At 45.4% G+C, this 254,042-nt stretch overlaps 1 protein-coding gene across 2 annotated transcripts; it reads right to left on the bottom strand.

The window, feature by feature from the left end:
* Positions 1-119,848: 119,848 nt before the first annotated feature.
* LOC139263950 (raftlin-like) lies at positions 119,849-243,335 on the bottom strand. Of its 2 annotated transcripts, XM_070880038.1 has the most exons (10): positions 243,081-243,335; positions 239,305-239,460; positions 191,598-191,781; positions 159,169-159,277; positions 154,629-155,289; positions 143,049-143,252; positions 140,629-140,735; positions 128,550-128,653; positions 122,978-123,059; positions 119,849-120,555 (listed from the first exon to the last, which is right to left on the bottom strand). In XM_070880038.1, exons 2-10 carry the CDS (start codon positions 239,447-239,449, stop codon positions 119,950-119,952), a joined length of 2,202 nt encoding a protein of 733 aa, XP_070736139.1. In that variant the 5' UTR covers positions 239,450-239,460; positions 243,081-243,335; the 3' UTR covers positions 119,849-119,949. The 2 variants fall into 2 exon arrangements, with proteins under 2 accessions (XP_070736139.1, XP_070736140.1); XM_070880039.1 differs by lacking the exons at positions 239,305-239,460; positions 243,081-243,335 and adding an exon at positions 192,115-192,194.
* Between the last annotated feature and the right edge of the window lie 10,707 nt (positions 243,336-254,042).

Genomic DNA, 254,042 nt, shown 5'->3' on the forward strand with positions numbered 1-254,042 from the left:
GTACCCATTTACTCCTACTCTTTGCTTCCTGTCTGACAACCAGTTCTCAATCCACGTCAGCACACTACCCCCAATCCCATGTGCTTTAACTTTGCACATTAATCTCTTGAATGGGACCTTGTCGAAAGCCTCCTGAAAGTCCAAATATACCACATCAACTGGTTCTCCCTTGTCCACTTTACTGGAAACATCCTCAAAAAATTCCAGAAAGTTTGTCAAGCATGATTTCCCTTTCACAAATCCATGCTGACTTGGACCTATCATGTCACCATTTTCCAAATGCACTGCTATGACATCCTTAATAATTGATTCCATCATTTTACCCACTACTGAGGTCAGGCTGACCGGTCTATAATTCCCTGTTTTCTCTCTCCCTCCTTTTTTAAAAAGTGGGGTTACATTGGCTACCCTCCACTCGATAGGAACTGATCCAGAGTCAATGGAATGTTGGAAAATGACTGTCAATGCATCCGCTATTTCCAAGGCCACCTCCTTAAGTACTCTGGGATGCAGTCCATCAGACCCTGGGGATTTATCGGCCTTCAATCCCATCAATTTCCCCAACACAATTTCCCGACTAATAAAGATTTCCTTCAGTAGTTCCTCCTTACTAGACCCTCTGACCCCTTTTATATCCGGAAGGTTGTTGGTGTCCTCCTTAGCGAATACTGAACCAAAGTACTTGTTCAATTGGTCTGCCATTTCTTTGTTCCCCGTTATGACTTCCCCTGATTCTGACTGCAGGGGACCTACGTTTGTCTTTACTAACCTTTTTCTCTTTACATACCTATAGAAACTTTTGCAATCCGCCTTAATGTTCCCTGCAAGCTTCTTTTTGTACTCTATTTTCCCTGCCCTAATCAAACCCTTTGTCCTCCTCTGCTGAGTTCTAAATTTCTCCCAGTCCCTGGGTTCGCTGCTATTTCTGGCCAATTTGTATGCCACTTCCTTGGCTTTAATACTATCCCTGATTTCCCTTGATAGCCACGGTTGAGCCACCTTCCCTTTTTTATTTTTACGCCAGACAGGAATGTACAATTGTTGTAATTCATCCATGCGGTCTCTAAATGTCTGCCATTGCCCATCCACAGTCAACTCCTTAAGTATCATTCGCCAATCTATCCTAGCCAATTCACGCCTCATACCTTCAAAGTTACCCTTCAAGTTCTGGACCATGGTCTCTGAATTAACTGCTTCATTCTCCATCCTAATGTAGAATTCCACCATATTATGGTCACTCTTCCCCAAGGGGCCTCGCACAATGAGATTGCTAATTAATCCTCTCTCATTACACAACACCCAGTCTAAGATGGCCTCCCCCCTAGTTGGTTCCTCGACATATTGGTCTAGAAAACCATCCCTTATGCACTCCAGGAAATCCTCCTCCAACGTATTGCTTCCAGTTTGGCTCGCCCAATCTATGTGCATATTAAAGTCACCCATTATAACTGCTGCACCTTTATTGCATGCACCCCTAATTTCCTGTTTGATACCCTCCCCAACATCACTACTACTGTTTGGAGGTCTGTACACAACTCCCACTAACGTTTTTTGCCCTTTGGTGTTCTGCAGCTCTACCCATATCGATTCCACATCATCCAAGCTAATGTCCTTCCTAACTATTGCATTAATCTCCTCTTTAACCAGCAATGCTACCCCACCTCTTTTTCCTTTTATTCTATCCTTCCTGAATGTTGAATACCCCTGGATGTTGAGTTCCCAGCCCTGATCATCCTGGAGCCACGTCTCCGTAATCCCAATCACATCATATTTGTTAACATCTATTTGCACAGTTAATTCATCCACCTTATTGCGGATACTCCTTGCATTAAGACACAAAGCCTTCAGGCTTGTTTTTTTTAACAACTTTGTCCTTTTAGAATTTTGCTGTATAGTGGCCCTTTTTGTTCTTTGCCTTGGTTTTCTCTGCCCTCCACTTTTCCGCATCTCCTTTCTGTCTTTTGCTTTTGCCTCCTTTTTGTCTCCCTCTGTCTCCCTGCATTGGTTCCCATCCCCCTGCCATATTAGTTTAACTCCTCCCCAACAGCACTAGCAAACACTCCCCCTCGGACATTGGTTCCAGTCCTGCCCAGGTACAGACCGTCCGGTTTGTACTGATCCCACCTCCCCCAGAACCGGTTCCAATGCCCCAGGAATTTGAATCCCTCCCTGCTGCACCACTGCTCTATATTTGAATTGAAGGTCGGAAAACCTGATACGACCCCTTTAAACAGAGATCCTTGTGCGAAGCGTACATAAATGGTGGGTAAAGGGGAACCAGTGGATGTGGTGTATTTGGACTTCCAGAAGGCATTTGACAAGGTGCCACATAAAAGGTTACTGCACAAGATAAATGTTCACAGGGTTGGAGGTAATATATTAGCATGGATAGAGGATTGGCTAACTAACAGAAAATAGAGTCAGGATAAATGGTTCATTCTCTGGTTGGCAACCAGTAACTAGTGGGGTGCCGCAGGGATCAGTGCTGGGATCCCAACTATTTACAATCTATATTAATGACTTGGAAGAAAGGACCGAGTGTAACGTAGCCAAGTTTGCTGATGTTACAAAGATGGGAGGAAAAGCATTGTGTGAGGAGGACACACAAAATCTGCAAAAGGACATAGACTGGCTAAGTGAGTGGGCAAAAATTTGGCAGATGGGGTATAATGTTAGAAAGTGTGAGGTCATGCACTTTGGCAGAAAAAAATCAAAGAGCGAGTTATTTAAATGGAGAAAGATTGCAAAGTGCTGCAGTACAGTGGGACTGGGGGTACTCATGCATGAAACACAAAAAGTTAGTATGCAGGTACAGCAAGTTACCAGGAAGGCCAATGGAATCTTGGCCTTTATTGCAAAGAAGATGGAGTATAAAAGCAGGGAAGTCTTGCTACAGTTATATCGAGTATTGCTGAGGCCGCACCTGGAATACTACGAACAGTTTTGGATTCCATATTTACAAAAGGCTATATTTGCTTTGGAGGCAGTTTGGAGAAGGTTCACTAGGTTCATTTAGGAGATGAGGGGGTTGACTTATGAGGAAAGGTTGAGTAGGTTGGGCCTCTACTCATTGGAATGCAGAAGAATGAGGTGTGATCTTATCGAAATGTCTAAGATTATGAGGGGGCTTGACAAGGTGGATGCAGAGAGGATGTTTCCACTGATGGAGGAGACTACAACTAGGGAGCATAATCTTAGAATAAGAGGCTGCCCATTTAAAACTGAGATGAGGAGGAATTTCTTCTGAGGGTTGTAAATCTGTGGAATTCGCTGCCTCAGAGAGCTGTGGAAGCCGAGACACTGAATAAATTTAAGACCGATAAACCGCTTCTTAACTGATGAGGGATTATGGGGCTATGGGGAGCGGGCAGGGAAGTGGACTTGAGTCCATGATCGGATCAGCCATGATCATATTAAATGGTGGAGTGGGCTCGAGGGGCCGTATGGCCTACTCCTGCTCCTTGCATTTATATTTATATAGCGGCTTTCACAACCACTGGACATGTCTCCACGCCTTACAGCCAATGAAGTACTTTTTGAAGTGTAGTCACCATTGTAATATTGCCAGCATGTTCTTCCTGTTCAATATTGACCTTTTGCCACCAGATGTGTTGTAAAATTACACAATTCAGACGTGTAAGAAATTAAAATGACAGAATTAAAATGCTAGTTTTTAGTATGTGGTATATTTACACTACCTTAAAAAGTGCGAAATATGTGATTTAAAAAAAATCTGAAATGCAAAGTATAAATATTTTAAGATTGCAGACATTTCAGGGATCATAATGAATGCACCACTGAACTGCATTGAGACTTTCTACTTGACACAGTACATCATGTTAGCAGTGAACTGGGTAACGATAAGGATTAATGTGTCCATTGTCACTGGCTGCTGGTTCATAGTTCAATTAAAAAAAATCTAAATTTTATTCTATTTTGAATTATCTGCTGGCAGTGCAGTAGTAATAGTTATATTTATTACAGCAAACTGTGTTTGCCCAACTTTAAATAGTTTATTTTAGTTCGTGAACATAATTAAATGTACAAATTGTACCGCACTGGAATATGTTGGATGTTGCCCTTAAATGATTCTGTACATAACTTTAATTAGATGCATAAATTTGCTACACTGGAGTATCATGTATGTTGCTATTCCAGGCACCTTTTATATGTGTTGATAATTAAAGCATAGCTCAAATGTTTCAGTGAATACATTGCAGTGAGCAGTTGAGTTATCATCATAGACGGTCCCTCGAACGAGGATGACTTGCTTCCACGCGTTCACAGATGTTTCAATGAAGGACCCGATGTCCCAGTCCTGAACTCCAATTGAAGGTGTGGAAGATGCCTGTGCGTGAAGTTTTTTTAATGTGTGGTGACCGTTGCACATCAGCCACCACACGGGCTTGACAGAGCTAGGCCTTTATCCAGTGGCAAGGATTAACCAGGACGACTGGAGACCTAGTGCGCACACACACCGCAGTGTGGGCAGGTCCCTGCTGCCTCTGGACCCTCTGCTCTTCTGGGCCCCAAGTTGAGTTATACAGACATGAAAAATCCCAGGTTTTATCCCTGCTAAGTAATTTTAACTGTGGCAACAGTAGATGCACTACAATTGTCCTTGGCACCCCTGAATTAGGAAGGAGAAAATCATGTAGGGATGCCAATCCAGATCACTATCTATCAACCATGAAACTGCGCATTTGTGTATGATGAGGGAAGACTGTATTGTTCCCTTGTGTGGTTGAATAGTCTACCAACACTTACAATTGAGGCTTGCACATGAATTTTGACCACTTGGATACAGTACAGAAGGCAGTTGTGGGTCTGTGCAGTAATGAGACTTCAATGCTTTCAGTGGAGGAGGGAGTAATTAGTGAGAGAAAATAAATTGAGTTGCCTGGTTCAACTGGTCTTGTACTTTTAACTCTTAATGTTAGAATTTGTTGATATTAAGAACCAGAAAAGATAGCAATGTGCTTTTTTTGTTGATTAGTGATGTTAAATGCAGTTTCTGAATGGGATGCCGGGTGTCCAGAAATTAGCACCCAGCTGGTAGATTCAGCTTTTGGTTTGTGCCGGTGCAAAAACTTGCCACTCTCCGTCTTCAACGTGATTATGACATCAATCGTTGTGCAAGGCGGCGCGAGCTTTCGGCCTTAATGCCTCATTAAACAACCGCCCTTGGAAACACCTGAAAAACCAGGCGGTCCCAGGGTGCAGCAGGCTTCAAGCTGGAAGAAGGGTTCTTGGCCATGTTGGGCAGGATTCGAAAAGGTCGCAGACATTTGGGGAGGAGGCCTTTCCCCCCCCCCCCACGGGTTTACAGGGAACATCACTCATACCTCCACATCTCGGAGAGGCAGTGCATTAGAAGGCTGTGCTTCAGAAAAGAAGTGCTGACGAAGATAATGCCAGCTCCTACAGGCAGACCTACAACCTACCGGCACCTACAGGAGGTGAAGGTCACTATGGCGATGGCCTTCGATGCCTCCGGCTCCTTCCAGGCAGCAGAAGGGGACATATGTAGCATCTCTCAGCACGCTGCACATTGCCACATTCGCCAGATTACAAGGGCACTGTATGCACGCAGAATGAACTTCATAAAGTTCCCAATGACCAGGGATAGCCAGAATGAGAAGGCTCTAGGGTTCGGATAATTTGCAGGCTTCCCCAAGGTTCAAGGTGCCATTGACTGCACACACGTTGCCTTGCGCACACCATTACCACAATGCAGAGGTCTTCAGAAGCCAAAAGGGATACCACTTCCTAAACGTTCAGCTCGTCTGCGACCATATGCAGTGCATCCTCTGTGAATACCCGCTATCCAGGGAGCAGTGTCTCACGAATGGTTCAGCGACAAAGACATGGCCAGAGCTGGCTGATTGGGTATAAAAAAAATTGGCTAGGCCACCTGGCTCATGATCCCCCTCTGGAATCCTGCACAGGAGCCGAGCAGCGCTATAATGAGAGCCATGCAGCCACCCACAACATAATTGAACAGACAATTGACGTGTTCAAGCAGCGCTTCCAGTGCCTGGACCGCTCTGGAGGCGGTCTTTAGTACTCCCCTCACCAGGTCTCCAAATTCATTGTGGTGTGCTGCATGCTGCACAACTTAGCCATCATGAGGGGCCAGGCATTGCCAATGGAGATTGCAGGAGGAGGAGAACGAGGATGAGAAGCCTGTCGAGGAAGCCATTGCGGTTAGACCACAACCATAGGGGAGGCAGTGTGGAGATGTGACCGCAGCAAGAGCCTTTTGTCAGCAGCTCATCATTGACCGGTTTGCTTGAATGGGGCAGGTGGGGTTGCAGCGATGACTTGCTACTGTATGCTACCATGTCGGCTAATCTACACAATTCTGCAATGCGACACAAGATACCAACGTCAAAGGTCAAACAAACATTTTTATACACATGAATTATTAACAATGTTACCCCCTTTTAAAAAAAAAAAATGATGCAATGGCTAAATTAAGAGTAAAGAAAGACAAAACACCCTCCTGTAATGAACAAAATGCAAAGAGACTGTAAACTGCTTTGTGCAACAAGACTATTCAACATATCACACAACAATTTTGACAATGCTACATAGTCATGAGCACCAACTTGTGCAAGACCTTAATGGCTCTTATCCACACTTTGCCACCCTTTCCGTTCAACTCCCTCCTACGCCTGCTGCTCCTCCGCAATGAGGCCTCCGTGTGTACAGCAAAGCTGTTAGTGGGCTGCTGTGTTGGGGGAGGGGGGGGTGGGGGCAGATGGCGACTGAGGATGCCCTGGTTCAGCTCTTGGCCGAGATGGCCCGGTTCGGATTGCTGCACCTAATCATCGGTGGGAGCAGTCACTGGTGGCTGGGGTGTCAACCGTGTATGGTGCATGGTTGGAGAGTCAGTGGTGGGAGTCGGAATGCTGTCATCCTGAGGAAGGACAGTACCTTCCATTTCTTTGGAGCCACTGACTCTCCATTGGGGCTGGGCCTCAACATTCGGAGCACGATGTGTCTGCACAACTTGCTGGACTACTTCGGCACCATTGGGGGTAATGTATTGATGTGGATAGAGAACTGGTTGGCAGACAGGAAGCAAAGAGCAGGAATAAACTGGTCCTTTTCAGAATGGCAGGCAGTGACTAGTGGGGTACTGCAAGATTCAGTGCTGGGACCCTAGTTATTTACAATATACATTAATGATTTAGACAAAGGAATTGAATGTAGTATCTCCAAGTTTGCAGATGACACTAAGCTGGGTGGCAATGTGAGCTGTGAGGAGGATGCTAAGAGGTTGCAGGGTGACTTGGACAGGTTAGGTGCATGGGCAAATACATGGCAGATGCGATATAATGTAGATAAATGTGATGTTATCCACTTTAGTAAAAACAGGAAGGCAGATTATTATCTGAATGGTGACAGATTAGGAAAAGGGGAGGTGCAACAAGACCTGGGTGTCATGGTACATCTGTCATTGAAAGTTGGCATACAGGTACAGCAGGCGGTGAAGAAGGCAAATGGCATATTGGCCTTCATAGCGAGAGGATTTGAGTATAGGAGCAGGGAGGTCTTACTACAGTTGCACAGGGCCTTGATGAGGCCACACCGTGAATATTGTGTACAGTTTTGGTCTCCTAATCTGAGGAAGGACTTTCTTGCTATTGAGGGAGTGCAGCGAAGGTTCACCAGACTGATTCCCGGGATGACAGGACTGACAGATGAAGAAAGACTGGATCGACTAGGCTTATATTCAATGGAATTTAGAAGAATGAGAGGGGATCTCATAGAAACATATAAAATTCTGACGGGATTGGACAGGTTAAATGCAGGAAGAATGTTCCCAATGTTGGGGAAATACAGAACCAGGATCACAGTCCAAGGATAAGAGGTAAGCCATTTAGGACCGAGATGAGGAGAAACTTCTTCATTCACAGTTGTGAGCATGTGGAATTCTCTACCACAGAAAGTTGTTGATGCCAGTTCGTTAGATATATTCAAAAGAGAGTTAGATGTGGTCCTTACGGCTAAAGGGATCAAGGGGTATGGAGAGAAAGGAGGAATGGGGTGCTGAAGTGCATGATCAGCCATGATCATATTGAATGGTGGTGCAGGCTCGAAGGGCCGAATGGCCTACTCCTGCACCTACTTTCTATGTTTCTATCCCTTCCCTGTTGGACAGTGGGGAACACAGAGAATATGGTAGCCGACATCGACTGCATCACTTGACCAAGCGGAAGCAAAGCTTGTGCCTGCAATGCGCCTGAGTCTGCGGTGTGATCAAGGGCATGCGCCACACACTCTGGAACACCACTGTCGCTGCTCGAGGCCACCAGCCTCCGTGTGTGGGCAATGATGGCCTCGCTGGACTCTCGAGTTGCAACGACAATCTGCGACGCTGCCTCTGCAACAGTCGCAGTGAGCTTGTCGATGCTTTCTGGGATCTGTCCCACTGCATCCATGTGCTCATGGTGCATTCCTGTGGTTTCCCTGGACATTTCCACCAAGTCCAATTCCAAGTCTGCCTGTCATTGAGCAGAGGCCGACTCGCCCTCAGGAGAGCTGGCCTGCGAGATTCCCCTCTCTCACTGCGTTGCAGTATGCGACTGAAGCTAGGAGCCTCCGACTCCTCAAACCCCGGAAAATCCATATTGTCCCCAGATGGAGTGTGTCCAGATGGGGCTGCTGATGGGCTCTGTGGCTTGACAGAAAACTCTCTTCCCCCTCCCTCATCGTCTTCCCTCATGGCCAGATGTGGAGGGCTTCCTTGAAGGATGCTGCGCTTGTGGATGATCATCTGCAAGCAGAAAACAACAGGCGTGTGGTTAGCAGCAGGGGAGGGGCAGGGTGACATGAGGAAGGTGGCATTGTACATGTTCATTTGAAGGGCTGCCGCCACTTCATCATTATATGTCTCAATGCAGTCTCTTCGTTTGCTCTATCCATTTACATACCCTCAATACCTAAAGAGGGCTCAGCATCGCCCCCGGCAACTGCCCGAGCTGGTAAACCATTGAGGACTAGCACCATTCCTCGACATCATTCAGTGGCAATAATTGGGAAGGCCCTCCGCCTGTGCACAGCTGCCCACCTCTGTTGTGGGAGTGCTTAAACTGCAAAGAGAAAAGTAGGAAGAGTTCAGAAAGGGTTTCTCTGCTGTTGTGGCACATATGCCTACCATAGTACATAAGGTGAAACTGTGAATGTTCTAGTGGCTTCCGTGCAATCTGTTTGGATGTTGCATGTGTTTCATGAGGAATTGTTAGGAGGTTAAAGGGATGTCACATGGGGGGGGGCTATAAGTCATCTTTCTGAAAAGCATAGCAGCAGTGGGAGTGTATTATGAGAAGGGATGTAAATGATTGAGTTTATGTGCATCGATCATTAGAAGCCACAGGGTCCAGAAGTAAGCCTTCATCTTTGTCATGTATTGTGAAAGCCACCCCACAGACTCTTGAGCAGAACCGTATGCATTAAAAACACAGAGATTCATGTCAGAAATCATGGAAGCATACATAAATTTAAATGGTATTCACCCTGACTATCCTGGTAAGGTCGTTGAACTTTCTACGACACTGTGTAGCAATCCTGGTCACAGTGTCTGAAGCAGACGCCTTCTGAGCAATCTCCCTCCATATTCTTTTTAAAAAGAAGTTGCAGTAGTCTGGCTCTCCCAGCAAGATGGAATGAAGACTACCTCCTCTCTACCGCACTCACCAACGCCTCACTCGCTTCATAGGTGGAGCATGCTGCCTTCCCTCCTGCTGCTCCATCTCTGCAGAAGTGGCTGAAGTGGGGTGGTTTATATGCGCGCAGGAAGCTGCCACTCCCTGCATTAGCGTTTGCGACTGAGGAAAAAAAAAAGAAAAAAAAACAATTTGTGTATATGCAAAATAGCCGCCTCCTTTAATGACACAAGTTTCGGTTCGGACGCACAAAGACCATTGTGCAACACCTGGCTTAACGCCAACGCTCCTCCAACTTTTTTGCCGAAACTTGCAGTCGAAGGCGCAAACTATTAACTTTAACGCTCCGCCGCAATTAACACCCCAAAATCCAAAAAGCCCAAAATCCAGCCCATATGGTTCCTAGATTAATAGGCACTAAGTGGTACCTCGGCATTATTTGGCTTTAACTTCATGCGTGACTTTTCAGATTCACTACTTTTTAATTTTAATGCTGGACGTATGTAAATCCATCCAGTAGCCAGTTAGTTTAAAAATGTTTGAATTCATTCTCTTTATTTAAAAAAAAAAGTTCAAATTAAGCCATTTGACCTTTGCAAAAGGAATCTTGCTGGAACAAAAATAACAAAAGTTAGAGGCTAAAGATGATAGCATGCCTCTCCTGCATCTTTTTCCTCTGTCATGGGCAATAGGATTGCTAACCCATACAACTTTCTTTTTTATCCATGGGTAGCTCCTACAAGCTGCCAAAAATAAGAGATCTAGTACGAAGCGTCAAGAAAAACAGAAAGCAGCACATCAGGGGCAGTGAATACATGCAACCCACCCTGATGAATCTTAATGCATCATTGAGGATTGAGTACTTAGAGTTTATGCTGCATAGTTTTCTGTGAATTTTATTTTAAATCAAGTAACCATGTTGACTTGGGTCAACCAGCAGCAATAAAACTTTTCTAACAATTGTACAATTGGTGTAAAATAGTGAAAATGGCAGATTAACTTTAGTTAAATACAATTCATAACTAACAATTGACTAATTTTCTTCTTTCAGTCATAATCATTTAACTTGGTGTTAACCTGTATTTTTGATGTGGATTTAATGGGAGGTCTAATAAAAGAACCTTGACTTTTAAAGCAATAAAAGAGCTGTAGAATTAATCGGGTGGAATCATTCATTTGTAATTATTATTGGGTTCTAAAGTTTTATTTTGATCATTACGGAAGTTAGAATTTTCTGATATTTAAACAACTTTTGTTTCTAATGTATTTCTCCCATGTAAATGGGAGAGAATGATTTGCTAATTACTTATATGAAACCTACAACAATATTGACTTTATCAGGATTCATGTAATAGCCATTTGGACTGCCGACTCGTCCTTGTATCAGGCCTGAGGTTGAGCCACCGTACAGCCTCCACAGATAGGAATGGCAGGACTTGAAAGAGTTCAGAAGGAGATTTTCATTGGGATGTAGCTTTAATGTGAAGCTCACTAACTTGTAATAATCTAAGTGTTGCTTTTTGAGCCAACCAATCAGTGGAGCAGTTCAAATAATCAGACTTTTAGATTCTGGGTAGTACTTTAGGTTGGAACATTGTGCTTTTATCTTCATCCTGATGCACCCAGTTTTAGTCCCAGTTCAATGGGCTGAATGGCTTTTCTGTAAAAATTTCTATCTGAAATGAGTTTGAGCAGAACAATTCAGTTCTTCTTGTTGGTGCTGGTATCAGCAACAGCAGCTAAATGACCTTCCCCCTTCACTGCAGCATTCCTTACCCAGGAATTAAAAAAATTACCTACATTGGGCAGGAATTGATGGTGAACCATTACTGTAAGGTTTGGATCACAGGTCACACACACATTACCCAAAGGGTCTTAGGAGTTGTAAGGTGTTTTATTAAAGAACCAAAGATTAAGCATAATCAGATACTATTGTGTTCCTAACACAGATGAGACTGCACACAGGGAGGTTAAAGTAACAGTGACCTCAGTCTTTATCAAGATACTCCAGAGTGAGGAACAGGCCTTAGGGGCCGTCTTATATACAGTGCTCCCAAGGGATGCAGGGATCCCTTGGGACTTCAGGGGATGCGCTCCCTGGTGGCAGAACATGCTTTACAGATACACAACATCACTTCCCCACCCCCCGCCAAAGTCAAAGTGAAAACTATTTACAAGGTGAGGCAGTCGGGAGCCTTTCTTTCCCTGGTGGACCGCCTCGGTACAAATGTCTATTCTGGTGTGTTGGCTGTGCCCTCGCTGGGCTGGCGTGTTGTTGGCCCTGCAGGGCTGCTGGGTGAGCCTGGGCTGTTGGGCATGCTGGGTTCAATTTCCTGGTCCGGCGTGGTGTCGATCCTTTGGGTGTGTGTTGTGGGTTCGAAAAAGGTGGTGTCTGCTGTGGGTTGTTCAGGGCAGTTTGTGAACCGCAGCCTCGTTTGGTCCAGGTGCTTTCTGCAAATTTGTCCATTGTCTAGTTTGACTGCAAACACCCTACTCCCTTCTTTAGCTATCACCATGCCCGCAAACCACTTGGGACCATGTCCATAGTTTAGCACATATACAGCGTCATTCAGATCAATTTCCCGTGACACAGTGGCGCGACCATCATTTATATTTTGTTGCTGCCGCCTGCTCTCTACCTGATCACGCAGGTTGGGGTGAACTAGCCAGAGTCTGGTTTTAAGTGTCCTTTTCATGAGTAGCTCAGCCGGGGGCACCCCTGTGAGCGAGTGGGGTCTCGTGTGGTAGCTGAGCAGTACTCGGGACAGGCGGGTTTGGAGTGAGCCTTCTGTAACTCGTTTAAGGCGCTGTTTGATTGTTTGCAATGCCCGCTCTGCTTGCCCATTGGAGGCTGGTTTAAACGGGGCCGAGGTGAGATGTTTGATCCCATTGCGGGTCATGAATTCTTTAAATTTGGCACTGGTGAAACATGGCCCGTTGTCACTGACCAGTATGTCAGGCAGGCTGTGGGTGGCAAACATGGCCCTCAGGCTTTCCATGCTTCCCGACATTATTTCACATTCAATCCATCTTGAAAAAGCATCCACCACCACCAGGAACATTTTACCGAGAAATGGGCCCACATAGTCGACATGGATCCTTGACCATTGTCTGGAGGGCCAGGGCCACAAACCTAGTGGTGCCTCTCTGGTCGCGTTGCTCAACTGAGCACACATGCTGCATTGCCGTACACAGGACTCTAAGTCAAAGTTGATAACGGGCCACCACACGTGGGATCTGGCTATCGCTTTCATCATTACTATACCCGGGTGTGCGCTGTGGAGATCCGAGATGAATGTCTTCCTGCCCTTTTTGAGTAGCACTACACGGTTACCCCACAACAGGTAGTCTGCCTGAATGGACAGCTCGTCCTTTCGCCGCTGGAACAGCTTGATTAGCTCTTGCATTTCAACGAGGATGCTGGCCCAGCTCCCAACCCGTATACAGTTTGTTTTTTTTACTAGGGACAGCAGAGGATCTTGGCTGGTCCAAGTCCTAATCTGGCGGGCCGTGACAGGTGATTTATCATTTTCAAATGCTTCCATGACCATCAACAAGTTTGCAGGCTGCGCCATTTCCACCCCCGTGGTGGGCAATGGTAGCCGACTGAGAGCATCCGCACAGTTCTCAGTGTCAGGCCTGTGGCAGATGGTATAGTTATATGCTGATAGCGCGAGTGCCCACCTTTGTATGCGGGCTGAGGCATTAGTATTTACCCCTTGTTTTCAGCGAACTGGGATATGAGGGGCCTGTGATCGGTTTCCAGCTCAAATTTGAGGCCAAACAGCTACTGATGCATTTTCTTTACCCCGAACACACACGCTAATGCCTCTTTCTCAATCATGCTGTTGGCCCTCTCGGCCTTAGACAAGCTCCTGGAGGCATAGGCGACAAGTTGCAACTTCCCCACAACGTTGGCTTGTTGTAATACACACCCGACTCCGTAAGACGACTCATCACATGCTAGCACAAGTCTTTTACACGGGTTATACAATACAAACGGCTTGTTAGAGCATAAAATGTTTCTGGCTTTCTCAAAAGCAATTGCTTGTTTTTTTCCCCCCGTACCCAGTTCTCACCTTTACACAATAACACATGTAGGGGTTCTAAGAGGGTGCTTAACCCCGGTAGGAAGCTACCAAAATAGTTGAGGAGTCCCAGGAACGACCGCAGCTCTGTGACGTTCTGTGGCCTGGGCGCATTCCTGATAGCCTCTGTCTTGGCGTCTGTGGGCCGAATGCCATCCGCCGCGATCTTTCTCCCCAAAAACTCTACTTCTGTTGCCATGAAGATGCATTTCGACCTCTTCGGCCACAGCCCTACGCGATCCAGTCGCTGGAGGACCTCCTCCAGGTTTTGTAGGTGCTCAACGGTGTCCCGACCCGTGACCAATATGTTGTCCTGAAAAACCACCATGTGTGGTACCGACTTGAGCAGGCTCTCCATGCTTCTCTGGAAGATCGCTGCAGCCGACTGAATTCCAAATGGGCATCTGTTGTAGATGAACAGTCCCTTGTGCGTGTTGATGCAGGTGAGGCCCTTCAAAGACTCCTCCAGCTCCTGCGTCATGTAGGCCGAAGTCAGGTCGAGCTTGGTGAACGTCTTGCCTCCTGCCAGTGTCGCAAATAGGTCGTCTGCCTTAGGTAGCGGGTATTGGTCCTGTAGTGAGAAACGATTAATAGTTACTTTATAATCGCCGCAAATCCTGACCGTGCCATCACTTTTGGGTACTGGAACAATCGGGCTGGCCCACTCGCTGAATTCCACTGGGGAGATGATGCCCTCGGGTTGCAGCCTGTCCAGCTTGATTGCCACTCTCCCTCATCATGTGAGGCACCGCTCGCGCCTTGTGGTGAATGGGTCGTGCCTCTGGGACCAAGTGGATCCACACCTTCACCCCGAAAAGTTTTCAATGCCTGGTTCAAAAAGGGAAGCAAATTTATTAAGAACCTGGGTACATGAGGCCTCATCGACATGTGATAGCGCTCGGATGTCATTCCAGTTCCAGCGATTTTGTCCAGCCAGCTCCTTCCAAGCAGTGTGGGGCCATTGCCCAGGACAATCCAGAGTGGCAGTTCGTGCACCGTGCCCTCGTAGGTGACTTTGAACATGGCGTTGCCCAGGACAATGATAAGCTCTTTGGTGTACGTTCTCAGCTTCGTGTGGATGGGGCTCAGGGCTGGTCTGAGTGCCTTGTTGCACCACAGTCTCTCAAAGATCTTTTTACTCGTAATGGATTGGCTAGCACCAATATCCAGTTCCATGGCTACAAGTAAGCCATTCAATTTTACATTTAGCATTATAGGTGGACATTTCGTCAAATGTGTGCACCCCGTATACTTTAGCATTTGCCTCCTCTCTCTCAGGCTCGAAATTGCTTTGATCCACCATGGACCGATCTTCCTCTGCCACGTGGTGGTTAGCAGGTTTTTGCAGAGCTTGCAGCTTGTCTGCAAGCTCGTTAGAGGTGCACCATTGTTCCACAGCTCTTGCAAACATACCCTTTGAAGCAGCATGAATAGGCTGAATGGAAGCCTCTGCAATGCCAACAAGGTGTGAATTGCCTTACATTCATCCTTTGTTGGGAACTCTGAGTCATCTGGGTCACCTGAGGCCTGCTGGCAGTTGCAGACTCATGGTTTCTGCCCTGTACATTTCTGCTCATAAACACAGTTCCAGTTAATTTATGAACATTGCTAGTACTTGTGTGCTGAGATTTGTTTGGTGTTATCACTGGTGGACATAAATGCCCATGCTATCGCAATGGCCTTACTGAGGGTCAGTGTCTCTACAGTCAAAAGTTTTCATAGGATGGTCTCGTGGCCAATACCCAGTATAAAAAATGTCTCTGAGCATGTGCTCCAGGTCGCCATCAAACTCACATTGTCCTGCAAGTCGCCTTAGCTCGACGACGTAGCTCGGCACTTCCTGACCTTCAGATCGCTGGCACGTGTCGAACCGATACCTCGCCATTAGCACGCTCTTCCTCGGGTTAAGATGCTCCCGAACCAGTGTACACAGCTCCTCATACAACTTATCTGTGGGTTTCACTGGAGCCAGAAGATTCTTCATGAGGCTGTAGGTCGGTTCCCCGCAGACCGTGAGGAGGACCACTCTTCTTTTTGCAGCGCTTCCTTCTCAGTTCAGCTCGTTGGCTACGAAGTACTGGTCTAGCCGTTCGACATAGGCTTCCCAGTCCTCACCCTCCGAGAACTTCTCCAGGATGCCCACAGTTTGCTGCATCTTTGCGTTGGATTCGTATACTCGTTGCCAGTTATTGTGTTCCTGACACAGATGAGACTGCACACAGGGAGGTTAAAGTAACAGTGACCTCAGTCTTTATCAAGACACTCCAGAGTGAGGAACAGGCCTTGGGGCCGGCTTATATACAGTGTTCCCAAGGGATGCAGGGATCCCTTGGGACTTGAGGGGATGCGCTCCCTGGTGGTGGAACATGGGAGTGCATGCTTTTCAGATACACAACAGATACCACGTGATGGCCTCCTCCCCTTCAGCGGCGACTGGGCCTCTCCTCCACTGATGATCTGGCTGGTGCATCCATCTTCTCCTCCAGCACGTGATGAGAAAAATGGCTGTGACCACCCTGACCTCCTTCCACTGAACACCAATGACCTTCCCAAGGTGTGCCCCCCAGGCAAATCTCGAATCACCTACCATCTCAACGAAGGGTGCTACTCAGCGCCAAGCTTGTGGCCAAGATCTCGCCATAGGCAACTAGGCTCATACAGCAGTGCCTGGTCTCCAGTTGTCTTGGACCCCCTTGCCACTGATCCAAGACCTTGCTCAGCTAAGCCCGTGTGGTAGCTGGTGTGCAACAGCCACCCCATGTTAAAAGAACTCATGCACAGGCATCTTCCGCTCCTCTAACATGAAGTTCGGGACCTGGAATGTCAGGAACCTCATAGACCAGTCCAACAACGACCGGCCGGAACTCCGCACCACTATAGTTGCTTGGGAATTTGGATGCTTCGATATAGACTTCACCGCCCTAAGCGAGACCCAGCGGGTTACACCACCTTCTGGAAATGGAAACCAGAGGAAGAATGCCGCCTTAATGGAGTCAGTTTCACTATCAAAAACAAGCTGGTCGACCACCTCAAAGACTCCCTCTGCGGGATTAGTGAACATCTCATGATTCTCTGACTCACCCAATCCCGGAATCAATGCGCCACAGTCATCAGTGCATATGCCCCAACACTCGGTGCGACAGATGAGACCAAAGAGGGTATTTACTCCAGCCTCTCAAAATCCCTGTCCTGCCTCCCTGCGGACGACAAACTGATCCTCGGTGACTTCAACGCCAGGGTCAGCAAGGAGGTCAGCAAGAACACAGCCCTCTGGGGAGGCATGATCGGCAGAGAGGGGGTAGGGAAAACCAACTCCAGCGCTACTCTGCTCCTGACAAAATGTGTAGAACATGACCTTGTCATCTCCAACACCTTGTTCTGCCAGAGGGACAAGTACAATGTATCGTGGCAACACACTCGCTCCAAACACTGGCACCTGTCGACTATGTCATCGTCCAAGCCCGAGATCGCAAGGACCCGCGCCGTGACTGGAGTTGACGACTGCTGGATGGACCACCGCCTAATCCGTTCCATCATTAACATCAACATAGCCCCAAAGCAGCAACAGCAGCAAAAAAGTCAATGCTGGGGCACTCAAAGACCCAGCTAAGAGAGCCCTATACAGTGAACGTCTCACTGCTAACCTAGTGTGCCTTGATGACCCCGAGACGCAGAATGCCCAAAGTGTTTGGTCTGCCCTCCAGGCCTCCATAACCAGTGCCTGCGAAGAGACGCTCGGTCGCTCAACCAGGAAACACCAGGACTGCTTTGAGAATGGCCAGAAAATCCAAGAGCTTAATAGATCACAAGTGCAGGGCATTTCTGACTCTTAAACTACAACCCAACTCTGGAGCAGCAAGGCAACATTACAGACAGCTTAAGGCCGAGGTCCAACAAAAAACTCGGGACCTAAAGAACAGAGGGTGGATTGAGAAAGCAAAGGAGATATGGCAACTGGCCGACAGCCATGATGTGCGAGGATTCTTCGCAGTCAAGGCCACCTACGGCCCAAACACCCAAGGTCCCACCACTGCTGGCCAAGAACGGGGAAACACTCATCAAGGACACCGAGGCAGTCAGGGCCCACTGGAAGGAGCACTTCAAAGATCTCCTCAACTGAGACTCCTGCCTTTGACTTGAGTGTCCTCAACTTCATCCCACAGCATGCTACCACCACCTCTGCACGAGATAGAAAAAGCATTAAGACAGCTCCAGAACAATAAGGCCACAGGAGCGGATGGAATCTCCGGTGAAGCACTGAAGTATGGTGGAGAGATATTGTTGGTGCAAATGCATGACCTCATCTCTCTCATCTGGAGGGAGGGGAGCATGCCGGGAGATCTCAGAGATGCAGTGATCATCACCATCTTTTTTTTTTAAAAGGGACAAGTCTGACTGCGACAACTACAGAGGAATCTCCGTTATCAGCCACTGGGAAAGTCGTCACTAGAGTCCTCCTCCACCGTCTTCTCCCTGTGGCTGAGGAACTCCTCCCAGAGTCACTGTGCGGATTTCGTTCCCTACAAGGTACAACGGACATGATTTTTACAGCGCAACAGCTGCAAGAAAAATGCAAGGAACAGCACCAGCCCTTGTACATGGCATGCTTTGACCTTACAAAGGCCTTTGACACTGTCAACCGCGAGGGTCGATGGAGCGTCATCCTCCGTTTTGGCTGCCCCCAAAAGTTCATCCTCCGCCTGCTCCACAACAACATGCAAGCCATGATCCTTACCAACAAATCTATTGCAGAACCAATCCACGTCCAGATCGGGGTCAAATAGGGCTGCATCATCACGCCCAACCCTCTTCTCAATCTTCCTCGCTCCATGCTCCGCCTCAGTCAAGAAGCTCCCTGCTGGAGTGGAACTAAACTACAGAACCAGTGCGAACCTGTTCAACCTTCGCCATCTCCAGGCCAGATACAAGACCACCCCAACCTCTGTCGTAGAGCTAAAGTACGCGGACGATGCCTGCGTCTGCGCACATACAGAGTCTGAACTCCAAGTCATAGTCAACATATTCACTGAGGCGTACGAAAGCATTGGCCTTACACTAAACATCCGTAAGACAAAGGTCCTCCACCAACCTGTCCCCGCCGCACAGTACTGTACCCCCAGTCATCAAGATCCATGGCGCAGCCCTGGACAACGTGGACCATTTCCCATACCTCGGGAGCCTCTTATCAACAAGGGCAGACATTGACAACGAGATTCAACATCGCCTCCAGTGCAGCCTTCGGCCACCTGAGGAAAAGGGTGTTCGAAGACCAAGCCCTCAAATCTGCTACCAAGCTCATGGTCTACAGGGCTTTAGTAATACCCGCCCTCCTGTATGGCTCAGAAACATGGACCATGTACAGCAGATACCTCAAATCGCTGGAGAAATACCACCAGCGATGTCTCCAAGATCCTACAAATCCCCTGGGAGTACAGATGTATCAACATTAGCGCCTCGACCTGGCCAACATTCCCAGCATCGAAGCACTGACCACACTCGATCAGCTCTGCAAGGCAGGCCACGTTGTTCGCATGCCTGACGCGAGACTCCCAAAGCAAGCGCTCTACTCTGAACAACTTCACGGCAAATGAACCAAAGGTGGGCCGAGGAAACGTTTCAAGGACACCCTCAAAGCCTCCTTGATAAAGTGCAGCATCCCCACTGACATCTGGGAGGCCCTGGCCAAAGACCGCCCTAAGTGAAGGAAGTGCATCCGGGAGGGCGCTGAGCACCTCGAGTCTCATCGCTGAGAGCATGCAGAAACCAAGCGCAGGCAGTGGAGAGAGTGTGCGGCAAACCAGTCCCCCTGCACCCTTACCCTTAACGACGGTCTGTCCCACATGTGACGGGGACTGTGGTTGGACTGTTCAGTCACCTAAAAACTCATTTTTAGAATGGAAGTAAGTCTTCCTTGATTCCGATGATGTGATGAGATAGGTATAATAGACATACAACCTGTGACAGATGAGAGCGATCCATGGAATCAGTCAAAACCACGCAACAGTGAAGTGAAGGACATTTGGAAAAGTAAAATTTGGTCAGGCAGAGTCAGCATGGATTTATGAAGGGGAAGTCATGTTTGACAAATTTTTTGGGATTCTTTGAGGATGTAATGAACAGGGTGGATGAAGGGGAACCAGTGGATGTGGTGTATTTGGACTTCCAGAAGGCATTTGACAAGGTGCCACATAAAAGGTTACCGCACAAGATAAAAGTTAATGGGATTGAGGGTAATATATTAGCATGGATAGAGGATTGGCTAACGAACAGAAAACAGAGAGTTGGGATAAATGGTTCATCCTCTGGTTGGCAACCAGTAACTAGTGGGGTGCTACAGGGATCAGTGCTGGGATCCCAACTATTTACAATCTATATTAACGACTTGGAAGAAGGGACTGAGTGTAACATAGCCAAGTTTGCTGACATTACAAAGATGGGAGGAAAAACAATATATGAGGAGGACACAAAAAAATCTGCAAATGGACATAGACCGGTTAAGTGAGTGGGCAAAAATTTGGCAGATGGAGTATAATGTTGGAAAGTGTGAGGTCATGTACTTTGGCAGAAAAAAAATCAAAGAGCAAGTTATTATTTAAATGGGGAAAGATTGCAAAGTGCTGCAGTACAGCGGGACCTGGGGGTACTTTTCCATGAAACACAAAAGGTTAATATGCAGGTACAGCAAGTGATCAGGAAGGCCAATGGAATCTTGGCCTTTATTGCAATGGGGATGGAGTATAAAAGCAGGGAAGTCTGGCTACAGCTATATAAGGTATTGGTGAGGCCACACCTGGAATACTGCGTGCAGTTTTGGTTTCCATATTCACGAAAGGATATACTTGCTTTGGAGGCAGTTCATAGAACGTTCACTAGGTTGATTCCGGAGATGAGGAGTTTGACTTATGAGGAAAGGTTGAGTAGGTTGGGCCTCATTGAAATTCAGAAGAATGAGAGATAATCTTATCGAAACGTCTAAGGTTATGAGGGGGCTTGACAAGGTGGATGCAGAGAGGATGTTTCCACTGATAAGGGAGGCTAGAACTAGAGGGCATGATCTTAGAATAAGGGGCCGCCTATTTAAAACTGAGATGAGGAGAAATTTCTTCTGAGGGTTGTAAATCTGTGGAATTTGTTGCCTCAGAGAGCTGTGGAAGCTGGGACATTGTCTATTTGTGTCTTAAATTTATTCAGTTTCTTAAATCATAAGGGAATAAGGGGTTATGGGGAGTAGGCAGGGAGGTGGAGCTGAGTCCATGATCAGATCAGCCATGATCTTATTGAATGGCGGAGCAGGCTCGAGGGGCTGCTCCATTACGTTCTTATGTTCCTATATTAATGATAGTCATTACCCTGTAGAATAAATACAGGTAAAAACAGATGCTTTATTTAAAAGAAAGTAATACAGCTTGCCTGGCACCAACTCATTTAGATTAATTTCAGGCAGCATTGTTGTATAGTGCATTGGTGTCATTCAATAGGACCTAGGTTTATAACAGTAATTATGCTCTCAGCTGGGCTATTGAACCAAAGAAGAGAAATCAGCTAACCTAAACCTAGCCTCGTACATCTGATGGGGACTGGTTTTATGTGTTAATTAGACTAAAAACTGGCTTAGCAATAGAAAGAGGACAAAAAAGCTTCCTGTTGATTCAGCGAGTAGCTAAGATCAGAAAGATCCATGGTTTGATCCCCAGTTTCTGCTGAGGTATCTAATTTCAGTTAAGTTTACAAAGGGGCACCGAGGTTGACCTTCGGCCGCTTGAGGAAGAGAGTTTTAGAAGATCAGGCCCTCAAATATGGCATCAAGCTCATGGTCTACAGGCTGCAGTGATACCTGCCCTCCTGTATGGCTCAGACATGGACCATATACATGGACCTCAAATCGCTGGAGAAATACCACCAACGATGTCTCCAAGATCCTGCAAATCCCTTGGGAGGACAAACGCACCAACATCAGTGTTCTCGATCAGGCCAACATCCCCATCATTGAAGCACTGACCACACTCGACCAGCTCCATTGAGCGGGCCACATTGTTCGCATGCCTGACACAAGACTCCCAAAGCAAGCGCTCTATTCTGAACTCCTACGTGGCAAGCAAGCCCCAGGTGGTCTGGGGAAATGTTTCAAGGACACCCTCAAAGTCACCTTGATCAAATGCAACATCCCCATCGACACCTTGGAGTCCCTGGCCAGAGACCGCCCTAAATGGAGGAAGAGCATCCGGGCGGGCACTGAGCACAGAGTCTCGTCACCGAGAGCATACAGAAAGCAAGCGCAGGCAGCAGAAGGAGCATGCGGCAAACCAGACTCCCCACCCACCCTTTCCTTCAATGACTGTCCCACGTGTGACTGAGGCTGTAATTCCCGTATTGGCCTGTTCAGTCACCTAAGAACTCACTTTGAGTGGAAGCAAGTTTTCCTCAATTTCGAGGGACTGCCTATGATGATTATGCACTGCAATTACATTTGTAAATATGACTAGTGTGTGTGTGGCCATCACAGCAGCAGGACCCTCTCTTTAAAAAGTTCTATTTTTATCTTTGCAGAGGAAGGTGTCACTGATGAACCGAGAAAGGTCAAAAACTGGAGGAAGTGCACCAAGTAATCTGCAACTAACAGCCTTGGAACAGAGGATCGCTAATATGATTCAATCTCGCAAGAGAAGATCAACCACCAATGTGGACGCTGTGTCCAGGTTAGCAAGAGAGGGTAAGCCCTGCCACATACTCATCACTGCCCCCTCCCCTGCTGCTAACCAAACATCTGCTCTTATGTTTTGCAGATGTTGTGCATCAGGCAGAGAAAGAAGCAGATGATCAGGAAGCAGTCAGTCCAGATATTCCTCATCAACTTCAGGACGAGGATGAGCTGGACAATGAAGGGTAGTAGGAAGATCCCAATGATGACATAGTCACATTGCAATTGGAGTGGGTGAACCCCCTGAGGGCGATACGACATTTCATGGGGTAGTTTCTGAGGCTCCAGGTCCCAGTGAGTTGCAGCAAGCCACACCGGGGAAACGGCAGAGGAAGGTGGGAAGGAGAGCTCCGCCTGAAATGCAGGATGCAAGGTGTTATATCTTGAATAAAGAGTCAGATCAGATACTGCAAGCTCAAAGTAAGGTGTGACCGTAGTCCTTTATTACAGGTCTGAGTGTGCCCCTCCCCCCCCACCCGCCCAAGTCAATAGTGTAACTATTTACAATGTGAGTAGATCTGGGGCTTTCCTTTCCCTGGTTGATCGTCTCTGTGGTGTCCCTGCACTTTGCTACTGAATCACACAAGGCATGTACTGCAGACACGGTCACTGCGTGACCTTCCTTTATTCCCAGGACCAAGATGTGATGACCCTGCGTGGGACCTCCCTTTAAATACCCGAGTGCCCAGGTGAGGAGTGTCTCCCACAAGTTCACCCCCTGTGGTCAAGGTGTGCATTTCCAGGACATATATACAGTGTACAGTGTGGTTGTATGAAGGTTACAGTTGTATGAAGGTTGGATACATGACATCACCTCCCCCCTCACGTCTTTTTGTGTCAAAGGTTAAGTCTTCCAGGTGGTCGACGCGCTCTCGTGAGGTGATTCCGGGCTGGCCGTAGGGACTGTGCATGTTGCTGAATGTCCTTGTTGCTCGTCCACTGGCAGTGGTGTGGGTAAAATCTCATGTTCTTCCTCAGGTTCCTCAGTGTCTATGCTGAACCTTTTCTTTACTTGGTCCAAGTGTTTGCGGCATATCTGCCCATTGTTGAGTCTGGCCACTATGACCCTATTCCCCTCTTTGCCAATTACGGTGCTCTCAAGCCACTTGGGTCCCAAAGCATGGTTAAGAACAAATACCGGGTCATCAATTTTTATACACCTCCCCCTTGCGTTTCGATCATGGCACTCGGTTTGGGACTGGCACTTGCCCTCAACAATGTCTGACAGGATTGGATGAACGAGGGACAGCCGCATTTTAAGCGTGCGTTTCATGAGTAGTTCCGCTGGTGGGACTCCCGTGAGCGAATGCGGGCGGGACCTGTAGGCCAGCAGGAGGCGCGATAGGCGCTACTGCAGGGTGGGTCTTTGGATATGGAGCATGCCCTGTTTTATGACTTGGATCGCATGTTCCGCCTGGCCAAGGGAAGCCGGCTTTAACAGCGCTGTCCGGACATGTTTGATGCCATTACCCGACAAACTCCTGGATTTCATGGCTGGTGAAGCACGGGCCATTGTCGCTGACCAGAATGTCCGGCAAGCTGTGGGTCGCGAAAACCGTGTGCAGACTCTCCACTGTGATGGATGTCGTGCACGAGTTTAATACGATGCACTCAATCCATTTCGAGTATGCATCGACAACAATCAGGAACATTTTTCCCATGAACGGGCCCGCGTAGTCTACGTGAACACGTGACTATGGCCTGGTGGGCCAGGGCCACGGACTGAGTGGGGCCTCCCTGGGGGCATTGCCCAGCTGGGCACACGTCGTGCACCTGCGAACCCAGTGTTCCAGGCCTGAGTCAATTCCCGGCCACCATACATGCGACCGGGCATTGGCCTTCATTAGCACGATACCAGGGTGCTCGCTGTGGGGTTCCCTGATGAATGCTTCCCTTCCTTTCTGGGGCATGACTACCCGGCTGCCCCATAGCAGCCAGTCGGCTTGGATAGAGAGCTCATCCATCCGTCTGTGAAATGGTCTGACCTCCTTGGGGAACACCCCGTGTGCAGGCGCCCAATCCCCAGTCAGAACACATTTCTTTAACATGGACAGGAGGGGGTCTATGTTGGTCCAGATTTTGATCTGGCAGGCTATGATAGGGGAACCTGCGGTGTCAAAAGCCACAATGGCCATGACCATCTCAGCGCTTTGCTCCGTTGCCCTCTCAGTGGTGGCCACTGGAAGCCTGCTGAGCGCTTCAGCGCAATTCTCAGTGCCTGGCCGGTGCCGGATGGTGTAGTCATACACAGCCAGCGTGAGGACCCATCGCTGTATGCGAGCTGACGCATTGGCATTGACAGCCTTGTTGTCGGACAACAGGGATGTTAACGGCTTGTGGTCCGTTACTAGCTCAAACCGCCTACCAAAAAGGTACTGGTGCATCTTTTTCACCCCGTAAACACAAGCGAGTGCTTCCTTTTCAACCATGCTGTATCTGCCTGGGAGAGCGAGCTGGAGGCATAAGCCACCGGTTGGAGTCGGCCGTCATCATTACTCTGCTGCAACACGCACCCAACCCCATAGGATGATGCATCACACGTTAAAACTAGTTTTTTACAGGAGTCGTACAAGGTCAACAGCTTGTTAGAACAAAGCAGGTTCCGCGCTCTATTGAAAGCCCGTTCTTGACCGTCCCCCCAAAACCCTTCGCAACCTTTACGCAGGAGCATGTGTAACAGCTCCAACAATGTGCTTAAGTTCGGCAGAAAGTTCCCGAAATAGTTCAAAAGTCCCAGGAATGATTGCAACTCCGATGTGTTGCCAGGCCTGGGCGCCCGGCGGATCGTCTCCGTTTTAGCTTCGGTGGGCCGGATCCCATTTGCGGCAACTCTCCTGCCCAATAACTCGACCTCTGAGGCCAAAAACAAACACTTGGGCTTTTTCAACCACAAGCCTACTCGGTCCAGTTGGCGTAGCACCTCCCCTAGGTTTTGGAGGTCCTCAGTGTCTCGACCCGTTATTAGGATGTCGTCTTGGAATACGATCGTTCCAGGAATGGATTTAAGCAAGCTTTCCATGATCCTCTGAAAGATAGCGGCCGCCGAACGAATGCCAAACGGACACCTGTTGTAGATAAATAGCCCCTTGTGCATCGTGATGGTGGTCAGAAGCTTGGATTCTTCAGCCAGTTCCTGAGTCATGTAGGTTGAAGTGAGGTCCAACTTGGTGAACAGCTTGCCACCTGCCAGCATGGCAAAAAGATCCTCCGCTCTTGGAAGCGGGTATTGTCACTCGGTTGATGCAGGCATTGTAGTCGCCACAAATCCTGACCGAGCCATCCGCTTTGAGAACAGGAACGATGGGGCTTACCCAGTCACTGAATTCAAAGGCCGAAATATGCGCTCTCTGAGCAGCCTGTCCAATTCACTTTCAATTTTCTCACGCATCACATATGGCACCGCTCTGGCTTTGTGATGCACTGGTCTGCAGTCCGGGGTGATGCGTATCACTACTTTGGTGCCCTTGAAAGTCCCGACACCAGGTTGGAACAGTGCCCTGAATTTCTGTAGGGCCTGTGAGCATGAGCTTCGCTCCACAGATGAAATGGCGTGCACATCCCCCCCCCCATTTCCAGTTCATCTTGGCTAGCAAGCTCCTCCCCAAAAGTGCGGGGCCGTTTCCCGGGACAATCCAGAGTGGCATCCGGTTCTCTGATCCATTATGTGTTACCACCAGGTTTGCACTGCCTAGCACTAGGATTATCTCTTTGGTGTATGTCCGTAGCTGCGTGTCAATGCGTTCCAGTTTTGGCCTTCTAGCCTAGCCACATGAACCCACTGAACTTCAGCATCCATGGCTTTGCCCCAAGCATCATTCTGTATGGCAGACCCCTCGCCTGGTTCCTCTGTCTCATAGATTAGCCTCACTATAGCCTTTCTGCACATTCTGGCCAAGTGTCCACTGGTGTTGCAATTCCTACAGATAAATTGCTGGAACCTGCAGTTTTTCGCAGTATGTCTACCCCCATACCTCCAGCATGAGCTGAGGTTGTTGTTAACAAAAGGACTGTTACCAGCATTCCTCTCTGATTGTCCCTTTGGTTATTTCTAAGCGCTCTGATGGTGGGTGTCAATGGTCCCATCACTGGGCGCATTGTTCCTCGAGATGGCGTGAATTGCCGATCCCCTTTCCATAGTCCCTGTTGCGGGCCCACCCTAGAGTCTGTTGCTGCCTGGCTGGTTTCAAAATGCCCATGTCTGCCTGCGGGGTCCTGAGCCACATTCACAATGTTAACTCCCTGGTCCATCGCCACGTTGGAACCAGAGCTGCACGCGTAAATTAGCTTAGTCTCCTGTTCCCCTGCCATAAAGGTCTGAGCTAACAACGCCACCCTTTCTAAAGTCAAGTCCTTGGTCTCTATGAGCTTCCTGAAAATCCCGGCATGACTAATGCCCTCAATGGAAAAAATCCCTTTACACCTCCCCCCTGCAGGCATCTGTGAACTTGGAGACTGACCAAGCGCCGCAGGTCCGCAACGAAGTCAGAGATGTTTTGTCCCTCCCGATGCCGGTGTGTGTAGAACCGGTGCCGGGCCACATGTGTATGCTACTCGCCGGTTTGAGATACTCACTGATCAGCTGGCTGAACTCTTCGAAGGACTTGTCCGCCGGCTTCTCGGGTGCGAGCCGGTCTTTCATCACATACGGTCCGTAGCTGGTCAGTAGATGCGCCCTCCATTTGTCAGCCACTGCCGCTCCCAGCCAGTTCTTCATGACGAAACTCTGCTGGAGTCTCTCAACGAAGTCATCCCAGTCCTCGCCTACACAGTAACATTCCTCTGTGCTACCGGTGGCCATCCTCATGGTTCAGTGCTTCCCATTTCTCGTCGCCAAATGTGGTGTCCCTGCACCTTGCTACTGAATCACACGAGGCATGTACTGCAGACACGGTCACTGCGTGACCTTTCTTTATTTCCAGGACCAAGAAGTGATGACCCTGCGTGGGACCTTCCTTTAAATACCTGAGTGCCCAGGTGAGGAGTGTCTCCCACAAATTCACCCCCTGTGGTCAAGGTGTGCATTTCCAGGACATATATACAGTGTACAGTGTGGTTGCATGAAGGTTACAGTTACATGAAGGTTACAGTTGTATGAAGGTTGCATACATTATAGTCTCGGTGCAAATGCTGGTTTTGGCGAATCATTTGTTGGGCCTCACTAGGCTGCTGTGTAGCTGGGCTGCTGGGTGTGATGGGTTCTGCTTTGTGGTCAACCGCTGGGTCGGTTGCCACTTGTGTGTGTTGGAGGGTCGGAAAAGGTGGAGTCTATTATGGGTTATTCTGGATAGTCCGTAAATCTGAGTTTGGTTTGGTCCAAGTGTTTCCTGCAGGTGAGTCCATTTGAGAGTTTGACCACGAATACCCTATTCCCCTCTTTGGCCAAAACAGTGCCAGGAAGCCACTTGGGACACAAATACAGGATCATTTATCTCAATTTCACCTGATACATTTGCGCGATCATGATCTGTATTCTATTGAAGCTGCCTGCTCTCTACCTGTTCGTATAGATCAGCGTGTACTAACGAGAGCCTTGTCTTAACTGCTCATGAAAAGGGCACTTCAGCGGGAGGGACCCCAGTGAGCGAGTGGGGTCTTGTGCGGTAACTAAGCAGGACTCGGGATAAGCGAGTCTGCAGTGAGCCTTCAGTTACCCTTTTCAAGCTCTGCTTGATTGTTTGAACTGCTCGTTCTGCCTGACCATTAGATACTGGTTTAAACAGGGCAGATGTGACATGTTTGATCCCATTGCGGGTCATGAACTCCTTGAACTCGGCACTGGTAAAGCACGACCCATTGTCACTTACAAAGACATCAGACAGGCCGTGAGTGGCAAACATGGCCGCAGGCTTTCAATGGTGGCAGCGGACGTGCTTGCCGACATTATCACACATTCAATCTATTTGGAGTACGCACCTACAACCACTAAGAACATTTTTCCCAAGAACGGGCCTGCATAGTTGACATGGAACCTGGACCACGGTTTGGAGGGCCAAGACCATAAACTTAGTGGCACCTCCCTGGGTGCATTGCTTAACTGTGAACATGTATTACATTTGTGCACGCAGGACTCTAATTCTGCATCGATACAGGGCCACCACACGTGGGATCTGGCTATAGCTTTCATCATTACGATGCCTGGGTGGGTGCTGTGGAGATCACTAATGAAGGTGTGGCTGCCCTTTTTTGGCACCACTACCTGATTACCCCGTAGGAGGCAGTCTGCCTGTATAGATATTTCATCTTTGCGCCGGTAGTACGGCTTTATTTCTTCCTGCGTCTCTAACGGGACACTAGACCAACTCGCATGGTGCACACAGTTTTTTTACTCAGGACAGTAAGGGGTCCTGGCTCGTCCAGGTTCTAATCTGTCGGACGGTAACAGGTGATTGTTCACTCTCGAATGTTTCCATTACCATGATTAAATCTGCGGGCTGTGCCATCTCCACCCCTGTGGTGGGCAATGGCAGCCTACTGAGAGCATCAGCAGTTTTCTGTGCCTGGCCTGTGGTGGATGGCATTGTTGTATGCGGACAACGTGAGTACCCATCTCTGGATGCAGTCTGTTGCATTGGTATGTATCCCCTTGCTTTCAGAAAAGAGGGATATAAGTGGCTTATGGTCGGTTTCCAATTCAAATTTGAGCCCAAATACATATTGATGCATTTTCTTTACCCCGTAAACGTTTCCTTTTCGATCGTACTGTAGGCCCTCTCGGCCTTAGACAGACTTCTGGATGCATAAGCAACTGGTTGCAATTTCACAAATTCATTAGCTTGTTGCAATACACACCCAATCCCATACGATGACACATCACATGCTAGTACCAAACGCTTACATGGATCGTACAACACAAGCAATTTGTTTGAACATAACAGCTTCCTAGCTTTCTCAAAGGCATTTTTTTGGCTTTTACCCCATAGCTATTCATCTCCTTTTACGTAGTAAAGAGTGCAGGAGTTCTAACAATGTGCTAAGACCCGGTAAGAAGTTACCAAAATAGTTCAGGAGTCTTAGAAACGACCGCAGCTCCATCACATTCTGTGGTCTCGGTGCGTTCTTAATTGCCTCCGTCTTCGAATCTGGGCCTGATGCCGTCCGCCACGATTTTTCTCCCCAGGAACTCCACTTCAGGCACCAGGAAAACGCACTTCGAGCATTTCAGCCTGAGCCCCACACGATTAAGCTGACTAAGAACCTCCTCCAGGTTCTGCAGGTGCTTGAAGGTGTCCCAACCTGTAACCGAGATGTTGTCCTGAAAGACCACGGTGCGCGGGACCGACTTCAGCAAGCTTTCCATGTTCCTCTGGAATATCGCCGCGGTCGATCGAATCCCAAACGGGCATCTGTTGTAAATGAAAAAAACTTTGTGCGTGTTGATGCAGGTGAGGCCTTTCGATGATTCCTCCAACTCCTGCATAATGTAGGCCGTGGTCAAGTCCAGCTTCGTGAACATTTTCCCTCCCGCCAGCATCGCAAATAGGTCGTCTGCTTTCGGTAGTGGGTACTGATCCTGCAGTGAGAAACGATTGATAGTTACTTTGTAATCACCACAGATTCTGACGGTGCCGTCTCTCTTGAGGACTGGAACAATCGGACTGGCCCACTCATTGAATTCAATCGGCGCAATGATGCCCTCTCGTTGCAGCCTGTCCAGCTCGATCTCCACCCTCTCATCATGTAAAGTACCGCTCTCGCCTTGTGATGAATGCGTCGCACCCCCGGAATCAAATGGATCTGCACTTTTGCTCCTTGGAACTTCCCGATGCCTGAACAGCGAGGGAAACTTGTTTAGGACCTGGGTACATGAGGTGTCGTCGACAGACGAAAGCGCTCGTCCCAGTTCCAGCGTATCTTTTCCAGCCAGCTCCTGCTGAACAGCGTGGGGCCATCGCCCGGTATCACCCAAAGTGGTAACTTTTGCACCGCTCAATCATAGGAGACCTTTACAGTAGCACTGCCAATTACGGGAATCAGTTCTCTTGTGTACGTTCTCAGTTTAGTACAAATGGGAGTCAGGACTGGCCTTGAGGTCTTACTGCACCACAATTTATCAAAAGTCATTTTACTCATTATGGACTGGTTTGCGCCCATGTCCAGCTCCATGGACACCCGGAGTCCACTTAATTCAACCTTCAGCATTATCGGGGACACTTTGCGGTAAATGTATGCATCCCATATGCCTCTGCCTCCTCGGTCTGAGGCTCGGGTTCGTCGTGATCCACCGTGGATCTGTCCTCCTCTGCAACATGGTAGTTTGCAGCTCGCCTGCACATACATTGGTATCCTATTGTTTCACAGCTCTTGCAAACGTATCCTTTGAAGCGGCATGAATGGAAATGATAATCACCCCTGCAGTGCCAACAAGGTGTTAATGGCCTTGTATTCACCGCCCTTGATGGTGGACTCTGAGTCATCTGCGGACGTGCAGCTGCAGGCGTGTACATGTTGATTCAAAAACAACGTTACTTTGTTCACAGTACTTGCAGCAGCACTCGTGTGCTGAGAGATTTGTTTGGTATTGTCATTGGTGGCGATAAACGCCTGGGCTATCGCTATGCCTTTACGCAAGGTCAGGGTCTCAACAGTCAAAAGTTTGTGAAGTATCACTTCATGGCCAATGCCAAGTACAAAGAAGTCCCTGAGCATGTGCTCCAAGTGTCCTTCAAATTCACAATGTCCTGCAAGGCGCCTTATCTCAGCAACGTAGTTCGTCATTTCCTGGCCTTCAGACCTCTTGTACGTGTAGAACCGATACCTCGCCATCAGAACACTTTCCTTCGGGTTTAGATGCTCATGGACCAGTGTGCACAACTCATCGTACAACTTGTCTGTGGGTTTCGCTGGAGCGAGCAGATTTTTCATGAGGCCATAAGTTGGTGCCCCGCAAAAGGTGAGGAGGATCGCCCTTTGTTTGGCAGCGTTCACTTCTCCTTCCAGCTCGTTGGCCACGAAGTATTGGTCGAGTCGCTCCATGAAGGTTTCACAATCATCTCCCTCCAAAAATTTCTCCAGGGTGCCCACGGTTCTCTGCATTGTTGCAGTGGGGTTCGTCATTTGTATCTCGTCACCAGTTGTTATATCTTGAATAAAGAGACAGACTAGATACTTCAAGCTCAAAGTAAGGTGTGACCGTGGTCCTTTATTACTGATCTCAGAGTGCCTCTCCAGCCTGAGGCCTCCTTATATACAGGTGCTCCTAAAGGATTGTGGGATGCCTTGGGACTCCAGGGGATAAGCCCTCTGGTGGTTAGACATGGTATTTTCAGGTTTACATGCATAACACAGGGGACATAGGACAGATTATGGGAATGAGTAGGGAAAGCATTGAGCTAACCAGATCACTCCTGGCCACCATGGGTGGGGTGAGGGTAGAATTAGGGGGACTTTCAGTAGAAGTGGCAACACTGTCTGGAGGAATAGGAGCAATGTTGGGACAGATTAGGGAGGGAATGTCAGAGATAGCTGCTGCAATAAGTGGACACACCCAGGTTGTCATTGCTCAACAGCAATTGGCAGCATCAACTGCTGATACTCTCTTTCCAATCCCCATACCAAAGTCGGGTACTGTGCCGGGGGTTCATCCACCGGCTGAAGAAGAATGCGACAATGAACCAGGGCCTTCCACAATGCTATCTGCTAGGTCTGTCCCTGTCCAACCCCACCAACAACAAATGCGCCTTCGCGCGGAAAGCAGAAAAAACCTTAGGGTCATGGTGAGGACCCAGAAGTCTGAGAGAGCCGATAGGGGTAGAGGCGCCAAGAGGGGTGCACAGCGCTAAGGTCTTTGAATAAGGTGAAGGAGAGATGGCTGCAGCTAGAGTTTGTTTGTTTGTTGCTGCAACTTGTTTTCTTCATTGAAAAATTTAGTTTGTTACAAATCTTTTTGTTAAAGTTAAGTAAACCTAATTATTTTTTAAATTTAAGCAGAATTCTTCACATTTTTTGAGTTAAAGCAATAATCCAACACATTACATACATTATCAAGTACATTACTTTTTGAATTAAAGCAATATAAACCAACACAACATTACATACATATGATGTACGTTATTTTTTTCACACTAACTGGTGCAAAGAGTTAACACTGTCAGGCAGCAAAGCAATCACAGATTAGCCGCTGACGAAAGTCTCTAGCTTTGGCTATAGGTGCACGAGGCTGCCTCCTCCACTGTCGTCCTGCAAGTTGAGGTGGTGACATGGGTTCATCATCATCCTCCTGCTGCTGGTCCTCCTTCTCCTCCTCAACCTTGTTGTCAGCCTCCTTCCCCCCGCCCCCCCTTCTTCCTTCAAGAGGATCTTCAATGTCCAGGGCTTGGCCCCTCATGATGACCAAGTTGTGCAGCATGCAGCACACGACTGAACTGACTGACGTGGTTAGGGGCATATTGCAGGTACCCTCCAAAGTGGTCCAGGCATAGGAAATGCTGCTTCAGTATGCCAATTGTCCGCTCTATGATGCTCCGTGTTATGTGCGACATGTTGTACCAACACTCTGGCTCAGTGCGGGGATTGCATAGCGGGTGGGGGGGGTGGTCATATGCCAGGTGGTGAGCCCGTATCCTTTTCCCTAAGCAACAGCTCTGCCCTTCTGGCAGCTCCTGAAACATGGTAGATATAATGGTCTCACGTAGGATGAAAGCATCATGGATGCTATCTGGGTATTTGGCATCCACTGCCATGATCCAATGCAGATCGTCACAGACAAGCTGCACATTTAGCGAATGAAACCCTTTCCTGTTCCGATAAACTTTGGAGTCGTCCAAAGGTGCTCTCAAGGCGATGTGGGTAGTCGATCGCACCCTTTATCTTTGGGAAGCCAGCAATTCTGGAGAACCCCAAGCCCTGTCTTGCATTGCCTGTGTGGCCATAGGGGAATTGATGAACTGGTCCCTTTTGGCATACAGTGCAGCAGTCATCTGTCAAATGCAGCAATGTGCGGCATGCTGCGCGATGGAGCACACGTCCCCAGTTGCTGCTTGAAATGAGCTAGAAGCATAGAAGACAAGTGCTGCAGTGACCTTCACTTCCACAGGTAAAGCAGTTCACCTGCCACTTCTTGGCTGTGTGGCTGACCTGACTAGCTTGCAGATCTTGGTGATGACCTCCTTTCTAAATCACAGCCTGCGAATGCAGTCTGCCTCACTCAGGTGTAGGTATGAGTGCTTGTCCCTGTAGATTCAATCAGTGTATGGTCTCCTCCCCAATAATGCCCGATCGATTTGGTTTGTGCGACGACGGCGTCATGGTATTATCCGTCGCCTCCATATGCCATGCATGTAAACCAACCTTACTACATGATGCATAGTAAAATGTGCACCCATAATTATTATTTTTAACTTTGTTATTCTTGATATTGTGAGACTTACTGAAGCACAGCACACACACACCTTTGCTGGGTGATGCCCTAGCAGAACGGACCACACCCTGGTCTGTGCACATGTGCAACACTAAGCTCTGTCTCTATGCAGATGAGATTTATGGCACTTTAATTATAGCTTGTGCCAAAATGCCTATGTTTGCTGCTGTGTTGTGCCATCTCCAATGCACAGTTCGGAGTGCATGCTGGCAGGATTGCTCCCTTGGCCGGACAAACACATGAGCCCATTGCTTGGATTCCACCCACGCCCCCTGGGCTTCTTTCCAAGCTGAGCCCGGGGTGGGGAATCCAAGCACTGAGCTCCTGTGCTTGTGTCCGACCAAGGGAACGATCCTTCGGCCGGCCGGCACTTCTCCAACCCGTGCCTGGAGCCTCGTCAGCAGAGATTCAATGGTGTGCTGGGCTGGAATCATCATTTGCCCATTCTCAAAAACATTCTGTGGGGAAAAATGAACTTTCCGAGTTATTATCCAAATTCCCTCTGCAAAAGTCATCATGAATTTGTGTTTTAAATTGTCTTCTTCCCTCACTCCAAAAACTCAAATATATTCAGCGCCGATTTCCTTAAGTTAACGTTGGGTTTTTCTGATTGGTACGTAAGGCCACTGTGCGCTGCTCTGAAAAAATCATTGTTGCCGAAAATTGGTTAAAGGGCCAAAAACAGCGCGGAAATCAGTTTTCAACCAGACCTGAGCCAAAACTCCTTTCGTACAAAAACTGCACTGACAGTCGCCGCTGGCGTACAAACTTTGAGGAAAATTGAAAAATCATGAATGCTCAAAAAAAATCAGCGGATGCCGAAACAATGGTGATGAAAATAGAGCCCCATGTCTGTTGTATAAAGGTTATGTTGGTGAACAAATGAATTATGGGAATGAAATCACTTGCATTACCATTCACTGATATCATTCACTGATAGCTATGGTGTTTGAGTCATACATAGGATTTACTTTGCAGTTTATTTTTGACAAAATCACCAAACCATATATGTATATATAATATCTACATTATATATATCTAGACTATATAATAAAAAATCTTTATTCATAGAAATTAATTAGCATTAATTAATTAATTAATTTTCAAGTACAATGGGATTTTGCAGAATATCGATTAAAGTGCGCCAATATGTTGTAGAACGTTAAGGCTTTGCCTGTCAAGCTATTCGCACTACAACATTGGCCCGGATTTTGCGGTCAGAGGCGAAGGAACGGCATTTGTCGTTCACCTCACTGACAGCTGCCCAGTTTTAACTAGCTTTAGAGCGGAGACTTCCTGTCATTCAGCGCAGCGCCCTCTACACGGCATCATGTGTGAGCTGATCAAGAAACAGCGAGGCTTTCAAACAATTAGATTAAAGAATCTTCACTGAGACATGCAGAGTCCAAACCAGGAAATATAAAGGAGGAATTATAAATTTGATTTAAATGATGTACAGAAAGCCAACTAAAATTGAGAAATGGAATTAAGAGAGAGATCAGAGACAGGCAGTAAAAGTAAAACATGATTTAAATTATTTTTTAAAATCTCCAACATTAATTTTCTTAGGAAATGAAACTCCACACTTGTGAAATTAAGTTTTTCTGTGGCAGAGACGTTCTTCATTAATTATCACTTATCACTGCCGTTAAAAACTAGCTTACTCCCGAATGCGCCCGATCTAACTTTCAGCCGTCTTTAGTGGGAAACTCGTGGGCAAGACCCCAAGTTCACACCGTTAGTCATTTCAGTGCCTAGCCTATCGGCGAGGACTGCAACAGCGCACCTGTGGAGGAGCAACGTATCCGACAGCAACTTGGTTTATCAGCACGTGTAAATGGCAGAAATTACTGTCCGATTTACCCCATAGTAACGGTGAGTGCTGAAAGTCTCACTTATTATTACCGCAAGATCTGAGCCATTACATTTAGTTCAGAGAAAGATGTGTAGCCTTATTATTGGAAAAGAACAGCTGATATAAAATCAGATCAGACTGTAGTATCTGCCACTGCAACTGTTCTTTAATTAGCACAAGCTGGGAATGGCATTCAAAATGTCAGAATTAATCAGTTATTCCAGAAGATTAGATGATTATTTTTGACACGCATAACGGTGAATATATTACCCTATGTAGATCTTGCTAACGTAGCAATCATAATTTTATGAGAGAAATTTGTCCTGAACTTTCATTTTCTTTGCAAGAAGCTAATGTAAAATTATTGTACTAATCTTGTCTGACAAGTATGCCCTTTCTGTCTTGGGTGTTTTCCTCCAAATATTTTTTGAAGTCTCTAATACATAAACAAAACATTCTTTTTATAAAAACCCATAATTGCACTTCATCTGCTTTTGTAAGTTGCTTCCTAAATGGTAGACATTGCACTCAGATAGATTTAAGTGTTGTATGTGCGTGTTTGTATTTAAACTAAAGTAGGGGTAGCCATAGTTACATGTGTTTTATTTGGGATTCCCTGATGGCCCATGTAGCCTAACCAGTGAGTAGCTGAACACAAAAGACCAGGGAGATCCCTAGTTAGATCCCTGATATGTGCTGAGTTAGTTGATCTCAGTTAAGGCAGTGATAGAGATGCTAGAATCGGCCTCAGTGTCAGCATTCTCATTCCTGATCACTATCGAATAATCCCAGCTGGAAGTGTAAGTATGTGAGACAGGGTTGAGCCTTGGGGTGAACAGTATGGTAACATGAACTGTCAAGAGTCACAGATTACCATAGTCGACTGGAAACAGCTACTTGTGCGTAAATCAGTGTTGGAACAATGGGAGGCATTCAAGGAGGAGATCCGGAAGGCTCAGGCCAAACATGTGCCCTTAAAGAAAAGGGCTGGGAAAAATAATTCTAGAGCCCCCTGGATGACTACAGGGGAGGATTAAGAAAAAAAGGGATGCTTACGTCATATACCAACGGCTAAATACTATAGAATCTTTAGAATAATATAGAAAGTTAAGAGGCAAAATTAAAAAAGGATATTAGGAATGCTAAGAGAGAGCACGGGAAATTCTTGGCCAGTAAAATTAAGGAAAACCCTAAGATATTCTATAAATATATTAAGAGTAAGAGGATAACTAAAGAAAGGGTAGGGCCTATTAGAGACCATGAGGGTAATCTTTGTGTGGGCAGAAAATATTGGTAGGGTTCTTAACGAATACTTTGCATCTGTTTTCACAAAGGAAAGAGGCAATGCAGATACTGCTATCAAGGAGGTGTGTGATATTCTGGATGAAATAAATATAGTGAGAGAGGAAATATTAAGGGGTTTAGCAGCTTTGAAAGTATCTAAGTCCCCAGGCCCGGATGAAATGCATCCCAGGCTGTTGAGAAAAGTAAAAGAGGAAATAGCAGAGGCCTTGACCATCATTTTCCAGTCCTCTTTGGATCTGGGCATGGTGCCGGAGGATTGGAGGATTGCTAATGTAGTACCCTTGTTTAAGAAGGGAGAAAGAGATAGGCCGCGTAATTCCAGGCCTGTCAGACTAACCTCCGTGGTGGGAAAATTATTGGAAAAAGTCCTGAAAGACAGGATAAATCTGCATTTGGAAAGGCAAGGATTAATTAGCGACATTCAGCATGGATTTGTTAAGGGAAGATCGTGTTTGACAAAACTGATTGAATTTTTTGAGGAGGTAACCAAGAGGGTCGATGAGGGTAGTGTGTATGATGTAGTATATATGGACTTTAGCAAGGCTTTTGATAAGGTCCCAAATGGTAGACTGGTCATGAAGGTTAAAGCCTATGGGATACAGGGCAAAGTGGCAAGTTGGATCCAAAATTGGCTTGGAGGTAGGAAGCAAAGGGTAATGATTGATAGATGTTTTTGTGACTGGAAGGATTCTGCAGGACTCAGTACTGGGTCCCTTGCTTTTTGTGGTATATATCAATGATTTAGATTTGAATATAGGGAGTATGATTAAGAAGTTTGCAGACGACACTAAAATTGGCTGTGTCATTGAAAGTCATGGGCTGCAGGAGGATATCAATCTACTGGTCAGGTGGGCAGAGCAGTGGCAAATGGAATTTAATTGAGGTGATGCACTTTGGGAGGGCTAATAAGGAAAGGGTATACACATTAGGCGGTAGGCCACTTAATAGTGTAGATGAACAAAGGGACCTTGGAGTGCTTGCCCACAGATCCCTGAAATAGCAGACCAGGTGTTTAAAGTGGTTAAGGAGGCATACAGAATGCTTGCCTTTATTGGCTGAGGCATACAATATAAGAGCAGGGAGGTTATGCTTAAATTGTATAATACTTTGGTAAGGCCACAGCTCGAGTACTGCGTGCAGTTCTGGTCACCGTATTACAGGAAGGACGTGATTGCACTAGAGAGGGTGCAAAGGAGATTTACTAGGATGCTGCCTGGAATGGAGAATCTTAGTTATGAGGACAGATTGGATAGGCTGGGTTTGTTCTCATTGGAACAGAGGAGGTTGAGAGGAGACCTCATTGAGGTGTACAAAATATTGAGGGGTCTGGACATAGTGGATAGTAAGGGCCTATTTCCATTAGTAGAGGAGTCTATTATGAGGGGATATAGTTTTAAGGTGGTTGGTGGAAGGTTTAGAGGGGATTTGAGGAGGGGCTTCTTTATGCTGAGGGTTGTGGCGATCTGGAACTCATTGCCAGAAAGAGTGTTTGGATGCAGAAACCCTCAGCACTTTAAGAGCTGGTTGGATGGGCATTTAAAGTGCAGTAACCTGCAGGGCTACGGACCTAGAGCTGGTAATTGGAATTCTTCTGCACTGTAGATTTCTATGTTTCTATGTTTCTATGAATAATGATTACCAGAAGGTGCCTAGCTGGGACTGTCGCCAACAAGAATTCTGGAGGGAGGAGATTAGAGAAAATTGACAATTTATTTCACTACCAAGTAATATTTAATTTATCTGTAATTTTTCTAATTGTCTCACTGAAAGAATATTCAGTTTCCTCATTTTTATCTTCAATGTCTTCCTTGCTAAACTTTTTAACATTACTTTTGGGTGGGGTAAGAAGTGTATATATTGTGATGCAAAAGTTATCGCAGTTATGTGGGAAAAACTAGATGGACCAGTAGGTCTTTTCCTGTCGTCATTGATCATATGTTCGTAAACTTTGAAATTTTAGATATGGCTTCCATTGACTAGACTTGACTTAAAATAAGTCTCCACATGGGTACTTAGGCTGGTTTAATAACATTTTCTGCCGCTCTGATGTATCTCTTTAGGTTGGAACCATCAACAAAACAGAAGCTGCAGAAATGTTCCCTGTTGACGGGGTATACATGGAGTTCAAACATCCCCCTTTATTTGAGCGTCCTGTGGAGGTATGGAGATTTCCTGTGATCGCAACATTTCTGAGGCTTCATTTGTAAAACCCCTTTAAATGAACACAATCACCATTTCGCTACAGTGATCAGAGCAAATCGGGCCCAAAGTCCCCACATTACATGATGACTTGCTTTATATACCTGGCCCGCACACACGTGCATACAGCCCAATGACCTCCGACAGTGGCGCCCCCTGGTGGCTAGTATCCCCAAGCATACATACATGACAACATCCCCCTTCAAGATCTTAGTATCAGTCTTTTTACAAGTTAAGATGGTCTGGAGCTTTCCACTCACGAATTAATCGTCTCAGTTCAACTCCAGTTATGGGCGAGCGTTCTGAGTCAGTTATGACTGGAGGCTGGGTAGCTAATCTGATGGGAGTGGCAATTGAAAGTCCAGATTCATTGATGACGGCAGAGTCCTCTGATGAATGAATATAGGTTGGTTGGTCACTAATCGTATCTTCCTCAACTTGTTCCAGTTCATCCGTAAGCCGCAGCTTTATCTGATCAACATATTTCCTACATGTCTGCCTATTCTTGAGCATGATAATAAACACTCTGTTACCCTCCTTGGCCGTAACAGTACCGGCGACCCACTTGGGACTTTGACCATAATTTAGCACATACACAGGATCGTTAACAGAGATGTCGCATGACACAGCAGCGTGATCATGATACCACTGCTGATTTGGCATTTGTTTTCAACACAATCATTCAAGTCAGGATGGATGAGAGAGAGCTTGGTCTTGAGACCTCTCCATCAATAGTTCAGCAGGGGAGACCCCGGTAAGTGTGTGGAGTCTTGTCCTGTAACTAAGCAATATGCATGACAAGTGAGTCTGCAGTGAATCTTGAGTTACACATTTCATACTCTGCTTGATGGTTTGGACAGCATGCTCTGCTTGACCATTAGAAGCAGGTTTGAATGGTGCTGACCTCACATATTTAATACCATTGAGTTTCATGAACTCTTGAAGCTCCAGACTTGTGAAGCAAGATCCGTTGTCGCTCACAACGATGTCAGGCAGACCATGAGTAGCAAACATGACACGAAGGCTCTCAACGGTAGCTGTGGATGTACTGGAGGACATGATTATACACTCTATCCACTTGGAATATGCATCCACCACAACAAAAAACATCTTACCCAGGAAAGGACCCGCAAAGTCGATGTGGATCCTCGACCATGGTTTGGATGGCTATGACCACAGACTCAGCGGAGATTCCGCTGGTACTTTGCTTAGCTGCATGCAAGAGTTGCACTGATGCACACATGATTCCAGATCAGAGTCAATTCTAGGCCACCATACGTGAGACCTGGCGATGGCTTTCATCATGAAAATACCGGGATGAGTGCTGTGTAGATCATGTACAAATTTCTCCCTGCCTTTCAACACGATTACCCCACAGTAAACAATCTAACTGAATGGATAGTTTATCTTTGCGACGGTTGTAAAGTTTGGTCTCATCACACATTTCCACAGGTATAGCAGACCAATCACCACTAAGGACACAATGTTTTACAACTGATAAAATCGGGTCCTGTCTGGTCCAGGTCCTGACTTGTTGAGCAGTGACCAGGGATCCTTCACTCTCAAATGCATCCATAATTAACAGTAGATCTGCAGGTTGTGGCGTTTCCACCTCCGGTGTGGGCAAAGGTAGACGGCTCAGTGCATCGGCACAATTCTCGGTGCCAGGTCTATGGCGAATTACACAATCATAGGCAGATAATGTCAGCGCCCACCTCTGGATGCGGGACGATGCATTGGTATTGATATCTTTGTTTTCCGAAAACAATGAAATGAGTGGCTTGTGATCCATTTCGAGTTCAAAACGAAGACCAAACAGGTACTGATGCATTTTTTTAACCCCATACATGCAAGCTAAAACTTCTTTTTCTACCATGCTGTAGGCTCTTTCTGCCTTTGACAAACTTTTCGAAGCATACGCAACAGGTTGTAGTTTACCCAACTCATTAGCTTGTTGGAACACGCAGCCAACCCCATATGATGAAGCATCACAGACTAATACTAGATGCTTACACAGATCATAATGTACCAGCAACTTGTTAGAGCAAAGCAGATTTGTAGCTTTCTCGAAAGCTCTATCTTGGGACACACCCCAAAACCAGTTGTCACCTTTTCTGAGCAGCATGTGCAGTGGCTTTAATAAAGTGCTCAAGCTAGGTAAGAAATTACCAAAGTAGTTGAGTAGACCAAGGAATGAATGCATCTCCGTAACATTCTGAGGCTTGGGTGTATTTTTGATGGCCTTGGTTTTCGAGTCCGTAGGCCTGATACCGTGAGCAGCAATTTTCCTCCCCAGGAATTCGACTTCCGGTGCCATGAAGACGCACTTCGAGCGTTTCAATATGAGTCCCACTTTGTCCAGACGATGTAGAACCTCTTCAAGGTTGTTCAGGTGTTCGGCAGCGTCACGATCTGTGACCAGAATTTCATCTTGAAACACGATGGTTCTAGGAAAGGACTTCAGCAGACTTTCCATGTTCCTCTGAAATATGGCTGCAGCCAGGCGAATTCCAAAAAGTCACCTGTTGTAGATAAACAATCCTTTATGAGTGTTGATGCACGTAAGTTTCTTCGATGTGTCGACGAGCTCCTGTGTCATATAGGCCGACGTCAGATCCAGTTTAGTGAACGATTTCCCACTGGCTAGCGTCGCATACAGATCATCAGCCTTCGGTAACGGGTACTGATCCTGTTTCGAAAATCGGTTGATCGTAACCTTGTAGTCTCCACAAATCCTGATAGTGCCATTACTCTTCAACACAGGAACAATGGGACTGGCTCATTCATTAAATTCGACCGGTGATATGACCCCTTCACGTTGGAGTCTGTCCAGCTCAATTTCGACCTTCTCCCTCATCATGTACGGTACAGCCCGAGCTTTGTGATGGATGGGTCTTGCACCCGAGTCAAGGTGAATCTGCACCTTGGCTCCCATGAAATTGCCGATGCCCGGTTCAAACAGCGAGGGAAACTTGCTCAACACTTGAGCACACGAAGTATCATCCACCGATGACAACACTTTGATATCGTTCCAAATCCATTTGATTTTTTCGAGCCAATTCCTGCCGAACAGTGTTGGACCATTTCCTGGAACGATCCATAATGGTAGATCATGAACCACACCATCATACAACACCTTGACTACTGCACTACCAGTCACCGGTATGAGTTCTTTGGTGTAAGTACGCTACTTGGCATTGACTGCAATCAGCTTAGGCTTCACAGCCTTAGTGTCGCACAGTTTGTCAAATGTCCTTTGGCTCATTATCGACTGACTTGCATCCGTGTCCAGTTCCATCGATACCGGCATGCCATTTAGTTTCACATTAACCATTATCGGTTGGCTCTTTGTCAGGAACGAATACAGTCCATACACTTCCTCCTTGGGTATCTCGGGTTGCATATCCAGGTCCGCGCTGGACTGGTCATCATCATCCACATGGTGAGTCGCAGCTCACTTGCTCAGTTGTGGACACATTCGCTGAAGATGCCCCACTTTCGAACAGCCTTTACAGATGTACTGTTTAAAACAATACTGATGATACCGATCATTGGCCCCACAACGCCAACAGGGTGAAATCGGATTCGTACCCATTCGCGGACTTTGAGCAGCTACAGGTTTCGTATACGCAGTCGAGTAAGCCCTGCCATACGACGACACAATCTTGTTTCCAGTACTTGCCGTGGAGCTCCGACTCTTCAATGATATCTACCTTAAATTATCATCCGTCATCATGCATGCCTGGGCAATCGCGATGGCCTTGTTCAAATCCAGCGTCTCCGCAACCAATAACTTCCGGAGGATCACCTTGTGGTTGATTCCTATTATGAAGAAATCTCACAGCATGTCTCCCAACGCGTCTTCGAACTTACATGGCCCAGCAAGATGTCTTAGGCGATGAATTCCGATATATCCTGGCCCTCAGAACGAACATGCGTGTAGAATCAATAGTGTGAGATGATGATGCCTTCTTTTGGTTTGAGATGATCACGTATCAGAGCACACAATTCCTCATAGTCCATGTCTGTTGGACGTGCAGGCAAGAAGAGATTCTTTATGAGGCCATAGATTTTCGGATCACAAACAGTGAGGGAAACCGCCCTGTGCCTAACTACGTCAGTAGCTTCCTCCATTTTGTTTGCCATGAAGTACTGGTCCAGGCGATCGATAAAATCCGACCAATCCTCTCCCTCCACGAATCTCTCCAGAATTCCAGTGGTGCTCATTTTGCATGTGAAGGTTCTTGAGTTACCTCGTCGCCAAATGTTATGTATGTAATCACTCAATAGACTGAATACTGTCAACTCACTCAGGTGCAAACCTGGCTCAACTTTATTCAGGCCCAAAGTGCCCACATTACATGGTGGCTTGCTTTATATACCTGGCCCGCATACACGTGCGTACAGCCCAGTGACATCCGACAGTGGTGCCCCCTGGTGACTAGTAATTCCAAGCATACATACATGACAGGGATAGAGGAATAAAGGGAGCTAGGGGTACAGATACACAGATCACTAAAAGTTGCGACACAGATTAACAAGGCCATTTAAAAATAGCAAACAAAGCACTGCAGTTCATTTCTAGAGGAATTGAATTAAAAATACAGCGAAGTTACGTTAAACTTGTGTAGAGTCTTAGTTAGACCACACATGAACAGTTCTGATCTCTATATTACAAAAATGATATAGAGGCACTGAAGGTGCAAATAAGATTTCCATGGATGATACCAGAACTGAAAGGTTATACCCATCAGGGAAGATTGAACAGGCTGAGGCTTATTACCCTAGAAGAGAAGGCTGAGGGATGACCTAATAGAGATCTTTAAATTATGAGGGGGTTTGATAGGGTAGATGTAGAGAAGATGTTTCCACATGTGGGGGAGCCCAGAACTAGGAGTCATAAATATAAGATAGATGGGAAATTCAGGAGAAACTTCTGTATGCAGAGTGGTTAGAATGTGGTACTTGCTACCACATGGAGTAGTTAAGGCAAATAGCATAGATGCATTTAAGGAGAAGCTAGATAAACACATGAGGTAGAAAGGAATAGAAGGTTATGAACATTAGATGAAGTAAGGTGGAAGGAGGTTTGTATGGAACATAAACACCAGCATAGACCTGTTGGGCCAAAGGACCTGTTTCAGTGATGTAAATTCTATTGTAACAGTAGGAAAAAGAAAAGCATATTGGGGCAATGGTGCTCTTCTACACCAGACAAGAACTTCAGCAAAATAATCTCCATCTCAGTCTGACACATTATCAATGTGCATGCTTTGGAATTTGCAACAAGGTTTATCTGAAATAGCTTCAGAATTTTTTAATTGACGCCTGCATAGCTGAAATGGACCAGAACACCTCTTTCTGGCAGTCAGGAAGTCAAAAGTCTAGACTACAGCTGAGTATAGTTCACCTAGTAGATGCATTTACCAATCACAGTACAACAATCAAACTTCCTCATACACACCAACTGAATGATGGTATTTCACCCTCCCCTGGGTGTAACTATAACTATTTCTAAAATATTCACTGTGATTTAATGCTCTTTTCTCTTGGGGTGCTGGCAACATTATATCATTACCTCATGCCAATTGTGAATCTGCACTTTTGTTTTTCATGTAAATGCTGCATGTGTGTCCACTCAGTAAGTATGCATTTATCATGAACTCCTGTGATTTAAGGCCATGGGCCATGTTTATTGCTTCCTGTTGCATTCTATGCTCATAGTCACAACCACACAAAGCACCTATTTGGCAATGTTTTCTATTGATTCATGGTGCTACTGCATAGCAATATTACCTGATTTGAACACTATAATATGCATGTTAGTAAAAACAAAATGTATTCTTGGCGGATTCCCAAGGTGATGGTGCAAGGTGAGAAAAGAAGCTATTCACAGAGATATTCCACCTACAATCAGATACAGGGATTTTCAGCTCTGCATTAGGTGGGCATGGAGTCCATAATTTCAGGAACTTGCCAAATAGATGTTTCTGCACCACCCCCCCTGCCCCCCCCCCCCCCCAACCGTACAATTGCTACCAGAATAATTAATTACACTGGCAGCAAATTCCATACCAATAATACTTTAACTGAAATGGTGTGGTCTGAAGATCGCGCTACACAACAGGATATCCAGCTGTGGGCAAGTTCAGATACTTGCGGTTACATAAATACTTCTCAACAAACAGGCTGTAGTAGTGTGTTTCCATTTGTGAATCTTAGTTTTTACCAAATCTTTTGCTGTGAAGTAAATAGTTAGCATTATTCTAACTTAAAACATTTCAAAGTGCCACTGGCAAGAAACCAATAAGGTTAAAGCAAAGAATAATTAATAGGTCGCTGAGGCGTGGAATCCATGTTGTTACTATGAGCATAGAATGCAAACAGGAAGCAATGAAAAACTTCTAACATATAGTCATCAAAGATATCAAAGCCAAATTATCGTGAAAAATGGCATTTTAGATGTTATTTGTGGTTGGTGTTTTATGACCACGTTAACAAACATCTGAAGTAACAAATAAACAACTTAATATATGAAGGTAACACAGACCCGAATCTCAACTCCACCTACTTCCATTATCTGCAGAAGGTATTTGAAATAACTGATGCATTTTCCAGATAAATGTGGACAGTTGTTTAAAGTAGCTGAACTAGTAATTGTGAATGTGAGCGGGGGGAATAGATCTTCTAACATAGAAAACTGAAATATAACATCTCAAGTTGTGCCAGAAAATGTCAGGAATGCACAGCAGGTTTGTCAGCATCTGAAAAGAGAAAAATATAGGTTAACAACTTAGGTGTTCTGACATAAGAGCTTATAATGAAAATATTAACCAAAATATAAAGCTATCCTTTCTCTTTACAGATGCTGATCAACCTGTTTAATATTTTCTGTTTTATTTCAGGTTTATAGTATTTATCTTTAGTAAAGTATGTAAGCAAAAATAATCTTTTAAATGCTTTTTAATAAAACTAATATTTCTTGTTACTCATGGTAGTTCATAGGATATGCTGTTTCATAACAATAGGAGTGTTATGCCATATAATGATTGATGCATTACATACTATAGCAGATCTCCCTTAATATTACACAGTGAGTTGGAGAATACATTTTTATACTGATGTATAATTGTAATAATATCATCTAATACCAGATCGGTGGTAAAAATAAAGCTTCTTTGTTCCAAGACATTTATAAATCTCTAGGGAAACTAGCCATGTAGATGTTAGCTAGAAGTCATGCCAGTGCGTGGAGGGAAGGGAATACAACATCTGCCCATTCAAATCACAAATTCCTGAGTAAATAAAAAAGAACTTTAAAAATCTGTGCAATCAAAATAAAATAGACAGACTGATGTTACTGACTTCCTCTCTGGCAGTCTGGAAGGAATCTGTTATGTATGCATACCAATGATGTACTGATGTACTGCAAAACTATACCTGAATGTACCTTCAGCCTGTATATATCTGTACACCTGTACACCAGAGGGTGCTGCTGCTGGAGACCTAAGAGTCACCTGTACACTGCAGGTGACTCAGTATAAAAGGGAGCTCACCTCTTGGTGTCCGGACTCTAGGAGCTGCAATGAAGGACTACAGTCTGTACAGGTCAAGTGCCATACCCCTGCCTCGTGGAGTCATTAACAGAGTGCCTACTTACATAATAACTAGCGACGAGGTTACGAATTCCACGCAGAACATGTCTAATCTCAGCAACTTCCAACAATTCACCAATGGGGAAGATTGGGACACCTTCATCGCCAACGACCTGGATGGGGACTCCCCGGCCACACTAGTGAACAAGCGCAGGGCAATCCTGCTCAGCAGTTATGGGCCCACTATCCACGGCCTCGTCAGGGACCTGATAGTCCCAGCGAAGACAACAACCAAGAGCTATGAAGAGCTCGTAACCTTAATACAAGAGCAACTGAAACCAAAAGAGAGCATCCTCACAGCCAGGCACCGATTTTACACTCACCGGCGGCCCGAAGGCTAAGAAATTGCTAAGTATGTTGCAGATTTAAGAAGGTTGGCTGCACCATGTGATTTTGGCGACCACCTCACCAAAGCACTAAGGGACATTTTTGTTATTGGAATCGGCTACGAGGGCCGCCTCCATGAAGTGCTCTCTGCGGACATCACAGTCACCCTGCAGAAGGCGATCAAAGTGAGCCAGGCCTTCATGATTTTGGTCTGCGACTCCAAACGAATGATGACCCACACACAGGACTCTAAACTGACGAGTGCAGTGAACAGAATGGCGACTTTCAAAGGCAGAAATGCTGCCCCGAGTCCCTCAACCCTGAGTCCGCCACACGGGGCCAACCGGCTAGCCCCGTGCTGGTGCTGTAGAGGAAACCACAGGGCCCACCAGTGCCACTACAAAGACTATACCTGCAAAGGCTGCAACGCGAAAGGTCACCTTCAGAGAATGTGCAGAAAAAGCTCTACTTACAGTGTCGCTGAAGAGTTGGCCGATCACCTGGGCTCCGCCACTGATGAAGACAAAGCTGCTCAACCCCTGGAAGAAGCGTACAGAATTTATACCTGCTCCACCGAGAGTCCCCTGTGGAAGATGGAAGTGGACATCAACGGGGTTCCAGTTTCGATGGAGATCGACACAGGGGCGAGCCAGTCTTTGATGAGCCAGATGACCTTCGAAAAAACTTTGGAACAATCCTGTCGAATGACCAAAACTGTCTCCAATCTAGGCAAAGCTGCTCACCTACACCAAAGGCACCAGCCCAGTCGTTGGCAGCGTGGAGGTCCAGGTGTCCCATGGCGGCACAATGTACAAGCTCCCCTTGTGGATTGTTGCCGGCGATGGTCCAATGCTGCTGGGAAGAAGTTGGATGAAGCCGGTCCAAATCGGTCGGAGCGATGACGGCCTTCGGACCCCAGCAATCGACATCCTACGTGGCCCCAAACTTGGATCCATCGCAGCACCTAGAAATTCTACAGGAACTGCGCGGCAACGACACTGTGGCGAGATCACCAAATCCGAACGTCCAGACCTTACATTCCGGGCCGTGGCAGGACTCCGAGGGAAGAAGATCGGTGAAAAAGGTGGATTCCCGACGTCCGTGGCCGAACCTGGGAAGAAAAAGATCACCACAGTCTACCGCGAGGAGAGCGAGAAGATGGCGGCCGCACCACGAGGCGAAGAACCTGGAATCAAAATGGCCGCGACCAGATCACGAGGGGCAGCGTGGAGGAGCAACACGTGGCACCGAGCGATGAACCAGATTGGAAGGCCCCCTTAAAGGAGACCGGCAACCCAAGGAAATTAAAGGGACAGTTTCACTCTAGGCACATTAAAGTTAAAAATGCAGTAAGCGAATGCAGGTATGCAAATGTAACGTTAAATTGTGATGCCGGATTAACTAATGAAAAAAATGCAATGAATGCTTGTGAAAGTGATATTAGCAACAAGTTTGTACCATTAAATGATGCTAGAAATTTTAAAATGATAAATGAAACCCTGTATGGAGACACCGATACACAAGAAAGTGTTGTAAGTGCTAAATGTGATACTGTGAAGAGAGATAACAGTGTAGAGTCGACTAGTTGTGATCGACGCCAATGTGTCATGCATGTAAAAAGTAGACTGTTAAAGGACACCGGGAAGGGCTCACACACACCCAGTGGGAGCAGACCCACTGCAGGGACAGCGGTCAATGGGCAGCACAGCCACCACCACTGGCAACCTGCCCCAGATCGGCCCTACCCCCCCTGGCCACCAGTATCCTTCAGCTTCCCTGGCAGACCATGGGATGACCAGACTACCACCACCAATGGAGGACAAGGAGCCCACACAGCCCTGTGGCCCTGCCCACCACCAAACACCACCACTTACCCATTCTACAGTGTACGTACCCTACCCATTGCACTGGCCCCATTCACTGAGGATTCCTCCAACAGTGACACCCATATGGTCTGTGTGTGTAGGGGTGGGGGGGTGGAATGAATGAGGGCAGCCTCAAGCACAGGGACCACACTTGGCACCTACCAACCCTCACCACAACCTCCCACAGCCCACTACTGATCACCTCCCCATGCCATGGCAATAAGGACTTGAGAAAGGCTTAGCGGAGAGTGTTGTTATGTATGCATGCCAATGATGTACTGATGAACTGTAACACTCGACCTGAATGTACCTTCACCCTGTATATACCTTACCTGTACACTAGAGGGTGCTGCTGCTGGAGACCTAAGGGTCACCTGTATACTGCAGGTGACTCAGTATAAAAAGCTCACCTCTTGGTGTCCGGACTCTAGGAGCTGCAATAAAGGACTACAGTCTGTACAGTTCAAGTGCCATACCCCTGCCTCGTGGAGTCATTAACAGAGAGCCTACATACACAATCGAACCAATGGCAAAAAGTTGAGGGCTGCAATGACCTTGACTGGAGCAGGCAATGCTGTAGCAGTTGGTTGAAGGTCTTGCTACAGGAAACACAGTAACTCTGTCACAACCTCCCTAGAGAAGCAAAATCCCCTTGTGCACAGCTCCTGAGAGAACGACAGATATGCTGTCCTAGGCTTATCATCTCTGTTAGGAGGGTAAGGATTCCTTCTATTTGCTCTCCCTGCAGTTCTGATTGCTCCTTCTGCCTGTGCTTGTTCCTCTTCCTTCTCCTCCTACTCGTGAGCCACCCCCCCCCCCCACCACCCAAGTCTTAACTCTTCCACTTGCCAGACTGCCATTCACAGAAGAAAAATGTGTGATGTCAGAAGCCCCTTAAGAATTCAGAAAATTCTACACCAACCACGAGCACTTTAAAATCATCGCAAGTCTCCTGGGAGGTGGTTTGCAGTGGTGGACCCCAAAGGACAGTTTTGCATCCATCATTCTTTTCCATAATTTATAAACGACCAGTGTAGGGAGCAGCATTATAAAGTTTGCAGATGATACAAAACTTGGCTACACAGTAGATAGTGATGCTGAGCAGTGTAGAGGAACAGAGGGATCTTGGAGTGCATGTCCACAGATCCCTGAAGGGAGCAGGTCAGGTAGATAAGGTGCTTGAACTATATAAAACACTAGTTAGTCCACTGCTAGAGTGCTGCGTTTAGTTCTGGTCACCACATCACAGGAAGGATGGGATTGCACTAGGAACATAGGAACATTTAGCCTCTCGAGCCTATTCTGCCATTCAATGAGATTGTGGCTGATCTGTGACCTAACTCCATATACCCACCTTGGCCCATCTCCCCTAATACCTTTGACTAACAAAAATCTATCAATCTCAGATTTAAAATTAACAATTGATCTAGCATCAATTGCCATTTGTGTGTAGAAGTGTTTCATAATTTCACTCCTGAAAGGTTTGGCTGTAATTTTTAGACTATGCCCCCTAGTCCTAGAATCCCCAACTAGCGGAAATAGTTTCTCTCTATCTACTCTAATCTGTTCCCCTTAATACGTTGAAAACTTCTATCAGATCACCCCTTAATCTATAAATTCCAGGTAATGCAACACTAATTTGTATAATCTTGAAACTTAATCCTTGAAGTCTGGGTAACATTCTGGTAAATCTGTGCTGTACTCCCTCCAAGGCCAGTTTATCATTCCTAAGGTGTGGTGCTCAGTGTTATGTCTTTAATACTCTTAAGAATGACTCCACGAGGTCTAGTATTGTACTTGAGCTGTTGTGACCTTAGTCGCATTTATTGTAACTCCAGAGAGAGGCATGAGCATGGTGGGCAGCCTTTTATACTGGGCCCTGCACACCTATGCAGGTGACCCTCAGGTCTCCCACCGCAGTGCCCTCTGGTGGCATACCTTATGTGACTATACAGTTACTATACATGGTCTACTCACATGATATCACTTCCCCCCAAGTCTTTAATGCAAATTACATTGACGGTGACCTGGGCTTTGCTCTTCCTGGTTGACAATTGGAGGGTCACTTCTAGCTTGGGTGGATTGGTAGTGAGATTTGTTACCAGTGGAGGTCCCCGTGGTTTCTGGTTGTGAGTCCATGACTACTCCATTCCACCCCCCCGCCCCCCCCCCAAAGAGATCATGCTAATGGCCTATAACATGCAAGTTGCATTCAAGTTCATCATTTACATTTACATCTTGGTACATTTGTTGGGTGGATTACAGTTGCGTTTCTTTTTGGGTGGTACATTTACATGATCAGTACAGGTATATCAGTACAGGTACACAAGGACAGTCTAGTTCCAGCCCGGCCAGATGAGATCCGGGTCATCTACTGGCGGCGCAGTGCCCCATACTTGTGGGTATGTGGGCAAGGTGAGCTCATTTTGCTTGAGTTGCCAGAACTCTGGGCTCTTGCCGTTATTCCTAGTGTCAGGCAGGCCCAAAGACAGCTGATGTGTCTGTGACCTCCCTGTCCTTTTCGTTTGCACAGTGTCGCTGCTGCTCCCTGGGAAGCGGTCTGAGCGAGTGAGTATTTCGTCTAAGCGACGGTGGGGTTGCCTAGTCTTGTCTAGCAGTTCGTAGGGGACTGCTGACTCGCTTTCCTTGAGTGCACCATTGTGAGCACTCTCTAGTTTGGAATCCTGGCTGGTCCAGGTCCTGTTCGGAGGAGCCGTTGCGGGTGACCCTTCGTTCTTGGGCATTGCCGTGGTGGCAAGTGGGTTTGTGGGCTGCGCCTTTTCCACCCGGGTGGTGGGCGACAGTAGCCGACTGCGAGCATAGGAGCAGTTTACTGTTTCTGGCCCGTGGTGGTTAATGCCATCGGGTGCCTGCAATGTTAAACCGATCTGAGGCAGGGTATCACTACTGGTGCCTTTGCTCTCCGGGGATCATTTACTCTGCGGCTTGTCTACTTCTGTCAGCTGTGGAGACACTTTATGATACTTCGTTCTGGTCCGGGGACGCAGGCTACAGCATTGGGTAGCCCGCTGGATCTGTATACGACCGTTAGGTGTTCGCCTGCTATATTGGCTGATTGCAATTTGCACCCGACATCGCTCAACAATATTTTGCTCGTTACAGCTGGACTTTTACATTGGTTACCAATTTCAAGCAGTTAATTCAAAAATGGCGGGTTGCTGGCCTTCTTTAAAATGGCCTTATTACTTTTACCCCAATCGTCTTCCTTGCGTGGAACCACGTGTCATTGCTCCATTAGCGCTGCACCTCGTGGTTTGGACGCCGTCTTTTCCCTGTTCACGATGTCAACTGCCACGATCTTCTTTCCCAGGGATTCTGCCACTGAAGCTGGGAAGGCGCCCTCGGATCCAATCTTCCTCCCCAGGAGTCCTGCTACTGAAACCGGGAAGGTGCATTTGGGTCGTCTCGGCCAGATCATCGCCGCGCAGTCGTGATGAGCGGTCTGTGCCTCAGGGGTTGCGCGGATCTGCTCTCCGGTGCCTGGTCCAACCGAAGGTGGGGGCTTTCTCTGCCTCTGAGCACGGGGGACGTCGATCGCTGGAGGGATGAAGTCTTCCCAGTTCCAATGAATCTTCCCCATCCATCTTCTTCCAAGTAATGTTGGTCCATCACCTGAAACAATCCACAATGGTAAATTGTGCACCGCACCATCATGAGATACACTTACATCCGTACTACCAACAACTGATATCAGTTCCTTAGTGTAGGTGCGCAGCTTTGCCTGAACCGGGACCAGTTTGGTCGTTCAGTTTGATTGTTCCATAGACTTTCAAAGGCTTCCTGGCTCATTACCGACTGACTCGCTTCCGTGTCCACTTCCATGAAGACTGGAATGCCATTTATCTCGACTTCCATTATCAAAGGAGGACAATCTGTGGTGTAGGTATATACTACATACACTTTGTCCTGGGACTGGGCTGCCTCTGGCCATCTCCTCGTAATCCGCGTTGGATCCACAGCCATCTGCTGACTCCTCTTCCACGTGGTGAGTCACAGCTCTTTTCTACATTGCTGGAGGTGGCCCTTTGTGCTGGATCCTTTGCACACATAGTCTCTGAACCGACACTGATGAGCCCTGTGATTACCTCCGCAACGCCAGCATGGTGCTACTCGACTTACGTTTGCACCCCTTGGCGGACTCTGAGTTAAAGGTCTCGGGGGCCTGTATGCTCTGCCCTGGGCAGATTCATATTCAACAGTTCTGCCTGTGAAAGGCGCCATTCTATTTACAGTACTTGCCGGGTTTGAGTCCTGAGAGTGAGTCATCATCTGCTTGGAGCTGCAGCTTGAGGTCATGATCGCCTGGCTGATGCTGATGGCCTTCTGCAGAGTGATGGTAGTTTCGGCAGACAGTAGCCTGTGAAGAAAGGCTTCATGACCGATGCCAATTACGAAGATGTCCCGCAACGCATCGGCAAGGGATGCGCCGAATTCACATGGTCCTGCCAGCCTCCTGAGGTCAGCAGCGTACTTCGCGATTTCCTGGCTCTCGGGACAGCGGTGTGTATAAAATTGATGCCTGGCCATGAGGATGCTGTCCTTCGGTTTGAGTTGGTCCTGAATTAGCACTTTCAACTCCTCATATGACTTGGTTGTTGTTTTCTCTGGTGCAAGCAAGTCCCTGACGAGGCCATAGACCACAGGCCCACAACTGGTCAACAGGATAGCTCTGTGCTTATCTGCAGGCATGGCCGGATCATCGCCTACCAGGTCGTTTGCTACGAAATATTGGTCGAGCCGCTCTGTAAAGGCTTCCCAATCTTCACCCTCTGAGAACTTATCTAATGCACCAACGTTAGTCATTTTTGCGTGAAAGTTCATAATCTCGTCGCCAGTTGTTATGTCTTTAATATTCTTATGAATTACTCCACGAGGTCTAGTATTGTACTTGAGCTGTGGTGACCTTAGTCCCATTTATTGTAACTCCAGAGTGAGGCACGAGCATGGTGGGCAGCCTTTTATACTGGACCCTGCATAACTATGCAGGTGAACTTCAGGTCTCCCAATGCAGTGCCCTCTGATGGCACACCTTATGTGACTATACAGTTAGTGGGCCCAAATTTCCACACGCGCCTAGAACGGTGCAGTCCCGACCTGGACGCCCGTTTTTCGCGCCACAAAGTGCGCCTAAAAAAATCCTCGGTATTCTCCATCTCCCTGCAGGTCCTCTGGCCCTCGGCGCAGCCAGCACGAGCTGTGGGGGGGTGGAGCCAGGTCCCTGTGCTGAAAACAGTGCCGGGACCTCTGCACATGCGCGCTACAGTGGGCACACAAGTGCAGTAGCTCCAGGCGCCGAACTGAGAGACCCGAAGCATGCAGCCCCTAGCCCTGGCTGAATGGCCTCACTGGGGCTGCGTGAATAAGGCTCCTCCCACGGCCAGCTCCTGCTCCCCCGCCCCCCCCGACCAGACCCGACACTCGCTCCCCCCCCCGCCCCTGCCTCCGGACCAGACCCGACACCCGCGCCCCGCCCCCCCCCGCCTCCGGACCAGACCCGACACCCGCGCCCCCCCACCCCGACTGACCCGACTCGACCCGCGCTCCTGTTCCCGCTCCCCGACTCCCCGACTGGACCCGACCCGACCCGTGCTCCCGATCCCCGACCCAATCCCCCCCCACTGGACCCGACCCGACTCCCGCTCCCGGATTGGATCCGACCTGACCTCCCCCCCTCCCTCCCTCTCTCTCTCCCTCTCTCTCTCTCTCTTTCCCTCCCTCCCTCCCTCCCCCTCTCTCTCTCTCTCTCTCCCTCCCTCCCTCTCTCCCTCTCTCTCTCTCCCCCCCGACCCGAACCGAACCTCCATTCCCCGACCCGACCCAACCCAACGCCACCTATCTGTAAATCTGGTGCTGGGGACGGGCCCTGCCCGAAGTCTCGGGCCGGCCCGTTCAGCCTTCGGTCCCGAAAGACCTGCCTGAAGCACTTTCACACAGGTAGGAAGATGGTTTATTTAATTTTTTCTTTGCTTATAAATGTTTATTCAGGTTGGATTTATTTGTATAATATTTGTATAAGTATAAATAAGGATTTATTATAGAATTTAATGACTTCCCTTCCCCCCCCCCACCTCGTTCTGGATGCCTAATTTGTAACCTGCGCCTGATTTTTTAATGTGTAGAACAGGTTTTTTCAGTTCTACAAAAATCTTCACTTGCTCCATTCTACTTTAGTTTGGAGTACGTTTTCACTGTGGAAACTTTCAATTCAGGTGTCAGTGGCCAGACACGCCCCCTTTTGAAGAAAAAATTCTGTTCCAAAGTAGAACTGTTCTACCTGACTAGAACTGGAGAAAAAAAAATGTGGAGAATTGCGATTTCTAAGATAGTCCGTTCTCCACCAGTTGCTCCTAAAAATCAGGCGCAAATCATGTGGAAACTTGGGCCCAGTATACCTGGTCCACATACATGACACCCATAACTGCTCACAGTACTCCAGTGTGATCTAACCAAGGTTTTGTATAGCTGCAGCATAATTTCTACCCCCTCATAGAAACATAGAAACATAGAAAATAGGTGCAGGAGTAGGCCATTCGGCCCTTCGAGCCTGCACCGCCATTCAATGAGTTCATGGCTGAACATTCAACTTCAGTACCCCATTCCTGCTTTCTCGCCATACCCCTTGATCCCCCTAGTAGTAAGGACCTCATCTACCATACTGCTTCCTCACTCTGGAGTTACATTAAAGAGACCAAGGTCACAAAAGTTTGAGCTTACAAAATACAGTCTTGTGGAGTTATTCTGAACATAACAATTGGTGGCGAGTAACAGATCACGAACTTTCACACGATTATGGCTGCCGTGGGTATTCTTGAGAGATTTGTTGAGGGTGATGATTGGGAAGCCTTTGTTGAACGTCTTGACCAATACTTCATGGCCAACGAGCTGGAAAAGGAAGAAACCGCGGTCAAGCGCAGGGCGATTCTCCTCACCATTTGCAGGTCCACGATATATGGCCTCATCAAAAATCTGCTAGCAGCGATGAAACCAACGGAGAAGACATATGAAGAGTTGTGCATGCTGGTTCGGGAACACCTCAAGCTGAAGGAGAGCATCTTGATGGCCAGATATCGTTTTATATGCACCATTGCTCTGAGGACCAGGACGTGGCGAGCTATGTGGCCGACCTAAGGCACCTTGCGGGACCGTGCGTATTTGCTGGATTTTTGGGGGAAGTGTTGCGGGTCTTTTTCGTGCTTGGAATCGGCCACAAGGTCATTCTTCACCAACTGCTGTCTGCCGAGTCCCTAGATCTGAGCAAGACCATCACGATAGTCTAGGCTTTCATGTCCACGAACAATAACACTAAGCTGATATCATTGCAGCATCGAAGGTCACCAACAAGTACTGTGCATAAAATAACGCCTTCAGCAGGCAGAACTGTACATGGCAGGGCCTACACACCTGCAGAGGCCAGACCTAGGATAACTCAGAGTCCGCTGTGGGGCGTCAATATGAATCCATTAACACCATATTGGCGCTGTAATGTCCTTACACACTACTATAAATTCACACGAGGCACATTCTGCAGACAAGGTCACTCTGTGACCCAAACCTTTATTCACAGGACCAAGAAGTGATGACCCTGTGTGGGACCTCCCTTTATATACCTGGATGACCAGATGAGGAGTGTCTCCCACAAGTTCACCCCCTGTGGTCAAGGTGTGCAATACTTAGGTGTATACAGTATGCAGTGTTGTTCCATGAAGGTTACAGTTACATGAAGGTTACATACATGACATCACCTCCCCCCGCCCCAACGTCTTATGGGGTCAAAGATTAAGTCTTTCAGGCGGTCGACGCTCTCTCGTGGAGCGCCGCAGTTGCGGCTCTGGTTGTTGAGCCTTGGCATGCGTCTCTGTCCTCTGTGGTGATTCCGGCTCGTCCGGGCTGACCGCAGGGACTGTGCATGCTGCTGAAAATTCTTGTTGCTCATTCACTGGTGGTGGTGTGGGCAACATCTCATGATCTTCCTCAGGTTCCTCAGTGTCCATGCTGAACCTTTTTTTAAATTTGATCCAGATGCTTGTGGCATATCTGTCCATTGTTAAGTCTGACCACTATGACCCTATTCCCCTCTTTGCCAATTACAGTACCCTCAAGACACTTGGGCCCCAAAGCGTGACTAAGAACAATTACAGGGTCATCGATTTCTATACATCTCCCCTTTGAGTTACGGTCATGGCACTCATTTTGGGACTGGCGCTTGCCCTCAACAATGTCTGACAGGACTGGATGAATGAGGGACAGCCGAGTTTTAAGTGTACGTTTCATGAGTAGTTCCGCGGGCGGGACTCCCGTGAGCGAATGCAGTCGGGACCTATAGGCCAGCAGGAGGCGCGATAGGCAGCATTGAAGGGAGGGTCCTTGAATCTGGAGCATGCCTTGTTTTATGATTTGCACCGCACGTTCTGCCTGGCCATTTGAGGCCAGCTTGAACGATGCTGTCCTGATATGTTTGATGCCAATTACCCGACATGAACTCCCGGAATTCATAGCTAGTGAAACACGGGTCGTTGTCGCTAACCAGGATGTCCGGCAAGCCGTGGGTCGCAAAGACCGTACGCAGATTCTCCACAGTAGTGGATGTCGTGCACAAATTCAACATGATGCACTCGATCCATTTCGAATACACATCAACAACAATGAGGAACATTTTTCCCATGAACGGGCCCGCGTAGTCTACGTGAATACGTGACCATGGCCTGGTGGGCCAGGGCCACGGACTGAGTGGGGCCTCCCTGGGGGCATTTCCCAGCTGGGCACACGTCATGCACCTGCGAACACAGTGTTCCAGGTCTGAGTCAATTCCCAGCTACCATACATGTGACCAGGTAATGGCCTTCATTAGCACGATGCCTGGGTGCTCGCTGTGAAGTTCCCTGATGAATGCTTCCCTTCCCTTCTTGGGTATGACCACCCGGCTGCCCCATAGTGGGCAGTCAGCTTGGATGGAGAACTCATCCATCCGTCTGTGAAATGGTCTGACCTCCTCAGGGCATGCTCTGTGAGTGGGCGCCCAATCCCCAGTCAGGACACATTTCTTAATCAAGGATAGGAGGGGATCTCTGTTGGTCCAGATTTTGATCTGGCGGGCTGTGATGAGGGAGCCTGCGCTGTCAAAGGCATCAACGGCCATGACCATCTCAACGCTTTGCTCTGCTGCCCCCTCAGTGGTGGCCAGTGGAAGCCTGTTGAGCGCGTCAGCGCAATTTACGGTGCCTGGCCGGTGCCGTATGGTGTAGTCATATGCAGCCAGTGTGTGAGCCCATCGCTGTATGCGAGCTGACGGATTGGCATTGACAGCTTTGCTGTCTGACAACAGGAATGTTAACAGCTTGTGGTCCGTTTCTAACTCGAACCTTCTGCCAAAAATGTACTGGTGCATCTTTTTCACCCCGTAGACACACGCGAGTGCTTCCTTTTCAACCATCCCATATCCCTGTTCTGCTTGGGGGAGTGACCTGGAGGCATAAGCCACAGGTTGGAGTTGGCCCTCATCCTTACTCTGCTGCAACACGCACCCAACCCCATAGGATGATGCATCACATGTCAAAAACAATTTCTTACAGGGGTTGTACAGGGTCAACAGCTTATTCGAACAAAGCAGGTTCCGCGCTCGATTGAAAGCCCGTTTCTGACAGTACCCCCAAAACCAATCACAACCCTTACGCAGGAGCACATGTAGCGGCTCCAACAATGTGCTTAAGTTCAGTAGAAAGTTCCCGAAATAGTTCAAGAGTCCCAGAAATGAACGCAACTCCGATGTATTGCCAGGCCTGGGCGCGTGACGGATCGCCTCCGTTTTGGATTTGGTAGGCCGGATCCCGTCAGCGGCAACCCTCCTGCCCAAAAACTCGACCTCTGGGGCGAAAAACACACACTTGGACTTCTTTAGTCGCAGGCCTACCCTGTCCAGTCGCGTAGCACCTCCTCCAGGTTGTGGAGGTGTTCCTTGGTGTCTCGACCGGTGATAAGGATGTTGTCCTGAAATACGATTGTTCCAGGGATGGATTGGAGCAGGCTTTCCATGTTCCTTTGAAAGATAGCGGCCGCTGATCGAATGCCAAATGGACACCTGTTGTATACAAACAGCCCCTTGTGTGTGGTGATGGTGGTCAGTAGCTTGGATTTTTCGACCAGTTCCTGGGTCATGTAGGCTGAAGTGAGGTCCAACTTGGTGAACAGCTTGCCGCCTGCCAGCGTGGCAACAAGATCCTCCACTCTCGGAAGCGGGTATTGGTCTTGTAGTGACACTCGGTTGATAGTGGCCTTGTAGTCACCACAGATCCTGACCGAGCCATCCGTTTTTAGGACAGGGACGATGGGGCTTGCCCAGTCGCTGAATTCAATGGGCGAAATTATGTCCTCTCTTAGCAACCTGTCCAACTCACTCTCAATTTTCTCCCGCATCACATACGGCACAGCTCTGGCTTTGTGGTGCACTGGTCTGGCATCCGGGGTGATGCGTAACACTACTTTGATACCTTTGAAAGTCCCGACACCAGGTTGAAATAGTGACTCAAATTTCTGTAGGACCTGTGAGCATGAACTTCACTCCACAGATGAAACGGCGTGCACATCCCCCCCATTTCCAGTTCATCTCGGCTAGCTAGCTCCTCCCCAAAAGCGCGGGACCATTTCCCGGGACAATCCAGAGTGGCAGCCGGTTCTCCGATCCATTATTTGCAACCACCAGGTTTGCAATTCCTAGCACTGGGATGATCTCTTTGGTGTACATCCGTAATTGCGTGTCAATGCGTTCTAGTTTGGGTCTGCTAGCTCTGAGTGGCCATAGTTTCTCGAATTGTTGGACACTCATAAGTGACTGGCTGGCTCCTGTGTCCAGCTTCATGCGTACCGGGATGCCATTTAATAGGACTTTCATCATCATGGATGGCGTTTTGGTGTATGAACTGTGGATGTCTGCCACATGAACCCGCTGAACTTCAGCGTCCATTACCTTGTCCCAAGCATCAACCTGCCTTGCAGACCCTTCTTCTGGTTCATCTGCCTCGCAAATTAGCCTCGCTGCAGGCTTCCTGCACATTCTGGCTAAATGTCCACTGAAGTTACAATTTCTACAGATACATTTTTGAAACCTACAGGTTTTTGCAGCATGTTTGCCCTCGCACCTCCAGCATGAGCTGAGATTGTTGTGAACAAAAGAGCTGTTACCAGGCATTCCTCTCTGATTGTCTCTTTGAGCACTCTGTTAGTGGGTGTCAATGGCCCCATCCCGGGACGCATTGTCCACTGTGATGGCGTAAATGTCTGCTCAACCTGCCATTGTCTCTGTTGAGGACCCACTCTAGTGTCTGTTGCTGCCTGGGTGGTGTCAAATTGCCCTTGCCTGCCTGCGGGGTTCTGAGTCGCGTTTACAATGTTAATTCCCTGATCCATCGCCACGTTGGAAGCAGAGTTGCGCGCGTATATTATCTTGGTTTCCTCCTCCCCCGCCAAGAAGGTCTGAGCCATCAACGCCGCCACTTCCAAGGTCAAGTCCTTGGTCTCAATTAGCTTTCTGAAAATCCCGGCATGACCAATGCCCTCATTTAAGAAATCCCTTAGCATCTCCCCCCTGCAGGCGTCTGTGAACTTACAGAGGCTGGTCAAGCGTCGAAGGTCCGCAACGAAGACGGGATGCTCTTTTCTTTCCGACGTCGGTGTGTATAGAATCGATGTCGGGCCATGTGTATACTACTCGCCGGTTTGAGGTGCTCACCGATCAGTTTTCTGAGCTCTTCAAAGGTTTTGTCCGCCGGCTTCTCGGGTGCTTTCATCAGCACATACGTCTTAGGTCCACAGCTGGTCAGTAGATGCGCCCTTCGCTTGTCAGCCGCTGCATCTTCCAGCCAGTCCTTCAAGACAAAGCTCTGCTGGAGCCTCTCAACGAAATTGTCCCGGTCCTCACCAACACAGTACTGTTCCTCTGTGCTATCGGTGGCCATTCTCGTGAGTCGTTGATTCCCGTTTCTCATCGCCAAATGTAATGTCCTTACACACTACTATAAATTCACATGAGGCACATTCTGCAGACAAGGTCACTCTGTGACCCGAACCTTTATTCACAGGACCAAGAAGTGATGACCCTGCGTGGGACCTCCCTTTTTATACCTGGATGACCAGGTGAGGAGTGTCTCCCACAAGTTCACCCTCTGTGGTCAAGATGTGCATTTCTTAGGTGTTTACAGTATGCAGTGTTGTTACATGAAGGTTACAGTTAATGAAGGTTACATACATGACAGGCGCTGCGGGGGTAATCATCAAGCCCATCAATGTCGATTCAAGCACTATGTATGCAAGGGCTGTGGAACAGTGGGGCACCTCCAGTGAATGTGCAGACATGCTGCGACTCACCACGTGGCAGAGTCGGCAGAAGATGATCACAGTGAATGAGTAAGAAAGGCAATTCAACCCGAGGCTGAAGAGGAAGTGTATGGGGTACACACCTTCACCACTAAAAGCCCTCCGATAATGTTAAAAGTCAAATTAAATGACATTCCAGTTTCCATGGAATTGGACACGGGCGAGTCAGTCAATTATGAGCCAGAAGGCATTTGAGAAACTGTGGGGCAAACAAGACATAAAGGCCAAAACTAAGCCCGATCCACACCAAGCTGCGCACTTACACCAAAGAGCTCATACCAGTCATTGGCAGTGGGGCAGTGAAGGTATCGTACGATGGAGCTGTACATGATTTACCACTATGGATTGTACCAGGCGATGGCCCAACGCTGTTCGGCAGAAGCTGGCTAGGAAAGATCCGATGGAACTGGGACGACATCAAAACACTGTCTTCGGTGGATGACGCCTCATGCCCCCAAGTGCTAAACAAATTCCTGTCGTTATTCGGACCAGGCATCGGCACTTCACAGGCGCCAAAATGCAAATCCACCTAGTCCCTGATGCACGACCCGTTCATCACAAGACCCGAGCAGTTCCATACATGATGCGAGAGAAAGTCGAGATCGAGCTGGACAGACTTCAACGAGAAGGGATCATATCACCAGTCGAGTTCAGTGAGTGGGCCAGTCCAATTGTTCCGGTGTTGAAAAGCGATGGGACGATCAGAATCTGCGGGGATTACAAGGTAACGGTCAACCGAGTCTCGTTACAGTACCAGTACCCACTACCCAAAGCGGATGACCTGTTCGCAACACTAGCAGGAGGGAAGTCGTTCACCAAGCTGGATCTAACCGCTGCTTACATGACACAGGAGCTGGCTGAACCTTCGAAAAAATTGACGTGCATCATACACCACAGATGCCTCTTTGGGATTCGATCGGCTGCGGTCATCTTCCAGAGGAACATGGACAGTCTGCTGAAATCGGTTCCGCACACCGTGGTGTTTCAAGACAATATCTTGATCACCGGCCGCAACACCACCGAACACTTGCACAACCTGGAAGAGGTTCTAAAGCAACTGGACAGAGTGGGACTCAGGCTGAAATGCTCCAAGTATGTTTTCCTGGCGCCAGAGGTCGAATTTCAGGGGAGAAAGATTGCGGCGGACGGCATCAGACCCACGGACTCCAAGATGGAGGCCATCAAGAATGCACCCAGACCACAGAATGATGGAGCTGTGTTCGTTCCTGGGACTCCTCAACTATTTTCGTTACTTTCTACCGGGGTTGAGCACTTTGCTGGAACCATTGCATTTATTGTTACGCAAGGGTGACGACTGGGTTTGGGGTAAATCTCAAGAGACAGTCTTTAACAAGGCCAGAAACCTGCTATGTTCTGACAAGTTACTTGTATTGTATGACCTGTGTAAATGTTTAGCACTAGCTTGTGATGCATCTTCGTACAGGGTCGGTTGTGTGTTACAGCAAGCCAATGAGTCAGGCAAATGCATATGTGTCCAGAAGCTTACCTAAGGCTGAAAAAGCATACAGTATGGTTGAGAAAGAAGCGTTAGTGATAGGTCCTTACTATCCAGTATAAATGCACACGAGGCCCATGCTTGAGAGAAGGTCAGTCTGTGACCTGTCCTTTATTCCTGAGCACTCAAAGTGATGAAGGTGGGTGGAGCTTCCCCTTTTGTAACTGAAGGCCCAGGTTAGGAGTGTCTCCCACCTAGTGGTCATTGTTCTCACAGTGTACAACTTAGGTCAGATTATACATGGGTTACAATGCTGGTTGAATACATGACATCACCTCCCCCCCAAAGTCTTATTGGGATCATAGGTTGAGCCTCTCTGGTGGTTTACGCTCTCTTGTAGAGCGCCTGAGTTGGGGCTCAGGTTGTTGGGCGCTGGCCTGAGTGTCTGCTGTTTGCGGTGCCTCAGGCCTATCCGGACTGCCCAAAGTGATTGGGCTCTCCTCCCTTTGGTTCCGATGTTCGGTCACCTGTGGTGGAGTGAACTCTACATCGTGTTCTTCCTCTGCTTCTTCTGTGGGGTTGCTGAACCTCCTTTTTGTTTGATCCACGTGTTTGCGGCAGATTTGTCCATTGGTAAGTTTAACTACCAGAATCCTATTTCCCTCTTTGGCAATCACAGTGCCTGCGAGCCATTTGGGCCCTGCTGCTAGTGAAAAGGACGCTCAAAACCCGGTTATCCCTTATACACCCCACCATGAAAGAAATTGTCGAGAGCAGGCGCCCTTGCATTCCTGTCATGGTAGTCATATTGTGGCTGGTGCCTGCTCTCGACAATTTCTTTCATGGTGGGGTGTATAAGGGATAACCGGGTTTTGAGCGTCCTTTTCACTAGCAGCTCTGCGGGTGGAACCCATGTGAGCGAGTGTGGTCAGGATCTATAGGCCAACAGGAGACATGATAAGCGTCTTTGTAGAGAACCCCCTTGGATTCTGAGCATCCCCTGTTTGATTATCTGCACTGCTCGTTCTGCCTGGCTGTTTGAGGCCGGCTTGAATTATGCCGTTCTGACATGGTGAATTCCATTGCCTGCCATGAAGTCCTGGCATTCAGTGCTTGTGAAGCACAGGCCATTGTCACTGACCAAGACGTCCGGTAGACCGTGGGCGGCGAACATTACCTGTAGACTTTCTACCGTGGCAGAGGATGTGCTTGAATTTAAAATGTCACACTCGATCCATTTGGAGTAGGTGTCTGCTACAACCAAAAATATTTTTCCCATGAAAGGACCTGCGTAGTCCACATGGATGCATGACCAAGGCTTGGCGGGCCATGGCCACGGGCTAAGGGGGGCTTCCCTGGGCGTATTACCCAGCTGGGCACATGTGTTGCACCTGCGAACACAAAGTTCCAGATCTGCGTCTATCCCTGGCCACCAAACGTGTGACCTGGCAGTTGCCTTCATCATGACAATGCCCGGGTGCTCATTGTGGAGTTCTCTGATGAATACCTCTCTGCCCATCTGGGGCATGACTACGTGGTTTCCCCACAGTAGGCAATCGGCCTGAATCGAGAGTTCATCCCTGCGCCTGTGAAATGGTTTAAACTCCTCAGGGCATGCCCTGTACGTGGCTGCCCAGTCCCCATTCCGGACACATTTCTTGACTAGAGACAATAGCGGGTCTCTATTTGTCCAGACTTTAATCTGACGAGCTGTCACGGGTGAGCCTTCGCTTCCGAAAGCTTCAACAGCCATGACCATCTCAGCAGCATGCTCGGTAGCCCCTTCAGTGGTGGCTAGTGGGAGCCTGCTGAGTGCATCGGCGCAGTTTTCGATGCCCAGTCTGTGCCGAATTGTATAGTCATAGGTGGCTAACGTGAGTGCCCACCTCTGTATGCGGGCCGATGCGTTTGCATTTATGGCCTTGTTGTCGGCCAAAAGGGACGTTAGGGGTTTGTGATCTGTCTCCAGCTCAAATTTCCTGCCAAACAGGTACTGGTGCATTTTCTTTACCGCATATACACATGCGAGCGCCTCCTTTTCTACCATTCCGTAACCCCTTTCTGCCTGGGACAGACTCCTGGAGGCATAAGCTACCGGCTGTAACTGACCCTTGACATTGACATGCTGCAACACATACCTGACACCATAGGATGACGCATCGCAGGTTAACACAAGTTTCTTACATGGGTCATATAGCGTTAACAGATTGTTGGAACATAACAAATTGCATGCTCTATTAAAAGCCTTTTCCTGGCTGTCCCCCCAGACCCATTCGTGACCTTTGCATAGGAGCACGTGTAGCGGCTCTAGCAGCGTGTTCAATTTGGGAAAAAAGTTACCAAAATAGTTCAGGAGCCCCAGGAACGAACGCAGCTCCGTCGTTTTACGGGGTCTGGGTGCTCTCTGGATCGCTTCCATCTTGGACGCAGTAGGGCTGATCCCGTCTGCTGCTACCCTCTTCCCCAGGAATTCTATCTCTGGAGCTAGGAAGGTGCACTTCGCCTTTTTCAGTCGCAGCCCTACCCGGTCCAGTCCGCGTAGCACCTCCTCCAGGTTCTGGAGATGTTCTTCAGTATCGTAACCTGTGATGAGGATGTCGTCCTGAAAAACCACCGTCCCTGGCATCGACTTGAGGAGGCTTTCCATATTTCGTTGGAAGATCACGGCGGCCGAGCGAATCCTGAACGGACATCTGTTGTACTCAAACAACCCCTTGTGTGTCGTGATGGTGGTCAGCTTCTTCGACTCACTCGCCAGCTCCTGGGTCATGTAAGCTGAGGTCAGGTCCATTATTGAAAAAAGTGTTCCAGTGGATAGCGTCGCAAAGAGGTCCTCCGCTCTCGGTAGCGGGTACTGATCTTGGAGTGACACCCGATTGATGGTGGCCTTGTAATCACCACATATCCTGACCGACCCATCCGCCTTGAGCACCGGCACAATCGGGCTCACCCAGTCACTGAATTCAACTGGCGAGATGATGCCTTCCCTCAGCAGGCGGTCCAGTTTGCCTTCTATCATGTACGGCACCGCTCTGGCCTTGTGGTGTACTGGCCTGGCGTCCGGGTTTACGTGAATCACTACCTTGGCCCCTATGAAAGTGCCGATGCCGGGTTGAAATAATGAGTCAAGTTTGTTCCGGATCTGTGAGCATGATACTCGCTCCACAGAGGGGATTGCATTGACATCGGCTCATTTCCAGTTCATGACAGCAAGCCAACTCCTCCCCAGTAGTACGGGACCGTCCCCTGGGACAATCCAGAGTGGCAACCTGTTCTCCGAATCTTTGTGGGTCACGACTACCGTGACGCTGCCTAGCACCGGAATGATCTGCTTTGTGTAAGTCCGTAGCTGTGTGTCAATCGGCGATAATTTTGGCCTCCTGGCCTTGGACGCCCACAACTTTTCGAACTGTTTGATACTCATCAGGGACTGTCTGGCCCCCATGTCTAGCTCCATTGATACTGGGATGCCATTGAGGAGCACTTTCATCATTATCGGTGGCGTCCTGGTGTATGAACTGTATACGTGCTCCACATGAACTCGCTGAACTTCAGCTTCCAGCGATTTCCCCCAGCGTTCATTTCTGCAATTTCTGCAGGTATTTTGCTCATCTCTGCAAACTCCGGCTGAGTGTATGCCTCCACGCCTCCAACATGAGCTGTTGTTGGAAACAAAAGGACCCTTGCCAGTCGATTGTCCCTGACTGCCCCTGCTATTGTCCTTGAGTGCGCCATTAGCAGGTGTTGATGGCCCCATTACTGGCCACATTGTCCCTTGTAATGGTGTGAATCACCATTCAGCTTGCCATTTTCTCTGTCGAACTCCCCCTCTGGGTTCGACTACATGTTGGGGCATGCCCGACTGCCCTTGTCTGCCTGGAGAATTGTGTGCTGCTTTAACAATATTGAATCTCTGTCCCAACCATTCCTTAACACAGTACCTCTCGTCTGTTCTGCTAGTGGCCATGCTCGCATGGTTTAAATCCCAGTTTCTCGTCGCCATTGATAGGTCCTTACTATCCAGTATAAATGCACACGAAGCCCATGCTTAAGAGAAGGTCAGTCTGTGACCTGTCCTTTATTCCTTAGCACTCAAAGTGATGAAGGTGGGTGGAGCTTCCCCTTTTGTAACTGAAGGCCCAGGTTAGGAGTGTCTCCCACAAGTTCACCACCTAGTGGTCATTGTTCTCACAGTGTACAACTTAGGTCAGATTATACATGGGTTACAATGCTAGCTGAATACATGACAGTTAGCATGCGTATACAGGGTTAAAAAATGCACCAATACCTATTTGGACTCCAGTTCGAGCTAGAAACCAACCACAAGCCGTTCATTTTGCTGTTCTCAGAAAGCAAAGGTATCAGCACCAGTGCTTCGTCCCGCATCCACCGGGGTGGAAATGGCGCAACCCCAGACTTGCTTCTTGTAATGGATGCTTTTGCGAGCGAGAAGTCACCCGCCGTGGCTCGCCAGATCAGGACCTGGACCAGCCAGGACCCGGTGCTATCACTAGTAAAAAGCTGCGTCCTCAATGGGAGCTGGTCGGCGGTCCCAGGGAAATGCAAGATGAAATTAAGCTGTTCCACCGACGCATGGATGAAATGTCCATCCATTCGGACTGTCTCCTATGCAGGAATCATGTGGTTTTGCCAATAAAAGGCAGAGAAACGTTTATACGAGACCTTCACAGTACCCACCCTGGCATAGTCATGATGAAGGCTATCGCCAGGTCACACGATTGGTGGCCCGGCATTGACTTGGAATTGGAGTCATGCGTACACCGATGTAACACTTGCTCACAGTTGAGCAATGCATCAAGGGAGGCTCCACTGAGTCTGTGGTCATGGCCCTCCAAACTGTGGTCCAGGGTCCATGTAGATTTCACTGGCCACTTTCTAGGAAAGATGTTCCTAGTAGAAGTGGACACTTACTCTAAATGGATTGAATGTATAATAATGTCGTCATGTACATCCACTGCTACCATTGAAAGCCTCCGGGCCATGTTCACCACCCGTGGTTTGCCTGACGTCCTTGTTAGTGACAATGGACCATGTTTCATCAGCTCGGAATTCAACAAATTCATGACCCGCAATGGCATCAAGCATGTCAGGTCTGCCCCGTTTAAGCCTACATCCAAGTGGAACGGGCAGTCCAAACCATCAAGCAGAGCTTGAAATGCGTAACAGACAGTTTCCTGCAGACCCGGTTATCTCGGGTTCTGTTTAGCTACCGGACGCGACCCCACTCACTTACGGGGGTTCCCACTGCAAAATTGCTAATGTAGAGAGAACTCAAAACCAGGCTCTCCTTAGTCCATCCAGATCTCAATGATCGTGTAGAAACCCGGCGTCACCGTCATAACGTATACCACAATCACGTGGCTGTATCGCGTGACATTGAGGTTAATGACCCTGTGTTTGTTCTTAATTACGGTCATGGTCCCAAATGGGCTGCTGGCACTGTGTTAGCCAAGGAGGGGAATAGAGTGTTTGTTGCCAAACTTTTGACTGGACAAATGTGCAGAAAGCACTTGGATCAGACCAAATTGCGGTTCACTGACAACCAAGAACAGTTTGAAGAGGACACTACCATCAATGATCCACCCACACACACCCAACCAGCAATCAACCTCACGGTGAACCACGAGGAAGAACCCACCATGCCCGACAGTCCGATCAGACCAGCCACACCGCAGTGCAGCAATGATCCGACCGACTCACCCATGCCAGGACTTCAACTCAGGCGATCAACCCGGGAACGTAGAGCCCTGGATCGCCTCAACTTGTAAATAACTTGTATCTAAGACTTTGGGGGGGGGGGGGAAATGATGTTATGTATGTAAACATTACCAATGTGTAAGACTTGCCACCAGGGGGCACACCTGTGGGAGACCCAAGGGTCACCTGCACACCCTGGGCAAGCAGGTATAAAAGGCAGTCTACCATGCTGCTTCCTCACTCTGGAGTTACATTAAAGAGACCAAGCTCACAACAGTTCAAGCTTACAATATACAGTCTTGTGGAGTTATTCTGAACATAACAACTTTGGACAGTCTCTGCCTCATCCCATTGAAGTCAGCCTTACCTAAATCTAGAATCTTAGTAAGTGTTTCACATTTCTCCCTTTCAAATGTTACATTGAATTCGATCAAATTATAATCACTATTGGATAAATGTTCACAGACAGTTCGGCTGTTAACTAAATCTGGCTCATTACTCATTATTAAGTATAACATGGCTGTCCCCCTTGTTGCCTCTATTGTTGTAGAAAACTAACCCAGACACACTCAAGAAATTCACCACCTTCCTGACATGAGCTAGTCTGCTGATCCTAATCTATATGAAACTTAAAGTCTCCCATTAAAACCACTCTGCCTTTGCTAGATGTTTGACTAATCCCTGCATTTATACAATCTAACACTTCACAGCTGCTACTGGGGGGTCTAAACACAACTCCCACTACAGTCTCAAATCCTTTCCTAATTCTTAATTCTACCCATAAAGTCTCTACTGTCTGCTTACCACTCTTTATATCCTCTCTTATCACTGAAGAGATTTCATCCTTAATCACTAAGGCTACTTTTCCACCTCTGCCATTTTTCCTATCTTTCCAGTAGACCTCATAACCTGGTATACTTAGTTCCCAGTCCTGACCATCTTGCAGCCATGTCTCAGTGATGGCTACCATGTTTTACCCTCCAATTTGAATTAATGCCTGCAATTCATTCAATTTATTCCTTATACACCAATTCCTTATACACCATGCTTTGTATAAAGAACGCTTATTTGGGCCACACACCCTAGCCTGTCCTTCAGCTCTCGGGGCCAAAATTGTCCCCCTCCTTAAGGCCCATGACTGCCTCTAAGAGGCGGTAATGGAACGGATAGGCCTCACTGACCAGGGACAGACGGATGGGCCGACCTATCCGAAATTGCCCTCGGGCCAGGAGCAGCAGAAATGGGTTCCATGCCACTGTGCTGCCGCCCCGTCGGGCATGCACCGACGCCCTTCCGATCAGCAGCGACCCCTTTGCGCTCCGTGCGGGAAATTGCCCCGCGGGAGCGGCACCGCCGCCAGTCAGTGCCACTGACAGGTTTCCCCTGCGGGAAGCTGTGTGTGCCTGGCCGGCACATCCACCCTTAAAGGGGAGAGTGCACTGCCGCAGATGGCATTTTATTTTACTTGTCGGCCAACTCCGAGGTCGGCCTGACAATGGTGGCCACAGGTTCACCTGGGCTGCCAAGAGGCAGGCCTGCACCGCCTCTTGGGTGCCAGGCCGCTGGCCTGGCCAGAACCCTTCCTGGTGGCTCAGTGGGCCAAACTAAACTCAGTGCCGAGTTTGCAGCGGCCCTCCCCTTTAACTGAAGGGGAGGGACGTTGTGACGCATCAGCACAACGCTGATTACTCATAACGATGGCTGACCCAATCCAATGACACTACTGCCCCGCAGATGACCTGACATCCGCCACGACCAAAAAAAACCCAAGATCTCAATGTCACTCGATTCTCCATTCCACGGATTGGGGGCAGAAAAATCTTCACAAACGGTGAGTGTGCCTACTGTTAGTCGGGGGGGGGGGGACAATTTCGCCCCCTTAATGTTTTACTCATATGTTATTTCTCTCTGCTGGTTTAATCATTTTACATTTTTCAGTTTTCCCTTTAGCTGTAGTGCCTAAAGCACAATTTCTGACTGTTACTCTACTTTCTCCCCTTTTGTATGTTTTTGAACGACTATTTGTACTACAATTTCCACCTAAGCTCTTCCCCATCCCCACCATTTACTAATTTAAAGGCCTTGTGACCGCCCTAATTTTCCTTTTCGCTAGGATCCTGGTCCCAGACTGGTTCAGGTGGAGCCCGTCCCAATGGTACAGTTCCTTCCTGTCCCAATACTGGTGCCAGTGCCCCACAAAATGGAACCCTTTTTTCCCACACCACTCCTTTAACCACATGTTCACTTCCCTAATCAGCTTATCCCTATGCCAATTTGCACATGGCTTAGGTAATACTTCAGAGATTATAACCCTTGAGGCCCTGTTCTTTAATTTAGCTCCAAATTCCTGGAACTCCATAAACATGACCTCTTGTCTATGCTTCCCTATGTTGTTGGTCCCAACATGGACCACAAAGACTCTATCCCCTCCCTCCCTGTCCAATATCCTTTCAAGCCGGTTCGAGATGCCCCTCACCCTGGCAACAGGTAGGCAACATACCATGTAGAACTCTTGATCATGCTTACAAAGGATACTATCTGTCCCCCTAATTATAGAATCTCCTACAACTATCACATTATGCTTCCTCTCCTCCTCCCCCCGCCACCCCCCCCCCCCTTTGGCCAGCCTCCTGCTCCAAAGCACCATGGTCCACATTCTGGCTGTCCTTCCGACAGTCTTTATCTTTATCCTCACAGGTAGCAAGTACATTGTACCTGTTGGACAGGATCAGTTTCTGTGGATCCTCATTCCCTTTCTTACTTGGGTTCCCCTTACTCTGCACACTATCAGCCACACCAACCCTGTTCTGATACTGCATCTATCTACGAGGTGTGACCGAAGTCTGGAGCAAACTGTCCAGATACTCCTCCCCCTCCTTTATATGTCAGAGTCTGCAACCCGCACTCCAGCTCAATGATTCTCAGCTGGAGAGATTCAAGATGGAGACATCAACTGCAGATGTGCTTACTCAGGATAGTTTCACTGTTCACAAACTCCCACATACTGCAGTCCAGACAATCAACTTGCTCGGCCATATCTTATTCTAACCTTATTTTATTTATTTAATTATTTAAAGTCTTTCTTCAGCGATTATTTATAGTTATTTTAATTAGTTGAACCAGTTATGTTATTAATTTAACAAAGTATGTTATAGTTTCCCAGCTCTTAGTTTAAACTACTGCCGAGCCGACAGAGAAAACATTTTTAATACTCACCAACCAATCATCTACCTGCTGTCCCGTGGCATCGCTCCTTTTTTTAAATTGTTTTTGAATTTGCCGAATTTTTACTGCCTCAGCTGCTGCTAATTCCCCGCAGATCCACGCTGTCCTCGCCTCCCACTGTATTTATTTGCCTCGGGCGCTGTTGACTCCTGGCAGATCCTCCCACTAGAGAGGGTACAGAGGAGATTTACGAGGATGTTGCCAGGACTGGAGAATTTTAGCTATGAGGAAAGATTAGATCGGTTGGGGTTGTTTTCTTTGGAATGGAGGAGGCTCATGGCAGACTTAATTGAGGTGTATAAAATTATGAGGGGCCTAAATATAGTAGATAGGAAAGACCTATTTCCCTTAGCAGAGATGTCAATAACCAGGGGGCATAGATCTCGGGGGAGAAATTCGGGGCGTTTGTTCCTCCCGTTAGCACTCCTTTACGCCTGGGTGCGGCGCCGCTAACAACTCCCACGAAATTTCACGGGAGTTTAGCGGTGGCGGTAACCAGTAGCTCCCAGCTCTACTGCGCCGGCGATGACAATGTCATCACTATGCACAGCAACCCTTTTTCACACCGGAGTGAAAATTCGGGAGCACCCTGTGAAGTTGCGCTGGGCAATGCCAGCGACAGCTTCTGGGGCACGTACTGGGCTGTAGACCGCTCATGGGGCAAAGTGGAGCGCATTATTTTGTGTTCCACTTACTATCGGGGGAGGTAACCCGAATTACGGTTGCGGGGCAGGACTTCCGCACCCGGTGCAGGAAATCCCACTTTGCGGCTGTTACTGCCGTCAAATGGGGCGCTACTCAATTCACCCCCTTGATAATTGGTAGAAGGATTAGAAGGGAGTGAGAAGAACCTTTTTCACCCAGATGGCAATGGGGGTCTGGAACTCACTGCCTGAAAAGGTAATAGAGGCAGAAACCCTCATCACATTTAAAAAGTGTTTCAAGTACCAGAACCTACAGGGCTACAGACCAAGAGCTGGAAAGTCGGATTAGGCTGGATAGTTCTTTTTCCGGCATCACAAACACGAATGGCCGAATGGCCTCCTTCTGTTCCGTAAATTTCTATGATTCTATGATGAGGATAATTGTAGATTTCAGGATGACATAGACAGGATGGTGAAATGTGCAGAAGCCTTGCAGATGCACTTTGGGAGGACTAATATGGATTGACAATACACTATAAATGGCCCGATTTTAAAAAGTATAGATGAGCAAAGAGACCTTGGTGCCCATATGCACACACCTTTTTAAAGGTGAAAGGACAAGTTGATAATGTGGTGAAAAAAGTATATGGGTTACTTTGGCTTATAGATAGAAGCATAGAATATAAAAGCAAAGATATCATGCTGGAACTTTCTAAATTATTGGTTTGGCCTCAGCTGAATTATTGTGGACAATACTGGGCACCACACGAGGAAAGATGTAAATGCTTTAGAAAGGGTGCAGAGGAGAGTTACCTGAATGTTACCAGGGATGATGGACTTCAGTTATGAGGAGATTTTTTATTATTCGTTTCTGGGATGTGGGTGTTGCTGGCAAAGCCAGCAATTATTGCTCATTCCTAATTGCTCTTGAGAACATGGTGGTAAGCTGCCTTCGTGAACCGTTGCAGTCCACGCAGTGAAGATACGCCCATAGTGCTGATGGGGAGGGAGTTCCAGGATTTTGGTCCAGCAACAATGAAGGAATGGTGATGTATTTCCAAGTCAGGATGGTGTGTGACTTGGAGGAGACTTTGGAGATGATGGTGTTCCCATGCACCTACTGCCCTTGTCCTTCTAGTTGATAGAGGGCACGGGTTTGGGGGATGCTGCCGCGGAAGCCTTGCCGAGTTGCTGCAGTGCATCTTTTAGACGGTACACACTGCAGACACGGTGCACCGATGGTGGAGAGAGTGAGGGGTCGAAATTCGGTTTGTAATGCCAACCGTTAGTACCGGAGAGGGATGGCTAACAGGTGGCTAAGGATTTACTGATGCAGTGGGGCAGGTTCCTCGCCTCCCGAAAAATGTAGTTGGGCGGTGGGGGCGGTGCCAAGAGGTACGACTTCGCACTGTACCGCCACCCACGTGGTGACATCATCGAGCGTGCAACGCCCCCTTGGCGCAGCGGCTGCGATATTAGGTTGGATCAGCGGCTTTAGCGACTGGGAAAGCTGTCGGTACATCGGGGACAGTGTCGTCCAGGGAATAAAGTAAGTTGTGACATTTAATTTTTTTAGCATATATTTATTTATGGCAACAGTGGGGTATCGGTCAAATATCTTTCCGCAAACTTTTATTTTTCATTTTTATTCGCTAGAATGCCGGAAGCCTTCTGCCAGAAAATTGAGTAGGCCTCCTGAGCTACAGCTCACTTGGCATCCGAGGACGAGTGTGCAACGCCTCTCTTAGTATTACACATGCATCTTCGGCAAAAAAATACTGAATTTAGCAATCTGAGGTGGTGAGTACCGCCTGCCGGTAAAATCACCATTCAGGCCGTGTCGCTGCCTCAAAAAAGGTGGTACCGAATTTCAACCCCTGAATATTTAAGGTGGTGGATGGGGTGCTAATCAAGCAGGCTGCTTTGTCCTGGATAAAGTTGAGCTGCTTGAGGGTTGTTGGAGCTGCACTCAACCAGGTGAGTGGAGAGTATTCCATCACACTCCTGACTTGTGCCTTGTAGATGGTGGAAAGGCTTTGGGGAGTCAGGAGATGAGCCTCTGCCCTGCTCTTGTTGCTACAGTATTTATGTGGCTGGTCCAGTTAAGTTTCTAGTTAATGGTGACTCCCAGGATGTTGATGGTGGGGGATGCGCTGATAGTAATGCCGTTGAATGTCAAGGGCCGGTGCTGAGACTCTCGTTTGTTGGAGATAGACATTGCCTGGCACTTGTGTGGCGTGAATAAGAACATAAGAACATAAGAATTAGGAACAGGAGTAGGCCATCTAGCCCCTCGAGCCTGCTCCACCAGTCAACAGGATCATGGCTGATCTGGCCGTGGACTCAGCTCCACTTACCCGCCCGCTCCCCATAACCCTTAATTCCCTTATTGGTTAAAAATCTATCTATCTGTGACTTGAATACATTCAATGAGCTAGCCTCAACTGCTTCCTTGGGCAGAGAATTCCACAGATTCACAACCCTCTGGGAGAAGAAATTCCTTCTCAACTCGGTTTTAAATTGGCTCCCCCGTATTTTGAGGCTGTGCCCCTATTCTAGTCTCCCCGACCAGTGGAAACAACCTCTCTGCCTCTATCTTGTCTATCCCTTTCATTATTTTAAATGTTTCTATAAAATCACCCCTCATCCTTCTGAACTCCAATGAGTAAAGACCCAGTCTACTCAATCTATCATCATAAGGTAACCCCCTCATCTCCAGAATCAGCCGAGTGAATCATCTCTGTACCCCCTCCAAGGCTAGTATATCCTTCCTTAAGTAAGGTGACCAAAACTGCACGCAGTACTCCAGGTGCGGCCTCACCAATACAGTTGCAGGAGGACCTCCCTGCTTTTGTACTCCATCCCTCTCGCAATGAAGGCCAATATTCCATTCGCCTTCCTGATTACCTGCTGCACCTGCAAACTAACTTTTTGGGATTCATGCACAAGGACCCCCAGGTCCTTCTGCACCGCAGCATGTTGTAATTTCTCCCCATTCAAATAATATTCCCTTTTACTGTTTTTTTTCCCCAAGGTAGATGATCTTACACTTTCCGACATTGTATTCCATCTGCCAAACCTTAGCCCATTCGCTTAACCTATCTAAATCTCTTTGCAGCCTCTCTGTGTCCTCTACACAACCCACTTTCCCACTAATCTTTGTGTCATCTGCAAATTTTATTACACTATACTTTGTCCCCTCTTCCAGGTCATCGATGTATATTGTAAACAGTTGTGGTCCCAGCACTGATCCCTGTGGCACACCACTAACCACTGATTTCCAACCCGAAAAGGACCCATTTATCCCGACTCTCTGCTTTCTGTTAGCCAGCCAATTCTCTATCCATGCTAATACATTTCCACTGACTCCGCGTACCTTTATCTTCTGCAGTAACCTTTTGTGTGGCACCTTATCGAATGCCTTTTGAAAATCTAAATACACCACATCCATCGGTACACCTCTATGCACCATGCTCATTATATCCTCAAAGAATTCCAGTAAATTAGTTAAACATGATTTCCCCTTCATGAATCCATGCTGCGTCTGCTTGATTGCACTATTCCTATCTAGATGTCCCGTTATTTCTTCCTTAATGATAGTTTTAAGCATTTTCCCCACTACAGATGTTAAACTAACCGGCCTATAGTTACCTGCCTTTTGTCTGCTCCCTTTTTTAAACAGAGGAATTACATTAGCTGCTTTCCAATCCGCTGGTACCTCCCCAGAGTCCAGAGAATTTTGGTAGATTATAACGAATGCATCTGCTATAACTTCCGCCATCTCTTTTAATACCCTGGGATGCATTTTATCCGGACCAGGGGACTTGTCTACCTTGAGTCCCATTAGCCTGTCCAGCACTACCCCCCTAGTGATAGTGATTGTCTCAAGGTCCTCCCTTCCCACATTCCTGTGACCAGCAATTTCTGGCATGGTTTCTGTGTCTTCCTCTGTGAAGACCGAAACAAAATAATTGTTTAAGATCTCAGCCATTTCCACATTTCCCATTATTAAATCCCCCTTCTCATCTTCTAAGGGACCAACATTTACTTTAGTCACTCTTTTCCGTTTTATATCTCTGTAAAAGCTTTTACTATCCGTTTTTTTGTTTTGCACAAGTTTACCTTCGTAATCTATCTTTCCTTTCTTTATTGTTTTCTTAGTCATTCTTTGCTGTCGTTTAAAATTTTCCCAATCTTCTATTTTCCCACTAACCTTGGCCACCTTATACGCATTGGTTTTTAATTTGATACTCTCCTTTATTTCCTTGATTATCCACGGCTGGTTATCCTTTCTCTTACCGCCCTTCTTTTTCACTGGAATATATTTTTGTTGAGCACGATGAAAGAGCTCCTTAAAAGTCCTCCACTGTTCCTCAATTGTGCCACCGTTTAGTCTGTGTTTCCAGTCTACTTTAGCCAACTCTGCCCTCATCCCACTGTAGTCCCCTTTGTTTAAGCATAGTACTCTTGTTTGAGACACTACTTCCTCACCCTCAATCTGTATTACAAATTCAACCATACTGTGATCACTCATTCCGAGAGGATCTTTTACTAGGAGATCGTTTATTATTCCTGTCTTATTACACAGGACCAGATCTAAGATAGCTTGCTCCCTTGTAGGTTCTGTAACATACTGTTCTAAGAAACAATCCTGTATGCATTCTATAAATTCCTCCTCCAGGTTACCCCGTGCGATTTAATTTGACCAATCGATATGTCGGCTAAAATCCCCCATGATTACTGCCGTTCCTTTTTCACATGCCTCCATTATTCCCGTGATTATTGCCCACCCCACCGTGAAGTTATTATTTGGGGGTCTATAAACTACGCCCACTAGTGACTTTTTCCCCTTTTTCCCCTTACTATCTCTAATCTCCACCCACAATGATTCAACATTTTGTTCATTAGAGCCAATATCGTCTCTCACAACTGCCCTGATATCATCCTTTATTAACAGAGCTACCCCACCTCCTTTCCCTTCTTGTCTATCTTTCCGAATCGTCAGATACTCCTGTATGTTTAATTCCCAGTCTTGGCCACCCTGCAACCACGTTTCTGTAATGGCCACCAAATCATACCCATTTGTAATGATTTGTGCCGTCAACTCATTTACTTTATTTCGAATGCTGCGTGCGTTTAGGTAGAGTGTTTTAATACTAGTTTTTAAACCATGATTTTTAGTTTTGACCCCTCCTGCAGCCCCTTTACATTAAGTGGCCCTTTTGTTTTTTGCCTTGGGTTTCTCTGCTCTCCACTTTTACTCATTTCCTTTCTGTCTTTTGCTTTTGTCTCTGTTATGTAATGATGTGTATATCGTCCCAGTACCTTAAATGTATTGTAAGTACTATGCCACACCACAGAGGGCGCTGCGGTGGGAAACCCTGGTAGTACCTGTAACAGGTGCTATATAAGGCTGACCACCACACCTGGGAGGCACTCTGGAGCTGAACAATAAAGGACGAAGGTCACAGCAGTTAGACTTACACCAGACAGTGTGGAGTCAGTGATTTGTGTGCTACATACACCACATTGGCAACGAGGAAGCGGACGAACTCCACGCAACCATGGCTACTCTGGGCTCGCTAAAGGATTTTACCGTGGGCAATGATTGGGAGGCCTTTACGGAAAGGCTCGAGTACTACTTCACAGCAAATGACCTGACGGAGGACAGATACGCAATGAGAGATAAGCGTAAGGTGATATTGCTCTCCAGTTGTGGAGATGAGGTTTACTGTCTCGTCAGGAATTTGCTGGCACCTGGGAGCGCCAGGGACAAGTCATACGAGGAGCTGACTGAACTCATTCGTGACCAACTGAAACCGAAGGAGAGCATCCTCACGGGCAGATACAAATTTTACCATCACTGCAGATCTGAGGGCCAGGATGTCACCAAATATGCTGCGGACCTCAGGAGACTCGCGGCGCCGTGTGATTTCGGGGCACACCTTGACTAGGCTTTGTGGGACATTTTCGTTATGGGGATTGGCCACGAGGGCCTCCTTCACAAGCTGCTGGCCACGGAACCCACAGTCACTCTGACAAAGGCCATTGCCATCAGCCGGGCATATATGACCTTGACTTGCAGCATCAAGCAAATGATCCACACAGTCTCGAACCCGGCAGGCACGGTCCACAGGATAGCGCCCACCACGGACAAAACTGCAGAACGTGGCTCTGCCCAGGGCAGAGAACACGGACCTCGGGGTCCTGGAGCTCAGAGTCCGCCGAGGGGGGCCAATCAAGCAGCACCATGCTGGCGCTGTGGAGGAAGCCATGGGGCTCACCGGTGCAGGTTTGCGGAGTATACGTGCAATACCTGCCATGTTAAAGGCCACCTTCAGCGTATGTGTAAAAGAAATCGGACTCACCGTGTGGCTGAGGAGATGGGGGATGATCCACTGTTCAGCGAGGAGCAGGCAGAAGAAGATGAGGAGCTTGGACTGTATACGTGAACCGACGATTCGCCCCCAGTGACAAGGGAAGTAAGAATCAACGGAGTCCCAGTGAGTATGGAAGTGGACACGGGCTCGGGTCCGTCGTTGATGAGTCGGAGAACTTTTGATAAACTGTGGATTAACCCAGCTGCACGACCCAAGCTGGTCCCGGTCACGGCGAAGCTGCGTACCTACACCAAGGAATTGGCAGAGCGATGGTGCAGTTATCCCACGCGGACGAGACGCACGCTTTACCTCTGTGGGTCGTTGCAGGCGATGGGCCGACACTCCTCGGCCGGAGGTGGATGGGGACGGTCCGTGGGAGCTGGGAAGACTTCATTCCTCCACAGGCTGCTGCTCCCCGGGGTGCTGCCGTGCCCCGGGTCCCCAGAGAGCAGCGCCGACCGAGCTGGAGCTGCAGCCTCAATCCACCCACAGGCAAGTCCCAGGCCCGGGCCTCACACAGAGACCCTGCAGCCTTAATCCCCACAGGCAAGTCCCAGGCCCTGACCTCAGGCCCCAGAGATCCCGCAGCCCCAGCCCCTACAGGCAAGCAGCCCTGCACAGAGGGGCCCAAGGGGGGGTGGGGGTTGAGCCGGCGGGGCGCTGCGGGCGGGGTGCTGAGGGATCCAGGGGCCGGCGGATCGCAAGAGCCCCGCAGAGGAGCTGTTAGCGTCGGGCGGCAGCAGCAGCTGGAGGTCGGGGGCTATGGAGGCCGTGGGGGAGGCAGCAAGTGCGGCCGCTGGACAGGCCACGACGGCCGCAGGAGAGGCGGCAAGTCAGGTGGCAGCGGAGGGGAGCGGAGGCTGCGACGGCGGAGAAGAAGATGGCGGCGGCATCGTGTCGGAGCTGCAGAGCATCAAAGGTGGTGGCGCCCAAGGAGAAGCCTCGTGGAATCCTCCTGCATCAAAGATGGCGCCTTAAAGAGGAAATGCACCCGGGAGTCTTAAAAGGGCCTTACAAAGAGGTGGTCCCCACAAAGGACTTCTGTTTGGCAGAGCGAGTCTAAAATGAGCTATGTTAATATGAGATAGTGAATTTATAATAAGAATTACTTTTTTTTATGCTGAATGGCCACTGTATTTGTGTAAAATAATGGATGAAGTACAATTAATGATAACGGCTAACAAGGAAATCAAGGTTCCGCTACCAGTCAATAACCAGTTAATGTACCAGATAAAATGTACCATACTAACGCACTGTCTATGCCCACCTGCCTTCCGTTGGACAAATGTGATGTTATGTAATGATGTGTGTATCATTGTCCTGCGTCCAGGTGGAGGGGGGGAAGGTGATGTTATGTAATGATGTGTGTATCATCCCAGTACCTTAAATGTATTGTAAGTACTATGCCACACCACAGAGGGCGCTGTGGGAAACCCTGGTAGTACCTGTAACAGGTGCTATATAAGGCTGACCACCACACCTGGGAGGCACTCTGGAGCTGAACAATAAAGAACAAAGATCACAGCAGTTAGACTTACACCAGACAGTGTGGAGTCAGTGATTTGTGTGCTACATATACCACAGTCTCCTTTTTGTTTCCCTCTGTCTCCCTGCATTAGTTCCCATCCCCCTGCCATATTAGTTTAACTCCTCCCCAACAGCACTAGCAAACACTCCCCCTAGGACATTGGTTCCGGTCCTGCCTAGGTGCAGACCGTCCGGTTTGTACTGGTCCCACCTCCCCCAGAACCGGTTCCAATGCCCCAGGAATTTGAATCCCTCCCTGCTGCACCACTGCTCAAGCCACGTATTCATCTGAGCTATCCTGCGATTCCTACTCTGACTAGCACGTGGCACTGGTAGCAATCCTGAGATTACTACTTTTGAGGTCCTACGTTTTAATTTAGCTCCTAGCTCCTTAAATTTGTCTCGTAGGACCTCATCCCTTTTTTTTACCTATATCGTTGTTACTTGCCACTTATCAGCCCAAGCCTGAATGTCGTCCAGGTCTTGCTGCATGCAGGCATGGACTGCTTCATTATCTGAAGAGTTGCGAATGGAACTGAACACTGTGCAATCATCAGCGAAGATCCCCACTTCTGATCTTATGATGGAAGGAAGATCATTGATGAAGGAGCTGAAGATGATTGGATCTAGGACCCTGCCCTGAGGAACTCTTACAACAATGTTCTGGGGCTGAGATAATTGGCCTTCAACAACCACAACCATCTTCCTTTGTGCTAGGTATGACTCTTGCCACTGGAGAGTTCCCCCCCCCCCCCCACTGAGTCCCAAGAGATGTTGCAAAAGTTAGGACAGTTCTCCTGGGAAATAAGAAGGTTAAGGGGTGACCTAATAGAGGTATTCAAGATGATGATTTTGATAGAGTAGATATAGAAAGGCCGTTCCTTTTGGCAAGTGTGTCAATCGCCAGAAGTCATAAAATTAAAATAATTGGAAAAAGATCTATAAGGGAGATAAAGAGAATGTTTCCACTCGGAGAGTTGTTGGAATCTGGATTGCTTTACCTGAAAAGGTGGTAGAAGCTGATCCTGATAAGCTCATAATAAAGGATGAAACTGAGTACTGTGTACAATGAGCAAGTGTGACCTTAGCTCCTTTAATGAGACTCCAGAGTGCAGGTACCTCATGGGTGGCCTGCTTATATACAGTGTTCCCAAGGGATGCTGAGATCCCTTGGGACTCCAACAGGTATGCCCTCTGGTGGTAGTGTAATACAGGTTGCAATAGGTTAAATATATAACAGATCCCATAAATAATTTTAAAGCGAGTTGGATAGGTACTTGAGGATGAGGAGCTTATAGGGTTATGGGCAAAAAGCTTGGCTTTGGGACGAAGCATGACTGCTCTTTCAAAGAACCAGCACAGGCATGATGGGCTGAATGACCTCCTTCTGTGCTGTAAGTTTCTATGATTCTATAAAATGGTCACCACCAAACTTATACTGCCCAAATTTGTGAGCGGAAGCAGGAACTGGCAGTAATAACATAGGCAAAAATGGTGTTGGGGATCATAATTACAACCCATGACCCTGATTTACATGCATTAGAACATAAGAATTTGGAGCAGGTGTAGGCCATTAGGCCCCTCGAGCCTGCTCCGCCATTTAATAAGATCATGGCTGATCTGACCTTGGGCTCAGCTTCACTTCCCTGCCCGCTCCTCATAATCCTTCACTCCCTTATCGATCAGAAATCTGTCTATCTCCACCTTAAATATATTCAATGACCCAGCCTCCACAGCTCTCTGGGGCAGAGAACTCCACAGGTTTACAACTCTTTGAGAGAAGAAATTCCTCCTCATCTCAGTTCTGAATGGGCGACCTCTTATTCTTAAACTGTGCTCCCTTGTTCTGGATTCCCCCACGAGTGGAAACATCCTCTCTCTATCCACCTTGTCGAGCCCCTTCAGTATCTTACATGTTTCAATAAGATCACCTTTCATTCTTCTAAACCCCACTGACTTTAGGCCCAACCTACTCATCCGTTCTTCATAAGTCAACCCCCTCATCTCCGGAATCAACCTAGTGAACCTTCTCTGAACAGCCGCCAATGCAAGTATATCCTTCCTTAAATAAGACCAAAACTGTACGCTGTACTCTAGGTGCAGCCTCACCAATAGTTGTAGCAGGACTTCCTTGCTTTTATACTCCATCCCCCTTGCAATGAAGGCCAACATTCCATTTGCCTTCTTGATTTATCTGCATACTAACTTTTTGTGTTTCATGCACAAGGACCCCCAGGTCCCTCTGAACTGCAGCATTTTGTAGTTTCATTCCATTTTAAATAATCATTTGATTTTTTATTTTTCCTGCCAAAATGGATAATCTCACACTTTCCCACATTATACTCCATCTGTCAAATGTTTGCCCACTCACTTAGCCTGTCTATATCCCTTTGCAGATTTTTTTGTGTCCTCTTCACAACTTGCTTTCCCACCCATCTTTGTATCATCAGCAAACTTGGCTACATTACACTCGGTCTCTTCATCCAAGTCATTAATATAGATTGTAAATAGTTGAGGCCCAGCACCGATTCCTGTGGCACCCCACTAGTCACCATTTGCCAACCAGAAAATGACCCATTTATCCCGACTCTCTTTTCTGTTAGTTAGCCTCTATCCATGCTAATATATTATACCCAAACCCCGTGAACTTTTATCTTGTGCAGTAACCTTTTATGTGACACCTTATTGAATGCCTTCTGGAAATCCAAATACACCACATCCACTGGTTCCCCCTTATCCACCCTGCTCGTTACATCCTCAAAGAAGTCCAGCAAATTTATCAAACATGATTTCCCTTTTATAAAACCATACTGATTCTGCTTGACTGTATTATGCTTTTCAAAATGTCCTGCTACTGCTTCCTTAATAATGGATTCCAGCATTTTATCAATGACAGATGTTAACCTAACTGATCTATAGTTTCCTGCTTTCTATCTGCCTCCTTTTTTAAATAGGGGCGTTGTATTTGCAGTTTTCCAATCTGCTGGGACCTCTCCAGAATCCAGGGAATTTTGGTAGATTACAAGCAAAACATCCACTATCTCTGTAGCCACTTCTTTGGCCAGAAATAGCAGTGAACCCAAGGACTGGGAGAAATTTAGAACTCAGCAGAGGAGGACAAAGGGTTTGATTAGGGCAGGGAAAAAAGAGTACGAGAGGAAGCTTGCAGGGAACATTAAGATGGACTGCAAAAGTTTCTATAGATAGGTAAAGAGAAAAAGGTTAGTAAAGACAAACGTAGGTCCCCTGCAGTCAGAATCAGGGGAAGTCATAACTGGGAACAAAGAAATGGCAGACCAATTGAACAAGTACTTTGGTTTGGTATTCATTAAGGAGGACACAAACAACCTTCTGGATATAAAAGGGGTCAGAGGGTCTAGTAAGAAGGAGGAACTGAGGGAAGTCCTTATTAGTCAGGAAATTGTGTTGGGGAAATTGATGGGATTGAAGGCCGATAAATCCCCAGGGCCTGATGGTCTGCATCCCAGAGTACTTAAGGAGGTGGCCTTGGAAATAGCGAATGCATTGACAGTCATTTTCCAACATTCCATAGACTCTGGATCAGTTCCTATGGAGTGGAGGGTAGCCAATGTAACCCCACTTTTTAAAAAAGGAGGGAGAGAGAAAACAGGGAATTATAGACCGGTCAGCCTGACATCGGTAGTGGGTAAAATGATGGAATCAATTATTAAGGATGTCATAGCAGTGCATTTGGAAAGAGGTGACATGATAGGTCCAAGTCAGCATGGATTTGTGAAAGGGAAATCATGCTTGACAAATCTTCTGGAATTTTTTGAGGATGTTTCCAGTAGAGTGAACAAGGGAGAACCAGTTGATGTGGTGTATTTGGACTTTCAGAAGGCTTTCGACAAGGTCCCACACAAGAGATTAATGTGCAAAGTTAAAGCACATGGGATTGGGGGTAGTGTGCTGACATGGATTGAGAACTGGTTGGCAGACAGGAAGCAAAGAGTAGGAGTAAATGGGTACTTTTCAGAATGGCAGGCAGTGTCTAGTGGGGTACCGCAAGGTTCTGTGCTGGGGCCCCAGCTGTTTACATTGTACATTAATGATTTAGACGAGGGGATTAAATGTAGTATCTCCAAATTTGCGGATGGCACTAAGTTGGGTGGCAGTGTGAACTGCGAGGAGGATGCTATGAGGCTGCAGAGTGACTTGGATAGGTAAGGTGAGTGGGCAAATGCATGGCAGATGAAGTATAATGTGGATAAATGTGAGGTTATCCACTTTGGTGGTAAAAACAGAGAGACAGACTATTATCTAAATGGTGACAGATTAGGAAAAGGGGAGGTGCAACGAGACCTGGGTGTCATGGTACATCAGTCATTGAAGGTTGGCATGCAGGTACAGCAGGCGGTTAAGAAGGCAAATGGCATGCTGGCCTTCATAGCGAGGGGATTTGAGTACAGGGGCAGGGAGGTGTTACTACAGTTGTACAGGGCCTTGGTGAGGCCACACCTGGAGTATTGTGTACAGTTTTGGTCTCCTAACTTGAGGAAAGACATTCTTGCTATTGAGGGAGTGCAGCGAAGGTTCACCAGACTGATTCCCGGGATGGCGGGACTGACATATCAAAAAAGACTGGATCAACTGTGCTTGTATTCACTGGAGTTCAGAAGAATGAGAGGGGATCTCATGGAAACGTGTAAAATTCTGACGGGTTTAGACAAGTTAGATGCAGGAAGAATGTTCCTAATGTTGGGGAAGTCCAGAACCAGTGGTGACAGTCTAAGGATAAGGGGTAAGCCATTTAGGACCGAGATGAGGAGAAACTTCTTCACCCAGAGAGTGATGAACCTGTGGAATTATCTACCACAGAAAGTTGTTGAGGCCAATTCACTAAATATATTCAAAAAGGAGTTAGCTGTAGTCCTTACTACTAGGGGGATCAAGGGGTATAGCGCGAAAGCAGGAATGGGGTACTGAAGTTGCATGTTCAGCCATGAACTCATTGAATGGTGGTGCAGGCTCGAAGGGCCGAATGGCCTACTCCTGCACCTATTTTCTATGTTTCTATGTTTCTATGTTTCTATGTTAAGACCCTAGAATGCAGGCCATCAGGTCCAGGGGACTTGTCCACCTTTAGTCCCATTATTTTACTGAGTACTTTTTCTTTGGTGATAGTGATTGTTTTAATTCCTCCCTCCCTATAGCCCCTTGATTATCTAGTACTGTGATGTTTTTAGTGTCTTCTACCATAAAGACCGACGCAAAATATTTTCTCCATCTCCGTCATTTTTCTGTTCCCCATTATTAATTCCCCAGTCTCATCCTCTAAGGGACCAATGTTTACTTTAGCTGCTCTCTTCCTTATTGTATACCTATAGAAGTTTTTACTATCTGTTTTTATATTTCTTTCTAGTTTACTCTCATACTCTATCTTCCCTCTCTATAATTTTTTTAGTCGTGTTTTGCTGATTTTAAAAAATTTCTCAATCTTCTGGCCTCCCGCTAATCTTGGCAACTTTGTATGTCATTTAAAAAAATTTGATACCATCAGTTACTTCCTTAGTTAATCACGGATGGTTCTCCCTTCTCTTAAAGTCTTTCCTTCTCACTGGAATATATTTTTGTTGAGAGTTATGAAATATCTCCTTAAATGTCTGCCACTGATTATCAACCATCTTGCACCTTAATCAATTTTCGCAGTCCACTTTAGCCTTCATGCCTTTGTAATCACTTTTATTTAAGATCAGGACACTGGTTTGAGATCCAGCTTTCTCACCCTCCAACTAAATTTGAAATTCAACCATACTGTTGTCACTCTTTTTTAGAGGATAATTTATTAATCCTGTCTGATTACACAGTACCAGATCCAAGATAGCCTGCTCCCTGGTTGGTTCCACAATGTACTGTTCAAGGAAACCATCTCGAATACACTCGATGAACTCTTCCTCAAGGCTACCTTAATCATGCCCTTGCCTCTATCCCACATGAGCGCTAATCGCCTAGATTGAGGGTTGCCTGAAAATTAGAATGAGCTGAAACCAAGCAGTACATCAGCGCTTCCATTTCATGAGCTATTTTTGTCCCGCTACTATCCCATTTTTAAGCACAAAAGAGATGGTAAGGACACAAAAACTTCCCCTATTGTATCATTTTAGCCTGGGACATGATTACTGGGAGAACTCTGGCTTTTAACTTCTTATGAAAGGAGCCAATACCTTCCTGTAACTAGAAAAAATGATGTTACACCTACCTCCACGGTATACCTTACATATTATTTTGTTGTCTATCCTCAACTTTAAAATTGATAAGGAACAAAAAATACACAGGTAAAGGAATACAAAATGTGTATGTGTATATAAAATAAAGGCCACTCAGTTATATTTTTCACAATAATGGATAGATTTGAGGAACTTAATCCCCAAAGCACGAGTAAAAATCACAGAATATCATTTAATACACATGGAACTTGACTGATTCAGTCAATGTAAATCCTATGATTATAAAATATTTTCTCTGTCTCAATGTGCAATGCCATGGGAGATCTGCTTGTGTTATTTATATAAGTGTTTAGCTGTCTGGGTCAGAAATTAAGATGAGCTTTGCAATCAGTTTGAAAAAAAATTGATTGGTTCATTTTTTGGTGTTGCCTGTTTCGAGATTGGTAGTTTGGAAAACAATCCATTGAGCAGGTTTCTCAATGGAGTACATGGAGGGTCTACAGGTCATTGGTATATAGGGCATTTGTGTGGATTGATATCTTGGTAGGATTTAAGGATGAAAGACAAGTGAGGTCGCTATAGATATTAATGCTCCTTTTTAATTACGTCATGTTTCATGATTTTTTGAGTAAATTGAGTGCTGCTATTGTGTTCCTAGATAATAATTAGAAGATTCTTGTAGAATGCACACTTTTCTGATGAATTCATATATCTAAACAAATGACCAAGTAAATTGTATGAAGACAGTTGAATGAAAGACACAATGATCGAGAGTATTTTCCGTACAGGAAATATATGTACCAGCTTGGCTTTTCTTACTGCTTTTTATTTTTTTTCTGTCTCTTTGCCGAGTGCACTTTCACATAGTTGTAAATCCTTTCTGTCTCCCTCATTGATTTTTGTTATCCTTGTTACCTCCCCCTCTTTCCCTTCCACGGTGATCAACATCTACATGCTGTGATACTCCTCACGTTGAAATCTTTTGTCACTCCGATAGTTACTATTTTATTCAAATCTACACCCAGTGCCTATATATATATCAGTGAAATAGAACCATCTCTAACACCAGCAGTGGTAAGTAGATCTGAATATGACAGAATACCCTTATTGAAAAGGAGCATCAAATCATGAGCACAGTAGGAGTACTCATTATATTCAAAAAGTCAAGGAACATAATGTAATTTAAAAAGGAGCATCAATTCTTTGATCTGTAGCCACCCGGTAATGTTCTTAACATTTATGTTCTCCCAATTTCTTTAGAAAGGTTTTCTTCACTTCTTTCTGCCCATAAAATGGCAGGGGGTAACTGAAATGTGGTATTAGATGAATTTCTGGCTAGTTGAACTGTAAAATTCTCTGGGGAGGATTCCTAGGGCTTAACGTGTATGATGATTGAAATGTATGTTGCTGACACATGGAGATGAATAAACCCAGATGTGCAAGCGTATTCCTTTTATTCCCCAGTGGATCATTCACATTCTACAATTGACATGGATCCGATGTGGCAGTCCTTGATACATAGCCTTTCTGAAGCAGACATCAGAGCCTGAGACATTTTTGATCTTTTACTGATCCTCAAAGGCCTCAAATTACCATACAAGAAGTTACATACTAGTGATTCGGTTGAACATTTAATATAAAATTCCTAGCAATGGTTTCCCAAGTACTGTAAGAGTACTTGACCCGTGACGACAACCTAGATATGACAGCTGTCACACTTGGTAAAAGAAAACAAACATACGAGATTATATTGTTGCATTTTTTTCAAAAGAAGATTAAAATAAAAATGAAATAAAGCTGAAGGCTGGGAGTTCAAACATTACACAAGACATGTGAGGAAAGATGGGCATAAAGTGAACTTATGGAGGGAGAAATTGCTTTCCGTCCTGCTGCGTATTTGCCAGCATTTTATGTTTTTAATTTCTGATTTCCAGCTTCCGCAGTATTTTGTTTTTGTTATTAGTTTATAGAATGAAATAAGACTCTCTTAAACTGGTCTACCCTAAGTTCCTCGAAATTTGATGTGGGTTGGATAGATAAATCTATTTATGCCATAGACCCAAAAGACCGTGCAATAGTGAGACTCTGAATGCAAGAAGTCCTTCAACTGGCCATAACTGGTTTAAACCCTTAGGAAGATCTTGACCTTTAGGAAGATCTTATTCTGATAGATAAAAGCTATATCTAAGGAACCACAAACTGAAAATAACCTTGACTCCCTTTATTTTATAGAGGAATAACTCAGTAATGCTGTTCATCAATTCAGGATTATTCCACTGAAACCAAAGACCACTAGCAGTAGGATGTATCACACACCTACAGGGGAATTTTAAACCCTCATGATGGGCAGGAGAGGGTTACATTTTTTTAAAACTGAAACTCTATCTCAACCCGCCTCAAATGTGCCCACTTCTGGTTTTAACAGAGGCGGGTTGGGGGCTGGCGACTAACCTGCTCTCCAGAGGCGGGTCAGTAATTTAAATATTTCAATGAGTTTTACTTTTAAGGTATGCGGGCTGAGTTTCCTAGGGCTCCCCTGATCCCTCCTCGTAAATATCGGGGCCACAATTTCTGCATTGGAGTCATCACCCAAGAACAGCAGCGCCCACCAAAGTTCATCTCATTTACCACACAATTAAACCTCAAGATTGGTATTTGAGCAATCTATGATCATACTTCAGGACGATCCATTTCCTATCTGCATGTTATTTTAGCTAAGACATATCTGATAAACCAATTGAGTTGCATTTGAATTTTATTAAAAAAAGGCATCTTACCAATCATATTGTTTTCTTCTCCTCAGGCACATTCCCTCTCCTTTATGAATCTGCTGTCATCACTCCCCCTCAGAAAACTCGCCCCCAAAAAAATCCCTCTGTTCTTGTAAACTATTGCCTCACCCCAAGCTCTCTTTTCCCCCCTTGAACATGCTGGAGTCTCCCAGAACCATGTTCACCTCTCCTGAAACTCTAGCCTAGATTTTCATCCCATTGGCATGTTAGCAGAGGAGTGAATAAAACCCCAACCAACAGGAATCTACTGCGAACCCATTGCAATTATCTCACTGCGCCCTCATTTGCTATTCAGGGCAGGTTTGGAGCATTAATATCACTGCTGATAGATTTAGTGCTGCTCGGAGGGAAGGGGGTGGGGGGGGGAAATACAGTTCTAATGCAGCTTTTAAAAGGAGCAACCAGTTAAAGGGCGGCATCACCTTTTTGCAAGCAGCAGCAGCTTCAGGGGTGTCAAAAACTGAAAGGGTGCCGAGGTTCTCGGATGCATTCCTGGAGGCAGAAGTGCAAGATATTTGGGCACTGAGGACAGGAAATCACAAAAGAGGGTGGTGCAGGCTATCTGGAGGGAGCCGGCAGAAACAGTGAGGCTAACTTGGATAAGGTCTGAAAACCGGCACGGGGATCGCGATGCGCAATCTGCCCGCGCCCATTTAAAGCAATGCATGGCAGCATGCGAAATTCGCGCTGCCTTCTCATTAACATAATCGAAGCACTGAGCCCAGTGCTAAATGCACTGCTGGTTCGCTCAGCACCTAACTGAGGTCCCAACTTCGTGGTAAGTCTGCTCTGAATTTAAAGGTTGGCTGCAGAGTGAAAGGCTGTCTGCACTACTTAAAGGGGAGGTGCTTTGTGAGAGAAGTACCTCATTCTGACTATAGCTGGATGTTAGCAATGTCACAACAGAGCAGAGAAATTACAGCTCAGTTCCCTGATGTAGCACTAGAACTAAAGGGGGTCTACGGGAGGAGACAGGTTTTCCACCCACAGGGGGCCAGGAGACCTTCAAGCCAGACTGTACAAAGCAGTGGGAGCAATTTCTGAAGTGGTCAGTGTTATGCTCATAATAAAGTAATGTAGCTGAGTACTGTAGCCAATGGGTAAGTGTAACCTTAGCTCCTTTATTCAAACTCCAAAGTGCTGGTACAGCATGGGAGGCTTGCTTATATACAGTGTCCCGAAGGGATGCTGGTATCCCTTGGGACTCCAACTCTTATGCCCTCTGGTGGCAGTATGATACAGGTTGCCTAGGGTTGCATACATAACATCACTCCCTTCCAAAGTCAATAGTATAATTTACAGGGTGAGACGATCTGGGGCTTTTCGCTCCCTTGTCGATCGTCTTGGTACAAATGCAGGTGTGGGTGAGTTGGTTGGTTCTTCGCTGGGCTGCTGGGCAGCCGGCCTTGCCGGGTTGCTGGGGGTGGTGAGTTCAGCTTTGTGGTCGACCATGATGTCAGTTGCCACTTGTGTGTGTGTTGGAGGGTCGGGTTAGTGGTGTCCTCTTCGGGTTGCTCGTGGCTGTTTATGAATCGCAGTTTGGTTTGGTCCAAATGCTTTCTGAAAGTTAGTCCATTAGCCAGTTTGACCTGAAACACCCTACTCTCTTCTTTGGCTATGATGGTGCCAGCAAGCCATTTAGGGCCATGTCCATAGTTGAGTACAAATACAGGATTATTGACTTCAATATCGCGTGACAAGTTTGCATGATCATGGTACATGCTTTGTTGATGCCGCCTGCCCTCGACGTGATTATGGAGATCGGGATGGACAAGAGAGAGCCTTGTTTTGAGTGCCCTTTTCATGAGCAGCTCGGCTGGGGGAACCCTGGTGAGTGAGTGGAGTCTAGTGCGGTAGCTGAGCAGGACTCGGGACAGGCGGGTCTGCAGGGAGCCTACTGACACACGTTTCAAGCTTTGCTTGATGGTTGGACTGCCCATTCTGCCTGGCCATTGGATGCGGGCTTGAACGGAGCAGATGTGATGTGCTTGATCCCATTGCAAGTCATGAATTCCTTGAATTCAGCACTGGTGAAGCACGGCCCATTGTCGCTGACTGGGACATCAAGCAGGTGTGGCGAACATGGCTCGTAGGCTTTCGATGGTGGCAGTGGATGTGCTTATAGACATTATTACACCCTCAATCCATTTTGAATAAGCATCCACAACAACCAAAAACATTTTGCCTAGAAACGGGCCGCAAAGTCCACGTGGATCCTAGACCATGGTTTGAGGGCCACGACCACAAATTTAGCGGTGCCCCTCAAGGTGCATTGCTCAGTTGAGAGCAAGTGTTGCATTTGTGCACGCATGACTCCAAATCTGAGTCGATGCCAGGCCACCACACATGGGATCTGGCTATAGCTTTCATCATTACTATGCTTGGGTGGGTGCTGTGTAGGTCACGTATGAACGTTTCCCTGCCTTTCTTAAGCAAAACCACGCGATTGCCCCACAAAAGACAGTCCGCCTGTATGGACATTTCAGCTTTGCGCTGCTGGAATGGCTTGATCTCTTCATGCATCTCCGTTGGGACGCTGGACCAGATCCCATGGAGGACACCGTTTTTTACAAAGGACTGTAAAGGATCGTGTCTGGTCCTGATCTGGCGGGCCATAATGGGTGCCTTTTAATTTTCAAATGCATCCATCACCAAAAGCACGTCTGCAGGCTGTGCCATTTCCACCCCGGTGGTGGGCAATGGTAGCCAACTGAGAGCATCAGCGCAGTTCTTTGTGTCTGGTGTGTGGCGGATTACATAGTTGTATGCAGACAGCGTGAACGCCTATCTTTAGATGTGGGCAGGGGCATTGGTATTAATCCCTTTGCTCTCTGAGAATAGCGATATGAACGGCTTATGGTCAGTTTCTAACTCGAACTTAAGCCCAAACAGATACTGATGCTTTTTTTCAACCCGTAAACGCATGCCAGAGGTTCTTTTTCAATCATGATGTAGGTCATTTCGGCCTTGGACAGACTCCTGGATGCATAGGCGACCGGTTGCAATGTTCCCGATTCATTAGCTTGTAACACACACCCGACCCTGTACGAAAACACATCGCAAGCTAGCACTAAACGTTTACATGGGTTATACAGAACAAGCAGTTTGTTAGAACATAACAGATTTCTGGCTTTCTCATAGGCAGCCTCTTGTGATTTCCCCCATACCCAGTTAACTCCCTTGTATAGTAGCTGTTAGATCTCTTAATTTCCAATGAAATACGAACTCCGATGGTAGTTTTAACTTCTTTATTTTTGGCAGAGAGCAACAAGCTGTTGGCTGATTGCCAGTTCCTTTGTCTTACTGGGACCACATGGTCAAAATGGCTGTATTTATACCGGGTTCAATTTACAGAAAAGAACTCGCCTTCTTTGACCTTATTGGCTCAATTAATAGTCTTTTAATCTTTTAATTGGCTCACTACCCAAGGTCCTAAAATGTCAAGTTGATTGATGAGTTAATGCAACATGCTGAGCAGCACGTAGTAGCTTTGACTTGGGGGTCTGTGAATTTTCAAAGCCTGTCTAAATGAGCCTGTTTGAATACTCTATCAATCCCCCCTTTGATTCTTTCACAAACTGAATCATAAAACTTCAGGTATCACTGGTTAAACATTCTACAAAATAATTTCATACATGTTAATAGAGTTTCCTTCTAAAATTTGTTGATGTGTTTCGCCACATGTCCGGACTAGTAGCTTCCACACAAATTTACACCAACCCGAGTTCCATCGTGGCCACAATGGAAGTCTGGTTTTAGTAGGTTAATTAACCTTATTCCAATTTAATCCAAATCAATATCTTAGTTCCAACCAGTAAACAATCTTCCCTTAAGCATAACATACTCCTGTGCCATGTACAGACGATCTGCTGGGACCTGCAAGGCGTCTCACCTGCGGGACAGCAGCTACAGCCGCCTGGTCGCAACAACATTTAATCAACATAAACAAACAATATAAAAGTAAAACAATTACAACAAATAGAATTAAACCTTCCACCAATGAAGTTCCTATTGAACCTAGCCATTCAGTGGCTCCGCTCCACAAAGTGAATGATGGGGGTTGCTTAAGTTTTTCTATCTCCTTTTGGATATGCTCCGCTAAGTGGGTAATTTCTTCGGAGCTATCTGGGATATATGTGCAACACTCAGTTCCGAGTAGGGCGCAAGTACCTCCCTTTTCAGCCAGGATGTAATCAAGGGCCAATCTATTCTGTAGGGCTACTGTGCGGATTACTACCATTTCTGCATTGATTTTAACTAGGGCCTCTGAGGTATCATTGGCTACCCGTTCCACAACGGATGCCATGTTAATGGATTCCCTTGCCAGTTTAGCGGGCCCATACCCAGGTATCAGAATGGCAAAGAACCTCTCTGTTTCTGTGATAGCTCTCTTAGGACGGTGTAAATGTTCCGACAGTGACTTTATATGATACATATAAGGCACAATGTAGGCTAAATAGCAGGATCCCATCCAATTCTGGGGCAGCCAAGGGTAGGCCTTGTGGCCACACACCCAATAGGTGCCATTATATGCAATGAATGTTAGCTGTTTCTTTGTCAGCAACACTCCGGGGCCTGTTCAGGCTTTTCCATCTGTTTTATTCAGAATCCCCGTTACGTTAAAAATTCCCACATCGGCCCAGTTTGGACGATTCCGTGGCTTGATTATATTATAATTCCGGGAGCAGTTACTATACCCCATATTTTGGCCTCCTTTGATGTTTCTAATCAGACAGACCGATTCCCCCGGTCTTCCTATTTCCGTTGTATTAGTGATAACAAAAAATGGGGGCCGTTTGGAATTATTGTAGCACGGTTGGTATCTCCCTTCAAAGGTAGTCAGATTGTAACCTGCTGACTTCCATTTACGTGCCCAGTTTTCCGTATCCTGAAACGCATTGCCTGTTTTATTTTGATTAATTATCCACTCAGCCATTTCCGAGATATTCAAGGGAACTGGCCTCAAGGGAATCCCTCCCTTTGAGTGAATAGGAATATGCGCACACACCCAACAACTAGAAATGTTACCTTGTTTGGCATAAATGTATGACATATATAAAAAGGTATTTACATGTAATTCCCTTGCTACCCTACTATTTCCCTTTGGTGCAGAAGGTCGGCTCGTAAGAAGTAGGCCGATGCCTAGAATACCTACAATCAATAATACAGTAAATTTATACATTTTCGTAAAAAGTAATTGTCCTTATTAGATTTCAGCTTCAGTTACGGGTGCTCGTTTAACATGTGAAGCGTGGATCCAGGCTTTCTTTCCTTGGACTTTAACAGCTGCCTGGGTGGTCAATAACACTTGATAAGGTCCCTCCCACTTGGCACCCAAATGTTCTTTATGCAACTTTTTCACATACACCCAGACTCCCAGGATGATGTCGTGTCCTCCTTCGGGTGGATTACCCCAAGCTGCCGATACCTGTCGGGAAACAGAACTAATAGCATTGGTTAAGTTCTGACAGTATGATAACAAAGTGTCACTCATTAAGTGAACATCAGCTTTCCGTAAATCGATAGTTCCTGGCAGCGACATGGGTCTTCCTGTTATAATTTCAAATGGGCTTCGACCTGTAGTTCGGTTTGGGGTTGCCCTAATGCTACATAGCACTATTGGTAGTGCCTGGGGCCATGGTGTTCCTTCTTGGTGATATTTGGCAAGCCGTTGTTTCAGAGTTCGATTCATTCGTTCTACTTGTCCTGATGATTGTGGATGATAAGGACAGTGTAAATCCCACGTAATGTTCAGTAACCTATAGACTTCTTGGCAGACAGCACTTGTGAAGTGTGTTCCCTGATCTGAGTCAATGCTATTCGGGACTCCCCATCGGGGAATGTAATCCTTACACAAGACCTTTGCAGTGTGATTGGCTATGACTCTTTTAGTTGGGACAGCTTCTACCCATCTAGAGAATCTGTCGACCATGACAAGAATGTTAGTGTATCCTTGGCATGAAGGAAGAGATATATAATCAACCTGCAGATGCTGGAATAGTCCGACAGGGGCAGGGGGCCTCAGTTGGGGCATTACCGTGATGGGTCCAGAATTATTTTCCTGGCAGACCACACAGCGGTCTGCTACCAGCTGGGCATGTTTTTTAAATCCCCGACCCCACCAGCTTTTCTGGAACCGTGCCGTCATCTATTGTGAGGTCAAGTATCCCCACAAGTGGATCTGTTGGGCTAAAAAAGGCATTGTGGCGCGACTGGCTTGTCGGTAACTCTTTGTCTCCAGACACCATCTTTGCATAGCTTAATTCCTGCCTCAATCCATGTCCATTTTTCCTCTCGGGAGCACTCGCCTTGCATTGTTTGAAGGTCTCGTGTCAGAGTCCTGAGTGCTTTCAATCTGCACATCTGTGTTGGTTCTTCTGGAGGAACGCCCTGTGAGGCGGCATCTTTAGCTGCCTGGTCAGCTAGGGCATTTCCCTGTGCTTCTGTGGTATTTTCCTTGGTATGGGCCTTACACTTCAGGATGGACACTTCCTGAGGTAATTGTATGGCCTCCAGTAAGTCTCGGACTTCTTTTCTATTTCGGATAGGTGTACCAGCAGCAGTGAGGAATCCTCTTTTCCGCCATAACATACCAAAGTCGTGAGCGACTCCAAAAGCATAACACGAATCTGTATAGACATTAGCTGTCTGTCCTTCTGCTATTCGACATGCTTCTGACAGGGCCCGTAACTCGGCCTGTTGTGCTGACGTTCCTGAGGGTAAACATCCTTTTGCCACTACCTCATATAAGGTTGTAACTGCCCATCCTGCTTTTCTGGTACCATTGTCAACAAAGGAGGAACCATCTGTAAACAGGATGAGGTCTGGGTTGTGTAGAGGCTCCTCTGCTGCGAAGGCTGCTTCTTCTGTTTCTTTTAAAATCTCCACGAAGTCATGCTCTTCACATTCTCCCCCCTCTTGCTCCCTCGATTCTGACATCGGGAGCATAGTTGCGGGATTAACCGGGCTGGCCCGGACGATATGGAGATTAGGAGCTTCCAAAACTGCTGTCCAGCGGGTCCATCTTGCTGCTGTCACCTGAGACATTCTATTCATAGACAGCAAAGCATGTACGGTGTGGGGACACTTTGACAATCAGCTTTTGGTTGAGGACTAGGCCCGCAGTGGTCATTACCGCTCGACATGCAGCTTCCATGGCCCTTAGGCAACTTCCCCATCCGAGGGCTACCGCATCCAGTTTTGCCGAATAATAGCCAATAGGTCTTTGCCGATCCCCACGTTCTTGTGTCAGTATAGCTGTCATATATCCTTCTTTCTCATGAACAAACAGGGTAAATGGCTTACCACTGTCGGGGATTCCCAGAACCGGTGCCGAACACAAAGCCTTTTTCAAACTCAGGAAGGCGTCTTGCTGTTCTTTAGTGAGGGTGATGGCTTCTTTAGAGGCACGTTTCCCCTTTAAAATATCATTCAGTGGCTGAGCAAGCTGTGTGAAGGAGTCAATCCAATTTCTGTTAAAGTTACACAATCCCAAAAAAGACCTTAGTTCCTGAATAGTGGTGGGGTTTTTTAGCAGCCCGAATGGCTGCAGTTCTATCCTGGGTAAGTTCTCTCTTTCCTTGTGAAATCTTTTGTCCCAGGTATACAACCGCTTCTTGGGATATTTGTGCTTTGTCGATGCTGGCTTTATGTCCTTTCAGCCGAAGGTGATCCAGCAAAGCTCGTAAATCTTGTTCATGCTGTTCTTCCGTGTTTGAAGCTAGCAAGATATCGTCTACATATTGGATGACTGTGGATGACAGGGGAGGTAATTCTCACAAATGGCTTTGTAAAGCCATGTGGAATACCGTAGGGCTGTTGTGGAAACCCTGTGGTAACCGGGTCCAAGTATACTGTTGTCCTTGGACCGTGAAAGCAAACCACTGTCGAACCTCCGGTGCCAGAGGCACCGACCAAAATTCGTTGGCCATATCGATAACCGAGAAATATTTATGTTCCGGTTTGAGGGCATTAAAAATGGTGGAGGGATCTGCGACCAAAGGAGCTTTTTGATCAATGCACTGGTTAGCTTTCCTATAATCGACAGTCAAATGCCAAGTCTCATTAGATTTCTGTACCAGCCACACGGGGCTATTGGAGGAGCTATGCGTTTTAATAAGCACCCCTTGTTTCTCCAATTGCTGAATAACCGGTAAGATTCCCGCGATGGCAGTTGGACTAATGGGATACTGTTTAGTGCATGGAGGCTTGGTCCCTGTAAATGACGCAGGCTCCACCTGGAGTAGGCCACAATCGTTCTTATCTTTAGCCCATATCGGGTGTTCCTTCAATTCTTCTATCTTCAAAGTTCTAATTGACCATATCACCTGACTATCCTCGAAATGCAACGATGAATCTACTTGGATTAGAACGTCCATTCCCAAAAGGAGTTGATCTACTGGACCTATCCAGACTGGCGTGGTTAGTTCATGTGGACCCAGCCCTATAAGTACCGGTGTTGTCCTTTTAATTTCCATTTTATGGCCCCCAACTCCATAGGCTGTACGTGCCCTACCATCCAACGGCAAAAAGTCTCCATATTGTAGGGGTAAGCATGTTAATTCCGCCCCTGTGTCTAAAAGACAGTCCACATCCTTATCGCCCACCCTCACAGTTAAATATAGCCCATCTCCCCTCTGTTGTATTAGTGCGAGGAGGGGGGCCAGGGTGGGCTCTAATCGTTTTTTGCTATCCCAAGTAACTCCTTCTGTTGTTGTATTGTCAGTCGCTTAAATGCTTCTATGAGGTCGTTATCTTGTGACAAGCCTGGCTTGTTGGCTGAATTGTATCCCTGGCTGCGTCCTCTCCCCCAGCCATGACCTTTCTGTTTGGCCCTGCACGTCTTGGTCCAGTGACCTTCTTTCCCACAATAATGACATTTTCCGGGTAATTTTCCTAATGACTGTTTATCGGAATCCTGGGATTTCCATCCCATAGTCTGTACAGCTTGGACTTTAGCTCCCATATCCCGATCTAGTTGGTTACATCGATCCACCAATGCTGCAAAGGTAGTTCCTCTACCTTCCCAGTCCGGTAACACTACCTTAAGCATTTTGGACAGTTCTGGCTTTAGACCTGCCACGAAAGCTGCTTTCAGGGGTCCAAACACTTGTTCATCCATTTCCTCATCCGTATTATTCATACCCGAATGTTCTAGCCACGTGCATCTAAACTGCTCATCATACTCCAGGACCTCCTCTGTTCCTTTCTGTTGGCAGGCTGCAATTTTTCCCCAGTCTGTCTTAGCTGGACTGAAGGCTTGCAGCCAGTGTTTAATCGCCTCCCATCCTGCATCTAATTCTTGCTCATCCTGCCCCAAAGCTTCTTCTACCTTGTCGTGCAATTTTCTTCCCTGTGTTTTTGGCACCATTATGGTCAAAATTTGCACTCCGTCCCAGGGATGAAGTTGATATATATTTCTTAAGCGGTCCAATTGGTCCCATGTTTTCACTCCCCCTTTCTTTGGATTGGGCAATTCCTTGGACCATTTATCAATTTTCTCTGGGTCTGCCGGATCATGAATTAAGTATTTTTCATACAGCCTTTTCTTCGTTTTTTTGGTTCTGCCCTCATCAGCAGTCTCTTCTGATTTGACTACAATTCGTCTTTTTTTAAACGGGGCAAAGCGCACCCCTAATTCTTCACCCTCCGACACTGTATTGTCGGAGGATTCAGAATCTGTATCTATTCCTCGGTCGTGTCTTCGGGTTTGCGCTTTTAATTTATCCAAACATGGGTACCCTGGGAATTGACCGATACATTTTCCTTTTCCTATTACTGTCTCTTGACCTAATGATTTTTTTCCATTCTTTAATTTCACCTTTAAGATCTTTAACTTCCGCTTCCAGCTTTTCAAGTTCAAGCTTTTTCTGTCGCAGCTGTGCACAAACAGCTTGCAATTGATCCTTTGTACTGGTCAGTTCTCGATCATGTTGGGAACGCATTATAATTTCATTCCGCTTTCGAATCTGTCCCATAACCGCTAGGGACCATCTAGTTCGCTCTTTATTTTTCATACGGGTCGTTTTTCCCCAGACCCTTTTAATCTCGTCCAAGGACCATTGTCCTTTGGAGGTTCCATACTTTTGTTCGATCTTAATACAGGTTTTAGATAAGTTGAATTCTTGCTCTATGTATTCTTTCAACTGTTTGAGAATTAAATCTAGCGAAACTTCAGGTGGTGCTTGCTCACCTTTAACAGTTGTAGGCAATTCTTTGCTCTTATCTCCTGCTGCCATAATACTGAGTTCTTTACTGGGGTCTCGAGTCGTAGGCTTTCTAGCCGATCAATAGGTCGGTGATTAATTAACTAACACACCGCCGAAGTTTAGACGTCTATGCTTTTGGAATCGCATAGAAGGAGAGGCGAATTTAGACTTTTGACCGAGGACTTTTATAAAGAGGAGTCCTTACCTCAATATGTAGGTCCAATGTCCAAAATTCAGTTTCTTTCCTCAGCGATCGTGTTCGTGACGCCAAAATTGTTAGATCTCTTAATTTCCAATGAAATACGAACTCCGATGGTAGTTTTAACTTCTTTATTTTTGGCAGAGAGCAACAAGCTGCTGGCTGATTGCCAGTTCCTTTGTCTTACTGGGACCACATGGTTAAAATGGCTGTATTTATACCGGGTTCAATTTACAGAAAAGAACTCGCCTTCTTTGACCTTATTGGCTCAATTAATAGTCTTTTAACCTTTTAATTGGCTCGCTACCCAAGGTCCTAAAATGTCAAGTTGATTGATGAGTTAATGCAACATGCTGAGCAGCACGTAGTAGCTTTGACTTGGGGGTCTGTGAATTTTCAAAGCCTGTCTAAATGAGCCTGTTTGAATACTCTATCAGTAGCATATGTAGGGGTTCTAGCAAGGTGCTTAACCCGGGTAGGAAATGACCAAAATAGTTGAGGAGTCCCAGGAACGACCACAGCTCCGTCACGTTCTGTGATCTCAGCGCGTTCTTGATGGCCTCCATCTTGGTGTCGATGGGTCTGATGCCATCTGTCGCGATTCTTCTCCCTAAGAACTCGACCTCTGGTGCCAGAAAAACTTCGAGCATTTCAACCTGAGTCCAACGCGATCTAGCCGACTTAGAACCTCTTCCAGGTTCTTCAAGTGTTCGATGGTGTCCAGATCTGTGACCAGTATATCGTCCTGGAAAACCACGGTGCGCGGAACCGACTTTAGCAGGCTTTCCATGCATCTTTGAAAAATTGCCGCGGCTGATCGAATCCCAAACGGGCATTTATTGTAGCTGAACAGACCTTTGTGCGTGTTGATGCAGGTGAGGCCTTTCGAAGATTCTGCCAGCTCCTGCGTCATGTAGGCCGAGGTCAGGTCCAACATGGTGAACGTCTTTCCTCCAGCCAGGGTCGCAAATAGGTCGTCTGCCCTTGGGTAGCGGGTACTAGTCCTGTACCGAAAAATGGTTAATCGATACTTTATAGTGCCTACAAATTCTGACTGTGCCATCGCCTTTGAGAACTGGAACGATTGGACTGACACACTCGTTAAACTCCACCGGCGCGATGATGCCTTCTCGCTGCAGCCTGTCCAGTTCAATTTTCACTTTCTCTTGCATCATGTATGGCACCGCACATGCCTTGTGGTGGATGGGTCGTGTACTGGGAACCAAGTGGATCTGCACCTTTGCCCCCGAAAAACTTCTGATGCCCAGCTCAAACAGTTCCAATAGGAACTTGCTCAGAACCTGGGCACATGAGGCGTCGTAGACGGACGAAAGCGCTCGGATGTCGTCCCAGTCCCAGCGGATTTTTCCCAGCCAGCTTCTGCTGAACAGTGTGGGGCCATCTCCTGGTACATTCCATAGTGGGAGTTCGTGCACTGCTCCATCATAGGAGACTTTTACTACTGCGCTGCAAATAACAGGGATCAGCTCTTTAGTGTAAGTTCTTAGCTTGGTATGAATGGGGCTAAGCTTGGGCCTGTGTGCCTTGTTGCACCACAGTCTGAAGGCCTTTTTGCTCATGATAGACTGACTCGCACCCGTGTCCAGTTCCATGGATACTGGAATTCCGTCCAGTTCGCTTTTAGCGTGATCAGTGGACATTTCGTGGTGAAGGTGTGTACCCCATACACCTCTGCCTCCTCGGTTTGAGTTTCTAGTTCTGCCTGATCTGCCATGGATCGATCCTCCTCTGCAACGTGGTGGTTTACAGGGTTTGCAGCTTGTCTGCACATTCATTGGAGGTGTCCCATTGTTCCACAGCCTTTGCACACATAGTATTTGAAGCGGCATTGATGGGCTCGATGATCACCTTTGCTGCGCCAACAAGGTGTTAACTTCCTCGCATTAACGTTTAATGGCGGATTCTGGGTCATCTGAGGTCATGCAGCTGTCGGCGTGTACGTTCTGCCATATGCATTCCTGCCTGAAAATGATGTTACTTTGTGTACAATACTTGCTGAAACCTCTTTATGCTGCAAAATTTGTTTGGTGTTATCGCTGGTGGACATAAATGCGTGGGCTATCGTTATGGCTTTGTTCAGGTTCAGTGTTTCAACAGTCAATAGTTTGCAAAGGATAACCTCATGGCCAATGCCAAGCACAAAGAAGTCGCTTAGCATTTGCTCAAGGAATCCATCGAATTCGCAATGTCCTGCAAGGTGCCTTAGTTCGGCGACATAGCGCGCCACTTCCTGGCCTTCAGACCGTTGACACGTTTGGAATCGATACCTTGCCATCAGAACGTTTTCCTTCGGATTTAGTGCTCCCGGACCAGTGTACACAGTTCTTCATATGATTTGGTTGTTGGTTTCACCGGAGCTAGAAGATTCTTCATGAGGCCATAGGTTGTTGCCCCACAGACGGTGAGGAGGATCGCCCTTCATTTGGCAGCGTTCTCGTCCCCTTCCAGCTCATTGGCCACAAAGTATTGGTCGAGTCACTCCACAAAGGCCTCCCAATCGTCCCCTTCTGAGAATTTCTCCAGGATACCAACAGTTCTCTGCATTTTCGCGTGATTGTTCATTATCTCGTTGCCAGTTGTTATGCTCGTAATAAAGTAATGTAGCTGAATACTGTAGACAATGAGTAAGTGTGACCTTAGCTCCTTTATTCGAACTCCAGAGTGTTGGTACAGCTTGGGAAGCCTGCTTATATACAGTGCTCCCAAGGGATGCTGGGATCCCTTGGGACTCCTATAGGTATGCGCTCTTGTAGCGGTATGATACAGGTTGCCTAGGGTTGCATACATAATAGTCAGTGCCATCGATCTTTCCCCCATGACGTAGATCCAGTGCTGCAAGACGTTTAATAACCTCAAGTGAGTGGTCAAGGTGAGTGAATGAATTCTCAAATGCCATCTGCACCTCTGGCCTCACACACTGCTCAATGCACCACACCCCCATCACTTACCTACCAACAATCTCTAGCAATCCAGACTTGTACCTCACAATCATAGCTTCACCTCACCCTCACACACTGTTGCAAGCCTCACAGCTACATCTCACACCTTGCACACACTGCCAGCTATTCAATCATGACAGGCACATTACCCAAACACATTGCACCACACTGACTGGCACACTTCCCTTTCTCTTGCAGGCCAAGGTTACCTACAACTGACACGTGCAGGAGCAAACATGTGGTTGCAAGCACGGCTGCAGAACCTGACCCAGCTGGAGACAGTTCTGGAGATAATTGGAGGGGCCGTTACTGAGACCGTGGTGAGCGGATATGTTGAAAGCATTGATGATATGCTCATACCTAATCGTTCTTCTCACATCCCACTTCGTCCTCATTCCGCAATCTCTTTCTGTTTACAAGCTGCTGATGGTGTAAGCATACACATCTTGCTGCCCCCTGCTCCCCTCACCACAACCTTAAACATGTGCCTTTTTCCTTTTAGATACCCAAGAATTGCCACCGCCCCAGCCTGCGCAAGAAGACGTCGAGGAGCAGAGTGATGGGGTAGAAGAGACACCATCACTCGATCTGACACTCCAAGGCACCAACTCAGAAAATGGCACTGCGCAAAGTTTAGAGGGTAGTACAGAGGTAGGATCTGCACGTGGTGAGTCACTGGACATGAATGGGCTGCAGCCAGGCCAGGGAGAAAGGGTAGTGCAGCTCTTCGGGGGGCGAGGTCACACATGCGTTCTGCAGCAGAGGACTCCGATGAGGACTTCGATGGGGTGGCCTACAGAAGAAGGCACTCAGAAATGCTTGGTGCAATGACAGGCCTGCTAGAGAGCATCTTGTCACAGTCAAGGAGCATGAAGGAGTCCGACTTCTACATTGCACGAGGCTTTGCACGGAGCTTAGAGCCCATGATATCCAGGATGAAAGTGATGGGCAATTCCATTAGAGCACTTGTGGGCCCAACCATGATGCAGGGTGTGATGGGCGATGTCACAGCTTCCATTGCAGCACAAGCCGAAGCGGCCCAACATCTGAGTGCTGCAGTGGGAGCTCAGACTTCTGCCATGCAGGCTCAGACTGCTGCCATCGTGGCTGGGCCTTTTTTAATCATTCATAGGATGTGGATGTCACTGCAAGGCCAGCATTTATTACCCATCCCAAATTGCCCTTGAAAAGGTGGTGATGAGTCACCTTCTTGAACCACTGCAGTCCGTTTGGTGAAGGCACTCCCATCGTGTTGTTAAGGAGGGAGTTCCAGGATTTTGACCTAGCGACGATGAAGGAACAGCGATATACTTTCAAGTTAGGATGTTGTGTAACTTGCAGTTACAGTACATCTCACTATTGATATGCAGCGCCCACAAAGCCACATGTGTGCTCTTGATGGCGCCCTGCACCTTGAGAAGCCTGATATCTTGGCAAAGCCATGTGCATTCCTCCTGCTTCTATCCATTTATTGAGAAGACAATGAAGTCCCTTCATTGAACCTCCCAGATGCAGTGATGGACGGCGAGCTGTGAGATGTTTGCTATGTCACATGATCCAGCCTGGAAAGAACTTCTGGTGAAAAAATTGAGGGCCAAGGTCAGCTTGAGGGCCACTGGCAAAGCTGTCATCACCCTGCTCTGAGATGTTGGTCCGGTTCCAAGAGGTGGAAGATTTCTGTGACCACTTCCTTGGTGTAGCGGAGCCCCTGAACATACTGCTCCTAGCTTAGATGCAAGTAGAAATGCTCCCTGAAGACCTCCTGCTGAGAGCCCTCCTCCCTCTGCGAGCAGCTTGTCTTCTTTGCTGCCTCTGCTCCATCTCCCTGTCATGCTGCAGTGCGAGGGGGGCTGCAACTAAAGCCCCCATGACTGGGAGCAAGTGGTGTAGTCAGAGGCTACAATCTGAAGTTCTGATCAATTTCAAAAGGGTAATAACAGCGAATGCTGTTAGTTCATTGTTATTATCCACCGCAACTTCCAGGTCAATATATAAAAGCCTCTGCTTCAACTGGAATATTCTCCTGGAGCAAAACAGTAATGTAAGGCAGGAGCTGGAACTAGGACCTGTACAGAGAAGTTCATGAGGGAGGGAAAACATATCTGTCAACTGGGGAGAATGGGAAGGGGAAGAGTATCTGTGTGAAAGGAGTGCAGTCAGAGGCCTTCCAGTAGCAGCCAAAGCCTTCCCAATGTCTTGCAGGACTCGCTGCACACTTTAACAATGTTATAAATGATTTCCAGCAACCCAACATTCATATAAGCTCAGCAAGAGAAATAATCAACTTACCTGCAAGTTGGATGTATCCCTTTAAATAGCGCTGGTGGGGGATCCCTCGTGTAGCTGAATGCACACTCACCTGTACGTGTTTTGGAGAGGGCGCTGATTGGAACGGCGACATTCAAAACGACAGGTCATGCATCAAATCAGCATTACATGCTGACTGACATCATAGTATGCCGACTCTGAATACTACAGGTACACGCATGTCCCACCCGCGCTATCATCCTCACCAAGTTGGCAATACGCGCGGAAGTGAGGCGGTCACCATTTTTTTCTTCAAACCGGCCTTAACTGTCGCCACTAAGGTGCTGAATTTATTGGTCAGTCAGTGCTACTTCCACCACTTTAAGAACTGACGCACAGCAAGAAGAGGATCAATGACCAGCTAAAGTAAGTCTAGGCATTTTTCCAATACAGATCCACTACCACTTAGACAGCATTTACTCTTCATTACCTCTCATCTGGTTGTCAAGGGAACTCATTTTTCCAAAGCAAACTCTCTGCAAACACTCGAGTACCTTCTTTAATCAAAACTGCTGTCAATGCACATTGCCTGACACAAGGCCTACACTAGTCTTCAAGGACACTTCATTTAAAGGAATACTACATTTCGACATATCATCATGGCATGCAGTCATTCACATGGGGAAAATATCTATGCCGCTCACGTGCCCTTAAGACATACAACTAACAGCAAGCAAATACAACAGCAGCATCTAAAAACCTGACTGCACATAAAGAAGAGATGCTGCACATCACGGGCCGGTGGACAAGAGAACCAGTGGGTGAGGTTGGAGGTGAAATGGCAAGAAGAGGTTTGTAAAAGCTGCAAAATGCTCATCATATGTAGTGTCAACTTTAGGTGCTTTCTCAAAGTGTTGTAACATTCAGAAACTAAAATAAAATGGGGAAGGTGGCTCAACCGTGGCTAACAAGCGAAATTAAGGATAGTGTTAAATCCAAGGAAGAGGCATATAAATTGGCCAGAAAAAGCAGCAAACCTGAGGACTGGGAGAATTTTATAATACAGCAGAGGAGGACAAAGAGTTTAATTAGGAGGGGGAAAATAGAGTATGAGAGGAAGCTTGCTGGGAACATAAGAACTGACTGCAAAAGCTTCTATAGATATGTGAAGAGAAAAAGATTAGTGAAAACAAATGCAGGTCCCTTGCAGTCAGATTCAGGTGAATTTATAATGGGGAACAAAGAAATGGCGGACCAGTTGAACAAATACTTTGGTTCAGTCTTCACGAAGGAAGACACAAATAATCTTCAAGAAATACTAGTGGACCGAGGGTCTAGGAAGAAGGAGGAACTGAAGGAAATCCTTATTAGGCGGGAAATTGTATTAGGGAAATTGATGGGATTGAAGGCCGATAAATCCACGGGGCCTGATGGGCTGCATCCCAGAGTACTTAAGGAAGTAGCCCTAGAAATAGTGGATGCATTGGTGATCATTTTCCAATAGTCTATCGACTCTGGATCAGTTCCTATGGACTAGAGGGTAGCTAACGTAACACCACTTTTTAAGAAAGGAGGGAGAGAGAAAACAGGTAATTATAGACCGGTTAGCCTGACATCGGTAGTGGGGAAAATGTTGGAATCAATTATTAAAGATGAAATAGCAGCACATTTGGAAAGCAGTGACGGGATCAGTCCAAGTCAGCATGGATTTATGAAAGGTAAATCATGAGAGATTAATGTGCAAAGAGATTAATGTGCACACAAGAGATTAATGTGCAAAGTTAAAGCACATGAGATTGGGGGTAGTGTGCTCACGTGGATAGAGAACTGGTTGTCAGACAGGAGGCAAAGAGTAGGAGTAAATGGGTACTTTTCAGAATGGCAGGCAGTGACTAGTGGGGCACCGCAAGGTTCTGTGCTGGGGCCCCAGCTGTTTACACTGTACATTAATGGTTTAGACGAGGGGATTAAATGTAGTATCTCCAAATTTGCGGATGACACTAAGTTGGGTGGCAGTGTGAGCTGCGAGGAAGATGCTATGAGGCTGCAGAGTGACTTGGATAGGTTAGGTGAGTGGGCAAATGCATGGCAGATGAAGTATAATGTGGATAAATGTGAGGTTATCCACTTTGGTGGTAAAAATAGAGAGACAGACTATTATCTGAATGGTGACAGATTAGGAAAAGGGGAGGTGCAACGAGACCTGGGTGTCATGGTACATCATTCATTGAAGGTTGGCATGCAGGTACAAGGTACAGCAGGCGGTTAAGAAAACAAATGGCATGTTGGCCTTCATAGCGAGGGGATTTGAGTACAGGGGCAGGGAGGTGTTGCTACAGTTGTACAGGGCCTTGGTGAGGCCACACCTGGAGTATTGTGTACAGTTTTGGTCTCCTAACTTGAGGAAGGACATTCTTGCTATTGAGGGAGTGCAGCGAAGGTTCACCAGGCTGATTCCCGGGATGGTGGGACTGACCTATCAAGAAAGACTGGATCAACTGGGCTTGTATTAACTGGAGTTCAGAAGAATGAGAGGGGACCTCATAGAAACATTTAAAATTCTGACGGGGTTAGACAGGTTAGATGCAGGAAGAATGTTCCCAATGTTGGGGAAGTCCAAAACCAGGGGTCACAGTCAAAGGATAAGATGTAAGCCATTTAGGACCGAGATGAGGAGAAACTTCTTCACCCAGGGAGTGGTGAACCTGTGGAATTCTCTACCACAGAAAGTTGTTGAGGCCAATTCACTAAATATATTCAAAAGGGAGTTAGATGAAATCCTTACTACTAGGGGGATCAAGGGGTATGGCGAGAAAGCAGGAAGGGGGTACTGAAATTGCATGTTCAACCATAAACTCATTGAATGGCGGTGCAGGCTCGAAGGGCCGAAAGGCCTACTCCTGCACCTATTTTCTATGTTTCTCGGCTTGACAAATCTTCTGGAATTATTTGAGGATGTAACTGGTAGAGTGGACAAGGGAGAACCAGTGGATGTGGTATATTTGGATATTCAAAAGGCTTTTGACAAGGTCCCACACACAAGATTGGTATGCAAAATTAAAGCACATGGTATTGGGGGTAGTGTACTGATGTGGATAGAGAACTGGTTGGCAGACAGGAAGCAGCAGAGAGTCGGAATAAACGGGTCCTTTTCAGAATGGCATGCAGTGACTAGTGGAGTGCCGCAGGGCTCAGTGCTGGGGACCCCAGCTATTTACAATATACATTAATGATTTGGATGAAGGAAGTGAGTGTTATATCTCCAAGTTTACAGATGACACTAAGCTGGGTGGCGGTGTGAGCTGTGAGGAGGATGCTAAAAGGCTGCAGGGTGACTTGGACAGGTTAGGAATGTGTGGCAGATGCAGTATAATGTGGATAAACGTGAGGTTATCCACTTTGGGGGCAAAAACACAAAGGCAGAATATTATCTGAATGGCGACAGATTAGGAAAAGGCGAGGTCCAACGAGACCTCGGTGTCATGGTATATCAGTCATTGAAAGTTGGCATGCAGGTACAGCAGGCAGTGAAGAAGGCAAATGGCATGTTGGTCTTCATAGCTTGGGGATTTGAATATAGGAGCAGGGAGGTCTTACTGCAGTTGTACAGGGTCTTAGTGAGGCTTCACCTGGAATATTGTGTTCAGTTTTGGTCTCCTAATCTGAGGAAGGACATTCTTGCTATTGAGGGAGTGCAGCGAAGGTTCACCAGACTGATTCCCGGGATGGCAGGACTGACATATGAGGAGAGACTGGATCGACTGGGCCTGTATTCACTGGAGTTTTGGAGGATGAGAAGGGATCTCATAAAAACATGTAAAATTCTGACGGGATTGGACTGGTTAGATGCAGGAAGAATGTTCCCGATGTTGGGGAAGTCCAGAACCAGGGGACATAGTCTAAGGTTAAGGAGTAAGCCATTTAGGACTGAGATGAGGAGAAACTTTTTCACTCAGAGAGTTGTTAATCTGTGGAATTCCCTACCGCAGAGAGTTGTTGATGCCAGTTCATTGGATATATTCAAGAGGGAGTTAGATATGGTGCTTACGGCTAAAGGGATCAAGGGGTATGGAGAGAAAACGGGAAAGGGGTATTGAGGTGAATGATCTGCCATGATCTTATTGAATGGTGGTGTAGGCTCAAAGGGCCGAATAGCCTACTCCTGCACCTATTTTCTATGTTTCTATATTTCTATTACTTCATTCAAAACAGGATGTTCGCTGCTAAACAAGCTCCTTTGCATTACCATAAGGGTGGAAACTGTCTCAACTGCCTGTACATGCAATCAATGCTCCCTAATCATAGTTCTTTTCAAGACCGGGTCCCTAAGTCACCAGGGGGGTTATTTTGATGAAAGTGTGAAAACAGGCACTAAATGGGTGCCAGGGTAATAATACGCGCATGTTTGAAAGTCTGGTTTTGACACACAATTTTGAACCTAATTGCTGATTACTATAATTTGAACTTGCCTGGAAGTGCTAAATCAGATACTTGCAGGTTTAGCACCGAAAAGCTGATTAAACACAGTTTTCATGGAGCAGTATATGTGGGCTCCACGCACACACGTCCACTGAAGGTGTGCTGTGTGTTGGCTGACACACAGTAGCATGTTTCAGAATTGCTCGGCAACCGAGAGGGCGCACAGGTTCTCGGCCATGATACTGGAGGTCCTGCTGGAGGAGGTCCAGAAGAGGAGGGATGTTCTGTACCTGCAGGGGGAAGGAGCTCACCACAGCCTCTTCACCCTCTGTTCCTCTCTCCTGCAGCATCTGGTCTGTTCCTTGCCTCATGTATTCCTCTCATTCCTCCTGCAGACCAAGGGGGACCCCTAGCAGGATTCTGATCACCAAGCACTCCCTTTCTGCTGGTGACTCCTATAGAGTAGCACAGTACTCTTTTGAGGTGAAGTCCTCAGAGAATTTTCAGAATAAATGTTGATACAACTGTTGGTGAAGTCTTAACAAAGTGTCCCAGAAAGTCTCCTGATGTGTTTCAAAAGTCCTCTTCAACCTCCAGCAGCAAGTGAATAGTAAAAGGTGATGTACCTTTGAAGTAGCGCTTGAAATTCTCTGCAACGACTAGATTAATGCCAATTCGCCTGGTTGATGTTAGGAGAGGGCGTTAGGTCAAGTGCTAGCCACCAAAATGTCGTGCAGCCTCGTTATGAGTGCTGGTAGGTAATTTAAACGGCAGTCAGCTGCTTAACGATCCTCCGGGCGGCCATTCTTAGCGCAAGCTTCAAATTCTTTACCAAAATGGCAACTTGCGCTAACGTGGACTAAACCAACATTTCAGCTCAAGACCCTATCTTGGCACCTTGGAGGCACTTTAGCACCTAAATAAGCAATTGAAATTCCCTCCTCCCCCCAATCCCTTGACCCTGTAGTCAAAGTGTCATGTATCTTACATTATTATATATAACTGTATCCTAACATGCTATACATGACTGTAATAAGATCTGACCTGTAACCACCAGCATACCTTACCACCAGGGGTGCACTTGCAAGAGACAGGTATATAAGGACAGGTCTCAGGCAAGTGCAGCATTCCAGAGCTGTGAAATAAAGGTGCAGGTCCAGAGTGACCTTGACTTCACTACATGCCTCGTGTGAATCTGTACTGAGGGGACAGGACTTTACAGTGGCGACGAGTTACGGGATTACAGAATCCACAGAATGGTGAACAACGGATCAGATGAAAAGTACAATGCTGGAGACAATTGGGAAGACTTTATAGAAAGGCTCCAGCAAAGCTTTGTAACCAAAGACTGGTTAGGAGACGACAAAGCAGACAAGAAAAGAGCCCATCTCTTGACCAGCTGTGGCTCGAAAACATACACTTTAATGAAGGATCTGCTGGCACCCGAGAAACCAGCAAGCAAGTCATTTGAAGAATTGAGCACACTGGTAAGAGACCACCTGAAGCCAGCGAGCAGCCTACACATGGCCAGCCACAGGTTCTACAACTACAGACGCTGTGTGGGCCAGAGCATACCCGACTTCGTGGCGGAACTTCGGAGGTTGGCTAGTTTATGTGAGTTCTCCGATGAACTGAGGAGAGAAATGCTGAGAGACTTTTTTATTGAAGGAATAGGCCACGCAGGCATATTCTGAAAGCTCATAGAGACCAAGAACCTGACCTTAGAGGCAGCAGCACTGGTTGCACAGACATTCTTGGTAGGGGAAGAAGAAACGAGGTTGATTTACAATGCAGATATGACAACTAGCGAAATATCGGAACAAGAAGTTCACAGCATTAAACAAGCTGCGATCCCCACACACAGACAAAACCGGGAGAACAGGCTCTCGACAGCAGGCAGTGGCGCCAGAAGCTATCAAGGGCCACAGGAACGGTCGTTCACACCTCATCAACCCACAATGCGAGCAATCAACTACAAACTGAGAGAAGCTCAAGAGAGATCAGCCAGACGCAGCTCATTCTTTGCAAGCAGTCTGTGCTGGAGGTGTGGGGGTGGGCACTCATCAAGGGGATGTCAATTTCAGCAGGCTGTTTGCAGGAACTGTGAATATACAGGGCATTTGGCCCGCACATGCAAAAAAACGGCAGCTCGGCTGCTATACGAATCGGATGGGTCGGAAAGCGGACCAGAAGATGGTGGGGACAGTACCCGGGACACCGGTGTACAGCGGGTCAACACGATCAATGGATGCTGCTCCTACAACAGGACGCCTCCTATAATGATGAGGGTCCTACTCAACGGGATACCTGTCAACATGGAGCTGGATACGGGAGCGAGTCAATCTCTCATGGGCGCTCAACAATTTGAACAACTGTGGCCGCATAAAAGAGACAGACCAAAACTCACAAAGGTCGACACCAAACTAAGGACCTATAGCAAAGAAATTGTACCAGTCCTCAGCAGCGCCATGCTCTCTGTCACATACAAAGGGACAGTGAACCGACTTCCCCTGTGGATTGTCCCCGGAGACCCCCCAGCACTGCTGGGGAGAAGCTGGCTGGCAAAACTAAACTGGAAATGGGATGATGTCCGTGCCATGTCATTAGAGGAATGGACCTCCTGCTCAACAGTTATAAAGTGATTTGAACATCTCTTTCAGCCAGGTGTGGGCACTTTCAAAGGGGCCAAAGTCAAAATGTACATCACACAGGATGCTAAACCAGTCCATCACAAGGCCAGAGTTGTACCCTATGTGATGAGGGAAAAGATTGAACACGAACGAGACAGGCTTCTGCGGGAAGGCATTATATCACCTGTGGAATTTAGCGACTGGGCAAGTCCCATCGTCCCAGTCATGAAGCCTGATGGATCCGTACGAATCTGTGGGGACTACAAATCTACCATAAACAGAGTCACCAGTACCTGCTGCCCAGAGCGGAGAACTTATTTGCCACATTGGCTGGAGGTAAACTTTTCTCAAAACTAGACCTCACATCTGCGTATATGACACAAGAATTGACCGAGGAATCCAAGCTACTCACCACCATCAACACACATCGAGACCTTTTCATGTACAATCGATGCCCATTCGGCATCAGGTCGGCAGCTGCCATATTCCAGCGCAACATGGAGAGTCTGCTCAAGTCCATCCCGGGGACGGTTGTATTTCAAGACGACATACTTATCACGGGCAGGGACACTGACTCCCATCTCCGTAATTTGGAGGAAGTACTAAAGCAGTTGGATCGGGTAGGTCTACGAGTCAAGAAATCCAAGTGCCTGTTTCTCGCACCCGAGGTTGAATTTTTGGGCAGAAGGATTGCTGTTGATGGAATCCACCCAACAGAGTCCAAAACAGAAGCAATTCGCCTGGCACCCAGGCCCCGGAATGTCTCAGAACTGCGCGCCTTTCTCGGGCTACTCAATTACTTTGGGAACTTTATGCAGAACTTAAGCACGCTGCTGGAGCCTCTCCACATGCTACTCAGGAAGGGGTGTGATTGGTTTTGGGGGGACGCCCAAGAACGCGCCTTCAATAAGTCACGCAACCTTCTGTGTTCCAACAGTGTTTTGACTTTCTTTGACCCAGGTAAAAAGTTAGTTCTCGCATGCGATGCATCAGCGTATGGGGTCGGGTGCGTTTTGCAACATGTCAATAGTGCGGTCAAATTACAACCCATAGCTTATGCCTCCAAGTCACTTTCACGGGCGGAGCGCGGGTACGGAATAGTAGAGAAGGAGGCGCTAGCGTGCTTGTACGGTGTCAAAAAGATGCACCAATACCTTTTCGGGGCCAAGTTCGCGTTAGAAACAGACCACAAGCCCCTCATGTCCCTCCTATCCAAGAGCAAGGCAATAACTGCCAACGCCTCGGCGCGAATTCAACAGTGGCCACTCATGCTGGCGTCCTATGACTATACCATAAGGCACAGACCAGGCACAGACAACTGTGCCGACGCGCTCAGCAGGCTACCCCTGGCGACCACGGAAGGGTCTGATGAACAGGACTGTGAGATAGTCATGGCAATCAATGCCTTTGAGTCCACAGGTTCGCCCATGACGGCTCGCCAAATCAGAGCCTGGACGGCCAGCGACCCCACGTTATCCTTAGTAAAAAGATGTGTCCTAACCGGTGACTGGGCAGAGGCTCACGATGCCTGCCCCGAGGAATTAAAACCCTTTCACAGACGCATGCATGAGCTATCACTACAAGCAGACTGCCTGATGTGGGGCAGCCGAGTAGTCATGCCTCTGCGAGGCAGAGAGGCATTTGTCCGGGAGCTCCACCACAAGCACCCGGGGATCATTCTCATGAAGGCCATAGCCAGATCCCACGTCTGGTGGCCTGGTATTGACGCGGACTTGGAGCTCTGCATCTGAAGGTGCACCATTTGTGCCCAACTCAGCAATGCCCCTAGGGAGACTCCCCTGAGCCCCTAGCCCTGGCCTACCAAACCGTGGTCGTGGGTGCACGTAGACTATGCGGGCCCATTCATGGGCAAAATGTTCCTCGTAGTTGTAGATGCATTTTCAAAGTGGATCGAATGCGCCATTTTAAACTCGAGCACAACCTCCACCACCGTGGAGAGCCTCGCAACCACGGAATCCCTGACATATTGGTCAGTGACAATGGTCCGTGCTTCACCAGCGCAGAATTCCAACATTTTATAATTGACCACGGCATAAATCACGTCAAGACGGCACCGTTGAAGCCGGCCTCCAACGGCCAGGCGAAGAGAGCAGTGCAAATCATTAAACAAGGCATGCTTAAAATCCAAGGTCCCATGCTGCAGGGTCGCCTGTCGTGACTGCTGCTGGCATACAGATCTCGTCCGCACTCATTGACTGGGATCCCCCCCCCGCGCAACTGTTGATGAAAAGGACTTTAAAAACAAGGCTCTCATTAATCCTCCCAGACAAGCACGAAATCGTTGAGGCAAAGCTCCGTAAGCTGACTGAGTACCATGACAGAAATTCGAGGGGGAGATGGAATGAGATAGGGGACAAAGTGTTTGTACTAAACTATGGCAGGGGTCCCAAATGGCTTGCAGGGACAGTAACAGGCAAGGAAGGAAATAGGCTACTGGTAGTATAAATGGACAATGGCAAAACCTGCCGGAGGCACATAGACCAAGTCAAAAGCAGATTTACCAACAACACTGCGGAACCAGAGGCAGACTACAATTTGGAACTCGCACCACACCTGGTGGACAGACAGAGGGAACAACCTGAGGAAAGGGCAATCCCAACAGACAGCCCAGGCGAGTCAACAACAATCACACCAATCGAAACAGACAGCCCAGGCAAGATACCAGCAACCACACCCAAAGAAAAACAGACACCAAGGCAAACAACTGAACCACAACTCAGGCGAGAGCGTAGACCACCTGAGAGACTGAACCTATAAAGACAATAAGACCTTGGGGGAGGGTGATGTCATGTATCTTACATTATTATATATAACTGTATCCTCATGTGCTATACATGACTGTAATAAGATATGACCTGTAACCACCAGCATACCTTACCACCAGGGGTGCACTTGCAAGAGACAGGTCTAGAAGGACACGTCTCAGGCAAGTGCGGCATTCTAGAGCTGTGAAATAAAGGTGCAGGTCCAGAGTGACCTTGACTTCACTACATGCCTTGTGTGAATCTGTACTGAGGGGACAGGACTTTACACAAGGGTTATCGTTTCTCGACCCTCTGGAGGAATGACACTCTCCCATGTCTTCATTCTCATCACTGCTAAATGTTTCACGCAGTAGACTTTAATCTAGCCTCTTGCATGTCCTCATCCTCCTCCTTTTCGCAAACACAAAAATAAAGGTATTTCCATAGGAAATCAGTGTCTAGAGTGACGAGCAGTATTTCAAGCAGAGCTGAGTGAAAGTAGCAGTAAAAGTCCTGACTCAACCCCCAAAGTACTTTAAAGAATGATATGAAGGCAAAGAAACATCAACCTTTGGTATGAGCTCATAAAATATCCTCTCCCAAGCTGTATTCATCTGCTATAGCCTCAACCACAACATTTATGATGACATTATTGTTTGGGTTGAAAAGGCGGGGAATGGGTTAGAAGGATTGACCATGTTCCCTTCACCCTGTTTTTCAAAGAGTGGCAAGCACTTCTGGCTGTTATTAAAGAGGACTAGCGATTTTGTTTTTAGAGAGGAGAATGTAGATAGAGTTTATTTTGGTCAGAGTTGAGGTAGTAGCCCGAATTCCAGCAATTCTCCCCACCCCCACCTTTAATGGAAGGTGAGGGCCCTGTCTACCCCCCCAGCGCAACCTGTCCCACCGCTTTGCATGCCTATGCACCGTGGTCCCATCCCCGAGAGGAACTGCAGCACGATATTTTGTGCTGCAGTTCCTCTCGGGGGTGGTTAGCCCAATATAGCTGACGAAGCGGGACTTCTATGCCTGGCGCAGGAACTCCCGCCTCACGGCTGTTACCCCCCATAAACGGAACGGTACTGAATTTCACCCCACAAATTTCCACTAAAGATAGGAGTTTTGAGTTTATCCATGTTGTACAGATCAACCTGACTATCAGTTCTCCAAAAGCTATCCATATAGTCACCCTTCCCTCTTCATGGAAGGAGTATTGCCCCACCCTTCGAAGAAGCATTTTTCCTCTCTCCTTTCACAGAGATACTCTTCCCCTTCCCATTCTCCCCAGTTGACAGATATGTTTTCCGTCGCTCATGCACTTCTCTGTACAGGTCCTAGTTCCAGCGTCTGCCTTACATTACTGTTTTGCTCCAGGAGAATATTCCAGAGTGATGTAGAGGTTTTTATATATTGACCCGGAATTTGCAGTGGATAATAACAATGAACTAACAGCGTTCACTTTTATTACCCTTTTGAAATTGATCGAAACTTCAGAATGTAGTGCATGCACATCCTAATGCAGAAATCCTGAAGTTGCAGTCAGTCATTCGCTGCTCTGACACTGGCTACACTGTGACCCCGCACCCTCCCCCACCCCACCCCCAAACCCCCCAACCATATTTGGCAATCATTGTAATCAGGGAAATCAGTGAAACTGACAAAAACTTAGACTTTTCCACAGTAATACTACTGTTAAATACCTCATTAAAAGTTGGGCCATGTTGGATTAGACGTAACTGGGGCTTTAACAGTGTACTGACTGCTAAACAAACGTTATGACCGTGAAAAATTTATTTACATTTTGTGGAGTGTCAAATTTCAAATTTCTCCGTATTGATTAAAATAACTGTTTTTAAGAAACTTAAAAAAAAATGTTAAGTTTGTTCATTTATTTTAGGTTTACCTTTTCCCCGTGTGAGAGCCCCAATTTTTGTTCTGCTGTCGAACATTTTTAATAAAAGCAACTTCTTCACTTCCTGGTTCCCTGTCTGTGAGAATTCTGCATCGTGATTGGCTGCTTGGACAGCTTGTTGAAGTCACAGCAGTTTGCGTTATGGATTGCCCACTATTCTACACTGATCACCGTCGAGAGCGTGCAGAAATCAAGCACAGACAGCGGAAAGAGCATGCGGCAAACCAGTCCCACCCACCCCTTCCCTCAACGACTATCTGTCCCACCTGTGACAGAGTCTGTAGCCCTCGTGTTGGACTGTTCAGCCACCAAAGAACTCACTTCAGGAATGGAAGCAAGTCTCCCTCGATTCCGAGGGACTGCCTATGATGATGATGGCACTGATCTGACTTACAGGTCAAGAAAGGCAAACTTCTCGCCACAGTGATCGCAGATCTTTGTGGGCAGCTTTCTTCGGGGCCAGTGGCGAGCACCTTTGCTTTACTCGCTGACCGCACATTCCAGGCCATGGTTAATTAAGGCACTCAGACTGGGAGCAATTGATGCCACTGAACCCAAGAGGGTATCCATGGCAGACCTGAACCTGTCACAGGTTTTTGTGCTGTTAATGAAGATGCTAAATGTCACTGTTATCTGGGGCTTTGCTAACCAATGTCATTCACACAAAAAGAGTAATGATTGACAGTTTATTGAGAAATAATTATTGGTTGATTAGCAAGGCATCCAGGGTAGAAATTGCCCCCCCCGCCCGAAACATGGCGCACACACCCCGTTTGAATGGTTTTTACCGCAGATGCAATTCAGGTTGCCTCTTGAGCAACATTCCGCTCTTTGTTGTTTTTTTTTCCTTGGATCCGGAAGTCTCTTTTAATGGGGGGGGGGTGGCAACAACACTTGAGGGGTGGATACGCAGTGGTGGCAACACCTGCGGGGCAGAAGTTGGGGGTGGTGCGGAATGACCACCGCGATGACGTCTTCACTGCGCCGCATCACCACGGCTCTCACTGTCACTTAAAGAGGAGCGCCTCCACAATTTTAAAGCTTCGGCCCACTGAGTCACCAGGTTTCGGCCGGGCCAGCGGCCTGGCACCCAAAAGAGGGTGCCAAGTTGCCTGTTGGTGGCCCAGCTGAACCCGGAGGCATAATTGTCAGGCCAGCATGACAGTTGGTCAACAAAAAAAATTGCAGCAGAGGCAATGCGCCATTCCCTTTAAGGGAAGCCGTTCCACCATTATAGACGGCAACAGCCTCACTGGACCAACCGGGAAAAAACAGAGTGGACCGAAGATTTTCAGAGGGGAATACAAACCTTAAGGAGAGGGGCAATTTCGAGACCCCCCAGTATTTAGATATTTTGAAAGGATAACACACTTGAGAAGTGATCAGCATAGCAGCTTATTGAACATCAATAAATCTTCCTTACCAGCATTACTATTTGTATAAGCCTTTTGAAAAGTACAATAAACTAATTGGAAGGATTAAAAACAAGCCAAATATATGAAAACTATAAAAACTCTTTAAGTGCCTCTGTATGTTTTGTTTTTTAAATTGTATTACGTGTACTCCGTTCTGTTGAAGATGATGGCTTTTGCTTGCATACAATTCCACAGGCAATAGCAGATCGCCGGTACATAACCCAGGTGGCTAGTCTTTAGATGTCAGGATAGTCAGTGAGAGTGGCAAGCTATTCAATTATAGAGCATTACAGTCGACCACAATTTTATCTTCACCCGATGTCCCCACATGTACAATTTCTAGCACGGGCACCGATAGCGATCCAGCCCAGAGTTCTGAGGCTTTGTAGCATCATCTTTCAGTTTGAGATCAATTAACTCAGCACAGACCAGAGATAGAAGTTGGCACCTTTCTGGACTTACGGCTTAACACCACACCATAAAACATGCATATACAATGCTTAAAATACAAATGTTGAAATTACATTCCCAGCTTAGAGAATCCTTTATTTCAAACAACAAAATTAAATGATAATGGAACACATAATCTTGTAAAAAAAAAATTAACAAACAAAACATTTATTTTTGTATAGAAATGTTGTATTAGATGTTATATCAACTCATAGAAGGTTACCAGCTCACCTGAAATGACACTAACAGTATTTTATCACCAGCACATTTCTACATATTATTTTGAATGTTAGAAAATCATACTATCAATTGTAGAATCACATAATAAAAAACACAAAATGCTAGCCTACAACATTTGTATTCGTTTCTATTGCACAGGAAGCAAAGTGTGTATGTGTGATCATGCACTATGTGCATGGCACAATACTGGCATTAAAAAGTATATTACAGTCTGGCCAGCAAGAGTACTCCACAGGGCAAAACACATTATAGGTTGAATTTCTTTTATCTGGGACTCCTTTATCCGGCACCACCCCTCGTCCGGCACCATTCCCGGCCACCGGGTGGCGCATGCACAGAATGCGGCAGTAACGTGAAGACATGCTAAGGTGGTGGGGGAAGGGGGGGATTAACCAAAGACATGTTTAGTTGGGTGGAGGACCTGCTCAGCAGGAGCAGAGGAGAGTGATCAGAGTGCATACAGAGTGAGGGTAAGAAGCTCAAAATCATGCTGAGTGGGGTGACAGAAACATTTCTCAATGGGATACCTTTGTGTGGCTCTACACTGCAGCTATACTTGGGAATTTAAATGGTTGTTTCTTTTACTGTATGAAGTAACGGCAGTATAATTTCATTTATTTTATTTTATGGAAAAAGAAACCAGAAATTTAATGGCCTGTCACATTTCTGTGGGAATACACTGTTCCTTTACAAATAATGTGTATGTGTGTGACCATTCTGTGGGATAACGACAAGAAAGGGCGGTGTCACAGCCAGGCAGAGTCCAGGGCAACAGATGGGGAACGGTTCACGACCGATACGTTTCTCTTTAGCTTAACGAGCCAAGAAAGGGAGCTGGTTGTGGATGCTAAATTATTAATTAGGCTCACGGTTGAGGAACGCAATTTCGGGGCCTGCCAGCCCGCCGACACTTCGGGGCCCGTTTGGACCGCCGACCTCCTCCTCCCCGCCCTCCTCACCCTCAACTTCGGGCAACCTCTTGCCCTCCCAATCCCCCAGGCTGTCCTCCCCCCTCCCCCCCAGGCCGTCTCTGCCCCCCCTCCCCCTCAGTCCGATGACCTCCCCTCATTCGGCACAGGCCAGGTCCCAGGGTGCTGGATAAGGGAGGTTCAACCTGTAATATTTTTTTTTATTATTCCTAGTTTTATCAAATTAGAATTCTGCTTTATTCAGTGACTGTACCTTCACCATCTTGTACCTTGGATACATTATCAGTTATTTCTGTGATGGATACATCTGCTTCCCCTGAGGCCTCGGCTGCCACCTCTGCAGCTGGCATACTGCCAAACTGCTGACTGGTGACAACATATTCACCATTCACTGAAGTGTTAATTTTTGCTTGGCTGGTCTCTTCCTCACTTCCACTAATCGTGCCATTTTGACATTTGTTCTCACGCTCTTCCTGTTCATCTTTCATATCCTCTTTTTCACAAGTATCATTGCCGCCACTGGCCTCATTGATTATATTTTCTGAAACAGTGTTGTCTCCAATACACCCACCCACTTCTGCATATTTCTCCATTTCAGCATTTGTCACACAAATATAGTCTTGTACTGCAGGAACACGTTCCTTTTCATTTTCCTCTGTTTTCAAGGATATTCCATTTTCAGCATTCTCTTTGTCTCCATTCTCTGCTGCACTTTGTTCAAGTTTTTCTTTTTCATCGGAATCTCCTGCAGAGTTCTTCACTTGAGCAGTCACTTTGCCATTTTTATCTTTTAAGCAATTTTTGTCTTGCTTGCTTGGTTTGTCATCTTTTATTGATTTTTTCTGGAGGCAAGGGGGAAAAACTGTTCAATTATTGCCAGCATTGTTTGCAGTTTTATTTCCCAGCGATATCTATGATCTTTGCTTCTCCAAGAACAAGGCATTATTCATTTCTAATGGCCATTATTAAGGAATGTTTAACTGCCTAAAGTCCACAAACCCAAGCAATTCAAACATAACCCATTCAAATGTTTCTAAACAATCCACAGCATGTATGTTCAATTTCGCTTTGATAACATTACAATTTGTGGCAGTCAAAGCAGCAGAAACACAGAATCGTTTAGGTTTCTACAATGTTGGCTCAAATTAATAAAGCAAGTCCTTTTCATGTGACTGAGTCAGTTCTCTAAGCTTTTTGCCTGCAGGAGAGTTGATTAAGACTCTGTTTCTTTTAGTCTTTTAATAAGGATGAGGTGGAAGGTACAAGGCTGCTGTAGTCTGGGTAACAAAACCACTCGCCTTTATGAAGTGGAAGGAGTTCAAGGGAGAGAAATTGGCCTCCTTTGTGCCACCCGTTAGCGCCTCCGGGGGCGATAACGGGGCGCTACCGGCTCTACGACCGGGCATGGCGAGAGTATCGAACCCACTAACTTGCGGTGGAGGTTTGGGGTGATGGTAACCCCTAACACCACGATCTCCTGCGCCCCAGAGATTGTGACGTCATCCAGCTGTGCAGCGCCCCGATAGTGCTCGGGATTCGAACTTCAGTTCCGCCCCCTGCAACAGGAGGCGTTGTAAGGGAGGCCGGCCGCTTGGGGAGCAGTATTCAAAGGCAATGCCGCTCGGGTAAGTAAAAAACATGTTTCGACCTCTGAGGTAAGTTTTTTACCATTTGGCTGTGCCTGCACTCTGTGTGCTTGGGGCTGATCATTGTAGATCGTGGCTGTTGTCATCGAGGAGGGTTATCGTTTCAATGTGGAGCCTGCAGCAATGGCCCTTCCCTTTAAGGAAGTGAAGGAGCCTCGGATCCCAGCAGTGCTGTATAGGACATTGTGCAGCGCTGCACCACTATCACCCCTCTATCAGCTTTAGCGCTCCAAGGGAAGTGGTAGCGCTTCCTGGAGTGCTAAACCGAAAGTTCGCGTTGGCTTCTCTTGCGTAGGGCCTGCCGATACTTTTGCGCTACCGCAAAAGTTATCACCCCAAATGGGCCACTACGCAATTTCTAGCCACAAATCTGTTGCACATTCTGCCTCTTTAGAATGACTTTGCAGTAAAATTGATTCTCATGCTAGAACTATCTGCTTGCCCTCACGGAGCAGAGAGGTGCAGGCCAGGTGGATCAAAGATATATCAAAAAAATCCAGGGGGAGATGTAAACCATTGGGGAGGATCGCCACTGTCCATTGCTGATAGCAAAATCATATATGTATAAAAGAGCACATTTATAAACAGCAACCTGCAAAAGTCTTTCCTGCTAGTGACCACAAATATGATAATCATCAGCAAAATTCAGTGTTACAAAACAAACAGCAAACCCTTCTGCAAATTTATTTACAGCTTTATTTCTCTCTGTTAATGTAGCAAAAAAATGAGTATAAAGTGGGGAAACTGATTTATACTCATGTCAGCATTCTCACTAAAGTGAGCAAATGGGGGAAATATAACTTGTTTCTTTTCCATTCGAGGTAACACACTTTTCCCTCTTTAACCCCCTCAATTTGTGCTAACAGTTCCTCCCCCATTAGTTAATGCCAGCACCTAGCTTTTACCCCCTTCCCTAGCTCCTTCATTACTATCCATTTCCCCTTCCCTTTCCCCTGTAGTGGTAGCTTCCATTGCCTCCTCCCTCTCACCTTGGCTGCTCCTACCCGAATGCTGCTGCTAATGGGAATGATTTTGACTCCTGTTATTGTGAGACTTCATGCCTACAGTATGCAATGACTTCCATTAACAACAGTGCTCAGGCATGTGAGGTACTGAGATGATAGAGAGGTGGGGTGGCGGGCAGGGGGAGGTGGAAATACAGGGAGAAGAGAATGGATGACAATGAACGGGAGAGGGAAAGGTAAATGATGGCAATGAAGAGAAAAAAGGGGGCAATGAAAAGGAGAGAGATAGTGGCAAAAGCTGGGAGCAGTGCCACGCAATTCAAGTAGCATTTTCAGGAGAGGGTAAATGAAAACACCACATTGCTTTTGTGTGCAACACCATGATGAATATTAAATGCTGTTGTAATAGCTCCTCTCTCTCCTGGTGATGAAAACAGTGACCCTTTAAATGTGAGTGAATTAGCATTCAGTAATTTTCCAACAGTTCAGCCAAGTGTTGAACGTGAATGGGTTAAGAAGAAGTGTGCTGGGCACACAGATTGAAGTTGATAGTTTAAAACAGCCTAACATATAATGATACTGCTGTGCAAAATCGTTTGTGAAGTTACACATGCTGCCAAGGAAAACAAGGAGAGGAATGTAGGGCCATTTACCTTTGACTCTTTCTTCTTTTCTTTGCGGGGTAGTGAGGGTCTCTGGAGGAAAACAATCTGTTTAGTAGAAAGATTCCCTTCACTGAAAAACACATCACACAAAGAAGGTTATACATGAGTATTTCTTTTTTCTTCTCTTTTCATAAAGTGTGACTACACCTACCAACAGCAAATTAAATGACCCAGAAATTGGGTTACTTACCATTAGTGCTGGAATCCTGAAAAAACTGCAGACGTCGCTCTGTCGCCCACCTCTAGCATGAGAGACGGCAGCAGCCATTTTGGTGAGGGCCATAACGCTGTCACTAGCAACGCTGGCCCTTGACATGCAAATATGAAATCAATTGGCGTGCGACTTTGAATTAATGCCATGCTCTGCGAACTTGGACCTTTGAGGTAAGCTTCAGGTAAGTTTGAATTTTAGCTTTTGGACTGGAGTTTTTAATATTTTATTGAAGTAGTGGCTTGGTACAATACTTGTTAAAAGTTTTTTAAGTGTTTCAGGAGTGCTGCTGGATGCTAGCAAAGGCCTCTGATAGTGAAGGAAGACCTCTGAGAAGACAGAAAATGCTGGAAATACTCAGTAGGTCAGGCAGCATCCGTGTAGAGAGAAATAGAGTTCACATCTCAGGTCGAGATGCTGCTGACCTACTGAGTATTTCCAGTATTTTCTGCTTTTATTTCAGATTTCCAGCATCTGCTCAAAGAGAGAAAAGGAAGACACAGAAGAGGAAGACGCAGAAGAGGAGGAAGCAGATGAGGAGAAAGTAGAATGAAGGATGCAACCCAAACAGCCCCTTTCTGGCCGGGACATCTAGGATGGAATCATCCACCTGCGGTTCCAGTGACCATAATCCTAATTCCCATTTCAACATTTGTCCCACACCTTATCTTCCTTCCCTCTGTTACTGACCATCACAGTGTCCTCTTCACCACAATGCTGAAATAAAAGCCACCACAAAGCAAACTTTCCAATCCGACTTTATATATCTATCCACCAATATGACATCAAGAAATCAACATCACCCTTATGCATTCACTTAATGACTGTCTTGTGCATGCCTTTGCCTATCCTACTGATGTCACGTAGTGTTACCCCAGTGGCTGTAGCATGGCTGGTGGAAGGCTGCTGACTTTCAGTAAGGGACTCTGCAAATGGCCTTGCTGGTCGACCTTGAGGAGCTGGTGGCTGGGAGTGTCAAATTGAGTTGTTTCTTCCTCTTCTTGTTTCTTCTTCTTCCCTCGTCTCCCTCTTCTCGGTCAACCACTGGCTGGGCAGGCTGCATTTCTTGAGTGCTTGGGTGTGTGAAAATGAGGTCGGCACAAGGGTGGAATTGTGGTGCGGGGAGGGCGGGAAAGCAAGAGGCGCATGCGGGAAAGGAGGATAACGTATAAGGATACCAACATCTTGTATCTTTTCTGCTCTGCTGCTGGCCAAGGGCTCAACCATGCTCCTACCTAGAATGGCCAGCACCATCTCTTATAAGGGGGTGAGGTGAATCTAGAAATGGGAGGTGTGCCTCGAGTTTGGTACAGATTGTTTGTAACTGAGTGATTGGAGTAGTAAGGGAAGGTTGTACATTGAGCAGTGTATTAGGCTAGTGCCGCAGTTGGTAGGAGACGGCTTTTGAAGATGCATTTACTATCCTTGGCCACTATTCTGAGGATGAAACTTGTTTGGGCACTTGAGCCAGGTCCTGGGATCGATACTGCTGGCAGTGGCCACCTTGGCAATTTGATCCCATATTGTTCTTTCTGGATGGCCTCCTAGCCCCTATGGGTAGAGGACCTCTCTCTTGCAGTGTTAATCCCCTGGGTGCCCTTTTCCTGGCTTGCTGAGCCCTTTGTGTTCGTGCTGAAGTACTTTTCTCATTTTTTGAGGTGTAGAATGCAATTCAACTTTAAGAGCTAAAGACTGCCATTTGGGAATTCTTTTTAAAGTTTTTTTTCAGAAGGTAGTTGAGCTCTCAGGGCTAAAAACTGCCCATTTTTAAATTATTTTTATTTTTTTCATTTTAGAAGGCAGTTCCCCTTTAAGGGGTTGCATTCCTTTCTAAAATGACAGCCTTGCCTCAAGAGAAGGCAGTTTTTGCTGCAGTGATGCTGCATTGGGCCTGCTGCAGAGACTACCCGAGAATCAGCCTTGCACAGTGAGTTTAGCGTCTGCTGATATTAATTACCAAGCAGCATCAATTATTTGGTGTTGCCGGCACTATAAATTTTGGCAACCGCTAACTGCGGTCTGCGGTGCCATCAGCAGGTTTCCAGCGGTCTCGAATTTCTAGGCCAATGTATTTAAAGGCCCTTTGTCATCAGTTTCAATTATATGTAATCCCTGACACAGTTTACACATATTGTTTTTAAATGTGATAGCTCAAATCGGTTGTGCAAATGCTGGCAAAGCCTGTCCTCCCATGCCATTTCCTGCCCACCTGCTCCCAGCACCACTACTCCCCAGAATTTCCTGATAGAAAGTAATATTAGGCCCAGCATAGTGTTAGTAATGCTCCAAAGTAGCAATGAAGGGAGAAGGCCTAGTAGAGGCCTCCTCCCTCCACAATTTGGCTCTCACTCAATTGCCTATTTAGGCCTTGGTTTCTGCCACGACCTGCAGGGCCGCAGCTCCTACCATCTACAGGGCTCTTCTGCTGCCTCTAGCATTGCTGCAAAAATGTCCCCATTACAGAGCCCTTTTCCTCAATGGCACTGGAAGGGCTCAATGTGGCAGTCGGAATCCCACCGTATGTGGGCAATGAACCACAACACTAGTGGTGTCAGAGGGCTGGGTGGAAGTCCCACCATGCCTGAACATCACAACCGCTAGAGAAGCCTGATATATTTTCTTCATTATGATACACTTCATTGAAAGAGTTACAACAAAAATCAACCAATTAATTGAAAAACATCTCACTAATTGTTTTCTGCAAAATGCAATAGAGGCAGGTGGCAATGTGGCAAAATAATCAGCAAACAAAATTCTGGTAACCATGTTACAGCACAAAACTCAGGTGGTAAAACAATATGGGATAGATTTTCACTTTCAGCAATGGCAGAAAATGAATGGTAGTGGAATAGCTGCCCATTATACAAGTCAGTGGAAAGTAAAATCGTGTGGGTCTTTAATGGGCAGTCGATCCACTACAGTCAGCCATCCATCAATAAAAGGTCCCAATGTCTATAAAAGTTGTGAATGTATCTTAACAGATCTGGAAAAAAAAAATTCTCTCAACTCAAGAAAATTATACTGGAATTAAGCTTCAGTTTTGCAATAAGCAGTTTATGAAGAGGAGAAGGTTTTTTTTCCTCCTAGTCAATTTTCTTCAACAATTTTCTCCTCTGCCCTTCCCAATGCTCCTTGTTGACTTATCGTTCCATTACATCTCTCCCATGTGGCCATTATTCATGTGTGAGCCTTGACAGTGAGTGTTGGCAGGATGCTGAATGCAAGCTGCACAGCCAAACTCAGTCCTTTCCTCATCCAACATCCAGATGTGCAGTTCCAGCTGGGCTCACTGGCTAGCAATCATGAGCGGGCATCCTAATCCATTTTCTTCTCCCTAAGCCAGCTGAGCTGAGGCCAACTGTAGCACCCCTATCATTGGTTCAGCTTAGATCCATTAAGTCAGCAGAGACCAGGGATTAAAATGAGAAATTCCCAAGTTGTAAGACTCCGGTACTCACTGAATAAACTCACTGCGTTACTGAGGAGCAAGGTTCACAAGATCAAAAGATAGATGCAAGACACATATAGTCACTCAATGTATCTCTGCTCATTCATCCAGAAAGAAAACTAAAGTCTCTCCATCACTGTCCAACTGATTCTTAAATAATTCTTGGGATTTGCCCCAATAGCATAACAATCATCTCATGTTCTGCTCGCTCTTTCCTGACATTTGCTTTCTGTTAGTTGTAATCTCTACCCCTTTATCTTAACGTCACAGTTTAATTTTAAGCTGTGTCCCAAATTTACCTTTTCTATAATGTTTATTACTTACGTTACTCTGTAAGAACACCTCTAAGTTGCCTCCTTTCAACTGACATTTATATCGCCCCTTTAACATAGAAAAAGTTCTCAAAGTGCTTCACAGAGGTGTAATGAAAAATTGTATTCTGAGTCAAAGAAGAAGATAATAGGAGAAGTGATTAAAAGCTTGGTTAAAGGTTTTTAGGAGGGTCTTAGGTGAGGGAGGTGGGAAGTTAGAGAGGATTCCAGAGTGTGGGGCCACCTATGGTGGGGTGAAGGAATGGGAATACTCAAGAGAAAAACCAAGCGCCTGAAGTTATATTATAGCATATCAGAATATGCATGCTTAATTGATTAGTCTGAAATTATCACTTGTGTTTAAAGTAAATGGCTTAACACCTCTTCTGAAATAGCAGAGTGAAATTTCAAAAGATTATGTTACACATTCCTGCAGTTGTATCCCATGGTATAATTTCTGGGTCTAAATGTTCCTGTCAGTTCTCTGGCACTTGAGATCAGTCTCTTTGTTCATCTCTGCACTGCCTCCAGTGTTTGAATGTTTGCCTCGTTCCTTGGTGACCGAAGCTGGGTGCAGTAATGCAGAAGTGACAAGAATGGTGGGGGCTGCAATTTAAATTAGGCACATCCCATTGAGCCCCATCCTCCAGGTTAAGCTCCAAGCATAATTAGAGCCTAGCACTGGGAGCTGGCATAGTTTGGAGAAGTGGTAAGATTTCCTATGGAGGTGCACAAAAGGAGCTCCTCTATGCATTTAAAGGTAAGATGCTGCACAATTAAAGTGAAGTTGAGATGGAGCCATGCCAAGTAACAACTGCACAGTTTTCAGATTCATAACTTGCTTAAAATCTGTTACATCTCTAGCTTTTTCCAGTTCTGACAAGGGGTCATCGACCTGAAACATTACCTCGGTTTATCTCTCTACAGATGCTGCCTGACCTGATGAGTATTTGCAGCATTTTCTGTTTTTATTTCACAGATCTCACTAGTGCCAAAGGTCTGCTCCTCCACAGATCAGTGAAAATGTTGAAGAAGCTCCCACTAGAAGTAGATGCATGGCTGGGGTAGCTCCTGGACATTGGGGAATCTTTCCATGCAAAAGAATTACAATGCCCCCTACTTGCACTGTTGTGAAAGCGATGAAGGTAGTTGCCCTCTCTGGCACCCCTTCTTTCAGCTTCCTCTTCCCCAGTCAAAAGCAGAAGGAGCAATAAGTGCAGTAGTAATTTCATCTATTTTTGAGTTAACAACCAGAAATCCATCAGTTCCCTTTAAGAAATCACTTCCTTGAATGTTTGTGACCATTATACCAATATTTATGAGAGGACTAAACACTGGTATCATGATGTATAGATGGGATTTTGTGCTGAGCCTCATTTCCATCTGATCACCATCAAATTGAATACTAAAATTGTGCCCTTGAAAATTCTGTGACAGAGCAATTAACACATGTAAAAGTACCAAACAGAAATTATCAAGCAATGCAGCCAAGTGGGGATCAAGCAAAATGGATCCTCGCCCAATTTTCCAGCCCTTGCATACCCGTTCAAGTTGTTGAAGTTTCTCTTGACATGCCATAAAATATCCTACCTGTCCCTCTTTACTATAGGAGTAGGAAGCACACAGGTTAACTGCCAGCCATATGCAGCCAGAGAATTCAGCAAGGGAACATAATCAGTTTTCACCTCAACTCCCTAAAGAAAGAAAAAAAAGCAAGCTGTTAATGATAACCATGTTAATGTTGCCCATTGATGACAATATTATTTCATATTGAAATGTTGGTTTGAATTTCTTTTGTTGCTTTCATTAATTTTAGTGCTGGCTGTCCGTTGTCAAATTATTATTTTTTTAAAGTGAGGTGTTAGGGTTCCAGCGAGTGGTGGGATACCAGTTCAATCCCCCACTCTGCTGTGTTGCCATTCTGAGTTGCGTTGCTGTGAGGAGCAGAAGAGGCATTTCCCCAAGGGTGGAGGGAAAATTGGATTTGGACTCACCACTGGAGCTGCTCTGGTCTAGCTCTTTGTAGTCAGCTCAAAGTGACATAGGCAGAAGCCTGGGGGTAGGTCCAGGCTCTCAGTCACATTTGGCTACAGACTAATGGTCCTCAAGGCACTTGAACTCTGAAAATCTGGGGGTGAAATTCCTCCTGTTGAATAACTTTAGTGAAAAGTCAACATGATTACCAAATGGAATTTCCCGTTTTACATTCAAACTGATTCTTTTGCTAAAATTATCAACAAGAGGAACTTCATCCTCTGACTATTAAACAATGTAAAACACCATACATATATTGCAGCCTTAAGGATTTACAATTGGGTTATTCTTCAGTTATCATTATTTCCAACTCACTCTTATTTAATTATTTTGTTCTTTTAAATTTTCCTCACAAAAAGTAAAGATTTTACTTATCACCTAACCTGGCCTCTCAGGTTCAAATGGTCTTTTGCAGTAAAAACAGAATATAAGGACTTTGGGGAAGTAAAAAAAAAATGTAGATAATTTCTAAATGATTAAATATGTATTTATTTAACATTATGTACTCTTATTCGTCTGTCTAAAAAGTCAACTCATTTGCTTTTGAAATTCATTTTCTACAGATTAAACTTTGGCTTCAAGTTTCTTAAAAATTAGATACATCTAAAATTCCTTTCCCAGCATGCTGTTCCTTAAGTAATAAAAACTTTAAATAACAAAAAATTAAGTATGAGGGTGAATTAACTGAATAGGAACTCGAGGATAGCATCATACAATCAATTCCTGTCATAATCCTTCAAAATAGGCAAACCCAATGCTGCTTATTTTATATTGTCATCAAATTACTGTACTTGTCTTTCTTCTCTCTATCCCTTTGAGATGTAATTAGCATTATGATCACTATTAATTCCATATATGTTAAATTATATTTCCTTTGCAGGGAGCAAATATTGATGGTGTTGCTTCAAATAATGGGTTATGGTGCTTTAAGAATCAGGCTGAAGGCACTGTACTTTATAAATACTTTACTTCAATCACAGTGGGGGAAGGGGTAATACTTTACATAAGAACATAAGAAATCGGAGCAGGAGTAGGCCACCTGGCCCCTCGAGCCTGCTCCACCATTTAATAAGATCATGGCTGATCTGATCATGGACTCAGCTTCACTTCCCTGACTGCTCCCCATAACTCTTTAGTCCCTTATCGCTCAAAAATCTGTCTATCGCCACCTTAAATACATTCAATGACCCAGCCTCCACAGGTCGCTGGGGCAGAGAATTTCATAGATTTATAACCCCGAGAGAAGAAATTCCTCCTCATTTCAGTTTTAAATGGGTGGCCCCTTATGCGGAGATTATGTCCCCTAGTTTTAGTTTCCCCTATGAGTGGAAATATCCTCTCTGCATCCACGTTGTCGAGCCCCCTCATTATCTTATATATTTCGATAAGATCACCTCTCATTCTTCTGAACTCCATTGAGTATTGGCCCAACCTAACCTGTTCATAAGTCACACCCCTCATCTATGGCATCAACCTAGTGAACCTTCTCTGAACAGCCTCCAATGTAAGTATATCCTTCCTTAAACACGGAGACCAAAACTGTACGCAGTACCCTAGGTGTGGCCTCACCAATACCCTGTAGCAGGACTTCTCTGCTTTTATATTCTATCCCCCTTGCAATAAAGGCTAACATTCCATTTGCCTTTCTGATTACTTGCTGTACCTGCATACTCACTTTTTATGTTTCATGCACAAGGACCCCCAGGTCCCTCTGTACTGCAGCACTTTGCAATTTTTCTCCATTTAAATTATAATTTGCTTTTCTATTTTTTCTGCCAAAGTGGATAACCTCACATTTTCACATATTATACTCCATCTGCCAAATTTTTGCCCACTCACTTAGCCTGTCTATATCCCTTTGCAGATTTTTTGTGTCCTCCTCACAATTTGCTTTCTCACCCATCTTTGTATCAAGAGCAAACTTGGCTTCATTACACTCGGTCCCTTCATCTAAGTCATTAATATAGATTGTAAATAGTTGAGGCCCCAGCACCGATTCCTGCGGCACCTCACTAGTTACCGTTTACAAACTGGAAAATACCCATTTATCCCGACTCTCTGTTAGTTAGCCAACCCTCTATCCATGCTAATATATTACCCCCAACCCCGGGAACTTTTATCTTGTGCAGTAACCTTTTATGTGGCACCTTATCGAATGCCTTCTCGAAATCCAAATACACCACATCCACTGGTTTCCCCTTATCCACCCTGCTCGTTACATCCTCAAAGAACTCCAGCAAATTTGTCAAACATGACTTCCCTTTCATAAAACCATGCTAATTCTGCTTAATTGAATTATGCTTTCCCAAATGTCCCGCTACTGCTTCCTTAATAATGGACTCCAGCATTTTCCCAATGACAGATGTTAGGTTAACTGGTCTACAGTTTCCTGCTTTTTGTCTGCCTCCTTTTTTAAACCAGTCAGATCACACACCAGCCTTATCCTAGTGTTGACAGCTCAGATGAAATTTGTGGAATAGTGGACCCCGCACTAATTCATATTCTCCTTCTGTCTGAACCATCTGTATGATAAGTTACTTTTATGAAATATATTAGTTCAGCTACTATCTTAGGAACAAGGTCCTAGAAAAAAACAATGTAAAATTTACAGTTAAGTCGTTCATATAAGTCAGGTGGTTTGCATCACCTGGGGTTGACATAAAAACAACTCGAAGGGTTGAAATATTGTCTCAGAAACTGGAATGGGGGGTGGCAAGAAGAGATGTCTGAAAGATTAAATCAGTCTTATAAGTTGCAGCACACAAGTAGCAAGGTGGGCCCTTAACTGACCCGCTCATCATACACACTGACCCAGTCAGTCTCTGTCCTTTATATGACCCATGACCCATGGCAATATCATGTATCGACTTGCAGCAACTTGAGTCATGGCCTATTAAAAATATTAGTTTTTACTAAATGCATCATTTAAAAAGGGACCATAGGGATTTGCACAGATGTGATTTAAAACACTAAAATGTAATGTGCAATAATCACGGTGTTATTTTAAGGATTCATACAAACTAATCCAACAATCCACAATGTTTTTGGTTCATTATGGCTTTTGACAAATTTAACAAAATAAGGAAACAATACACGTACCAGAACTACAAATCTTGCACTAGACACCAGCAAATATTAGGTGCACAGGGTAATGAACCACAGTTATGAAATATCAGTTGACAATGGTTTGAAAAGAACATCTGGGAGGCAGAATCTATTCTCCAAACTTTCCTTTGATGACTATTGTGTTAGTCCTGCTAAATCTCTGAAATTGTAAACAGATGTCAACATATAGGAGTAGGTTTTGGCCTGGAAATTTGTCTTGGGCGGAGGTGCAAAATGGGCAATATTGGATTGCAGTCAATGAAACGGAGAATCAGGCGCAGTGTATAACAGACAGTGGTTCTAATACCATCTGTCTTGTGCCACCGCCCGAGTCGAATTTCTAGCCCTTTGACTTTTGGGTAGCTGACCAGCGAAGCCCATTCTGTTAGCGAAGAGGCCCTGTTATTCTGAGGCCTGGGCCTCATTTGACTCTGGCCAGTGACTGTTTTTGGGCTATAGCTAGGACACCGGCTGCAGCTGCAGTTAGGTCCAGGGTGGGGGAAGAGGGTGAGGCAAGACCGATGGGGTGTGGGAGGTGGGGTGGAGGCGAACCTGGGCTTGAAGCGGCCCACAGTAATTTTGTGGAGCCCCGAGGAGCACCCCTACTCTTCCTTGCCCCAAACAACTAATGTGAATCTTGCCTTTCCTGGGATTCTTTGGCTTTAACGCCAGAGAAAGAGGTTGGAGTGTGGAGAGTGCATGCTCGGACCTCTTCACTCCTGAAATGTGCAACTTATGACCTCGATTTGCATTTTAAATGGACCTACCGCCTAACTCGGGGGTGCTCCCGATGCTTAACAGTAGACCTAGGGGAACCTTGCTGCGGTCACAGCGACAGCGGGAACAGGTCGGTAAGTCGTTCGTCACCATTTTCAGGGCACTGTTTCCATACCATCATTTGGTCATAAATTATGTGAAAAAGAGACTTTAGAAAAAGTTAAATAAACATTATACTGGAGATAGAAAACTTCTCTCACAATAAATATCACGATTGTTTCAGTAACTCTTCAGGTATGACAGCTGATGTGAATGACTGTAGTTATGTGTACATCCCAAAACACATCTGCTGGGAGTTTCCACTAGGTTGAGCTGGTATTTCCGGTGCAATTTGCCCAAAATCGGCCAAACCAGCACAAAAGTTCGGTGAATTTCAAACACCCAATTACGTACCAAAATGGGGTTACTCACAGGTGGTGCACTAGATATTCTGATTAAAAATGCTTATTTTTTGTAACACACCCATTTTTAGTTGTGTTAATCAAACTGCGCTGGCATAGAGCCCAGCACAGAAATAGAAATCCTCAGTGTGTGGGGTTGAAAACCATCTCTTCTGAGTCTGTGCAGGAGAGCGATACCAAGTCCAAACAATTATACAGCAAAGCTCAGAATTACAGCTGTTTTTTTACATACAACTCCTGATACTATTGGTGGAGGAGGTAGAGAGATGTCCTGTATCAGCAGAGGGCCAGGAGTCCCCCAGATGCATGGTCAAAAGGCAGTGGGAATAGATAGCCCTGGAGGTCAATACAAAGAGTCTAGCCCCGAGGACCTGGATGCAGTGGCGCAAGTAGTTCAATGACCTCACACCTCAAGGTCAGTGAATGCATCTTCCAATGGCATGTCCTACCAACTGCACCACTAGCCTCTCAATTCATCACACCCCCATCACTCACCTACCAACAATCTCTATCAACCAGGACTCATACCTAACATTCATTGCTTCACCTCACACTCACACACTTAGCACTGCTGCAATCCTCACACCCACAGCTCACAGCTCACACACACTGCCAGCTGCTCAAATCATGACAGCCACATCACCCAAACAGATTCCACAACACTCACTGACACACTTCCTGCTCTCTTACAAAAGAAGGTGGTGCATAACCGGAGGCAGCAGGAACTAACTGGAGGGGGCAGGCATGTCTGCATGACAGTGTTTGAAATTATTGGAACGGCCATTGCTGAGGCCGTGGCCAGCGGTGGGGCTGAAACCATTGAAGATGGCGATATCCTCATACCTAATCCTCCTTCTCACATCCCCCTTCCCCGTTATCCCACAATCTCTTCTCACTTATAAGCTGCAGATGGTATAAGCATACACATTTTACTTTCCCCCTCTCCTCACCACAACCTTACCCTTATGTCTTTTACCTTTCAGATACCCAAGAACTGCAACTTGTCCAGGCAATGGAACAAGACCAAGAAGAGAGTGATAATGAAGACGCACCTTCACTTGTTTTCACACTCGCAGCCACCAGCTCAGATACTGACACTGCACATATCTTAGAGGTTAGCATAGAGGCGGAATCTGTATGTGGTGAGACACCGAGCACGAGTGCACTGTAGCTAGGGCAGGGACAAGGATAACAAAGGTGCCAACTCACCAGAGGGCAAGATTAAACATGAGTTCTGCTGCAGAGGACTCAGATGAGGACTTCAGTGGGGCAAGCTACAGAAGAAGGCCGCTGGGCATACACAACAACATGCTTGGTACATTGAGAAGCCTCCCACAAAGCCTGTATTCAGTGTCAACATAGGAACATAGGAACAGGAGCAGGCCATTTAGCCACTCGAGCCTGTTCTGCCATTCAATGAGATCATGGCTGATCTGTGACCTAACTCCATATACCCACCTTTGCTCCATATCCCTTAATACCTTTGGTTAACAAAAATCTATCAATCTCAGATTTAAAAGTAACAATTCATCAAGCATCAATTGCCATTTGCAGAAGAGAGTTCCAAACTTCTACCACCCTGTGTATAGAAGTGTTTCCTAATTTCACTCCTGAAAGGTCTGGCTCTAATTTTAAATTATGCCCCCTAGTCCTAGACTCCCCAACCAGCAGAAATAGTTTAAATCTACCCTATCTGTTCACCTTAATATCTTGAAAACTTCTATCAGATCACCTCTTAACCTTCTAAATTCCAGGGACTACAACACTAATGTGTGTAATCTCTCCTCGTAACTTAATCCTTGAAGTCTGGGTATCATTCTGGTAAACCTGTGCTGCACTCCCTCCAATGCTAATATCTCCTTCCTAAGGTGTGGTGCCCAGAATTGCTCGCAGTACTCCAGGTGTGGTCTAACCCAGGCTTTGTATAGCTGCAGCATAACTACTACCTCCTTGTATTCTAGTCCTCTAGATAACAAGGAGCATGGAGGAATCCGGCACCAACTTGGCACAGGACTTTGCACATAGCTTGGAGCCCATCCTTTTCAGCATGGAAGTGGTGGTCAATTCCATGAGCACATTTGTGGACCCAACCAGGATGCCGTGTCTGATGGCTAATGTTTCAGTTTCCATTGCAGCACAAGCAGCATGCACCCAAAGTCAGAGTGCTGCAGTGGAACTTCAGACTGCTGCCATCACAGCTATGGATACCAGTGTGCAAAGGGGCACCCAGGGCTTCATAGCACTCCTGCAATCTGTACTCCAACAGATCTGCTCCCTAAAGACCCTCTACAGATATGGCCTCCTGCTGAGAGAACTTCTCCCCTTGCCCTTTTAGCAGTTTGTCCTGCTCTGCATGGCCTCTGCTCATTCTCTCAGTCATGCTCATGCTAAGTGGAAGCCCTACTAAGCCACCCATGTCTGGAGCAATTGGCTTGAGCAGAAGCCTTGAAGTCAGCATGAAGTCCTTCAGCAGCTGCCACACTACTCATTGTAGACTTTTGCAACTTGAAACAACGATGGAAAGCATCTAATACTTGTAGAATTGTAGCAATCGTCAGAAGAATTCAATCAGCAACTAACCTGTAAGTAGTTTTTAATCTCTTTAAATAGTGCTGGTGGAGAATCCTTCCTGCTGCTGAATGCTTGTTAAGCTGTATGAGGTTAAGAGAGGGAATTAGCTGGAGCGTTGAGCACTCCAAAGTGGCAGTGGTGGCGTCAATTCAGAGTTGCACGCTGATTGACTTCATGATCTACCTGCTCTGCTTACTTCCGGCGGACGTTAGCTGCGCATGTGCTAACACCGTCACCAATATGGCATCCGACGTGGTTCACGGCAGAAGTGTACATGTGCAGTGGACTCTATTTTGGTCCCTGAGCAGTATCTGTAATGTCCAAACAATTGGAGCTACCGAGTCCAATTTCGCCCCGTAGCACTCGTTTTTTTGGTGAAAAATTGGCACTGAAGGGTCTAACATGATGTGCACCATGCGTGCACTCATTCTGTTCCAGATATACGCCACACGCCATTTGGTTAGGACATCCTGTAGTTATTCAGCTGGCCGCCTGAAAAAGGTGTTTGGCCCCATTGCTTATGCAGATCGGGGCCCTAACACCTATTTTGGGCCCAGTCACAAAATTGGTTGGTGACTGACGGTCAAAGGGCAGTGGGAATAGTTTTCTCAGGCACATTTGAAAGAAGTCAAACAAGAACTCCAAGAAGACATTTTATATATATATAAAATATATAGATATGTGTGTGTATATTTGTATGTGCATATATGCCTGCATGCGCAGTGTGTGCATGTGTGAAAAGTGGGTGCAATATCCATGTTTCTACTTTCAGAATATTTTATTCTTTCTTACTTTCAGGTATGAAAAAATTTATTGCAGTGTACAGCCTGCTACTGATCTGAAGATGGGAGAAAAAAATAGACTGAAAAGTAGATCAAGGAGAAAAATTTCATATAAAATTTGGGGTGCAGAAGCCATGTACCATGATGTCCTCAAGTATTAGTGATCTTTAATTAATTGGCTGATTGAGCTGATCCTATTTCATGTGGTGAATAATAGATAGATGCTTGCTTTGCAGATATCAATCAATTAACAATGTTGTACCATGCATTAAAGTCCCAATTTTTAGCAAAATTTTTCCCCAGCAAGTTTTTAGCAGACAGAATATGGTTAGCAAATCACATAACTCTGGTTCCAGTATATTTACTGCATGTACACGTGGATCACATTTATGTCAAAACAGGAAGCTCACCGTGGTTTTGCAAAATAGCCACTTTACACTTCTGAAACAATCTCTAACACTTTCAGAATACTGCACTCATGCAGAACGAGTTATTAATTATTCACATTGTCTAAAAGCATGCAGCTTTTAACTTCACATGACCTACATAAAATATCCACAGTTAGCAATTTTAAACTTAACGTGCAACCGATTTAATCCCCACCCGACCCCCTAGGCTGAAATTATCCCTCAAAGTAACCCATTTAACTACTGTGAAGTGATTCATATCGAAAGAGATGCACATTAGCAATAGATGAAAGGATTCACAATTGGAAAATTTGATATACAGCATGTATCCCACTTCTCACCATGGTGCCATCTGGATTTATCGCAGGGGTGGATTGTGAATTAAGATGGTTGTTTGGGTTTTTAGACCTATTAAATGTAATTCTTGCCTGCATTATTTTCATGTTGTATACATGCATACAAATGCAATATTAATCTAAATAGATTCACTTGCAGTTCTGTGAACATACTTCCTATAATTTAAAATTTCCAAATATACTCCAGTGTATGCAAACTGACAGATATCTGCAAAACTGGAACAGTGCAACAATCCTTTCAGCTTCCACCATTCAGAGTCCTTGCAACAAAAATATATCCTTCAAAGCAAAATCTCTATGAACCAAAGTAGAAGTTCCATGAATACAATGTTTGACCAACAGGCAAATCTGACATTATAACACATTTGCGACTTCACTAATCTTGTGTCATTGGTTGGTCCATTAAATAAATATTATATCCAGATGAGACCCTGCCACATTTTAGGATGGGCAAAAATTCTGGCTTTGCCAGTGACACCCACATCCCAGGAACGAATAGAAAAAAATCCTTTATTTCTCTTTCCTTTTCTCCTAACTAGTTAATAACTAAGAAGAGATTTAGTAGCATTTCAGTTGTGATCATTGTCAGTAGTGGGACAAATGGTGTGCTAGCCATTACATATTCGCTGGGAATTTCTTCAAGTTTTATTGCTCACATTTAAACTCCACAAATAAATTACATCACTTTCATCCATGTTGAAATCCACTTATAAGCTCTGTTCAAATAAATTAATTACCATGGTAATAACGTAAGTCATTAGTGATACACCGATAAAACTCTTTGAAAAAAACACATGTACATTTAAATAAACTATTAGGTAGAAGCAATAAGGGAGATCTAAGGCAGATATTCACCACAATAATTTTTTGGATAATACCTACACCCTGATAATATTTAATTCAGACTATGTCCCTGCGTATAAGTAAAAACAGAGTCATTTACATGTGTTGTGAGTCATTTACTAATGTCGGTTACATTTTCCGCCCATTCAGTGGATGGAAAGTCTAGCCCAAAGGTTATGATATTTTAAGCTAGCCCACTTCCCCTCAATTCAATGAAGTCACCAAAACTACCAGGAATACTGACAGTTAATTCTAAGCTAATGAGAGAAAAGTTACATGATGATGCCTACTGAGTGAACAAGGGACAACTGGCAGAAACAAATTTTGTCTCAACTATCGATTACTATGATTTTTTTCCATTTGGCTTTTCATAAACAGATTTTTACATTATTTTACTGAAAACCTACATTTTAACAAGCTGGAAAAAGTTTTATATTTTGGGGAATGAATCTCAAATTAGCAGGGGAAACTTAGGAACCAAATTTATACCATTAATTCTTCACGATTGAAGAGCAGGGGATGGGAAGGGAACCGTTGCAACCCTACTCCAAATACAGGTCCAGCCATTGGTGATTCCTTTCCTTACCACGCCATGCCACACAATAACAACAAGCATTTATATAACACCTTTAACATAGTAAAATATCCCAAGGCACTTTACATGAGTATCATCAGTCAAAAAAATTGACGCCCAGCCAAAGAAGGAGACATTAGCACAGGTGACCAAAAGTTGATCAAACAGGGTTAAGATGCATCTTAAAGGAGGAGAGAGTGGTGGAGAAGTTTAAAAAGGGAATCTCAGAGCTTAGGGCTTAGCCAGCTGAAGGCACGGCTACCAAAAGTGGGACAAAGGAAATCGGGGATGCACAAGATGCCAGAATTGGAGAAACCCAGAGTTCTCGGTGGGTTGGAGGACAGGTGGATGTTACAATGATGAGGAAGGGTGAAGCCATTTAGGGATTTGAACACAAGGATGATAATATAAAATTTGAGGTGTTCATGGACTGGGAGCCAATGTAATTCAGCAAGCGCAGGTGTGATGGGTGAATGGGACTTGATGCGAGCTAGGATATGACCACCCACCAGCTCCTACCCAAAAGAAATTAAAAAAGACAGAGAAAGAAGTAAAAAGAGTTAAAGGGAGAGAAACAGAAAAGACAAAGACAGAAGCTGAAGAGGAAAGACAGAAAGAAACAGCAACATGAAGACAACAAAGACAAGAAAAATAATAGTCATCATATTCCCTGATTTACTGTGTGCAATGCCATGGGAGGTCAACAAATCTGTTTCAAAATATGTTTGCAAATATCTTAATTTATTAAAGATATATTCTGCTTATCAACAAAACTGCTGAATTATTTTGTATGAACTCAGTTGCCACACTGCTGTCTTGAACCACTATTGAATTGGGTATGCTATCTCCATATTATGGTCAAGAAGTTTGTGGTTATAGAATCTTACAGCACAGAAGTAGGCCATTCAGCCTGCCATGCCTGTGCCAGGTTGTGAAAAGGAAGTCCTTACACATTTGACGATGATTGTGCTATTCACCTTGCTACTTGGAATCTGTAGCAAGGTTCAAGCCTGCACTTATCAGCTCTCTAAACAGAAACAAGTGGCTGTCCTCCTTGGATGGAGGAGTTATCTGAGCCCTGACACCCCCCTGGCGATGCAAAATTGAAACTAAGATGATTCTCTATGACAGATACTGAAATAGAATACATAAGCCAGACAGATCTGCAGTAATTAGGATGTTGGAGGAATAAACGTATCACCAGCGTTTTTAGTTACTTCCCATTTGGCTCCAGATAGAGCTGTGAGCTAATGCTCTTTTGTGTAGAGTTGTCCTCTTTGGAATAGCAATGGGAAGCTTACAAGTGCGCTGTCCTGATAAGCTGTAAGGTATTAGCTGATTAAACCACAATTTGCAGACTTGGGTGTTCCAATAGCTCTTGCTATCCTGGACCCAAGTATAGATAAGTGGGGCATGTTATTTTGGGTAGAGAGGGTGCAGTCTAAGTCAGGCAGACTGAAATTCTACTTCTAATGATTTCTCAGTAATTTAGTTTGGAGCATGGTCATTTAACCATGGTGATTTAACCATGTGCTTGCTTTCCACATGTGCCAAACACCCAGATGAGCACAAAAAAATTACATCATCCTTGATTTCTTACAATACGTGAAAATTAATTTGATCTGCTATTTTTGAAGTTAATATATTATTGGAGGATATAAGTAATCAATATTTGAAGATCCAGAATGTTTACTCAACTGCTATGCAGGTATAATTTTGAGGGAGAACAAGTTGATGGAATCCGAACCCAAAGCTGCTGGTTTATCAGCTGGTAACACATATGCAGTATGTCCCACACATTGGGTGCACTGACACTTACATTAATCACTGTCCACTGCTCCACAACTATGGCATCATAGGTTTCACACTTGTCCTCAGAAACTCCTTCAAAGATAAAGAGCCCATCCACTGATTTTGGTACTGAATCTGTCCAAACACGAGACACATTTTTGTTCAGTAATTTTACCTTTACAGCACTAATAAAAGAAATTCAAAAATTAATAAAATATCTGATTGCACTGCAGCCAAAAATACGATCATGTTTCAATGTTGTTATATGGTGCTGATCATAAAATACTTTTATCACTGAGATTATGAACATCCAAAAGACCCACAGGTACTCTGGTGTGCTGCTACTTTCAATTTAATACTACAGAGAAAACATAATTGTCCCAGATTTTGTGGTGGTAATGATGGTGAATTGTTAGCGTTTTTCTGCATTATCCCTCTCTGAAACTGACTGTAACTTCATGATTTAGCGCATGCAAAGCTAAACACCGAAATCCTGAAGTTGCGTTCAGTCATTCCCTGCTCCGCTGCTGGATGTGCTATGGAACTCCCCAGAGCCAGCAATCAGTGAAATCAGTTGAACTGATAAAAACTTAAGCTTTTCCGCTGTAATATCACTGTTAAACACACCATAAAAAGATAAGCCTTGTTGGAATAAGTACAACTGGGGTTTTAATGGCATATTGACTGCTGAATAACCATTCTGGCCCTGAAAAACAAATGTTATTTTTGCGGAATATCAAATTTCTCCATTATGATAGAAAATTACTAGATTTTTTAAATTAAAAAAAATATTTTTAATGTTTTTAAAAGTTTTTTTAATGATATTTCATTTCTACCTTAACCCTATGTATATGCCCCAATCTTTATTTAGCGCTCTAAAAAATCTTAAAAGTGAATTGAATCAGTGTTTTTTATTTCCTGGTTTGCTCTCGGTGAGACTTCTTCAATGTGATTGGCTCCTTAGACAGCTGATGACATCACTGCTGCTCTCCACTGGGGATCCCCTTTTGACAGGGCTACAATCAATTTAACATCGAGAAAGCTCAAGTTTTCACCATAGAGATCGCAAGATCTTTGTGGGCAGCTTTCTTCAAGATCAGCAACAATCACCGTCACATTGCCGCTGACCAGCATTTCTGGGCCATTATCTTTTACAATTAGCTAAAGGTTATGCATGTGGCCTCTATATTTCCTCTTAGCACAAGATCATTCAGTGCTACATAGAATTGTAATTGAAGCATTAAAGTAAAATAAGATTGATAAAAAGCAGGGCGAATTGAATTAAGGGGAGAACTCGTTCAGAGGACCCACACAGACTCAAATGGGGAACATTCAAAGCAAACTCAGTGGAAACAACGGTGGAAAACACCCAAAGCAAGGACTTCAACACCGAAACAAAGCAGCATGTGTTAACCCTTTCAGTACAGAATCTACTTTGGCCGGAGCAGGAGCAGAAACGGAGGGGTAGGTTTTGCCCACCATTTTAGGGATATCTGTACTAAAATGTTTCCACCTAGCAGTGTCAGTGAAAATCTTCCCCCTTGTGTATGTCCAGTTCACTTTGCAGTTTAGCACCACAGATTTCATTAAACAGGGATAGCTGAATTTGTATAACTGTTAATCTACAGCATATCATTGCTTCTGTTTATTTATTTAATGAATCTATTAAATTATAGCATAAGCCACAATCTAATTAAGTGTTTATTTCTACCACCTTCTGAAATTGAGGAAGATCACAAGGTCACATGATATAAGCAGTATGTCAAAATAAATAATGAGGAGGTTTCTGTTCGATCCCTAGACTCACTACAAATGACCTAGACATTGGGCAGGCAAAAGCTTACTACAGATCATTGGGAGCAAGGATGGTCTTGCCGGACTGGCCTGAAATGTTAAGCCTGACAAAAATGTTGTGAGCAGGAACCAAAATTGGAGCAATCAGCCTTTGTTGTACTCAACTGACAGACTAACATCTCCAAAGATAAGCAAATATACCGCTACATTTTTTATATCTCAGTAATTTGGTGGAATTAAACACTGACTTTTAAACTGGATTGTTCCATGGGCGACAGGGAAAGCAATAACTCAGAATGATATCAAAACAGTGAAGGAGCATCACAGTTTAACAACGATGAGCATTTCCAGCAGAGAAGTTTACAGATTAGAAGATGATGTTTTCAACCTAATGTCTGAAAAGTAAAAGCCATTTTTAAGATGACTTTCTAAGTGAATTTCAAACTCTATTATTTTACCAAGCTTTCCATTTGGCAGAGCTCCCCACGAAGACAACAGTTGAAAATTCACTTAACATTTGTATCAAGCATAGATTCATATTCCACTTAGAATCTGCATCAGTAATATCATACCATGTCTCCAACAACAGATCGAAGTATAATATATCTCAGGTCTCCTATTTAGCATTATAAATTAAGCTAATTGCATCCGTACCTATCGGTGTTCCCAGACAAATCAAAGCATCTACCAACAGGGCTCCCTTTGTGAAGTGTTGAGTCATGTGCTCCAGCCAGTCTGCTTCTATACTGTTAATATCCTGTCCCTTTTTACAGATCTTCAGTGGAATTGTGGCTGTATAATACTTGTAAGATTTCTGGTTTGCTTGTGGTTTATTGAATAGGAGAAACACCTCATTTTCTAGAAAGAAACAAAAATGTTTTTAATTATGTGAATTTAAAAAGAATTACACTTATATCATATACAACATAGTAAAGTACTTTTAAACATCCAATATTTTTATTATTTATACTGGATTGGATGTAACTGAATTGAACAATATACCGCTGTTTCTTTTTGCATTGTCAGAAAGTATTGATCAATGAAAATCAGGGTCTACAGGGATTACTCTGAGATTGTTAAAGCACATCTAGAAACTATTAAAGTATTACTATTCAACTGGGGATTATTAAAAAGCCAAAGTAGTGTTCGATTAGAGGCCATTCTGAGACTATTAAAGCAGGATTTTGCTAGATTTTATTTTGAGACTGCCAAAAAACTAGAAGAGATTACTTAAAGTTAAATTTTAATATTTAATCCCAAACTATTGCTCCCTGTGTATGTTCAAGCAGTATTTTCCAAGGCAGTATAATCAGCCAGCAAATGTAGTGTTTATCTTTTTAACATGTGCTACTACTCCTGTTTGGTATTCATTTAACAAAGCTCCCAAATGTACAAGGATTTCTACCGGGGGAATTCGCTAAGGGTTCTCCCGCTTCACTGCCATACCTTGGGTGCAAATTCAGTAAAAATCCTGTTAGCACGTGTAAATGGGGTTTTCCCCAAAGATACGGCAGCAGAGCAGGAGCAACCACCAAGGAAACATCCAGCGTACATTTAAGAATGTGTCTTGAGTTCTAGAATATCAAGTAAAATGGTAAAACTCTCAAATCAGCAGGATTATTTGCCTCTTGCATTTTCTCTGTTCAATTCCAAAGTAGCTACCTCATATGGTGTACATCATTCAGATGGCATTATTTTTTAATACATTCTCAGGTTGTCGCTACCAACACTGGCATTTATTCCCCATCCCTAATTGTAGTGTGATACAACAGAGTGGCTTGCTAGGCCACTTTAGAAGGCAGTCAAGAGTTAACCATGTTGGTGTGCAACTGGAGTCACATATATGCCAGCCCAGGTAAGGATCAGTTGCATTGTTCCAACAATCTGACAGATTTTTTAAAAAACTGAATTAAAACTATCAAACTGCCATGGTGGGATTTGAATTTACACTCTCTGGATTAATAGACCAGACCTCTCGATTACTAGTCCAGTAACATAACCACTATGCTATCATACCCTTGTACATTTGATTAAACTTCACATACAGTAAATATAATGCAGGCAAATACAGCAGGCATTTTGCATGCAACAAAATGCTACAAACAGCAATGGGCTGAATGACCAGTTAATCTATTTTTGTTTGTGTTGGTTGAGGGAGAAATGATGGTCAAGACATCAGGCAATACACCCTGCTTTTCTTCAGATAGTACCTTGGGATCTTCAATGTCCACCTCAACTAACAGAACAGGAAAATAGGATCTTAGTTTAAGATCTCATCTGTAAAATGGTGCCTCTGACAATGTTGCACACCCTAAGTAGTGGACTGTTGGCCCAGTTTATGTGTTCAAATCCTAGGGGTTGTTTTGAATCGTTAACCTTCGGCCTCAAAGGCTAGAATGCTACGTACTGAGCCAAACTGATTCGCACCTGAGGTGTATCCAACAAATTACGGTAAAGTAAATATTTAGTGAAATATATCAATATCACTGTGTCCTCATACATTTCTGATTATGTGTGTATAGTGCAACATTTGAAGGCAAATTATTAAGGATAAAGAGTGAAAACTATAAATATATGTGGTAAACAGAAAAAGACTGATCTTGAACTGGGATTATTGTTTGTTACCTTCATACCATATAACATCATTACAAAGGCCAATATAGCAAGCATGTTTCAGAGATATGTCAATATCTATGTACATTTTACATTACCCATATTATTGCCACCATTAGACATTTAAACATTTTGAAGATCAGAATATGGAAGCATCCTGGAATTTATTGGTCTATAGATGCAGTGCTTGTGTCTGAATGTTCTTTCAAAATAATTTTCTTGTCGTTAATGGGCTGGAAAGGATTGGAAGTGGCTAACATATGGCTTGTCTGTGCAAACATCTGCATAAATATAAATAAAATAATGCCTGATAAATCAAAGCCACGTGATTGTTGCATGCACAAAGCATGAAAAATGCAATTTGCTACTTTATAGATTGCTGTGGTTTATGAAGATTTGACAGCTATAACAGCTGTCTCGTTTTCATCTCAGGGTCTGCTTCATTAGTGTCTCCTTTAAAACTCATTGTTCACCTACTGAAAAATAATTTATCTTACATTGACAGCCAAGAAAACAGCACACTGTCTCTACTCTAATGTATTCTGCTTCTTATACCATCAGGGCGAAATTCAATACCGCGGGGCGGTAACAGCTGTGAGGCAGGAGCTCCTACACCAGGCACGGAGGTCCTGCCCCATGAGCAATATTGGGCTTACTGCCCACGAGAGGAAGTGCAGTGCAAAATATCGTGCTGCAGTTCCTCTTGGAGGTGGGACCGGGGTGCAGAGGCATGGGAGGTTTCCAGCACTACATGGTGGGACGCGCAGTGCTGGTGGGTAGACAGGGCCCTCCCCTTCCATTAAAGGGGAGGGCCAAGCTGCCGCCTCTGCGGGCGGGAAACAGGGCCATCGCTGGACCACCAGAGAGCGTGGTGCTGTGGCAGCAGCCTGGCACACAAGCGGAGTGCCAGGCTGCAAGATCGCAGCACGGACCCCATGATCTACAAACAAGGCGGTCGCGACCGGTAAGTCAGCCATTTTTTTTACTGCCGCACCACCCCGTTAATTTTTGCGGCGAGCGAATCTGTCATGGGCATCGAGCGCGGCAGCTTCACAGGGCGCTACCGAATTTTCTCCTTGGAGTGGAAACGGGTCACTGCACATGGTAAGGATGTCGTCCTCGCCGGCACAGTGGCCCGGGGCGCTACCTGCGGAATTTCTGGCGAAAAGTGGTTTGCGCCCCATTGCCACCCCCCTCCTCCCAGGTGCGCTAACAGGAGGCCCAAATGACCCAAATTTGTCCCCCCATATTTCTATATGGATATTTGTGGTGTTAAAAGGTACTGGGGAGAGGTTCCTCTGAGCATTACGTGTAATAAACTTGTGAACGACTTTTATAAATGGGTTTGCAATTTTGTTACAGATAGACACAGTGTCCTGTATTTCTCATTGTCAATCTGAAAATAAATATTTCTACGTTAATAAAAACAACTCAGTTTTTGTTTTAGCTCTGCCTTTTATACTGAAACTAAGGAAGACTCAAAGCATTAAGTTATGTTGTGAAAGAATATCCATACAGCACCGAAGGCAAGAAGGCTTGAATGATATCTGGTACCTAATTGTGAACAGTGACTGGTACACTTTATTTCACAAGTGAGCTATGAAGGTCTTTTTCATGAAGTAATTGGTCGTGACAGATTCTTCAGCCACCTGTCCCTACAATCTATGATTTCCTTCAAAAACCTTATTATGTCTCCACCCACCTTTTAAAGCAACCACAAAATTTACCTCTTAACCACAACTTTCATCACCCCCTCTAACTTCTACTTCTTGCTTGCACAGCGCCAGGTCCTTGGGAGATTTCATTATATGAAAGATACTATATAAATTGTTGTTGTACTCCATTCTATATACAGCAGAGATAAATAATATTACTTTAATAGGGATTTATTATCAGCATCGAGTGTGTTTAATGCTCCTCCTTAAATCATATGAGGCACTGTTCATCTCTGAAGATTTGACTTGCCATCTTCAAAGTTAGTTTACTGGGAATAGAATTTTACATTTTTAAGGATCTTTCAGCTCTAAATAATAATTATTTGATAAATGAATCATGGCATTGCCAATAATATTTGGCTCCAAGATTGCGAAAATACATGTCACCTAGAAGTGACCCTTAGTGTAAGCACTTGATGACTGCTAGTTATAGAGGGAAAAGTCCTGACAACTTAATTTTATACACAAACTTTACTTTAAAAAATCAATCTAAATACCTTTAGTCCAACCATGTACCTGCTTCAATTGGCTACTGTAATTTAACAATATCTATTCTCTAGTACGTCTAATAGTACCGTTAACCCTTTAATGTACACATTTATTGTAGCTTTAACCCTAAATGCATATACAATGATGACAGTATAATTGCATTCATATCACAAAGCTGCTGTTTTATTATTTACATTTTTTCACTTCTGTTGGATTACTTTCTAAATGAAAATTCTGAACAGTGCCTATTATCCGAGACTGCAAATAAAAGTTCTGATTTACTGATGGAAGGAAAAGGATGAATTAGAGACTTTAAAACAATGCCAGAAACCAATTACCATCGACAATAAGCAGACACCTTTGATTGAGTTTGTACTTTCACCAGGTGTAACCTGAGAAAATGTTAAATAGCTCAAGAATGTGAGGATTTTAAGAAACATTCGGTGGTCAAAGGGACACATTTGTGTTCTTACACTTTGTAATTAAGGATAAGATAATGTTAGTCTTGAAAATGTGCACAATTATTGGAGATGATGTTGAATATTGGACCAATTATAAAATCAGCTTATCTTAAACTCCCCTAAAATGTCTGGGGAGAGAGGACTAAGGTAAACAGACCATTAAAGAGAGGAAATCATGAAAAGATAAAGTCGGGGAACTGACTAATAAGAGACAGCTCTTCCTGTGAGAGATTATGTTAATGTTCTGATCTTAGTTCTGAGCTGCTTGGGGTGGGGGAGGGTGCAACATAAGTGAATTGCCCACAGTGTGCCAGTAATCAGGGGCAGAACCCAGATCTACCAGAGGTTCCATCCAATGTAAATGATATCACAAATTAAAATCTGGGAAGGGCGGACGGACAGATGAGCTGACAACTTATCCACATGCCCCCTTAAAACTTGGGAACTTATCAAGTGGTGTTCCCAAGCTGCCCTGGGAATTCTGTCCATTACACTATCCTTAGGCCCAGCAGAGTTCCATATAGACAATTCCTAAGGTCCCAATCATTTCAGTGAGCCAAGGTAATTGATCCCAGATGTGATTGATTACCTTAAAAGAGATTGATTATCTTAAAATGGCAGCATTGATTTCCCTTCAGGGAAACATTGAAAACTTCTCAGTCATGTCTTTTGCCCATTAAGGCCCTTGAGCTTCTTCCATCAAATAGGGAGGGTGCTGATTCAAATTGTTTTTAATTAGTTCCTGGGATGTGGGTATCGCTGGCAAGGCCAGCATTTATTGCCCATCCCTAATTGCCCTTGAGAAGGTGATGGTGAGCCACCTTCTTGAACTGCTGCAGTTCTTATGGTGAAGGTACTTCCATAGTGCTGTTAGGGAGTGAGTCCTAGGATTCTGACCCATCAACGCTGAAGGAACGGTGATATATTTCCAAGTCAGGGTGTTGTGTGACGTAGAGGGGAACTTGCAGATGATGGTGTTCCCATGCACCTACTGCCCTTGTACTTCTAGGTGGTAGAGGTTTGGAAGGTGCTGTCGAAGAAGCCTTGGTGAGTTGCTGCAGTGCATCGTATAGATGGTACATACTGCAGCCATGGTACGTCGGTAGTGGAGAGAGAGAATGTTTAAGGTGGTGGATGGGGTGTCAATTAAGTGGGTTGCTTTATCCTTGATGTTGTCAAGCTTCTTGAGTGTTGTAGGAGCTACACTCATCCAGGCAAGTGGAGAGTATTCCATCGCACTCCTGATTTGTGCCTTGTAGATATGGAAATACCTTAAGGAACCAGACAGTGAGATACTTACCACAGAATAGCCAGCCTCTGACCTGCTCTTATAGCCACATTATTTATGTGGCTGGTCCAGTTAAGTTTCTGGTCAATGGTGACCCCCAGGATCTTGATGGTAGGGGATTTGGCGATGGTAATGCTGCTGAATGTCAAGGGGCGGTGGTTAAACTCTTGCTCGTTGGAGATAGTCATTGTCTGGCACTTGTGTGGTGCGAATCTTAACTTGCCACTTATCAGCACAAGTCTGAATGTCGTCCAACTCTTGCTGCATGCAGGCATGGACCGTTTCATTATCTGAGGAGTTGCGAATGGAACTGAACACTGCAATCATCAGCGAACATCGTAACGTCATGCCTTCATTGATGAAGCAGCTGAAATGGTTGGGCCTTGGACACTGCCCTGAGGAACTCCTGCAGTGATGTCCTGGGGCTGTGATGATTGGCCTCCAACAACCACAACCATCTTCCTTTGCGCTCAGTATGACTCCAACCAGTGGAGAGTTTTCCCCCTGATTCCCATTGACTTCAGTTTTACTAGGGCTCCTTGATGCCACACTCAGTCAAATGCTGCCTTGATGTCAAGGGCAGATACTCTCACCTCACCTCTGGAATTAGCTCATCTGTCCATGTTTGGACCAAGGCTGTGATGAGGTCTGGATCTGAGTGGTCCTGGCGGAACCCAAACTGAGCATCGGTGAGCAGGTTACTGGTGAGTAAGTGCCGCATGATAGTACTGTCACCATCACTTTGCTGATAATTGAGAGTAGACTGATGGGCGGTAATTGGCCAGTTTGGATTGGTCCTGCTTTTTGGGAATATGACATACCTGGGCAGCTTTCCATAATTGAGGATGGTGCCAGTGTTGTAGATGTACTGGACCAGCTTGGCTAGAGGCGTGGCTAGTTCTGGAGCACAAGTCTTCAGCATGAAAGCCGGGATGTTGTCGGGGCCAATAGCCTTTGCTGTATCCAATGCACTCAGCCACTTCTTGATATCATGTGGAGTGAATTGAATTGGCTAAAGAGTGGCTTCTGTGATGGTGGGGACCTCGGTAGGTGGCCAAGACGGATCATCCATGTTAAGTCCTGACCCTGCAGTACAGACTTACATGAGGCACATGCTTAAGTTAAGGTCACTCTGGACCTGCACCTTTATTTCACAGCTCTCGAGTGCCTCGCTTGCCTGAGACCTGCCTTTATATACCTGTGTGGAACAGGTATGCAGTGTCTCCTGCAAGTGCACCCCTGGTGGTAAAGTATGCTTGTGGTTACAGGTCATATCTAGTTACAGTCATGTATAGCATGGTAAGATAGTTATATACAGTAGTGTGAGATACATGACATCACCCTCCCCCAAGGTCTTATTGTCTTTATAGATTCAGTCTCTCAGGTGGTCTACGCTCTCGCGTGGAGCGTCTTAGTTGTGGTTCAGTTGTTTGCCTTGGTGCCTGTTCTTCTTTCGGTGTGATTGCTGGTATTTCGCCTAGGCTGTCTGTTTCGTTCAGTATGATTGCTGGTATCTCGCCTGGGCTGTCTGTTGAGACTGCCCTTTCCTCAGGTTGTTCCCTCTGTCTGTCCACCAGGTGTGGTGAGAGTTCCACATTGTAGTCTGCCTCTGGTTCTGCAGTGTTGTTGGTGAATCTACTTTTACTTGGTCTACATGCCTCCGGCAGGTTTGGCCATTGTCCATTTGTACAACCAGTAGCCTGTTTCCTTCCTTGCCTGTTACTGTCCCTGCAAGCCATTTGGGACCCCTGCCATAGTTTAGCACAAACACTTTGTCCCCTATCTCATAAGAACATAAGAACATAAGAATTAGGAACAGGAGTAGGCCATCTAGCCCCTCGAGCCTGCTCCGCCATTCAACAAGATCATGGCTGATCTGGCCGTGGACTCAGCTCCACTTACCCTCCCGCTCCCCATAACCCTTAATTCCCTTATTGGTTAAAAATCTATCTATCTGTGACTTGAATACATTCAATGAGCTAGCCTCAACTGCTTCCTTGGGCAGAGAATTCCAGATTCACAACCCTCTGGGAGAAGAAATTCCTTCTCAACTCGGTTTTAAATTGGCTCCCCCGTATTTTGAGGCTGTGCCCCCTAGTTCTAGTCTCCCCGACCAGTGGAAACAACCTTTCTGCCTTTATCTTGTCTATCCCTTTCATTATTTTAAATGTTTCTATAAAATCACCCCTCATCCTTCTGAACTCCAACGAGTAAAGACCCAGTCTACTCAATCTATCATCATAAGGTAACCCCCTCATCTCCAGAATCCGCCTAGTGAATCATCTCTGTACCCCCTCCAAAGCTAGTATATCCTTCCTTAAGTAAATGACCAAAACTGCATGCAGTACTCCAGGTGCAGCCTCACCAATACCCTATACAGTTGCAGAAAGACCTCCCTGCTTTTGTACTCCATCCCTCTCGCAATGAAGACCAACATTCCATTCGCCTTCCTGATTACCTGCTGCACCTGCAAACTAACCTTTTGGGATTCATGCACAAGGACCCCCAAATCCCTCTGTACCACAGCATGTTGTAATTTCTCCCCATTCAAATAATATTCCCTTTTACTGTTTTTCCCCTCTTCTAGGTCATCTATGTATATTGTAAACAGTTTTGGTCCCAGCACCGATCCCTGTGGCACACCACTAACCACCGATTTCCAACCCGAAAAGGACCCATTTATCCCGACTCTCTGCTTTCTGTTAGCCAGCCAATTCTCTATCCATGCTAATACATTTCCTCTGACTCTGCGTCCACCTCCACCTCCCCCTCGAATTTCGGTCATGGTACTCAGTTAGCTTCTGGCGCTTTGCCTCAACAATTTCATGCATATCTGGGAGGATTAACGAGAGCCTAGTCTTTAAGGTCCGTTTCATCAAGAGCCAGATGCCCTGTACAGTTGCAGTTTCTGCAAACGGCATGCTGAAATCGACACCCCCTTGTTGAGTGCCTTCCCCCACATCTCCAGCACAGACCGCTTCCATTGTTTCCGAAGGAGGAGCTGCGCCTGGCTGACCTCTCTTGAGCTTCTCTCAGTCTGTAGTTGATTGCTCGCATTGTGGGTTGATGAGGTGTGAACAGCCGTTCATGTGGCCCTTGATGGCTTCTGGCACCACTGCCTGCTGTTGAAGGCCTGCTCTCCTGCCTTTGTCTGTGTGTGGGGGTAGCGGCTTGTTTCATGCTGTGAACCCCTTGTTCCGATGTTTCGTTAGTTGTAGTACCCGCAGTGTAGATCAACCTCGTTTCTTCTTCTCCTGCCAAGAATGTCTGTGCGACCAGTGCTGCTGCCTCTAGGGTCCAGTTCTTGGTCTCTATAAGCTTTTGGAATATGCCTGTGTGGGCTATTCCTTCAATAAAAAAGTCTCTCAGTACTTCTTTCCTCAGTTCATCGGAGAACTCACATAAACTAGCCAGTCTCCGAAGTTCCGCCACAAAGTCGGGTATGCTCTGGCCCACACAGCGTCTGTAGTTGTAGAACCTGTGTCTGGCCATGTGTAGGCTGATCGCTGGCTTCAGGTGGTCTCTCACCAGTGTGCTCAACTCCTCAAATGACTTGCTTGCTGGTTTCTCGGGTGCCAGCAGGTCCCTCATTGAGGCAAAAGTTTTCGAGCCACAGCTGGTCAAGAGATGGGATCTTCTCTTGTTTGCCTTATTGTCGCCCAACCAGTCTTTGGTTACAAAGCTTTGCTGGAGCCTTTCTATAAAGTCCTCCCAATTGTCTCCAGCATTGTATTTCTCATCTGAGCCGTTGGTAGCCATTCTGTGGGTTCTGTGATCCCATAACTCGTTGCCACTGTTAAGTCCTGACCCTGCAGTACAGACTTACATGAGGCACATGCTGAAGTTAAGGTTACTCTGGACCTGCACCTTTATTTCACAGCTCTCGAGTGCTTCACTTGCCTGAGACCTGCCTTTATATACCTGTGTGGAACAGGTATGCAGTGTCTCCTGCAAGTGCACCCCTGGTGGTAAGGTATGCTTGTGGTTACAGGTCATATCTAGTTACAGTCATTTATAGCATGGTAAGATAGTTATATACAGTAGTGTGAGATACATGACAATCCACTTGGCACTTCTGGCCGAAGATAGTTGCAAACCCTTCAGCCTTGTTTTTTGCACTTGTGTGCTGGGCTCCTCCATCATTAAGAATGGGGATGTTAATGGAACCTCCACCTCCTGTTAGTTGTTTAATTCTCCACCACCATTCGCGACTGGATGTGGCAGGACTGTAGAGCTTTGATCTGATCCGTTGATTGTGAGATCACTTAACTCTGTCTATAGCATGTTGCTTCTGCTGTTCAGCATGCATGTAGTCCTGTGTTGCAGCTTCCCCAGGTTGGTATCTCCTTTTTAGGTACGCCTGATGCTGCTCCAGGCATGCTCTTCTGCACTCCTCATTGAACCAGGGTTGGTCCCCTGGCATGATGGTAATGGTATAGTGAGGGATATGCCAGACCATGAGGTTACAAATTGTAGTGGAATACAATTCTGCTGCTGCTGGTGGCCCACAGTGTCTCATGGATGCTCAGTTGTGAACTGCTAGTTCTGTTCTGAATCTATCCCATTTAGCACGGTGGTAATGAACAGGATGGAGAGTGTCCTCAGTGTGAAGACGGGACTTCATCTCCACAATGACTGTGCGGTGGTCACTGCCACCAATGCTGTCATGGGCAGATGCATCTGTGACAGATAGATTGGTGAGGATGAGGCTAGGTAGGTTTTTCCCTCGTGTTAGTTCTTTCACCTGCCAGAGGCCCAGTCTGGCAACTATGTTATTCAGAATTCAGCCAGCTCGGTCAGTAGTGCTGTGACCGAGCCACTCTTGGTGATGGACATTGAAGTCCCCCCACTTAGAGTATATTCTGTGTCCTTCCTACCCTCAGTGCTTGTTCCAAGTGGTGTTCAACATAGAGGAGTATTGATTCATCAGCTGAGGGAGGGCGGTAGGTGATAATCAGCAGGAGGTTTCCCTGTCCATGCTTGACCTGAAGTCAAGAGACTTCATGGGGTCCGGAGTCAATGTTGACTTCTGGATCCTCCTCGGGGCAGGCACCCTGTTTTACCTCCAAGAGTACAGGCCACTCGCCCCAAATATTAAAGTGACCCTGTCCCCAGAATTTGGGATAAGATCTGTCAGCACAGGGAATTCCCTCCCCACTACTCTTTCAGCAGCATTATTGTGCAAGAATGTTTGCATCTCCACAGGCAACTCACCCATTCTGAAATCATACATTTTGGGCTTGCGGCGGCCTGGAGCTAAGTCCTGGTGTGGAGCAGGTGGTGGGAGCAGGAAAGGAATGCTGAGATACTGTGGAGTCAGAGGACACATGTCATTACAGAGCAGGCTCATTGGCTGCCCTATTAACCAAAAAAATGATGCTCGACTTGGGGATATGTCTAAATAAGGTTAAGAGAAAAGGCAAAATATATGCTTATTTGGAATATTCTTGCACAATGTGAAAATTGACCTTTGATTTGCCAATACTATTTCTACATCCATTACAAGCATTTACAATGAGAACCACCCTGCATTTTGAGAACTATTAACTGGGAATAAATACTCTGACTGATTTATAATGAATGAGTATTTTGCTATGAATATTATAAAATTTTATATTCGATAAATCTCCCACAAGACCCTAAACACAGTAAATAAAAAGCAACTCACCCACACCATTCTTCTTTCCATTCTCTTCGGGCTTTCCTTGTTTCGCGTGGTCCTCCTGTTTGCTGTCATTGGCCTCAGAGACAATCGTTGCCTGATTTGCTTCATGACTTCCTGTTATCTGCTTCCCCTCAGCATGCTCGTTTGTTGCTGTGGGAGATCGCTCCCCCCCATCTGTCCCCTCAGCATGCAGTCTGTCTGCTGCTTTGGTTTCAAATGCTTCTGCTTGTGATGAAGCTACTTGTTTATCAGTAACTTTGTCTTCTGCCTCACAACCAGCTGTGTTCTTATTTTGTATCTGTCCTTCCTCTTTTTGATATTCTTGACTTGTTAATTCTGCCATGGGTTGGCCATTGATTTGTTCTTCACCTTTGGCTTGATCCTGACCAGCTTGTCCTTCACACTGGGATGCCCCCCCTTGGTTTAATTTTTGTGTTGCTTTCCCCTCTGTAGCTTCTATTTCCTGATTCTGTGCGAGTTTATCTCTATTGATATTGTTTTGTACATTTTGACCAGCATTCTTGTCCTCTTTGGTTGAGTTGTTTTGACACGAAGGACTGTTTACTGCTGAGGCCTCGTCAGGCTTTTCCACTGAATTTGCTGCAGGATTTTGTTGCTGCACAAGTCCAACAAACCGCAAGCCTTTTCTCGATCCTTCTTGTACCTGATGATTATTAATCAGAAAAAAATTACTTAATATTACTTAAAAAAAAAAAAAAAATTTCTCCCGTCATTCCTCTTCTCCTGAAGACTGTGGGGTCAATTTTCAACTGTTGGCCGCCCATTCCTTATGTTAGAAATGGGTGGCCAACAATTGAAAATTGGGGGAGGGGACACCTCGGCCACCCCACTGATGCCAAGGCTCTGTCAATGTGAGGAGGTAGAGGCGATCCCAGGAAATGGAGACTCAAACAGGTGAGCTGGTGCCCAGAGTTCATTGGCAGCATGTTAATGAGGCCAGAGTCTCAAAATGGCTCAGGCCTCAAGCCGGCACCAAAGAGCAACAGCTTGGATGACTTCATGCTTGTTTTGGGCACCATTTGAAAATTGCCCCCAGTAACTTATGCTGGCTGGACCACAGTTCAATAAGCATCAGCGAGCCACCAGTGGCTCAGTTAAGTGACCATTCTTCACATGTAACGTTAGTTACTGGGTGTCAGCAAGCTGTTCAGCCATTACAGATCATAGCCAAGCTCACTCCTGTTTCCACCAATATCCATGGACATACAAGGATGATTGGATAATGATCAGGAACTCTAAATGACATTCCCTTCTCTGGCCCAGAAATACTAAACCTATTGCTGTGCCTCACTGCTGCTGGCTGAGATCAGCAAACTCAACACAGACGGGGCCGGGGGGTGGGGGGAGGGGCCTGAATCTCAAAGCTTCCTGCTCTGTTTATCTCAGTACCATGCCAGGAATTCCATTTACCCATTGAACCATCGTAGAGACCTCAGTGTTTAATTTCTCAAATACCATATAAAAACATAAAACACATCAACATGTAATATTAGCAACTTTCCAATAATCTTATTGGTCCAACCAATTTTTAACATGCCTCAATCTGTTGAACAATAAGCCCAGGTCTGTTTTTCCATTTAATGGCAGGCAGAATAAATATTTTCTTATTCATTGTTGTTTGCTATGAGTAGTAAGAGTCCTAACATGTTTTCTAATTGTAAACACTCACATTTTACAGTGTATTTTGAGTGATGTAATCATATAATTATATATGTTAATGTATACGTTATTGTATAATTGTACAGATGTTAGGCCAACAGGTATCACATTTTCCCAGAATTATTGCAGGTGACAAAGTTATAATTTTTAAACAATTTCGTACAAATGTTTTGCAATTAGAACTTTTTTACCACACTCTTTCCTTAATATTTATAGAACATTTTATCCACCTTCTAACATTGTGAAAAAACTGGTTGGGGTCAATTTTAACTGTTCCAGCCAAGTAGGAAATGGGCAGTAGATAGTTAGCTGCCCGTGTTAATCCTTGCCCCATTTTCTTTTTTATTGAATATCCAGCGGGGTGTAAAATAGGCAGCCATCCCACAGCAGAAACAGTTAAAATCAACTCCAGTAATTTTTTTTCTCAAAGTGCAATCCAATGTCAAACAAGGAATACTTTTCAAACACACAAAATGAAGGTTTTTCACCTCTGTGTCGCAGCTATATTTCCTGCAATCACTTCAGTGCATAGCTAGGCCTCTGAGGCTTGGTCTGCTGTTCACTATTTGTAGTACTTGAAAGGTAAGGGGCAACATTACTGGCAGCAAACTCTGTGCATATAACATGTAGTGACAACAAGTACTTTCAAACATGGGTTTCTTGATGGATGTTTAACAGCATACATGATCAGGAAGATTCCGATCTTGCAGTCATCCTTTAGGGAGTTGACATGAGAACATGAATTCAAAACAGCTGTTCTTTTCTGACAGCATAGCAATGAAGGAATGAACAATCAAGAATTTGTTGCATTCGTTTTTACTTAGGACCTTCAAGAGAGAAGTTTAATTGGTTCTGCATCTTCTCCTTTCACTCACAGAATAGGCTTTATATACAAAGCATGGTCTGTGACACTGAGTAAGGAATATCACTATTATATCCTGGCTACAGTTAAAAAATCTAAAAAATCTCATATCATGAATTTCCAGCTGCATTTTGCATGCATAAAGTACACATTTATCAGGGAAAATTAAAGTTATTTTATAAAATGGAAGTGAAATAAATATAGATGTTAAATAATTGCTGGTTACTGAGTTACCATGCAATTACTATAAATGATGGTGTCCTCATGTCAGGAAGTGTAATAAGGTCTCCTTATACATTCCTTATACAGAGATTTTTTTCTTTTCTTTAGATCTGAGAATATTGTGTAAATACAAATGATAATAGAGAGTATAATAATAAATAAAACATACATTTTAGTGCAACAGATATGTATTACTTTGTGTTAATTATGAGCAGGCTAAAAAGTGACTGAGCTGCCACAGAAAGAAGCTCACAGATGATTACAGATGAATCACCGTAATGGTTTACTGCAGAAGGTATATGCTGCTGGGCTTATTTCCACAGGTTTGCACCACTCAGAACTGGCACATATCATTAAACCATACTCGTGATTTACAACCTACATCCCTCGCATTCACAGTGTCTAAACATCACTCTCGGAACACATCGGGGCCAAAATTGCCCTTTTCTATAAGGCCTGTGGCCGTCGGAAATCAGCGACCACGGGTTAGTGTGGACTGGCCGCCAAGTGGCTGCGGAGGGGCCGCCATTTTGTATATTGCCCTCCTTTCATTTTGAAGCGGTTTACGGGACCGCCCCACCCGTTTTCCTGCCGGGTTGTGCACACGCCAACCCCTTACCGACAGGCGGCGACCCCCTTTCGGAAATTGCCCTGTGCGGAATTGCCCCGCGGGAGCAGTGCCACTGCCGGTCGGTGCCACTGACAGCTTTTTCTGTTGGTACTCTTTTGTGGCTGGGTGGCACGGCCAAACTTAAAGGGGAGGTCGCACTGCCGGCGACTCTATTTATTTTTGTCAGCCGACTGCCAGGTCAGGCCAACAGTTATGCCCACGGGTTCGGCCGAGCCACCAACAGCCAGCCTGGCTCCACCTCTTGGGTCCTGGCCTGGCCGAAACCCTGCCTGGTGGCCCAGTGTTTGCCATTAAAGTGGCTGCAGAGTTCACAGCAGCCCTCCCCTTTAACTGAAGGGGAGGGACATTGTGGCGCGTCAGCACAATGACATCATCAGCGCGGCGCTGATGACTTGGAGCCCCCATTCTGCCCCGCTAGTGATGGCCACTCCGACCCAACCACACTTCTGTCCCCCTCCCGACACCAACACCGTTCTGGCCGGAAACAAAATACAAATTCCTGAATTTCTCCGGATTGTCCATCCCAGGCACTGGGACGGATGTAACACTTGAAAAATGGTAGGTGCGACCCGTTTCGGGCGGAGGGCAATTCCGTCCCCCTCATGTCCAGAAATAATATGAGTTTTCCATTTTTCTCTCAAATGTAATTTAAGCAGCTTCCTGATCAATACTCTGTATTTTATTCCCATTTGTGTCCTTATATTATTATGTTTCTGCAACGACAAAACCCTAAATAAACCTCTTCATTTCTTGGAGAGTTCAAGCAATTCTGTCTATTAGGAATTTGAACCATAATTTCTCTGCAGCCTCAATTGAAAACAGAGGCATTAATTGGCTGTGTACCAGAAAAATATCCTCTGTCACCAGTACATTATTGAGGCTTTCATTAGATTTCAAATTAATTCAAACTAGGCTTAGCTTTGGCAAAAGAAAACTGACAGGAGCACTGAGGGGGAAGTTACATTTCCTGAGTGGAGGTGTCTTATATGAGCATGGAAAGCAGCCAGGTGTTGAATATTGCGGTCTAGGGAATTTACTAAGCTCCCAGTTTGTAAGAAGCGCTTGCAAATAAGCAGATTGAAAACTTTTCCTCATGATAACAGAACTAATGCTTTTAAGAAAAGAAAAGAAATGGGTTAGGATCTTACTTTCTGCAGGACATCTGCTAGCCCTTTGGTGTTAGGAAGTTGGTTGGACAGCAAACATAATTCTACTTCAAGTCTGGATGGCTCAGTCTTGGCATTATTCTCTTCAGAGCTGAGGAGATTGTAAAACAATAAGTATGAGTTATGGTGATCCTCAAAGATGTTATAGTACCATTTATTCAATTTTTTAAATTCATTTTAATTTACTTTATTCTCTGCACAGACACATTATTATTTTCTTTATCCCTTATAAGCACAAGCATATCACCCTTCAGACAGACAGTGACTTAGAACAATTGCACTCGTGAATGACGACTGCAGCAAAAGGTAAGAGTCAAGCAGCACAGAGATTTGGGGTGAGCTCTTTTTGCACCCTACAAAAGAATGTTTTTCAACAGTTTGTAAACTGTGAAAACTTATCAAACAAGTTGAAATGACAGGAGCTTGGCATGTGTACTCGTGAGCATTTTGTTGAGAGTCTTATGCTGAAATAATTGAGTCATTAAACTATCAGTTCCCAATTATTTTCATTAAAATTCTTAGTGTTGCAGTATCTTCCTTCATAAAACTATACAGATTGAATCATAAATCAAATCAGATCTATGTTAAATACCAATGAACATTATTACGACACTCAGATGCATTACTGATAAAAATCACTTAAAATATGGAAATGATTCTTGAATTGTCTTTCTGTTTCTAATTTTCCCTTAACTCCTCCACTATCACATTTGCTCCCTCAAGAATCAGTCATTCTGTGTTCAGCCAACAGCAATCCCAACCTCCCCACCAGGGTTTTTTCAAGATTCCAGATCCATTTCCAAATTTACATACTGAAAAATTAAGCAAATGACTGTACTCTTAACTTTTTTTGATACTTGGTACCTAGGAAATTCAATATTGATTTCCAAAAATTGGAGTGTCCGAAATTTTCCCAGGGTCAAGCATGCGGGTTTGGGGATGGGTCAGCAGTTAAATTTGCGGAAATTGACAGCCCGTCGGGAACCCACCATCATCCCGACGACTTTCGCATTTAACTCAGGCACATTTCCCAGCGCATCACGGACCAGATTGGGAGAGGCGGGCGACCTCATTGAAGTACTATACTGCTTCTTGAGAGACCTTTAAGAGGTTTTATAACATCAGGTTTTGGCTTTAACTTTTCATGTACGGGATTCACGCAACTTGGGAACTTCGCCTGTGAAGGGGAGGCGGAAGCTCAGTGGACATTTTGTGAATCCATTAAATGTCAGCTGGAAAAAATACACAAATACTCCCACATAACACCTGCTTCCTTGCCTAATGCAAAGGCTCTTGCAAACTACATTTTGTGCAGAGATTTAGCTGTCAGCAGTTTTCAGATCATTCCTGCAACCTTGGAAGCCACACTTGCCACATTGCTAGTCACTATCAGAACATTGAGGGATTGGGACTCTGATCTCCACTTTCCATGCCATCCATTAGATCAGCATGGGTGCCGCTTATGCTGTCTCACTTTGGACCTCAAAAACCAAGATGAGCCCCAGCACCAATAACACCAGCAACCACTACAGCAGCCTTCTCTTCAATGACCTGATGCTCCACATTAGACAGGGGATCAGCGCACAGGTGCACTATGCCTGCGACTATACCCCCAACACAGGGTATATAGGCAGAGGATGAGCTTCTTGGACATGATTGAGCAGCAGTGCTTCAGGAGGCTCAAGCTTTCATGCCAGATCGTGGCAGACATTTATAGCTTGTTGGAACAAGACCTGCAAGCATGTTCTCGATGAACAGGTGCATTTACTGCTCCATGCAGGTGGTCATCCTTTCCATGGAACAGCACATCGTTGCCATGGCCTGCTAGATGATGGTGCTCATCTTGGAGATGGACTCCATCATTCTCTGTACATTTGCATACATCGCTAAAACAAAAGCTGCCAAAGCCTCATGCAATTGTTGCTGCCCCTCCAAGATCACCCTCTTTCTCGATGGCCCCCCAGGTTCAGCATCTGCATACAGCTCAGCAGAGCTTGGAGCATCCTACGCCCTCCGGCGAGGAGTTGCCACTGCTTCCCCTGCCAACACTATCTGCACTTTCTCGCTTGATTTGTGTGAGACACCAGGTGACAACATTATTCTATCTCGCATAGGACCCACTGAGGTGTAAGTATCTGCGCTGTTGCTGACTTCGCATGGGTTTGCTGATGGTGCACCCTCAGAGAATGGAACTTCCTCTGAGGGGTCATCTTTCTCCTCCGACTGCACTGTGGGGGGTGCGGGCGGGGCACTTGATGGATCTGTCGGAGAGTAAAGAGAGTAATCTTGAGAAAGAGTTCATAGAGTGTATGCGGGATGGTTTGTTGGAACAATACGTTGTGGAACCAACCAGGGAGCAAACTATTTTAGATCTGGTAATGTGTAACGAGCCCGGATTAATTAATGATCTTGTAGTGAAGAATCCTCTTGGGACGAGTGATCATAACATGGTCGAATTTCAAATTCAGTTTGAGGGTGAGAAAGCTAGGCCTCAAACTAATGTCCTGAACTTAAATATAGGTAATTACAAAGGTATGAAGGCAGAGTTGGTTAAAGTGGACCGGGAAAATAGATTACAGGGTAAGAAGGTAGATGAGCAGTGGCAAACATTTAAGGAGATATTTCATAACTCGGCAAAGATTTATTCCAGTGAGAAATAAAAATGCTAAGAGAACGATGAACCATCCTTGGCTAACTAAGGAAGTAATGGATGGTATCAAATTGAAAACAAAGGCATACAATGTTGCAAAGGACAGTGGAAGGCCAGAGGATTGGGACATTTTAGAAACCAGCAAAGGATGACTAAAACAGTGATAAAGATAGTGAAGATAGCATAGGAGAGTAAACTAGCAATAAATATAAAAAGCGACAGTAAGAGTTTCTACAGGTATATAAAAAGGAAGCAAGTAGCTAAAGTAAATGTTGGCCCCTTAGATGATGAGACTGGGGAATTAATAATGGGAAATGGCAGAGACTTTGAACAACTATTTTGTATTTGTCTTCATGGCAGAGGACACTAAAACATCCTAATAATTGATAATCAAGCAGCTATTGCAGGGGGTGGGGCGGGGGAGGGAGGGGGAGAACTTAAAACAATCACTATCACTACAGATAAAGTACTAGGCAAACTAATGGGACTAAAGGTGGACAAAATCCCTGGATTCGATGGGATGCATCCTTGGGTCTTAAAAGAAGTGACTGCAAAGATAGTGGATGCATTGATTGTAATCTAGCAAGATTCCCTGAATTCTGGAGAGGTCCCAGTGGACTGGAAAACCGCAAATGTAACACTCCTATTTAAGAAAGGAGGGAGACAGAAAGCAGGAAACTATAGACCAGTTAGCTTAACATCGGTCATTGGGAAAATGCTGGAGTCCATCATTAAGGAAGTAGTAGCAGGACATTTAGAAAATCATAATGCAGTCAAGCAGAGTCAGCATGGTTTTATGAAAGGGAAATCGTGTTTAACAAATTTGTTGGAGCTCTTTGAGGAGGTAACGAGCAGGGTGGATAAAGGGGAACCAGTTGATATCGTATATTTGAATTTCCAGAGGCATTCGATAAGATGCCACATAAAAGGTTACCGCATCAGATAAGAGCTCACGGGGTTAGGGGTAATATATTAGCGCGGATTGAGGATTGGCTAACTAACAGAAAACAGAGAGTCGGGATAAATGGGTCATTTTCAGGTTGGCAAACTGTAACTAGTGGCATGCCACAGGGATCAGTGCTGGGGCCTCAACTATTTACAATTTATATTAATGACTTGGATGAAGGGACCAAATTTGCTGATGATACAAAGATAGGTGGGAAAGCAAGTTGTGAGGAGGACGCAAATAATCTACAAAGGGATATAGATAGGCTCAGTGAGTGAGCAAAAATTTGGCAGATGGATTATAATGTGGGAAAATGTGAGGTTATCTACTTTGGTAGGAAAAATAAAAAAGCAAATTATTATTTAAAGGGGGAGCAATTACAAAATGCTGCAGTACAGAGGGATCTGGGGTTTCTTGTACATGAAACGCAAAAAGTTAGCATGCAGGTACAGCAAGTAATCAGGAAGGCAAATGGAATGCTGGCCTTTATTGCAAGGGGAATGGAGTATAGAAGTAGGGAAGTCCTGCTCCAATTGTACAGGGCGTAAGACCACACCTAGGGAGTGAAATTGGTCATCCACCCAGTTCTCAGAGGAATGTCGTTTCATACCGCTGGGTACAACTGGGGAGGAGTGTGCGCGATTTTCGTCACTTTTTTCTCGGCGGTATGCTGAGCGGATTGCAGCCGGCAGTGAGTTATTTTCACTCGGGTATCTTCGGGTCCTGAGTTGTGCGCGCATGCATGCTGCTGTGAAGCCCCACCCCCCTGAGAGGCACAGACAAGAATCCACAGAGACTGCCGGCCTGAGAGCGCTGTGCAGGTATGTGGGGGGGGGGGGGAAATCGCTGCTGTGGGCGGGGGGGGGGAGATACATGTGAAGGGGATCACTGCTGTGGGGGGGAGATCGCTACTTGGGGGGAGATCGCTGTGGGGGGGAACAGATCGCAGTGGGGGAGGGGGGGAGAGACTGGGGGGTGGGAGAGATGGGGGGGGGGAAGGTGAGAGATAAAAACATTTTTACAGGTAAAGATGCATACCGCCGATTGAAGATTGACTTAAAACCTTTTTCAGGGCGGTGGTATGGCGGTGGCAAGTGCTCAATTTGGTAATTTTGAGCGGTATGTCGGCGGTGTGCATGGGCGGACAGTGTGCATACCGCCCGGCGGTATGTCGCTGATGAATTTTCCGCTGAGCGCTACGTGGGCAGTATGTAGGTATTTTTCTATCAACTTGCCGATTTTGGGCAGTATGTCCACCAATTTCGGGCCCAAAGAGTACTGTGTACAGTTCTGGTCTCCTTTTTAAGGAAGGATGTACTTGCATTAGAGGCAGTTCAGAGAAGGTTCATGAGGTTGGTTCCTGAAATGAAGGGGTTGTCATATGAAGAAAGGTTGAGAAGGTTGTGCCTATACTCCTTGTAGTTTAGAAGAATGAGAGGTGATCTTATTAAAACATATAGGATTCTGATGGGGCTTGACAGGGTAGATGCAGAGAGGATGTTTCCCCTCATGGGGAAATCTAGAATTAGGGGACATACTTTCAAAATAAGGGGTTGCCCATTTAAAACAGATATGAGGAGGAATTTCTTCTCTCAGAGGGTCGTGAATCTTTGGAATTCTCTACCCCTGAGAGCTGTGGAGGCTGGGTCATTGAATATATTTAAAGTGGGGATAGGCAGATTCTTGTATGATAAGGGAGCGAAGGGTTATGGGGAGCAGGTGGGGAAGTGGAGTTGAGGCCAGGATCAGATCAGCCATGATCTTATTGAATGGCGGGAGCAGGCTTGAGGGGCCAAATGGCCCACTCCTGCTCTTATTTCTTATGTTCTTATGTAATTAGAAGTGTTATGATAGAATGGGTAACATTACCATTATGCACATGATAACATTTCACTGGCTGCTGACACAGTCACCATATGAATGATTGTTGTATGCCATGTGAATTGGTGCATAGACAGAGAGGGATAGATGTACCTACAAGGTAGGTTGGTGTGAGAAGTGAAGTGCAAAAGTAGGCTTGGGAAGGCAAAGTGATGGGGTTGGAGTGACAGGCACATCAGGATGTAGGTCAGTGTGGCATTGCACTCACCTTTCCTGACCTCATGCAAGCATTGAATCTCTTGCGGCACTGGATCCACGTCCTCCTCATGACATCCCTACTACTGACCTCCTCCGTGATCTCCAGTTATGCCCTTTTTGTGTCTTTAGGTGATCGCTTTCATCCATCCCCAGGAACAGGACCTCCCTGTGTGCTGTTACACCTTGTACCAGCACTTCCAGGGAGGCATCTGTGAATCTTGGCACTGCCCTCTGCCTTGTCTCCATGACCCACAGATTTGCCATCTTATTCCGTAATTTAGAGCTCTTGAAACCACCTTCTACACTCCTACATCAACCTTCATAGAAACATAGAAACATAGAAAATAGGTGCAGGAGTAGGCCATTCGGCCCTTCGAGCCTGCACCACCATTCAATATGATCAAGGCTGATCATGGAACTTCAGTACCCCATTCCTGCTTTCTCTCCCTACCCCTGGATCCCTTTAGCCGAAACGGCCACATCTAACTCCCTTTCGAATATATCTAACAAACTGGCCTCAACTTTCTGTGGTAGAGAATTCCACAGGTTCACAACTCTCTGAGTGAAGAAGTTTCTCCTCATCTCGGTCCTAAATTTCTTACCCCTTATCCTTAGACTGTGGCCCCTGGTTCTGGACTTCCCCAACATCGGGAACATTCTTCCTGCATCTAACCTGTCCAATCCCGTCAGAATTTTATATGCTTCTATGAGATCCTCTCTCATTCTTCTAAATTCCAGTGAATATAAGCCTAGTCGATCCAGTCTTTCTTCATATGTCAGTCTTGCCATCCCGGGAATCAGTCTGGTGAACCTTCGCTGCACTCCCTCAATAGCAAGAATGTCCTTCCTCAGATTAGGAGGCCAAAACTGTACACAATATTCAAGATGTGGTCTCACCAAGGCCCTGTACAACTGCAGCAAGACCTCCCTGCTCCTATACTCAAATCCTCTCACTGTGAAGGCCAACATGCCACTTGCCTTCTTCACCGCCTGCTGTACCTGCCTGCCCACTTTCAATGACTGATGTACCATGACACCCAGATCTCATTGCACCTCCCCTTTTCCTAATCTGTCACCATTCAGATAATATTCTGCCTCCCTGTTTTTGCCACCAAAGTGAATAACCTCACATTTATCCACATTATACTGCATTTGCTATGCATTTGCCCACTCACCTAACCTGTCCAAGTCACCCTGCAGCCTCTTAGCATCCTCCTCACAGCTCATACTGTCACCCAGCTTAGTATCATCTGCAAACTTGGAGATATTACATTCAATTCCTTCACCCAAATCATTAATGTATATTGTAAATAGCTGGGGGGCCAGCACTGAACCTTGCGGTACCCCACTAGTCACTGCCAGCCATTCTGAAAAGGACTAGTTTATTCCTACTCTTTGCTTCCTGTCTGCCAATTAGTTCTCTATCCACGTCAATACATCACCCCAATACCCTGTGCTTTAATTTTACACATTAAACTCTTGTGTGGGACCTTGTCAAAAGCCTTTTGAAAGTCCAAATACACCACATCGACTGGTTCTCCCTTGTCCACTCTACTAGTTACATCCTCAAAAAATTCTAGAAGTTTTGTCAAGCATGATTTCCCCTTCATAAATCCCTGCTGACTTGGACCTGCTTTCCAAATGCGCTGCCATTACGTCTTTAATAATGAGATGTGTGCAAAGCTGCTTTAAATATGCTGAAAACGAGCCGTCAGTGACATCGTCAGACCCGCTCCATTTAATTGGGCCGGGAAACGCACATGAGTCTTTCAATTGATGCCATTAAGTTAAACGCGCAGTGCAGAACGTGCGGTTGAAATCTTTAACTTCCCGACCTGCTACGCAGCCTCCACACACCCGACCTGACTCCAAGGTAAAGATTCCGGCCAATGATTCCATTATTCCACTACTGTACAGCCAAACACGTGCAGGCATATTTGAAAGTCATTTCTTTGGTATTCATTTATGGGATGTGGGCGTCCCTGACAAGGCCAGCATTTATAGCCCATCCCTAATTGCCTTTGAGAAGGTGGTGGTGGTGCAGCTAAGTTATGAACTCACAGGACCAGATATTGATATTCTCTCAAAAAAAGGGTAAATCAACTGGCAATTTTCTATTCAGTGACTCTTTCCTCCTGAACAGTCTCATCTCTCTTGGTGTTCACAAAGCAACTTCTATGCACTTTAACATTAACTGTCGGCACGTAATAAAATGACCCTAAGGTGTTGTGGGCAGTCAGGAATGTCAACATTTGAACATGCAGGATATACTATGTCAAGATTTGGGGCTAGAACCTCCACTTTTGTGCTTATCGCCCAAAAATGGGCATTATTTCTGGCGTGGGCGTTTAAAAAAGGGTTTTCAGATCGTCGGCTTTTTGCCCATTCTCAAAACACCTAGTTTCCATTTTTGAAAATGGGCGTTACCGCGAGCGATATTAAATGGGCGGTAGCGTTAATTTTTTTTGACCTTCTGCCGTAAAGTGTGGCAGTCCTTAGCAACAGCATGGCAACGCTCAATTCCTGCAATTCAGGAGGTCAAGGGTCATCATGACATGAGCAGAAGAGGAGACAAAGAGAAAGGGAGCTCAGAGGGACTGAAAGCATGTGTGGCTGTGGTGTGTGCTTGTCTCGCTGTTGTGGGAGGCAGTAGCAAAAAGCCTACTAAGCACCAAGAACATAGTTGGCACCGAGTTTTTGTCCAACAAATAAGATATAACATGGAAGGGATGGAGGAGGCCCTGAAGCTGGTAACCAGGAACACTGGTGGCAGAGGGCTCCCAGTGGTCCACGAGCACTCCAACCCTAGGTTCCGCACCATCACTGCGAATGACAGATGAGAGCAAGGCCCAAGATCCTGCTTCTGCATCAGAGAATGTTGCCCGCTCGGCCCTCCCCCGCTCCCATACCCGTCCAACCAACGCATCTGCCTTCATCCCCCCCAATGAGGCACCGCCTGAGGAAGCTCCTCGGCCAGACGCCGTGGAGCGAGGAGGGGAAGGGGTAGAGGTGGGGAGAAGAAAGGGAGGGGGGAAGAAAAGTGAGGTGCATGTGCGCAGTTAATGGCTGTGTTCTAATTCCATCTGGGTGGAAGCAATTTGTTGCAATGTATGGGGGCTGGGGACCACGCTCCTGCTTTGCCTTTGTGTTCTGTGTTGCTGAACATGTTGAACATGTCAATGGTGGGAAAAGTGGAATGTGGGCGAAGGTTGGGTGTTATTGGCTGTGATGCTTATGATTTCAGACCAATGTTGATAATTACATTTTTGTTATTGAACATAACCTTGTTGCGCATTGTCTCAGATAGCTCAACCATTACTGTGAAAGGGTTAAATACAACTTTACATCAATCAACGTAAACTTTAATTGGCACCAAGGTGATGGGCACCATTGATGTCTGAGCTGCACACACACAGCAGTGTGTCAGCATTGTCACTCACATCAGCACTCTTTCAGGCAAATCTTTCAGATATTAGCTTCTCACGTAAGAGTGGGATTTAACAAATGCTAGCCACACCGCTGGTGTTCGTTCCAATTAGTTCCACTTTTTGTGGGCGGTTTTTTGAGCGAGTGATATTGTGGGCGATATGTGTGCGAGGTGGAGAAATTGATGATGGGCAATCTCATGGCCGCTAGTTTGGGTAAATATGCTCTTTACGACAAAAATCAGTGGGCGAGCGTTAAAATTGAATCTCGGCGTTAATTCCGTGCGGAAAGTAACGCTGGGCGATATTATGGGCATTGATTTCGCCCATTCTGCTGATTCCGCCCCAAAAAAGTGGGCAGGGGGTAATATTTTTTCCCGCCGTTAAGCACATGGTGAATGTAAGGCTCGGCGATAAATTTCCTAAAAATGCCCGTCAGTTTCCATTTTGTGCCAAAATGGGCGTTATACTTCATTTCAACGGTAAAATGGGTGTTAAGTGGGCATTAAGCATGCAAAAAAAGTGGAGCTTCTAGCCCATGGTTCTTATATCCTGAGAATTGTTTTTTAAAATTTCCATCTAGTGCTTTCCATAATGATAAAGTTTCCATTACTCTCGTTCTAAATAAGTAACTATTTTATGCTGATGGCCTTTAAAGAAAGATTTATTTTTCAAGTAATTCTTTAAAAAGTGGCAAGTTGGATCCAAAATTGGCTTAGAGGTAGGAAGCAAAGGGTAATGATTGATGGATGTTTTTGTGACTGGAAGGTTATTTCCAGTGGGGTTCCGCAGGGCTCAGTACTAGGTCCCTTGCTTTTTGTGGTATTAATTGGCGATTTAGATTTAAATATAGGGATTATGATTAAGAAGTTTGCAGACGACACTAAAATTGGCTGTGTGGTTGATAATGAAGAGGAAAGTCATGGCCTGCAGGAGGATATCAATCTACCAGTCAGGTGGGCAGAGCAGTGGCAAATGGAATTTAATTCAGAGAAGTGTGAGAGCTAATAAGGAAAGGGTATACACATTAAGTGGTAGGCCACTTAATAGTGTAGATGAACAAAGGGACCTTGGAGTGTTTGTCTACAGATCCCTGAAAGTAGCAGGCCAGATGGATAAGGTGGTTAAGAAGGCATACGGAATGCTTGCCTTTATTGGCCGAGGCATGCAATATAAGAGCAGTGAGGTTTTGCTAAATTGTATAATACTTTGGATAGGCCACAGCTGGAGTACTGCGTGCAGTTCTGGTTGCCATATTATAGGAAGGATGTGATTGCACTAGAGAGGGTGCAGAGGAGATTTACTAGGATGCTGCCTGGAATGGAGAACCTTAGTTATGAGGACAGATTGGATAGGCTGGATTTGTTCTCATTGGAACAGAGGAGGTTGAGAGGAGACCTCATTGAGGTGTACAAAATATTCAGGGGCCTGGACATAATGGATAGTAAGGGCCTATTTCCATTGGTGGTGGGGTCTATTATGAGGGGGCATAGTTTTAAGGTGGTTGGTGGAAGGTATAGAGGGGATTTGAGGGGGGGCTTCTTTACGCAGAGTGTTGTGGGGATCTGGAACTCGCTGCCTGGAAGAGTGGTGGATGCAGAAACCCTCGCCACTTTTAAGAGATGGTTGGATGGGCACTTAAAGTGCCATAACCTGCAGAGTCACGGACCTAGAGCTGGTAATTGGGATTAGACTGGATGACTTTTTGTTGGACAGCGCAGATATAATGATAAGGACTGCAGGGAATCGAATACGGCCAGGGTAATCTCCTGGACTTGTTTCGATCATCTGGATGGGTCGGAGAGGAATTTTCCCAGATTTTTTCCCCAAATTGGCCTGGGTTTTTATCTGGTTTTTGCCTCTCCCAGGAGATCACATGGCTCCGGTGGGGGTGGAGTGTAGAATGTTTCAGTATAAGGTGTGTCACAGTTGTAGGAGGCAGACTGGTTGGGCTGGGTGCTCTTTGCCTTTCCGTCATTTTTCATTGGTTTATATGTAACCTTTAGGGCTGCTGACCAAGGGCCGTGCGGCTCTTTGTCGGCCGGCATGGACATGATGGGCCAAAACGGCCTCCTTCTGCGCTGTAAATTTCTATATTTCTTTTTTCTATGTTTCTTGTGGTGGGACATTGGTGTAATAATATGCTGTGGGACAAGGTGACAGGATGTTGATTCCCCCATAGTAAGATTCTGTGAGCCAGGCCATCAGGAGGAGGCACTGAGCTAACATAGACATTTCCAAACAGAGTGCGAGGGAAAAACAGGGAGAAAGTCACCTTGTCCCACAAATTCATAGGGCCATTTACACCAGTGCTGGGCCCTTGAGCCAGGACTTCCAGCCACCAATGCTGTCCAGATGATAGGAGCCAGGATGCAGGCTGTTGTGTTTCAGGGCATTCAGAGTCTGATAACTGCCATTATATCAGACAGGCTACACTGTTGGACAAAGTATAAATCAAGAAATAATGGAAACTTTTAACAAAGGATCAGCAATAATCATGGGTGATTTTAACCTTCTTCATATTGATTGGACAAAGCAAATTGGCCAGCGTAGCCCTGAGGAGGAGTTCATAGAGTGTATCCGGGACAGCTTCCTTGAACAGAAAGTTGCGGAACCAACCAGGGAGCAGGCTATCTTAGATCTAATATTGTGTAATGAGGCAGATTAATAAGTGATCTCGCAGTAAAAGATCCTCTAGGAATGAGTGACCATAATATGGTTGAATTTCAAATTCAGTTGGAGGGTGAGAAAGTTGGTTCGCAAACCAGGGTCCAAAGCTTAAATAAAGGAGACCACAAAGGTATGAGGGCAGAGTTGGCTAAAGTGGACTGGGAAAATAAACTAAAGAATGGGACGGTTGATGAACAATGGCAGACATTTAAGGAGATATTTCATAACTCGCAACAAAAATATATCCCAATGAGAAGGAATGACTATAAGAGAAGGGATAACCATCCATGGCTAACTAAGGAACTAAGGGAGGGTATCAAATTGAAAACAAAGGCATACAATGTGGCTAAGACTAGTGGGAGGCCAGAGGATTGGGAAATTTTTAAAAGCCAGCAGTGAACGAGTAAAAAAATGATTAAGAGAGGGAAGATAGATTATGAAAGTAAACTAGCACGAAATATAAAAACAGACAGTAGAGTTTCTATCGGTACATAAAAAGGAAATGAGTGGCTAAAGTAAATGTTGGATGAGACTGGGGAATTAATAATGGAGAACAAGGAAATGGCAGAGACATTAAACAAATATTTTGTATCGGTCGTCACAGTAGAAGACACTAAAAACATTTCAATAGTGGATAATCAAGAGCTATAGGTAGGGAGGAACTTAATAAATCACTATCACTAATGAAGTAATACTAGGTAAAATAATGGGACTAAAGGCGGACAAGTCTCCGGGACCTGATGCCTTACATCCTAGGGTCTTAAGAGAAGTGACTGCAGAAATAGTGGATGCATTGGTTGTAATCTACCAAAATTCCCTGGATTCTGGGACGGTCCCAGCAGATTGGAAAACCGCAAATGTAACGCCCCTATTTAAAAAATGAGGCAGACAAAAATCAGGAAACTATAGGCCAGTTAGCCTAACATCTGTCATTGGGAAAATATTGGAGTCCATTATTAAGGAAGCAGTAGCAGGACATTTGGAAAAGCATAATTCAATCAAGCAGAGCCAACATGATTTGATCAAGGGGAAATTATGTTTGACAAATTTGCTGGAGTTCTTTGAGGATGTAATGAGCAGGGTGACTAAGGGAGAACCAGTGGATGTGGTGTATTTTGATTTCCAGAAGGCATTCGATCAGGTGCCACATAAGAGGTTACTGCACAAGATAAAAGCTCACAGGGTTGAGGGTAATACATTAGCATGGATAGAGAATTAGTTAACTCACAGAAAACAGAGAGTCGGAATAAATGGGTCATTTTCAGGTTGACATACAGTGACTAGTGGGTTGCCGCAGGGATCGGTGCTGGGTCCTCAACTATTTACAATCTATATTAATGACTTGGATGAAGGGACCGAGTGTAATGTAACCAAATTTGTTGATGATACAAAGATGAGTAGGAAAACAAATTGTCAGGAGGACAAAAAAATCTGCAAAGGAATATAGATAGGCTAAGTGAGTGGGCAAAAGTTGGGCAGATGGAGTATAATGTGTGAAACTGTGAGGATATCCACTTTGGCAGAAAAAATAGAAAAGCAAATTATAATTTAAATGGAGAAAAGTTGCCGAATGCTGCAGTACAGAGAGACCTGGGGATCCTTGTGCATGAAACACAAAAAGTGAGTATGCAGGTGCAGCAAGTAATCAGGAAGGCAAATGGAATGTTGGCCTTTATTGCAAGGGGGATAGAGTATAAAAGCAGAGAAGTCCTACTACAACTGTACAGGGTATTGGTGAGGCCACACCTGGAGTACTGCGTACAGTTTTGGTCACCGTATTTAAGGAAGGATGTACTTGCATTGGAGGCTGTTCAGAGAAGGTTCACCAGGTTGATTCCAGAGATGAAGGGGTTGACTTATGAGGATATATTGAATAGGTTGGGCCTATACACACTGGAGTGCAGAAGAATGAGAGGTGATCTTATTGAAACTTATAAGATAATGAGGGGGTTCAACACGGTGGATGCAGAGAGGATATTTCCACTCATAGGGATTACCAAAGGATCCATTACAGACCAATCCACGTCTAGACCGGGATCAAACAGGGCTGCGTTATCGCTTCAACCCTCTTCTCAATCTTCCTCGCTGCCATGCTCCACCTCACAATCAACAAGCTCCCCGCTGGAGTGGAACTAAACTACAGAACCAGTGGGAAGCTGTTTATCCTACGCCACCTCCAGGCCAGGTCCAAGATCACCCCAACCTCTGTTGTTGAGCTGCAGTATGCAGATGACGCCTGCGTCTGTGCACATTCAGAGGCTGAACTCCAGGATATAGTCAATATATTCACTGAGGCATATGAAAGCATGGGCCTTACGCTTAACATCCGTAAGACAAAGGTCCTCCACCAGCCTGTCACCGCCGCACAGCACTGCCCTCCAATCATCAAGACCCACGGCGCGGCCCTGGACAACGTGGATCATTTCCCATATCTCGGGAGCCTCTTATCAACAAAGGCAGACATTGATGCGGAGATTCAGCATCGCCTCCAGTGCACCAGCGCAGCCTTCGGCCGTCTGAGGAAAAGAGTGTTTGAAGACCAGGCCCTCAAATCTACCACCAAACTCATGGTCTACAGGGCTGTATAATACCCACCCTCCTGTATGGATCTGAAGCATGGACGATGTATAGAAGGCATCTCAAGTCGCTGGAGATATATCACCAACGATGTCTCCGCACGATCCTGCAAATCTCCTGGGAGGACAGGCACACCAACATCAGTGTCCTTGACCAGGCTAATATCCCCAGTATTGAAGCACTTACCACACTCGATCAGCTTCACTGGGCAGGCCACATAGTACGCATGTCAGATACGAGACTCCCTAAGCAAATGCTTTATGCGGAGCTCCTTCATGGTAAACGAGCCAAAGGAGGATAGCAGAAACGTTATAAGGACACCCTCAAAGCCTCCCTGGTAAAGTGCAACATCACCACTGACACCTGGGAGACCCTTGCCGCAGAACGCCCTAAGTGGAGAAAGTTTCAACGCAAAGAGCATGAAGAGGCCAAGCGCAGGCGGTGGAAGTAGTGTGCGGCAAACCAGCCCCACCAACAGCTTCCCTCGACGAATGTCTGTCCCACCTGTAACAGGGTCTGTGGCTCTCATATCGGACTGTTCAGCCATCAAAGAACTCACTTTGGGAGTGGAAGCAAGTCCTCCTCGATTCCAAGGGACTGCCTATGATATGATGATGACTCATAGGGGAAACTAAAACTAGGGGACATAGGGCTAAATTTTACACTTTTGTGCAGATCACCCAAAAATGGGCGGTATTTCCCGCGTGGGCGGTAAAAATGGGTTTTCAGATCGGCGGCTTGTCACCCATTTTCAAAGCCCCTAGAATCCACTTTAAAAATTGGGCGTTACCAAGAGCGATCTGAAATGGGCGTTAGCGTTAAATCTCTCGGACCTTCTGCCGTGAAGTGTCACCGTCCTTAGCAACGGCATGACAACGCTCGTTTCCCGCAATTCAGGAGGTCAGGGGTCATGATTACATACGCAGAAGAGAAGACAGAGAGAGAGGGAGCTGAGAGGGATTGAAGGCGTGTGTGGGTGTGGTGTGAGCTTGTTTGGCTGTTGTGGGAGGCACGAGGGAGATTCACCAGCAGCAAAAAGCCTACTAAGCACCAAGAAAGTAGTTGGCATTGAGTTTTTGTCCAACAAATAATACATAACATGGAAGGAATGGAGGAGGCCCTGGAGCTGGTAGCCAGGAACACGATGGCAGAGGGCTCCAGGTGGTCCCGGAGCACGGCATTGCACCCCAAGGTGCTGCACCCCCATTGCCAACGACACGAGAGCCAGGAGCAACATCTTGCATCTGCCTCGGAGCACGTTCCCACCTCGGAACCGTCCTCTCCCGTATCCATCCAAGCAGCGGTTCTGCCGTCATTCCCCCCCCACCATCAATGAAGCATCACCTGAGGAACTCCTCGGCCAGGCGGCTTGGAGTCAGGAGGGGAAGGGAAAGGGTAGAGGTGGGGATGAGAAGCAGGCGGGCGGGGGGGGTGCGGAAGGGTTGGTTTTTACAGATATACTTATAATTTCAGACAAATGGTCGGTTTAAATGTTTGTTATTTAACATAACCTTGTTGCGCATTGGTTCAGATAGCTGCACCGTTACACACTGGTGATTCTTTAACATGAAAGGATATAATTACACTTAACTACAATCAACTTAAAGTTTAACTGTCACCAAGGTGATGCCCACCATTGATGTATGACCTGCACAGCCAGCAGTGTGTCAGCCTTATAAATACCACCAACGTTCTTTCAGGCAAAGCGCTCATTTACGACCTCCTGACATAAGAGTCTCGCAATTATGTAGCCACCACGGGCCCTTTCCTGCGGTCTACAGGGGGGCGAGGGCATGGCTTCAGCATCAGCCTCATTGTCTAGCCCGAGGTCAGCGCCCACCTCCTCATCCTCCTCTTCCTCTCTCTCCTGAAGTGGATCATCAGACCCTTCTGGCAATTCTTGTCCCCTCCTGATAGCCGAGTTGTGCAGCATGGAGCACACCACCACGAATTGAGCTACCTGCTCAGGATGGTATTGGAGCTCGCCTCTTGAGTCGTCCATGCATCTAAAGCGCTGCTTCAGCACTTCAATGGTTTTCTCCATGATATTGCGAGTGGCTCTGTGGCTCTCGTTGTATCGCTTCTCGGCTTCGGTGTGGGTGTCACACAGGGTGGTTATCAGCCAGATGGCGAGGCCATATCCTTTGTCACCAAGCATCCAGAATTGACCTTGTGGCTGATTGTTAAACAATTCAGATACAGTGCTCTCAAGTAGGATGTGAGTATCATGGATGCTGCCCGGAAATTTAGCATTCACTGCCATAATAATTTGCTGGTGGTTGACAACGAGTTGCACATTCAGGGAGTGGAATCCCTTGCGGTTCCTGAAAACCTCTGCATCCTGAAAAGGTGCCCGCATGGCGATGTTCATACAGTCTATTGCTCCCTGCACCTTGGGGAAGTTAGCAATTCGGTAGAATCCTAAAGCCCTCTCAGTCTGAGCCTCCCTCGTCATAGGGAAGCTGATCAAGTCCACCCTGCATGCGTACAGGGTTTCAGTGACCTGTCTAATGCAGCAATGTGTGGTATGCTGAGACATACCGCAAATGTCGCCAGCTGAGGCCTGAAAAGAACCCGAGGTGTAGAACGACAGTGCCGCGGTGACTTTGACCTCGATGGACAGTGCAGTCCTGATGATGCTGGCAGGCTGCAGATCTCTCCTTATGAGCTGGCATATCTCACTGATAACCTCTTTGTGGAAGTGCAGTCTCCGAAGGCAGGTGGTGTCGCACAAGTTGAGATAAGACTGCTTCTCCCTGTACATGTAGTGAGGGTAATGTCTGGTCCTCCTCATCAGTCTGTCACGTCTTACATTGGGCACATGATGCTGTCGAGCGTACCTTCTGCCATCTCAAGTCCGCAGCATGTGCGTGGTCATCAAGAGAGGGTGAGAAAGGACAGGCCCCATTCCAATAGCTATCTGTTTTCCACCGACTGTTCACAAAGAATGAATGTCCCCACGAAGATACCTAGTAAATTCCAATCGTTCATAGTATGATAAGATGTTTGTTCACATGTTCACATCACCTCCAAAGACTTCCAGAGTAGATCCGAACTCCCCCGAGGGTGAAACAGAGCAGCCTTTTAAATGGTGCGACATGTGATTTAGAACATGGCATCTATACCGCTGAGAGTAGTTCCGGTTACATAAGGACATAAGAACATAAGAATTAGGAACAGGAGTAGGCCATCTAGCCCCTCGAGCCTGCTCCACCATTCAACAAGATCATGGCTGATCTGGCCGTGGACTCAGCTCCACTTACCCGCCCGCTCCCCGTAACCCTTAATTCCCTTATTGGTTAAAAATCTATCTATCTGTGATTTGAATACATTCAATGAGCTAGCCTCAGCTGCTTCCTTGGCAGAGAATTCCACAGATTCACAACCCTCTGGGAGAAGAAATTCCTTCTCAACTCGGTTTTAAATTGGCTCCCCCGTATTTTGAGGCTGTGCCCCCTAGTTCTAGTCTCCCCGACCAGTGGAAACAACCTCCCTGCCTCTATCTTGTCTATCCCTTTCATTATTTTAAATGTTTCATAAGATCACCCCTCATCCTTCTGAACTCCAACGAGTAAAGACCCAGTCTACTCAATCTATCATCATAAGGTAACCCTCTCATCTCCGGAATCAGCCTAGTGACTCATCTCTGTACCCCCTCCAGAGTTGTATATCCTTCCTTAAGTAAGGTGACCAAAACTGCACACAGTACTCCAGGTGCGGCCTCACCAATACCCTATACAGTTGCAGCAGGACCTTCCTGCTTTTGTACTCCATCCCTCTCACAATGAAGGTCAACATTCCATTCGCCTTCCTGATTACCTGCTGCACCTGCAAACTAATTTTTTGGGATTCATGCACAAGGAAGAGGTGGGCACCGGAGGGACTGGAGTGCATCATCACGCCCGGCAACCAAATTTTAATTTGATTTTACGTTTTAAAGTTAATTTGTTTTAATTGCCGGTGCTTTTAGTGTCCCCTTCCCTTTTATAGGGGGCACTGGGGAAAAATTGTTTAGTGCCCAAAAAAAAAAACAAAAAAAAAAAGAAAAAACACAAAAAAAAACAAAAAAGGGGGGAAAAAAAGGGCCTTGTAAATGTCTGGAGTGTCACCCAGGTCGGGTGGCACCGTTTAATGTTTTATGTTTTGCAGGTGAACTCCAAAAAGAGTTTCATGCACAAGGACCCTCTGCACCGCAGCATGTTGTAATTTCTCCCCATTCAAATAATATTCCCTTTTACTGTTTTTTTTTCCAAGGTGGAGGACCTCACATTTTCTGACATTGTATTCCATCTGCCAAACCTTAGCCCATTCGCTTAACCTATCTAAATCTCTTTGCAGCCTCTCTGTGTCCTCGACACAATCCGCTTTCCCACTAATCTTTGTGTCATCTGCAAATTTTGTTACACTACACTCTGTCCCCTCTTCCAGGTCATCTATGTATATTGTAAACAGTTGTGGTCCCAGCACCGATCCCTGTGGCACATCACTAACCACTGATTTCCAACCCGAAAAGGACCCATTTATCCCGACTCTCTGCTTTCTGTTAGCCAGCCAATTCTCGATCCTTGCTAATACATTTCCTCTGACTCTGCGTACCTTTATCTTCTGCAGTAACCTTTTGTGTGGCACCTTATCGAATGCCTTTTGGAAATCTAAATACACCACATCCATCGGTACACCTCTATCCACCATGCTCGTTATATCCTCAAAGAATTCCAGTAAATTAGTTAAACATGATTTCCCCTTCATGAATCCATGTTGCGTCTGCTTGATTACACTATTCCTATCTAGATGTCCCGCTATTTCTTCCTTAATGATAACTTCAAGCATTTTCCCCACTACAGATGTTAAACTAACCGGCCAATAGTTACCTGCCTTTTGTCTGCCCCCTTTTTTAAACAGAGGCATTACATTAGCTTCTTTCCAATCTGCTGGTACCTCCCCAGAGTCCAGAGAATTTTGGTAGATTATAACGAATGCATCTGCTATAACTTCCGCCATCTCTTTTAATACCCTGGGATGCATTTCATCCGGACCAGGGGACTTGTCTACCTTGAGTCCCATTAGCCTGTCCTGCACTACCCCCTTAGTGATAGTGATTATCTCAAGGTCCTCCCTTCCCACATTCCCGTGACCAGCAAATGTTGGCGGTTAGTTCCACTTTTTCCCAGCGGTTTTTCGGCGAGCGATATTGTGGGCGAAATGTGAGCGAGGTGCCGAAAGTAAGGATGGACAATATACTGGATGTTAGTTTCGGCAAATGTGATATTTACGACAAAAAACAGTGGCCAGGCAGTATTATTAAATCTCGGCGTTAATTATGTGCTGAAAGCAATGCTGGGCGATATTATGGGCGTTGGGATCGCCCATTCTGATGATTCCGCCCAAAAAAAGTGGACGGGCGGTATTATTTTTTCTCGGTGTTACGCACATCAAGAAAGTAACGCTCGGCAATAAGTGACCGAGAAATGAGCGCCAGTTTCCATTTTGTCGCTAAATGGGCGATATCTGGGCGTTACTCGTCGTTTCAGCATTAAAATGGATATTAAGTGGGCGTTATGCATGCAGAAATAATGGAAAATCTAGCCCATAGTCTTAGAATAAGGGGCCATCCATTTAAAACTGAGATGAGGAGAAATTTCTTCTCTCAGAGGGTTGTAAATCTATGGAATTTTCTGCCCCAGAGAGCTGTGGAGGTTGGGTCATTGAATATATTTAAGGCGGAGATAGACAGAATTTTGAGCGATAAGGGAGTAAAGGATTATGGGCAGCAGGCAGGGAAGTGGAGCTGAGTCCATGATCAGATCAGCCATGATCTTAATGAATGGTGGAGCAGGCTCGAGGGGCCAAATGGCCTACTCCTGCTCCTATTTCTTATGTTCTTATGTAGGTCGCTAATCAAAGGTGATACAGATGCAGTGCCCAACAGGATAGCGACAGCTGGAGGTGAGTTGTGTGAGGCTGTTGTTTTGGGGACAGCAACACTGTTGCTGACCATTTTAATATATGGCAATGAGGTCCCAGTAGCATCAGTGAACACACACATGAAAATCCTCAGATCGCATTGGAACTATAGCACAGAGTGATGGGGCAGAAACCCAGTGGAATCGGGCCCCACCCCCAGAATCCATACACAAAATCACCCGTACGCTGATGTAATGACAAACTCACCAAAAGTTGCAAGTAAATTCAGGGCTCATAACTCAGTATCATAGACTGAATGGCTACTTACAGAATCCCACTGCAGAAACCTAGAAGTTGATTCATTATTGACCCTTTGCGCCACAAATAGTGTATGGGAATTCTGAAGAGGGAGAGAACGATAACTAAAAATGGGGAAAAAATATTATAAGAAAAATAATATGTTAAAGAAATTGGGGCAGAAAATCTTGAGGGGATGTTATATCCCAACGTAAGTGCTAGGGCATGTGTCAGCTGTGGCTCAGTGAGTAGCACTCTCGACTCTGAGTCAGAAAATTGTGGGTCCAGAGACTTGAGCATATAAATTAGGGTAACACTGAGGGAGTGCTGCAATGTCAGAAGTGTCATCGTTTTGATGAGACTGAATAAACCGAAGTCCCGTCTGCCCTCTCAGGTGAATGTAAAATGTCGAAGAAGAGCTCCCACTCTCTGGTGCCCTGGTTGATATATATCCCTCAACCAACAGCTAAAAACAGATGATCTAGTCATTATTTATTGTTTCTGAGACCTTGCTATGTGCAAATTGGCTGCCATGTATTTTACATTACAATGGTGACTGCACTTCAAAAGTACTTAATTGGCTGTAAACTGTCATGTATGTAACCATAATGTAACACCACAGTATTACTGTATACACTCAACCTAGATGCACACCTTGACCACAAGGGGTGAACTTGTGGGAGACACTCATTACCTGATCACACAGGTATAAAAAGGGAGGTCCCACGCAGGGTGATCGTCTTTGGAGTCCTGTAAATAAAGAGTTAAGGTCACAGAGTGACCTTGTCCCTGGAATGTGCCTCGTGTGGTTTCATACTGTAGAGTAAGGACTTTACATAAACCACCTTGGGCTTTCCTGAGGTGCTATATAAATGCAACTCTTTAGTTCTTTCTTTCGGTAATATACACCCGCCTACATTTCTGCTGCTGAATCTGCCAAAGTTCACAAGGTCAGCCAGAGTCCCTTATTTAACATCCCAATGATAGTGCCCACACCAGTAAGGGTGATTACAGTGTAACTGCCCTGACAGTTCTGGGATAGGTTCTGGTCACTCTCCCAGAAAGAACTGTGAAGTGCTTCCAGTGGCCCCTTTATAAGGGGCCCGATTTACATTTAAAAAAAAAGAATCCTCATTTTCTTCAGGGGTACAGTGTACAAGCCTCGTCTGACCGTAAATCTCATGTTTGACAAATTTGCTAGAATTCTTTGAGGATATAACGAACAGGGTGGATAAAGGGGAACCAGTGGATGTGGTGTATTTGGACTTCCAGAAGGCATTTGACAAGGTGCCACATAAAAGGTTACTGCACAAGATAAAAGTTCACGGTGTTGGAGGTAATATATTAGCATGGATAGAGGATTGGTTAATGAACAGAAAACAGAGAGTAGGGATAAATGGTTCATTCTCAGGTTGGCAATCAGTAACCAGTGGGATGCCGCAGGGATCAGTGCTGGGACCTCAACTATTTACAATCTACATGAACGACTTGGAGGAAGGGACTGAGTGTAATGTAGCTAAGTTTGCTGACGATACAAAGATGGGAGGAAAAGCAATGAGTGAGGAGAACATAAAAAATCTGCAAAAGGACATAGACAGGCTAAGTGAGTGGGCAAAAATTTGGCAGATGGAGTATAATGTTGGAAAGTGTGAGGTCATATACTTTGGCAGAAAAAAATCAAAGAGCAAGTTATTATTTAAATGGAGAAAGATTGTAAAGTGCTGCAGTACAGCGGGACCCTGGGGGTACTTGTGTATGAAACACAAAAGGTTAGTATGCAGGTACAGCAAGTGATCAGGAAGGCCAATGGAATCTTGGCCTTTACTGCAAAGGGAATGGAGTATAAAAGCAGGGCAGTCTTGCTACAGTTGTACAGGGTATTTGGTGAGGCCACATCTGGAATACTGCGTACAGTTTTGGGTTCCATAGTTATGAAAGGATATACTTGCAGTTAAGAGAAGGTTCACTAGGTTGATTCCAAAGATGAGGGGGTTGACTTATGAGGAAGAGTTGAGTAGGTTGGACCTCTACTCATTGGAATTCAGAAGAATGAGAGGTGATCTTATCGAAATGTATAAGATTATGAGGGGGCTTGACAAGGTGGATGCAGAGAGAATGTTTCCACTGATGGGGGAGACTAGAACCAGAGGGCATGATCTTAAAATAAGGGGCCGCCCATTTAAAACTGAGACGAGGAGAAATTTCTTCTCTCAGAGGGTTGTGGATCTATGGAATTTGCTGCCTCAGAGAGCTGTGGAAGCTGGGACATTGAGTAAATTTAAGACAGAAATAGACAGTCTCTTAAACAATAAGGGAATAAGGGGTTATGAAGAGCGGGCAGCGAAGTGGACCTGAGTCCTTGATCAGATCAGCCATGATCATATTAAATGGCAAAGCAGGCTTGAGGGACCTTAAGGCCTTCTCCTGCTCCTATTTATTATGTTCTTATGTTAGGTAGGACCAACAGCCACCAATTAGTAGGTTGGTACACTCAATGTCACCAGTTATGCTGCTACCAATAATGCACCAATTCCCTGTGAGGCCAGGGACAAGGAACCTCCTGGTACTAGGAGTTCCTATCCTCCCATCCCCACCCACTCCTATGACACTGGCCTTCCCAAGGTAGGCCCCACCCCTTGTAAGGCTCCATAGAATCCCTGATGTAAGACTGGGACTTGCTCCAGCGTTACATTGGGAGTGAGCTCAGAGATTTATGGATTTTCAGCCCTACAGTTTCCAAATGAATTAAAATATATTTTGATTCTATCCAAAGTTAGGTCATTCTAGTTCTACATTCACAGTGATTTAGGTTGAGTGCTCTGTGAAGTTTTATCGAGAAATAAAGAGACACTAAGCAGTAAACTGCTACTCAGCATGTTGTGAATTAAAAACACCATTACAAATGAGAATTCTGAACTCTCATGGTTCAATTATGTTGTAATTTTTGCATTGATGCGATATGGATTTTGCATTGCACTCGTGCAAAAATTGCACTTATATTTGCAGTGCATTGAATCCTGGTAAATGATGTGAGTGCACCTTGGGGAAATAGCTTCACAATGCTTTGGTTTCACATCAGTTGGAGTATAACTGCAACCATTTGAAATTTAATTTTAAAAATTCCAAGGCTATCCATCTTTTTAATTGTTTCGTGCTGTTAAGGAGCTGATCACAGTCCCAATAGTTCTTTACTATCACTAACTATTTAGCTGATATTTGGACACCCAGGAGTGGAGCTCTGTGCATGCTCGTAGATGCAGAGTTCTACCTTGTCTCAGCAGACAGCAGTGTAACTCAGCACTGCCAGCTCACACCAGACTAAAGATGGTGGTTAACTAGTACTTGAAGTATAAGAGGGCAATAAAATAAACAATGTTCCATAATGTTTTCTATTTGTATTACAATATCCTTTATTGAACGTGAACAATATACTGAAGGAAGTCCACACTCAAAATTATTTGCTTTTGATAATACTACATCACTGGGAATTCACTTCGATAAGGAAGTGTATGTTTCACCATTTGCTAATTTTTATGAAAAAGCACAGGTAAAGTGAAGAAGTCCAGTCCTTACTTGTATCTGCTTTTTTGCTAACATGAGCAAATGGCAAAAAACATACCACAATGCCATAAATTGGTAATACTCTTTTGTGGACACCATGACTTAGAAATTGGATCGGAGCTGAAGTGGGACACGGCACATGTGCCTAAACAGGTCAGTGGTGGCACCATGGGAAACTGGTCGGCCGGCCTCATTTTTATGTTACAGATGAGCTGCGGTCACCAGCCGTGACCCCAGAGGCAGCTCACTGGTTGCGGGCGGAAAGCAAAATAGATCAGCTGGGATGTCGGCCAAGAGTATATGGTGAGTCAAGAGGGGAGCCAGCAGCAGACCTCATTTTAATGTGGAACCAGGAAGAGCACTCCTGCTTCTTCTTCCTATATGTTAAGATAAGTCATTCTGAGCTCAGTTGGAACCCAATTTCACAAAGGGGTGTGAAACAGGTGTAAGGTCTCTGATTTGCATGGGCAATGGACCTAACGCCTGTTTCAGACAGGCACCCTGGACGACTACAGAGTGCCCTAATCAATATGGCGTGCAGCGCACTTCCAGTACGGACTGAGCACACGCACTCCGCATTCTATATAATAAGCCTTCCCGCAACCAATTTGCGACATCGAATTTCTAAGCCCATTATTGTAACTCGCACCACTTGAAAAAAATTTCAAAACCATTGTTCCCTCTTCATTTAATTTTTACAAAAATAAAAAGACACTGTAGTCATCAACAAATTCGAAGTAAGTGTCCGGTCAAATCTTAGATATAGCAGAAGACAAAACACCAATACAAACCCTGTGTTAACAGACAAGTTCACCCACCTTCCCACAATTCTACAGCACGGCTTTCCAGACAAATTTCATTTTAAAATTATACAAATCTATATTGTATAAAAAATGTAATCCAGGGAACGAATTCATGACTATGATCTAATTCTGGGAGTTACTCTCAAATTTTAGGATGAACCTGTTAAGTTACAGCTTTATCACTTCCATTATTTTCTATTTAACTCATGGCAAAGATCCTGGGTGTGTTTTTTTGTCCAATAGAACCCTTACATATGTTTGAGTCATGTCTGTGCTTGGTTCAGTGGTAGCCAATCTTGCCTATGAGCTAGAAGATTGTAGCTTCAAGCCCCAATCCTCGATTTGAGTGCATAGTCTAAGCTAATACTTCAGTTCAATATTGAGGGAGTGCTACATTGTCTTTTAAATGAGACATTAAACAGGTAGATAAGATGGTTAAGAAGGCATATGGAATACTTGCCTTTATTAGCCGAGGCATAAAATATAAGAGCAGGAAGGTTATTCTTGAACTGTACAAAACACTAGTTAGGCCACAGCTAGAGTACTGGGTACAGTGCTGGTCACCACTTTATAGGAAAGATGTGATTGCACTAGAGAGGATACAGAAGAGATTTACAAGGATGTTGCCTGAACTGGGGAATTTTAGCTATGAGGACAGATTGGATAGGCTCGGTTTGTTTTCTTTGGAACAGAAAAGGCTGAGGGGAGACTTTATTGAGGTGTATAAAATTGTGAGGGGCCTAGATAGAATGGATAGGAATTATCTATTTCCCTTAGCAGAGGGGTCAACAACCATGGGGCATAGATTTAAAGTAATTGGTAGGAGGTTTAGAGGGGATTTGAGGGGCCATTTCTTCACCCCGATGGTGCTGGGATCTGGAACTCACTGCCTGAAAGGGTGGTAGAGGCAGAAACCCTTGCCACATTTAAAAAGTACTTGGATATGCACTTGAAGTGCCGCAACCTACAAAGCTATGGACCAAAAGCTGGAAAGTGGGATTAGGCTGGATAGCTCTTTGTCGGACAGCACGGACACAATGGGCTGAATGTCCTCCTTCCTTCCTTTCTATGATCCAAGACCTCATCTACCTTTTCAAGTGGACAAAAAATTTCCATGATCCTTTTCGAATAAGGGTAGGAAGTTCTCCTGTTGTCTCTGACCAACATTCATTGCTCACCACCAAAATCAGACTAACTGGTCATTTATCCCATTGCTTTTTGCAGAACCGTGTTCTGTGCAAATTGGTTGCTGTATTTTCCTACAGAAGTGACTCCAGTTTAGAAGTAACTCATTGACTGTGATATACTTTGGAAAGTCCTGATGTGAAATGCACTATATAAATGCAAGTTCTTTCTTTAGTTTCCCTGATTCATGAATAAATTAGCTTGGTTAAGGGCCAGGGTCCATCCACACACCAAACAAACAAAATAACAAAAATACAGTTTATTCAGAAAATTAAGAAATGCTTATGTACATGTATAAAATTCAGCACCAGAAATTCAGAAGCTATAAATGCTGTGGATCCTACATAAGTAGAAGTTCATCATCTGAAAGTTTAAAATAAATGATTACTCATAATGCTGAAGTAAAAAAGTTGAAGTGTAAGGATTTTTAACTATCTGCAAAATTTACATTAACTGGTCTCTGTCCTTCATTTTGAAAACACAAGGTCTGACTGGGGTTCAACAGTTATAGAAACTTCCGTTTTAACTTGAAGATAAGTAACAGGAAACTTTTATTGTTTTGCTGCGTAAATGAGACTTTGAAATGCTGTTCAACTCTGCTCATAGTACACAAACTACAGTTCAAACTCCTGAATACAAGTTAAATACAATGCAGTTGGTGTTGGATGGCCTTTTACTAATCTGTCACCATTCAGATAATTATCTGCCTTCCTGTTTTTGCCACCATAGTGGATAACCCCACACTTATCCACATTATACTGCATCTGCCATGCATTTGCGCATTCACCTAACCTGTCCAAGTCCCCCTGCAGCCTCCTGACATCCTCCTCGCAGCTCGCACTGCCACCCAGCTTAGTGTCATCTGCAAACTTGGAGATATTACATTCAATTCCTTCGTCTAAATCATTAATGTATATTGTAAATAGCTGGGGTTCCAGCACTGAACCTTGTGGTACACCACTAGTCACTGCCTGCCATTCTGAAAAGGACCCGTTTATTCCCACTCTTTGCTTCCTGTCTGCCAACCAATACATTACCCCAAATACCTTGTGCCTTAATTTTGCACACTAATCTCTTGTGTGGGACCTTGTCAAAAGCCTTTTGAAAGTCCAAATACACTACATCCACTGGTTTTCCCTTATCTACTCTATTAGTTACATCCTCAAAAAACTCGAAGATTTGTCAAGCATGATTTCTCTTTCATAAATCCATGCTGAATTGGATCGATCCTGTCACTGCTTTCCAAATGCACTGCTATTACATCTTTAATAATTGTTTCCGGAATTTTCCCCACCACCGATGTCAGACTAACCAGTCTATAATTCCCTGTTTTCTCTCTCCCTCCTTTTTTAAAAAGTGCGGTTACATTAGCTACCTTCCAATCCATAGGGACTGAACCAGAGTCCATGGAATGTTGGAAAATGACCACCAATGCATCTACTATTTCTAGGGCTACTTCCTTAAGTACTCTGGGATGCAGACTATCAGGCCCTGGGGATTTATCGGCCTTCAGTTCCTTCAATTTTCCTAACACCATTTCCTGACTATTAAGGATTTCCTTCAGTTCCCCCTTCTTGCTAGACCCTCGGTCCCCTAGTATTTTCGGGAGGTTATTCGTGTCTTCCTTAGTGAAGACAGAACCAAAGTATTTGTTCAATTGCCATTTCCTTGTTCCCCATTATGAATTCCCCTGATTCTGACTGCAAGGGACCTACATTAGTCTTCACTAATCTTTTTCTCTTCATATACCTATAGAAGCTTTTGCAGTCAGTTTTATGTTCCCTGCAAGCTTACTTCTCATACTCTATTTTCCCCCTCCTAATTAAACCCTTCGTCCTCCTCTGCTGAAGGTTTTCCTGCAGCAGAAACAATTTTATGTCATGGACTCGACCCAAAGTTTCCACAGTTTCTAACAGTAGAAAACTACATTTGGATTAAATTAGCAGTCTGGATTCAGTTACAGAAAGAATGCAGCATATTATTATCTTTCCCATAATGATGCTAGGAACAGATCATCTTTTACATCATTACTAATTCCAACTCAACATTGTAAAATTGATGTGATTCTTGTGGCTTGGAATGAATTACTATTCCAGAAAACCAACAATGAGAGTAACTTTTAATTTGTGGAGGCTCAGGTTCTGTAAACTCAAAGGGGAATGATTCTGTAAATTCCTAACTTGGCATGCCTAAATGTCACTTTCCTTTCCATTTTGCAAAGTATGAGCATGTCTTCTATCATCTTGCATGTACTGCAGTGACACTCTGAGTGACAATAACCATGGTGGCTGAAAATTCACAGCCTTTTAACACACCCCTGCCATAATTTCAATAGGAGTGCACCTGAAGAGCTGTAAATTAAGCTGGGATCCAGATGCGGCAGCTCCAGCCTTACTTTGGGAATTCCACAGAGCCTTATAAGGGATGGAGCCTTTGCCAGCAGCAAAGGAGGAGTCTGGGCTGGGACCAGGGTGAATGCCCAAAGCTGGGAGCTTTCATGTTCCTGGCCTCCCATCACCTGGGCACATCATCGGCAGCAGTAAGTCCAGTGACACCAGGCCCACCAGTTCGCCAAATGGTGGTTGTAAGCCCCTTCTGGAGCTTCCCCCCAAGAAAGATTTCAGGCCAGTAAAATCTTTTCATATTTTGATAATGGCTGAAGGGGCACTTCCTTCACCTTTCTGGGTGAGGCTGTCACCAACAGCCACCCCCCCCCCACCCACCCCCACCTCCTGCCCACCCCCATCCCCAGACAGTTCATGATACACTATAGTATGCGGCATATTCAGCAGGCATATGAATATGATGCCTCCCTCGTGCCACAGTCACCAACCATTGACATCCAAAGTAGATAACCTTCCCCAACCTCAAAGTCCACTTGGGTCTGCAGTGGATGTTCCCAGTGGGCGCATAAGAACATAAGAAATAGGAACAGGAGTAGGCCATCGGCCCCTTGAGTCTGCTCCGCCATTCAATAAGATCATGGCTGATCTGATCATGGACTCAGCTCCAAGTCCCCACCCGTTCCCCATAACCCATTATCTCCTTATCGTTTAAGAAACTGTCTATTTCTGTCTTAAATTTATTCAATGTCCCAGCTTCCACAGCTCTCTGAGGCAGCGCATTCCACAGATTTACAACTCTCTGAGAGAAGAAATTTCTCCTCATCTCTGTTTTAAATGGGCAGCCCCTTATTCTAAGATTGTGCCCTCTAATTCTCGTCTCCCCCATCAGTGGAAACATCCTCTCTGCATCCACCTTGTCAAGCCCCCTCATAATCTTATACATTTCGATAAGATCACCGTTCATTCTTCTGAATTCCAATGAGTAGAGGCCCAACCTACTCAACTTTTCTTCATAAGTCAGCCCCCTCATCCCCGGAATCAACCTCGTGAACCTTCTCTGAACTGCCTCCAAAGCAAGTATATCCTTTTGTAAATATGGAAACCAAAACTGCACGCAGTATTCCAGGTGTGGCCTCACCAATACCTTATATAGTTGTAGCAAGACTTCCCTGCTTTTATACTCCATCATCTTTGCAATAAAGGCCAAGATACCATTGGCCTTCCTGATCACTTGCTGTACCTGCATACTAACCTTTTGCATTTCATGCACAAGTACCTCCAGGTCCCGCTGTACTGTGGCACTTTGCAATCTTTCTCCATTTAAATAATAACTTGCTCTTTGATTTTTTTCTGCCAAAGTGCATGACCTCACACTTTCCAACATTATACTCCATCTGCCAAATTTTTGCCCACTCACTTAGCCTGTCTATTTCCTTTTGCAGATTTTTTGTGTCCTCCTCACACATTGCTTTTGCTCCCATCTTGGTATCGTCAGCAAACTTGGTTAGTTACACTCAGTCCCTTTCTCCAAGTCGTTAATATAGATTGTAAATAGTTGGTGTCCCAGCACTGATCCCTGCGGCACCCCACTGGTTACTGATTACCAACCCGAGAATCAACCATTTATCCCTACTCTCTGTTTTCTGTTCGTTAGCCAATTCTCTATCCATGTTAATATATTACCTCCAAACCCGTGAACTTTTATCTTGTGCTGTAATCCTTTATGTGGCACCTTGTCAAATGCCTTCTGGAAGTCCAAATACACCACATCCACTGGTTCCCCTTTATCCATCCTGTTTGTTACATCCTCGAAGAACTCCAGCAAATTTGTCAAACATGACTTCCCCTTCATAAATCCATGGTGACACTGGGATCTGCCCACCCCAATGGTATTTTTTTGCTTTTTTGTTTGAAAACAAAGACTTTTGTATCTTTTCAAATGTAATAAAAACTGAAACATAGGATAATTTAACAGAATATTGCCTTCATAATATTAATAATATTAATAAACACAGTATTTCAGTTATGAATAAGTATATCTAGGATCATCAGTTTTGTTGACTTGAAATGCCACTATGTAACATTTGCTTAAAGTGGTATATTTGGTACGTGATCAGAACATTTATTTGGTTAGCTGTCCTATAATCTTATATAAAGCTCTCAGTAATGGATAGAAGGGTTAAAATAATATACTTTTATTATATTAATTATAATTACATTATGCTACTTATAAGAAAATATACTTTGAGTAATTGTTTCTATTTTTAAATGCATCGATGCATTTTTGCCACTTTCCAAAGTTTTTCGAGTTCCTTTCCTAAAAAACTACATATGAATTAAAGTAGTATTTACATAGGATATTTTTATTACCGTGAAAAAATATAAAGCTCCCTGTTGTTTACATATCCAAACCCAAGGCAAATAAGGAGGAAGTCACAAGCTGAGTTTGTAGTTTATAACTAAAATTGATGCAATTTAATATTTTCATTTCTGAAGGAATAGTGGCAAATCTTAAAGCATACAAAAGTCTTTCTAATCACCAACATTTAAAATGTTACCATCTGCATTGACTAAAATATTAACACAATGTACAGATTTATTTATTTAAAAAAATCTGTAAATGCTTGAAATACTCAGCAGGTCTGTCGTCACCGGTAAAGAGTGGAGGCAGTTTATTGGTATGATGTGCACCCTTTGTCAGTTCTGATGAAGGGTTAATGCCGGAAACATTTGCCTGTCTTTCTTCTTTACAGATGATGATAAACATGCAGTGCCTCCCAAGCATTTTCTGTTTCTAGTCCAGATTTGTTATTTTATACAAGGTGAAAGTTAATATTTTGGGGAGAACTGCTACATTAGAAGTGACTGTTTATAATCAGATTTAATCATTTGGTAGCTAATAGATGCCCCGCTTTGAGTTATAATACTAATTCAGTTAAGCTATCCTGATGATGTTATTATTATTTATGACTATCAGTAAGCCCCTAAGACAGAATAACTGTTTTAAATGCACTGGCAGCCATTTATTATTATTCTCTCTAATATCTAGTTGAGCTTTTTAAAAATCATTGTGTGGTAGTAACACTGACCACTAGAAGCTGTGTAACATACGGAGCGAGTAATGATGGTGCTAATGTAAGAATTGAATGCGAGTATTATGTAACTGGTACTATGGTAACATAATTTGCTTTTCCCCAAAAGCATTCAAAAAATAAACTTTATGTTCTATTATGTTTGTTGTACATGTGTACTGAAAATCTACATGGCTTTGGCTAAAAAAAACTGTTCAACAACAGAATTTAGTTTTCACATTTGCCTGTTAATTAACATAGGCAGATAATTCTACTGCCCATTATGTCTTAAAGTACAAGCTATAGCCTGTGGAAAATGAATGAAAGGATTTATTCTCTTTGGAATAATGTTTAACCTAAGAGTATATTAAAATAAATATTGATTATAGTCTTTTGGTTGCAAGATAAGCGATTATCCCTCGGGTTACAGAAATGACCTTGAGTGGGTAATTATAGCTCAATCACATCTGTAACCTGGGGCAATGATTCACTGTGATTGCCCTTGACTGCAGTCATTATTTGTATAACATGGCATAAGAGAGTCACTTACTATTAAATTAGACCGTGTCCTTTTCTTCAACCAAAGCAATTTTTAAAAACAATTGACAAAAAGACATTCAATGACAGGAATCTTTCACAAAACATTAACTCAGTCAATAATCTCAAACTTCACTTAAAACGGGTACATAAAGATAATGTCCAGTTTTTGCTTCAGGAAAGTCACTTTTATGATGAGTTCCCATAAACTTGAAAATCCTGATATGCCCGGACTGATACTAGACAAAAGAATTAAATATTTGTAAGTTGTTAAATGACCCTTAGCCTATATTTAATAAGGTTAATCTGTTAGAGTGACCCAGTGACCGTATTTCTCTCCCACTTATTTGGCCTACTTTACCTCACTACTGGTTTGATCAGAATGGCCCTGAACATTTTCTCTTCTGGAGATTTCTTCTGCATATCAGTGGACTGTATGAAGGGATGAAAACCAGCCAGTACAAAGCCCTTCTGGTAAAGTTCCTGCAGCTGAGTGGGAAGATCACGTAAGGAGGAGAGTTTGACTGCAGACGACTCTGTTATCTCTGAAGAGACACAACGTGAAAGAGAAAGCAGAGCATTAGAAATCAATGGAATTAACACTGGTAAATCATCCAGTGGCCCAGAATATCGCCACACCTCGTTTTCTAAACCAAGGGTTTCCACAGAATAACATTCATCCCGCTGTACTACAGTCTTTCATTGTCTTTAAAAATATCAACTGTTGTTCCCAGCTATAAAATAATTACATCCACAATATATAATATATAAAAGTACATCTGAAGCATTAAACTCCCAGTCCACCTAGTACTCTAAACAATTCCTGGAGCATAACTCATTTACAACTGTTAAGCGATAATTAACATCTTTATATTCACTGCAGTTAATTATCATGTTCCAAGATTGTGGAACTATCACCAACACCCACAGAACGAGCCATTTCAGTTTCACTGTGACTAATTAGCATCATCTTTCCCACAAGGGTACAAAGAGATCTATTTTGTTTACTCAGTTCTCCTTCCAATAGTGTACTGTGAAGTGTTGCAAATTGATCTCTGTGTGTCTCCTTGTAACACTGTCATCTCTGGCAGTTATCTGTTGGGAAGTTCAAATTTGGGAAACAGTTTCAAAAGTGTAGCTGAGGCTCTATGATGTTCTACAGCATTGAACCACAGAATTTTACAGCACAAAAGGAGGCCAATCGGCCACTTGTGTGTGTAGCGGCTCTTTGCTAGAACGGGATTGTCCAACCTGCAGTCCTGGCAATGCAGCCCTCAAAACCCAGAAAATACAGTCCCAGTTGAGCTGATATTTATTATTTGCTGGTTTGACCTGTTTGAACTCTGTGGTCCTTGACAAGAATTTAGTGTGGGGCTGCTTTTAACACTGTTGCTTCATTGGTGAATAAGTCAGACAAGCTCTGTTAATATCAAAAGTTACATGCAGATTAATGGGAACAAACTTTATATGTAGCCACCAATGCTCCATATATGCAGTTAGGTGGCCCAGAAAGACAAAAAGTTGAACATCCCAGACCTACAGGTATCAGTGGGTGAAATCATGCTGTGATTAAGGCATGACATTCCTCTGCCAACTACTTTAACCTGATTAAAAATATATCATAGTTAAAGTAATGATATAAAGCAATTTCATACAATTGTGTTAATACAGTAATGTCCAAGGCACACAAAATATTTCTAGTTCCTTTTTTGGCTCTTGTGCACAAAGCCAACACCAACATAAACACCTTCAAACAGTTTACCATTCCTGGGCCTGGTGGATTGAAAAAGACTACTTACTAAATGTTGGATATCTATGTGTAAATGCACCTGTATGTCAATATTCCATAGCGGGACTTCACCACCCCCCCCAAGTTTATTTGTTTTAAATTGCAGCAGCTTTTTCTTTTCAGACAAACATAGCTGCCAAATACATCATATCAAATATGATTAGCCGATCAGGTCTATTGTGCCATGGAATTCAGATTCCATTTTGTTACATTTGTCACTTACATCCACTCCAGCAAGTTGAACAGTTCCAGCGCTGTCATCGTGAGGAAACGTTAGGAATGAGATTTATGAGCAACAAGAGAAACACAAGTGGTAAACAGCTTTAAATTTATGGAGCTCTACTTAACCCAAAGTGAGCAACTGTCATGTCAATGACAATGAGTAACACTTGATGGATCTGGTTTCCTGGTATTTAGGGGAGTAAGTGAAGGTCAGTGCTATTTGTAAACAAGCATTTTAACACTTTTCTGTGGCATGATAAAGTACGATACAGTAATTTTATAAACTTGTGCTCCAGAGCAGAGCTTTGTGCCCCAGGAGTGTATAAAAATAATTCAGATTCAGAGGTTAGCATATTGTTCCTTCTTTCCATCCATGGTAGAGAATTCTGTGGGATGTGCTGACCTTTACATCCAAATTCACAATATGTGCTCCTGGCATGTGAAGCTCCAAGCTTGCAGCACAAATTTGTAAAATCTACCCCTTCCATCCAAATCCTTTATCTTACAATCATCTATTTAGGTCATTTTGGATAGAAAGTTTTATATTGTAAGAAATGTGACATTACAAGTGTTTTTTTTGTCAGATTACACTCTTTGAAACACATTAAGATATTTTACTATGTTAAAGGTGCTAGATAAAGGCAAGTTGTTGTTGCTGTGTTAAAACTGTAACATCGCCCGACTCCGCCCCTGCCTCAGCTCATCTGCTGCTGGAACTCTCCGCCATGCCTTTGTTACCTGTAGACTCAACTATTCCAATGCTCTCCTGGCCAGCCTTCCACTTTGCATCCTTTTTAAACTTGAGCTCATCCAAAACTCTGAAGGCAGTATCCTAACTCACACCAAGTCCCATTCACCAATCACCCATGCTCACTGACGTACATTGGCTCTCAGTCCGGCAACATAATCAATTTTAAAATTCTTATTTTTGTTTTCAAATCCCTCCGTGGCCTTGCCCCTCCCTATCTCTGTAACCTTCTCCAGCACTCCAGCCCTCTGTGATCCCTGTGTTTCTTCTATTCTGGCCTCTTGAGCATCTCCGATTTTCATCGCTCCACTATTGGCGGCCATGCCTTCAGCAGCCTGGGCCTTAAGCTCTGGAACTCCCTCCCTAAGCCTCTCTACCTCTCTACCTCTTTCTCTTCCTTTAAGATGCTCCTTAAAACCTGCCTCTTGTCATCTGTCCAAATATTTCTTTATGTGCCTCGGTGTCAAATTTGTGTCTGAGTTCGCTCCTGTGAAGTGCCTTGAAATGTTTTACTATGTTAAAGGCACTATATAAATGCAAGTTGTTGTTGTTGTTATAATAGAATGAGAGAATGACATTTTGAGCCCACTTCACTGCTGGCCAAGAACGGAGAGGCACTCATTAAGGACACCGAGGCAGTCAGTGCCCGCTGGAAGGAGCACTTCGAAGATCTCCTTAACCGAGACTCTGTCTTCGACGTGAGTGCCCGCGACTCCATCCCGCAGCATGCTACCCGCCACCATCTCAGCAAAACCCCAGCCCTGAACGAGGTAGAAAAGGCCTATCGTCAGCTTAAAAATAATAAGACAACAGAAGCAGATGGAATCCCCGCCGAGGCACCAAAGTGTGGCGATGAAACACTTTTGGCACGAATGCATGACCTCATCTCTTATATGGAAGGAGGAGAGCATTCCAAGAGATCTCAGAGATGCCGTAATCGTGACCTTCTTCAAAAAAGGAGACAAGTCCGACTGCGGTAACTTCAGAGGAATCTCCCTGTAGTCGGCCACTGGGAAAGTCTTTGCAAAAATCCTCCTCAATCATCTTCTCCCTGTGGCTGAAGAGTTCCTCCCAGAGTTGCAATGTGGATTCCGTCCACTAAGGGGTACAACGGACATGATCTTCACCGCGCGACAACTACAGGAGAAATGTAGAGAACAGCATCAATCCTTGTACATGGTCTTCTTTGACCTCACAAAGGCCGTTGACACCGTCAACCGTGAGGGACTATGGAGTGTCGTCCTCCATTTCGGCTACCCCCAAAAGTTTGTCACCATCCTCTGCCTGCTCCACGATGACATGCAAGCCGTGATCCTCACCAACTGATCCACCACAGACCCAATCCATGTCCAGACCGGGGTCAAGCAGGGCTGTGTCAAAGCACCAAAGCTCTTCTCAATCTTCCTTGCTGCAATGCTTCATCTCACTCTCAACATGCTCCCCGCTGAAGTGGAACTACACTATAGAGCCAATGGAAACCTGTTCAACCTTCGTCGACTCCAGGCTAGATCCAAGGTCGTCCCATCCTCTGTCATTGAACTACAGTATGCGGATGATGCTTGCATCTATGTACACTCAGAGACTGAACTACAAGCCATCGTCAACATCTTCACTGAGGCATATGAAAGCATGGGCCTTACGTTAAACATCCATAAGACAAAGGTCCTCCACCAACCTGACCCCGCCGCACAGCGCAGCCTTGGACAACATGGACCATTTTCCATACCTCGGGAGCTTACTATCAGCAAGGGCAGACATCGATGAAGAAGTCCACTACCGCCTCCAGTATGCCAGCGCAGCCTTCGGTCGCCTGAGGAAGAGAGTGTTTGAAGACCAGGAACTCAAATCTGGCACTAAGCTTATGATCTACAGGGCAGTAGCGATATCCACCCTCCTATATAGCTCAGAGACGTGGACAATATACAGCAGACATCTCAAAGCACTGGAGAAGTACCACCAGCGCTGCCTCCGCAAGATCTTGCAAATCCACTGGGAAGATAGACGCACCAACGTCAGTATTCTCGCTCAGGCCGACATCCCCAGCATTGAAGCACTGACCACACTCGACCAGCTCTGTTGGGTGGGCCACATCGTCCACATGCCCAACACGAGACTCCCTAAGCAAGCGCTCTACTCAGAGCTCCAACACGGCAAGCGAGCCCTAGGTTGGCAGAGGAAATGTTTCAAGGACAACCCCAAAGCCTCCTTGATAAAGTGCAAAATCCCCACTGGCACCTGGGAATCCCTGGAGGAAGAGCATCCAGGAGGGCACTGAGCACCTCGAGTTTCGTCGCCAAGTGCATGCGGAAATCAAACGCAGACAGCGGAAGAAGCATGCGGCAAACAAGCTCCCCACCCACCCTTTCCTTCAACCACTGTCTGCCCCACCTGTGACAGGGACTGTAATTCCCGCATTGGACTGCACAGCCACCTGAGAACTCACTTTTAGAATGGAAGCAAGTCTTCCTCGATTTCGAGGGACTGCCTATGATGATGATTGTTCTGAATGTATGTACCGAAAGGAAAACAATCCATCTGTCTCAGTAGAAGTTCTAAATCCATTTGAGGCAACCTGACTATTCTTGAGACTGTTTTGACTTCTGATGGTACCACTGGTGATGGTCTTTCAAAATGCGCACAGCATAGGGCGTGTACTACAGTATATGATATATGGTAAAGACTTCACATCAATGTTCACCGCCACGGGCATAAATTTGACGTCTTCGTGCTCGGCGTGGCGCAGCACAAGGGGTCGGGGGCGGAGCCAGGTCCCTGTGATGAAAACAGGGACCTAGAGTGTGCGCACATGTGCAGTAGCTCCTCGCACCCGAGGCTGCGTGGGAGGGACCCAAAGCACGCCGCCCCTAGCCCTGGCCGAAAGGGCTCCCCGGGTGAAGATCGGGACTCGGGCCTCCCTCCCGTTCAGCTCCCGCTCCCCACCCCGCCCTTCCTCCCATTCAGTTCCCGCTCCCCCTCCCTCTCCCTCCTGTTCAGCCGTTCCCCCTCCTCCCCCCTCCTCTCCCCGCCTCCCTCCCTGCACGTCGTTGGCGGGCCCCGCCCGAAGTCTTGAGCGGCGGCCAGGCATCTGCATCGTTGTCGGCGAGGCCTGTTCAGCCTCCCCTCCCCCCTCCTCTCCCCCTTTCTCCCTCCCTCCCCCTCCTCTCCCCTTCCCTCCCTCCCCCTCCTCCTCCTCTCCCCATTTCTCCCTCCCTCCCCCCTCCTCTCCCCTTCCCTCCCTCCCCCTCCTCCTCTCCCCCTTTCTCCCTCCCTCCCCCCTCCTCTCCCCTTCCCTCCCTCCCCCTCCTCTCCCCTTCCCTCCCTCCCCCTCCTCTCCCCTTCCATCCCTTCCCCTCCCCCTCCCCTCCCCTTCCTTCCCTTCCCCCTCCTCTCCCTCCCTCTCTCCCCTCCTCCTCTCCCTCTCTCCCCTCCCCACTCCTCTCCCATCTCTCCCTCCCCACTCCTCTTCCCCTCCTCCCCCTCCTCTTCCCCTCCTCCCCCTCCTCTCCCGCTCCCCTTCCCTTCCCTGCTCCCTCCCCCCCCTCCTCGCCCCTCCCTCCTCTCTCTCCCCACCCCCCGCTGTCAGAAACACAGAGAGACACTGACAGAGGCAGAGAGAGAGACACTGGGGGGCCCTGTCCCAGCATACTGTTGGAGGGCTCCCGGTGCTGCAGTCGGTGAGTAGAAATTTAATTTTTTATTTATTGATTGATTTATTTGTATTTTTTAATTTTTTTTGATTGATGTATTGATTGATTTATTGATTTATTTATCATTTATTATTGATGATGGCTCTTTATTTGTAAAAGTGAAGTGTTTAATGTTTGTAAACCCCCCCTTACCCCCACCCCATCTCTCGTTCCCTACGCCTGATTTATAAGTGTAGGCAAGGTTTTTCTGAGTGTACAAAAATCTACACTTACTCAGCAGGAATTTGATCCGCACCCGTAGTCTTGTTATTCTTGAGCTGTTTTATGGCTTTGAGTTGCGGTTTCACTGAGGTGGTGGCGGGTCACATGCTGCGGGATGGAGTTGAGAACACTCGAGTCAAAGGCAGAGTCTCGATTGAGGAGATCTTCAAAATGCTCCTTCCAGCGGGCCCTGACAGCCTCGGTGTCCTTGATGAGTGTTTCCCCATTCTTGGCCAGGAGTAGGGTGGGGCCTTGGGCGTTTGGACTGTAGGTGGCCTTGACTGCGATGAAGAATCCTCGCATATCGTGGCTGTTGGTCAGTTGTTGTATCTCCTGTGCTTTCTCCATCCACCACCTGTTCTTTAGGTCCCGGGATTTTTGTTGGACCTCAGCCTTGAGCCACCTGTAATGGTGCTTTGCAGCTCCCGAGTTGGGTTGTTGCTTGAGGCTCAGAAATGCTCTGCGCTTACGATCTATTAATTCTTGAATCTCCTGATCATTTTCATCAAACCAGTCCAGGTGTTTTCTGGATGAGTAACCAAGTGTCTCTTCACAGGCATTGGTTATAGAGACCTGGAGAGCAGACCAAGCGCTGTGGGCATTCAGCATCTCAGGGTCATCAAGGCACACCAGATTAACTGTGAGGCGCTGGCTGTATAGGACTCTCTTAGCTAGGTCTTTAAATGCCCTGGCATTAACTTTTTTGCGGCACTGCCTCTGCTATCCCCTCGGCTTTGGGGCTATGTTTATATCGATGATGGATCGGATTAGGCGATGGTCCGTTCAGCAGTCGTCAGCTCCTGTCATGGTGCGGGTGATGCACACATCTTTGCGATCCCTGGCTCGGACGATGACAAAGTTGAGCAGGTGCCAGTGTTTGGAGCGAGGGTGTTGCCACGATGCCTTGTATTTGTCCCTCTGGCGGAACAGGGTGTTGGTGATGAGGAGTTCGTGTTCTAGATATTTTGTCAGGAGTATGGTACCGCTGAAATTGGATTTCCCTACCCCCTCTCTGCCAATCACGCCTCCCCAGAGGGCTGTCTCTTTGCCGACCCTGGCATTAAAGTCACCTAGGAGGATCAGTTTGTCGCCCATGGGGATGCGGGACAGGGATGTCTCGAGGTTGGAATAAAAACCCTCTTTTAGCCTCATCTGTTGCATCGAGTGTTGGGGCATACGCACTGATGTCTGTGGCGCATTGGTTCCGGGATAGGGTAAGACGAAGAGTCATGAGACATTCGTTAATCCCACAGGAGGAGTCTTTGAGGCGGTCGACCAGTTCATTTTTGACGGTGAAGCCGAATGCATGAAGGCGGCATTCTTCCTCTGGTTTCCCTTCCAGAAAAAGGTGTAACCTCCACCATGTTCCTTGAGCTGGCTTTCCCCTGCCCGCCGGGTCTCACTTAGAGCGGCGATGTCAATGTCAAAACGTCTAAGTTCCCGGGCAACTATGGCGGTGCGGCGTTCCGTCCTGTTGCTATTGGAATTGTCCATGAGGGTCCTGATGTTCCAGGTCCCGAACTTCGTATTAGCGAAGTGGAAGATGCCTGTGCATGAGTTCTTTTAACGTGGGGTGGCCACTGCACACCTGCAACCACATGGGCTTAGCTGAGCAAGGTCTTGGTCCAGTGGCAAGGGGGTCCAAGACGACTGGAGACCTGGCACTGCTGTATAAGTTTAATTGCCGACGGCGAGGTGTTGGTCACAAGCTCGGCACCGAGTAGCGCCATTGATGGTAGATGGCCCGAGGTTTGGTTGGGGGGCAGACATTAGGAAGGTCAGCTGCCCGCTGGGGTTCCAAGGAATGTTTTTGGAACGTTTCTTCCAAGGTTAAAAATTTCCCCAAAGGTTTCCAAGTTGTTTTAAAAGTTAGGAGTTTAAAAGTATTTCCGAATTATTTTAAAAAGCGTTACACAGGTTGATTGAAGGTTTAATAAATAGATAAAATTGATAAAGTTGATTAAAAAAAAGTCTAAAATGTAAATCAAGTTGTTTAAAAGTTAGAAAAAAAAGAAAAAAGTTCTCCAAGTTGATTAAAAATGTAAAAGTTTTCCCGAATTGTTTAAGAAGTTTAAAAGTTGATTAAAAGTTTAAAAAATTGAGACCCTTCGGCTGGTACAATGCCGGCCCCGGGCAGAATGTTTCACAGTTGCCGCAGGAGGTCCAGCCAGGAGGCCCAGGTCGCGAGACTGCACTGCAATTGCAGTGTCATCATCGTCATAGGCAGTCCCTCGAACGAGGATGACTTGCTTCCACATGAGTTCACAGATATTTCAATGAAGGACCCGATATTTCAGTCCTGAACTCCAGTTGAAGGGGTGGAAGATGCCTATACGTGGATTTTTTTAACGTGTGGTGACTGTTGCGCATCAGCCACCACACAGGCTTGACAGAGCTAGGCCTTTATTCAGTGGCAAGAGTTAACCAGGACGACTGGAGACCTGCTCTGCTGCACGGACCTAGAGTGTACATATATCGCAGTGTGGGCTGGCCTGTGCTGCCCCTGGGCCCTCGGCTCTTCTGGGCCCCGTACCCACATTTGTCGCACCGCCCCCACGATCTCTCACTGCTCCTCTGCCACAAAACACTCGCCACACCTTCGCCATGATCTCCCACCGCACCTCCGCACCAAACATTCGCCGAACCTCTGCCACAATCTCTTCCCGCTCCTCTGCTTTACCAGAGCCCCGCCGATGCTCCTGCCCACACTCTAAACAGTGACCTGGGTCCTGATGATGTCACCCGGACGCCTACCTTGAAGCCGTCGCACACTTGGAGCAGCTCGTGCTGGATGTTGTAGTGGTATGCTCCATCTCTTATACTTCCCGACCTGTAGAGCTGTTCTCTCACAGGTTGGGGGGCCACGATGTTTGTGGGAAGGGATATAGTCAGTCATCCAGCCTGCTGACACACCAGCGAATTCACACTGGAGAGAGACCGTTCACCTGCTCCGTGTATGGTAAGCGATTCATTCAATTATACCACCTGCTGACACACCAGCGAGTTCACACTGGGGAGAGGTCATTCACCTGCTCAGAGTGTAGGAAGAGATTCACTCAGTCATCCACTCTGCTGAATCACCAGCGAGTTCACACTGATTAGAGACCTTTTAAATGTTCTGACTGAAGAGATTTAAAAGCAGAAAGGATCTGCTGAGACACCAGCGAGTTCTCTCTGGGGAGAGGCCATTCACCTGCTCTTTGTGTGGGAAGATTCACTGATTCATCCAACTGCAGTGTAAATGCAGCCTGAATACAATGTCGGAGCATAACCTGGAGGAAATAGTCTCACTGCACATTCCCTCTGAAGTCAATTCAAGCCATGACATTCAATTCATAGTCCAAACCAAGCTTTGCTGCAAAGCTGTTTTGAATTCACACCAATGCAAAACTTGCATAATATGAATTCACCAGAAAAGATGAACACAGGAAATTTCCTCATGGGGTAATTTCCCCATCAATCACCGAAAATTCAGCTGATTGGCTGAAATCCCATTTACGTGTCTCTCCGAGCTTTCCGCTGATCTTCTACTACACTTACAGGGACCTCAAGGAAATTCCCAGCATAACTATTTTGATCACTAAATGTCCTTTAACAATGGACAATTAATTATACTGTACATGAAGCTAAAGTTTTTCATTTACAGCTCCTGTGGCTGTACTTCATATATAATATGAATCTACTTTTTTCTGCAGGGGGAGAGAGGATAAAGCCATTAGTGACTTTAACAATAGATAATTATTTATAGCAACATTTTTCAACTGTCAAAGCATCTGGTTGGAACTTACTGGGTCATAGATTTAATCTGTGCATGTGGCCCACTGTGATTTCAATGAGCCAACAAGTAACCTGTTAGTCTGCCCTGTAACCAAGAGTATTTCTATATTCAGGAAACTTTTAAACCAATTACTCTTTCTATCTGCAGAGTCAGAAGCCACCTCAGTAATATTGGCAGCAGCCTCAGCACTGTCGATGGAAACAAGCCAAACAGATGCTACTGGTTTCAAACTGTCACTGATTAGCTGTGAGCTTTCCCGAGAGTGTGTAATCCTCAGAACCAATACTGGTCAAACTTGAAAACTAAGCTTTCATGAATCAAGGATAACATATCCTTCAGAATTGGACACATATCACAGCTGTTCCTTCATTATCACTGGGTCAAAATACAGGAACTCCCACCCTAACACCACCATGGGAGCACAATGGTCACAAGGACTGCAGCGGTTCAAGAAAAAGGCCCACCACCTTTTCCAGGCAACCAGGCAATAAATCTGGTCCTGCCAAAATTACACACAACCTGTGAACAAATTTTTAAAAATCTATACTTTCAGTTTGTAGCTTGATCTGACACAAACTCATATTTAAGTACAAGATGTTATCCATTCTCAGAGCGCTGCTTAATTCAGGAATAATGTAACATGCAGCTTTTATATATAACCAGGTATCTCAGTGCTGCATACAGCTACAAACCAAGGAACAATTATGTAGTCAACTAGTGAACCTACAAGTAATGACTCTAGGTAATTGCATGCACACCTGAAGAATATCTCCTTCATTAGCTCTATTTTTCCTGGAATTTTGTAAGATTGTGAAGAACAGATTCATTGGGGTGGGTCTTCTGCTACCTTTCTTAGCACCAAGGAGGGGCGGCAATGGCGGCGGAAAGTACTTGCGCCTGGGCGGTCAGCTTTCAGCACCCCATCGGAACATTCTGTGCCGGTATCAATGGGGCGTGGAGCAGTACCGCCCGGCAGAGGCGAGCTTGTGTAAAACGCCCCTGGTTGTAACACCGGCTCGATATTTGTTTGCCGCCCGACTCAGAGCACATTCTGCTGGAAACACCTGTGAAAGCAGGTATTCCAAGCAGTGGTGGCCGCAATGAGGTAAACAATGCCAACCTCAGGTTAGTGTCATTGTTTTTAAAACATTTTTTTGCGTGATTTATGTTGTGGTGGCATGAGCTATGTATTGGGAATGTTTTTGGTGGGGTTTTTTTCAGGTTTTTTTGTCCCCCAGGTTTCTCCTATGGCGCTCCAAGGCCGGCTGTTTCGCTCAGGATTTTCCCTTGCTCAGCCAGCCTAGCACCCTGAAAGAGGCATGCAACGCCTCCCTTAGCACCTTGCTCCAAACTCCAGGCACAGCTGATTAATTTTGCGGCAGCAGATGCAAACCATTTGCTGGCACAATACTTACGAGCAGCGGGGAGTCCGGGGATCAGGGGTGGCCTATCAAAGGCACAGCAGTCGTCGGAGGCGGGAGTGCGAGCAGCGGGGAGTCCGGGGATCGGCGGAGGCCTATAAAAGGCACAGCAGTCGTCGGAGGCGGGAGTGCGAGCAGCGACGAGTCCGGGGATCGGCGGAGGCCTATAAAAGGCACAGCAGTCGTCGGAGGCGGGAGTGCGAGCAGCGGGGAGTCCGGGGATCGGCGGAGGCCTATAAAAGGCACAGCCGGTGCAGCTGCAGCACGGAGACAAAAAAAAGTAGAAAGAAATCGAAAGGTGACGTCACAGCCAAGGGGGTAAGTGATTTTCTGGTGGTTGGTGAGTAGTTTTTGTTTTTCTTTTCCATATCAGTAAGTAATATTTAGCATTGTTGTTGCCAAGTTAAGTTAATCTCGGGGTCAAGTCATGGCAGGACAGCTCGGACACGTGTTATGCTCCTCCTGTACTATGTGGGAAGTCAGCGACGCTTCCGGTGTCCCTGACGACTACATGTGTGGGAAGTGTATCCGCCTCCAGCTCCTGGTGGACCGCATCATGGCATTGGAGCTGCAGATGGATTCACTCTGGAGCATGCACGATGCTGAGAATGACGTGAATAGCACGTTTAGCGAGTTGGTCTCACCGCAGGTAACGGGTACACAGCCAGATAGTAAATGGGTGACCAACAGGAAGAGCAGTGCAACGAAGTTAGTGCAGGGGTCCCCTGTGGTCATCCCCCTGCAAAATAGATACACCGCTTTGGGTACTGTTGAGGGGGATGACTCATCAGGGGAGGGCAGCAGCAGCCAGGTTCATGGCACTGTGGTTGGCTCTGCTGCACAGGAGGGCAGGAAAAAGAGTGGGTGAACTACAGTGATAGGGGATTCGATTGTAAGGGGAATAGATAGGTGTTTCTGCGGCCACAACCGAGACTCCAGGATGGTATGTTGCCTCCCTGGTGTAAAGGTCAAGGATGTCTCGGAGCGGGTGCGGGACATTCTGAAAAGGGAGGGTGAACAGCCAGTTGTCGTGGTGCACATGAGAAGAATTTAGGGAGCTAGGAGCTAAATTAAAAAGTAGGACCTCAAAAGTAATAATCTCAGGATTGCTACCAGTGCCACGTGCTAGTCAGAGTAGGAATTGCAAGATAGCTCAGATGAATACGTGACTTGAGGAGTGGTGCAAAAGGGAGGGATTCAAATTCCTGGGACATTGGATTCGGTTCTGGGGGAGGTGGGACCAGTACAAACCGGACGGTCTGCACCTGGGCAGGACCGGAACCAATGTCCTAGGGGGAGTGTTTGCTAGTGCTGTTGGGGAGGAGTTAAACTAATATGGCAGGGGATGGGAACCCAGGCAGGGAGACAGAGGGAAATAAAATGGAGGCAGTAGCAAAAGATAGAAATGAGAATAGTAAAAGTGGAGGGCAGAGAAACCCAAGGCAAAAAACAAAAAGGGCCACATTAAAGCAAAATTCTAAAGGGGAAAAGTGTGTTAAAAAGGCAAGCCTGAAGGCTCTATTCATCAATGCGAAGAGTATTCAGAATAAGGTGGATGAATTAACTGCGCAGACAGCAGTTAACGGATATGATGTAATTGGCATCACGGAGACATGGCTCCAGGGTGACCAAGACTGGGAACTCAACATCCAGGGGTATTCAACATTTAGGAAGGATAGGCAGAGAGGAAAAGGAGGCGGGGTGGCGTTGCTGGTTAAAAAGGAAATTAATGCTATAGTAAGGAGGGACATTAGCCTGGAAGATGTGGAATCGGTATGGGTGGAGCTGCGGAATACCAAAGGGCAGAAAACGCTAGTGGGAGCTGTGTACAGACCACCAAACAGTAGTAGTGAGGTTGGGGATAGCATCAAACAGGAAATAAGGGATGTGTGCAATAAAGGTACAGCAGTTATCATGGGTGACTTTAATCTACATAGTGATTGGGCTAACCAAACTGGTAGCAATGCGGTGGAGGAGGATTTCCTGGATAGTATTAGGGCTGGTTTTCTAGACCAATATGTTAAGGAACCAACTAGAGAGCTCGCCATCCTAGGCTGGGTGATGTGTAATGAGAAGGGACTAATCAGCAATCTTGTTGTGCGAGGCCTCTTGGGGAAGAATGACCATAATATGGTAGAATTCTTTATTAAGATGGAGAGTGACACAATTAATTCAGAAACTAGGGTCCTGAACTTGAGGAAAGGTAACTTCAACGGAATGAGGCGTGAATTGGCTAGAATAGACTGGCAAAGGATACTTAAAGGGTTGACGGTGGATAAGCAATGGCAAACATTTAAAGATCACATGGATGAACTTCAGCAATTGTACATCCCTGTCTGGAGTAAAAATAAAACTGGGAAGGTGGCTCAACCGTGGCTAACAAGGAAAATTAAGGATAGTGTTAAAACCAAGGAAGAGGCATATAAATTGGTGAGAAAAAGTAACAAACCTAAGGACTGGGAGAAATTTAGAATTCAATAGAGGAGGACAAATGGTTTAAAATAGAGTACGAGAGGAAGCTTGCAGGGAATATAAAAACTGACTGCAAAAGCTTCTATAGATATGTGAAGAGAAAAAGATTAGAGAAGACAAATGTAGGCCCCTTGAAGTCTGATTCAGGTGAATTTATAATGGGGAACAAAGAAATGGCAGACCAATTGAACAAATACTTCGGTTCTGTCTTCACGAAGGAAGACACGAATAACCTTCCGAATGTACTGGGGACAGTAGGTCTAGTGAGAAAGAGGAACTGAAGGATATCCTTATTAGGCGGGAAATTGATGGGATTGAAGGCTGATAAATCCCCGGGGCCTGATAGTCTGCATCCCAGAGTACTTAAGAAAGTGACCCTAGAAATAGTGGATGCATTGGTGATCATTTTCTAACAATCTATCGACTCTGGATCAGTTCCTTTGGACTGGAGGGTAGCTAATGTAACACCACTTTTTAAAAAAGGAGGGAGAGAGAAAACAGGTAATTATAGACCGGTTAGCCTGACATCAGTAGTGGGGAAAATGTTGGAATCAATCATTAAGGATGAAATAGCAGTGCATTTGGAAAGTAGTGACAGGATCAGTCCAGGTCAGCATGGATTTATGAAAGGGAAATCATGCTTGACGAATCTTCCGGAATTTTTTGAGGATGTAACTAGCAGAGTGGACAAGGGACAACCAGTGGATATGGTGTATTTGGACTTTCAAAAGAATTTTGACAAGGTCCCGCACAAGAGATTGGTGTGCAAAATCAAAGCGCATGGTATTGGGCGTAATGTACTGACGTGGATAGAAAACTGGTTGGCAGACAGGAAGCAGAGAGTCAGGAAAAACGGGTCCTTTTCAGAATGGCAGGCAGTGACTAGTGGAGTGCCACAGGGCTCATGCTGAGACCCGAGCTCTTTACAATATACATTAACGATTTGGATGCAGGAATTGAGTGTAATATCTCCAAGTTTGCAGATGACACTAAACTGGGTGGCGGTGTGAGCTGTGCGAAGGATGCTAAGAGGCTGCAGGGTGACTTGGACAGGTTAGGTGAGTGGACAAATGCATGGCAGATCAGTATAATATGGATAAATGTGAGGTTATCCATTCTGGGGGCAAAAACACGAAGGCAGAATATTATCTGAATGGCGGCAGATTAGGAAAAGGGGAGGTGCAACGAGACCTGGGTGTCATGGTTCATCAGTCATTGAAGGTTGGCATGCAGGTACAGCAGGCGGTGAAAAAGGCAAATGGCATGTTGGCCTTCATAGCTAGGGGATTTGAGTATAGGAGCAGGGAGGTCTTACTGCAGTTGTACAGGGCCTTAGAGAGGCCTCACCTGGAATATTGCGTTCAGTTTTGGTCTCCTAATCTGAGGAAGGACGTTCTTGCTATTGAGGGAGTGCAGCGAAGGTTCACCAGACTAATTCCAGGGATGGCTGGACTGTCATATGAGGAGAGACTGGATCAACTGGGCCTTTATTCATTGGAGTTTAGAAGGATGAGAGGGGATCTCATAGAAACTAATAAGATTCTGATGGGACTGGACAGGTTAGATGCGGGAAGAATGTTCCCGATGTTGGGGAAGTCCAGAACCAGGGGACATAGTCTTAGGATAGGGGTAGGCCATTTAGGACTGAGATGAGGAGAAACTTCTTCACTCAGAGTTGTTAACCTGTGGAATTCCCTGCCGCTGAGAGTTGCTGATGCCAGTTCATTGGATATATTCAAGAGGGAGTTAGATATGGCCCTTACAGCTAAGGGGATCAAGGGGTATGGAGAGAAAGCAGGAAAGGGGTACTGAGGGAATGATCAGCCATGATCTTATTGAATGGTGGTGCAGGCTCGAAGGACCGAATGGCCTACTCCTGCACCTATTTCCTATGTTTCTATGTTACCGCTCCGCCTGGGACACAGCCTCAACTGAGGCGCAACCGAATTTCCACCCCATTATACTGTACAGGTATTACCATTCTCAATGAATGTGGCAGAATTTGTCATCATTTGAAGCAAAACAATCTTCCTTTCATTATAATGATCTGGGGATGTTTGCAAAATGATGGCATGTGTGCAGAATAATGGAATGGATGGGAGATCCTGAATATTGAAAGACAGGAAAAAATGGCAGACATATTCATAATTGTGACCCAGCACACAAAGTGAAGCACCTTTGCCAGATAGTAAATGCCTGGCCACCTCATTGGTCCCAGAATTACCCCTCAGGCCATTTGAAAAAGCTTTTATATTAACAACAGTCAGACAATCGGTGGCTCGTGTTTACTTGGACTAAAACAGAAATTCCATCTTGCTAGGCCCTACACAAGAACTGAGGTGTTCCACAAGCTTCCGTTATAGGCTGTCAACTTTGCACCTCATCACTGAGGTCGGGGTTCCAGTGACATTTCTTACTCCTGGTGACCACACCTCCTCATGGCAACATTGTTACATCTCCTAAAACTGTAGCCCACTATTGGCTAAGAGTTATACCCCTTCTTGTGATTCTGGGTCCCTCTGAAATTCCACTGCATCTTTCACATTTGGCCCGTCGAGCCCATGCCGGCTCTCTGCAAGAGCACTTCAGCTAATCCCACTCTCCCGCCCTTTCCCCGTAGCCCTGCAAATATTTTTATTTCAGGTACTTATCCAGTTCCCTTTTGAAAGCCTCCACCACCTTTTCAGGTAGTGCATTCCAGATCCTTACCACGCGCTGCGTAAAAAGGCTTTTCCTCATGTTGCCTTTGGTTCTTTTGCCAATCATCTTAAATCTGTGTCCTTTGGTTCTCGACCCTTCCACCAATGTGAACAGTTTCTCTCTATCTAATCTGTCCAGATCCCTCATGATTTTGAACACCTCTATGAAATCTCCTTTCAACCTTCTCAGCTCTAAGGGGAACAACCCCAGCTCTCCAGTCTATCCACGTAACTGAAGTGCCTCATCCCTGGAATCATTCTCGTAAATCTTTTCTGCACCCTCTCTAAGGTCTTCACATCCTTTCTAAAGTGCCGTGCCCAGAATTAGACACAATACTCCAATTGAGGCCGAACCAGTGTTTTATAAAAGTTCATCATAACTTCCTTGCTTTTGTACCCTATGCCCCTATTTGTGAGGTCCTGTACCCCGTATGCTTTTTTAACTGCTTCTCAACCTGCCCTGCCATCTTCAATGAACTATGCACATATACCCCCGGTCTCTCTGTTCATGCAGCCCCTTTAGAATTGTACCCTTCAGTTTATATTGCCTCTCCTCATTCTTCCTATCAAAATGTATCACTTCTGGGGCACAAGTCTTCAGCATGACAGCCGGGATGGTGTCGGGCCCATAGCCTTTGCTGCATCCAGTGTGTTCAGCCATTTCTTGATATCACTTGGAGTGAATCGAATTGGCTGAAGACTGGCTTCTGTGATGATGGGGACCTCAGGAGGAGGTTGAGATAGATCATCCACTTGGCACTGTAAAATTTCCCCCTGTGTGTCCACTCTATCAAAACCTTTCAGAATTTTAAAAACTTCAATTAGGTCACCCTCAGCCTTCCCAAGTGAAAGAGGCCCAGCCTGTTCATCCTTTCCTGATCATTATAACCCTGCATTTCTGGTTTCATCCTTGTAAATCTTTTTTGCATCCTCTCCAGTGCCTCGATATCCTTTTTATACCGATGCGACCAAAACTGTCACTGTATTCCAAGTTTGGTCAGATCAAGGTTTGATACAAGTTTAGCACAACTTCTCTACTTTTCAATTCTATCCCTCTAGAAATAAACCCGAGTGTTTGGTTTGCTTTTTTAATGACCTTATTAATCTGCGTTGCTACTTTTAGTGATTTCTGTCTTTGTACTCCCAGATCCTTTTGCTCCTCTATTCCATTTAGATTCTTCTTTTCCAAGTTATATGTGAACTCCTGGGCCCCAAACTTGGTGGAAGCTAAGTTCCGCCCAAGTGCTGAGAACCTGACGGTACTTTGGGCGGAACTTTCATGAAAAAGTCCTGGAAAGACCGCCCGACGGCATAAAAAAGACTTACGCCATGAATCTGGGTGGCAGCGGGAGGGAGAGCCCAAACTTGGCGGCAAATGCAATCCTCACCAAAGTACCGCCGAGGATTGAATCAGACCCAGGGAGGGGGAACATGTAAAAATAAAAATTTCCAAAAAATGTTTTAAAACCCTAGAACCGCATCCACATGAATCGCTGGAAAGAAAAATAAAGAAAAGAAGTTTACGAACCTTTTTTGAAGGTCTTGTTACTTACCGTTGAGGTTAGACCTGTCTCCATGCGGTGATCCTTTCCCCTGTTGCAGCGGACTCCCGCCCGGACCAAACTGGCAGCTCGGCAGGCGGGAGGACACTTATGTGAGTTGTGCGCCAGCGGATGTCATCGGGCGGTCCCCAGCGGTCTTCCCTCCAAGTTGGCGGGAGACCCCTCCAAACTCGCTCGGAGGGGAGACCGCCCAGAAAACTCAGCAGCAGCGGGCAGCAGTGGATGGTGAGTTCACCAAGTTCGGCCCTCTGATCTTTCTTACCAAACTGTAATACCTCACATTTATCTGTGTTGAAATTCATTTGCCAATGATATGCCCATTCTGCAAGTTTATTAATGTCTTTTTGTGATTTGTTGATGTCCTCCTCACTGTTGACTATATCCCCCAATTTGATATCATCTTCAAATTTGGAAATTGTGTTTTTGTTTCCAAAGTCTAAATCGTTAATGTAAATTATAAACAACAGTGGTCCCAGCACTGATCCTTGTGGGACCCCACTTTCCACCTTCTGCCAGTCTAAATAGCTACCCTTAACCCCTACTCTCTGCTTTCTGTCATGTAGCCAGCTAGCTATCCATTCTACTACTTGTCCCCTCATTCCACATGTTCTCACCTTATTCATTAGTCTATTGTGTGGCACCTTATCAAAAGCCTTTTGATAATCCAAATATATTACGCCTACTGCATTACCCTTATTTACTCTTTCTGTTACCTCTTCAAAATATTCAATGAGGTTAGTCAAGCAAAACTTTCCTTTTTGACATCCATGCTGACCGCTCATTACAACAACAACTTGCATTTATATAGTGCCTTTAATGTAGCAAAACATCCCAAGGCACTTCACAAGAGTGTTTTAAACAAAATTTGCCACTGAGCCATAAAGGAAGAAATTAGAGAAGATGACCAAAGGCTTGGTCAAAGAGGCAGGTTTTAAGGAGCTTCGTAAAGGAGGAAAGAGAGGTGGAGAGGTGGAGAGGTGGAGAGGTTTCGGGCATGAATTGTGGAGCTTAGGGCCTTGGTAGTTGAAGGCACAGCCACCAATGTTTGAGCAATTAAAATCAGGGAAGCTCAAGAGGCCAGAATTAGAGGAGCGCAGATATCTTGGGGGGTTGTGGGGCTGGAGGAGATTATATAGATAGGGAGGGACGAGGCCATGGATGGATTTGAAAACAAGGATGAGAATTTTAAAATCGAGGCATATTATTATTTTGGTTTCTAGATATTTTTCTATTTTTTCCTTTAGGAGAGATTCCATTATTTTTCCTACCACCAATAATAAGTTGACTGGTTTATAGATCCCTGGACATGTTCTATCTCCCTCCTTAAATATAGGTATAACATTAGCTATCCACCAGTCCTCTGGCACTACAATTTTCTTAACAAATCATTAAATATGTGTAATAGTGCAGTGCCTCTGGAGTCTTGTCTTCAGGTTCTTTTAAAATGTGCAGATGCAATCCATCCGGAATAGGGTTTTTATCCCCTTTGAGTTGATTAGTTTATTTAATATTTCTCCTCTTTTTATTGTAAATGCAGTTATATCATTTCAAATGTCATCTTCTGACACCACCTGATCTGTTTCCCTGGTAAATACTGATGCAAAGTAATTATTTAACATTTCTGCCATTTCTATATCGCTGCCTGTGATTTTATTCTGTCCCTCCCTTAGTGGCCATATTCCCACCCCGACTTTCCTTTTTTTATTTATGTGACTGTAGAATATTTTAATATTTTGTTTTCTATCCCTTGATAATTTAATTTCATAGTTCCTCTTCGCCTTCTTAATTTTTTTGACTTCTCTCCTAATCTCTGGTATTCACCCTTGTTATGCTCTCACGGCGTGAGCCTGGACAACGTGGATCACTTCCCATATCTCGAGAGCCTCCTATCAACAAGAGCAGGCATTGACGACGAGATCCAACACCGCCTCCAATGCGCCAGTGCAGCCTTCGGCCACCTGAGGAAAAGAGTGTTTGAAGACCAGGCCCTTAAAACTGCCACCAAGCTCATGGTCTACAGGGCTGTAGTAATACCCGCCCTCCTGTATGGCTCAGAAACATGGACCATGTACAGTAGACAACTCAAATCGCTGGAGATATATCACCAACGATGTCTCCGCAAGATCCTACAAATCCCCTAGGAGGACAGATGCACCAACATTAGCGTCCTCGACCAGGCCAACATCCCCAGCATCGAAGCACTGACCACACTTGATCAACTCTGCTGGATAGACCATATAGTTTGCATGCCAGACACGAGACTCCCAAAGCAAGCGCTCTACTCGGAACTCCTTCACAGCAAACGATGGGCAGCGGAAACGTTACAAGGACATCCTCAAAGCCTCCCTGAAAAGTGCAACATCCCCACTGACACCTCGGAGGCCTTGGCCAAAGACTGCCCTTACTGGAGGAAGCGCATCCGGGAGGGCGCTGAGCACCTCGAATCTTGTCGTCGCGAGCGTGCAGAAATCAAGTGCAGGCAGCGGAAAGAGCATGCGGCAAAACAGTCCCACCCACCCCTTCCCTCAACGACTATCTGACAGAGACTGTGGTTCTCGTATTGGACTGTACAGCCACCTAAGAACTCATGTTAAGAGTGGAAGCAAGTCTTCCTCGATTCTGAGGGATTGCCTATGATGATGATGATGATGCTCTCACCTGCTGTCCATGTACTTAGTGTACGCCTCTTTCCTGAACCTCAATTTTCCCCTTATGTCCTTTTTCATCCATGGTATCTCATTAGTGTTTAGTTTGTTCTTGTTTTTTACCGGAATATATTTTTCCTGGACATTGTTGTACACCGTTTTAAATGATTCCCATTATTGTTCTACATCATAGTTTGCCAATATTGTTGTCCATTTTATTTTCCCAAGTTCTATTATCAGCCCCTCAAAAATCAGCTTTTCTCCAATCTATTAACCTGGTCTTTGTCATGCTGATGTCCTTCTCTGTTAGTATCTTAAAGCATATTATATTATGGTCACCATTGCCTAGATACTTTGACTTCTCTTATCTGCCCTGGTTCATTCCTCATTACTAGATCAAACAACAACAACTTGTATTTATATAGCGCCTTTAACATCATAAAATATCCCAAAGAGCTGCACAGGAGCATTATCAAATAAAAGTTGACACCGAGCCATTTAAAGAGATATTAGGGCAGATGACCAAAACCTTGGTCAAAAAGGTAGGTTTTAACGAGCGGTTTAAAGGAGGAAAGAGAGATAGAGAAATGGAGAGGTTTAGGAAGGGAATTTAGAGATTGGCAGCTGAAGGCACTGCCACCAATAGGGGAGCGATTAAATTCGGGGATGCTCAAGAGGCCAGAATTGAAAGAACGCAGATATCTCGGAGGGCTGAGGAGATTAGAGAGATAGGGAGGGGTAAGGCCATGGAGGGATTTGAAAACAAGGATGAGAATTTTTAAATCGAGGCATTGCTTAAGTTGGAGCCAATGTAGATCAGCGAGTACAGGGGTGATGGGTTAACGGGACTTGGTGCGAGTTAGGACACAGGCAGCAGAGTTTCAGATCAACTCAAGTTTATGGAGGGTAGAACATAGGAGGCCAGCCAAGAGTGCAATGGAATAGTCAAGTTTAGAGGAAACAAAGGCATGGCTGAGGGTTTCAGGTAAGCTGAGGCAGAGGTGGAGTCAGGTCATGTTACGGAGCTGGAAATAGGCAGTTTTAATAATGGCATGGATATGGTCGGAAGCTCATCTCGGGGTCAAATATGACACCAAGGTTGCGTACAGTCTGGTTCAGCCTCAGACAGTTGCCAGGGAGAGGGATGGAGTTGGTGGCTAGGGAACAGAATTTGTGGCAGGGACCAAAGACAATTCGATCTTCCAAATATTTAGTTGTGAATCCTCCCTTGTTGGGCTTCTTACATACTGGGTTTCGGAAGAAATCCTGTACGCATTGTAGGAACTCCATTCCCTATTCACCTTTACCTACCTCTTCGGGCCAATTAATTTGGGGGTAGTTTATTATTCTATTTTTATTCTATTTTTTATTCATTTCCCTAATCTGTTTGCATATTTTATCCTCCACCTCCCTTCTACTATTAGATGGTTTGTAAATTACCCCTATTAGTGTGATTTATACTTTATTATCTTTTATCTCTATCCACATGGATTCTATTACTGCCTTACTGATAGTTGCATCACTTTTTTCTATTGCCATTATGTTAATTCTAATAAGTACAGTTACTCTACCTTCCCTTTTTCTCTCTATATCTTTTCTAAATATATTATACCCTGCAATGTTTAATGATTTTTCTGTAGCAAATGCCTCAGTAGTCCCTACTATATCTGGTTCCTCGCAACGTATTATTGCCTTCAGTTCCCTGTTTTATTACAGACACTTTGTGCATTCCTGTACAGATAGTTTAACTCATTTTTAATAGCAGTCCCCCTTTATTTTAAACCGATTTTTTAACTGTTCTATAACTGTATTTATACCTTGGACATTTATGTTTTCCCTTATTTTAGTCTGTGTTATGCTCTCTTGTCCTGTTTCTTTTATATTTAGGGTTGTTTCATTTCTTGTGGAACCCTCCCACCGTCTTACTAGTTTAATGCCTTTGCCACCTCCCTATATACCCTTTACGCGAGGACACTTTTATCATTCCAGTTCAGGTGGAGCCCATCCTATCGGTACAGCTCCTTCCTGTCCTCGTACTGCTGCTAGAATCCCATAAAAAGGAACCCCTCTTTCCCATACCAGCCCTTGAGCCACCTGTTAATTCTCCTGATCTATCTGTCTCTATGTCAATTACACAAGACTCAGCAATAATCCAGAGATTATTACCCTTGAGGTCCTGCTTTTTAATTTAGCTCCTAACTCCTGATTCTCCCTTAGCAGGACCTACCTATGTAATTTGTTCTGCACGGCAAGGCAACAAACCCTTTGGGACCCTCGTTCGTGATTGCAGAGGATGCTATCTATCCCCCAATTATAGAATCCCTTATCTGATTGTAATATTGAGTTACAAATTGGTTTAGATAATATTTTGTGAAATGTTAAGGTGTCTTTAAGCTCCATTTGCACAGCAATTGGATTATTGATTTGCTACAGCAATTCACTTGCAGTACTGCATGATGATTTTGCAATCTAAATGCAAGATCACTGGTAAAGTGTATAGGAAGTCAGCACATTATACTAAGATGCAGGCAAAACTCTAAAATCTTGGTATAATTCCCCAGCGGAACATTTCCTGTCTGAATACACTGCTGTCAAGCATCATTACTTACTTTTTACAGTGAATGAATGTATTCCTCAGTGACTAAGGCTTTTCTTAAAAATTCTTCAAAATCAGCTTCCAAGAAATAAGATCATTAAATAGTTCACATCGTTAGGAAGGAAATGACTGCTGGAATATTATCTTGAAAGTAGCCCAGTTAAAACTTTACTCCAAACCACAGAGAGGGACTAATAAATAGAGAGGCAATCATAAGATGCTAATCAAAACAATTGAAAAGGGTCGACATCCTGTGATCAACTTTTGTATCTTCCATCGTGATCCTAATAAAATCAGTAGCCTCTGAAGATTAAGTTTCTCTGGACAAAAGAAATTGATCCACTACTCAGTCACCTCACATTATGTGAGTAACATATTCAAAGTGATATTACTAAGATGATCCAGTCACCAAAGAATAATATGGATAGTATCTGTTTGGTTAACAGATGGTTTTACTGAGTTTTTGAATTAGGAACAGCTAATGAAAATAATGTAATCACTGGCAGAATCAACTTACAATGCATTGAAGATTTACGAGTACTGTGTCCATGGGTTCATATTTAAACTAACAGCATAAGAGATGAATTTCCATGTTTTTTTTTCTGGGGCTTCCACAGCTCTTCAGCCAAAGTTACTGTGGATGATTGTGAGAATCCCCAAGGAAATTCACTCCCAATACACTTAGCAGCAAAATGTTCCTTCTTTGTATCAATGGCCTCCTCTGCTCACCATCCAAACCTAATCATTCTTCTACTAATGTTTCCAATTTGCATTCATCAACTTTGTTTCGATCACATTCCTTTGGTGCTCATAACTCTCAGTCTTCTTGTGGTGTAATGGCTGAATTACTATATCCTGGTGTCCTCCTTAGCGTTCAGTGGGACAATGAAACACTAGTTTCCTTCAAAGACACAACTCTGGCAAGTCTAACCAACAGCTGTCTCCTCTTGCCTTTGATTATTCTATCTTTAATCCTTTTTCATCCACTAACATTCTTGGCCTTATTATCTCATCTGGCCTCAACTTGAATTCTTATATATCCTCCATCACTAAAGGTTTCTCAAAGAAGATTGGTTTTCTTTTTTTGTACCAAAAACTTATTTTCCTCTTAACACTGTATAAACCCCATATCTTTCCAAGGTTCGAATACTGCTCCCATATCTTGGGAAAGCCAAGCTAACATTTCTCACACATTCCCCAACAGGATACAAGAAAAAGGTCTGGCATCTAATAGGTGATTCCACTCACAATTCTAGCCTCCAACTTCTCTCTTAGCTGTGCCTTTTCTTATCAATAATATTTTGGTCAGTTTCTCTCTGAACATTCCTCTCTTGTTCCTTCTCAGTTCTTCCTTTTTGTATCAGCTTGACTCAGGAATAGTAATCACCTGTAAGTCAAAACCTGCTGGGTTCAAACCTCACTGCAGGACTAGAGCACATAACTTCGGCTGACACTTCAGTGCAGTACTAAGGAAGTGCTGCATTGTCGTCTTTCAGAAGAAACGTTAAACTGAGGCCCTACCTGCCTGTTCAGGGGGGCATAAAATCCCATGGTACTAATCAAAGAGCAGGGAAGTTCTCCCAGTGCCATAATTTATCCTTCAACCAACACCACCAAAAGAGATTAAATGGTCATTTATCTCTTTGGTGTTTATGGAACTTTGCTGTGCGCACACTGGCTGCCACGTTTAAGTAAGATTTAAATGTGGGATCTGGAGCAATGCAAGCACTCGTCTGTATTTTGCAGAATGTCAGCGGGTGTGATCGGTGGTGGGAAAGTGTTTTTTTCTTCCAGGGGGTCGGGACCTCTCTGTGAATCTGCCGCCACGCGCCTTTGCCAGATGTCGGGTCTGTCAGCGCTGAGCAGACCAAACACGCAGTGGCGGGTTCATAGCAGGGGACCCAATTCAGGTAATTAGTGACTTGTTTAGACCCAGTTAAGAATGAATTTCAGCTCACGTTCTGCATTTTACAGCTTGTCCACGGGGTCCATGCTGGTTGTGGACCATGCCTGTCAAGCTGAGGCAGGAGTTCAGTGGCCATTGAATAAGCTGTTGAGCTGACAGCTTCAAATGTACAGTAAAAGCTCCCACTTTATAAAGATATCTTCATTCAGCCACAAACTCTTCCTCACTGCATTTCCACAACAGATTCAGGATGCTGCAAGTCTTTACACAAGTTTTCATCCAATCTGATCTCATTACCTCTCTCTCCATTGACAGATCGCTGAGGCCATCTCTACTTCACTTGCCATCTATTCCATCAGCAAGGGTGCCTTTTATACTGTCTCATCTTGGTCCTCAGAATCCCACCATGATCAGCCACAATACCAGCAGCACCAGGCACAGCAGGAGCACCAACAACAACACCACCAACTTTCTCCACAATCAACTGATGCTACACAGGACAGAGGGCATCAGCATCTGACTACATTGATGCCCAGAAGGCCAGGAATGGCCTCACCATGGCCAGATTGACTTCACTTGATGCTGTACACCCTGGCTGCCACTTGATGTGCCAGGCTGGCACCACGCCACACCAATACCATAAAGCATCCCTACAATGCCCAAGCCATTCCTTTCACACTCATCACCATTGCGAGGGGTACCGTTATGTCTCATCATTCACTGCAACTCACTAAGCCACTTCCAAAGGTGCACACAAATCTGCCCAAGAACACAAAGTGTTAAAAATAAAGCTTTCAATGTTTGATACCACATTAACAGAAACTTTACATGAGCAATGCATATAACATCCAAGTGCCTACCTTTGTGTGTTGTTAGTTGATATGATTTCACTAGGATGAGGGTGAGTGTGAGGGATGGCTAATGATATGGAGATGTGATAATGTAGATAGAGAGGAATGGGTGGAGGTGCAAGGTAAGTTGGTGTGATTAATGAGGGTAGGGAAAGCAGAATGATGAGATTGTGATGAGAGGCACAGGAGAATGAGATTGAGTGTGGCTTTGTACTAACATTTTGTGATCGACTGAGAGCATTGAAACTTTTGTGGTACTCCACCCAGGTGCTCCTGACCACATCTCTGCTTGTGCCCTCCTCTGCAACGTGCTATTAGACTGTGTTGATCTCCTGGGGAGGTCTCTTCTGCCCATGAAAAGAGAAGAGGACCTCCATGTGTGCTGTCCCTCCCTCCATGTGTGCTGTCCCTCCCTCCATATGCATACAGAGGGAATCAGAGGAGAGCCTGGGTGCAGCTCTGCACCTCTGTTCAGTGATTGGCTGTGTTTGCAGCACCTCAATGCTGTAGAATATTGACGGCACAAATGTCAAAATAAAGTAGGCCATGGTCCCTTTAAGGAAACCGCGTGATGATATTTCATCAAATGACGTCACCAGACCTGCTTCCTCTAATTGGCCGGGAAACGTGCTGGGCAGGCTTAACAAGCTCAATCAACAGAAATTCATTTCAGAGCCTGGGATGGAGACAGCAGCGGGGTCGCGACCCGCCACTGACATCACCCGCCATGGACCCGCCGAAGGTCATAAAATCGTGGCTACTGATTGTGTTGCACTTAGTACAGAACCTATCATTGAGTCTTTTAGAGCTAATGGAGGTTGTATATCTTACATATACAATGTAATTAACTATCACTTTATATCTGGACTACTGGAAAATCTTAACAAAATGTGCTTTTCATAAATGCACCTAGCCCCATCCTGCACTACTGTCTATTTTTGGCCATGTAACAATTCTTCAGGAAGAACGTGTAATACTAAATGGACATTCCTATGAGTATCATCTCTGAAAAAAGAGATTATCTGGTCATTAATTTCATTGCTATTTGTGAGGTCTTGCTGTGCAAAAATTGGTTGCCGCATTCCATTACATTACAATAGTCATCACACTTCAAAAGTATTTCATTGGCTGTGAAGCACTTTGGGACATCCTGAGGTCATAAAAGGTGCTATATAAATGTAAGTAATTTCTTTATTTAACACTGGGTTTTATTTCAAGAATATAACTTCCTCCCACCCAAAACTACTGAGTGAAAGAAAAAAAATCCGCCCACGATAGTGCTTGTAGCAGATCTTATTTGTAATGGTAGCTACACTTCAAAGTTCGAAAGGAATGGATACAAAGAGGAAGCCAGATATTGATGATGCAGGAGTGAATCCTCCTTTACTCATCATCATAGGCAGTTCCTCGGAATCGTGGAAGACTTGCTTCCTCTCCTGAAGTGAGTTCTTTGGTGGCTGAACAGTCCAATACGAGAGCCACAGACTCTGTCACAGATGGGGCGGTAGGACAGATAGTCGTTGAGGGAAGACGTGGGTGGGACTGGTTTGCCGCACACTCTTTCCGCTGTCTGCGCTTGATTTCTGCATGCTCTCGGCGTTGAGACTCGAGGTGCTCAGCGCCCTCTCAGATGCACTTCCTCCACTTAGGGAGGTCTTGGGCCAGGCACTCCCAGGTGTCAGTGGGGATGTCGCACTTTATCAGAGAGGCTTTGAGGGTGTCCTTGTGGCATTTCCGCTGCCCACCTTTGGCTCGTCTGCCGTGAGGGAGCTCCGAGTAGAGCACTTGCTTTGGGAGTCTCGTGTCTGGCATGCGGATTATGTGGCCTGCCCAGCGAAGCTGATCGAGTGTGGTCAGTGCTTCAATGCTGGGGATGTTAGCCTGAATGAGGACGCTAACGTTGGTGCGCCTGTTCCCCCAGGGGATTTGTAGGATCTTGCGGAGACATCATTGGTGATATTTCTCCAGCAACTTGAGGTGTCTACTGTACACAATAAACTTTGTTTTGGCATAAATAATGCTTGTATTAATTAGGTTCTGCAGATTGTAAAGTGGTGCTCCTGATCATATCCATATGGAATGAGGCAAGTGAAAAAAAATCCACTGAGAAATGGATAAGAAGGCTTTCATGGTGGAATTTAAATTAGATCCATTAATGAATATTCATTTAAAAATTGGCAATTTGAAGGCAATTTTACAAAACTATGCTCCCAATGTGAAGGAATTATGGAGCGACACTGGTATGAAGCGTGCGAGCAAACACCCACTATCTGCTCCAGCAGGTGAGGCTGTGCACCTGGAACATGATTTCATATTGATGTAAAAAAAAATGTATTGATTATTTTAATTTTGATTGTTAACAGTAAATTTACTGCAATTTTGTGACATTGTTTAAGAAACTGAGACTGTCTGATATTTTTACTCTGCTGAAAATATTTTACAGTCTGAAACGTACAACTGAATTTACATGCATCTCATACAAGCACAGCATGAGTTTGTCATTTTTGTATTTCTTGCCTTTCAACTTTCTCTCTTGACAATCTCCTTGTTGACTAGTTTCACAGATACCTGATCCCAGTGGCTATTATTCATGCCTGGGCTTTAACAGAATATGTCAATGAGCCAGTTGTCTGTGGGGGGGGGGGGGGGGGGAGGGAGGGGGAGTGGAAGTCCAAGCCTTATCCTGCCTTTACACAATGTCCACGCAAGTCTTTCGAGGTTCACTGGATAATGACCAGAAGTAGAATGTCTAGTCTATTTTCTTCCCTAGCACAAGGGCACTGAGGCCAGCCGCAATGCTCCAACTGCTGAGATCAATTATTCATCACACACCGAGGATTGAACCTGGTTGAAACTCCAAAATGAGTCATCAAGGGAGATTGCTAAACAAAATATTCTCTGATTTGGAAACCCTATAGGCCGAGAAATTTCGGCCTCCCCGGGTCCGTACAGCGTGTGTACAGACCCGGGAAGGCATCGCAAAAGCCGGTTTTCAACGCACAATGTGCATGCGCTGAAAACCGGCTTTTCCGATCTGTCAAGCTTCAGTTTGACAGATCCTCCGCATATTGGGAGCGAGGACATTCACATGGGCAAGATTGCAGTATTTACCCATATCTTGCCTAGCAAATGTCCTCAAAACTCTTGCGCCTGATAAAAGCAGGCGCATAGCCTACTTTTACAGGTGTAAGAGTTTTAAAACACACTTAAACATAAAAAAATAAAATTCAAAAAACACATTTTATTTTTAAAAACCCTGCCCACTACGTTAAATTTATTTTAAACCATAATTGAAAAAACTTTTTAAAAACTCGGAAAAAACATTTTCTCTAAGATATTTATTAACTTTAATTTCAATTAATTATAATTATGTGAGGTGTGTTTTTTTTATTTTTTATTTTTTATTTGGTGTTATTGTTTTTTTTTCTCAATTAATAGCAATGAGAACTCGTAGATAGGGAGTTTCCATTGCTATTAATTGAGAATACTTTACCTGATTGGCACGTGACTGCATCTTCTGCATGGGAACCTGAAGGACGGGAGTGCGCTTCGTAGCACGGGAAGAGAAGGCCTCCCCACCAAAATTCCACGCTCCTCCGGGACCACCAGGTATTTTCAGAAAAATTCTCCGGTCGGAGGCGTTCCTCTAAAAGAAGCCTCCAACCGGAATTTCAGGGTAATTTGCACCAGTGTAAATGTTGAATTTGTGAGTAGTTGAATTGCTTTAGTAGCTCACGCACCATTTTTTGTTAAGTAATAGTTACAGATAAATAATAAATAAACCAAGACAAAACAAAAATCTAAAAATCTGTTTTTAATTCGGTTTGACCTTACATGGGTGTTACTGCAATAACTTTTCTTTGTTCCTTTTTTCCCCTTATTGCTACACTTCCTTTCATTTAAAAAACATTGAGACAGTCTGGGGTGTGGGCTTCTTCCATAGAGGTTGTTAATTCTGTTCAGTAACTGGCTAACAGGACATATACTGTCCCACCCTTACGCACTAGTACTGCAATCCAAAATCTGTCTGAGAACTGGTGAAGCTGGTGAAAATGAAGGCAGGCAAACTTTAGGATCAGTTGAGATTGGTATTCAAATTTATGACTGTTTTGAGAGTACAGTAGCTTCACTGATTAGAGTTGTTGGGCTACCCCATTGTCAAAACATTTCAACATTTATAGCATCAGTGACATTTTTATAGATGCATCTATTTGCACTAACTGAATTGCAGCTGTTTCTCTGATTGGCTCGCCATTGTCACATGACCTATTGCTGATGGGTCCCCTTGGAGGATAAGCCACACCCTGAAGTTTTTTGGAATGTGCCCAGGCCTCGGAGCTGCAGTGGAGGCAACGTGGTGTTGCGGGCCTGCTCAGGGCTCGGGGCTACTCGGAGGCTGGACATAGTGGAGGCAACGTGGTCGACGGATCGGAGGATAGATCAGTGCTGCGGATGGGCGCATGTGCAGAAAAGGTTTAATGTAAATTGCGCTGGGTGGGGTGCGGAGTTGGAGACTACTTGTCCTAACTCTCGCTTCTGTGCATGCATCAGGAGACGCATGTGCAGAAGGGAGACTTAGTACAAATAGTTACTCCACATTTTTATGTGGCATGAATTCTAAGAAAATTATTAAGTTAAGTAAAATACTCTGTCAAAGGCAAGAGTTATATGCTTAACAATTAGCCAGATGCAATATTAGTATAAGCCCACTTTTATATATACACACACATGTATTTAATAAATAGCAATAACTAATACTCCTGAACAATATTTTTGTTGTATCAATTACGTCACATCATCAATTACTTTCTAAATATATTGATTGAAGTGTTCACAAAGGAGGGTGGAATGTAACTTGGAGTGCATATAAAGTTAACTGTCACTATTTTAGAATAACAGCCTAGTCAGACCAAACAAAAACTAGATGGATTGTGAAAGATATATGTTACATTTGCTTTTATGGAATGTAACATTAAAAAGCAGATCGTGGAGTGAGGAATGGAATTTAAAGGCAGTTTGACTGCATTGGGCTGTTTCAGCTGTCATCTTACTTTCAACACATAACCCCTGTTTTCTTTCCTCTCCTCTCTTTCCTATTATAATCAGTGTTCCTCATTTCATGTTCATCTATCCTCATATCGTCACTATTCAGCTTTGGTCAACTGTCTTCTAGGCAACATTTCTGTTCATCCCACATTACAACAGTGACTACATTCCAAAAGTACTTCATTGGCTGTATAGCGCTTTGAGACATCCAGTGGTCGTGAAAGGTGCTGTACAAATGCAAGTCTTTCTTTCTTTTTACAGCTGTCATGTATCTTACATTATTATATATAACTGTATCCTAACATGCTATACATGACTGTAATAAGATATGACCTGTAACCACCAGCATACCTTACCACCAGGGGTGCACTTGCAAGAGACAGGTAGATAAGGACAGGTCTCAGGCAAGTGCAGCATTCCAGAGCTGTGAAATAAAGGAGCAGGTCCAGAGTGACCTTGACTTCACTACATGCCTCGTGTGAATCTGTGCTGAGGGGACAGAACTTTACAGTGGCGACGGGTTACGGGATTACAGAATCCACAGAATGGCGAACAACGGGTCAGATGAAAAGTACAATGTGGGAGACAATTGGGAGGACTTTATAGAAAGGCTCCAGCAAAGCTTTGTAACCAAAGACTGGTTAGGCGACGATAAGGCAGTCAAGAGAAGAGCCCATCTCTTGACCAGTTGTGGCTCGAAAACATACGCTTTAATGAAGGATCTGTTGGCACCCGAGAAACCAGCAAGCAAGTCGTTTGAAGAATTGAGCACACTGGTAAGAGACCACCTGAAGCCAGCGAGCAGCCTACACGTGGCCAGACACAGGATCTACAACTACAGACGCTGTGTGGGCCAGAGCATACCCGACTTCGTGGCGGAACTTCGGAGGTTGGCTAGTTTATGTGAGTTCTCTGATGAACTGAGGAGAGAAATGCGGAGAGACTTTTTCATTGAAGGAATAAGCCACGCAGGCATATTCCGAAAGCTCATAGAGACCAAGAACCTGACCTTAGAGGCAGCAGCACTGGTTTCACAGACATTCTTAGTAGGGGAAGAAGAAATGAGGTTGATTTACAATGCAGGCACGACAACTAACGAAATATTGGAAGAAGTTCACAGCACTAAACAAGCTGCTACCCCCACACACAGACAAAACCGGGAGAACAGGTTCTCGACAGCAGGCAGAAGCCATCAAGGGCCACAGGAACGGCCGTTCACACCTCATCAACCCACAATGCGATCAATCAACTACAAACTGAGAGAAGCTCAAGAGAGATCAGCCAGACGCAGCTCATTCTTTGGGAACACTTTAAACAATAGAACAGTCTGTGCTGGAGGTGTGGGGGTGGGCACTCATCAAAGGGATGTCGATTTCAGCACGCTGTTTGCAGAAATTGTGAATATACAGGGCATTTGTCCTGCATGTGCAAAGAAACGGCAGCTCGGCTGGTATACGAATCGGATGGGTTGGAAAGCGGACCAGAAGATGGTGGGGGGGCTGTACCCGTGACACCAATGTACAGCGGGTCAACACGATCAATGGCCACTGCTCCTACAACAGGACGCCTCCTATAATGATGAGGGTCCTACTCAACGGGATATCTGTCAACATGGAGCTGGATACGGGAGCGAGTCAATCTCTCATGGGCGCTCAACAATTTGAACAACTGTGGCCGTATAAAAGAGACAGACCAAAACTCACAAAGGTCGACACCACACTAAGGACCTGTACCAAAGAAATCGTACCAGTCCTCGGCAGCGCCATGCTTCCCGTCACACACAAAGGGACAATGAACCGACTTCCCCTGTGGATTGTCCCCGGAGACCCCCCAGCACTGTTGGGGAGAAGCTGGCTGGCAAAACTAAACTGGAAATGGGATGATGTCCATGCCATGTCATTTGAGGAACGCACTTCCTGCTCAACAGTTATAAAGCGATTTGAACATCTCTTTCAGCCAGGTGTGGGCACTTTCAAAGGGGCCAAAGTCAAAATCTACATCACACGGGATGCTAGACCGGTCCATCACAAGGCCAGAGCTGTACCCTATGTGATGAGGGAAAAGATTGAACACGAACTAGACAGGCTTCTGCGGGAAGGCATTATATCACCCGTGGAATTTAGCGACGGGGCAATCCCATCATCCCAGTCATGAAGCCTGATGGATCTGTATGAATCTGTGGGGACTACAAATCTACCATAAACAGAGTCTCCCTACAGGACCAGTACCTGCTGCCCAGAGCGGAGGACTTATTTGCCACATTGGCTGGAGGTAAACTTTTCTCAAAATTAGACCTCACATCTGCGTAAATGACACAAGAGTTTGACCGAGGAATCCAAGCTACTCACCACCATCAACACACCTCGAGGCCTTTTCATGTACAATCGATGCCCATTCGGCATCAGGTCAGCAGCTGCCATATTCCAGTGCAACATGGAGAGTCTGCTCAAGTCCATCCCGGGGACGGTTGTATTTCAAGACGACATACTTATCACGGGCAGGGACACCGACTCCCATCTCCGTAATTTGGAGGAAGTACTAAAGTGGTTGGGTCGGGTAGGCCTACGAGTCAAGAAATCCAAGTGCCTGTTTCTCGCACCCGAGGTTGAATTTTTGGGCAGAAGGATTGCCGCTGATGGAATCTGCCCAACAGAGTCCAAAACAGAAGCAAGTCGTCTGGCACCCAGGTCCCGGAATGTCTCAGAACTGCACGCCTTTCTCGGGCTACTCAATTACTTTGGGAACTTTATGCAGAACTTAAGCACGCTGCTGGAGCCTCTCCACGTGCTACTCAGGAACGGGTGCGATTGGTTTTGGGGGGACGCCCAGGAACGCGCCTTCAATAAGGCACGCAACCTTCTGTGTTCCAACAGTGTTTTGACTTTCTTTGATCCAGGTAAAAAGCCAGTTCTCACATGCGATGCATCAGCGTATGGGGTCGGGTGCGTTTTGCAACATCAATAGTGCGGGAAAATTATAACCCATAGCTTATGCCTCCAGGTCACTTTCGCGGGCGGAGCGCGGGTACGGAATGGTAGAGAAGGAGGCGCTCGCGTGCATGTACGGTGTCAAAAAGATGCACCAATACCTTTTCGGGGCCAAGTTCGCGTTAGAAACCGACCACAAGCCCCTCACATCCCTCCTATCCGAGGGCAAGGCAATAAACGGCAATGCCTCGGTGCGAATTCAATGGTGGGCACTCATGCTGGCGTCCAACAACTACACAATAAGGCACAGACAACTGTGCCGACACGCTCAGCAGACTACCCCGGCGACCACGGAAGGGTCTGACGAACAGGACTGTGAGATAGTCATGGCAATCAATGCCTTTGAGTCCACAGGTTCGCCCATGACGGCCTGCCAAATCAGGGTCTGGACGGCCAGCGACCCCACGTTATCTTTAGTAAAAAGATGTGTCCTAACCGGTGACTGTTCAGAGGCTCACGATGCCTGCCTCGAGGAATTAAAACCCTTTCACAGGCACATGCATGAGCTATCACTACAATCAGACTGCATAATGTGGAGCAGCTGAGTAGTCATGCCTCTGCGAGGCAGAGAGGCATTTGTCCGGGAGCTGCACCGCGAGCACCCGGGGATCATTCTCATGAAGGCCATAGCCAGATCCCATGTCTGGTGGCCTGGTATTGACGCGGACTTGGAGCTCTGCGTCCGAAGGTGCACCATTTGTGCCCAACTCAGCAATGCCCCCAGGGAGACCCCCCTGAGCCCCTAGCCCTGGCCTACCAAACCGTGGTCGTGGGTGCACGTAGACTATGCGGGCCCATTCATGGGCAAAATGTTCCTCGTAGTTGTAGATGCATTTTCAAAGTGGATCGAATGCACCATTTTAAACTCGAGCACAACCTCCACCACTGTGGAGAGCCTCGCAACCATGTTGGCAACGCACGGATTCCCTGACATATTGGTCAGTGACAATGGTCCGTGCTTCACCAGCGCAGAATTCCAAGATTTTATAATTGACCATGGCATAAATCACATCAAGACGGCACCGTTCAAGCCGGCCTCCAACGGCCCGGTGGAGAGAGCAGTGCAAATCATTAAACAAGGCATGCTTAAAATCCAAGGTCCCATGCTGCAGGGTCGCCTGTCGTGACTGCTGCTGGCATACAGATCTCATCCGCACTCATTGACTGGGATCACCCCCGCGCAACTGTTGATGAAAAGGACTTTAAAAACAAGGCTCTCATTAATCCTCCCAGACATGCACGAAATCGTTGCGGCAAAGTGCTGTAAGCTGACTGAGTACCATGACAGAAATTCGAGGGGGAGATGGAATGAGATAAGGGACAAAGTGTTTGTACTAAACTATGGCATGGGTCCCAAATGGCTTGCAGGGACAGTAACAGGCAAGGAAGGAAACAGGCTACTGGTAGTACAAATGGACAATGGCAAAACCTGCCAGAGGCATGTACACCAAGTCAAAAGCAGATTTACCAACAACACTGCGGAACCAGAGGCAGACTACAATGTGGAACTCGCACCACACCTGGTGGACAGAGGGAACAACCTGAGGAAAGGGCAATCCCAACAGACAGCCCAGGCGAGTCAACAACAATCACACCAATTGAAACAGACAGCCCAGGCGAGATACCAGCAACCACACCCAAAGAAAAACAGACACCAAGGCAAACAACTGAACCACAACTCAGACGCTCCACATGAGAGACTGAACCTATAAAGACAATAAGACCTTGGGGGAGGGTGATGTCATGTATCTTACATTATTATATACAACTGTATCCTAACATGCTATACATGACTGTAATAAGATATGACCTGTAACCACCAGCATACCTTACCACCAGGGGTGCACTTGCAAGAGACAGGTATATAAGGACAGGTCTCAGGCAAGTGCAGCATTCCAGAGCTGTGAAATAAAGGAGCAGGTCCAGAGTGACCTTGACTTCACTACATGCCTCGTGTGAATCTGTACTGAGGGGACAGGACTTTACAACAGCAGCATAGGAACCTTTGCATCCCATGGAATATTTAATCATTGCAGATGTTATATATACCTAGATTTACCAATGCTATTGCTAAGCAAATAATGTAAAATATATTATTTATCTGACAATTTTATTTTTGATTATCGGATCTGACCATTTGACATAAAAATAAAACTGACAAGCGTTTGTCCCATTAATAATCTCACCAATATATACATAGTGTGAAATTACAAATGCCCATTTCTCTCTCTCTCATGAAGTTTTTACCCCTATGCTAATAACCTATCTTACAATACTGACGATTCAATCCACATGTACAACAATATCAAAATGATAATTATCATCAATGTTAGATACTCTGAAGAATATTAATATTGTGCCAATGTGAAACACCACATATTCTCAATATCAACATTATACATATTAGTAGCAGTATAAAATATTAATATTTCAAAGAATATTCTCCCAAAAAAATTGAATTGATGGTGAGGGTTGTACAATGCAGCATTTAAATAATCCAGCGAATTCCGAGTGACAATTGGCTTTATTTCAATTTTTAGAAACAAAGATTTCTTTCTCCATTTTAATTTATTTTGAAAAGGTAATGAATTGAAATGTTGGTGGTGGAATTAAACTTTGGAGGGAAAGGAAAATTGGGCAAAGTATATAACGGGCGGTCAATTCACTACCAGCCATTTTGCATTCCCGCCAAAGTTGAATTTAAGATATTCGGCAGGAGTTTTGCGGCAGCACTACGGCGTTGCGCCCCGATCTCCTTCACCCAGAGACTGTGACATCATCGCCGTGTGTATTGCCCCGGTAGCACCCCGGACCCGAAATTGCCTTCTGCCCCCTGCAGCATCGCCGGGCGAAAACACTGACAGCTGCAGGAGTTGTGCATCGGGTGGTCGTCCGCTTCGGGGGCAATGCTTAAAGGCAAAGTGGCCGCAGTAAGTAAAAAAAAAGTACCTTTGTTCTTCCAGTTTTTTCACGGGTTTCTGCCTGCGATCGATCAGCCTGGCACTCTGCTTGAGTGCTGAGCTGATCGCGCGGGATCGTGGCTGCCATCATGGTCCAGGTAAGTTGTTTTTATTTTGCAGAGCCTGCAGCGACGGCCCTTCCCTTTAAATAAGGGAAGAACCTTTCAACGCGGCAGTGCTGCACGAGCCAGTGTGCAGCACACCGCCTGCTGCCAATTGCGCTCCAAGACGGAAGTGGAGTGCTTGATTTCTTGAAGTGACAACTTTTGTCAAGTTTGAAACTGTTAGCGGCTGGCTTTTAAAGGTTAGCGCCCCAAATTTCTCCCCCATAATCTTTTTGGAGCCATGGGAATGACAAGCACCATTGTTTGTCACTAAACTGCCTGGCATAATAGCCTCGATATTAACCCCTCCGAAGCAGATGGGAGAGGTTCGGGGGGAGATTAATAATGTAAAAACGGGGAATGTTACCCCAACCTGTTGCATACCATTTTCACACCAGTGGATTTTGTGGTGTGCAAGTGTCCCACCATGCAGAGGTGGGACGTTTGAATAACATATCTATGTCAGACTGCCACAGTGCAACAGTTGCCACGCGGGTTTCCCAGGGCTCGGGAATCCCGCAGTGAAAGATAAACGGGAGCTGACAGCTCCACAAGGTAAGTGCCTTTTCCAGCACACCTTCTAGACCAGGAGGAGCACTTCATGAAAGAAAAAAAACAAGTTACAGAAAACAGATAGTTCAACTTAAAACTGTTGCTTTATTATATACCGAGTCAAAGCTTTTATTTATACTAATTAAACAAGATCAATAATCCAGAAATCTACACTCATTTGGCTCCAGTAAATACCCTGAACAATCCACATCAGCACCAGACCAACAAGATCCCTCAGAGGTCAATATTTGCATCCCCACCACTCTCACCTAGCTGTTTTTCCCATTGCCCCACTGGATAAATATCAGATGGTGCACAATGAGACAGGTGTCATGAAACATGGAATAGTAAATGGTTATCAATTGATGGAAGAGAACAATTGGTGTCCTTTGCGACCATTCATTTAAAGCATCCAATCAACATGAAACAGTTATTAAAAGGCTTAATTAACTACTAAACAATGGGGATTTCAAGAGAAACTTCTACACTACTTTTGTACCAAGAGAAGCGTCTATACCCAGAGAGTGGTGAGAATGTGAAACTCGTTACCACAGGGAATGGTTGAAGTGAATAGGATAGATCCATTTAAGGGGAAGCTAGATAAACACATAAGGGAGAAAGGAAAAGAAGATTATGCTGATAGGGTTAGATGACGAGGGATGGGAAAAGGCTCAGTTGGAGCATAAACACTGGCATGGACCAGTTGGGCCGAATGGCCTGTTTCTATGCTGCACGTTCCCTGGGGGAGAGATTCGGGAGCTTCCCGTTTGGGGCACTAACTTCTAAAAGTAGAAAAAATTAGCTAATTCGGAGATAGCCCTCCAGGAAGGAAGTAGAGTGCTAAATCAGGCGGGGCGGTATGTTGAGCAGCACTGCACAATGGGCCGTGCAGCGCTGCCGCGTTGAAAGGCTCCTACCCTCCCTTAAAGGGAAGGGCCATCACTGCAGGCTCTGCAAAATAAAAATTTATCTACTTCCCACTGGCAGCCACAATCCGGCCCGATCAGCCCGATGCATTGAAGCAGAGCGCCGGGTTGATCGATCACGGGCAAAGAAGAGCAGCAACAAACCTGAAAAACGGCAGTTAAATCTTTTTTAAAACTTACCTCAGCCACCTTGCCTTTAAGCATTGCCCTTGAAGTGCCCGGCCTCCCGATGGGCGCCTCCTGCAGCTGCCGGTGTTTTAGCCCAGCGATACTACCGGAGGCAGAACCAAGTTTGGGTCCAGACTGCTACCGGGCGATGCGCCCAGCAATGACGTCACGATCTGTGGGCGAAGGAGATTGGGGCGAAACGCCATACCGTCGTCACAAACCTCCCGCCGAATATGGCGTGAGTTGATGTTATTGCCACGCCCAGTCTGTACCGGAGGCAATAACGGGAGGCGCTAAGGAGGCCAATTTGTAGGCCTATGCAATTCAATGTAAATGCATCATTCAGCGTCTTTCAGGTGAGACATTAAAATGATGTGAACATTTAATTAAGGATGGGCACCATGTACTAATAATGTCTGCAGATGCAAAAATGTGCAGTTTTATTTCAGGCTGAGCCTTTACATTTTCGTGAACCCAAAAATGATCAAGGCCCTGCCTGGCCTCTCTGGTCAACATTAAAGATACTATGGCACTATTTCGAAGAGTAGGGGTGTTCTCCCTGAAGTTCTTGCCAATATTTATCCCTTAATCATCATCACTAAAAAGATTGGTCATGCAGCTCATTGCTATTTGTGGGATCTTGCTGTGTGCAAAATGGCTGCCACGTTTCCTACATTACAACAGTGATTACACTTCAAAAGTATTTAATTTTGGGATGTCCTGCATTCATGAAAGGCACCATTCAAATGCAAGTTCTTTCTTTATTGGAAACTTTAACCTTAAAAGGTTTACTGGTAATGCTATATTGGGAATACTGTGAGCAATTTTAGATACCTCCACTTCAAAAGCCATTGATATTTTGGTGAGAGAAAACTAACAAGCATATTTCTAGGGCGACTTTATAACTCTAAATTACAAAAACAATTGAACTTGTTTTCAATGGAGAAATAAAGAGTGAGCAAGGATATGACAACAGTAGGAATAAACGTGTCATTTGTAGGATGGCAGTGTATAACTAGTAGAGTGCCGCAAGGATCAATGCTTGGGCCTCAGCTACATTCTATATCAGTTACTTAGATGAAGGGACTGAGTGTAATATAGGCAAGTTTGAAAATGATACAAAGCTAGGTGGGAAAGTAAGTTGTGAGGTGGACACAAAGAGTCTGCAAAGCGATATGGACAGGTTAAATGATTGGGCAAGGAGATGGCAGATGGAGTATAATGTAGGAAAGTGTGAAATTATCCACTTTGGTAGGGAGAATGGAAAAGCAAAATAATTCTTAAAAGATGAGAGACTAGTAAAGATTGATATTCAAAGGGGTTTGGGGGTCTTTGTACACGAATCACAGAAAGTTAACATCCAGTTACAGCAAGCAATTAGGAAGGCAAATGGTATGTTGGCCTTTATTGCAAGAGGGTTGGAGTATAAGAGTAAGGAAGTTTTGCTGCAATTATATAGGGCCCTGGTGAGACCACACCTGGAGTACTGTGTACAATTTTGGTCTCCTTATCTAAGGAAGGATATACTTGCCTTAGAGGGGGTGCAACAAAGGTTCACAAGATTGATTCCTGGGATGAGAGAGCTGTCCTATGAGGAGAGATTGACTAGAATGGTCCTATATTCTCTGGAGCTCAGAAGAATGAGAGGTGATCTCATTGAAACATATAAAATTCTTAGACAGCCTAACAGGGTAGATGTTGAGAGGTTGTTTACCCTGGCTGGGGAGTCTAGGGGTTATAGTTTCAGGATAACGGGGTCGGCTATTTAGGAACAAGATGCAGAGAAATCTCCTCACTCAGAAGGTTGGGAATCTTTGGAATTCTCTATCCCTGAGAGCTGTAGATGCCCAGTTGATGAGAATATTCAAATCGATAAATTTTTGGGCACTAAGGGAATCAAGGGAAATGGCAATAGGGCGGGAAAGTATAATTGATGTAGAAGTTCAGCAATTAACTTATTGAATGGCGGAGCAGGTTCAAGTGGCTGTATGGCCTACTCCTGCTCCTATTTCTTATGTCCTTATGTTATATGTCTTTATAATGTTAAGAGACAAAGATGATATCGATCAAGCATACTTAAACTGTGAGCATAACGACAGAAGATCTGGATCCAAAATTAAGCAACAACAACAACTTGTATTTATATACATAGAAATATAGAAACATAGAAAATAGGTGCAGGAGTAGGCCATTCAGCCCTTCGAGCCTGCACCACCATTCAATAAGATCATGGCTGATCATTTCCTCAATACCCCTTTCCTGCTTTCTCTCTATACCCCTTGATACCCTTAGCCGTAAGGGCCATATCTAACTCCGTCTTGAATATATCCAATGAACTGGCATCAACAACTCTCTGCGGTAGGGAATTCCACAGGTTAACAACTCTCTGAGTGAAGAAGTTTCTCCTCATCTCAGCCTACCCCTTATCCTAAGACTGTGTCCCCTGGTTCTGGACTTCCCCATCATCGGGAACATTCTTCCTGCATCTAACCTGTCCAGTCCCGTCAGAATCTTATAAGTTTCTATGAGATCCCCTCTCATCCTTCTAAACTCCAGTGTATAAAAACCCAGTTGATCCAGTCTCTCCTCATATGCCAGTCTTGCCATCCCGGGAATCAGTCTGGTGAACCCTTGCTGCACTCCCTCAATAGCAAGAACATCCTTCCTCAGATTAGGAGACCAAAACTGAACATAATATTCCAGGTGAGGCCTCACCAAGGTCCTGTACAACTGCAGTAAGACCTCCCTGCTCCTTTACTCAAATCCCCTAGCCATGAAGGCCAACATACCATTTGCCTTCTTCACCACCTGCTGTACCTGCATGCCAATTTTCAATGACTGATGTACCATGTCACCCAGGTCTCGTTGCACCTCCCCTTTTCCTAACCTGCCGCCATTCAGATAATATTGTGCCTTCGTGTTTTTGCCCCAAAGTGGATAACCTCACATTTATCCACATTATACTGCATCTGCCATCCACTCACCTAACCTGTCCAAGTCACCCTGCAGCCTCTTAGCATCCTCCTGACAGCTCACACCACCACCCAGTTTAGTGTCATCTGCAAACTTGGAGATATTATACTCCATTCCTTCATCTAGAACATTAATGTATATTGTAAATAGCTGGGGTCCCAGCATTGAGCCCTGCGGCATCCCACTAGTCACTGGCTGCCATTCTGAAAAGGATCCGTTTATCCAGACTCTCTGCTTCCTGTCTGCCAACCAGTTCTCTATCCACATCTGTACATTACCCCCAATGCCATGTGCTTTGACTTTGCACATCAATCTCTTGTGTGCGACCTTGTCAAAAGCCTTTTGAAAGTCCACATACACCACATCCACTGGTTCTCCCTTGTCCACTCTACTAGTTACATCCTCAAAAAATTCCAGAAGATTTGTCAAGCATGATTTCCCTTTCATAAATCCATATTGACTTGGACCGATCCTGTCACTGCTTTCTAGATGCGTTGCTATTTCATCTTTAATACTTGATTCCAACATTTTCACCACTACTGATGTCAGGCTAACCGGTCTATAATTACCCGTTTTCTCTCTCCCTCCTTTTTTAATAGTGGTTTTAACATAGGAACTGATCCAGAGTCAATAGACTGTTGGAAAATGATCACCAATGCATTCACTATTTCTATGGCCACTTCCTTAAGTACTCTGGGATGCAGACTATCAGGACCCAGGGATTTATCAGCCTTCAATCCCATCAATTTCCCTAACACAATTTCCCACTTTATAAGGATATCCTTCAGGTCCTCCTTCTCACTCGACCCTCGGTCCCCTAGTATTTCCGGAAGGTTATTTGTGTCTTCCTTCATGAAAACAGAACCAAAGTATTTGTTTAACTGGTCCACCATTTCTTTGTTCCCCATTATAAATTCACCTGAATCCAACTGCAAGGGACCTACATTTATTTTCACTAATCTTTTTCTCTTCACATATCTATAGAAGCTTTTGCAGTCAGTTTTTATGTTCCCAGCAAGCTTCCTCTCATACTCTATTTTCCCCCTCCTAATTAAATTCTTTGTCCTCCTCTGCTGTATTACAAAATTCTCCCAGTCCTCAGGTTTGCTACTTTTTCTGGCCAATTTATATGCCTCTTCCTTGGATTTAACACTATCCTTAATTTCCCTTGTTAGCCACGGTTGAGCCACCTTCCCCGTTTTATTTTTACTCCAGACAGGGATGTACAATTGTTGAAGTTCATCCATATGATCTTTAAATGTTTGCCATTGCCTATCCACCGTCAACCCTTTAAGACTTGCCAGTCTATTCTAGCCAATTCACGTCTCATACCATCGAAGTTACCTTTCCCCAAGTTCAGGACCCTAGTCTCTGAATTAACTGTGTCACTCTCCATCTTAATAAAGAATCCTACCATATTATGGTCACTCTTCCCCAAGGGGCTTCGCACAACAAGATTGTTAATTAGTCCTTTCTCATTACACAACACCCAGTCTAAGATGGCCAGCCCTCTAGTTGGTTCCTCGACATATTGGTCCAGAAAACCATCCCTAATACACTCCAGGAAATCCTCCTCCACCGCATTGCTACCACTTTGATTAGCCCAATCAATATGTAGATTAAAGTCGCCCATGATAACTGCTGTACCTTTATTGCACGCATCCCTAATTTCTTGCTTGATGCTGTCTCCATCCTTATTACTACTGTTTGGTGGTCTGTACACAACTCCCACAAGCGTTTTTTGTCCTTTGGTATTCCGTAGCTCCACCCATACAGATTCCACATCATCCAAGCTAATGTCCTTCCTTACTATTGCATTAATTTCCTCTTTAACCAGCAACACCACCCCACCTCCTTTTCCTTTCTGTCTATGCTTCCTAAATGTTGAATACCCCTGGATGTTGAGTTCCCAGACTTGGTCACCCTGGAGCCATGTCTCCGTGATGCCAATTACACCATATCCGTTAACTGCTATCCGCGCTGTTAATTCGTCCACCTTATTGTGAATACTCCTCGCATTGAGGCACAGAGCCTTCAGGCTTGTCTTTTTAACATCCTTTGCTCTTTAAGATTTTGCTGTAATGTGGCACTTTTTGCTTTTTGCCTTAGGTTTCTCTGTCCTCCACTTTTACTTTTCTTCTTTCTATCTTTTGCTTCTGCCCCCATTCTACTTCCCTCTGTCTCCCTGCATAGGTTCCCATCCCCCTGCCATATTAGTTTAACTCCTCCTCTATAGTGCCTTTAATGTAGTGAAATATCCCAAGGAGCTTTGCAAGAGTATTATGAGATTAAAAAATTGACACCGAGCCACATAAGGAGAAATTAGGGTGGGTTACCAAAAGCTTGGTCGAAGAGGTAGATTTTAAGGAGCGTCATAAAGGAGAAGAGAGAGGTAGAAAGGCGAAGAGGTTTCGGCAGGGATTTCCAGAGCTTAGGGCTAAGGCAACAGTAGGCAAGGCCACCAATGGTTGAGCGATTATAATCAGGGATGCCCAAGAGGGTAGAATAAGAGGAGCGCAGACATCTCGGGGGGTTGTGGGGCTGGAGGAGATTACAGAGATAGGGAGGGGCAAGGCCATGGAAGGATCTTAAAACAAGGATTAACATTTTGAAGTGGAGGCATTGCTTAACTGGGAACCAATGTAGGTCAGCAAGTACAGGGGTGATGGGTGAACGGGACTTGATGCGAGTTAAGACATGGGCAGCAGAGTTTTGGATGATCTCAAGTTTATGTAGGGTAGAATGTGGGAGTCCAGCCAGGAGTGCATTGGAACAGTCAAGTCTAGAGGTAACAAAGCCATGGATGAGGACTTCAGCAGCGGATGAGCTGAGGCAGGTGAGCAGATGGGCGATGCTGCGGAGGTGGAAATAGGCGGTCTTAGTTATGCTGTGGATATGTGGTCGATAGCTAATTTCAGGGTCAAATATGACACCAAGGTTGCGAACAGTCTAGTTCAGCCTCGGACAGAAGTTGGGAAGGGGGATGGTGTCAGTGGCTAGGGAACAGAATTTGTGGCGGGGACCGAAAACAACGGCATCGGTCTTCCCAATATGTAATTGGAGAAAATTTCTCCTCATCCAGAACTGGATGTCGGACAAGCAGATAAACAGTCTCAAATGAGGCCAGAAGGAATTTGTGCCCCACCAAGTCGTAAATATTTAGAATAGAATCTAACTAAAAACAATTAATAATACTTTGATTCAATACTTTTAAAAGGTGGAAAAGTATTTAGTTAAGAATGGATTTGAAGGTTAGAAGTATAAATAAGGACATGGATGATCAAATACTGTACAGAACATGATGTTTCCTGTTCTTCGGAGACTCTGAAAATGTCATCTGTGGAATGCAACCTGTCAGGGCTGAAATATGTTGGTTATAATATTAGATTGATATCCTGGAGTTTTTGGTTTATTATTTAGGGGGTTGGGGAAAGATTTAGCAGAGGTTTTTCTTCTTGGAAGTTTTCCCCATGGTTATTTGCGATGCTCAGGAGATTAAAGAAGTTGGATGGAGTTCAAAACAGTAGAAGTGGTGCACTGTCTGTTAGTAGGAATAGACGTAATATGCTGAAAGATTTTATGTTGTTCCATACTCTATGTTATTGATATATGAGGCATATTCCCTGCTCCTTATGGGCAGTGTTCAGTGGTTAATAATATTGTTATAGCAGAAGTGGAATTCCATTCAATAAAGTGGAAATTGAAGTAACACATTAGGATTTTTCAGATTATTTTCTCCTAAATGTGGTTCCTCTCGATCCAAATTCATTATACGTGGATGCCAAAATATTGGTATATGTCTTGGTTGTTGCTCAGATCAAAAAGGATTGCATTTTCCACCAGACGACTGGGGCGGTGAGAGTTTTTATAATAAGAATGGATCAAAACGAAATTATACTCTGCACCTCCGTTCAGTTCGTAAGTGTAACCCTGAGCTTCCGGTCGCCTGTTACTTTAATTCCCCACTCCACTCCCACTCCGACATCTCTGTCCTCGGCCTCCTACACTTTTCCAATGAAGCTCAACGCAAACTCGAAGAACAGCACCTCATCTTTCATTTAGGCATTTTACAGTCTTCTGGACTCAACATCGAGTTCAACAATTTCAGATAACCTCTACCCATTTTTGGCTCCCTTCCCCCCCAATCTTAGTTTTTTTTTCTCTTTGTCTCCAATGGCAGCTGGTCATTATCCCGCCATTCACACCTGCCATTACCATTTCAATTTGGCCCAATATTCCTTTTATCTCGCTAATCTCTCCTGCCTTCCACCCTATCACAGATCTTCCCTTTTGTTCTTTCTTCCCCTCCCCCTTTCAGTGCTCCTTAAGAATCTGTTCTTTTCGAACATTCGTCAGTTCTGATGAAAGGTCATCGACCTGAAACGTTAACTCTGTTTTTCTCTCCACAGATGCTACCTGACCCACTGAGATCTCCAGCATTTTCTGTTTTTATACTCTTTACTAGTTTGTGAGAAGTGAATATCTGCTCCCACCCCCACAGTCCCTGGATCCTGACTCCATTCAATGGCCCTGATATTTACAGGGAGGTGGAGAGTGAGGTGGGTAGGCGTAGCGGCCAGGAAACCCCGAAGTACGGTCTGTTGATTGAGAAGCTGGCTGGAAGGCCTGCAGCACCAGACTGCAGCCGGGGAGCAGTGAGAAGGGAGGGAGGGCGAGATCGGGGGGGGGGGGGGCGCCGTGGATAGATCGGTTGGGGGGGGGGTGGGGGGGAGTGGGGGAAGCATGGATAGATCAGCGGGGGCCGTTGATAGACCAGAGGGATCATGGGGGGGGGGGGTGGGGGAGTGGATAGATCAGCAGAATGCTCATGATGGATAGATCGGGAGGGCCAGAGAGATCATGGGGGCGGGGCGGGGGGGGGGGATAGTTCGGCAGAATGCCCGTGGTTAGATCAGGGTGGCCAGAGAGATCATGGGGGGGAGGGGGCGGGGTATATGGATAGATCACCGAGGGCTGTAAATAGACCGGAAGGGCTGGAGAGATTGGGGTGGGGTGCATGGAAAGATCAGGGGGAGGGGCAGAGAGATCGGGGAGCTATGGAGAAATGGGTGGGCATGGAGAAATCAGGAGGGGGCTGAAGAGATCGGGGGCCATAATCGATCACAGGGATCTGATTGCATGCAGCGGTAAACGGGTTCACTTGGAGATGCGGGGGAGGCACTCCTGCTCCTCCTGGTCCACATACCGCTCTTGCCTCCCTTCTGCTGCCAGGTTTGCCGAGCCCTGAGAAACCTGACCCGCAGCATTTAAATTTAAAGCAGAGCTAAAATTGGAGACATGCATCCTCGGTAAAATATTTCAATGATGGGATCCGCGCCTCTGGATAGCAGGTTAGTCGCCTACCCCCCAAACCCCCTGATTTAAACCAAACATGGGCACGTTGGAGGCGGGTTGGGGTCGGCTTTCCCATATTTAAATTTATACGCCCTGCCCCTCTTCTGCCCATCCTGGGCATTTAAAATTGTCCCAATCTGTGACTACCTGAAACATGATAGTGTAGCTATCATAGGCAGCTTGAAGGATGACTATCACATTCCAGTGGCGTGAGACAACTGTTTTAATGTTTCATTATTTAGACAGTCAGCTATATAATTTTACATGTCAGTCATGAGAATACTTGGTGAGTGTCACTAGCTTTAAGAATATTTATTTGATATTAGTATAATGGCCAGGTGATCACAATCCATTGCTTTACATTGCAATAACATGAATAGTAAATATAACCACCACCTACCACTCTCTGCTGTAGTGAAGTCCAGGAGCTTATACTGATAGGCTATGCCCACTTTAGTTTCCACTTGCGGTCTCTTAAGTGTTGAGTAGATTTTGCCTGGGCTGTTTTCATTAGGCTTTTCTAGCTTTGGTAGGCCACAACCCATTTTGCCAGGTGCTAATTCAAAATAGAAAAGTGCAGAAAGTGATAGAATTCACAGCACAGCAGCAATAAATGACACCTTCAGATTCCTCGGAGAAACTTCATAAATCTTAATCAAATAAGTGGGGCACAAACTGGATGAATTCTATTTATTATAGATGTCAAATTCAGTTTGTTCAGTAGATTTTGTTCTTAACAACACAGCTGTAGTCATAGAAATATTTAACAGCATTAACAATGCAATGTCTCAGTTGCAACAGATTTTCCACGTTTGGTTTTCTCTGTTTTAACCGTCTATACTGTTTCAATGCACATCACTAATGCAGGGCTAAAATGGCTCTGATTTCCTATACTGTAACTGATAAATGATCACATCATTTGGCACACAACTATTTACTGTCTGATGCTTTAAAATAATATTCCTTTCTTCACCACAGTCCATTTAATTCGCAAAACTGAAAGCTAATCTTTGATTGCTGCTTTGTATGTTCTCAGTTTCTTTTCTATCAGTGCTAATCTGTAAATGTCTAATAGCTAATTCCGTAAAATGATAAAGGATAACTGCAAGTGCTGGTAATATGGAACAATAGCAGAAAGTACTGTAGATTTCCACCCAAGACATTAACCCATCTTTCCCTTTCAAATGCTGACATTGCCAGCATTTTCTATTTTCGTTGCCAATAGTAATTCCTATTTGACAACAAAGACTGCTGGTAGAATTATATGTGACTGGAATAAACACTAATTAGATAGAGATAAAACTGGGACAGGAAGAAAGCGTTTCTGCTCATTTAGCAACAAAATGGGCAGACTGTGCTTTAACTCCCATTTCTAGGTCAAATTAATGACGGGACTAAAGCCTCCGATTAACCCATGAGATCCTGGTAAAGAAAATTTCATAATTCCATACACTTCTCAATTTTTATTTTAGAATTATTAAAAACATAATTGAAAGTGAGGTGATAGAAAACGTGTTTATTTCAATGTTGTGAAGTGGCAGTCAGTGCTGAACAGTTGAATCAAACCAGGATAGAATGCAACACCTTACAGTTCGGGGAGAAAAATTTGGCCAGAAAAATCTAAAATCTAGTTCAATGATGAATAAGAGTAAATATTATTTCTGTATTACACCAAGTATTTTCCCACATGTGAGAGACTAAGGGGGGGGGGGGGGGGGGGGGGGCAGGGGGAGATTTTTCTATTTTGAATTAGCACCTGGCAAAATGGGTTGTGGCCTACCAAAGCTGGAAAAGCCTGATGAAAACAGCTCAGGCAAAATCTCCTCAACACTTAAGAGACCGCCAGGCCGTTCGTTTCCTGGCCTCCTGTGGCAGTTTTCACCAGAATGATATTGTGGCCTAAAGGGTTAAATTATTAGGATAGACTGCATAAACGTAGATTGTATTCCTTAAGTTTAGAAGGTTGAGAGATTATCTAATCGCGGTGTTTAAAATGACAACAGCATTCAACATGGTAGATAAAGAGGAACTACTTCCTTTGATGGGGGAATCCAGAACTAGGGGGCATTACCTTAAAGTTAGAGCCAGGTAATTCAGGAATGAAATAAAGAAGTACTTTTACAGTAGTGGTAGTGGAAATCTAGAATTTTTTCCCCAAAAAGCTGTGGACTTGAAATTCTCAAGGTAGAGATTGATAGATTTTTAGTTAGTTAAGGGTAACAAGGGATATGGAGCAAAGGTGGGTAAATGGAGTTGAGGCACAGATCAGCCATGATTTGATTGAATGTTGGGACAGGCTCAAGGGGCTGAATAGCCAACTCCTGTTCCGATGAGGTCATAGCGATTTTAACCACTGCGCCTCATTAACATGTCACACTCCTGTTCCTCCTGGCCCCACAAAGGGAAGTAAAAATCTTACCTGGAAGGCCTCTTCAGCTTCTCGATCCTCGAGCCATAGCAGCTTCCCCACTGAGACAGAAATTTAAATCGCTGTTGGGGCCTGATTATGTCATGGGACCCTGATTAGCATTGAGGAATTAGAACCACGCTGGCTTTGGGTGACAGAAGTTTCTATTAAAATTGAAAACAGCATGGCTATCCGGCAGGTAAGTAACGTGGGGGATTTTAACTGCCCACCCACCCGGTTCCTGCCAGGAGAGTGGGGTTAAAATCTACCCGTAAGTTTGTGTTTTGCGTTTATTTTGTGGTCTGCTAAGTGGTGGTAGGAATCTTGGTGCACCAGTGCTAAATAGGTTCAGTATTAAATTATTGCACAGAAGACCTGATAATGTCGATCTTTATTAAGGAATGTCTCCAATGGATGACTGACATGTGGTATTGATTCTATTATGATTGCTGAAACACTGTTCATAAATAGCAGCACACATTCATTATTTTAAAACTATTCTTTCTTTTCTTAAGATTAACTTGTAAAGAATTTTATGATTGTTATTTTACTCAGTGACTGAATGTTAACAATTCTCAAATTCCATATTACACTGATGTTTTGGTTGTTTTTTTTTTCATTTATCAGCCTGCAAGACATAACTGGGAATTCACAGCCTCCTCAGAAGTTACTTTACTCAGCTGAGGCCAGTTTAGAACTGGTTGGTCCTGGCCTCTCTAAATTAAGAGGAAACATTTTTGCCAACCACTTCACGTACTCGGGTTTACTGAAATACTATGCATTTACTCTTCTTTACCTCTAAAACAGAAATGTACTTCCACTCATTTAGCAAAAATGGCAGTTAATATAAAAACAAGGGCACCAAAGGGATTTTAAAGTGCCATAGGCTGGAATCCTCACCACCAGACGTACAGCGGGCTGTATACCAATTTATCATTAGCTGTATTATCGGTTTTAGTTTTAGTTTTTAAATACCATTTCCATTCGTCTCTGTTAAAGTCTAAAAGATTAGCCCTATGTACAATGTTATCTTTAACAACAGAGAAAACAATAGCCTTGTAAAACAGACATTGTTTTTTTTAAAGAATTGTAACCATGCTGTACTTTCTAGAATGATTTTTAGAAGGTTTTGAGAAGCCATTAATAAATCATTAAATATGTGTAGAAAGTTAAGCATGCAAGTTCAGCTAAATTTTTATTTTACTTAAATGGCATATGGATACTTATGCTGTCAATAAGCACCAAAGTAATTCCATACGTATTATAATCATGCAAAATGATTTATGAAAAACAAAAATACTGAACAGAACATTTAACCATTTGAACACTGATGCTCTTTTTATATCATGTGTAAAAAGATTACAAATTAAATTTTAATTGTATAATGTAAAGAGATCACTCTTTCATGGTAATCAACAGAATTTAATAATGCAAAACAATGCCTTGCCTTGCAGACTAGACTTGTTTTTCAGGCATTTATGGACTTATTTAGTCCATAGACAGTTAAAGAAAAAGCGCTTTAGGCAGTTTCACACTTACAATGTAACACATTTCCTGTGGCATTTAATCAAAGGAAGTAAACAAAGGATGAAAAAAACATAGGATTATATTCTAAAGCCCAGATAAAATACTGTAAACATTGCATTAATACTGTAGTTATTTTAGCACTAGCACCAAATGCTTACAGGATATAACCGATTTTAAACAATTAACACACATATTCAAACACACAAATCATTATTTTATTGATTTACCTGAGGAATGCTTACCAAAATAATGTTTTAAAGCAGTCGACAGCCTGTTCAAGAATTGTGAGCAATCAAAATGCCACCACAACTAAAGATATTCTCATCTCAGGGAAGGAAGTTACTGACCCCGAAGGAAACTTGGATCAGCTTTACGAGCAAGAACTAACTCGAAAAGGCTGAGTGCAAGAAAGCACAAGAAGCTACTCCGAGAAACATCGGAGGAAACCGAGCCATTCGAAAAAATGGTTTGCTTCTTTTACAAATTTTACAATTGAAGTTTTTGTGTCTAAATTTATCCGTTGACTTCCTTTTGCTGTTGAAAACGTCATGCATCAAAAATTTTAATCTTCAGTGCTGCGTGTTCAGTAAAACCACATCCTGTAACAGTTCAGTGTTTTTCTTTTTTTTCCCCTCCTGCTTCACTGGTCAAATCACAACTGCTTGAAAATAACACAAAAATACCAACTACAGTCTTGCAAAGATCACTGAAATAAGTGAACTGGGTATGAGGCAAAAGGCAGAATACCAGCCAAGAATGCATCACAAATGTCTAAGCAGCTGAACTGTGTGTGTGAGCACCGGTTCAGCAGCCAGATGGGGCTGGCCTGCATGCTGACTTCACTCTTCAATGAAATTCATATTTTAAGACCCAGACCAGCCCCCTAAGGCTGAAATCCATTACTTGGATCTCTGGAGGAGACTGTTAAAGAGGCAATCTACTCTTGGGACAATCTGTGACTAATTGAAATTTTGCTTAAATAAAACAGAAAGAAGACCTGCTTGTTTCCAAAAGAAAAGCCACAAGGGAATCAATTATCTGGTCCATGTCGAAGCAAGGAATTTTGAGGATTAACAGTCCTAAAATCTGAAGGTGTAATAAAGGAAACAGAAAACAAGTCATTGTGGTAAATTTAAAAACATCAGAGGCTAGAAAACGGTTCTCTCCTGAATTCGGGCACGAACCCCTTTGTGGCCGTGAACAACCACATTGACACTGATGCACAAGAGGACCTCGCAAAACTGGTCCTCTTGTGTCATCAGGACGGGACAGGCATACTGGGGTCACAGCCCAAGATGCAGTACACTGGTCCTGAAGAGAATGATTGGTGGCCAGCAGTGATGCTGGCACCGGGCCCACAGTGAGACCAGGGGGTGGGGAGGGTGGGTGGTTGGTGAGGATCGTGGTGGGAAGGGAAAACTGCAGTCCCCAAATTTAATGTGGAGCCTTCCTGCTCCTCCTGGCTCCACATTCAGGTAATTTGAAAAAAGACTTACTGTTTTCACGGCAGCCTCCAGCAGACTCTTTAAAGACCACTTATTTAGCTGCTTTACGCCTGAGAAAACTGATTGTAGAATGCACGACGCATACTGCAATCAGTCAGGAACCAGTTTCGTAAAGGGGCCTGAAATAAGCATTCAGCCATCGATTTGCATACGCAATGAGCCTAACTCCAGTTTCAGGTGAGCACCATGGGCGACTACAGAGCTCCATAACCAATGTGGCTTGTGACGCATACCCAGTGTGGAATGACCACAAGCAGGCCGCATGAACAAACCATATTTGTAATGTACGTACATAAGGTCTGCCCACCAACATGGGGTACTACCGTCGGAGGTCCTAGGTCATAGGTACACTCGTGCTGGGCCCGGTATATAACCTGAACTCCTCCTTTATATCTTCACTTCTGGAAGCCATTAAAGATTGACCAGATTACACATAGTCACTGGCTCACAGTACGGAGTTCATTATATCATTTCATACACAACAACTGGCGACGCGAATACGAACCCATGCAAAAGTATGGCGAGCACAGCACGATCGAGTACTGTTGGAATTCTTGAGAGATTCAATCAGGGAGAGGATTGTGGAGATTTCACAGATCATATTGATCAGTACTTCGTGGCAAATGACCTAAATAAAGACGAGGATGCAGAGAAGCGCAGGGCAGTTCTCAACGTCTGTGGCCCCATGATCAATGCATTCATCAAGAATCTGCTCTCACCCATTCTTCCTACAGAAAAGAACTGTTACAAAGAACTGTGTGCTCTAGTTCGGGAACACCTTAAACCCATGGAAGGAATCCTCATATCCAGATAGTGTTTCTATACGCACGTACGCCCAGAAGGCCAGGACGTAGCGGCATTTGTTGCTGACCTGAGGCCTCTTGCAGGGCCTTGCAAATTTGGTCCTGCATTGGAAGACATGCTGCGTGACTTTTTCGTGATCGGGGTCAACCACGAGGCGATTTTAAGTAAGCTGCGGGCTGAGGAGATGCTGGACCTCAGCGAGGTCATCACCATCGTCCAGGTTTGCATGCCCACGCAGAAAAGCACCAAGCAGATATCGCGACAAAACAGGAACTCCACGGCAAGTACTGTGTACAAAATTGCATCGACGGCCGGCAGAGTTGTACATGGCAGGGCCTACTCGACTGCGTCTGCAAGACCGGGAGCCATCAAAGTTCGCCATCGGACGCAAACCTGAACTCAACGTGTTAGCGTTGCATAGAAACATAGAAACATAGAAAATAGGTGCAGGAGTAGGTCATTCGGCTCTTCGAGCCTGCATCATTCAATAAGATCATAGATGATCATGCAACTTCAGTACCCCATTCCTGCTTTCTCTCCATACCCCTTGATCCCTTTAGCCATAAACCCATCTAACTCCCTTTTGAATATATCTAATGAACTGACCGCAACAACTTTCTGTGGTAGAGAATTCCACAGGTTCACAGTTCTCTGATTGAAGAAGTTTCTCCTCATCTCGGTCCTAAATGGCTTACCCCTTATCCTTAGACTGTGACCCCTGGTTCTGGACTTCCCCAACATCAGGAACATTCTTCCTGCATCCAACCTGTCCAATCCCGTCAGAATTTTATATGTTTCTATGAGATCCCTTCTTATTCTTCTAAATTCCAGTGAATATAAGCCTAGTCGATCCAGTCTTTCTTCATATGTCAGTCCTGCCATCTCGGGAATCATTCTGGTGAGCCTTCACTGCACTCCGTGAGAAAGGACTAATTAGCAATCTTGTTGTGCGAGGCCCCTTGGGGAAGAGTGACCATAATGTGGTAGGATTCTTTATTAAGATGGAGAGTGACACAGTTAGTTCAGAGACTAGGGTCCTGAACTTAAGGAAAGGTAACTTCGATGGTATGAGACATGAATTGGCTAGAATAGACTGGCAAATGATACTGAGGGAGTGCAGCGAAGGTTCACCAGACTGATTCCCGGGATGGTGGGACTGACATATGAGGAGAAACTGGATCGACTGGGCCTATATTCACTGGAATTTAGAAGGATGAGAGGGGATCTCATAGAAACATATAAAATTCTGACGGGACTGGACAGGTTAGATTCAGGAAGAATGTTCCCGATGTTGGGGAAGTCCAGAACCAGGGGACATAGTCTAAGGATAAAGGACTGAGATGAGGAGAAACTTTTTCATTCGGAGAGTTGTGAACCTGTGGAATTCCCTACCACAGAGAGTTGTTGTTGCCAGTTCATTGGATATATTCAAGAGGGAGTTAGATATGGCCCTTATGGCTAAAATGGGTATGGAGAGAAAGCAGGAAAGGGGTACTGAGGTGAATGATCAGCCATGATCTTATTGAATGGTGGTGCAGGCTCGAAGGGCCGAATGGCCTACTCCTGCATTTATTTTCTATGTTTCTATGTTTCTATGTAATAGCAAGAATGTCCTTCCTCAGATTAGGAGAACAAAACTGTGCACAATATTCAAGGTGTGGCCTCACCAAGTACAACTGCAGTAAGACCTCCCTGCTCCTATATTCAAATCCTCTCGCTATGAAGCCAACATGCCATTTGCCTTCTTCACCGCCTGCTGTACCTGCATGCCAACTTTCAATGACTGATGTACCATGACACCCAGGACTCATTGTACCTCGCCGTTTCCTAATCTGTCACCATTCAGATAATGTTCTGCCTTCCTGTTTATGCCACCAAAGTGGATAATCTCACATTTATCTACATTATACTGCATCTGCCATGCATTTTCCCACTCACCTAATCTGTCCAAGTCACCCTGCAGCCTCTTAGCATCCTCCTCACAGCTCACACTGCCACCCAGCTTAGTGTCATCTGCAAACCTGGAGATATTACATTTAATTCCTTTGTCATCATCATTAAAGTATATTGTAAATAGCTGGGGTCCCAGCACTGAACCTTGCAGCACCCCACTAGTCACTGCCTGTCATTCTGAAAAGGACCCATTTATTCCTACTCTTTGCTTCCTGTCTGCCAACCAGTTCTCTATCCATGTCAATACAGTACCCTCAATACCATGCGTACTCCAGCAAGCCAGAGTCAGACAAACTGCAACCAGTTGCATACGCGTCTCGAAGCCTGTCCAAGGCGGAAAGAACCTACAGCATGGTAGAGAAAGAGGCCTTAGCATGTGTTTATGGGGTAAATAAAATGCACCAGTACCTGTTTGGGCTTCGCTTCAAGCTGGAAACTGATCGCAAGCCGCTTATATCGTTGTTCTCGGAACATAACGGTATCAATACCAACGTGTCGTCCCGCATCCAGAGGTGGGCGCTGACATTATCTGCCTATGATTATGTCATTCGCCATAGACCAGGCACCGACAACTGCGCTGATGCATTGAGCCGGTTACCGTTGCCCACACCGGAGGTGGAAATGCCAATGCCCGCAGAGCTACTCATGGTCATGGATGCCTTTGAGGGTGAAGGGTCGCCTGTCACTGCTCAACAAGTTAAGACCTGGACCAGCCAGGATCCGACCCTATCGGTTGTAAAACATTCTATTCTTAATGGGGACTGGTCGACCATCCCCTAGGAAATGGGTGATGAAACCAAACCGTACAACTGTCGCAAAGATGAGCTTTCCATCCAGTCTGACTGTTTACTGTGGGGTAATCGTGTTGTAATGCCCAAGAAAGGCAGGGCAAGATTTGTACGGGAGTTACATAGTATGCATTCCAGTATTGCCATGATGAAGGCCATCGCCAGATCCTATGTTTGGTGGCCTGGCATGACTTAGAGTCATGCGTGCATCAGTGCAGCACTTGCATGCAGCTAGGCAATGCCCCAAAGGAAGCTCCGCTCAGTCTGTGGTCATGGCCATCCAAACCGTGGTCTAGAATCCACATCGACTTTGCGGGCCCCTTCCTCGGTAAAATGTTTTTGCGGTGATGGATGCATACTCCAAATGGATAGAATGTGTGATCATGTCATCCAGCACTTTCACTGCCACGATTGAGAACCTGAGAGCCATGTTTGCCACACATGGTCTGCCAGACATCGTTGTCAGCGACAACAGACCGTGTTTCATGAGCCTGGAGTTTCAAGAGTTCATGATACACAACAGCATAAAACATGTGAGGTCAGCCCCGTTCAAACCTGCGTCCAATGGTCAAGCGGTGCGGGCAGTTCAAACCATCAAGCAGAGCCTGAAACGCGTAATTCATGATTCCTTGCAGACACGCCTGTCACGCATACTGCTCAGTTACAGGACAAGGCCACACACGCTCACCGGGGTTCCACCTGCAGAACTATTGATGAAGAGAGGCCTCAAAACCAGGCACTCTCTAATCCATCCTGATCTAACGATCATGTCGAAACCCGACGTCAACGGCAGCAATGGTATCACGACCACGCCGCAGTGTCATGTGACATTTCTGTAAATGACCCAGTGTATGTACTTAGCCATGGTCAAGGGCCCAAGTGGCTCCCGGTCAATGTTACGAATAAGAAGAGTAACCTGGTGTATATGGTTAAGCTCAAGAATGGGCAGATGTGCAGGAAACACATTGATCACATCAAGCTAAGACACACTGACGAACTGAAACAGTTGGAAGAAGACACCGTGAGCTTAGACGAGCAACCAACTCATGTCCAGCCACCAGAAGAACCCACTGTGGTCAACGCCCAACCCCAAGTCGTGAGAGACTCGGAAAGCACTCAGATTGTACTGAGATGGTGAACCAGGGAGCGAAGGGCTCCGGACTGTCTGAACTTGTAGTATGCACTTGTGCCAAGAACTGGGGGGGAGTGATAGAAACATAGAAACATAGAAAATAGGTGCAGGAGTAGGCCATTTGGCCCTTCGAGCATGCACCACCATTCAATATGATCATGGCTGATCATGCAACTTCAGTACCTCACTCCTGCCTTCTCTCCATACCTGCTGATCCCCTTAGCCGTAAGGGCCACATCTAACTCCCTCTTGAATATATCCAACGAACTGGACTCAACAACTTTCTGTGACAGAGAATTCCACAGGTTCACCACTATCTGGGTGAAAAAGTTTCTCCTCATCTCGGTCCTATATGGCTTACCCCTTATCCTTAGACTGTGACCACTGGTTCTGGACTTCCCCAACATCGGGAACATTCTTCCTGCATCTAACCTGTCCAGTCCTGTCATAATTTTATATGTTGCTATGAGATCCCCTCTCATTCTTCTAAATTCCAGTGAGTATAAGCCTAGCCGATCCTGTCATGTATCTCACATTACTGTACATAACTGTACCTTACCATGCTATACATGACTGTAACTAATTATGACCTGTAACCACAAGCATACCTTACCACCAGGGGTGCACTTGCAGGAGACACTGCATACTTGTTCCACACAGGTATATAAAGACAGGTCTCAGGTAAGTGTGGCATTCGAGAGCTGTGAAATAAAGGTGCAGGTCCTGAGTGACCGTGACTACAGAATGTGCCTCGTGTGAGTCTGTACTGTAGGGATAGGACTTTACAAATCCAATCTTTCTTCATATGTCAGTCCTGCCATCCCGGGAATTAGTCTGGTGAACCTTCGCTGCACTCCCTCAATAGCAAACACGTCCTTCCTCAGATTAGGAGACCAAAACTGCACACATAGTATTTGTTCAATTGGTCTGCCATTTCCTTGTTCCCCATTATGAATTCACCTGATTCCGACTGCAAGGGACCTGCATTAGTCTTCACTAAGCTTTTTCTCTTCACATATCTATAGAAGCTTTTGCAGTCAGTTTTTATGTTCCCTGCAAGCTTACTCTCATACTCTATTTTCCCCCTCCTAATTAAACCCTTTGTTCTTCTCTGAATTCTAAATTTCTCCCAGTCCTCAGGATTGCTGCTTTTTCTGGCAGATTTATGTGTCTCTTCCTTGGATTTAATACTATCCTTAATTTCCCTTGTTAGCCATGGTTCAGCCACCTTTCCTGTTTTATTTTTATGCCAGACAGGGATGTACAATAGTTGTAATTCATCCATGTAATCGTTAAATGTTTGCCATTGCCTATCCACCGTCAACCCTTTAAGTATCATTCGCCAGTCTATTCAGCCAAATCACATCACATACCATCAAAGTTTCCTTTCTTTAAGTTCAGGACTCTAGTCTCTGAATTAACTGTGTCGCTCTCCATCTTAATGAAGAATTCCACCGTATTATGGTCACTCTTCCCCAAGGGGCCACGCACGACCAGATTGCTAAATAATCCTCTCTCATTACACAAGACCCAATCTAGGATGGCCTGCTCTCTAGTTGGTTCCTCAACTTATTGGTCTAGAAAACCATCCCTAATACACTCCAGGAAATCCTCCTCCATAGTATTGCTACCAGTTTGGTTAGCCCAATCAATATGTAGGTTATATTCACCCATGATAACTGCTGTACCCTTATTGCACGCGTCCCTAATTTCCTGTTTGATGCCATCCCTGTTTGGTGGTCTGTACACAACTCCCACTCATGTTTTCTGCCCTTTGCTGTTTCGCAGCTTTACCCATATAGATTCCACATCATCCAAGCTAATGTCCTTCCTTACTATTGCGTTAACCTCCTCTTTAACCATTAACGCTACCCTTCCTCCTTTTCTTTCCTGTCTATCCTTCCTGAATATTGAATACCCCTGGATGTTGAGTTCCCAGCCTTGGTTACCCTGGAGCCATGTCTCCGTAATCCCAATTACATCATATCCGTTAACAGCTATCTGCGCAGTTAATTCGTCCACCTTATTACGAATGCTGCTCGCATTGAGACTCAGAGCATTCAGGCTTGTTTTTATAACACTCTTTGTCCTTTTAGAATTATGTTGTAAAGTGGCCTTTTTTGATTTTTGCCCTTGATTTCTCTGCCCTCCACTCTTGCTTTTCTCCTTCCTACCTTTTGCTTCTGCCCCCTTTTTACATCCCTCTGCCTCCCTGCATAGGTTCCCATCCCCCTGCCATATTAGTTTAACCCCTCCCCAATAGCACTAGCAAACACTCTGCCTAGGACATAGGTTCCGGTCCTGCCCAGGTACAGACCGTCCGGTTTGTACTGGTCCCACCTCCCTCAGAACCGGTTCCAATCCCCAGGAATTTGAATTCCTCCTCCTTGCACCATTTCTCAAGCCACGTATTCATCTGAACTATCCTGCAATTCCTACTCTTTCTAGCATGTGGCACTGGTAGCAATCCTGAGATTACTACCTTTGAGGTCCTACTTTTTAATTTAACTGCTAGCTCCCTAAATTCAGCTTGGAGGACCTCATCCCATTTTTTACCTATATCGTTGGTACCTATATGCACCACGACAGCTGGTTGTTCCCCCTCCCCCTCCAGAATGCACTGCAACCACTCCAAGACATCCTTGACCCTTGCACCAGGGAGGCAACATACCATCCTGGAGTCTCGAATACGGCCGCAGAAAAGCCTATCTGTTCCCCTTACAATAGAATCCCCTATCACTATAGCTCTCCCATTCTTTTTGCTGCCCTCCTGTGCAGCAGAGCCAGCCACGGTGCCATGAACTTGGCTGCTGCTGCCTTCCCCTGATGAGTTATCTCCCCCAACAGTACCCAAAATGCACTACCTTCCTTCCACTGCTCTGCCTGATGGTTACCTATTCCCTCTCTGCCTGAGTAACCTTTACCTGTGGTGTGACCAACTCACTAAACGTGCTATTCACGACATCCTCAGCATCGCAGATGCTCCAGAGTTAGTCCATGTGCAGCTCCAGTGCCGCAATGCGGTCTGTCAGGAGCTGCAGCTGGACACACTTCCTGCACACATAGTAGTCAGGGACACTGGTAGCATACCTGATTTCCCACATAGCACAATAGGAGCATGACATGGGTCTGGGCTCTCCTGCCATGACTTAACCCTTAGATTAACTTAATTTGGCAACAATGCCAAAGGTTTCCTACTGATAAGAAAAGAAGAAAAAGATCAAATACTCACCAATCCACCAGCTAATCACTTACCCACTTGGCTGTGACATCGCACTTCGATTTCCTTTTACTTCTTTGATTACCTTCTGCCCCTGCCCCTGCACCAGCTAGCTCCTCGAACTCCCGCTGGCTGCTCCTGTGACCACTCCCCTGATGTAATGTATATACATAAGGTCTGCCCACCAATAGGGGGCACTACCGTCGGAGGTCCTAGGGTCATAGGTACACTCGTGCTGGGCCCGGTATATGACCTAAACTTCTCCTTTCTATCTCCACTTCTGGAAGCCATTAAAGACTGATCAGGTTACACCTAGTCACTGGCTCACAGTGCGGAGTTCATTGTATCATTACATACACAACAATATTGACATGCATTAGGCCTGGAGAGAGGTGGCTGAGATGTGAGATCCAAGAACATTATCCCCAGGACCGGGGTCCAGTTCAGGAAATGGTGCAATTTCCTCACAAGAGCACCAATGGTGTGTTTGTCTCTCTATTTCTCCATCTCTCTCAATGACACCTGACAACAGTCATTCCCAGCTCTCTCCCTCAGTCCTCAAAATTCTCTCTCCTACATCACATCGATCTCCACCCATCACATGGGCACACTATATCACCTCTAATTCTCAATCCAAGCACACACTCACCTCTTCCTTATTCCCTTCACAACAGCCACTAGCCACATTCTGTTCTCACATGGTAGCCTTTGCAAAATCAGGAACTCCTTCCTCACTTCACTTTCCAGCCACTCACTTTCCATTCAACACCTCACCAGCCTCCTTGCATCTTGCTTCTTCCCACTCAGCATCTGCACTAGCAGAAGAAGTCTCACGCATGGGCACTCTTTATTCTCGCTAACGCTCACCCTCTCTTTCTGTCAGGGAAGATGGTGTACAACATGGGAGAAGAGAAAGACTGGCGGAGGAACACTCAACTTGATGATCCTCTCACAGCTGCAGTTGCATGCTCTAGAGATAAATGCCCCTCCAGACCAGTGCAAAGTGGACATTTTGAAGCTGAGACTTCTCTGAGCAGGGTCTCTGACTATTACTTATACCCCATCATGTACCTCAGGAAAATGCACATTCTACCAGCTTGAACATATCAGGCTGCATGGTAAAGTCTGTCATCTGCTCTTGTCCAGCCTGTCAATGCCATGCTAACACGTGTCCCTTTTCTCTTTCCTCTAGCTCATCCTCAGCAATACATGAATACATGATCATATTCTCCATCCCACCCAAGCACCAACAGAAAGACTGGCACCCTGGGTGGCATAGTGAGTGAATTAGAGGGGTCTGCATGTAGTGACACACCCAGCAAGAATAAGCAGGTGCAGGTAATGGCGGCAGGGACAGCCCAGGGGACAGCTCATTGGAGGGTAAGGTCCTCTACCAGCTCTACCGAGCAGGACAGAGATGGAGATTTAGGGACCCAGCTTTGAAAAGAAAACTGACTGCCTCACACAAGTAATTATTTCCCATATTGGAAGGCCTGCCAAGGAGTTTCATCACCATAGCTGAAATATTGGAGGAGTCCTCTTCTAGCTTGTATGGTGTCATCTCGCACGGCATCACCACTCTGCAATCTACCTGCGACAATGTGGCTACCTCCAAGGATGCTGCAGCCGGGCCCTCACCAGTCTTTGCAGCTTTGGTGGCAGCTCAAAGGGCTCCACCTTGGAGACACTGGTGGACCAAATCGATAAGCATCAAAGCAACATTCATCTCCCACAGTCTGCTCTCCCACAGGTCAGTTGGACTGATGAGCCACAGCCCCATGGGAGTGGCAGTGGTGCGATGG

This window comes from Pristiophorus japonicus, chromosome 5 (genome assembly GCF_044704955.1).
Source record: "Pristiophorus japonicus isolate sPriJap1 chromosome 5, sPriJap1.hap1, whole genome shotgun sequence".
NCBI lineage: Eukaryota > Metazoa > Chordata > Chondrichthyes > Pristiophoridae > Pristiophorus > Pristiophorus japonicus.

Bases quoted from the DNA above. Each gene is read 5' to 3' on its own strand.
- LOC139263950 (XM_070880038.1), bottom strand. From the start codon at position 239,449: ATGGGTTGTGGCCTACCAAAGCTAGAAAAGCCTAATGAAAACAGCCCA. The intron at 159,278-191,597 runs GTAAAGTAGGCC...CAATCTCCTCAG, and splicing joins CTGATCAAACCAGTAGTGAG to CTCTGAAGAGAATAATGCCA. The intron at 128,654-140,628 runs GTAAGTGTCAGT...TTCTTTCTTTAG, and splicing joins AGCAGTGGACAGTGATTAAT to GGAGTTGAGGTGAAAACTGA.